Below are 243,793 nucleotides of genomic sequence, written 5' to 3'. Positions count from 1 at the left end.
TACTAACTGCACGTTATCTTTAATGACCCTTTTGAATCATCCCACAAGACCACTGCTTCTAGGATGATACAATAACATTTTTGTATGTTTGATGCCCATATGTGCCAAATAATTAGAGAATTGAGTTGAAGTAAACTGATAGCCATTATCCATCAGGATTTCATCTGGGACTCCTTCCTTATCAAAAACCGATTCAAGAAATTCAATGACCTTTGTAGTACTAGGCACCTTTACAAATTTGAGTTCAGGCCAACGACTGTAAAAATCTATTAATACTATACCATATTCAGCTGCCCGCTAGATAGCACCATGGGGCCAATAATATCAATTGCAATCTTGCTTTATGGTTTGTTAGGTACACTTATTGCCTCAACAGGACTAGGTAATGTGACCTGAGATGTTTCACTCACAGGACACATTAAATGGTCTCTCACAAAGTGTTCCACACTTTTATCTAACCCTGGCACCAAAAAGTTTCACGGATTCTCCTCTTCATAGCTCTCATACCTATGTGCCCTTCATGAGAGAGAGTTAGTACTTTGTTCCTTATGCTCTCAGGTACAACCAATACATTTTATCACATTAAAATATGATTGACCACTGATAATTCTTCAAATTTTGTTTATATGCCTCTCTTATTTTTCCATTGGGTTTCCATTCTGTCCATCCTTGTGATATGCCATGTTTTATCTCACTAATCTATTCATCAGCATCATATGCTTTCCTCTACTCATCTTCCATCACAACACCTTCCAGATGGCAGTCTCCATTGCATACTAATTCCTCATCATCCTCAATCTTTTCTTCGCCCTCATTACTTATGCTTAAACTAGGAGGACGAGAAAGACAATCCGCAAGTAAATTTCTTGCTCCTGGTACATATTCAATATGATAATCAAATGTTTGTAATCCTTACTGACATTTTGCTATTCTGGGAGTAGCACGTTGTCCTCTTTTTGTAGAGAACAACTGCATTAAGGGTTTGTGATCCACTCTGACTGTAAAATGAACGCCCCACAAATAAGCTTTAAATGCATACCTCCCCACCAGCATGCAAGAGCTTTTCTTTCTATTGTCGAGTAAGCCGATTCTGCACCCCTCAAACTACAAGAAGCAAATGCTATCACTTCATCCTTACCTAGTTTGTGTTGCAATAAAACAGCAATAATCCCTTTTGACTGGCATATGTCATAATTATTGTTTGATCCTTAGTGTCAAATGGTTTTAATGGAATGGCATGTACTATTTCTTTTTTTATTAACTGGAACTCTTCTTCACGATTTAAACTCCATTCCAATTTGTCATTCTTCTTAAACAGACTCCTTATATTATACTTCTTCTCAGCACATTTAGTGACAACTCTGCCATAAAATTCTATCAATCCTATTAAGGACCTTACTTGATCTCTGTTTCCAGGAGATTGGAAATCCTCTATTGCCTTCACTAATCTTGCCTTAGGTCCAACTTCCTGCTCTGATATTTTATAACCTTAGTAATCAATACATGTTGCATTGAATTTGCATTTGTTCACCCTGAGTGCGGCCCCCCTTTACTTTTAAAATGGACAAGGCTTGTCTTAACCTTTCATCGTGTTGTCTTTTATCCTATCCAAAAATTAGGACATCATCTTGGAATGCAACAATTCCATCAAGATCTTTAAACAAATTATCCATACCCTCTGGAATACAGCAGAGGCTGAAGCCAGACCAAATGTCATGCGTTTAAATTGGAACAAACCTTGAGGTGTGATAAACTAAGTTAAATGTCTAGACTCAGGGTTTAGACTAATCTGATGGCACGCAGAAGCCATATCCAATAAACTAAATCTCCTGGCTTTCTTTAAAGTGGATAGCATCTCAGTGATGTTAGGTAAGGGATGACGATCTATCCAAATTTGCCCACTGAGATCTCGCAAGTCAACACACATACGAATAGACCCATTAGCTTTACAAGCGACGTCAATTGAAGCAACCCAATCAGAAGATTCTATTCTTTCTGTTACATCTTGTTCGCATAACTTGTCAAGTTCTTTACTTAATTCCGCTCATACAGCTAAAGGTACTCTCTGAACCTTATGTTGTAAATTGAAGCACCGGGATCCCTGCCGATTGCAGCCACTGTTGTAAAACAGATCCAGGAGAACGCACCAGAAACAAAACCCTGTTTGAACTGCACAGACTGCATGAATGGAGAATCGTCCTGCCTGGGAAGTCCCCAATACAAAGACTACATGTATCCTTAAGGTAAGATTTATTCAAATAGGCAGGACGATAATTCACATTAAAAACAGCCTTTTATCACTGGACTTTTCCTTCCTCCCTCTTGTGCCCGCTGCGCTTCAACTGCCCACATTCCAATCACACTCAGTACTTGTTCATACGTCAACAAGTACTGAGACCCAACACTGGCATACTGATATCACACACTGCAATAACCAGTCTGATGCTTATCATGATCTTGTGCCAATCTGCAGCCACCTGAAGGATATATGGGGACTTTACCAAGCATTCCTTGCACGCTCCGGGATGATGAAGTTATAGATGTGGAAGAGGACAAGGCAACATCATAACTATTATGTTGAGTAGATGGGTGAATGCCCTTATGGTGTGTGACACTATGGATGTCGTAATATGTGGTGTTGCTCCAGGTCGGGGAGTTGGCAGCTGATCGCACTTCCATGCGGAGATGTGGGCGGAACAGTTGCCTACTAGGGCTCCACTGAGTCCACAGGTACAGAAGTTATTGTAACTGTACTGGAAAATTTATGATCTCCCACTATGTGATATCGTTTGTAATATCTGACCTATCCTGACTCATGCTAAATATAAACCTGTACTATTTGTTCTTCTGCCTTTTGTATCTCGCAAGTGACCATTTGAACATTATATGCTGTCTGGTTGATATGCAAAATGAAAATAAAGTTTTTTTAAAAAGCTTGTTCTTTTTCTTGTTTTTCCTTTCAAGGTTCTGCCTGCGTTTTCAGCATGCTGCAGCTAAAGACCTTTAAAAGCTTGGGCAGGAGACGCAAGGACTGCAAGTAAGTTCTTTCTTAGGGTGCAATCATGTTTCAGCTGCTACACAGGAAACCTTTCCTGACTCTCTCAATGACTTGAGACAAAGTGCTGAGTCAAGCCTTGTCATGGTTTAAATACTAAGGCCACGTCCATGATGGCTGCTGAGATTTATTGAACTATCATGAGAGTTTGGTACATCTTGCTGTACCAACATCATGCATGGTTTAATTGTTTACAGAAGCAAGTACTGCTATAATGTGCTGCAGCACAATAGCGCAAAACAATAACAAGCATACAAAACCATATGGCGAACAAATGATGGGGGGTTTAGTTGCCAGGAAGCTGAGATACCTCACTTAACAGTAGCTTATCAAGAGAGGGGAATAAAGTGCCGGGGGCTGAGATATTACTAATATCATGCAGAGCTGCAGGGTGAAAGGGACGTATGAAGGCATATGTGCAGAATGTTGTGTGTTATAAATGATGACCAGATTCTCATGTAGGGAATTCACATAGGGGATTCCTGAGAGTACCACCTCCTAACAGATCCCCCAAAATGGGGTGGACAGGACGTGGTTTATTTGGGAAGCGATTGCAAAAGGCACAAACTGAACGAGGGGTGTCGCCTACATGCAAAATTGGTTTCCAGGAATGATTTTCTGGGCCATACCGCTTACAATCTACCAGCTATTGGAGCCTTCCTCAAATACGTTTCGAATCTAGGATTGCATGAACTTATTATTCCTATTGACCATTGACTTCCTATGGGGTGGAGCAACAGGAGCCCTAGTGTTTGGATTTCATGGTTCGAGCAGGGAGATGTGAAATACCAGGTGTATCTTGAATGATGGTAGTAAATGAAGTTTCATTACAACTGAGTTCAAGGCCTTAATAATTTCAAAGGGGCCTGTGAAATGAGCTAACAATTTATTTTTGTCATGTAGGTGTATGTTCTAAGTTGATAAGCAAACTTTATCTCCCACAGAATACAATGGTTTCTGAATTCAATTTTTGTCAGCAGAGACTTTATAAGACTCCTTAGCTTTGGCCAGATAGAATCTGGCTTGCTGCACTAGGTTTCGTACTGACAATGATAGACTTTTTACTGTAGGTACTTTAACTTGGGCTGACTCTTCCTACAAGGTTGATAACCCAGGACACAGTAAAAGGGCGACATACCAAGGGAAGCATGATCTCTGTTATTATTTGCAAATTCTGTAGCCTATAAGAGGGAGGACCAATTTCCCTCAAAGTTGAGCAATAGGCAGCATAAGTATTGCTCCATGGTCTGATTGGTTCTCCCTGCCTATCGGTTTGGGGATGGTAGCTTGAAGAGAGCTGCACATCCATGTCTAGCAATTAACATACTGTGATCCAAAAGTGGGCCATGAACTGCCAACCATGATCAGTGATAAGGACCGAGGGTAACTTGTGTAATCTTACAATGTTGATCATTAAGGTGAAGGCTAACTCCACTGTATTGGGGAGTTCTTTAAATGGGAATTACATGGACCATTTTGGCTGAAGGATCCACTACTGTGACCACTGTGGAATTCCAGAATTGGTTTTTGGTAATTCTATCACAAAATCTAATAATATGGTATGCCATGGTTTGGGTAGATTGGGAATGGGGCACAAGATTCCTGTGGGAGTGTCATGTCAAGATTTACCTTGAACTCAACTTGCACAGGTTTCCACATAGTCTTGTACATCTCTAGACATGCATAGCCACCAAAACTGTCTCATGACTAGTTGAACATTTTTCTGCATGCTCGGATGACCTATAAGGATATTATCAGCACATAACTGCAAAAGCCCTCTGTTGTAAGTTCTTACAGGGAACATATAGGGCCTGATTACAACTTTGGAGGAGGGTGTTAATCTGTCGACGAATGTGACGGATATCCTGCCCACCGTATTACGAGTCCATTATATCCTATGGAACTCGTAATACGGTGGGCAGGATATCCGTCACATTTGGGACGAATTAACACCCTCTTCCAAAGTTGTATTCAGGCCCATAGACTGTTGTTAAAATAAAGGAGTCATTCTCTAGAAACCAGATGTTCCCGATTCTTACACCACTCATCCAATGGCTTGTTTTTTAAGAACACTTTTAGATATTCCAGAAAGGTTGACATGATAATACTGCCCTGAAACTTTTCCATGGGAATGATATTTTGTGGTATCTTTGGCAGTGGTGCGTTGTCTGATTCTACTATTCAGGAAAGGGCGTCTGCCTTGGCATTGTCTTTTCCCAGACAATACGTAATAACAAAACTGTAGTCATCAAAGAACAAGGTCCATCTGAGTTGAGTGTTGTTACAGCATCCACCCATCTCTAAAACTGCAAATTCCTATGATCTGTGTAAATTGTGATCAGATGTCTTGCCTCTAAGAGGTACTTCTGCAATTCCTCAAAAACTGCCTTGATTGCTAACGACTCATGGTCTGAAATGGCACAATTTTGTTCCACAGGTAGCAATTTGTGTGAATAGTATGTAGTAGGACGCATCTGACCGGTGTTCTTGTCTTGTTGGGATAAAACTTTCCCTATTGCCGTTTGAGAAGCGTTTGAGAAGCGTCTGCTTCTATAATAAAGGGAGCAGAGGTGTCTGGCTGAACTTGAATGAGGGCTTTTGTGAATTGTCCTTTCAGTTCTTAAAAGGCTTCCTTGGCATCCAAACTCCACACAAATGCTACTCCTTTGTGAAGGAGTCTGGTAATGGAAGTAATCTTGGAGACCTCATTCACGAATCACCAGTAGAAGTTGTCAAACCCCAAGAAGCATTGGATTTGTTCTACATTGGTGGGCGAAGGCCTTTGTAACACTGCTTATACCTTTTTTGGGTCTATCTTAACCCTTTCTGGATTAAGGACAAGGATTGTACTTTTGGAGTTGTTGAAGAGTGGTACATACCTGCTTTCCATGGTCTGACATGCATCGAGAATAAATTAGTATACCATCAATATACACTATGCAACAAATATCAATGAATTCAGAGAGGGCTTAATTTATGAAGAACTGTGAGGTGGACAAGGTATTGCAGAGTTCAAAGGCAATGACTTAGTATTCAAACAACCTGAATTTAGTTTGGAATGCTTACTTCGACTCACCATTTTCGGACTGGCACCAAATTATTGCCCCCCACAGATCAAGATTGGGATACACCACTGCCTCTTTCACTTGGCCTTATAAGGTTGGGATAAGGAGCAAAAGGTGTTTATTTTTAATTGTGATGTATTTAGTGCCCAATAGTCGATACTGGCCCTTAACTTAGCCCCCTTTTTCAAGAACAAAGAACAAGGGGGAGGATACAGGTGCTTTTGAGAGTCTTATAAAGCCATTTTCTAATATATTTATCTAAATATTGCTGATGATATTCTGTTTCCTTTTCAGTAAGGGCATACACTCAACTACATGGCAACTTGGTCCCTAGTATGAGTGCTATCTGACAATCGTAGTCACAGTGGGGTGGTAAAGTGTTTGCCTTTTTCTTGCTAAATACATTGGCTAATTCCAAATAGACTTCCAGAAGGTGTTCTATAGTTGGTAATTCTGGGCAGAACTTGAGCACAGAAGTCTCATCCTTGTAACAGTGGTTTTCATAAAATTTGGATGCCAAGGTGATTACCCTGGTTCCAGTTATCCTGAGGGCTGTGCCCGATTAACCATTTAAGGCATAGGATCATTCAAAACTGAAGGGTATAAATAATATCAAAATACACCTCTTCTTGATGTCTTACCACAAGTCATTATTAAGGTTTCTGTAAGAAGTTGGATGAGTCCAGAGTTTAATTCCTTGCCATGTAATGCCCCAACTGTCTCAGGTTTGTCATTGTGCTGGGTCTGTACTCCTAACGTAGCTACAAAGGCGGTTTTGATAACATTTCCTATAACCCCTGAATTTATTAAGGCCTGCATCATCATCTACGAGTGCCCTGGTGGAGATTGTAAGCTAACTGGCATAGTCAAATGATGACAAACTGCACATTGGTGTACCTTGAAAGTCAAATTTAAATACCAACCCCCATTAGCCAACGTCCTCACCTATTGAGCAAAATTGTTTTCCACCAGCTCACTTTTATTTTGGCTGTCACTGGATTTATTCTTTCATTCGTAGGCAGGGTTGGACATTCTTCCATGAGATAGCTGGCTTTGCTGAAATAAAGGCACTAATTTAACTTGTTTCTCTTCTCTTATTTAGATGATGGCCCTCTAACTATGCCTATTTGCATCCATTCCAAAGTTTCTATGGGTTTAATTGGAGTTTCCCCTTAGATTTGTTTTGGAACAGGGAAACGTTTTGACCCACATGTCTACCTCATTCGGATTTCCATTCCTGTAATCCATGGTTCAATTTAATCATTACATCTGTAAAGTCAGCACAATCGCCAGGAGGTTCCAGAATTTGAGATAAAAAGTCTGTAGGTTCATTCTTAAAGCCTCTGTAGAAGAGAGACACATGCTTGTAATCTGGCCAATTAATTTCAACAAGTAGCCAACTGAAAGAAGACATATTGTGTAGAAGGTTTGAAGACCTTTGCTTAAAGTTCAGTTACTCATTATCAGTGGCCTAAACAAATGTATGGCAAGCAAATAGTCTTTTCATTGGCTGCGTCTCCTCCAAGGTATGAAAGAACAAAAGCCACCTTAGTGGGGTCATTAGGAAAAGCTATTGGTCAGCCTATGAAATGTAGGTTCATTAACCACTAAAGGTGTGGGATAGTTGAGGTTGAGGGTGGAATTGGACGAGTGTTCCCTCAGTTGCCAGTACCGGTTGGGTCAGGGGTTTGTGATGGAAAGAGAGCGTGTGTGGAGAGAGGGTCTCTAGAATGGATGGCTGCGTTGAATAAGGGGGGGAGTTCCTTTACGGACTAGGTGGTCTCACACACATAATAGTGTCTTGCTTCATCATTTGACCACCTACCACCAGATGATACCGCTCTGAAGCGGTCTGGTTCATGAAGATGCTACATTTACTGCTATGCCCGTTAAAGCATTCAGGCAGGGCCAAAGGCACTGAGACAGGGATCACAGCTTAAATCTGTGGAGTGGGTGGAATTGCATTTGTGAATGCTGTTGCCCCTCCAGAAGGTTGAAAACTAGCAGGTTTTAGAAAGGGTTTTGGTTTCTGATGAACCTGGGGGCGGAGCCGAGGGATCAACTTGTCGTCCCTGTAGTATAGCTATATCCTGTCTCTGGGCAGCATTTGTTGCCTGAATAGTTGCCAGCAAAGTGGTGATATCTTGAAGTGTCACATTCTGTGGGTCCATATTGACTGGGCAAGATGTATAATGTGGGCTTTGTCTTCTGTTAGGTGAGAGATATAAGCCTTACTCTAAGGTTTCATAAGTGGCATCTGAGAAACGACGTGGACCCACTTCTGCTATGTCCTACCTTTCCTCTACTAGAGATATGATAACACCACCAGAAAATCAGTCGAGCTCAGGGAGGAGAGCCTGGTTGGTTGAGCATCTGGTCTATATGGAGTCGTCCTTGTTTTTTTGTGAGGAGTCATCGTACTCTGGTGCTCTGTTGTCAAAGCTTGTGTGGAGAAGAAGGGACAATAATTATGTGTTTGTGTTAGGTATTTAAATGCTTCAATACCTGCAATGCTACTGGAACCACAGTGCTGCTAGTGCGGAATCAGATGACTTGTCTGGCTTGCACTCAGTAGCCCCACTAAACTGTGTTGAGGCCCTTCAGGCCACAATCAATAAAAGAACAATGTATCAGCATTGCCCTTACCTTTTGATCGTACCATCACCATAACACATCAGATCATAACAGATCGATTTGACAGTACCACAGTTCGTTATCTTTACTTACAATTATTTATTTTGTGGCATGCACTTCACTGGTACAAACAGCGTTGTTTCACTCTAACAGTTTCTCCTTTTTTCATAGGTATATTTTCTAGAAGCTATGGTGCTCCAAACTCAAATATGTCCAATAACATTCATACAAGTTCTGTCTGTTACACACTCAATGTTCAATAAAAAAACAATCTTCATTGTACCTTTTTTCTGGGCATTGGTAAGCGTTCACTTAACTTGTTCCTTTTCTTTCTTTTCTTTTGTGCTGAAGACCCTCAGAAACTTGGGCAGGAGATGCAAGGACTGCAGTTAAGTTCTTTCTTAGGGTGTGGTCGCGCTTCTGCTGCTGCACTGGCCAGCGTTTCTGACTCTCCTGATGACTCGTGACAAAGCGCTGAGACAAGTTTGGGTATCGCTTTAATACTAAGGCCACGAGAGTTCGGTACATCCCGCAGTACCAACATCATGCAAGGATCCATTATTTTCTGGAACAAGTACTAATACAGCGCTATAGTGAAAAACAATAAAATGCATACAAAACTATGTGGTGAACAAATGCTGGGGGCTCAGATGCCAGAGCTGGGGGGCTGGGCTGTGAATCAAATGCAAGTAGTGGGCAAGCAGCACTGATTGTGCCATCCACATGAGTAGTCCTGTAAACATGTCTATGACCTGCTGCTGCAGGCTGCAGTGTCTGTATATGCAGTTTTACCCTGCCAATTCAACCTGGTAAGTGTACCCACTTGCCAGACCCAAATCATCCCTTTTTGGACATGTAAGGCACCCCTAAGGTATGCCCTAGGAAGTCCTAGGAAGGGCAAATACTGCCAAATTTGTTTTTCACTGTTGCAAGGCCTATTTCTCTCATAGGTTAACATGGGGACTGCCTTTAAATATCTTTTAACTGTTGTTTCCCATTAAGAGCAGATAGAGATATGGAATTTGGGGTCCTTTACCTTTTGGTAAAGTTGGTTTTTAGATTGTCAGTTTGAAACTGCCACTTTCAGAAAGTTGGCATTTTCTTGCTTCACCATTCTGTGCCTCTGCCTGCCTGGGGAATCCACGTCTGGGTCAGACTAACAGTTGGGCTGTTTGTGAATTCCCTCTAGACAGTGTCACAAAGGGAGCTGGGGTGTAGTCTGCATACCATGAAGAGTCTCCTGGGCTAGAGTGGGGAGGAAGGAGCTGACATTTACACCTCAAAGGGCTGTGCCTGTCCCCACACATTGCAGTCATACATATCTTCTTTTTTTGAGCCATCAAACCATGTTAGAGCTCTCCTTGATGTAGCTAAAAGCCATCCTAAACAACTATTTAAATTGGTGAAAACCGCCAACAGACCATCCATCACCACATCTATCAATTTGGATGACTCATCCAGTGAAATTTAGGACACTGAAATTCTTTGACTCGAAAGAAAAATCGATACTATGCCAAGACAGTTACCATAATCTTCTTCAGTGTGTAAATCCAAGAACATTTGGCAACTATCTGACACAATTAGCGAGGAAGACTTACTCAAAATGATCATGAAGACCAAAACGTCAAATCACTTTGTGAACCCTATCCTGGGTAACATAGCCAAAGGCCTTTACATTTTCATGCTCCCCTACTGGGGAAAGTTGGTGAATCTCTCTTACATCCAAGGAACCTTTCCTGATTGCTACAAACCTAGACAAGTCACCCAGTCCTCAAATACCTTCAGCAGATGTAAACAATGTCAACATTTTTGCCCTAGCTCCAACCTGCCTTTCCTTGTAAAAATGGAACTTACCCAACACATCAAAAACAATTATTTCCTTGAATACCAATCTGGTTTGTAACTGGTCTGTAGTACCACACCAACATGGCTATAGTTGTTCAATGATGCTCTTGGAAATCTAGATGCAGGCAACTCTTCCCTCTTGATTCTTCTCCAGTTACCAGCGCCATCAACACAGTAAACCACCTTATGCTCCTTGACGCACTCAGAAATTGAATATGCATCGATGTGTAGTCCTTAAATGGTTCCAATCATATCTTATGGTTAGGGCACAGAGGATCAAAAGTGATGTCTGTCTCATCTCAAATGGCAGTAAATCAAGGGGTCCCACAGGGTTCTATCCTCGCTCCGACCTCATTCAACCTCATTCGACCTTTATGTGAAGCCTCTTGGAGTCCTACTAAGAAAGGCAAGGATCTCCTATTATCATTATGCAAGTCATATTAGACTGTATATAAAGTTTCCCTTTCCATAGGACATCTCATGTCTTGCCATCACTCTGAAAACTCCGTTCAAGACTGAATCACTTCTCAAAATCTAAAACTGAAGCCTGCCAAAATGTAATTCTCCTTCATCTCTTCTTCAAAATCAACACTTCTGGTACAATTCTGGATGGACTCCCATCCTTAACAGTAAACCCACCACTGTTGACAGAGCCACATACTTAGGGGTCATCCTAAATAAAAGACTCAACTTACCTTCACAAATCAGCACAATGGGCAGAAACGCACAATACCAACTGTGTCTTCCCTGAGGAATCCAACAATACGTTCCAGACCTGAAATTTCTTGTGCAGTCACTGGTGCTCTCCAAAGAGGACCATTGTAGCTCTCTTGACTGGTCTCCCCAAGACACACCCCACCCTTCTGAAATGAGTTATTCATTTGTAGCATGCATCATCTAAGAGGCTAAAAAGAACAATCAGATCCCACCTATGCTCTCTGTGCAGGTTCATGTACAAGATGGCTTGTATCGCTCACAAGGCTCTATACTTTTCAACCTTGTTACTTAGAAGCAGCTGCTTGAACCGCTGACCTTTATAAAAGAACAGCTCATGGCACAATCTTTTTCAACAAACGCAACCAGAATATGGAACTCGTTACCACCTAACTACGCACCACCTCACTGGCAATCATGAAAACGGGGCTCCTAGCCTTTCTCCTTCAGACGTTTTAGCTAACAACATTCTAGCTTCCCCTCTAGGGGAACATGCTTTTCCACCTATACGACTCAACCTATGAAATTTACTGAGCTACATTCTTTGCATGAGACTCTGCCTGGAACTTGGCTTACCTACTTCATTGGACAGTAGCAACTCTGTGCCTTGTCTCGATTAGGGGTGGGTGAAAAATTCTGCTCCGCAAGAAGAGTTTGCAAGGTTCTGCCCACTCTGCGCTCTGCTTGGAGCATAAAGTTACTGTAAAACTCCACCGACCGCCACACGGTAGAGTTTTTTCTCTCATGCAGCTTGACAACATTAATTTGGAGAGTGAGAAACTGCAACCCTTAGCCTGATTTCCAGCCACTAGAATGCCTCACTGTGAGATTTCTCAACACAGGCGGTCATGGCAGGTCGCAACCGTTTGCGTTGAGAAAGCTGCCTCTCGAGTAGAAAATCTACTCACACGGCAGAAAGAAGTCACACACTCTGACCCGCCAGGTGGTGCCGTTTGCACGGACTTTACAGCGTGGAAGAAGTTCCTGGAACTATAAATCAGCATGAGCAGCATAACTTGATCGATTCCAGTAGTTTGCAAAACTCTGCGGAGTATTGGACTGTTTTCTCTAACCCTGCAGAATTTTTCTCATGCTCAGTTATGAGTTGCCATTTTAATTTTTGACTCCGTAGAACGATCTTTAATTTATTGTTAACCCCCTCGGTGCCTTGGACGAGGTGATCTCATCCCAGTACATGGTTCCCGTGTGCCTGGGACGAGATCACCTCGTCATGCACCCGGCTAGCGCTCCCCCCGTGTTCTCCCAACCCACGCCCCCGGTCGGGGATGGAAGGGGAATCCCTTCCACCCCTGACACCCTCCTCGGCAATGAAGTCGACGTCATCAATTGTTGCCGAGGATGCCCTGGAAGCCATTTGCTTCCAGCGCGTCAAGGGAAAGGACCACAACGAGGTGAGTCCTTCCCTTTTTGGGGGTTTGGGGGAAAAACAGACACGGGGGAAAGGAAAGGGTTTTTCCTTTCCCCCTGTGCCTGTTTTCAGTGGATTCCTGCTCCCCGCGATCGTGGAGCAGGAATCCCCACTAGGCACCAGGGATTTATTTGTAGCTTTATTATTGGGAGCGACCCCTTGGGCAACGGTCGCTCCCATTGGGGGCTATTTTTTATCCTATTTAGCCCCCCCCCGGGGGCAGATGGGCCGATTTTTCGGCCGATCTGCCCCCAGGGGTGGCCCGAAAACCACTAGACACCAGGGAATTTATTTTCGCTATGTTTTTGGGGAGCGACCCCTTGGGCAAGGGTTGCTCCCCTGGGGGGGCATAAATAATCCTATTTCGGCCCCCCGGCGGGCAGATTGTCCTTTTTTTCGGCCCATCTGCCCCCAGGGTGAGGGGTCGAAAACCACTAGACCAACAGGGATTTCATTTTCCGTATGTTTTTTGGGAGCGACCCTTTGGGCAAGGGTTGCTCCCATTGTGGGCTATTTTTTATCCTATTTCAGCCCCCCCTGGGGCAGATCGGCCGATTTTTCTGCCGATCTGCCCCCGGGGGGGAGAGGGGGGATCCGAAAACCACTAGAAACCAGGGAATTTATTTTCGTTATGTTTTTGGGGAGTGCCCCCTTGGGTAAGGGTTGCTCCCCTAGGGGGCCATAAAATAATCCTATTTCGCCCCCCCTGGGAGCAGATCGCCCGTTTTTTTGGCCGATCTGCCCCCAGGGGGGGTCAAAAACCACTAGACCACAAGGGATTTTATTTTCCTTGTTTTTGGGCAGCGACCCCTTAGGCAAGGATCGCTGCCCCGGGGGCAATAATTTTTTATATGTTTCGGCCCCCCTTGGGGCTAGATCGGCCATGTTTTTGTCCACTCTGGTCCCCGGGGGGGGGGGTCGAAACCCACTAGGCGCCAGGGATTGTGTGGTGTGTGTGTGTGTTTTGTGTGTTTGGGGGCAACCCATGGGCAAGGGTCGCCCTCACAAAGGGGGGAAATTTCGTACTGGCCATTTCCCAAAGGGGGCACATTACTGATGGCCATTTCTGCCCACCTTGGAGGCAGATAGACCTATTTTTTTTTAGGCCCATCTGCCCCCAAGGGGGGCAGAAGGCACCAAGATTTTTTTTTTGGTCCCTTTGTTTTTTCTGTGCTGGGGGCACCTCCATTCGCCCCCTTTGGCAAGGGTCGCCCCTCCCCCCCCCCAATAGGGTACAGAGCTGTTGTCCATTTCTGCCCCCCTTAGGGGCAGATCGGCCTATTATTTTTTTTAGGCCCATCTGCCCCCAGGGGGGCAGAAGCCACTTAGGACCAGGGGCAATTTCTAAGTTCTTGGTGACGGAGTGTTTGTCAACTGGCGAAGTATTTGTATTTGTGATTATAACAGTTTATTTCTTCTTTTTGTTCTAGTTCAAAGCTTTTGCTTCCTTTGCTGTGGATCCTTGCGGTTTTGGCAGTAGTTGTCCTGCGGTTTGCATAGTTGCATGTTTTAGGTAAATGAAAGCAATTTACTCCAAAGGAGTATTGTTGACATGCATGAATGACATGTTTATAGGTGGTGTACTAAATGCAGTACTGTGTGTGAAATTGTCCTTAAATTTGAGCACAATGATATTTGTGTTGTCATATGTCTATTTTTCTTGTTTTTTCTTTTTAGTGGGATATCATTGGTGATTGCTGTGTCTGTGCAGAGTAGTTGCTGGTGAGTAGCTTTTTCAGGCAAGTGAGTGGTATAGTTTTTTAGTACATAACTCTTTGTGACAAAGCTACACTTTGTTTATTACTTTTTTAGTGCTAGTTGTTGGTAATCCATTTGTTGTTAGTGAGGATCATGGCTAGCCGCAGAATGACCACTCAGCAGGTTGTTGGCATGCTCTTTGAGTCGCCTTCAGGCCATGATTAGAAGACTGACTCTGCATCTGAGGCAGAGGAGGAAGTGAGAGATTCTGGCAGTGAGTTTTCTGTCCGAGAGGATTCTTCTGATGAGGAAGCCACTCTCAGTGCAGATGAAGGGCCTGTATTAGAGGAGGACATTGAGGTGCCAAGAGTGCAGCAGCCTGGGGCTGAAGGGTTTCCCATTAGAAGACCTGACACCTGGATTGCCCCAAACATGGAGCAACCACAGTTACCTGCATTTACTGGTCTCCCAGGGTGTAGAGTCAATACGAAAAACTTTTTGCCTGTCCATTTCTTTCACTTGTTTATGGACGATGTATTTTTGGAAGAGATTGTGGAGCAGACTAATTTGTATGCAGAGCAATATTTGAGGGACAACACTGTCAGACTTAGGCCTCAGTCTAGAGCTACTCAGTGGCTTCCCACATATCTGGAAGAGATGAAAAAGTTTTTAGGTTTGACTTTTTTGATGGGGTTGATCAGGAAGCCGTCACTGGCTTCTTATTGGTCTACTAGTCCCTTGATGGCAACGGCTATATTTCCTGCAACTATGGCACGTAATCGCTATTTGCTTCTTCTTCGTATGCTGCATTTTGTAGACAATGTTTTAGCCTTGCCACAAGATCACCCTGATTGTGACCGTCTTTTTAAGATTAGGCCTGTCCTTGATCATTTTGTAGATCGGTTTTCAGAGGTCTATGTTCCAGGCAAAGAGATAAGTGTGGACGAGTCTTTGGTCCTTTTCAAGGGGCGTTTAGTTTTTAAGCAGTACATTCCTAGTAAGAGGGCACGGTATGGGATTAAATTGTATATCCTGTCAGAAAGCAGTACAGGATACGTGTATAATTTCCGGGTCTACACTGGTAGGGATTCCAGTATTGACCCTCCTGGTTGTCCGGCCACTTTTGGAGTTAGCGAAAAAATTGTGTGGGAACTTGGTGGACGACTGTTTAACAAAGGTTACCATTTGTATGTAGATAATTTCTACACTGGAGTACAGTTGTTCAAGGGGTTGTTTAGAGTGGACACTGTTGCTTGTGGCACAATCGGTTCTAACTGGAAAAGCTATCCAAGGAAGCTTGTCTGTAAAAAACTTGAGAGGGGACAGTGCAGTGCCTTGCAGAATAATGAGCTGCTAGCTCTGAAATTTTCAGACAGGAGGGATGTGCACATGCTATCTACCATCCATGATGAGAGTACTTCCCCTGTGACTGTTTGGGGTCAGGTTGCGGAAGTGCGCAAACCTGCGTGCATTTTGGACTACAATAGGCACATGGGTGGTGTAGATAGAGTAGATCAGAGGTTGGAACCTTACACTGCTGTCCGTAAGTCTTACGTGTGGTATAAAAAGTTGGCCCTACATTTATTTCATTTGGCAACTTTTAATGCTTTTATTGTGTTCAAGGATTGTTCACCTGAGTCAAGGATGACATTTGTTAAATTTCAGGAGTCAGTGATAGAGAGCCTTATTGTGGTGGAACAGGCAAGAGTTCCTAGAGTAGCAGTGGTGGAGGATGTGGCTAGATTGAAAGATCGGCACTTTCCAAATCACATTCCTCCCACTCCCAAAAAAGACTTACCCACAAAGAAATGTAGAGTATGTGCCCGAAGAGGTATCCGGAGGGAGAGCCGGATGTACTGCCCCGATTGCCCTTGAAAGCTCAGCTTCAAGGTTCAGTTTTTTGGCCTTTTCAGTTATTAACAGTGCATTTCACTTTTGTGAAATCTCTTGTTAATAAAATTTGATCTACTGAACCATCACTCACCCTTGTGCCAAATCCAACCAGTATGTGTGGTAAAAATGTAAAAACCTGCTCCGCTGTAATCAGGCGTCGCAGCACACTTGTGACAAGCTAGGTGTCTCAGGTGGGGCCCCGATGATGAAGCATGCCACCATCTTGGTTGGTGGGTGAGGGGTCTTTTTCACATAACCTAAGTGTGTTTCTTTTCACAATTTTAGTGTTTGGCCCATCACTGACGTATGTATATTACAAAACTACCTGTGTTTAGGGGGGAGGGAGCATCTATGTTTTTGGTCCTGGGTGCGGCCTTCATCTAGGGAAACCTACCAAACCCATTTTTTAAAACTAGACACCCCAAGGAGTCCAGGGAGGTGTGGCTTGGGTGGATCCCCCAACATTTTCTTACCCAGACTCCTCTGCAAACCTCAAAATATGCTTAAAAAGGCAAATTTTCCTGACTTTTCTTTGTAGGATCACCGCTCCAGCACAAAATTCCTACTCCCCAGCGTTCCCCTCAGTCTCCCAAGTAAAATGACACCTCACTTGTGTGGGTGCCCAAAGGAGAGTCAGCCTAAAGATGTATAAAAGAAGAATATGTGCTTATCAACTCGCTGTGCTATCCCCTCAATCTCTACAAGTTTGTGGCCTTTTTCTGTTGCAGGCACCTGGCCCACCCACACAAGTGAGGTATCATTTTTATCGGGAGACTTGGGGGAATACTGGGTGGAAGGAAATTTGTGGCTCCTCTCAGATTCCAGAACTGGAAGGAAATGTGAGGAAAAAGTGTTTTTTTAGCCAAATTTTGAGGTTTGCAAAGGATTCTGTGTAACAGAACCTGGTGAGAGCCCCACAGGTCACCCCATCTTTGATTCCCCTAGGTCTCTAGTTTTCAAAAATGCACAGGTTTGGTAGGTTTCCCTAGGTTCCGGCTGAGCTAGAGGCCAAAATCTACAGGTAGGCACTTTGCAAAAAACACCTTTGTTTTCTGTAGAAAAATGTGATGTGTCCACGTTGTGTTTTGGGGCATGTAACCGGACGGTTCCGGATGCCGATATACAAAATACCACGACGGCCGCGATTGACGGCCCCCAACACACTCGAGGGAGACGCCACCCTATGACGTCAGACGCCTTCGGCGTCTGGGCGGAAACTGAAAGAAAAGACGGACCAAGAGGAAACGGAGAAAGGAAGACGGAAGAAGACTCTCGCCGAACGCGACCAGGAGAAAAGGACGCTCGGACGCCGGAGACCGAGAGGAAGGAAATCGTCGAAGGAGCAGAGGATCGGAAGGAGAAGGAAAGCCTCAGGGGCCCTCCCGCCCCCGTCAGTGAGAAGCCGGGAGACTGCGAAAGCGCCGGCCGCGTCCCCGGAGGGGCGTGGCCAACTCAGGTACGTTCGTACCACAGCTGGGGTATTACGAGAGGGTGGCTGTTGGGAACAGGGGGGGACAAGGGAAAGAGAGGGAGATCCTGCAAGGAAGGGGAGACCATCTAGCAGAAAATCCTAAAAATAAACCTAACCGCACCAAGGTACCGACAGCCAGAAGACTTCTAGACAGAAAGGAATGCCTGAGAGCACCTATAAACAGAACCACAAACTAGAGAGCTGTTCTATCCTCACCTCCCTTCACTTATGCCTATTCCCCCACCACCCTACTAACCTTATATCCTTGCAATATATATATCCCACTTACCTGTTTTGTTGTCCTTCTTCTATTTTTGTTTTGGAGAACCTGGCCCACTGACGTAGAGGAAGATCGGAGACCTTCCCAAAGCTGGACCCGGCCACTTGTGGACTATCATTCACAACCCTGAAAGAAAAGAAAAAAGGGAACTTTGTTAATTTTCTTTTGGACTACAGGTGCTTTATCCTTGTGAACCAGGAACATAGGATAAAAGGCGACACCCATAAAACCGAAGCACAAATAAATTAACTAAACCCTCACCTTCTGCGCCTGTCACCTTATTCCAATATCCCTTTCATTTGTTTCGGGATAAAGAACCCATTACAGGGCATTTCCTGTCACGGGCACTAGGCCTACCCACACAAGTGAGGTATCATTTTTATCGGGAGACTAGGGGGAACGCTGGCTGGAAGGAAATTTGTGGCTCCTCTCAGATTCCAGAACTTTCTGTCACCGAAATGTGAAGAAAAAGTGTTTTTTAGCCATATTTTGAGGTTTGCAAAGGATTCTGGGTAACAGAACCTGGTGAGAGACCCACAAGTCACCCCATCTTGGATTCCTCTAGGTCTCTAGTTTCAAAAATGCACAGGATTGGAAGGTTTCCCTAGGTGCCAGCTGAGCTACAGGCCAAAATCCACAGGTAAGCACTTTGCAAATAACACCTCTGTTTTCTGTGAAAAAATGTGATGTGTCCTGGTTGTGTTTTGGGGCATTTCCTGTCGCAGGTGCTAGGCCTACCCACAGAAGTGAGGTACCATTTTTATCGGGAGACTTGGGGGAACATAGAATAGCAAAACAAGTGTTATTGCCCCTTGTCTTTCTCTACATTTTTTCCTTCCAAATATAAGAGAGTGTGTAAAAAAGACATCTAGTTGAGAAATGCCCTGTAATTCACATGCTAGTGTGCGCACCCCGGAATTCAGAGATGTGAAAATAACCACTGCTCCTCAACACCTTATCTTGTGCCCATTTTGGAAATACAAAGGTTTTCTTGATACCTATTTTTCACTCTTTATATTTCAACAAACGAATTGCTGTATACCAGGTATAGAATGAAAACCCGGTGCAGCTCATTTATTGGGTCTGGGTACCTAGGGTTCTTGATGAACCTACAAGCCCAATATATCCCCGCAACCAGAAGAGTCCAGCAGACGTAACGGTATATTGCTTTCAAAAATCTGACATTGCAGGAAAAAGTTGCAGAATAAAACGTAGAGAAAAATTACTGTTTTTTTCACCTCAATTTCAATATTTTTTTTATTTCAGTTGTTATTTTCTGTAGGAAAACCTTGTAGGATCTACACAAATTACCCCTTGCTGAATTCAGAATTTTGTCTATTTCTTAGAAATGTTTAGGTTTCTGGGATCCAGCATAGGTTTCACGGCCATTTCTGTCACTGACTGGAAGGAGGCTGAAAGCACAAAAAATTGAAAAAATGGGATATGTCCCAGTAAAATGCCAAAATTGTGTTGAAAAATTGGGTTTTCTGATTAAAGTCTGCCTGTTCCTGAAAGCTGGGAAGCTGGAGATTTTAGCACCGCAAACCCTTTGTTGATGCCATTTTCAGGGAAAAGACCACAAGCCTTCTTCTGTAGCCCTTTTTTCCCATTTAAAAATAAAACAACGAAATTTTCACTGTATTTTGGCTAATTTCTTGGCCTCCTTCAGGGGAACCCACAAAGTCTGGGCACCTCTAGAATCCCTAGGATGTTGGGAAAAAAGGACGCAAATTTGGCGTGGGTAGTTTATGTGGACAAAAAGTTATCAGGGCTTAAGCGCGAACTGCCCCAAATAGCCAAAAAAAAGGCTTGGAATCCGAGGGGGGAAAGCCTGGCAGCGAAGGGGTTAAACAACCAGTTATAATGTGCACACTTCTAATTCTATAACTTATTTAATGACTATTTCGTAATTTATGGACCTTTTTAACGATCCCGGTCTATTGTAAAGAGAACCTTTGCGTAATGTCCACGTTTTATAAAAATGCATAAATAAATACTGTGAGAAAGTCGGATCACCTGCTGCGAAACACAAATGATGCATGATAGTAAAATAGTTAGCGCCTGCTTTCAAGAAAACAGAGCTGACCAGTGGAACTGCGGGTTCACAATTTTACGCAAACAGGGGTGTCTATGAAAATTAGAAAATAATGTCGGGACGTCTGGTCACACAGTGTCGGACGACCACACCAGCTCCCATCCGCGAGTCGGGGCACTCCGTAAAGGATTAAACCCAACTTTTTCTGTTGTCACCGAGAGCGCTTTACCTGCACCGGAAGCAAAAAAACACACTCGGAGACCAAACCCAATCGGAATCTCCCATAACGAAAACTGTGCTTTGATCTATCACTCGACTCCCAATTGGCCACATATAGCCAAGAGGCGTGGCACATTCTGAAGTTTCCAGCTATATATCAAAAAGGCAACGGGTTGTTGCGGTGATACGCGGTCGTTGGGGCGGATGGCACTGCGTGTTACATAAGACTTATTCTCTAGGCTTTTTAAAGCGAATCTACCTGTAGAAGACCAACCTCACTCACCCCAATTTCAGAGGCGGTGTTCCGGGAAGGCGGGCTTGAGAGCGGAGAAACTGCGCACGCGGCTAAGAGGGCTACGTGCATGTCACGTGACTGTTAGTAGTATCCTGTGCCGGATGCGGGCTGTCACCCGGCTTGGACTCACAGCGCCTTGTTAACATGGTAAGAATGAAGTCCTCACACGGGCGGTGCAGGTTGTTCTAACCGCGGATCCCTTGGTTTCACTCCAGCTGTTGAAGCAGAGCGTTTAAAACCTGCCCAGATCAATGGTGTGTACTTTCATTGGAAAGTAGCCTAGACAATTGATTACCCCGAGTTGGTCACGATGGGATCGTAACGATCAGTGCTTTAAATGGAAAAATAGAAGTGCAGTTACTCTGTAATAGAGTACCTGCTTGTTTCTGAGAAGTGCCGGTACTCTCCAATTAAAAGTATTACGTTTTTCTTGAGATATGCCGGTACTCTCCCTCTCAATATAAAAAAGTGCCGGTTCTCAGTACCGGAGAGTACCGGCCCATTTAAAGCACTGGTAACGATAAGAATTTTGCGGGGAACGTTGTCGTTTGGTAATTTCAGGTGGTTAATAATAGAAAAGCGATCTGCTGATATACATTTGAGCACTAGTGGTTCATGGGCTGATTTTCAGTTACCCTGTTGTTGTAACTGTCTAACCATCATACGCTCCTAAGACTGCGTGCCACGCTTCTCTACCCCGCTCTTTCAGGTTTTGACTCCAGGCTTATCGGGGTCTTCTATACCTGTCATACCATACGTGTTCAGTACCTTACTCACCTGCTGCTGCGTGGTCAGCCATTCTACTTACAGGTTTACTAACCTAAAAAGATCATTTTCACTTTCTATAGCCCACTTAGCGGATCACAGGGCACCCTTGCTACCTACCTTCATTACCTACCATTCTGGCCGGACAGCCCAGCCTTGATGAAGTCACCTCTGTGACGAAACACTTGTTGGCTGTATCTTGATGATGGCACAATGATCTCTAGCACCTACAAATAAAGACACCATCTACAAACAAGACTTAAGACTTTTTTCAACCTCATACTTCCTCCAACCTACAACACACCATCCAGGATATTTATCCTTGCCACACTGTTGGACAATACATTCTGTGTGCTGTGGCCATCTTGTCCCAAAATAAAAAAGTGCCGGTTCTCAGTACCGGAGAGTACCGGCCCATTTAAAGCACTGGTAATGATGAGAATTTTGCGGGAACGTTGTCGTTTGGTAATTTCAGGTGGTTAATAATAGAAAAGCGATCTGCTGATATACATTTGAGCACTAGTGGTTCATGGGCTGATTTTCAGTTACCCTGTTGTTGTAACTGTCTAATCTGATAATTCATATACATACATTGACATAAACGTCCAAATTCAATTATTATTAATGTAATCCCATGTAACTAAGTATTCTGTGTGTTGTAAAGTGCACTGATGCCTTCGGGCGTTATAAAAAATTGCAAAAATAAATAATAAAATAAACAAATTTACACCAGCCTCTGCTGTTGACCCTACAGAATCAGAATTGCTCTTGGACTCTGTGCTTTAAGTGGAAATATCAAAGTGCAATTTCTCACTCATCTGAGCACCTGTTTGCTCTTCAGAGTTAGTGCCGTTACTCTCCCATTAAATGTATTGCACCAGTGCTGAGAAGTACAGGTACTCTCCCTTCCAAATTGGAATGCACCCTTTACTTACTGCTAAAACCCAGCAAGTGTGTGGCTTTTACAGACCGATTTGTTTTTTTTATTATTAAAAAAAGTGGTTTGTAATGTTTTGCTAAGTTTTTCATGACCAGGATTAAATATATCTGGCCCGTACCAGTGTCCCCTCTACTAGGTAAGTGCTGTAAAAAAAAGTCAGACCCACGATAATGCAAAACTAGCCTTAAATATACTACACAAGGTAACCAAAATAATATTCAAACAAAGCTTCTTTTGCTGTTCACGGAGAATAGTGATTTGGAATGATCTCCACAAGACAACGCTGGGTTGGGTTCTCAGTTACTTATTCTCTGTTTTGTTTTAGAGCCAACCTTGTCAGTTCGTTGCAGATTTGCTGTTATCTTTCTTAACCCATCATGTTGCCAGGGCAGAGAGGCCCTTTGTTCCCAGTGGCCTTCGCCATCTTGGTCAAATGTCTTCTACAAAAAGTGTACAAGAACAAATTTTCGAGCTGGCATTTATGGGAAGTTAACATCTTTATGCCAATTTGGGCATTGGGTGGAAAAACTGATTAGTGAACAGTTTATATCCCACGATATGACAAGATAATTCAAGAAAGGCAGTGTAGTGTTTATTCCAGCAGATAGACACACAAGCAAAGTCTGAGGATTTGGTAAGCAAAGTTGCACATTTTAAACATAAAAATAAAGAGCAGGAGTAGTGATGAAAAGGGGAGAGGAAAAATGTTTTCTTGGGAGGATGAAAGCAAAGACAAGAAAAAGATGCAGAAGGTTTTTATTGATGGTGAAGTACTAAGTGTGTACCTCAGTATTCCTTGCGAAAGATGAAGAATGCAGTTGTGTGGACAGAGGTAATATTTCATGTGTACAGGGGTTTGGTCTTGTGCGGAGGCAAGAGTGAGTCCAAGGTGCGGTATGCAAAATTGAATGTGCAGTATGCATCTACGAAAGACTATTATGAGGTATTATGGGAGGAAATTGGATAAACTGGCATGTGAATTGGGAGTGAGTGGTAAGGTTTGACTGGAAGTGGACCTGTGTTACATTTATGCCATGGTAATTATTCATTGAAGTGTGGCAGTGACTGTAGTTGCAAGCAGTTGGCATTATTGTGTGGTTATAGGAGTGGGGACATCGCCCACAAAGAGGGGAGTGATCGAATTTCAGTACGATGTATGTAGCTCAGTTGGGTGTTATGCATTTTTGGTAGCATCATCAATTAGATGTATGATCTATGCATATTGCTGCTGATGAGTGGATGTTAGTAGAGGATGGGCTACTGATGAAACTATAAGTGGACAAGAGGTCTTTGAGAAGAGAGAGGAATAATTATGCACATGATATAAAGCTGAAGGCAAATCATGTAGTCTAAGTAAGACATTATTTGATGCAAGCAAAGGTCTGCATTAGTGCGAGGTTGAAGTATGAGATGCTAGAGGAAATGTTTGAGAAGGGGCTTATTGAGTCATTAGCATGGAATGGTTGTCCCCCGTAGTTCTTACCAAAAACTGGGACAACATGTTGAGTCTTATTTGTCAAGTTAAAACTTTGAGGAAACAATGGGATACTCTGTGGCATGGTATCCCCGAAACCTACCGCTGTAACTCTATATGGGAAACAGCCTACAAACTCATGTTTCAATTGTATTTCACGCTGACTCGTCTAAACGCAATTTACACTGGTATTTCTGATGTTTGTTGGCGCTGTTAAGGTGCCTGCAGTGATTTCCATCATCTATGGTGGTTTTGCTTCTCCATCACAAAGTGATCCAAAGCCATATCAAAGCCACAGTGGGATTTCCCATTCCCGCTTCCTACCATACAGTGATTTTGGGAATCCATCCCTCAACCCTTAAGGCAATGACCCATGCTGTTTGTACTCATTAGTTACATGCTAAATGCAGGTAGACAGTTAATCGCACTAAATTGAAAACAAACTGCAACACCCAGCACCCCCCAATGGAAAGTTCAGCTGTAGCATGTGCTGACCATAGAACAACTGTTGCACAACCTGTCTGGAAGTGACACAAAATTCTAGAAGATTTGGCGCGCCTGATTCCCTTCCTCATTTGCATTGAGTTCACCTGTTTTAATCCCCCACAACTCAGAGCATTGCAGTTATTTGCTTGATGTTTGTCACATTTCTGACTGTGCATACAAATGGAAACCCTGCCTGTGTCTGCTGTACAAACAATTGTATACGCTATATTTTGCTTTAATTCTGTTATGATGTGTATGACGTGCCCTGCTTGGGTCACTGTTTATCCACTATATGTTATATTTCTTTGCTCACCCATGATGTGTTCCCCCCCCCTCACCCCATCTCTTATTTCATGGAGGATTTATTAACAACATTTGGTTCCGAGAGGCTTGCAATTCTTGTTCCTGTCATGTATATTCGGGATGTTTATGACTACCAACAGGAATACACTGTAAGCTATGATTGCGGTTAGAAATGGGGTCTCTAGTTGGCAGTGGTTTGCACCCTTTCAAAGTAGGGACAACACAGATGAGATAACCCCTGCTCCCCCCCCCCTTGTGGCTAGCTTGGCTCACGCAGTCAGACTTATCTCAGAGGCAAGGTGTAAAGTATTTGTGCGTGCACACACACACACACTCTCTCTCTCTCTCGCGCCACCCCTGTTTAGAAAAATAGCCAATATTTGTCCGAGTAGAAGACCAAAATGACAAAAATTCAATGTACACAGAGATATGAATTGTCAACGATTAAACTTTGTAAAGCGCTTAGAAACACAATAACTTCCACTGGGGCTATCACGGAGTATTGACGGGGCTGTTTCCAACAGTCCAACGCCACTCGCGAGGGAGTGTGGGCTGGTCACGGAGTCGCATGGACTCCAGGTACAGTACTTTTGAAAATGATGAAGAAACAAAGACCTTCGCAGAGTCGGGGAGGTGTTGCTGGTGCCAGTGCGGCGATGATTCCCTACTGCTACTGGGAAGGTGAGCCGTTGATTCCTCTCAGTTGCAGGGGAGATGATGCGGCGTCAGTGGCAAGGCGTCTGTTCCTTACGACCTGACAGGGTCAATGAATCCATTAGATCAAGATGTGAGGCGTCAACTTAGCGGTGTCGCAATTACACCACTGGGCCACAGGTGCTGCAGCAGAGTCGGGTGTCGGTGACACGGGACTCACGCTGTGACAGGACTTCTGAGGCATGGCGGCTTCGGGCCTGCACTATCGGTCATGGCACTCAGTGGGGACCACGGCTCCGATGCAGGCAGCGGCACGGAGTCGGACAGCGGTGTTCTCAGTCTAGAAGGATTCTAACTTTGTGAAGTTAGAGATCCAGTACTTACGCCAATTTCTGCCTTTGAAGTAGGAACGCTTCAAATAATTTTTTTTTTTAGTGCACAAGATCCTGCCTTTCCTTCCCTGGCCCCAGACACACTCTAGGGGGTTGGAGACTGCTTTGTGTAAGGACAGGCACAGCCCTATTCAGGTGCAGGTGTAATCTCTTCTCACCACTCTAGCTCAGGAAGACCCATCGGGATTTAGAGGACACACCTCAGCTCCCTTTGTGTGACTGTCTAGAGTGAATTCACAAACAGCTCAACTTTAATTTTGACTCAGATGTGTATTCCACAGATGGGCAGAGGAACAGAATGGTTAGGCAAGAAAATGTCCACTTTCTGAAAGTGGCGTTTTCAACCTTGCAATTCAAAAAACAACTTAAACAAAAGATGTAGGTTTAGGTTGTGAGTTCTTGTCTCTATCTTCTCCCAATGGGAATTGCACTTAAAAGACATTTCGTGGCAATCCCCATGTAACCCCACCTTTTTAAGTACATTGCACCCTGCCCAATGGGCTGCCTTGGCCTTCCTTAGGGGTGACTTATATGCAGTAAAAGTGAGGGTTTGGGCCTGGCAAGTGGGTGCACTTGCCAAGTCGAAATGGCAGTTGAAAACTACCCAGACAGACACTGCAATGGCAGGTCTGTGACACGTTTACAGGGCTACTCATGTGGGTGGCACAATCAGTGCGGCAGGCCCACTAGTAGCATTTGATTTACAGGCCCTGGACACACATGGTGCACTATACTAGGGACTTACTTGTAAATCAAATATGCCAATCATGGATAAACCAATACCATTTAGCTAGAGAGCACTTACACTTTAGCACTTGTCAGCGGTGGTAAAGTGCCCAGAGTCCTAAAGCCAGCAAAAACGAAATGCAGCACACAGTCACAAATAAGAGGTCAGAGGCAACAAGTTTGGGGCTAACCCTGCAAAAAGCCATTTCCAACAATTGCATGCTAATTGCTGTAGTGACCACAATGCTCAGTTTGTGTTCTATATTTGTCTTGGAAATTTACAAGAAAAAGATTTAAAAAAAACAAACTTTGAAGAATAATATTGTGGTCAGTATTTTTTTTCTCAGCCCGAGATCAACAATGTTGCTTTTTTTTGAGTGAAGCAGTTTTTCTCCATTAAGAAACCACAGATCACAATTACATGAAAGATCCAAGCACTAACTGTTTTTATTTTATGGGTGAGAGTTACTAACTTACCAGGTTGCTTTTGGGTTAGTAAACACTGCCTCCATTTTCCAGTGGATGATTATAAATTTGTTGACAGACCAGAAGAATTGCTTTTAAACATGAGCACATCAGAGCTTTGGAGTTGACATTAAGTATGTTTTCTAATTCAGGTTAAATTCCAGAAGAAAACATGCAAGTTCTCTTAAAAAATTAAGTAGTGAGAACAGTTAAAGGTAATGGAGTAAGGCTCAAGAATACTTTTTAGGATGCCATCAAACAAGATTCAACGCCAAAAGACAAAGAAACTCTAGTAAATTATTAGGCTTAAAGAATACTGCCACAACTTATGTGGCTAATTTGAGCTATTAACAGAATATTTGTATTGTCATTTTAGGATAAATGGAAGTTTAATTTTGGGTGTATTTTAGAAGAAGGCTCTCTAAGGGATAACGCGGGAACATGGAGAAACACAAACACTTAAAACATTTAGGTGCAACATATAACTATTATTTATGTGAATGGCAGCTTTCGTTGGTTGAGGATCATTTTGTCCAAAGTCGGTGGTAAAGAAAGGGCTTACACTGTCAATAGAGAGTGGGGGAAAAAAATAATTTAATAGATGAAGACACCTTACCTAGGTGTGGACGCTTTTGTTATAGGATCCATAGCCATTTGTCAGATTATTAAGCAGTGGTGTGCATTTTTATAAAATATCTACTTGTCCAAGGGACGGAATGCTTCAGAAATCTACTTATCATTTAACAAAAAGTTGCTTTTTTGGTGGGATGCAGTGAGGTAGACATATTATGGCTGCATTCATATTATACCAGAGCTCTGATACTATCCTCTTATGATGTTAAGGCTCATATTTATATCGGGGTTTAGATTCTAGTAAGGCTTAATTTTGGTAGCTTTCTGCAAATCTACTTACAGGTTCAGAGAGAGAATCATCAGAAGTTCCAGGTTTAAAATGCCCTGTGGGTCTGGGCACACCCACAAATTAACATGATTAGACTCCTCTTCAGTCTCTTTCCTAAGGCAGAAAAGGTTGGAGATTTACTCCAGACATACTGTAGTAAAACATTTTCCAGGTGGGCGAAAGGAGATGTAAGGTAAGTGAATTTGCTAACCCTGAGCAAAGTTTCACTTGTGCAAATGTACACATGTTTATTTGCTCATAATAATATAAAATTTTCTCTATTGTGTGTTTTTTTATATTTTTTTTAGTTGAACTCCTAATTTATTTTCTTGTTGCCCACAATGACTTAACACTGATTCTCCATTACTATGTTTTTTTAAATCCTCACATGCACCAGAAATGTTTACTAAATCATGCTTCAGAATTGGTATCTAAAGTTGCTCAATAGTGTATCAAAACATTTTTTGGGGATGCAGACTTTTTTTCATGCACATTTTATTTTGAAAGCAAGCGATCACGATTCTTGCTTTCAGGCTTCTACATGTATCTGCATATACCCAGGGAGCACTATACGCAACATCAGATAGTTCAGTTTTGAAATTGTGACACATTTTTATACTGGAACGACTCATTATTGTAAGGTGAGCTCACAGCATATCCTTGGGGCTCTCACCCCAAAAGTAAATGCAGTAGTGACCCATATGCACACATTTGAACAACTTACACACATGAATACAAATCTTGCCCTAGTTGAAAACAACTCTATTTGTCAAACACAAACATTGTCTTTTGTTGGTATCTGATGATCTGTGGCAAAGAACACATAAAGCAAGATGTGGTGGAGTATGTAGTTAGCATAATTTGTTAGAATAGGAAATGCATCTGTATGCAATATGCATGAAAAGAATTGGGACCTATTACGGCTTGCATGTGCTTCATATCTCTAGCAGCAGTATTGGCGAAAACAGAATTTGAGGGCTTAATATGTTAAAACATGGAAATAAGGCATGCACAATGGAGTTAAAATGTCTTAGCACCTTAAAGCCAAACCCATTGGCCTGATAGGATGACTCGGAAGTGCTGCTGGGTGGGAGTCTTACATTGTGGTTTTGAAGACCACAAGCATAGCTCACACCAGGCAGTAACATAACAGAAAAAAGCAGAGGGTGTGTGTGAAGTTCCAAACGGGGTTGGACTGGCCATAGGGGAATTGGGCAGTGGCTGATGGGGTTTGACAGATCTGAGAGATCAGCGTGTGAGCTGGTTTTCTAGCTGTTTCTGGGCCTGTTTTATGGTTTGATGAGACAGTTCTGTCTGTTAATTCCCTGATATTAAAACAAACTCCGCCTACGGCGAGCTCAGATTCAAGCAGTTTTATATATCTCGCTAAACACTTATACAGTGTATCTTTACAAGTTCAAACCTGCCCCCATTTGCAAACATGGACTACTTTTTTTAGCTATCTAATTTGCTAACAGAGACCACTTTTATTTTTATTGCTTGGGTCTATTTTATTGTCCCAGTCCAACCCTGGTTTTAAAAGCCTGAAGGATTATGTTTGCAGACTAAAAATAAAATATAGTGCGCACACCCCGTCTAGACATAAACCAGTGTAAAGCTTTAGTACATCATGCACGTAACCATTCACATATATTCATGTAAAGCAATTGAACTGCTGATTATCCTGCTTTCTATGATCTTAGCAAGACGGGATTCGGGAAGTGAGGGTTGAAACGTTTATTCTTGACGTTTAAAACTATAGACATTTATATAGACCAGTAGTCTGCAGCCTTAAGGATTTGTAAATGGGACTGTCTGCTTCTGCTTTTAAATGGAGTGTTGTCTGGTCAAATACCCATTTAACTTTCATACCTTTGGAGATCATTGAATTAAAGTGATTATATTATTTTTGCAAGATTCCACAAGCTGTTTTTTCCTTGAGAGTTCCTAGTGTTGTAGTTTCTGTTTGGTTTCAACTGTTATTTTCATGGTGTTTCAGTTCAAACTCATAGTGGTGTTCTACTGTGCCTCTCAAATGTAACTCCTTTCAAAAATGAGTCAAGCAGACATATGCCTGGATTGGCAGGAACACCTTTAGAAGGCCACACGGCGCTATTGAATAACTTAGCGTGGAATACGTTGCTACCTTACCCACAGGACAGTCCATAGCTATGTTCTTCTTCCACAATTGGCGTCTTGAAACCAATTTTAGGAGGGTAAGGCTGAAGGATGTATAATTGATGCATTTTAAAAATCTTTTTGCTGAGACTTCACTACAAGTTCCCCTTTAAAATGTTCTCTATTTTTGGACAGCCGCATACAGTAGCCATTTTAATGTCAGGTGTGCTCTAGCATTCCAACAAAAGTTTTAGGAAAAGGCCTTCTATACAGAAAACCAAAAAAAGTTTTGTGCTTAAAATGCATATGTAACCCGAATTTCTTCCCAAAAATGGGTCAGGGAGCCTGTGACAAAAAAACAAACTGGGGGTGTATGCATATCGCCGACTTGTTTTATCATGATATAAACAAATGTTTACCCAGTGCACATTAGATTTTAAATTAACAGAATCTTAGCAACTGCACCATACACACTTAAGACATTTGCTGGTGCACCCAGAGTGTAAAATGGACGCTACAAGAGGAAAAACACCCCTCGAAAAGCAGTTGGCAACACCTACCTCCTAGAATGGCCTTATCTCCAAACTGTATGCAATCCTGCTGGACAGTATAACCTTTCCTAGGTGTGCCTAAAAGAAACAATCCAACAGGGAACTAAGCATGAAGGTCTCATCTAGAGATTAAGAGAGATTATGGATGGATATCCACAAATGCTCCATTTCCATAAAAAGGAAATACATTACTTTTAAGCTCCTCTATGCATGGTACTTCAATCTCACCAGAGTCCATAGGATATTTCCTGTGGCCAGTCAGCCCACTGTGTTGAAGGCAGTGTGGGCAGAGAGGCTCTTTCATTCACATTTAGTTGGAATGCAATCGCAGATCTATATAACACCTCTAGAGAAAAGTGGTCAAAATGCTTGAGGAAATCCTGCTCATCTCCTTACCATTCATCCCGATTTGGTTTCTGCTTGGTCTAAGACAGCCAGAGCTCAAGTATATGACACACAATGATATGTTTGAAGATGTCTAGGGGCTGCAAAGCTAGCCATAGCCATGTGTTGGAAGGAGAAAGACCCCCTCTCCTCATATCTTCCATTTGTATGGAAGCTTGTAGGTCATAGTGGCAATGATACACCATAAAAGCAATGTTAAAGAAGAACATTTGAACTTTGAGGCATCTTGGGCCCCAATAGTGGAATACTTCTCAAAAGGGTACACAAATGCAGTTTGCCCAACACACCCACAAGCCCTAACCATTTTCAGATGAAATAGTACATTTAATGATCATTATAGATGAATGTTTTAAGAGGTATTAATGATTTAGAGAAAGTTCTCTGCAATATTAGTTGTGAAGCAAGCTGCCTGACAATGAGTGGACTTAGACTTTGGCCATATAGATATGGTGGAAGAGGGATGGAGTTGTTACAAATGTTGGTTTAGCAACTTTTGTACCCTAAATTTTTTACATCGTCACTTGAAACGAGACCACTGTTCTTTTAATTACAGTTTGTAAATTGATGTCAGCGTGAACGCTAATACAGTTTTGTTTTTTTAAAAAAAGTGTGTACAGTAAAGGGTTGAATGTCTAAAAAATGTGGTGATTTAGTTTGTTTGGCATGTATAATTGTCCCTCATACATTTCAGTGCACCACTCCTTAGGAGCTGCAATTATCTTCACAGCAGTTGATAACATCATGTGAGGGAGAGAAGTACTCTATTGGGCTAACGTGAGGTGTGTTTGACAATGTCTGAAGGAGGCTGATTAAAAATGCCAGTGGTTGAAGGGGACAAACCTAAAGCCCACTTTAAGTGTATTGTAAACGTTCAACCAAGACTTAATAAAAAGGCAATGGCCAGTGTGATCCTAGAACAATATAGACCTGTGGTGTCTCATGTTCTCAGACAGTTTTTATGCTGAATAAAGGTTTTTATAAGGTGACAGGAGTGATTTCTATGCTGTGACAAGCATTACAAACAGCAGTGGCATTTCTCACAGAAATTTAGTCCAGAACGTTAACCCCCGGCGCTCATGACAGAATAGTTCCGTCATGAGCATCAGTGGTCGTGTACTGAGGATGGAATGGTTCCATCCTCTGCACACGACCATTAAATCCCTCTGCTGTTTACAGCAGAAGGATTTTCCTAAAAACAGACTCAGGAGCTGGGAAAGAGCTTTCCCAGCTCCCAAGACTATTTTTAGTTTTCACTGAAATTAGGAGCAGTTCGGACCACATTCTGATGTCATTTCAGTGAAAATGAAAGTGAAAGGGGCTGTCTCAGCCCCCGAGCAATGAGGCAGATGGGAAGAGGTATCATTGGAAATGGGAGACTCTCCATTGTCCAATGGTACCCTTCCTTAGTGGATTCCTGTTTGGGGATCGCTGCAGGAGAATCCTCCCCAAGCAGGGATCCACCCACTAGATTCCAGGGTGGGGTGAGCGGCCCCTTGGGCAAGGGCTCTTGTTCCTCCTTAATTTATTGGCCATAATCAGTATTTCTGCCAGACCCCCAAGGTACCAGGGATTTTTTTTTTGGTAAGTAATGGATGGAGTTGCCCAGAATCGGCAACGCCCTCACTCCCCAAGAAAATAGACAGTCTTTCTTCCCTCCCCCCTTGATTCCCCCCCCCCCCCGGGGAGGCAGATGTGGTTATTTCCCCAGTCTGCTCTGTATGGGTGGGGAGGGCGAAAGCCCACTAGACACTGGGGAGTATTTTATTTAGCCAGAGTAGGGGTGGGGGCTGCCCAGAATGTGCTTGGCAATGCTCCCACCCTTCCCAAAAAATTAGCACAGTCTCTGCCTCCCACCCCTCCACCCCCAGGCGAGGTTCAGTAAGCCCACTAGGCACCCAGGAGTATTTGTTTTCACCAGAGTAGGGATGGGGGTGTAGTGAAATATGTGTTTTTTACCACTTTGCATCTGGATTAGTTGTTCAGTGTTCACCAGTTGCAGATTACATTTTGTATTCAGTTTAGCTGCCTATTGACTTTATTGTGGCGTTAGACATTGCTATGTGAAACCCCTCTGTGTTTTTCCTCATTGTAAACTGCTTGTTTTTCGTATTCTTTCTCACTGAAGAGCTAGGACATATTTTCACCCAACAGTTAGCAGTCAGCACGATAAGATTGTACCAGACTTCTGTTTTTCAGTGCAGGGAGCGGTTTAGCTTTGAGAGACCCGTGAGGGTGGTGATCTTTCTCGCAGTTGAACGGGGTCATCTTCTTGCTGGCATGAGAAAGAAGAAGAGCTTAGCAGGCCCTACGGTGATGATTTTTTACTTTATTCTTTGCTTCGCAATTATGATATAACATAACCACATGTATTTGCTGTGTACATTGCAGTTGAGAATCATTTTGGTATATTTTCCTTCCATTGCTGTGACTATTTTGAAATGTATTCTTTCGACCTACTAATCTCCTTTTTTAGGAACCTAGTGGTGAAATAATAATAAATGTCTTCTTTGAACTGAGACGTGCATTCCAGAGATTTTTGTCAGCTCGGTCATTAGTGAAAGCAAAACAGGTGCTAAATGCCCCCACCCACACAAAATGGCCCTCAGTCTTCACACATTTTTGACCCTTCCCTGTCGCAGGCACTTGGCCCACCCACCTAAGTGAGGTGTAAGAAATTTGTGCCAGCATGGTGATCCCACACAGAAATGTAAGGAAAACATGATTTTTAAAAACTAAATTTTAGGTTTGCAGAGAATTTTGTTGATAAGGCTTTAGCATTGTCACGCAATCACCATGATTGTGATCATCTTTTTAAGATTCGGCCTATCCTTGATCGCTTTGTAGATCGGTTTTGAGAGATATGTGTTCCAGAGAAAGAAATAGCTGTTGATGAGTCTTTGGTCCTATTCAAGGGCCGTTTGGATTTTAGGCAGTACATGCCTAGAAAGAGGGCACGTTATGTGATTAAGATGTACAAGCTTTCTGAGAGTAGTACAGGTTAATGATATAATTTCTGGGTGTACCCTGGTAGGTATTCCACTGTGGACTCCCTGAGGGGTCTAGTTGTCAGAAATGTCTGGGTTTGGTAGGTTTCCGTAGATGTCCGCCGAGCCCGCATACAAAACCACAGGTTACCACCTTGCAGAACCAGGTTGTTTTGTGATATATAATTTTGAAGTCTCCACAATATGTTTTGGGTTGTTTCCTGTCACAGGCACTACGCCTGCCCACATGGGAGAGGTACCATTTTAATCAGGTGACCTGGGTCGGGTCGGGTCGGGTTGAAGGATGTTTGTGCCTTGCTGCAGATTCCAGAACTTTCAATCACAGAAATGTGAGGACAATGTTTTTTTTTTTTCTTTTTTTTTTTTTTTAGTGAACGTTTGAGGTTTGCATGGGATTCTAGGTATAAAAATGTGGTATGAGCCATGCAAGGAAGCCCACCCTGGATACCGCCAGGTGTCTAGTTTTAAAAATGTACAGGTTGGCTAGGTTTCCTTAGGTGCCGGCTGAGCTAGGATCCAAAATCTAAAGCCACTAATATTGGGAGAAAAAATGGGCAGTTTGCGGTAGAAAACTGCACTGCGTCCATGTTACTTTTTGGGCCATTTCCTGTCGAGGTCACTAGGCTTACCCACTCAAGTTAGATACCATTTTTATCGGGAGACCTGGGGCAATGCTGACTGTAAGGAAGTTTGTGGCTCCCCACAGATTACAGAACTTTCCATGACAAATGTGAGGAAAATGTTTTTATTTTTTCTATAGTCAAAGTTTGAGGTTTGCAAGGAATTCTGGGTAAAACAGCTTTGTGAGAGCCAGGCTAGTCAGCCTACCGTGGATACCCCTAGGTGTCTAGTTAAAAAAAAAATGTACAGGTTTTCCTGTGTGCCGGCTGAGTTAGGGCCCAAAATCCACAGCTAGGCACATTGCAAAAAAATGGGTCAGTTTTTAGTGGAAAATTATGATGTGCCCACGTTGCGTTTTGGGTGTTTCCTGTTACGGGCATGAGGCCTATGCACATAAGTGAAGTACCATTTTTATCTGGAGGCTTGGGGTGGGGAGAATGCTAGTGGAAGGAAGTTTGTGGCTCTCCTCAGATTCCAGCACTTTCTATAACAGATGTGAGGAAAATGTGTTTTTAGACAAAGTTTGAGGTTTGCAAAGGGATTCTGGGTAACAAAATCTGGTGAGAACCACACAAGTCGCCCCATCGTGGATTCCCCTGGGTGGCTAGTTTTAAAAAATGTACAGGGTTGCTAAGTTTCCCCAGGTGCTGTCTGAGCTAGAGCCCAAAATCCACAGGTAGGCACACTGCAAATAAAGGGTCAGTTTTCAGTGGAAAAATGTGTTTTGTCCACATTGCGTTTAGGGCAGTTTCCTGTAGCGGGCCCCAAGCCTACCCCCACAAACTAGTTACCCGAGAGATTTAGAGGAACACAGAATAGTAGTTATTGCCAATTTTCTTTCTCTTCATTAGCGCCTTCCAGATGTAAGACTGTGTAAAAAATACGTAATTTTGAGAAATGCCCTCTAATTCACATGCTAGTATGGGTACCCACAAATTCAGAGATGTGCAAATAACCACTACTTTTAAGCTCCATATCTTGTGCCCATTTTGTAAACACATAGGTTTTCTTGACCTCTGCTCTGTGCCACTCTGTGCAACCCCCTCTATGCCACTCCATAGCACTTTTCTCCACTCTGCTGCTCCACTCTGCCTTACACTGCTCTGCCACTTGACGCTGCTTTATGCCACTGTATGCCACACCACTCTACTCTATGCTACTCCACTGTTTTACACCACTAACATTTAGCCATGCTGAACAGTATCCAGGCTGCTGTATAACATGGCTAAAACAGAGCCAGTAGCTCTCCCGTTAGCGAGACTATTGGCTTTGCAGGGCTTGTTCTAGAACCTGCTACAGGAACATTGTTGTGGTTCTTGGTTTTCTGACAGGACAGCAATGCTTCAGATGGCAGGCCCAGTCTGGTGTGCAGTCCTTTTTAGAAAATTGTATGCACCAGGAAAAAGTTTTAACCTTGATTCTGAAACTAAGTAGTAGCCTATGCAGGCTGTTTACAGCTGCCATTACTGAACATTTCTTGAATGCCATAGACTATTCTCATCTCATAGTTCTGGGCTGGTTAAAGCTTAGTATTCTGGCTTTGTAGAAGTCCTAAAAGATGTAGGGAATTGCAAGATAGGAGTCCAGTCTGGGTGTAATGAAGGATGATAGCACTGCTCTTATGGAAGGAAGATGAGAATCTTCCTCAGGACCTTTTAGCAAGTCGAAGCGGGGACACGCTGTAGTAGAAATCTGATGCTTGAGAGCCAGGCTGTCATCCAGCACCTTTGCCTGGGGATTTGGAGGCTTATTCATGGAATAAGACCATAAAAAATTATCTGAAGAGAGTCTGTGCCAGCCCAAAAAAAATAGCTTTTTTCTATCTGGATTAAGACCCATTTTATGCTGAATTGCCTCCCAAGCATGTGTGCAGCTTTATTAAAAAATGAGGTGGTTGACGATCCAAACTAATAAGGATAGGTGTATCATCCGTGTAAGTGGAAGAAAGGATTGGAGGTGAGGGTTAGGTGTTGTTTTTTCCACGTGTGAATAAAAAAAGGCACATACCTCAGGACCAAACAAACCTGAGTAAAGTATTTTTAACCCAGTGGGGCGTTTACCAGATTAGTCTTGTAAATGTTGATTGTGGTCAAAAATGTGAAAAAAATGATTTGGCATCAAGTGATCATCAGAATGTTTAATCAGCCATGCTTTTCTCTGACACAGTATACAGACCTTGGACCACCCTGAAATCTGTTTCTTGTGCCTTTCAAATTATCAGCGCATCAAGGATTACTAGCAAGCTCATGTCTGATCGAACATTGTTTTAGAATACCTATCTTGTCTATAAACCAGTGCCATATTCCTTGTGTAAACCGTTTGTGTTCTTAAATACTTTTAGAAAAGTTATATTACATTTTTCCTGTTGTTTGTGAAGGGGACTCCTCAGAAGGATGTCATCATAAAGCCAGATGCGCCAAATACTTTACTTCTTGAAAAACACGCAGACTACATTGCATCATATGGAACAAAGAAAGATGATTATGTAAGTATCTCGGAGCTATTGCGCATTATCCTTTCTACTGACTCTCAAACAGTGTTTATAAATTCAGTAATCAGTTCAACCGTTTTCATTTGTTACCACAATAAATTGAGCACTCCTACAATATAGAATATCATTTTGTGACCAATATCTGTTTCCATTTGACTTTGTAGTTTATTTAACGTAATCTGTGTTTTGCACAGGGTAGCATACATTAACTGTGTCCCCGCCAGCCGCTGCCCATCCTTTGGGGCTTAGCGGCCATGTCCCCCCTCTCTGTGTCTGTGAAGCTGAGCAAATATCAGCGTGACAGACACTGTTCATTTTTGGGTCAGGCAGCCAGGACCTAGACATGCGCTATTTGCACAGGCTCCTGGCTGCCTGAGCTGAACTTTGCAGAAATGAGGAGCTCACAGCTCCTGTGGGTGTGACCTCCTCAACTCAGCAAAGGTTCTCGAGTCCCTCCCCCTTGGTGACGATGGATAGTGTCGCTCACTGCCTCCAATCTGTGCGCTTCAGCGTTAAGCCCTGAAGCACCAAGGGTCCAGTGTCAATCAGTGACACATCGTCACAGAGTGGGGCGGGGTCAGCAGTCTCACTGACCCCATCCCACTCTGTGGCGAGGTTGGGACTACTGCCTGTTTTTTGTATTTTTTTTAATTAAAATGTTTTGTCTTGTTTTGTTAATGAATGTTTTCGTGTATGCATGTATTTTTAAACGTGTGGTAATGAGTGTGAGTGCGTGTGTATGTGTGTCCCGTTTGCCCCCCCTCCTAAAATTACTGTCCACTACTGCTCCCTGTCCCACTTTTTAGGTCGCCCATGCAAGCGCTTTGACCTGTTGTAAGTATTGTGGGCTTTTAACCACTCCCATCTCGCGCACATCGCTTTAATTTGTTCCTGGTCTTGCCTTTCAGACTTGATGTCATTGGTAAACGGTCCTGCCTTGAGGCTGTTTTTGTCACACCTTGCAGACTGTCCCTGTTACATGGACTATTGCACAATTTTATTGCACACTTGCCAATCTACTTCAGCATGGGCGAACATTTTTTTCTTTTTTCCTCTCCACTTCGTGCTGCACGGCGGCCATGGCGCTCACAGCGTGAACCGGCACAACAGCGTGAACTTGATTTGTGGTATTGGAGCGCTGGTCACATTTTTCAGACTTCGCTAATTGGAGTCATTTCTTGTGGCTCTCCCGTTAAAACACTTGAAATTGGTAAATGCTTTATGTAAAACAGAAATCATCAAAGATAAAGTAGCTCTTACACAGCGGGAGATCCCTTGATTGCACCAGATGAAATAGAACGAGAATTGAGTAAATGAGAAGGTGCATGTCTTGGACCAAATAACGTTAAGGCCAGAGATGCTCTCAAATGTCATCAGGAGCTGTAGCACTGTTGTCAGATCAGCAGCTCAGTTCTTCAAATATATATTCGTGTGTTGGCTTCATATAAATGGATAGCATAATTCCCAGCCAACATTGGGATGCCCTTCACCTGACCCTGAGCCATGACCACCACAGGGAAGGGCTCATCCGCTACCACATCAAGCATTTGCAATGCAATAAGTCTCACATTTGTTAGTGTTAGAGCTATTGGCGTTGTAAATGCATAACTGGACTTTTCTTGCCACATAAATTGGTCAACCCTGCTGCATAATTTGGTCCTCTTAGCCAAATAATTCCAATGGCCCTGCATAAAACTAAAGCACTTCATTTACCTTCTTCCTGGACCTCTGTTCCTTTTGTGATTGTCTAGCATTTCCCCAGGTAATTTAGCCTTTACATAAATTGTATGGCTTTGGAATGGACAGGACAGCATTGTTCTCAAGGGCCTTATAAAAGGAAAGATTTGCATCCCCGATCACTAGGGATACGTTTTCATCCAGAAATGTAAACATTGTCCTTAAAGCAAATGAATAAATTAACAAACTAGTCTGTCTGCCACACTGAAAACAAATGTAGGTACTAATATTAAGTCACAGGGTTCTCCACCCAACACATCTTCATGGATGTAGTACCGCAGCTTGGTTGCCGTGACAGCTGCATGGAAATTGAACCCAGAAGTACACAACTAAAGTACTGCTCTCCATAGCAAACTGTTAGATTGTAGAGAATGTCACAACTTAACAGATTACGTGAAATCCACTAGCTACAAAAGGATTTACAAATAAACCTGTTCGTGAACTCAGCTGGCACAAGTCAGTAAAACATACCAAAATGGGACCCAAGTGTCAATATTAAATAAAAACAAAATAATATTTTTGTACAAAATGCTGCTTTACTGGTTATTCTGCATATACGATGTAAATAAGCTCTTGGCATCTACTTGAACTAAAGAACAAATGGCATTCGAACAGGATGACTCCTGCTGAAGACAGCAAGCAGGTTCCGCCATTTCCTACAAATGGTAAAGTCCTGACACTTCCTTGTTAGCGAAGTTTGTGATCTGGGGCCTGTGCAGGGACACCGCCTCAAACACTCAAGTCAGCTGTTTAAATGCTCCAATAAAGAATTTAGAGTTGGGCTTGTTGACACACGCCCCCTTTCCTAGCAGGGCTGTAGTCAGTCCTGTTGCCCGGCTGTTTACAAATGTGTTGGCGTGTTTGTGAACTTTCAGCAACTGAGAAGCAACCAGAGAAACCTTACAGCAGAGAAACTGTTCATGCGGCAGCAGACAATATATATGCAACAGCAACAGATTTTGTCCACATAACCAAAGGAAGGGACATTACGGAGACGTTTCATCGCCAGCGTCACATTATTGTATTTGTATTGTATTGTAATAGTATTTATATAGCGCTTACTACCCCTGACGAGGCGTCAAAGCGCTTTTCGGTGAGTAGCAAGCTACTCCAGAACCCAAGAGGAATTAGTGGTGGATTAGTATGGGGAAACAGGAGTACAGTTTTAGTATTATCAGTTAATTTGAGCAGAGGATATGTGAGTTTGTTAGTTGGATTGACTAGAATAATAGAGGGATAGAGGAGAGAAGAATCAAGAAGTGTTAATTGGGAGTTTATAGTGATAGGGTGAAGCTTGGGATGAGTAAAGGAGAGATGGAGGAGGGAAGAGTCTGTGGAAAGGGTTAGGGAGATCATAGTAGCAGAAGGGGTTTTGGATGAGTCAAAGGTGAGAGAAATGGGGTAGAATTTAGTAGAGTTGTTTGGAAAATCATTGTAGTAAACTGAGGTTTAGGTGACCTAGATGTGGAAGAGGAGGAAAGAGATTAGGTAGAGTTATTTTGTAGATGAATGTAGTAGAATTGGTTTGGGATGAGTTACTTAAAGGAGCAAAAATAAATACACTAACAAGTAAGAATTCCCTAAGGAAAATTATCCAAAACAAAAAAGGAATTGCATTGTTGCTTCTAATAACAGAAGGTGAACTCAGTGGTGGTGGCGTAGTTAAAGAGCAAAGGAACTTTAGAGGGAAAGAGTGTGGATTGAGGCAGAAGCAAGACTCACTTCCTCTTTTGCTTCCTTCATGTTTGCAGTAGGATTAATCTTAGAGCTAACTGCTCAACAGATTTTGAATTCGAAAAATAAAAGAGTAACTGACTTTGCAAATGTGGAGACCCAATACGAAATGCAAAAAAAAGCGCACTGCTATTTTTGATAGCCGTTACGAGTTGAACATACGTGCGGAACCCACAGGAGAAAGGAGCAGCAAAGGGTTGTCACCCGCATTGTGATTCCCAGTGACAGGCAGAAATGCATTTGCTGTCACTTTTAGGGTCACCAAATATTTCTTGACCCAAGTGGGCTTTCTAAGCAGGCTTTTGGCCCAGCATTTGCTACTTTTGCTCGAGTAGCAAGCCAGTTCCTCTCTATTTAATATTAATCAAACTGGGGTTTGTGACTTTTTGTGGGAAGTTCCTTTGGGGGTTTGAGAAACCCTTCAGTGGGAAACGGGGTAGCTCAAAGCACCAGGCTATGCTACCATCAGCCTCTGAGCACAGAGCCCCTAATGCCACACATTATACTTGCCTGTCAATTTATTACATAGATCATTTTAATTTATCTTGTTGTCTTTAATTCTACATCATACTGAGGTGACCACTGCACATCCACAGCTGAAGAATCAATGCATGTCAAAGCACTATGATGCGCCTTTAAACGGGATACTTGTAAATTTACATTTACCAACACACCTCATTAGAAAGTGGTTGTCCTCACTCCTTGGCTCCTCACTCCTAACTCCAAACCAGTAGTGCTATTATTCCTTGCTGTAGATGACTGGCCACAGCAGGCCATTTCATGCCTGGTCAGGAGGGACCACTGACACACACTCACCAACATATGCAATACTGAACACAAGACAGGATATAACAACTACTGTTTTCAATCTTGTAAATGCCTTAAGGGCTTCTCATTGCACATTGTATAAACATTTTCTCTTGGGCTTCCCAAGGCCAGATTCACAAAAATAATATATCAGATGATGTAACTTTTGGAATTCAGTTGTAAGTCACAATTATTTTTTTTAATATATCAGGCTCCTGGTGTGTAAGCAGCTCTCTTTAGGCACAAGCAATTTATCCTAACCACAAAGGCTCTCAATGCTTGAAGACTAATGCATGTTACATGCAAGACTTGTTAACATGTTGCCATTTGCATCAGGAACTATTATGTTCTGATGTTACCTCTGGCTTCATGGTTCCCCAGATATTTTGGCTGCTTACAGCACCACAAATGTTTGGGATAAACTGTAGGAGTAAATGAGGCATTACAGGGAGAACTGGACCTGGAATTACATTTCCCCCATCGGATTACCCATTTTGCAGGTAGGTTCAATCGAGGATTTCACCACTGTGCATTTTAGTTGTTCAGTGTTCACCAGTTGCAGATTACATTTTGTATTCAGTTTAGCTGCCTATTGGCTTTATCGTGGCGGTAGACATTGCAGTTGAGACATTGCAGATGAGCTGTGTTTTTCCACATGGTAAACTAAGCTTGTGTTTTTCGTATTTTCTCTTACCGAACACAATAGCATGATAAGAAAGCACATTTTCTTTTGTGTTTTTCTTCAGTGCAGAGAACAGGTTGTAGCCAGCATGTTTGAATATTTCCATCTCAGAGGGGAGGGCCTTTCAGAAGGCTTTTTCCATGATTGTGTAAGCTATAAAAGAGGTGACCCTGCTCAGTAGCGAGGGAATTTCCGAGACCTCTGCACTTGTCCCGTGAGGGTGGATATCTCTTTCTCGCAGTTGAACAGGGGTCATCAACTTGCTGGCATTAGAAAGATGGAGAGCTTGGCAAGCCCTACAGTGATGAATTTTGACTTTATCCTTTGCTTTGCAATTATGCTATAATATAATTACATATATTTGCTGTGTACATTGCAGTTGAGAATCAATTCAATTCTCTTTATTCGGTCAAAAATTTAGACCATTAGAGTATAATCAATCATACATCAGTGCATAAAATGAAAAATAAAAAAAACAAAGAAAGAACATATGAAAATAAATGGTAAAACTCTTTATAAATACTAAAAGCAAGGACAGCCATTGACTTCTTTATAATCTGGGGAAGATAACAAAAGACCTACTTTCCTACTAAACAACCAATCATCAGCGCATTTTGGCAAACTCCTATTATTGCTATTGGATTCCTTTCGCAGCTAATAAAATGGAATATGGTTTGAACCATTAATACATATATGAAAACATGATAGGATCAAAACTTCAATATAGGAATAATTACAAGTCGACTAGTCTGGGGTTCGATATACCATTATCATAAGGAGAGACATGCTTTATAACCAATACCACTCATGTTAAGAAAGTTCTAGTACCAGCAGTCCAAAGTGCAATGTGCTATCATACAATAAATACATTTATAAATAAATGCTATATCTCAGCCATAAATCATAAAAACTATTCAAGTCATAAGTCTAAAATGCATTGTGCAGTTATACAGTAATTAGATTGATAAATTAATACTTTATCTCAACCATTGACCAAGAGAACTAAAATAATAAAAAAACAGATACTTTTATCATAATATTATCACTGTAAATTCTAATAGAATTGGATAGAAAAATTTCAACTCTAAAACCATTGAATAAAAAACAGGAAAAAGGGGAAGAACCTTTCAAAAGTCATAGCCAACTATTGTTCCCCACTATTCCTGCTATATGGCTCAACATTAGGAATCAGACACTGTGAGTGGCTCTGAGACGAATAGACCAAGCTATTGTCAAAAATTTGGTTACCCCGCTTACAACTAATGTAGGCGAGTCATATTAACAAATTCTATAGGCGTTAGCTCGATCATATAGTAACAGAGCTTTACACAATGGAATGATCCATTTTTCCCTAGGACTCTTATATAGAGGGCAAAAAAACAAAAGCTGTTCAATTGATTCCTCCAGTGTGTTGCATTTTAAACACTTATTTGCCTCAGAGCTATTCTTCGACCATCGAGCAGTAAAACTGTTGACTGGTAAAGTTCCATATCTGAACTGGAGAAATAAAGCACGGGCATAAGCAGGTATTGGGAGATCAAAAAATTGCTCAGGCCATGGTTCTTGTTTTACGAGCAGAAACTCAGAAGTTAATCGACCCACCCCATTGCTATGGAGGGTCTCCACATTGGCTTTCTCCCAGTATCTTTGTTTGACTAATGAAATAGCGTTAGTGGGAATCGACTCCGGTCTCTCCCAAAAATGGGGGGAAAGCCAATTCTTCCCAGGCCAGTTTCATCTCCCTCAACCAGCTGACCTTTTTCCAGCTATATTGGATCTTTATAAGATATTTTATTACCTCCCGAAAAGGTTCCAGTTCTTCCATTTTCCATAAGCGGATCCAGTATGAGAGGTCTCAGACCCGCTACATCTTGGATACTATTTGTTTCGAGGTCAAGTCTGTGAGGAATCATCGGTGTACCTTTCCCCAACCTAGTTATATACCTGAAGAAGTGATTCTCTTTAATTTGGAGGACAACCAACTGCCTTTGGGAACCCCATACCTCTGCCCCATACAGTGCAGCACCTTGAATTTGAACTTTATATATTTCAAGGATAGGATTTAGAGGCGGGCTAGCTACTGTCCTAGCTTTGCGTCCTAGGGCCCCCCTCTTTGGCTTATGATATGGGCCCTTTTTCTAATAGCTGCAGCCCAGCTACCCGATTCCATTAATCTGACCCCCAAATAAGCATACTCAGTGACCCTTTCCAACGAAGTGCAATTCACTAAAATGGTCACTTTTGCTTTTATTTTCCGAGAACTACATATCATGAGCTTGGCTTTCTTAATGGCATAACACAACTGTGTGGGTACTTCGGACTGAGCAGCCCATAAGTCATCAGCGGATCCCGAACATTGGGCGTTTATATTTTTCATGACACACACCGTCACAGCAAATAAAGAAGTGCTTAAATATCTCAAGTCGATGGCCGCAGATACCGCAAAGAACCAGTGACAGCGACATGCCCAAACAACATACTGCCACGGAGCATGAAGCAAAAGAAAAAAGTAGTGCACCACAGTAAGATATATGGCCGATCGTGCAATAATCCATGACACAGGGTCAGTCTCTAAGGCGGTAACAAAACAGCCTCAAGGCAGGACAAACGCAAAGAATTTACCTAACAGACCAAAGGAATTTAGAAAGGCAGGCCATGGAACAAATGAAAGCGATGGGCATGGTCAAAGCCCACAGAGGTAGATTACAGCATGTCGAGAGACCGCACATGTGCGCTGCTTAGGCCCGACCTGAAAAGGAATGGGACAGAACGCCTGTATTATCCCTTCAAAAATGTGGCATTGCTGGGCTATATGACCATACATTTTCACTCCGGCCACAGGATTAGAGTACCACAGTGTAATCTAGGTGAACCGACCTCTCCCCATCCTCATACAGGACATTACAAAGTTAAGGTAACCCGACTGCAGTGTGAAGAAAGCTTTCTTGAGGTCCACAGACATCACCCCCTGTTTTTCACCAGTCTTGGTCTCATCCACTACTCTATATGGCCTCTCAAGATTGTGTTACTGCTCTGTACATTTTGGCAAGGTGAGGTGTCAGAAGAGCAGCTTAAGTATGATAACGTTCTGTATTTCTGGTTGACAGTTATGCACCCTGATCAAGCAAGAACCAGTCGGGTAAGATGCAAACACACCCTAAATTAACCAGTGTTCCCCATCAGGTAGCTTGTCACAGAGGAGGCATGCTTAAGAGGCAATGTATTAAGTATTTTTGCAACACTTCAAACAGTAAACCAGTGAAAACACCCCACAAAAAGATACCACACCTGGTAAGAAAAAACCAAAATGACAAATCCAATAAGTAGAACCTGAGATATGATTTTTTTTAAAGGATAAACTGTAGAAAATTGCTCAGAATCAAAAAGCATCAACTAGGGCTATCTGGTTGCGCCTTACCAGGACAAAGTCAAAAGTTCAGGCTGACTGTGATGGAGTGCAGGCCTGCTGCACAAAATTTTCTTCATCCTGGTTGCGTCAGCATCCAAGATATTGGGAGCAGGATGAAGCGATTCATCTGTGTCAGTCCCCACAGTGGAGATGATGCATTGATCTTTCCCACACAGTAAAAGACGCGTCCATTTTCTTCATGCTGCAGCTAGGATACGTCGGGTCTGAGAATCACCTGTTTGATGCGCATAGGTGGATCTGTGCTGGAAAGGTGATGCGTTGACTCTGATCCACGCAGTGGAGCCAATGTGCCAGTGCCGATCCGCGCAGCAGCAGCATTGAAGTTTCAACTGGAGCAAACACCTTAAGCCCAGTTCCTAGGGTCCAGATCTGGGGTGGCAGCACTTGGCAGGGCAGACTCACAGATGGCATAGTCCTGGTGGAGATGTATATGAGCTGGAAGTATTTTCTGTTCCTGAGACTTCAAAAATCAGGACACCATTTAGCTGGCCCTTGGAGTCACTCTGGGTTTAATTGATGTGGGGCCAGTCCTTCTCAGCCAGGGAAGGAGGGCAGTAGATTAGCACAGCAAGAAAGCAGTTCTTCCAGGCCAGCAGAGAGGCAGTCCTTCAACAGCACAGCAGTCATTCTTCCTGGTAGAGTGTCCACAGGTCTAGAAGTGTACTGAAGTGGTAGGGTCTCAATTTCTTATACCCAGTGGTGTCTTTGAAGTGGGGATGACTTCAAAGGAGTCTTTGAAGTGATCATAGGTCCTTCCTTCCTGCCCTTGCCCCAAGCCCACTACAGGGGGTATGCAGCCGTTTGTGTTGGGGACAGGACACAGCCTATTCAGGTGGAAGTGTGAGGCTGTGGCCAGTTCCTCCCTCTCATCCTGTCCTGATGGGCCATAAGGGACCATCAAGTCACACCCAAGCTCCCATTGTGTGTGGCTGTGTAGAGGGAACACACAGAGTCCAGCTGTCAAACACCCCCCACCCCGACAGGTGATCAGAGACAGGCTTCAGGCACACAGGACGAAGAGCAGGAAAATGCTGACTTCCTAAAAGTGGCATTTTCAAAATTGTAACCATAAGTCAGACTTTACCATTAAAGAAGATTTCTCATTACAATTCCATAGGTAATAAACATGACAGATCTGTCACCTTCGAACCAGGACTTACAGCTTTTTAAATGTAATAAGGAATCCCCAGTGTTATCCTATCGGAGGGGTATGCCTCACAGTAGTGGAAAAAATAGGGAGTTTTTCACTATCAGGACATGTAAAACTGCAAGGCACAGGTCCTACCTTTTTGATTTGATAGCATCCTGCCCTATGAACTATCTAGTGCCTACCTTGGGGTCAACTTATATGTATTAAACGGGGAGTTTAATGCTTACCGAGGGGTTTTAAATGCCATGGTGGCATGGAAGTGTGATACTGCATTCAGGCTGAAATGGCAGGCCTAGGACATGATTAGAGGACTACTTAAGTGGGTGGCATAATCAGTGCTGCTGGCGCACTAGTAGCATTTAATTTACAGGCCCTAGGCACAGGTAGTGCACTTTACTAGAAACGTATAAGTAAATTAAGTATGCCAGTTGGGTATATGGCAATCAAAACCATGTTTAGGAGCGTGAGTACACACACTTCAGCACTGGTTAACAGTGGTAAAGTGCACAGAGTCTTAAGGCCAACAAAAATGAATACAGCAAAACTGGAGGCAAGCAGGTAAACAGTTTGGAGGAACAATTACCTGCAGCTGACGGGTTTAACAATTTTTCATACAGGTGATAACTGACTAGTGATGGATAGTTCCAGTTTTAAGGTTGTCATAAGTAAGGTAGGATGTCCTGATTTACGATTAGGTTTGCCTGGCTTAAAACAGTTCTAAAAGTTTATCTCTTGATGGAGTGAATTTGTTAGGGACAAAACTCCAGGTATGGACTGGTCACCCAGAGAATTCTATTGTACTTGTGCTTCTGTTGTAGTACCTTACATTGGTGGGGGTGAGATGGAGGGGAGGTGTACACGCACACACATATAAGTAGTTAGATATTTGTTATATTTTCCCAGTTGTTTTAACTTGTCTCAGGCTCATCATGTCCATTTGAGTTGCATACCTACTTGACTCCCGGTAACTGAATAACACCAGTACTTTAATTTTACTGCATAACAGTACAATCTAGATCGGCAACGTGTCCTTTGTCTTGCCAAGATATTAGACCATGAGGTATTTGTGTCACCAGACCACTCTTCTACAACAAACCACAAAATGTTTTCATGCATGTTTACAGATACATTTCTTGACCGGCAGATGTACTATGTAGACATTGTTTTCTAGATCTGTAAGCAAAACTGATGGTTGACCTAACAGATTTTTTAAAAATATTTCAGGAGTACTGTATGTCAGAGTATTTGAGAATGAGTGGCATTTACTGGGGACTGACCGTTATGGACCTCATGGATCAACTACATCGGATGAACAAGGAAGAAATATTAGAATTCGTCCAGCTATGTCAACATGAATGTGGTGGTCTGAGTGCAAGCATTGGTCACGATCCCCATATTCTGTATACTCTTAGTGCTGTTCAGGTAAATATGTTCTTCATAAATAAACACTACACAGTTGTTGTACTGTCTTTTTCTTTATGGAAGCAAACATTTGCTTTTAAAATCTAATTAAGTGGGTACATTTTATAGATGTGTCTTTTACTGTTCTGTTGTCCATATCCTTCACACATTAACAGTGTAAGGTTCTATGACGAAATACATTAATTTATAACTACAACTGATATCACAATTTCTGATTTGCAGAAGAAAGTAACTAGGTGGTATCGAGGAATTTTGGCACAGCTTTTTTTTTCCCAAATTTTATCAGAGCTCACAGTATTAAATAGTACAATCTTCAACAGCATCATACCATTTGAGCATCCTCTTTTGATGTCCAAACGTTCAACCAACTGAACTTGAACCGATCCCAAGCCAATTAAACCCCTCCGGTATGCAGGTGCCTATGGGGAGGGTGTTCCAGTGGGTGCCAGGAGACATATGACACAGTGGTGAAGAGAGGCTGACGGAAGGCCCTTGGCCATCTCATCCTGTGGCTGTACTCGTTCCAGATATCCCACCAGCTTCCAATGAGCGCCATTGTCCCTCGAGCTCTCTACATTTATGTCAACTCCTCCCCACAATTTTAGAGCTGGCCACCATCTCCAACCAAAGATCCACTAATGGCTTCTTTTGAAGTCCCATATAATCCACAAGGCTTAGTGCCACTTCCTCTCCTTTGCCCAGTTTGTCTTCCACCCTCCATTGGATATGTGGTGCTCCACTTGGAGACCGCCACTGTCTGGCTAGGTTTCTGCAGTCCACCGCAAGAGCTAGATCCAGGAATATATTGCACATTTTCTTGGCAGTCTCACAGCTATAAATACCCCAAGAGGCATAACTCAGCAGTCCCCAGGGCTTGATGGTTTAAGGTGCTCGACCACTTCACCTCCATCCACTCCAAGAATCGTGTGATCAGTGGGCAGCTCCACACTGTGTCCAAATTCTGCATCCATGAGGGCATACCTGGGACAACCTTGATCAGTAATTTGGTACATAACGTTCAGTCAGTGAGGTGTAAGTTATGTAGTGTACAGATAGTTAAACTGTGTGTATTTGAAACAAGTGTTCCTGGAAATCTTGGTGTGTTGCAATACAAGCTCCGATTCTTTGCCCAATGTGTCTGTGGAAGGTGGAATTCCTCCACCATGGAGTCCATTTACCCTACGACTCCTTCGGCATAGCAGTCTCCCACGGTCTTCAAGTCCACAGCTATTTATTTCTCCAAGCAGCATGCCGTAAATCGCTCCCTCTGGCTGTGGGGAGCCCTATCAGTGGCATTGATGGTGCATAAAGCATCTGTCCAGTCCTCCGATGCCCAGTCCTCCAAGCAGCATGCCGTAAATAGCCCCCTCTGACTGTTGGGAGCCTTGCCAGTGGCATCACTAGTGCATAAAGTGTGTGCGCCCCCAGCCTTTTAGTCACCCCAGTCCAGCAGCTTAAAGCCACCACCAGCAGTCTTGGTTTCCTCTGAGATCATTTGTCTGCCCCCAATAGCAGTGGGCTGAGTGCCCCTTCCCTGTGCTCATCTTCAAATTCCCCCAGGTCCGCCCTGTCCAGCCCCGCCAGCCATTGCAGTTGTGCAGCATAGTAATACATTTTTAAGGTCCCGTTCTCCTCCCCTCTCCCCCATCCAGCAGTGGTCTCGGCAACACCTGCATAGATGTCCTATCTGTCTTCCCATCCCAGAACAGCTCTCGAAGCACTGAGTGAAGTGAGCACAGCCAGCGTAACGGGATCCAAATTGGGAGGGTGGCAGAGTAGTAAAGTAGCTTGGGTAATACAACTAATTTTGTCAACGCCACTCTGGCCATAAGGGGGAGTTGCAGCATCTGCCAAAATGTTGCACTCTCCTGCAGAGCCCTCATTGCACTCCACAGGTAACGTTCTCTGATACCAACGTCCATATTGACATATCTGGACCCCTGGTACTGGAAGGTTCTGGTCTCTCAGTGAATCCCAGCATTATATGCTGCCTTCAGCGCCCCCCAGTGCATCTCCGACATCGGGAGGGTGCACGTCTTGGACCAATTTGTGCAGAGCCCTGATACCTCCTGCAGCTTCGCAAATATCTTCATGGCCCACAGTATCCCACTACCGCTCTCCTGCATGTAAGCATTGGCGATGACGGACACCCCTTCCTAGTGCCTCTATGTATAGTGAACGACTTGGCGATCCAGCAGCCCGTGCAGACTTGTGCACCTGGTGCAGCGTAAAGGAGTGATACTCATTTGCTCCATATCTCGGCCAAAGCCATCCAGTTCATGACCTCCCACAGGTAGTTCCATTATTTTCTACTCACATGCTACAACTATGCAGATGAGACACAAATACTAATTCAGAATACCCCCAAAACATTGAAAACTCACTAATCTCCAGTTGCCTCAGAGCCATTGATCAGTGGATGACTTGGAGTCATCTCAAACTAAATGCCTCCAAAACAGAAATACTCCTATGTGGTGACTGTAAAAATTATGACCCACTGTGTGTCTGGCCTGACTATCTCTGACCACCTCCTCAATTATCCAAGGAAGTTAAAAACCTTGGAATCACCATGGACTCCAAGTTAACAATGAATGCCCAAGTGGACAAATTAGCACGAACAAGCTTCATCACCTTGAAGACTCTACATCGCATCTTCCCCCCCCCCCCCCACCCCCCCCCCCTACTCGGATTTCCACAGAAGGTGCAAGCTACTATCTCACTTGTACTATCCAAACTGGATTATGCCAATGGCCTCTACCATGGATCATCTCTATCCACTATCTATTATGAAAAAAACTACAACTTATTCAGAACTCTGCAGCCAGGCTACTATTACATGTAAACCCACAAGCCCAAATCTCCCGTGCTTTGAGAGCACTACACTGGTTACCCGATGCCAGAGATGCACTTTCAAGCTGCTTTGTATCACCTACAAAGCTATACATGGAACAGGACCGCTTTTTATCAGAAACAAAATAACCAAATACATTCAACAAAGAAACCTCCTCCCAAGATTAGCACCCCACCTTAGAACACCACCATACAAGAAAAAGACTATAGGTGGTACATCCTTCTCCATTCAAGCAGCCAAATTATGGAATTCATTACCCGCAACTATAAGAGCCACAGATAACTACCTTGTCTTCAGAAAACTACTCTAGAGTTGGCGCTTTCCTTCCTAACCACCATATTCAAACAGCTATGGACTGCATATGCCTATGTTGATAAATATTTTTTATCTGATTATGTGTATATTCTAGTTTTTATATATATATATATATATATATATATATATATATATATATATATATATATAGTACTTTAGAAAATATGTATTGCTACTATGTCATAACAATAAACTACACACATACTCTTTAAACCTGTTTAACTTATGTATATTTACTCATGGTTTAAATATGTATATGTATGTACATATTTGTGTGTGTGTGTGTGTATATATTTATATATATGTGTGTATGTTATTCTATGCTTAACATGTTCATAGGTCATTGCATAACTCCTAGATAAGTTGTTATATTAGATACTTATGAATCCCGCTCTCATTTTATATCACACTTTTGTCTACCCATCACCATATGTCATGTCTCTATCAATCTATCCTCCATTCCCACTCTGACTCATCCCAAATACATTCTACTATTTTCATCTCCTAAATAACCCTGCCTAAGGTCTTCCCTCCTCTTCCATATCTAACTCACTCAAACCTCACTTTACTACCATGATCTCCCTAACAACCTTACTAAATTCTCCCTCATTTATCTCACCCTGCTACTATGATCTCCCTACCCCTTTCCACAGACTCTTCCCTCCTCCATCCCCCCCTTTACTCATCCCAAGCCTAAATCCTATTATCATAAACTCCCAATGAACACTTGTGGATTCTTCCCTCCTTCACCCCTCCATTACTCCAGTCAATCCACCTAACAAACTCCCATATCTGCGGCTCAAATTAACTCATAATAATACTAAAACTGTACTCCTATTTCCCTATACTAATCCACCACTAATTCCTTTTGGGTTCCGGAGTAGTGCGCTACTCGCCAAAAAGCACTTTGATGCCTTTTCAGGGTAGTGCTATATAAATACTATTACAAAACAATAAGGTATCAAACTCTTTCTGGATATCAACTGACACCACGACTGCCTCCGGAAAAGCGCTTGGTGAAATCTCCTCTTGAACTCTGTGCAGCTGCCTTATATTGGCTGAGGAGCAGCGCTGTGGGATGAAGCTGTTCTGGTCGGTATGTGCAGAAGGGGGGCGTAGGCGAGTTGCCAATACGTGGTATTTTGGAACAGCTGTGATAGAAAACTGTACAGGAGGCATGGAACCTGCTGGTAAATCTGCTGTTACTGCTGAACTCTTAATATTTCTGTACTGTTATTAAATAATAAAATCCCCTATCTTTGTGACTGTTAGACCTGGCATCCTTGGCATAGTCTTCCCTGTCTTTTTTTTTCCCCTCTGCTTCCCTTGTTTTTACTGTGTGCTGGACTTTGTTTTTGCTGGTTTTTGGTACTCTGGGCACTTTACCACTGCTGACCAGTGCTGAAGGGCAAGTGCTCTTTGTGTAATCTGGATGTATAATTGGCTTTTCTATGATTGGCATATTAGATTTACTAGTAATTCTCTAGTAAAGTGCACTAGAGGTGCCTAAGGGCTATAAATCAAATGCTAGTAGCAGGCCTGAAACACTGATTGTGCCACCCACATGTGTAACCCTGTAAACATGGCTCAGACCACCACAGTGTCTGTGTGTTTTGGCATGTGTACCCACTTTCCAAGCCCAAACCTTCCCTTTTTATACATGTAAGGTACCCCTAAGGTAGGCCCCATGTATCTATCTCTCTCTCTCTCTCTCTCTCTCTCTCTCTCTCTCTCTCTCTCTCTCTCTGTCTCTCTCTCTCTCTCTCTCTCTCTCTCTCTCTCTCTCTCTCTCTCTCTCTCTCTCTCTCTCTCTCTCTCTCTCTCTCTCTCTCTCTCTCTCTCTCTCTTTTCCCCCCCCCCCCCCCTTTAAGTGCGGTTTTCCCATTGGGAGCAGGTGGAGTTGGGGGTCTCTGAACTCACAATTTAAAAATGCATCTTTTGGTAAAGTTGGTTTTTAGATAGTCAATTTGAAAATGCCACTTTTAGAAGGAGAACGTTTTCTTGCTTAACCCTTCTGGCCCTTTGCCTGCTTGTGTATTCTGTATCTGGGTTGGACTGTTGTCAATTCCTTCTAGACAGTGTCACAAAGGGATCTTGGGGGTAGGCTGCATATCCTGATGAGTCTCCTGGGCTAGAGTGTGGAGGGATGAGCTGACCCACCTGAATGGGCTGTGTTTTCCCTCACACAGTGCAGTCTCCAACCCCCTGCTGTGTGTCTGGGGCCAGGCCTGGGCAAGGCAGGATCTTGTGAACAACAGGGACTTTCCTTTGAAGTGTGCCTTCTTCAAAGGCAGAAAGGGGTATAAGTAGTGGAGCCAAACCCCTAGATTTTTAGATTACTCCTGGAACCAAGAGGAACCTCTGCCAAGGAGAAGAGCTGAGGAGTTGGAGGAGGAGTACTGTCCCTTTGCTTGTGATTGTGCTTTGCTGGATTGGCCTGCAGTTGCTGCTTCTGCCTGAAAGAGGACAAAGACTGGACTTTGTTGTAAATTCCTGCTTGTGAAGTGTCTTCAAGGGCTTGGACTGAGCATGCCTCCTGTTTTGAAGTCTCAGGGCTATCAAAGACTACCTCTGCCACTACCTGGACTCTCTCCTGAGACTCCTACCCGGCCAAATGGCACCCACTCCAGTCCCTGGGCAAAAGGAGAAGCTGGTGGAACCAAGGTGGAAATCCACGCACAGGATCTGTGTGGGGAAAAATTTGACGCACTACCTGCATCGCGGCTGTAAAAATGACGCACCACGTGCATTGCGACTGGGAAATCGACGCATCACCTGCATCGCGGCTGGAGAAATTTCGCAGCATCCGCTTGCGGCTGCTGAAATTGACACAAGCCCCACGTAGCACGGTTCCTCATCACCGTGAGGCCGAATTTCGCACACATCGTCACTGGGCTTCAAAATTGATGTGAACCTGCCTGGACCTGAGGTGCCTGTCCATAAATCGACACATCGCTCTCTTGTGGGAGAGAAAAATAACTCATTGCCTACCCAACCAGAGAAGAGACGACGCACGGCCTCACTTATGAGTAAGAAATTGACACATCGTTGACCTTTCTGTGCGGCTTTATTTTTGATGCAAACCATGTACTTTGTGTAACAACAACACATCCATTGTTTTCTATGGTGTGTTTATTTATTTATTTATTTATTTATTTTTATTTTTTTTAATTTAAAAATTCATAACTTTGCTTGTGTATGTTGGATTTTTGTTGTTTTGGTCTTGTTTGATTAAGATAAATAATGGCTATTTACTAAACTGGTGTGGTGTCTATTTTGTAGTGTTTTCACTGTATTACTGTGTGTTTTGGTACAAATACTTTACACATTGCCTTTGAGATGAGCCTGACTGCTTGTGCCAAGCTACGGAGGTGTTGAGCAGTGGTTATCTTAAGTGTGTATCTCCATTGCCCTGACTAGAGTGAGGGTCCCTGCTTGGACAGAGTGTAAACTCACTACCAATCGGAGACCTATTTCTAACAGTGACCTTACCATATATGTTAATATTTAACCCTAGTAAGGTTGAATATTCACTTGCTCTGATGCTTTATGACCCACTGAACACAGCACGATCTTCGTTCATGGTGTCTCATGAAAGGCTTGTCCCTGGCCTAGTGCGCCCGCACTGTGTCTTTAGTCTGTTTGCTGAAACTTACTGGGACTTTTGAAATTTTCATTATTAGACATAATTTATTTTTTTCAAGAAAAATAGAGGTTTCCTGCAATAAAGAGATGGCCAGCATTTGTTAAATTAACAGTTATACCATGTCCTAACAAAAACGTTTTAATTTCACTTGTGCCACTTTTACACACCATTGATTGTAGGGAATTGTAAAGCTTTGCTTGCTCTTGTTGGTTCACCTCGTTAGCAGACGCTTATAATTAAGCATGTGTTCCACTGTCAAAAAATCTCCACAATGTATGAGCCTGACAACGCTTGTACCATTAAACTGTACTATGACCTTGAACTCCAGCCTGTCATTCCATTTCTGTCCATGTAAACATTTAGTCATATCTTAGAAATGCAAAGTGTTTGTTCTAAGCTCACTATAGAACTTGTTTAAAATCATATTTAACAGTGCCTTCACGTAAAATGTGCTTAGGGTGTTCTACCCGTGTCGTGAATATCTTAATGAGTAATAACGAAGGCGGTTATTATGTCACCGTGCCACTTGGTCAAAGAAGAAGTCCCCTCACTCCTGCGCCCAATTTCCCAGACACCAAAGTACTACTCCGCTATAAAATATGTTAGAGAAGGTTGCAGTGCCGCCTTCAGTAAAATCCATGGCAATAGTATAGTTATGTAAAAAGTCTAGTCTACATTTTCTGAATTTTATTTCTTTTCTTTTGCAGATTCTCACTCTGTATGATAGTCTTAATGTCATTGATGTTAAAAAAATTGTTGACTACGTGAAGGGCTTACAGCAAGAAGACGGGTCATTTGCTGGAGACAAATGGGGTAACATATTTATTCTTGTGTTATTTTCCCTTTACGTAAATTGTCAGTTCCATAAAATTGTTGTACATATTTTAAAAATGTTTTTAATTTTGTCTTACTTGGTAACTGTGTTTTGGTTCGCAATTAACATTTGTTCCACATTTGACTTGTGCACCACTTAAAGATATGTTTTTATTTTGAGAAAATACTTCAATTGAAGTAGCACATTTATAGATGGGCTTCTGTCTATTCCTAAAAGGTACAATAGTTCTGAAATTCAGTTCTTTTACAAAATTATATTTTTATATTTAGTTACACTTAACTAGAAAACCTGCCCAATTGGGCGACTTTACTTAGTTTATTTTGTCTAGCTGATGCTTCTTCCCACAGATTCCTGACTTTATCAGTATCCTTCAGGTGGCAGACTGCATACAGAAACGTTTTTCTCCCAGCAGTAACTCCTAAGCCCTCCCAGGTTGCGTCATGCTCCGATTTATGAAAAATCCAAGACGTTAGGGAACCTAAAGCATTTAAGAAAAACCCTGCTTACATTTAGGAAAAACCATCAGACATATCTGTTATGGCCTGTCTTTAAGACTGTCCTCCTAATAAGAACTGGACGCATTCACTTTTTCTCTCTGTTACCTTCCCCCATCTCTTGATCCAATGACTATGCTCTTCATTGTACATGTATTTCATGTTACTTGAAAAATGCTTAGTCAGCCACATTGCTAAGTTAGCCGTATGCAACCAACCATCCTAAGTAAATCATTTTTCATGTCTTTCTAGGTCTGTTCACCATTTTGTTTTCAGTCACAATGCCTTCACTTTTTGACAAGTGGTTCAAGAAAGATGGCCATGATGTTTGAATGATTAATCTTTCTGATTCGCACCACATCAAGGACTGTAACATTTGTAGAAAGATGCTGTAGAGGAAGCTGAGGGATGGGGAAGTTGTGCGCCTGAAGACCAAGAACGGTGGAGAATGTAAAGAGAGCATATACCTTGGCCTCACAGGCAAGAGTGCAAGCTCCTCTTCATTTTGTCACACTGCTTCTCCCTGTGCAGAAAGACATTTGGGCTACTCTTGCATAAAACTTGAAATGCTGAGCTCATTGAGGATGCTCTTTGCAAGCATCTCTTATAGGATTGTTGAAGTTAGTCTTCTAATCCCAGAAGGAAGAGAGATGATTCCTCACACAAAGGCTCTGAAACTTCTTCATCCTCTGGCTCTTATACCTTAAATCTTGCATCATCATATACCATTACATGTAAGACTTCTATTAGCTACCTGATGTCTTTCCATGATTCAGATGCTGCTGAAGGAAATATTCTTTTTTCAAACACCAGGTCCTGATATCTGTACATCTTCGTTTTTGAAACAATGCAGACAAAACCACAGGCTCCTCCTTTTTTTCCATTAACTAGCTACTTTCTTCACAACTCTTAAAGGCATCTAGAATAGACGTTCAGACCTGTACAGTCTGATCCCAGGTTTCCTAATGAAGACTACCCCCCCTGCAGGATCCCTTATCATATTCAGTGAAACAAAGAAGTTTCATGCTTTTTAAATACACATCATTTCCTTCTTCATGGAAGAAATGCAGGACATGAGATTTCTTTGGAAGGAATGCCTGCCAGTCATCTGCTGTCCTTCCTAGGACTCAAAGTTCCTACACTCATCTACTCTTCTGCAGTAGGCATCTGAGAGTAACACACTATTGTTTTTGAATTTCTTTCTATGAAGAAGGGGGTCGCTTTTCAGGAATTCCTTAGCAAGGGAATGATAATGTCAGACTATATGATTGTAGTGACAGGAGGAAAGGTAACTGTTGCCAACTATTGATTTTTGTCATGGCTCCTTTGTTGGTCTTTTTGGCATCTCGTACAGCAGTGGTGCTGTAGAATGTTGGCGGTTCCGTCAGTGGCTCCTCACTGCTTGGTTCTCATTATGATGAGGATATTCAAATGATGAAGCTTGGACAGAGACCCTAAAAATCAATTGGTTTGGTGAAAACAAATCGCAGGATTAAGTTCAAAGGTTTATACAAAGGCAAGCATCATACATGTATACCCTTTCTGGAAAAAGTCTGCTCTAGGAAGAAGGAGTCTTGTCATAAACAAGCCGTCTGTGGCAGGTATAATGGGTAAGTGTTTGCCCTCTATGGGAAAGGCTTTGCCAAAGCTTTAACTCCATTGTTCTGCTTCCATCAAACTGTGCCCAAGTGGGAGAGGGCATTTTCACAGTCTCCCAGCGTGGAAGAAAATGACAAAGGATATATGGTTGTTAAATATTGTACGGAAAGGATACTAAATTGTGTTTACAAGTTCACTGCACTTCAGATTCAACAGAAGGGGATAAATCCTATGATGTTAGACCAACTAGTTCGAGAAGCAGATTCCCTGGTAGTGAAGATGGATACGGCAAAAGGAAAACACAATCACAGGAGAGAGTATTTGTCCCATTAGCCTTTAACTTAGTCTGGATCAGTCATCTTGAGTTGGACACATGTTTACTCCTCTAGGCCCCTTTCGTTCCCCCATCTATCTAGTTCAGGATGCAAAGCTGAATTAGACAACTTTTTCAGGAATGTCTGGATGGCATTTGGTGCCACAGATCATCCTTTGGAATTGGGATGCCATATTGCAAATGCCATTCATAGCCGTGCAGTCACTGCAGTGGTGGTACTGAAAAATCTACCTACTGGAGTTCTTTTCACCCACCAGTTCTTTCTCAAACGAGAGGTGAATAGGTATTGCTGGAAGGCTGTGTAACTCAAATGGGCAACCTGACAGCTTGTGGTTTGTCATCTCTGGTTTTATGGTGGGAAAGGAATGAAATGCCAGATAAACATATTGGGCCTGAATGTGGTTCATTGGAGGAGACCCAAAGTTATTTCTTTGGAAACTCAATTTATCTGATATTTGATAATCACATGAAACATTTGACTGCAACCTATGTATTTGCTCTAGTGGATCTCTGATAAATGCTTTATGTTGATGACTTCGTTAAGATGATTTCTCTATGATTTTCCTTTGATGCACCTCCTTTCTACATTGATCATCTGCTTCAGATAGAGCAAATCAAATGGTTTAATTTCTCCAAAGTGGCCTCATTGGAGTTGGAGTCCTGGTGTTCTTCATTTGTCCCTTCTTTACTTTCAAGAGACCATATACTTTCCAGAATACCAGATGAGTTCTTCGATGCAAGTCTTTGATCCCTGAGCTTGATTCCCTGGTCAGGGTTGCCTAAGTGTGCATGTTTTCAACTTTCTGATTTGAATGTCTTCCTCGCTTTCAACAAGAGCACCAAGCATTACACAGAATTCCTTGAGTAAGAGGTTTTAGTTGTTTTCGCCCTCTATCTTTCAGTACATATGCTTATGAAATGACTAACAATGCAGGTTCTATGTTGGTCCTCAGCATGCAGGGGTGTGCTCACTTAGCCCTCCTGTTGTTCCTTATCTTGCAATGTAGCAATCAAGCTTGGCTCACCAGATCAGCATCTGTTTTGTATACTACTTTGGCTTGCTCAAAGAGGGCATTACATACCATCAGCAGGCTCTATAATTCTCTATACTGCAGCAAGGCTGTCCTCCGACATGTATGCCACAAGGGAAAATGTCCAGTGTCTGTACTTGATTAAGTAATAGTGGGATTGTTTGCAGGACATATTGTCCAGTTACCTACCTGTATCCCAGCTCAACACACACTTCATTAGTTGAAGTCCAGCTGGTCTGTGGTGATATGCTTACCTCCATTTTGGCCCAATTGGATTTGTTTCTGTGAATCTCCTGACATGTTTCCCACCATTTACTAGATCCTTGATGCCATTGCCTAGCAGAAGGAATTTAATCCAAACCCTCCTTTCCATTGTTGGATTTGAGAAACTGTTTGTCACACCTATACTACATGCACCCTGCATTTCTAATGACTATATTTACATTATGTACTGATGGAAAACTCTTCACAAAAAAAACATCCAAGCAAGTGGTTCAGGTTTTGTGAGAGAGATCTTTAAATCTGCTGACGGTATCCCAATCAAAATCTCCATTGCAGCCCAGCTACAGCATGTGAGGGAGGAGCAAAACTGAAGGTGGGCAGAAAGAAAGTTGAGGGGCTTACCAGGAAGCTGCTGCAACACATCTGTCAGCCTGTGTCCAAAATCGGTGTAGCAAACATTGACCTAAATTTGACAGAGTGGTGACAAAGAGCCATCAGAGTCTACAAGTTCTATGCAGAGGGGATGGTTCGGGACCCGGAGCACTGGCACAGTGCAGTGTGCATGACAGAAACATGAAATTAAAGCAAAGGCACTGTTGCAGCATGACCTGTGCAGCAGAATGGCAGCTGGGGCTAGCCCACCGGCCGGATGCAACTGGCACCCTTAAGGAAATGGGCTTGGACCTAGGGCAGAGGTGTGGTGCCTCGAAATGGGACAAAGGCAAACCTAAATACCCAAATGGACAGCCTTGTCAGACACCAGCTGAGATGAAACCTGTCCCTTAGGCACCTTTCTAGAAGCAATTATCATGTAAAAGTCTCACTTCTAACCCTTTACATGTTGAGGAATGTTCATCCATCAAAAATTCCCAGAATTTCACAGAGAAGTGATCTAATCTGAAAAAACAGAACATCTAGAGTCTACACACAATTCTTTTGGCAATTCTGGGACATATTATCACCAATTTAAATAAGCAACACTCCCTTCTAATCTATTCCAAACAGAAAACCGATTCTAGGCCCAGTGAACCAATGGTTGGAGTTTGCTGATCTGTAGAAAAGTACTCAGAAGCTTGTGTTGCATTCAGAAGACCAAGGCATCCATCTTCCAGCTTTGAAAAGGACACTGAAGAATGCTATTAATGCTGTAGCCACTTAAGCAAAAACATGCTGGTGTGAATATATCTAAATATGGGAAATCTTGTCCAGTATAAAAAGAAATGAATTTCAGCATCTGTTTATAAAAACTTGCAGGTGAACTGCTTCGCACAAGTAATCTCCATGACAGGCACTGGATAGGCATCGCTGACAGGCCCCCGAAATGACATAAGGCTTTCATGCTCATGTCTTGACAGGAAGAGGGTTTTGCACATTTGAAGTCCTAGCATAGATCATGACGGGATCCACATAGTGCAGACTAATGTTCCTAGCAGTTTGGTATACAAAATGTTCTATACCACTTAGAGTCGCGTGTGTAAGAATGTTTCTATAAAGGTATTTCTAGAAATGTCAGTCCATCATTTCATATGTTTAAACATTGGTATTTTTCAGCGAAAAAAACTTTTATATTATTAGTTCTCTTTTCTACTCGACATTTCTTAATGTTTTCTTAGCCTTCATCATTCATAATTGATCAAGTTTGTGCTCCCATTATAAACAGAGGTTATGTCCACATTAAAATGGTGTGTCTTTCTTCCAGGAGAAGTAGATACAAGGTTCTCGTTTTGTGCTGTAGCAACACTTGCTCTTCTGGTAAGTAGCAACATTATTTTTATTTTTGTTTTAAGAATTTTACTATTCAGTTTTAAACTTGTAGCACATGTCACTGAACATACTATGTATGCTTAATATCAAGAAACTGATGAGATACAGTCCTTCCAAAAAGTCTAGTATTATTTTACTACCATTTTCCCTATCACAAAATAACTACTTCGAAAAGAAACCCTTCGCCGTCTAGGGTTATGGTAATATTATATAATTTGGATTGAATTAAACTTGCTTGATGCATTTAAAATGAGTATATTAGTACTGTACATTCCTCCGTCAACACTTTTTGAGGTTGTGGATTAATCTTCTCCAGCTGAGTATCTGCACAGCTGCTTTCAGTACGATGAAATATCTGTCAATACATGTAACCTGTCCGTTCCTATATTGTCTCTTTTCCAGAACATTTTGGCATGTTGCCAGTAACAAGCTTTGTGACACAGGTAGCCATGACTATTCCCCTTCTTGCACCATTATGAGATGCTTTTTACGTACTTTTGCATTTTAAGTTTGAATTCGCAAATTTTAAACAATTCGGATCACACTGAATTACTCAAGTCAAAACAATATGTGGTTTTTAAGCAAAAGTCCTAAAGGGAGAAGAAGAAATGAAATTTGAAAAGTACAGTCATCAGACTGAGGTCTGAAGTTTAAAAACAAATTCAATATTTTATAAACAAATGGTATTGTATAACGCAAAACAGAGTATACAAACTGATCACACAGTCCAGTCACGCCATTGCAAATCCTTAGGACTTCATAGGAGGCTAGAACCCAATATATCAATGATTAAGTATGTGATAACAGGATCACCACTTCCCCTAGATGTTTCCGTGTTTGTGCAGGCAACCCCTTGCTTTGTAGATCAGTTCTTCCACGGATTGAAAAGGTATTTTATGCTAATATCACTGCAGTGTAACCACCAGTTAGAGAGGCATGCATCTAGAGATCTCCTGCTGACAAATCATGTTCTGAGCATCTGAAGACTCCTCCTTGCTTTAAATGTAGTATCACATTTGGACACCTTTATTTACAAAACTGTCCAAAAAGACGAGCAGAGCCAGTAACCGCTTTTGTTAAAAAGGATACTACAGCAAACCTCCTTTTTTAACACCACAAATGACATGAAAGCACCTATGTTTTCAGAATTGGAGTAATGTATGTAGTATTTATCAACAACTGTGATTACCTTGATAAAATTAGATACTGATAATTCAAGTTATGGGAATATCATATTAGCAACTGTTGAGGGAGACATTGGAAAGCACTTGATCATACTATGAAAATGTTTTATTTTGAAGACTGATATATATATATATATATATATATATATATATATATATATATATATATGTGAAAGAAAAGATGTCCTGATCTGCGTGTTACGGCGCACTTAATTCTCCGGTGGTGCTGGTTTGAGGCAGGACAACCATATTTTCAAAAAACAAGATTCTCTTTCTGTTTTAGCAAGAGAAAACCGCACTCTGTCGTTGTGCCAAAAATACCTTAACTTTTAATACATTAGTGAGATCATAAACAAACAAACAGGAATCCCCTGACGCGTTTCGGTCTCACCAGACCTTGTTCACAGGTGTTTCCTGTGTGCTAATTTCGGCGCTTAAAATAAAGTACTCCAAAGTAACAGAAAAAATACTCAAGTTACACCACTTATCAAGAGTTACTCCATAACATCACTAAATATATATACTTTAACAAAGAAAAATTTAACGTTTTTCTATATACATATTTACCAAATTATAACAGTGTTTTGACTACAATCCAAGGTGTTTTTCACTGAGTTCCACATTGCATTCTGGTATATGTAGTTTATAGCATTTCATTAAATCAAATTGTTTTTAAATATATGTCATAAAATCTTGTTTCAGCGACTAATGGAGACTTCAAAACAATTTCTGAGGTGTGTTAACAAAATATAGGGGCCCTCATTAGTTTTTAATTTATATTCACATTGGATTCATATTCATGTATTGCATGTTACCTACAATAGCACAATCCCCAAAGTTTCTTTTAAACAAGGCCCTCGCTAAATCCTGCACCTCTGATGGAAGAAAATTAATGTTTGGGTATTATTCCTTCAGTCAATTTATATTGATAGCACCAAAATTGTATGTCTATCTGACAACGGGAAAGAAAGCATCTTATCAATTGGTGGAAATGACATAAAATAAATGAATGGCAACATCTTATGAGCTATGACAACTCTTATAGGTTGCTATTGTAGGTAACATGCAATACATGAATATGAATCCAATGTGAATATAAATTAAAAACTAATGAGGGCCCCTATATTTTGTTAACACACCTCAGAAATTGTTTTGAATTCTCCATTAGTCGCTGAAACAAGATTTTATGACATATATTTAAAAATAATTTGATTTAATGAAATGCTATAAACTACATATACCAGAATGCAATGTGGAACTCAGTGAAAAACACCTTGGATTGTAGTCAAAACACTGTTACAATTTGGTAAATATGTATATAGAAAAACGTTAAATTTTTCTTTGTTAAAGTATATATATTTAGTGATGTTATGGAGTAACTCTTGATAAGTGGTGTAACTTGAGTATTTTTTCTGTTACTTTGGAGTACTTTATTTTAAGCGCCGAAATTAGCACACAGGAAACACCTGTGAACAAGGTCTGGTGAGACCGAAACGCGTCAGGGGATTCCTGTTTGTTTGTTTATGATCTCACTAATGTATTAAAAGTTAAGGTATTTTTGGCACAACGACAGAGTGCGGTTTTCTCTTGCTAAAACAGAAAGAGAATCTTGTTTTTTGAAAAAAAAAAATATATATATATATATATATATATATATATATATATATATATATATATATATATATATATATAATATAATGCAGAGACCGATCCCTGCAAAGCCTGGCTACGTCCACCACCAGGGTCAGTGAAAGTCTCGGGTGCCGGCCCGCTATCAATAGCCAAAATCCATGTTAAAACTCTGGACTCAGAAAGCTCGCACTCCAGAGTCGGATTCAAAATTATTTAATGGAAACGTGTTTTGATCTACACCAGATCTTCCTCGTGGCCTGATATATACAAAAATTGTGCACCACTCCCTTTAAAAAGTGCTTCGGAACACAGTGAAAATAAAGAAAAGCCTTTCTGTTGGCACTACCGTCCCATTATAAATAAAACAGACTTCATAACAATCTCATATTACATTTTATGCTAATCACATTTTTTTCTCTCTTTAAATTAATTAGTGGTATTGTTATTTTATTAAATAACATCATAGTTGGCTTTATTGCTACCTTTTTCTGTTTCCTTTGGAGAACTTGGTATTATCAACAGTTTGGGAAGTCATTGGATGCTGATTGGCGTGCTTTGCACCATGGAGTCCCATCGTGTGATTTGGGATTTATTTGTACACTAATGGTTTATGTATTTTAGTGAGTGACACAGGGAACACATTTTGGCTTGGTAAGATGTTTCCCCCACCCCTGAAAAATGGATTTCAAATATGCTAAGCCACTTGGCCTTGTTTGTGAGTATGTAGTGAATTTTTACCAAGTTGTTAAATTTATTATTGGTTATTGTCACTTTATTTTATTATGAGAAAGTAAAACATGTGCTTGGCATTTAATGTAATATAAGATTGTTATGAAGTCTGTTTTCCGTATGATGGGACGGTAGTGCCAACAGAAAGTCCTTTCTTTATTTTCACTGTGTGATCGGAAGCACTTTTTAAAGAGAGTGGTGCACAGTTGTTGCATGTATCAGGCTGTGAGGAAGATCTCTTGTAGATCGAAACGCATTACCATTAAATTATATTGAATCAGACTCTGGAGTGTGAGCTGTCTGTGTCTAGAGGTTTGACATGGTTTTTGGAGAAGTATATACATTTTGAAAGTAATATGAATAGAGATAGAATATAGAAGGGCTACCTGTCATGATTTAAGAATATAAAAGGGCTACCTATTATGATCTAGAGTAATTCATGCACTTTGCATTGACCGCTATAGTGTGATTGGAACATTGTAAGCACCTTTTAATTATGACTTCACCAGCTTTTTTTTTAATGTTTCAATGTGTTTTAATGCAAAAAATTAAATGCTGTCTTTTTCCAGACTGTGCAAGGAATGGAGGTGGGGATTTAAACTACTGGGGGTGAAAAGGAAAACTGTACCAGATTCACTGAACAAACCAAACGAAAGGAGAGGAGCATTAGTTCAAAGCAACAAAAGTGAATTCAATAAAGAGGGTTAGGGAAAGAGTGGTGTATGAAAGTGGGTTATTAGGCGACCCTCAGGCGACCAGGCTTCCTTCCATGTTTTCTCAGGTTCCATGGAGACAGTTTTACATTCGTTTGATGTCATTTTGAATCTGACAATGAGCTCTAGCCAGCAGGAGTAGATTTTCTAGGCCTCATGGGCTCTAAATTTCTTCCTTTCGTGGAGGCTAGTTTCTCCTGCTGGATCTGCCCTCTGACTGGGCTCTTGGCACCTGCTTTCACCCAGGGGCTATCTCAGCAGCTCCTCCACAGCCTGCCAGCACAGTACCCTTTCTACGGCGCTCCTCAGGCCTCATGGACGTCTTGAGGGGCACCTGTGTGTCAGTGGCCCCCTCCTGATGGAGGTCACCCATCTGCAGGACCAGACCACAGACGTTCCTGGGAGCCCTCCACAGTTTCCCACCTCCGTCCTCTAAGCAGGTCTGTCCCTCAAAGGGCATAAGGGCCCAGCCCCACTTTCCTTTGATAAACAATCTCCGTCTCTTTATGCCAGTTGCAGTCAAAGTCCTTACGCTGGTCCTTGCAGTGGAGTCAGGGGACTTCCCTTTCCAACCAGGCATTCCTCTGGCATCTCACCTAGGTCCAGTGAGTTCTTAACAGCCTGTCTCCTGTGCATGGTTTTAATTAATTGGGTGGTGGAAAGTTCTGGAAGGTATGAACCTCTGCCCCATCCTTGGATAACACATCATCACTCCATCACTGCCCCTATCCTCCTGCACATCATTCTGGAACACTTCAACAGTGGTCTGATCCCTTCTCATTAAAACCTCAAAGAGTTATCCCTCCTATGTTTGGCTCCAGAGGCCTGGCCGTCTTCCTTTGTTTTTGTTGGCTTGCCGAGGCCAGGTGAAGTGTGAAGAGCTTATTAGCACATGTAGATTTCTTCCACACCCCTTTCTTTCTCAGGAACAAGGAAAGGTCCGGCAAATACCTTTATTATGTAGGGAGGCATTTGATCCTCCTGCTAGCCAACAGAATAATTAACGTTGCCCAATAAATTGGGGGGGGGGGGGGGGGGGCTTGTTGAGCTAAGCCAGGAAATATGGCAACTCTCCAAGTACCGTAGGGAGTAGTTTTTACAAAATTGACTTTGAACCTGCACTCTGTGTACATGCTTACTTTGCAATTTTTGCCTGACTGTTATGTCTAGGGCTACATATGGCGAAACTGTGCTGTGACGCACTTTTCGCCTTTAATGTGTAAATCTGTAAAGCATACTTAGCAATCATTACAGATTTATACTGTGAATATCCACTCATTATATATGTCCTGCACCATGTCTGCACCAATCCCTGAAGTGCCCCTTCTGTGACAGAATACCTGTGCACAGACATTGGGCTAAGCTAGACGGTATCCTAACATGCCCTCAGCCTGAACATATTTGCACATGCTTGTGCTCATGTGTTTGTGTGTAACATGCCCATAGCCTCTTACCCTAGCTGTGCAGCAGTAGACCTTGTATATAAAGGTGGACTTTTGATGTTAGCACCCTCAGTTCATTTTCACATAATTTACAATGAATAAGACTCACTCACAGTAAAAGTCCAAAAGTAAAAAAGCAAAGGGGAATTAAGGGAGTAGAACACATTTGCTGCAGGTGGAAATAAGATAACATGCTCATGTGGGATGGGAGGGTTGGACCCTTTTTAGAAATGAAATAAAGGGTAGGGGAGATTATCTCCTAACGCCACAAATCTATTGCAGACCTTGGTATAACATGTCTGTTTTGTTGGTAACAGCAGTGTATTTGCATGAAAATAATCATATAACCAGAATTATTTAAACTTTAAGAAAAACGTATATATGCAGGATAGTGTAACAGTACTTTCTGAATAACTTTAGAAGGGAAAAAACAAAGAATATTTAATGGTTTCACCTGATGAAGCCATTTTAGCAAAATGAATTACATGTTCAACGTAAATTACAGAACAGTGCAAAATCAGTGCAGTTGCACATGTGTTTGGCATGTTATAACTACCTGTTGCAGTAGCTTTATTTGTATATTTTTACAAGAAAAATTGTGTTGCTTATTTTAGGGGAAGTTGGATGCCATTAATTTAGAAAAAGCTATTGAATTTGTTTTATCCTGCATGAACTTCGATGGTGGATTTGGTTGTAGGCCAGGATCTGAATCCCACGCAGGCCAGGTAAGAAACTTTATTTGATGCTGTGACATGATAGATTATAGTATGCCTTAACTTGTGGCCATGAAATAAAAATAACTAATTAACCTATTTCTCCATCATGGGAGTCTTAATTGAAATCATAAGCACCAAATAGGTCTGACCTTCATCCTGAAGCACTTTTTCACACAGGCCTGTTTGTAAGCCGAAATGTTATAATTAGCTTTTTTTTCCATTTGAAAAGAAGCAAATGTAAGTTTAAAAGACACTATTATGAAACAGTGCAGGGGGGTTTAGGAAATTTATCATGATTCATCTAGCTGAGAACTAGTGTTCTACATAAGTAACATTTTCATGAATGATAAACAGCAAGCCCAAACCAAAGTGAAAAGAAATAGTGAAAAGATGACTGTCCTCCTAAAGGAAAAATTTATATCCTGAACATGTTCTGTTCGTTCCATTTAGATGTTTGTTCTAGACTCTGAGTACAATTGGTATTAGTCACTGATAAACATGTGAATGGGCAGTCTGGCTCCACCTTGGGAAATGGAAAAAATAAGGCTGTTTCTCATTAATGTTATAGCAGTATCTTTAATTCCTTGGACGTTGCCCACGGGATTCTGAGGCATGTTAGCTTTTTGCTTTTCATTCATCAGTAAATTGATCACCTGAAAGATTTTGACCCGAGTTTGCAAACAATTGCTTGAATTTTCTGACATCTTAAAATTTGCCTAAGCAAAAATGGAGAGCACATCCTGTGTCCACCATGCGTAATAACCTTTTATTAGAAATGTAGGATTAGTGCCCCACCCCTCGCAAGCATCCACAGTTTCAGAGGCACCAAGCAGACAAAGATTGACTCACTTGGCCCAGTGACCTCTCCATGATCTTCCCATCATTTGTCCACAACCCCTACTCCATCCCAGACCTTCCCCTTAACAGTACTCCTCCCAAGCTGGAGGGAGTGCTGCATGGCATAGCCCAAGTATAACGTAAACAAGGAGATTGGAAGTCAACACACGTAGCTAAACACAAAAGATCCATTTAACATGACTAATTTGTGTGAATGCAAATGGCTGGTATTCCCCCTCCACCCTTGAAAAAAAAAAGAAAAAAAAAAACCCACTGAACTCCATAAGCTCAGGAACAAGATAAGTCAATGCGTAATCTGTTTCAAGAGTAGTAAATAATAAGACATCTATTGTTTGTTTAATATTAAATCAGTTTTTCCAATACTTAAAAAGTTAACAAATACGAGCTGAACAGCACACCTAAACATATGCAAATCATACATATAGTTGATTCGATATTTATATATTTCTTGACATAAGTGAGATTCTGCTCAGGTTGGTTTAGTGTCCAAAATGTCTCTTTTTTTTTTTTAATGTGAACTCTGCCTTCAGACATCATCCCAGAATGATGCAGCGTAAATGTTGACATTTCAGTCTTCAATGTCGTTAGTACATGACATCATCTCAGGGCAGTGCCCAGGTGCACTAGCACAGACCTCAGATACTATGGTGGCTTCTAAAACAAAGCAGGACAAAACAGTAGAATAAATCAGAACAATTGTATGCCTGCAATATCTAATCTAATCTCAACATACATTGCACTAATTAACATTAGCCACAACAGAATTTGTTAATAAAATCACTAAATATTTTATAGGATCAAAACGGAAATCTAGGTTGAGGCAGCTGTGCCATTTACCATACTGTGTTCTAGTGTAAAGCATTAATTCATTCAGTCAGTCACTGGATCCAAGAATATCGTAATCCTAGCTATGAAAATTATTAGAACTCCCATGCTGACTTATTTACCACATGGATAAATTTGCTGTATATTAATTTTGGAGATTTTCATCAGGTGACAGTATAGACACCTTTCCCACTATTAAGATACCTGCTAAAAGTAAACATACATGCCTGTTGCAAAAAGCCATGACAAGGTACATAATTGCCAAAATGCAGGACATGAAGCAGAAAACTTATTGTTTTTTTGTTTAGCAATTTTATACTATATAAGCTCCGCTTGAAGGTATTGGAGCGCTTTGCATGAGCACCAGTTTTTTTTTTTTTTTTTTTTTAAAGGCATTAAGAAATTTGCCCAGAAACACAGGATGTTGAGCTGATGCAGAGACTTGAACCTGACTTCTCAGTTCCTCAGTCAGCAGCTCTACCGTTTACAGAAAAACTTCACTTACCTACCGGACATAATAGTAGTTCGATTCAAGAATTACTAGCAGTGAAATGAGGGTAATATTTAGGCCTGGGCGAAACTTTAATTATGCCAGCTTAATGGGCATAATTTTGGTAATTTAACACAACACAATTCATGTAATATTACTGAAATTACAGTATTATGCCACATCTTGTAATTTCAGGGAGAAACTTTAATGTAAGATGTAACGTCCGGATTTTGAGCACAAGTGCAGCTCAGTGTTTTGAATGCTAGCGACCCAAAATGAAATCAAAATTACACTTTCAAGTTGTATTTTTACCTGAAAGGACCTTTTAGGTAACTTTTTGAGTGTGAGATGCATTTTGCATAATTACATGTAATTTTGGAGTAATCTTGTGTAATTACACTACAGCAAATTACATGAGTTTCACACACCCCTGAAAATATCATCACTGTTGAATGACATTGTGTTTCCAAATGAAGCAAGCTGGGAAATGCTACAAAGATGTAAGGAAATATCCTTACTCTGTAGTCTAAAATTTGCAAGTATAGATCTGTTACCTTACAAAGGCACACTTCCCTTACAATAAGGATAAAACTCCATTTCAGCACGAAAGTTGCACACAGACCCCCACAAGTCATACAGCCAAGCAAACTAATTTGTAGTTCAAATAATAACCAAACAAGCATGGGGCTTAAAACCTGGGTTGGGTAATTTTTGTTCTGGTAATTGTACAGGATGTAACAAAACTGCTGTAGTAACCTTTTGTACCGTCATGGCAAGAAATGGTTCCTTGGACACTTGAAAAAAATTGTGCCTCCAAGAAAGTTATCTATTGCTTTGAATGCCCATGCGTTCTTCATTATATTGGCAAAAAGACATAAGCAGTCCCTAAACGCATTTTTGCAGCACCAATCAAAAATCAGATACAATGTTAACAATGTTCCGTCAATACAACTTTACAGATGTAAACAACATCAAACACACAAGATGAATGGTGGATCCTTGTTGTTAGATGTTCAATGAGGAGACATAGGCCCTCATTCTGACCCTGGCGGTCGGCGGAGAGACGGCGGTCGGACCGCGAACAGACCGGCGGTATTAAAAATGGCATTCTGACCGCGGCGGTCCCCGCCGCGACCGACCGCCACTTCTCCACTCCGACCGCCACGGCGGTCATGACCGCGGGGCTGGAGTTGGCGCACTCCGGCCCGGCGGTCGTCCCAAGACCGCCAAGGGTATTATGACCCTGCCTACCGCCGCGGTTTCTTGCGGGCGGGAACCGCCGTGCGAACCATGGCGGTAAGCACTATCGGGGCCAGGGAATTCCTTCCCTGGCACTGATAGGGGTCTCCCCCACCCCCCACTACCCACCCGAGTCCTCCCCCCACACCCTCCACCCCCCTGCCACCCCCCAGAGGTGGTACGAACCCCCTCCCCACCCCCACCCCGACATGCACATACATGCACCCCGACATGCACACACCCCCAACATGCACATATACACACCCCCTACACACACATACACAACGGGGACACATACCCGCACACATACATGCAGACATGCGCACCTGCCGAACAGCACACATTACCCATAGACACAGCAGCACCCCCCGCCCGCATACACGCACTCACACACCCCCTCTACACACTCACACGCACACCCCCATGCACGCCCACATCACACAACACCCCCCCACCCCCACCCCTCACGGACGGTCAACTTACCTTGTGCGTTGGTACTCCGGGAGGCAACGGGAGCCATGGGGAGGTGACCGCCAACAGAAGACCGCCAACAGAAGACCGCCACACAGAAATGTGGGTCGTAATTCTGTGGGCGGTGTTCTGCTGGCGTGGCGGTGGAGGTTGACCAGTCTCCACTTTCCCGCCGACCGCCAGTGTGGCTGCTGGCGGTTTTCTGGCGGAACGCTCCCAGCGGTCAGAATGCGCACAGCGGCATACCGCCGCGGTCGGCGGTCTTCACCGCGGCGGTAACTCGGCGGTCTTGCGAAAAGACCGCCAAGGTCAGAATGAGGGCCATAATGTTGATTAGTTGCTAACTATCAACAAAAACAAATGGATTTGAAAGAGCTATTACGTTCGGCAGTGGAGTGAGTTTCTTTAGATGTACTTCAGTAGATTTGGTGAACTCCCCTTTTTTGTTTAAGTAAATATGTCTGAAGTAATTGTGCTTAATGTATGGGCTTGGATATTTTAGTTTCTAACTGGATGTACTATTTGGACTCCATGGAGTTTATATTATTAATGTTGTCTAGTGTTACTGACTCACTGCATTTTCCTACTGACTCATTTTTCAAGATTCTCTTTTAATTTAGAGCATGGGGTAGTATGCCTGCACCTTATCAGTCGGCTGTCACCTGCTTTGGCCTTATTAGGTGGATGCCACCTGCATTGACATTTCCTCATGTACAGTCGTGGTTCCCTTGCTCGCTGCACCACAGGATTCAAACTAGCCTGGCTGATGAGGAGTGATACCCCGAAATCGGTCCCAGGATGCTCTTTTCCAATCCACAGAGGCTTAGCAGTTCGGGCTGGACTGTTCCCATGGGGAGCAGCAGGGTCAAGACGGATTTGCATATGGCTGAGACCAAACTGGGGTGACGTGGCGAGCAAAAAAACATTGGATTAAACTCAGATCTATGACTTGGGGAGAGTGTTTGAAAAGTTTCAACACTCCGTCCATTACTTTATTTTGTGATGTTGCAGGTCTTTTAACATGCAGACTTTTAACTAATATAGGTGTTTTATCCTGTGAATTTTAAGCACCTGTTTGCTACCCCATTAATCTTCCAGTGACAGGCTTGCTGCAGACTTTGTAAACACGTGTTTGCTATGATGTCTGTATGCTGGTAACTGTTAATGCTACGTTATTAGACCGCATTTTGTGTTCCTAGGTTCTCAAGTAAGTGCTTTGTCCTTATATTGCTTCTAGTCAGTTTACGTGAAAGGAGTTACTACACTTCATGTTGTTACTTGGTTGACTTAGTGGTTTGCTTGACAATATGATCCATGGTGCTTTGTGTCTGACTTTCAGGCTCCGTTCTGAGCTTAACTTCTAGTTTTATTCTGAAGTTGAATGAAGAGTGGCTTTGTATGTTATCTTGCCTACTTGCAAAGGGTTGGATAACGAGTAAGAATGTTCCTTCTGTCTGTATAGTGTTCCCAGGCCTCATTTGGAAATGGTGTCCCTTTAGAGTGATGATATGACCTTCATAGCATTGCTTGTAATTTATGAATCTGTCGCCTATTGCCTTGTGTAGGTTAAGTGACAACTTCACTTATGTACAAAGTGTCTTAGCTATAATTATGAGGAATAGGACTATTAGTTTGTTCTCTTGTTGTTAATAGATTACAGCTTGCATTTTGGTAATTTTGTCACGTTAAGACTTTTTACAGTGGGCATCTGTGATAATATTCACCAAGCATCATAATGGTGGGCAGTGTGTCTAACCGTCTACCCTGTCTGCTTATGAACAGCTTCAAAATTAATATACTGTGAATTTCTCCATGTGGTATATATGCCCTCATGAGAATTGTTGTAATTTTCATTACCTTAGTATATGATATTCCTAGATCATTGGCAGTCAGTGACTGAATGAATGCTTTACACAAAAACACAGTATTGTTAGAAGCACAGTTGCCTCATCATAGGCTTCCATTCGGACCTCTGTTTGATTCATTCCATAAAATATTTTCTAATTTTATTTTTGATATATCTGTGTGGCGCATGTTAATTAGCGTAATCTTTGTTAGGAATATATTAAATGTTTCAAGTTTACTAGTTTTCTGATGTCTTCTACTTGTTTGATCTTGTATTGTTATTTAAACCTGCATTGTGACTGGGCTCTGCTCTTGTGCACCTTGACACATGGTCCACAAGATTGTCTTATGTACAGATGACATTAGAGACTGAAATATTAACATCTGTTGCTCATGCTTTTGGCATCATTTTTGAATGCCAATTATACATTAGAAAAGATAATCCATGGTCATTAAACCAGTATGAGTGAAATCTCACTTGTATGCTATGGATTTGGTTTATTCTTTAATTGTGCATTTATTGACACATTTGTGTTTATTTATTCAGAATAAATTATTTACTATTTTAAAAATCAATAAATCTCATGGTATTAACTACCTTCGAGTCAGAGTTCACCCTGGCTTATCTTGTTGTTATGCTGTTTTAATTTAGTGTGTTGGAATCTTTTTGATATTAACCTTGTTTCATTCACTCGAACTGGTTATGTTAAATGGTTCCTTCGGGAGCATCTCTTTTGAAAAGTGTATTCCCAGTCACTTGAGGATTACTGGGTCCCCTATGTGATATATAAGCACAGGATGACTGGGACAGGAAGGAACGTCAGAATGAGGATGGTGACATGCAGCTACAGTAATGTAGGGGAAGAGGGAAATTTCAGAGAAGAGTGAACTTTGTGGTGTGAGGCGATGCTGCTGCACAGGCAACAGGAGAAAGAGGGGTTGCTGTGGAGGGACGAAGGCGGAGCAGGAACAGTAATAGTGTGAAGGAAAAGTAGGATGGGTAGTAGAACTATTACATTTGCTGCTTGGGGGATCAGTGGATAGATGGCTGTCGCAAACATGTTAATGGCTGGGGGAACAGAAGAGTGAGTGAAGGATAGACTGAATACACAATTAAGGCCTCCAGGCCCATCTACAAAGACAACAGGACATAACGCAAACCCTTTTGCCTCTTGTCTTTTGTCCCCCACCTTGCTTTTAATTGAGGCTGCTGCTGCTGTAATTTTCCATACAACGGTAAAAAGCATTTTTTTGTCTATTGAAGTCTTTCTGCATGTGACATGCATCTGCAGATGGTTGCCCCACTTTCATCCAACATTCTGGTCTTACTAGGCATTGGTCCTGCTAACTTTGGTCTCTCCTGGTGCCATGTTGAGTGCATCGATGGTTCTCTGGTGTCCCAGTGCTTTGATGACCTGTTAAAGCAGCCACCTGCATGCTTCCTACCATCCATAAATCGTAGCTAAGGAAGAGTACTTCTGAGACATTGATAGGAGCATCAAGAGTGAAGGCAAACCGCAAAGACAAAAGAGGGCTAAACACAAGGCACTGCTGAGTCCTTGATTTCTGGCTCCAGCTCCTTCTTTAAAAAGGCTATTTGATCGAGACATCTAGTTGCAGATTCCTTATCTTAGAATTTCTCCCAGGCATCAGTCTGGATCTGGAGATTTCTCTTGAGCAGTACCCCTCCCTGCCATTTGGTGGCGTCGAATGGCTCCGCGTCTGTCTGCGTAATCTTAACAATGCAGGTCCTCTATAGGCGCCACCCCAGCGCGCTGACGTCCGTTCTTTTCTTTCAGCGCCAGTCTAGCGATGATCTGAAGATCTACCCCCTCAGTAGTTTTTTGACTGATCTTTTTCGACTGTATCAATGTTTAAGCGTTGACACTCCTTGTGCGTCAAGGATGTCTTTGCGTAAGACTGGGTTCAAGCCCTGAGAATCTTGTCATCAGGTGATGTCCATGAAGGTGGTGTCTGGAGTGCAACCACGACCGGAAGTCGGGCTTTAAGTGCCAGGCCATGAATCCGAAAGCTTTGAGGGAGCAATTCCTAAAGCTACTGGTGGCCCGGTGCTCGGCTCCGTGTCGCTCCCGATCTCAGTCGAGAGGAAGGTCCCGAGAACGATCGCAGAACCCCCCCTTCTTCGTCATCCCATTCCAAGTCCTCAGGGCGTTCAGGTAACTCTTCATAAGTCGAAGAAGAGCAAGTGTTCTTCGACTTCACCTTACCTGTTGGCTGACGAGATGAGGGACAAGGAGCGTTGGTGTTCTAGGCCTCCCTCCTTGGAGTCTGCGTATGGGTCGGCTTCACGTCTTCCCGAGTTTCTGTGAGCTGAAGTGAACCCTGACCAACTTAGGGAATTCTATGAGGCCATGTGCCTCATCTTTGGGCAGTCTGTCTCTGCTGGAGCGCCTTTGGGCCCTGCGGGGTCAGAAGGGCCCCCCTCCGGTTCCGTGCTTGTGGCTTTGGCCTTTGCTCCAGGTGTTACCCATGGATCCTTTCCTGGATCTGACCCAGCATCAGCCGTACCACCTCGCCCTTCCCCGACGCCGGTTCGGATGTCAACTCTCTCAACGGCCCTCGAGCGCTGCTGACCCCTTCCTCATTGCCGACTCCAACACAGAGCCAGACCGGCTGCGCCAATTCTGACTTCGACAGGGGCTTTGCCCCCTATGTCGGATCCTGACCCTTATTCTTATGGGTTGGGGAACGATGAGGAATGCGAGGGGTCGCTAGACCTTTTAGAATACCAGCTACAGGACCCCTTGGACTGGCGTATGCACCTAGGTGAAGCCAGTGGTTGGAGACTTCCCCTGATACTGGCATGCTTTCTCCCCCTACTGTGGTTACGGTGGAGGGAGTGTCCTCTTCCATTGTGGTGCTAAGAATGGCCTAGGTCTTGGGCCTCATACTTCCCTTGGTGGCAGTCAGGACTAACCTCCTGACAGACGTGCTTCAGCCTGTGGCTTCACCCTCTGAACCTCTATTGCCCTTTGGTCATAGGGGCTCCTGTGGACAGGACTATTGTCCGCATCCATCGACCTACTCCAACTGACCCAGCGTTCCTGATGCAAAATCCCTCCCCTGAGAGCTTAGTTATCCAAGACTCTACTTCCCAGGGCGTGTTCCCTTCTACACCCCCACATAAGGAATCCAAGAGGCTGGACCAACTTAGGAAGAAGATGTTTTCTTCCTCTAGCCTGGCATTGCGGTCTGAACACCTCCTGCTTTTTTGGGCTGTTACTCCCACAAAATCAAATGTGGACTGGACACAACTCACTGTGTTTCCTCTACAGTGCCCCTTAGTTGCCACGCCTGGTTGAGGACGTCTGGCTTTTGGGGGCATGTCCAAGCCCACCTTCTAGACATGCCCTGTGATGGTACCTGTCTCTTCGGAGACAAAGTAGACCCGTCGCTCAATTGCTTGAAGGATTCTCATGCTACGACTATGTTCTTGGTCCTTGCGGCTGCCCCTCACCCCCCACAGTTTAATTTTCACCCTTTCCTGACAACTGAAGGGCTATCCCTCCACGTCCATTCTCCTCCATCCACAGTGCCACGCATGCGGCCCAGACTCTGCATGGCCGGGGACGTGGAATCCACCGTCCTTGTTGATCAGGGAGCCAGCGGCCAGGTCAGTCACCCGCTCCCCACTTATGTACCCCCACCCTCCTACTCAGCTCCCCCCCCAGCTGCTTCCAAACCTTGCTAGTCTAACAATACCTCACCAGGGACCAACCGAGTCCGGATTCACCATCACCTGCTCCGCTGGCAGTCACATCAGACAGGTGAGTTTTGCAGATAGTCCAAAGGGGCTACTGCCTCCCCTTCAAGTCTACCCCTCCATCCATGCCATCCTCCTACGATCGGATGATGGAGGATCACTTGGCACTTCTCCATGGGGAGGTTACAGCTCTCTTGGCCAAGGCAGCCATAGAGAGTGTCCCTGTGCCAGGAGTAGGTTGTGGTTGTTGTTCCCACTACTTTCTGATACCCTAAAAGGACAAGGACCTCTGCTGTATCCTAGACCTTCAGCGCCTCAATCTCTTCCTCAAGAAGAAGTTCAAAATGCTTCCTCTGGCTCCAGTTTTGTCTGCCCTGGATCCAGGAGACTGAGTGGTAGCGTTGGACTTTTAGGACGCTTATTTCCACATTCCCATCCTGCCTGCCTACATACGTTACTTGCAGTTCAAGGTATGCCACGAGCACTTTCACTGTTCTGGACACAATACAGTTTTGTGTTAATTCTCCCGAGTGGCGAATCCAGGATATTCAGGCTAGGATACAGATGTTTCAGCCTCTCTCCTGGATTTTGGTGAGAATGACTCTGAAGCTGTTGGGTCTTCGGGCATCCTGCATCCTACTGGTGATACATGCCAGATGGCATATACAGGCTATGCAGTGGGACCTGAAGTTTCAGTGGGCACAGGATCAGGGGAATCTGACATGGTCCAGATCTCATAGGGAACTGCGCAGGATCTGCAGTGGTGGATGACGAACCGCAATTGGGTCAGAGGCCAGATCCCTTTCCCATCCCCAACCAGATCTGACAGAAGTGAGAGGTGTGTCACTCCTGGGATGGGGCGGCCACCTGGGAGGTATCTGGCCTCCAGCGGAGTCCGGACTCTGCAGGCTAGTATTGGAAGTATATCTTCCCTCTTTCAAAGGATAGGTAGTGCAGGTGTTCAACGATCAGACTGCCGCCATGTGGTATTGCAACAAGCAGGGCGGAGTGAGGTTGTCAAGAGGCTCTGTGCTTCTGGACGTGGTTGGAACAGCAGCGCATATCCCTGATGGTTCATCATCATGGGGCCTCTCTGAACGTCAGAGCAGACAAACTCAGCTGACAATGCTTAGTCGAGAACACATTGCGTCTCCATCTGGAGGTTGCGCAAGGTCTTTCAGCAGTGGGGAGAACTGTGGTTAGATCTGTTTGTCTCTGCAGAGAACTCACAATGTCGGCATTATTGTGTGTTGCAGTTTCCAAGACTATACTTGCTCTGCAATGCTTTTCGTCTCGAGTGGAGCTCAGGCCCCCTGTGCGCCTTTGCACCCATACCACTTCTGCCGAAAGATATCAAGAATGACCCGGCCCAAATAATCCTTGTGACTTGGGACTAAGCGTGAAGAGTCTGATATCCAGATCTTTTGAGCATGTCCATCGATCCTCTGATCAGACTTCACCATTGTAAGGATCTTTTGCCGCAGCAGCAACGGAAGGTTCTCCACCTGAACCTGTGCAGTCTCCTTCTTCTTGTCAGCTTTTGACCTTCTTCCTGAAGTCTGTAACATTATCATGGCAGCCATGCATTCCTCCACCAAACTGGTATACGCCTGCCGTTGGAAGAAATTTGTGGCATGGAGCACAGACAAGTCTGTTGATTTTCCCCTCCCCCCTCTCTGCCCCTCTCTCTGCCCCTCTCTCTGAGGTTCTGTTGTTTATACTTTTGTTGGTCCAGAAGTGCTCTGCTGTGGGCACCCTCAAAGATTATTTGTCTGTAATTTCTGCTTTCTTCCTTCTTCCTGCTCAGCCGATTTGTTTGAATCTCCTATTGTACATTGGCTAGTTAAAAGCCTTACTCCTATGTTTCCTCCGTCCCCATTCATTATGCCCCAGTAGGACTTAAATTTGGTTCTGACATTTCATATGTGCACTCCTTTCGAGCCTCTCCACCATTGTCCTCTCAGGCTTCTCACTTTGAAAACCGCCTTCCTCGTGGCCATTACATCTGCCCGCAGGGTGAGTGAGCTGCAGGCATTGTCATGTAAGCTGCCCTACCTTTCCATCTACCCTGACAAAGTGGCGCTTCGCACTAGGGCCTCCTTTCTGCCAAAGGTGGTCACACCTTTCAATGTAGGCCAATCCATCTCCTTGCCTTATTTTTACGCACCCCCACATCCTTCTAAGGAAGAGGAGAGACTCTGCTGTCTAGACCCAAAAAGAGCACTGGCGTTCTACCTTGATCGTACCAGAGAATTCTGGGTGGATGATCAACTTTGCTATGTGGGTGTGAAGAAAGGTTGGGCAATGCAGAAGAGAACCATCACCAGATGGGTAGTACTCTGCATTACGATGTGCTACGCATTGGCTAAGAAGCAACCCCCTGAGGGCGTGCTTGCTCACTCCACCAGAGCTAAAGCTGCAACCACTGCGTTAGTACATGGAATTACAGTGCAGGACATCTGTCAGGCAGTAATGTGGGCATCCCTGCACCGTTTACATATGGGCATCCCTGCACACGTTTGTCCAGGCAGCAGTGTTTTGGTAGTCAGGTCAGTAGAGATGGGCACTTTGCCAATTCAGAACTGCAGGACTTTCTAGTATGATCTTAGTTTGCAGACCCACCTCGGGGGATGGTATTGCTTGGGTATCTGTTCTAAGATAAGGATTCTGCAACTAGATGTCTACATCAGATGGACAGGTTACTTACCTTCGGTAACACCTTATCTACTAGAGACAATATCTAGTTGCAGATTCCTTACCGACCCACCCATCCTCCCTGCTCTGCAAACTGATTACTAGGGAAAGTGACTTCCCTTTTTATGGCCCTAGTTTTTTGAAGCACCAGTGGTCAATGTTCTTCATAACTCTGTGCTTCAGGCGTGGCAAGTCTTGAATAGAAACTGACGTCAGCACGCTGGTGTGGCGCCTATATAGGACCTGCTCTGTCATATCCAGCGCGCATGACAACAGATGTGGAGCTGATCTACGCTATCTAACAGCATGCAGGGGGATTGCTCAAGAAAACTCTCCGGATTCAAATTGACACCTGGGGGAAATTCTGAGGTAAGGAATCTGAAACTAGGTATTGTCTCTACCAGATAAGGCGTTACCAAAGGTAAGTATCTTGTTCATCACACTACTTCCAGTAAGAGCATTTGCATAGAGGAGGACGATTTGCTGTGCTATTGGCAACAGGCTCTGTGGTGCACGATATGCATAATAAAAGCATTCTGATGAATTGTTCTACTGCCTTCCAAGAGGGTCTTTTTTTAAATATACTAAAATGTCTTATTCTTTGATGCCAGAAACTGAGCTGTTTGTCACCATATGTGTTTAAGTTAAAAGACGAAATTCAGTATTAAGTTTGTAAAATGATGCTTTTGTGCTAGAGTAAGTTTGCAGCGACGTATTCATTATACCACTGATGCCTGTTGTAATTTTTTCAGAAGGCAAAGCTAGAAAAAATAATGCATATGTACTGACATATCATGGGCACTTACTGATGTTGACTCTGCCATTCCTAACTCCCCCCCCCTTGCTGCTTTCACCACAACTCCTTTAATTTTTTTATTTTTTTTTAATGGGTTCCAAGCATGCTTATTTTTTCATTTCCTGTACTGGAATCATCTGAAAAGATGTCTGAATAATCTCAAAATCTAATGTATATCCATCTACTTCCCGGCCTTTTACTTTCATAACCACCAAGTGACCTCTGCGTCATTTGTGATACCTTCAGCCAGCCTCAGCTTTGTTGTCAGGAGCAGTTTGCATACTGAGATTTTTAAGTCTACATTGCCCAGTTGCCAATGTTAAAAGAAAAGCTACATGTTACTAAAATAAGTCAAGCCTACAATTCCTGAGACCAAAGTGACAGTTATTTGATTTTCAGTTAGTCACTAGAAATGAAACCGATCTGCCTGGATTACAGTTGCTGGTTGATATTGTTTCCAAATTCCGCCTATGAAAGTAAATGGACAGCAGTGCTTTTCCAGGACAGCCTCCATTTCCAAATGCCTCTGCTTCTATTTGCATATTTATGTGTAATAATAATGCATACCCCCTCCTTTAATAGTGGAGTTTGGGGAGGTGGCGGAGGTACAGAAGAGCATGCCCACTTCAATGAAAATGTTTCCTGTCCGGCGTTCACTATTCCAGGGTCCCTTTCTTATTAAATCACTAATCGTCTTGCAGGTGTGACTTTAAAAAAACAAAGCTGCGTCTCAGCATTATCTCAATTCCAGACGTTGACAAAGCATAGCAGATCAGAGCAATCAGTGACCCACATAGTACATGTTTACCATTGTCCTCACTGACTGGACCCTGCCAGTATTGTCTGTGTTGTATGGTATTTCAGCCTCATGGACCCTGTCCTGAGAGACGAAGTTCCCCACAAGTGTAAAGCAAAATAAGTTACACAGTTAAGATGCGTCTGTGTGCTTTGTATTCCACACAGCAGGGTGGCCTGATAATTAACTCAGTTTAGTCCCCATTAATGCCTATTGGGCCAAGCTACTGAAGGGTTATGTTTTTGATCAAAATTGATCATATTCCTTTTTAAATACATCTCCAGGTAAATGTGTTCCTAAAGCTATGTGCATGACACCTTTAGTGCAGCTGCGCTCTTCCAGTCACCACATAAAGACCCCTTTGGTTTCTCAGTTCCATGTTGAATAGCTAATCCAGTGTGAGATTTTAACTCAGTTTTCTGGTACTTGTAGCCCTGTTGATTCCAATATGTATGCAGCACTACTGTCAAAAATCGGGTAATTAATTTGGCCACCGGGTAGCTCTGTCAACATACTAAACACAATCTGAGGCTAAAACACCATTCTAAAAAAAACTCCCAACATCAGCAGAACAAGCAATAGGCAATTATCTAGAGACATTTGTATGACGTTCAAGAAGTAGGAACAATTTTAAAGTCGAGAAACAAACACAATAACGTTCCAAAACCGATTTAGGAAAACAGAAAAAAATAAGCAGAGCAAGGTCCAAAGCGCCAACATGGTGAGGTTCCCTTAAAATCTGAAATGCCAAGTTCCAGTCTCCCTCTGGAACATTGTTATTGTGCCAAAAGGTCTGAGTGGTACAAACCTGGATGACGAAGCTGTCAATGTCACTTCACTGTTTTAGCCTCTTGCTTTAGTTCAAGGTTTTATCTTCAGACTTACTTATTTGGTTCTCAAAATTCAGGGTTAAAGCTGCAGCACAGCAGGGCTCCCACGAGGCTGGATACCTTGACAAAGCCCCACTGAAACAGCTCGACAAAAAGCTTCTGGTGGGACAAATCTAGTCTCTTTTCATGCTTAGGATGTACGCTCACAGTGGAATCTTAAGTATAAGTTCAAGGTTCTCTGCTGGGAGATGACTGTCCAAACTTTTCTTCAACGTCTGGGACCTTTTCTCCTGAACGCTCCTGCAGCCTTCTGATCCTTATGGGTAGAGTTCAGGGTAACAGGGCTCTTACAGGATCTAATCCTTAGTGGCCATCGGACCTTTTTTTGAGCCATGAGTACTGCTTCAAAAAAATATATATATATTTGTATTTAAGTCCACCTCAGTGACACCTGGTTCCTTGCAAATAAATTCTTGTCACTATCACCAGTGGCCTCCGTCCATTTCCCAATAGTCCTTCAATTGTTCACAAATTTTCCCGCCTCTGCGTGAGCAACCACGGGCTGTTTGCACTGGCTCATCTGCCAGTATGCACCACTCTGTATTTGTAGTCTACTCTTCCCATCTTGGTCCACAGGCTAATTATGTCACACCGAATGTAAGCTATGCAATGTTAAGATCTACGCCTTCCCCACCACCTGTGAGATTGAACTAACCACTAGGGTCCAGGATTATCGAATTCGCAAACAGCCCCATATTGTATGCATTAATATCCCAGCTTTCCCACAGCCTCCCGGGCATTTGTCAATGTGTATTTCCCCCATGTAGAATAGCCTAGTAAAGTGTGCATAGTTCAGTACCTTAAGCTGCAAGAGACGAGATCCTGCCCTGATGGCCACCTCGCATGATAACAACATAATTAACCCCATTCCCCCCGCCTGTGAGATCCCTAAATCTCTCTTCCACCTATCCTTCACCACTTCTAGAGGGCGCTGATATGTGCAATGAGTCTTCTATATATCTAGGACACTGCATGTTTAAGCAAGGGGGCTGCTGACAGCCTATATTTCAGAGGTGTCTCCTATGCTACCTCTGGGAGTTTATAACTATAGCTCATGAGTGCATGACATAGTTGTATGTATCAGAATCCGGTGTGCCTCAAACATCTCCCAGCTTCGAGATTGCTAGCCTATCCCACTGTCCATCGCCCCAGCTGCTTAAGCTCCTCTTAGGCATCAGAATCCCATTGCGGGGCCTTCTCCATCATCTTGCCCTCCCATCCAATACATCTCATTGCCCCGTGAGATAAGGGCTCACTCATATGGCACCAGCTATATAGTTGGTGCAAGTAGTCCTTTCTGGGTCCATCACCCTTATGCCTGCCATCATTGCCGCTTCCTGCTGGGAGATGAACGGCTGCTCAGTCACTACTTGCAACTGAACTGACCAGTAGTAGAGCAGTAGGTCTTGATAGCGTTATGTCCCTCTCATACTGGCCCCGAGTCAGGGTGTCCAACACTGATGTGGGGGTGCAACCATTTCAAAGATGTGTACGCCTTGCTGTGTTAGTTAAATAAAAAGATTTGTTGCGGGCCTCCTACATCTAATATAGTAGCCTATAGATGAACCTGGGCAGTGTCCCAATTTTGTAAGGTGCAGCCCTGACCACCAGTGAAGGGAGAGAACTCGCCAGTGCTCCATGTCCCTCCTAAACTTCTCCTAAAATTCTGTCTAGTCTAGTGTCACAGAAATGCCCAGGTATTTTAATCCAGTCCGTGCCCACACCAGGCGGTGTCTGCCAGCAGCCGCTGCAGGGTGATTGGAGTTAGGATTAGCTGTCATACATCAGTGGCATTTCCAGAGTGTTTTCAGAATATGTACAGAACGTCAAGAACTTTTACTTTCGACAGTAACGGGTCTGCTAGGTATGGTAACATATCATCTGCATATAAGGAGATTATATCCTTTCAGTCTTTCACAATCTGGGCAACATCCATTACCAAATATGGCAGTCACTCCAGCTCCAAGGCAAACAGAAGAAGGGAAATCCGGCAGCCCCGCTCAGTCGCCTCCCCAAACTAATTTCTCTAGACAGCGCCCCTTGTAAACACTGCAGCCCACATACAACATTTAACTTCCACACCACTAGCACAATTTCTGCGACTTATAATAGCCTTACTGGAAATGTCAATACACTAATTGGGTGAAACTATTTTACAGTACAGTTTTAAGACTAGAACACACGGACCATAGCACTGGAGTGGAGAGTGCACAGAGAATACCATCAAAAAGTGGTCTGTTTAAAAAAAAAAAAAGAATTATATGTTCGGTGGCATGTGTAGCTGCAGATACACATGCTGTGCATTATCCTGCCATCTAGTGTTGGGCTCGGAGTGTTACAATTTGTTATTCTTCGAAGAAGTCTTTTCGAGTCACGGGACCGAGTGACTCCTCCCTTTCGGCTCCATTGCGCATGGGCGTCGACTCCATCTTAGATTGTTTTCTTTCCGCCATCTGGTTTGGACGTGTTCCTCTTCATTCTTTATTTAGAATCGGGAAAGTTAGCTAAAGTATCGCAAATTTGACGGTATTGTTATCGCTCAGTACCGGGTTAGTGTTAGTGTATCGGCACCGACATCAAGACCGCTTTGGCGTCCCTTCGGGACTTCCACTCTTCACTGAGGCCTGGTTGGCCCGACCACACCTGTCGTCCCACACTAATGGACCGGACCCCCTTCCGTTTCTGTCCTAAGTGTCACTCAAAGTATCCTTATACAGACCAGCATCAGGTCTGTAATCTGTGTTTGTCTGTGAACACTGAGGGGATACTTGTGAAGCTTGCCGGGCGTTTCAATCAAAGAAGACCTTGAGAGATCGACGAGCAAGAGGACTGCAAATGGTGTCGAGACCGAAAGAGCAGCTCGACATCTAAGAGGAGGAAAGAATCTCCATCCAAGAGATGGAATTGGATGAATCCGACAGTGAACGACCCTCGACGGTGCAACAAACCATGAGTAAACCTGCCCCGTCCAAACTCAGGGTCACACCAAGAAAATTAAGGCCATGGGGATGCCACCGCCAGCAGGCCATGGCTCAACCCACCGAAAGGAAGGTGACCAAACATCGGCACCGAAAAAGGCCAAGGAGTTGCCAAGGACTTCTGACTCCGGTCGAGAATCCGGCACCGCACGATTTTGACACTGAGTGATCGAATCGACCAAACCCCGAAAAAGCTCCTCGGAACCGAAAACGGCTATACCAGCAGAAACTTTGGTACTGGAAAAAAGCGGCCTCGGAGCCGAAAAGAAGCTCTTATACAGAAGAGCAAGGACTTTACATGCAACTCAAGGAAAGGCATCGATTTGAGCAAGATTTTGACCATACACAACAGAGGTTACATATCCAAAAAGAGACTGGCAAGATTCAGACTTTACCTCCACTCAAATCGAAAAGGAAGCTTGCATTTCAGGAAACAGAAATGCAACCAAAGGCCAAAGTGGTTAGAGACAAATCACCACCACCAATGGTCTCACCACAACCATCCCCACTGCACTCACCACAATTGTCACCAGTGGGAACACCTATAATGCAGTCACCCACACATACTGGGATGACCCAAGATGATGCTGATGCATGGGATTTATATGATCCACCAGTATCGGATAACAGCCCAGAATGTTATCCAACCAAGCCGTCACCACCAGAAGACAGTACTGCATATACACAGGTACTATCTAGGGAAGCTACGTTCCACAACGTAGCAATGCACACAGAGCCAGTGGAGGATGACTTCCTTTTTAACACTCTGGCATCCACCCACACATCATATCAAAGCCTGCCAATGCTCCCGGGCATGCTCAAGCACGCGGAACAGGTCTTCCTGGAGCCTGTAAAGGGAAGAGCCATCACGCCTAGAGTTGAAAAGAAGTACAAACCACCCCCAACAGATCCAGTGTTCATAACACAGCAGCTCACACCGGAATCAGTGGTTGTAGGGGCAGCAAGGAAAAGAGCAAACTCTCAATCGTCAGGAGATGCTCCACCACCTGACAAAGAAAGTCGTAAATTTGATGCTGCAGGCAAGCGAGTGGCATCACAAGCAGCCAATCAATGGCGAATTGCGAATTCACAAGCCCTACTTGCACGCTACGACAGGGCACACTGAGACGAGATGCAAGACATCATACAGCACTTGCCCAAGGAACACCAAAAACATGCCCAGCAAGTAGTTGAAGAGGGACAGGCCATATCTAACAACCAGATAAGGTCCGCACTAGACTTGCACATATGGCAGCACGGACTGTCAACACGGCTGTAACCTTTCGCAGACATGCATGGCTGCGGAGTTCTTGATTCAAGCCAGAGATTCAACAAGCGGTGTTAAATATGCTGTTTAATCAACAACAGTTGTTTGGGCCGGAAGTCGATACTGCCATTGAAAAAAGACACGGACACGGCCAAAGCCATGGGCGCGCTCTATTCCCCACAAGTCAGAGGCACCTTTAGGAAACCACAATTTAGAGGGGGGTTTCGGCAACAAACACCTGAACCTTCAACCTCCCAAACCGGACCCACCTATCAATCACAATATCAGAGGGGAGGTTTTGTGGTTCATATAGAGGGCAATTCCCAAAAGGAAGGGGAAAATTCCAACCCGCCAAACCAAACCCTAGCAAACAGTGACTTCAATGTCACAACACCCCAACACTTGACACCAGTGGGGGGGGGAGGCTATCCACATACTACCAAAACTGGACACATATTACAACAGACACATGGGTCCTATCAATTATCCAACATGGTTATGCATAGAATTCACAGCATTCCCTCCAGATGTGCCACCAAAAACGTACAGACTGTCAACAACACTTAGACCTATTACATATAGAGGTCCAAGCACTGTTACAAAAACAAGCAATAGAGCTCGTACCCAATCACCAAAAAGGAACCGCCGTCTACTCACTATATTTCCTCATTCCAAAAAAGGACAAAACGTTAAGACCTATCTTAGATCTCAGAACACTGAATCTCTTCATCAAATCAGATCATTTCCACATGGTAACACTTCAAGACGTAGTTCCCTTACTAAAAAAGGAGGAATACATGACAACATTGGATCTCAAGGATGCGTATTTCCACATACCCATCCATCCTTCTCACAGAAAATACCTAAGGTTTGTAATGCAAGGCAAACACTATCAATTCAAAGTGCTACCGTTCGGAATAACAGCCCCCAGAGTATTCACGAAATGCCTAGCAGTAGTAGCCGCTCACATAAGGAGACAGCACATGCACGCATTCCCATATTTGGACGACTGGCTAATAAAAGCCAACACTCAACAACAATGTCAATTTCACACGCAATACATCATAGAAACTCTACACAAACTAGGGTTCTCTATAAATGACCAAAAATCACATCTGCAACCATTCCAAATACAACAGTACTTGGGAGCAACACTCAACAAACAAAAGGCAATTGCCACTCCAAGTCCACAAAGAGTCCAATCGTTCCAAAATGTAAGATCAAGCATACACCCAAACCAACACTACATGGTAAAGTTTGTAATGAAACTACTAGGCATGATGTCCTCATGCATAGCCATTGTCCCAAACGCAAGATTACACATGCAGCCCTTACAACAGTGCCTAGCAAAACAATGGACCCAAGCATAGGTTCAACTTCAAGATCTAGTGTTGATAGACCGCCAAACACACTCTTCGCTTCAATGGTGGAACCCTATAGATTTATACAAAGGGCGGCCATTCCAAGACCTAGTGCCTCAAGCTATTATCACGACAGATGCTTCCATGGTTGGGTGGGGAGCACACCTCAACAATCACAGCATACAGGGTCAATGGGACAATCAACAAAAACTACTTCACATAAATCGCTTGGAACTGCTAGCGGTATTTCTAGCATTAAAAGCGTTTCAACCACTATTAGCCCACAAACACATTCTTGTCAAGACAGACAACATGACAACAATGTACTATCTCAACAAACAAGGGGGGGGACACACTCGTCCCAACTGCGTCTCTTAGCACAAAGGATTTGGCATTGGGCAATTCACAACCACATTCGCCTAATAGCACAATACATACCAGGCATTCAGAATCAGTTAGCCGACAATCTCAGTCGAGATCACCAGCAAACTCACAAATGGGAAATACATCCCCAGATCCTACAGGATCACTTCCACCACTGGGGAACACCAAACATAGACCTATTGGCAACAAAAGAAAACGCAAAATGCCAAAACTTCGGGTCCAGGTACCCACACCCTCCGTCCAAGGGCAATGCTCTATGGATCAGCTGGCCAGGGATATTTGCTAACGCTTTTCCCCCCTCTCCCACTCATTCCTTATCTTGTCAACAAACTGAGTCACAACAAACTCAAACTAATACTCATAGCACCAACCTGGGCTCGCCAACCGTGGTACACAACACTGTTGGACTTATCAGTAGTACCCCACATCAAACTACCAAACAGACCAGATCTGTTAACACAACACAAACAACAGTTCAGACACCCGAATCCAGCATCGCTCAATCTAGCAATCTGGCTACTGAAGTCTTAGAAATCTGACATTTAAATCTTCCACAAGAGTGTATGGAGGTCATTAAACAAGCGAGAAAACCTACAACAAGACATTGTTACGCAAACAAATGGAAAAGATTTGTTTGCTACTGCCACACTAATCAAATTCAGCCACTACATGCCTCCACAAAGAACATTGTAAGCTATTTATTACACTTACAAAAGTCTAATCTAGCATTCTCTTCCATTAAAATCCATCTCACTGCAATATTTGCCTATCTGCAGATTACACATACAACATCACTTTTTAGAATCCCAGTCATTAAAGCATTTATGGAAGGACTAAAGAATTATACCCCCAAGGACGCCGCCAGTACCTTCGTGGAACCTTAATATTGTATTAACACGACTCATGGGCCCACCATTCGAACCCATGCATTCTTGTCAAATCCAATATCTGACTTGGAAAGTAGCCTTTCTAATAGCTATCACATCACTTTGAAGAGTGAGTGAAATACAAGCATTTACTTTTCAGGAACCCTTTATACAAATACATAAACATAAAGTGGTTCTCCGTACAAATCCAAAATTCTTACCAAAGGTCATATCACCATTCCATCTAAACCAAACTGTGGAAACTCCCAGTCTTCTTTCCACAACCAGACTCAGTAGCTGAAAGGGCCTTGCATACATTAGACATAAAGAGAGCACTAATGTATTACATTGACAAAACTAAAGAATTTGGGAAAACAAAACAATTGTTTGTAGCTTTCCCAAAAACTCATGCAGGCAACCCTATATACAAACAAGGCATTGCCAGATGGATAGTTAAATGCATTCAAACCTGTTACCTTAAAGTAAAAAGAGAATTACCCATTACACCAAGAGCACATTCCACTAGAAAAAAGGGCGCCACAATGGCTTTTCTTGGAAATATACCAATGAAAGAAATTTGTAAGGCAGCCACCTGGTCTACACCTCATACATTTACTAAGCATTACTGTGTAGACGTGTTAGCAACACAACAAGCCACCGTAGGACAGGCTGTATTAAGAACATTATTTCAGACAACTTCAACTCCTACAGGCTAACCACCGCTTTTGAGGAGATAACTGCTTTATAGCCTACACATGCCACCGAACGGAAAATGTCACTTACCCAGTGTACATCTGTTCGTGGCATGAGACGCTGCAGATACACATGCGCCCTCCCACCTCCCCAGGAGCCTGTAGCCGTTTTTTAGTTGCATGAAAATTGTAAATATGTAACCAAATATTTTTTGAATACACACTATGTACATACATTACTACTCCATTGCATGGACACCACTAGTATACTCACAACTCCTACCTCACCCGTTTCGGGGAAAACAATCTAAGATGGAGTCAACGCCCATGCGCAATGGAGCTGAAAGGGAGGAGTCACTCGGTCCCGTGACTCGAAAAGACTTCTTCGAAGAAAAACAACTTGTAACACTCCGAGCCCAACACTAGATGACAGGATAATGCACAGCATGTGAATCTGCAGTGTCTCATGCCACGAACAGATGTATACTGGGTAAGTGACATTTTATATATATATATATATATATATATATATATATATATATATATATATATATATATATATATATATTTCGATGGCATGTGTAGCTGCAGATACACATGCTATCCATATTCTGCCATCTAGTGTTGGGCTCGGAGTGTAACATCTTCCATCAACACTTCGGTACCGTCGGGTCAAACATCTTTACTCGCCTTTCGGGGCGCCCGCGCCCAACTCTGGCCTAGTCGGGCCGACCGCGCGGAAACCTCATGGACCGGACCCCATTCCACTTTTGTCCTCGTGCCATGCAAAATTTCCCCACACAGACCAACCTCTTGTCTGTAATCTCTGTCTCTCCCCAGACCATCGGGAAGAAAATTGTGAGGCCTGCAGATCCTTCCTGTTGGAAAATGGGTTATTGGTAGGGCAGGTAGGTACCTACACCTAGCAACAAGCCACAAACCTCCACGTAAGTACAGTTAGGTCTCAGTAAATTAATCCCAGCTCTACCCTTGGTAGCTTGGCATCGAGCGTCAAGGCTTAACTTAGGAGACAAAGTGTAAAGCATTCAAATATCACAAAACAGTAATTAAATAAAACACAGGAAACAGTTTAAAAATCCAAAACCAATTTATAAAAATAGCTTATATTTTTATCTTTAAAATGACACAAAAACGATTAAAATCGGTTCAGGGGAACCGGAGATATGAATTTTTAAAGTATTATTATTTTCTAGCGCTCAGAAACGAAAAGCGCCAATCAGGTCATCTGGTTGCACCAGGACCGGGGCAAAGTCAAATTTCAGGCCGACCGCGATGGAGCCCTGCTCGGCTACAAGTCGCGGGAGGCCTCGGTTAAAAAGTTACCTTCTGACTTAGTCTCTTTTTTGATGTTTTTCTTCACCGGGACGAACCTGCCAATTGGATCCGACCTCCTGGAGCCCTTGTCCGGATACGCGAAGTCGGTTTCCTCGGTGGTGATTTTTACCTTCGGACTTAGTCGTTTTTTCGAGATGAAAATCCTTCGACCGGGGTAAACCTGGATCTTGATCCGACGTCCATGGAGCCCTTCTCGGATACGATGGCTGGAAGGTCCCGGTCAACTTTTTACGTTCGGACTTAGTCTTTTTTTCGGATGTTTTTCTTGACCGGGACGAACCACGAAGTCAGGCCGGGTCGCGGTTGAGGCAAGCCGGCTAGAATTTCCGCGTCGAGTCGGTCACTTTATGGAGCTTTTTTCTAAAATTTCTCCAATCTTTTCCAAACTTCTGGGGCTTCACCCAGATGTTCTTTTAAGGTTCTTTTGGGGTCCACAGCTCACCCCAAGGGTCCAGAAGTTCTGTGATGGTCCTTGGGAAGTGCGGACTTCAACTACCAGAGTGCACCTGGCGCAAACTCCTTTTTGGCCACTGGGCAGTGGTCAGCTGGTCACTTTTTCAGGAGTTGGTGCAGGGGACTCTGGTTAGCAATTTTTCACCTGTAGCAAACAGGGAGTCCCTCCTTGAACCAGTGGAAGCCAGGCAAAGTCCTTCTTGTGGTGAAGCCCAAGTGTGCAGCTGGTGCAGTCTTTCTGAGTGCAGGGTCCAGGTGCAGGCCAGGGGTCCAGCAGGGCAGTCCTTCTTCTCCTTGTAGTTCTTTCTTCTTGAAATTTGGTGGGGATCTGAGGCGTGGGTGCAGGTCTGCCAGTTTTATCCTTGCTCCTGGGTGAAAAGCAGGGGGGCCCTGGTTCTCCAATCAGGGACAGGGTCGTCCCCCTGTGATGACCACTTCCTGGGAAGTGTGGCAAAAATCCATCCCAGAAGGCAACAGTCTCTAAAAATCCAAAATGGATGAATCTGATTTTTGGAGGAGAGATCTGGCTGAGCCCACCCACTGGTGTGGCTAAAAATCATAAACACACCCCTCTCCTGCCCTCTCCTAATCTAATCAAGGGGGCACCTAGCTGTCTGGGGTTGCAGGATGTGGGGGTGTTGCTGGGTGCTGCAAATGTCCCTCTCTGCCTTTGAAGACCAGTTTGGCAGCCCTCCCCCTTCCTGCCTCACCATCTGCTGAGGGGAGATTCTCTCCCCCAAGCACATTCCTTTGTGTGAAGTCAGGCCACTTCACACCTCATTAAAGTAGCCTGGCAGAAGCTGCTGCAGGCTGGCCAATCAGAGCACAGCAGCAAAAACAATGCAGAGCTGAAATTGGCAACTTTTTAGGTAAAGTCTAAACTTTTTACCTGCACTAGTTATATTAAATCCAACAACTGGAAGTTGTGGGATTTATTATAACAATCAATTTGATACCAAATTCTTGGTATGTAACATTTAAGGAGACTTTAAAATTTTAAATAAAGTCTGCCCATTCTAGCCTATGAAGGCCATTTACTTCAATGAGGGAAAAACGAATTTGGCTGTTTTTACCTCACCAGGGCTTATAAATCTATTTTTATAAAGTCCCTGCTTATAGTTACATGGCACCCAGCCCTAGGGGCACATAGGGCACACCTTAGGGGTGACTTATATGTAAAAATAAGGTAGTTTAAGACTTTGGAAGTACCTTTAATTCCAAAGTCGAATTTGCATATAACTTTAATTTAAAAGCAGCCAGCAAGGCAGGCTTGCTTTTAAAATGACACTGGGCACCTCAGCAATGCACCTAGGTGTGCACCACCTATGCTGTGGTCCCTAAACCTACATGCCCTACCATATACTAGGGACTTATAGGTAGGTTAACTTAGCCAATTATAATTAGCCTAATTTGCATATCCATTTTACACAGAGCACAGGCCCTGGGACTGGTTAGCAGTACCCAGGGCACCATCAGAGTCAGGAAAACACCAGCATAAAGTGGAAAATGGGGGCAAAAAGTTAGGGGGCCTCTGCAATCAGCCCCAGTTTCTCACACAACCCCCCCCCAGCCCACACGCCCAGGAGACTCAGCCCAACCCTGGGAGAGTCTTCCTGGCTTGTTAGGCGAGGAAGACAGTGAAGAAAACTGGCTGTCCCTTTGCAGGGCCTACTCTGCCTTATATCCTCCTGTCAGGGTCACTCCCTCTGGGTAGTGAAGCCATCCCAACAGTAAAAGGACCCAACCCAAACTGAAACTTCCCTCTAGGGGGGTCTTCCTCCTCTCTCTCTGCCAACTTGGGTAGTGAGGTGCCCACCTCCCCTACTCCTAACTTTGCTAGGGCAACACCTAGCTTACCCAAAGAGGTCACCCAACACTTGAGCAACCCCACCATGACCAATAGGGTCAGGGGGCCTACTTTGCTATTGGCCCTGGGATCTGCCTCCCAGGCCAAGTACAGTGCTGCCAGGAAGGCTAGCACCCAGCAGAGGCTACTGACAGCTGTCAGTACCCAGAACCACACCCTAAGCTCTCCACTGACAGGTGGCTGAGCTGCTTTAGGGGCATCTTTGGGGTCCTGGCACCCCTCTTGCTGTCTAGAGTGGGGGGCTACCACCTCCTGTGGCAGACACCCTCCTTCCACTCTCCCTTCTGTCAGTGCAGGGGCAACACCTTGCATCTGGACAGCTGCCTGACTACTCAGGACTTCCTTGGGGTCAGGTGAGGCCTCACCAGTGCCAACTCTGGGCTCCCCCCCTACTGGGGCAGAAGGCCTTTGGCTCCCTGGAACTCTCTTTAAGAGTGGCCTACCCTTCCTTTTCTTCTTTCCTTTTCTTGGGGATCCTTGTCTCCTAACTGTAGGGACTGACTCCCCAGGACTTTGGGTTGGGGGGGCGCCCTGGGCGACCACCCCATCTGTGACCAGACTCACCTCTGGGAGGTCATTGCCCAGGATACAATCTAGGGGAAGGTCAGCACTGACTACCACCCTAATCCAGTCAAGGATACCCTCCCTCTCTAGGGGCACTATGGCTACAGGTTTGGAGGTGACCTCCCCTGTGGCTATCCTGACTTTCCTTGTCTTTCCTGGGACATACATGTCTGGGGTCACTAACCGGTCACTCACTACAGTGTGACTGGCACAGGTGTCTCTCAGGCCAGTGGTAGGGATCCCATTCACTTGAATGTGGTGGAAGTGCCTACTCCCACCCTCAGGGATCACCAGCTTACCATCTGGTCCTGTCTCCCAGCACAATGCTAGGAGGACTTCATCATCTGAGGAGTCCTCCTCTATGGCTACACTGGACAGCCCAGTGCTAACCACCTTCTTTGGACAGGCTGCATCTCCTCTGAAGTGACCTGTCTGCTGACAGTCAAAGCAAGCCCTACTGTCCAAGAGCTTTTTTAACCCTGGGTCTCCCTGTCTCTGCATGTCAGATTGGGAGTGGGATTTACTCTCCTCCTTCTTAGGGTTCTGGGGTACAGAGGGAGTCTCTGTGGTGGGCTTACCACCTCCCTCCTTAGGTTTTTGGGGACCTGTCCCCCCCTTCTTGGAGTCTCCCCCCTGGGACTTGACAACCACCCTGGTTCTCAACCACTCATCAGCTGCCTCCCCTAGCTCTCTAGGGTTGGTCAGCTTAGAGTCCACTAGATGCTGGCGTAACCTTTCTTGGATACAATTGGTCAAGATGTGCTCTCTCATGATCAGATTGTATAACCCCTCATAAGTATTAACTTTGTTGCCAATAATCCAGCCCTCTAGTGCCTTTAGTGAGGTGTCCACAAAGTCAACCCAAGACTGGGTACTGACCTTCTGGGTGTCCCTGAACTTCATTCTATATTGCTCTGGGGTCAGACCAAACTTCTTGACTAAGCACCTTTTCATACTAGGGTATGAATCTGCCTCCTCCCCCCTTAAGGTCAGAAGCCTATCCCTCCCTGAGTTGGGGACCAACTCCCACAAAAGGGAACCCCAGTATTGAGGCTTAACCCTTCTCATTTGGAGTGCCCTCTCAAAGGCCCCTAGCCACTTATCTATGTCATCCCCCTCTACATAAGCAGGAACCACCCCTTTGGGTAATCTGGGGGCAAAACCCCCACCCAGGGACACCTCAGTTTCTTTCTCGCTGCTTCCATCTTTTTTTTCTTTGCTTGCCCACTTCTTTTTTTCTAGGGCAAGCTTATCTGCCTCCAAAGCTATGTAGGCTAGCTGGGCTTCCAGCTCTCTCTCCCTGATGGACGGGTTCTCTCCTCCTGAAAGGACCCTCTTCCTACCACTAGCTTTGGGTCTACCCCTAGTGACTGTGTCCAGTGAGGACCGTTCCTCCTCTTCCTCACTTGGGGTCTGATGCCTTTCCTCCCCTGAATGGTTAGAGTTAGCATCATCTTCTTTTGGTTCCTCCTCTGGAGCTTCCTCTGTCTCTACCTCTTGGGCCTCAGCCCATGCTGTCAGGGATTTAATCAGGATTTCCTTCCTGAGATTAGTGGTTGCAGGCAACCCCCTCTCAATACACAACCCCCTAAGCTGGACTACTGTCAGTGTGGGTAGGCTAGCCAGATCAAGCTCCATGGTTCCCTAGTTTTGTGTCAACAAAAACTTTTTGCAAAAATTGGAAACAAGAATTTAGAAAAATTACAAAAATTCAATAATTGAAATTAATCCAAATTAATTTAAAAAAAAAAAAAAAATTAAAAATTAAAAACAATTTTTGCACTAGGACAATTTAAAGGATTTTTAATTTGTTTTATCTAAAACTGTAACGTGATATTGAACACAAGTACAGGATCCCGTCGCTGCTTCCAATTATGTTGGAAAATGGGTTATTGGTAGGGCAGGTAGGTACCTACACCTAGCAACAAGCCACAAACCTCCACGTAAGTACAGTTAGGTCTCAGTAAATTAATCCCAGCTCTACCCTTGGTAGCTTGGCATCGAGCGTCAAGGCTTAACTTAGGAGACAAAGTGTAAAGCATTCAAATATCACAAAACAGTAATTAAATAAAACACAGGAAACAGTTTAAAAATCCAAAACCAATTTATAAAAATAGCTTATATTTTTATCTTTAAAATGACACAAAAACGATTAAAATCGGTTCAGGGGAACCGGAGATATGAATTTTTAAAGTATTATTATTTTCTAGCGCTCAGAAACGAAAAGCGCCAATCAGGTCATCTGGTTGCACCAGGACCGGGGCAAAGTCAAATTTCAGGCCGACCGCGATGGAGCCCTGCTCGGCTACAAGTCGCGGGAGGCCTCGGTTAAAAAGTTACCTTCTGACTTAGTCTCTTTTTTGATGTTTTTCTTCACCGGGACGAACCTGCCAATTGGATCCGACCTCCTGGAGCCCTTGTCCGGATACGCGAAGTCGGTTTCCTCGGTGGTGATTTTTACCTTCGGACTTAGTCGTTTTTTCGAGATGAAAATCCTTCGACCGGGGTAAACCTGGATCTTGATCCGACGTCCATGGAGCCCTTCTCGGATACGATGGCTGGAAGGTCCCGGTCAACTTTTTACGTTCGGACTTAGTCTTTTTTTCGGATGTTTTTCTTGACCGGGACGAACCACGAAGTCAGGCCGGGTCGCGGTTGAGGCAAGCCGGCTAGAATTTCCGCGTCGAGTCGGTCACTTTATGGAGCTTTTTTCTAAAATTTCTCCAATCTTTTCCAAACTTCTGGGGCTTCACCCAGATGTTCTTTTAAGGTTCTTTTGGGGTCCACAGCTCACCCCAAGGGTCCAGAAGTTCTGTGATGGTCCTTGGGAAGTGCGGACTTCAACTACCAGAGTGCACCTGGCGCAAACTCCTTTTTGGCCACTGGGCAGTGGTCAGCTGGTCACTTTTTCAGGAGTTGGTGCAGGGGACTCTGGTTAGCAATTTTTCACCTGTAGCAAACAGGGAGTCCCTCCTTGAACCAGTGGAAGCCAGGCAAAGTCCTTCTTGTGGTGAAGCCCAAGTGTGCAGCTGGTGCAGTCTTTCTGAGTGCAGGGTCCAGGTGCAGGCCAGGGGTCCAGCAGGGCAGTCCTTCTTCTCCTTGTAGTTCTTTCTTCTTGAAATTTGGTGGGGATCTGAGGCGTGGGTGCAGGTCTGCCAGTTTTATCCTTGCTCCTGGGTGAAAAGCAGGGGGGCCCTGGTTCTCCAATCAGGGACAGGGTCGTCCCCCTGTGATGACCACTTCCTGGGAAGTGTGGCAAAAATCCATCCCAGAAGGCAACAGTCTCTAAAAATCCAAAATGGATGAATCTGATTTTTGGAGGAGAGATCTGGCTGAGCCCACCCACTGGTGTGGCTAAAAATCATAAACACACCCCTCTCCTGCCCTCTCCTAATCTAATCAAGGGGGCACCTAGCTGTCTGGGGTTGCAGGATGTGGGGGTGTTGCTGGGTGCTGCAAATGTCCCTCTCTGCCTTTGAAGACCAGTTTGGCAGCCCTCCCCCTTCCTGCCTCACCATCTGCTGAGGGGAGATTCTCTCCCCCAAGCACATTCCTTTGTGTGAAGTCAGGCCACTTCACACCTCATTAAAGTAGCCTGGCAGAAGCTGCTGCAGGCTGGCCAATCAGAGCACAGCAGCAAAAACAATGCAGAGCTGAAATTGGCAACTTTTTAGGTAAAGTCTAAACTTTTTACCTGCACTAGTTATATTAAATCCAACAACTGGAAGTTGTGGGATTTATTATAACAATCAATTTGATACCAAATTCTTGGTATGTAACATTTAAGGAGACTTTAAAATTTTAAATAAAGTCTGCCCATTCTAGCCTATGAAGGCCATTTACTTCAATGAGGGAAAAACGAATTTGGCTGTTTTTACCTCACCAGGGCTTATAAATCTATTTTTATAAAGTCCCTGCTTATAGTTACATGGCACCCAGCCCTAGGGGCACATAGGGCACACCTTAGGGGTGACTTATATGTAAAAATAAGGTAGTTTAAGACTTTGGAAGTACCTTTAATTCCAAAGTCGAATTTGCATATAACTTTAATTTAAAAGCAGCCAGCAAGGCAGGCTTGCTTTTAAAATGACACTGGGCACCTCAGCAATGCACCTAGGTGTGCACCACCTATGCTGTGGTCCCTAAACCTACATGCCCTACCATATACTAGGGACTTATAGGTAGGTTAACTTAGCCAATTATAATTAGCCTAATTTGCATATCCATTTTACACAGAGCACAGGCCCTGGGACTGGTTAGCAGTACCCAGGGCACCATCAGAGTCAGGAAAACACCAGCATAAAGTGGAAAATGGGGGCAAAAAGTTAGGGGGCCTCTGCAATCAGCCCCAGTTTCTCACACTTCCGTTTGAAGAAAACTCTCTGAGACAGAAGAGCACGAAGACTTGAGATGGCGTCGAAGAGCACCGAACGTCTCGATGTCGAGGAAGAGGAGATCATGCTCACAGCAGTCTCCGTCCGAGGGTCTGACTCCGAGCAGGAGTCTGAGGAGGTCATGGCAGGACAGCACGTGAGTACGTCTGCCCCTGTCCCAGCCAAGCCCAAACATAAGGCCTTGGGAATGCCACTGGTGGAAGGCCATGGCTTGAACCGTAAAAAGACCTTCAGTGACCAACCAACAACTTCGGCACCGAAAAAGGCCACGCCACCGAAGCCTTCGGACTCGAGCCAAAGCTTTGTCTCCGAAACTATCAAACATCTATCCTTTGAGTCAAAACCTCGAAAATCGCTTTCGGAGCCGAGACCAACATTCACTCCCAGCCTTTCGATCCCGAAAAAAAACAGCTTCAGAGCCGAAAAGGACCGTTTATACAGAGGAACATGGACTTTCGCAAGTACTTAAAGCCGTAGAATTACGGAGGAACACTCACAAATGAAAGATATAGATGAAAGGCAAGCCAGAATTCATATTCACAAGGACACCGGCAAAATTATAACTGCACCTTGTCTGAAGCCTAAGAGGAAACCGGCCGTTCAAGAACAATTGGACACTGCACAGCCACCGGCTAAAGTGCCAAAGACTAAACAGAAATCTCCACCTCCTCAATTTTCTTCTCCTCAGTCTCCTCCTCATTCTCCTCACTTGCTTGTCTCTTCCCCCTACTACTCCTAAACCTGTACACTCTCCTGGAAATTCATTTGATTCACTGCAAGACAATGTGGATCCATGGGATCTGTATGATCCAGATCCCGTTCACGATAACCCAGACTGCTATCCCTCCAAGCCATCACCAGCGTAGGATAGTACCGTATTTACTCTGGTTTTAGCTAGGCAGGCATCCTACCACAATGTTGCCATGCACACTGAGCCCTTAGAGGATGATTTTCTTTTTAACACACTATGTTCTACACACACTACCTATCAGTCCCTTCCCATGCTTCCAGACATGTTAAAGTATGCACACCAAATATTCCAAGAGCCAGTGAAGGCTAGGATAATTACTCCCAGAGTGGAGAAAAAGTATAAGCCACCTCCCTCTGATCCTGCCTTTATTACACAGCAATTGCCTCCTGACTCTGTAGTCGTAAGTGCTGCCAGAAAAAGAGCGAACTCCCAGTCATCCGGGGATGCACTCCCACCAGTCGAGGAGAGCAGAAAATGTGATGCTGCGGGCAAAAGGGTAGCATCGCAGGCAGCCAACCAATGGAGGATAGCCAACTCCCAAGCACTGTTGGCTAGATATGATAGGGCCCACTGGGATGAGATGAATGATATAATACAACATCTCCCCAAAGACCAACAAAAAAGGGCGCAACAAATAGTTGAGGAAGGGCAGGCTATTACAAACAACCAAATCAGGTCAGCCCTAGATTCTGCAGACACAGCCGCTAGAACAATTAATACTGCTGTCACTATACGAAGACATGCATGGCTTAAGTCTTCAGGATTTAAGTCTGAAATTCAGCAGGCAGTCCTTAATATGCAGTTTAATCAAAAACAGCTTTTTGGCCCAGAGGTAGACACAGCTATTGAGAAAATGAAAAACTATTCGGACACCGCTAAAGCCATGGGTGCTTTGTATACAATGCAATACAGGGGGTCCTTTCGGAAACCTCAATACAGAGGTGGATTTAGAACCCAGACACCTGAGTCATCCACCTCACAAACAAAGTCAACCTACCAACCTCAATATCAATGAGGTGGGTTTAAAGGCAATTACAGAGGCCAATACCCCATTACAACAGACAACTGGGTATTATCTATTATCCGCAATGGCTATTGAATATAATTGGCACAAATTCCCCCATATATTTCACCAAAACCACACAATCTCTCCACCCAACATATCTCCATGTTGCAAGAAGAAGTAAAATCTCTATTACTCAAACAAGCGATAGAGCTTGTGCCACAAGATCAAATAGGAACAGGAGTTTACTCACTGTATTTCCTCACCCCCCCAAAAAACGGAACCTTAAGACCAATATTAGATCTCAGAACCCTCAATCTTTACATCCTGTCAGAAAACTTAGACATGGTAACACTACAGGATGTAGTCCCACTGCTACAGCAGCAAGATTTCATGGAAACATTAGATCTCAAGGATGCATATTTTCACATACCCATACATCCAGCGCTCAGAAAATACCTCAGGTTTGTAATTCAGGGAAAACATTACCAATTGAAAGTGTTACCCTTTGGGATAACAACAGCTCCCAGAGTATTCTCAAAATGCCTGGCAGTAGTAGCTGCCTACCTAAGAAGACAACACATTCATGTCTTCCCATATCTTGACGATTGGCTAATAAAATCCAACAGTAATACAGTGTCAAAACCATACACATTATGTAATACAAACCCTACACACCCTAGGGTTCTCCATAAACTAACAAAAATAACACCTACAACCTGCGCAAATTCAACAGTATTTAGGAGCCACACTAAATACACAAACAGCACTTGCAAGCCCAAGTCCACAAAGAATACAAGCAGTTCACAATGCATTGACACAAATACAGCCAGGCCAACGGCACTCTGTCAGATTCGTCATGAAACTGTTGGGCATGATGGCATCATGTATCGCCATTGTCCCACATGCAAGACTAAACATGTGGCCTTTACAACAGTGCCTTGCACAGCAATGGTCACAGGCACAGGATCAACTTCACGATCTAGTGTTGATAGACCGCCAAACACCCATATCACTTCAGTGGTAGAATTCCACAAACCTAAACAAAGGGCGGCCTTTTCAAGACCCTGTGCCTCAGACCATACTTACAACAGATGCATCATTGATTTGGATGGGGGGCACACCTCAACAATCACAACATTCAAGGACAATGGGAAGCCAAACACAAACAGTTTCATATAAATCACCTAGAATTGCTAGCCGTATTCCTAGCACTCAAAGCTTTTCAGCCTCTTCTCACCCACAAGAACATCCTGATCAAAACAGACAATATGACAACAATGTATTACCTAAACAAACAAGGAGGGACCCATTCATCCCAACTCTCCCTCCTAGCCCAAAAGATTTGCCAATGGGCAATCCACAACATCATTCACCTGGTAGCACAATACATTCCAGGGATACACAACCAATTGGCAGATGTTATCAGCCGAGATCATCAACAAACACACGAGTGGTAAATTCATCCCCAAGTGCTTCAAACATACTTTCACCACTGGGGAACACCAGACATAGACCTATTCGCCACCAGTGAAAACGCAAAATGCCAAAACTTCGCATCCAGGTACCCACATACTCTATCCAAAGGCAATGCTCTATGGATGAATTGGTCAGGGATATTTGCTTACGCTTTACCCCTTCTCCCGCTCATTCCATTTGTAGTCAACAAACTGCGTCAAAACAAACTCGTACTAATGGCACCAACGTGGGCACGTCAACCCTGGTACACAACACTATTAGATCGGTCAGTAGTAACACATATCAAACTCCCGAACAGACCAGATCTGTTAACACAAAACAAAAAACTAATCAGGCACCCAGATCCCAAAATACTCAATCTAGCGATTTGGCTCCTGAAGTCATAGAGTTTGGATATCTACAACTCCCAACTGAGTGTATGGATGTACGTGAACAAGTAAGAAAACCCACTACCAGGCAGTGTTATGCAAACAAATGGGAAAGATTTGTGTATTACTGTCAATCTAAACAAATTACCCCTCTTTCAGCATCAATACAATACATTGTAAGTTATTTGCTTCATTTACAAAAGGCAAACTTAGCTTTTTCATCCATTAAAATACATCTTACTGCAATCTCTGCGTACTTGCAAAATATACAACACAGCTCTTTATTTAGAGTCCCTGTTATCAAGGCCTTCATGGAAGACTTAAAACGCATTATTCCACCTAGAACACCTCCAATACCATCGTGGAATCTAAAAGTGCTCACACGACTTATGGGTCCACTATTTGAACCTATGCACTCATGCCAGATTCAATACTTAACATGGAAAGTTGCCTTCCTAGTCGCAATTACTTCATTAAGAAGAGTTAGTGAAATCCAAGCTTTCATAATTCAAGAACCGTTCATACAAGTACATAAACATAAAATTGTACTCCGAACAAACCCAAAAGTTATATCACTGTTTCATATTAATCAAACAGTGGAGCTACCAGTCTTCTTCCCACAGCCAGACTCTGTAGCAGAAAGAGCCCTGCATACATTAGATCTTAAGAGCCTTAATGTACTACATTGACCGAGCAAAATCCTTTAGAGAAACCAAACAGTTATTTGTAGCATTCAAAAAGCCACATACTGGTAACCCTATTTCAAAACAAGGGTTAGCTAGATGGATAGTAAAATGTATCCAAACACGTTATCTAAAAGCTAAAAGGCAGATATTAGTTACACCTAAAGCACATTCCACACGGAGAAAAGGGGCTACAATGGCTTTCTTAGGTAACATACCAATGGCCGAAATTTGTAAAGCAGCCACTTGGTCAACACCGCATACATTTACCAAACATTACTGTGTAGATGTGTTAGCAACACAGCAGGCCACAGTAGGACAGGCTGTACTAAGAACACTATTTCAAACAACTTCAACTCCTACAGGCTGACCACCGCTTATGGGAGGGAAAACTGCTTTGTAGTCTATGCATAGCATGTGTATCTGCAACTACACATGCCATCGAACGGAAAATGTCACTTACCCAGTGTACATCTGTTCGTGGCATGTTCCGCTGCAGATTCACGTGCACTCTCCAACTTCCCTGGGAGCCTGTAGCCGTTTAAGTTCAACATTCACTTGTACATATGTATGCACATTTGCATGGACATCTCTTTTTCTTTATACTCTATCACTCCTACCTTACCCTCTGCGGGAAAACAATCTAACATGGAAGCGATGCCCATGCGCAATGGAGCCGAAGAGGAGGAGTCACTCGATCCTGTGACTCGAAAACACTCCTTTGAAGAAAAACAACTTGTAACACTCCGAGCCCAACACTAGATGGCACAATATGCATAGTATGTGAATCTGCAGCGGAACATGCCACGAACAGATGTACACTGGGTAAGTGCCATTTTCCATATATATATATTAATGTATGTGTGTGTGTGTATGTGTGTGTGTGTGTGTGTGTGTGTGTGTATATATATATATATATATATATATATATATATATATATATATATATATATATATATATATATATATCTCTATCCCAAAGTCAAGCCGCTTCGTTCCGGCCTCTTAAATGCGGCAAGTCTCTGCAGGGTATCGAGTCCTATTTAATCCAAAAACACCATGCTGCCTGGAAACGCGACACCCGTCCGCGTTAACAACACAGCGCGCCGAGACTACTTGAACATCTGCATGTTTGGCTATTCTCTCTCACTCTATTTTCACCCCCTGGGTCATGAAGGCGAGTTGAACATAACTGCTGCAGTGTTTAAACATATTTGTTCCTGCAAAAATGAATGAGTAAAGTACAAGTTGAGCACCGTAAATCTGCAAAATGTTTGGAATAAAAGCAGTGGCACTTTATTACATGGAACCTTTTATTTATTTCTTTTTTTAATCCGAGATGTTCCGCAACCGCGCCGTAAATCAAGTTACTGGAAAGAAACTGCCAGAGCATGTCATTTAAAACATGCATGGTATCTTTGCTACAGTGTGCATATGGTAGTGGCAGCATGATTCTCTGAACTGTGTGATACACAGATGGCATCTTGATAATAACAGAGAATTGGACATGGCCGGTCTACATCCTGTAACAAGAATAATCTCCGCATCTTGCATACCTGCCAGAGACACTGAAAGATTTTAGCGAGAGTATTAGTTATGGTGAAATGGGAGCCATTGAACTGAAGCAGGTCATGCATCTGACGTTCGATTGTTCTCATTTAGGAGTAGAAGACACTTACCATTTCATCAAGGTAATGCCTTTTTAAGTTAGGTGTACACTCTTAGTTCTTCATGCATCTCAACCTCGCTGTCTTGACTGGTCCTGACAGCAGTGCTCTCATTCCCTCTCCTGGAGTAAACCTGCTTGGCTGCGACCTACCGTTCCTATTTGCACCATGATGGGACAGATGATCCCTGGCCGCAGTCAAGTTCCACTACTCCATGACTTTTGCTGCTTGTGAAGATACTGCTGCTGCCACCTGCAGTCACTGCCGGACTTACCTGCCAAACATGGTGCTCAGTAAGCACGTGGTATGGTAAATGATATTCACTGTGTAAGAAATGTGGCCTCATCTGCATATTTGTGGTGCTGCAGGAATTTACACAATGTCGATTGGGTCCACAGTGCTTATATCGGGCTGCATAGAGGTGCACCACTTTGATGAAGTGGCAAGATGTGATTGATGTATGACACAGCTTCTGCCAAGGGGTTCAGCACCATGCGCAAACCATTGCACCGGCTTTGTGGTGTTGCAATTCGGTACACCAGAATGTAGAGAAGACTGTAAGATCATATCATATGTGGCTTGTTACCTTCACTTTCTTAATGTCGTTGATGTGATTGAACAGGAGAGAAAGCGATATTCAAGGTTGTTTATGAAATAATTTTGTAATGGTATGGATTGGTCTCCTTTTTTCAGTGTTTCTATATTTGATGCGTTTGTATATAAATAAATGTCTGTTTTCTTATTTGTAGAAGCCAATATTTGGTTTGTCTTTTTGTTTTAAAATCTGTCTATATTTATGCATGATGTGCAGAATATCATTCACCAGGAATCAACAAACATGCATATAAAAAAATATTTCTGTAGATGGTTGGAGCTAATTTATTTTTGGTCACAGGTGAGAAAATAAACGTAGATTTCATGTTTTAAAAGCTTAAATGTGAACTTTATTTTTGTAGATATATTGCTGCACGGGTTTCTTGGCCATAACGGGTCAGCTACATCAAGTCAACGCTGATCTGCTAGGCTGGTGGCTTTGCGAACGGCAGTTACCTTCTGGGGGACTGAATGGACGACCAGAGAAGGTATTTTTTTAGCTACAGTGTTGTTACTGGGACTTGTTACTTGTTGAGCATGTGCTCATGTTGTATTACTTGCCATGCTTAGAAGACGATACCGATGGCATAATGTGTGCCATAGAAATGGCAATAACCTAAAACCTATCGTTAAAGACTTTATACATATTCTGTGTGATCTGTCTGCTGTATTCTGTTGTTGAAGTTGTCACATGAACGTTATAGGTTAAATAACCTAAAACCTATCGTTAAAGACTTTATACATATTCTGTGTGATCTGTCTGCTGTATTCTGTTGTTGAAGTTGTCACATGAACGTTATAGGTTAAATTATGCACTGCAAGATTGAATACCAACAATTGTATACATCAGTGTTGAGTATTTATATTCAGCTTTATTAATTTGTCTGATGCAACCCAGTTCTCTGTCCGGCACATTCAGGGTTTTCTTTTTCTTTAAGAGTTACGAATCAGTGTTTCGGACCTTGACTTGCAAATGGATGCTGATGGCGGTGTTGTATGATTTCTTAAGGTTGGTTAGCATCTTTCAACACATTTAGCATGTCTTTATGCTAAGGCGATGCAGTACGCTTGGGTCTTTACAGTCAGGCCATGACTTCGATATGCTGTTTCTTTACTGGCAAACCACGGCAGTCAGAGCAGCTTCCTTTAAATTGTATGCAAAGAACTTTTCTTGTGGCGTCTATTTGAGGTGTTTCTACAGGCAGATGACATGCAAGCAGTAGTACATTGAGTCAGCCGTCTTATGCTTTTGGCTCGTATTTAGTTTTCAAGGTTTGTCTTGCAGGACAGTCAGTAGTATCCTTAAAGCCCATGGCATGCCATTAAAAGTTTCATAGCCTCTTAAAGTTCCTGTTTTGGTACTAGGGCAAAACTTTGAGTAGTCCTCAATTCCCTTTACACTCACACCAGTTGCTTGTTTCTCCTCACCCGATCATCCTTGATTTCTTTTTATTCCTTCCCACTATCCCTTCCCTCAATCGCCTTTCTTTCTTGTTCCTCCCCACCTACCAGCTTCCTTGGTCATACAATAATTTCTTCATCGTGCAGTCGTGTCTAGCATCCTCGCTTTTCTGCTATGCATGCTCCCTTTTTTATACTTTCCTGCCTCCACGCACCCCACCCACTTCATTCCTCTGCCTCCCTGGCTCCCATTTATCAATTCTCCGTTCATTCCCTCTTTGCCACATCGCTCTGCCACTCATTCCTCCTTGCTGTCCTCAAGTCACATAATCCTATTATCTTCCTAGCCCTCGCCCCGTCCGATAACTACCCTGTTAGCATTCCTTTCACACTGTTGACTACTACCTTGCACACTCCAGGAAACAGCCACAGCACTGTTCCTTATGCATCCTGCAGGTAGTTTGCAAATGCTATTAACTACTCATGAATATAAGGGTTCTTAATTTGAAACCGATAGGAGATGTGCCCTTGTTCTCCATAATTACTTTCACCATTATAACTAAGAATTGGGATGTTTTATTAGGCCACAGAAAATAACCAAAAATCTTTAAACTTGTGAAAGTGAACATGCAGTTTGTGATGCCTAGCAACACCCTAGTTATGAACCACTGTGCTCAAAATAAGCAGACGTTATTTTTGGCAATTTGTTTATTTCCACCTTTAACAAACTTAGACGTTGAAGGGCACCTGGTCTGTTTATAATTCCCTGATATCCTGAAATAGTGAGAGCAGTGATGCAAGCCTTCTAGGTTCCGTGTGAATGGCCCAACTCTGACAGGTAGAGCACTGCATCCCATTCGAGTGAGGAGTTGTCTAGCTCAAGGGACCTCTAGTAGCAGCCCAAGGCACTGCAGACTGCATGGGGAACGTGCTGATTGACTGCAGCTTTTCTGATCATGCAGATGAGTTCTTTAAAATACACAACGTATTGGGATTGCCCATGCCTTTCTAAACAATTTGTAGTCTGTATTTAGCATCTTATGTTCGCTTTATCAGCTTGTTTGTCTTTCTTTGGTAAACCACCACCCTCTGCCCATTAAATTGTGTGAACTTTTCATAATCTTGAGATCATCATGTCACATGCAGCTCAAGTTAAACACAAGCAAAGCTGAGATTTTCATGCCAGGCAGTCTTCTATCTTCTGGCCAAAAAATCAAAAATTGCTGACCATTAATATATCCAGTCAATTTTGAGCAGCTCAATTACCAAAAAATTGACTTTTTAGTTGTTTAGCAGTAGTGGACTTTTGGCACACAAAATACATCAGTCTTAAAGTTTTTTTCACCTACAGGACCATATTTCTTTCTCATCTTATGTTTTCTACCTACTTAATGTCAACGAAGGACTGCAGTATAGAGAAAATTACCTAGGTATCTCACATTGGCAGAGAGTCCAAAACAGTGCTACATTTACCCTTCTTGCAATCATTTAAAAAATGTGTGTATTTTCCATCAGTAATAATCGTAAAAAAACTAACAGCGTGACATGCAGTGTGTCAGAGCATAAGTCATGGCCCGATATAATACGGACAGATACATTAACAGTATTAATTCAAATGTGGTATTTTCAGTCCCTGACTTTAGTTCAGATTATCAATTCTTTGGTCATCCAAGACCAGTCTTCCAGATCATCAGCTAGTTTATCATCCGTGCAGACCTTTTAATTCATATTGCAATCATTTACTATGTTTATAGCCATTTACCTTTTTGAGGTAACAATATCTGCCTTCCTTCTTTGATTCGGAAATGTCACAGTGGTATTCTGTTGCAAACCTGCAGCCAGCCTAGATTCTAGCATTGTAACTTAGGGGTCAGTTTACACTCACTTTTGTCACTGTGGAAAAAAATCAATTCCGAAAGTCATGGAGGGGAAGGCACTATAAGAGGTGCGTGACGATCATGGAATGCTTGGGGCCACTTAGAGGCATGGAAAATTGAGATGAATAAAAATGTTTGTTTCATTTTTCATGGCAGGTATACAACACACATCAGAAATTCAATGAAAAAAATCACAGTTATAGTTTTAGTTCGGATTCAGCAAATAATTAACTGTAAAACCCAAATTCAGCAAATAGCTGTAAAATTTGCCAATTAAGGTGTGCAAGACACAAAATACCCATCAAAACTCACACAGTCCTCCTTGCTTTGCAGCTTTGTTTTCCCATGTACCATAGGCAAAGAGGTACATACTGCACATGGTGTCTGGCATGAGTTAGTGTGCCTTCTGTATATTACGAACCATAACTGTTGAATTTGTGCAGATCTATGGGTTGCTATCCGGTGACCGAATCTAACCTTTAACTATGTTTTTTTCCAGTGGTGAGTGTGTAATGGGCAGTTAGACACAGAGAACACAGCAGATGTGGTATATGATTTTTTTTTAAATCGGAAATTTGTTGAAGAAAATACGGTTAAAATAAAGGTTCGATGGCATCTGTCGCTGTAGATACGCATGTTCTGCAATAGCTCGCCATCTGGTGTTGGGCCGGAGTGTTACAAGTTGTTTTTCTTCGAAGAAGTCTTTCGAGTCACGGGACCGAGTGACTCCTCCTTTTGTCTCCATTGCGCATGGGCGTCGACTCCATCTTTGATTGTTTTTTTTCCGCCATCGGGTTCGGACGTGTTCCTGTCGCTCCGAGTTTCGGAACGGAAAGATAGCTAATTTCGGAAGATTTTCGTCGGTATTGTTGCGTTCGGGATCGGCGTAGTTAGATTCAACACCGCATCGAAGATCGAAGAGCTCCGGTGCCCTTCGGGGTAGTTTTTCGATCCCCCGTCGGGGCCTGGTCGGCCCGACCGCGTGCTGTAGAACGCCGATGGAACGGACCCCGTTCCGTTTCTGCCCCAAATGCCACAATAAATACCCCTATACAGACCAACACTTGGTCTGTAACCTGTGCCTGTCACCTGAGCAGAGTGAAGACACCTGTGAGGCCTGTCGTGCGTTCCGGTCCCGAAAGACACTCCGAGACCGTCGAGCCAGAAGACTTCAGATGGCGTCCGCGCCGACAGCCCACCGAGAGTTCGAGGAGCAGGAAGAGGAAGGTACCTTCTCGATCCAAGAATCGGACTCCGAAGGATTCGACGATACACAAACCGTGAGTAAGACGTCGAAAACCACACAGAAAAACATTTACAAGGCCCAGGGGACGCCACTGCCATCCGGCCATGGCTCCACCCATAAATTCGGTGACCGACCGTCGGCACCGAAAAAGGCCCAAACAGCGCCGAGGTCGTCCGACTCCGGTCGAGACACCGGCACGCAGCCTTCTCGGGACCGAGAAAGTGCTGGAGACAAGCCTCGACACCGAGATACCGGTGTGGACACGGCTCGACGCCGAGACAGCGGCACCGAAGAAGATCGACGCCGAGAGGTTTCGGCCCCGAAAAAGAAAAAAGTCACCTCGGAGCCGAAAAAACACGCAGACAGGGTTTCGATGCCGAAACAAACTGCAAGCGACCCAGCTTCAGGCTCTTATACAGAAGAGCACTCGCTAACCTCCCAGATGCAAAAGCATAGGTTTGAAGAAGAGCTACAAGCAACTGATGTGGACCATACGCAAAAGCGTATCTTCATACAGCAGGGGACAGGAAAAATAAGCACCCTTCCCCCCATTAGGAGAAAGAGAAGGTTGGAGTTCCAGACTGAACACACACCACAACCAAAAGTGGTGAAAAGAGTTACCCCACCACCCTCTCCTCCACCTGTGATTAACGTCTCACCAGCACAAACTCCTTCACATTCCCCAGCTCACACCACCATGAGCCAGGGTGACCAAGATCAAGACGCATGGGACCTATACGACGCCCCAGTGTCAGATAACAGTCCGGAGGCATACCCTACGAAGCCATCTCCACCAGAAGACAGCACCGCGTATTCTCAAGTGGTGGCTAGAGCAGCACAATTTCACAACGTAAGCCTCCACTCAGAACAGGTCGAGGATGATTTTTTATTCAACACACTCTCCTCCACCCACAGCTCATACCAAAGCCTGCCTATGCTCCCTGGTATGCTCCGGCACGCGAAAGAAATCTTTAAGGAGCCGGTCAAAAGTAGGGCAATCACACCAAGGGTGGAAAAAAAGTATAAGGCGCCTCCTACAGACCCGGTTTTCATCACTACACAGCTGCCACCAGACTCTGTCGTTGTAGGAGCAGCTAGGAAAAGGGCCAATTCCCACACATCTGGAGATGCACCACCCCCAGATAAAAAAAGCCGCAAGTTCGATGCAGCTGGTAAAAGAGTCGCAGCACAAGCTGCAAACCAGTGGCGCATCGCGAACTCCCAGGCACTAGTTGCGCGCTATGACAGAGCCCACTGGGATGAGATGCAACATCTCATTGAACATCTGCCCAAGGACTTACAAAATAGGGCAAAACAAGTGGTTGAGGAGGGACAGACCATTTCCAACAACCAGATCCGCTCCTCCATGGACGCTGCAGATACAGCTGCACGGACAATTAATACATCTGTAACTATCAGAAGGCATGCATGGCTCCGAACGTCTGGATTTAAACCAGAGATTCAACAAGCAGTTCTCAATATGCCTTTTAATGAAAAAGAACTGTTCGGTCCAGAAGTGGACACAGCGATTGAGAAACTCAAAAAAGATACGGACACTGCCAAAGCCATGGGCGCACTCTACTCCCCGCAGAGCAGAGGGAATTACAGCACATTCCGTAAAACGCCCTTTCGAGGGGGGTTTCGGGGTCAAAGCACACAAGCCAGCACCTCACAAGCAACACCGTCCAGTTACCAGGGACAGTATAGAGGAGGTTTTCGGGGACAATATAGAGGAGGGCAATTCCCTAGAAATAGAGGAAGATTTCAGAGCCCCAAAACCCCTACTACTAAACAGTGACTCACATGTCACTCACCCCCTCCACACAACACCAGTGGGGGGAAGAATAAGTCATTATTACAAAGCATGGGAGGAAATCACTACAGACACTTGGGTTCTAGCAATTATCCAACATGGTTATTGCATAGAATTTCTACAATTCCCTCCAAACATACCACCAAAAGCACAAAATTTGACAACACACCATTCCAATCTCCTGGAGATAGAAGTGCAGGCACTATTGCAAAAGAATGCAATCGAATTAGTGCCAAACACACAAATAAACACAGGAGTTTACTCACTGTACTTTCTGATACCAAAGAAGGACAAAACGCTGAGACCAATCCTAGACCTCAGAGTAGTGAACACTTTCATCAAATCAGACCACTTTCACATGGTCACACTACAAGAAGTATTGCCATTGCTAAAACTACACGACTACATGGCAACTTTAGACCTCAAGGATGCTTATTTCCATATACCAATACACCCATCGCACAGGAAATACCTAAGGTTTGTATTCAAAGGAATACATTACCAATTCAAGGTACTGCCTTTCGGATTAACAACCGCACCAAGAGTCTTTACCAAATGCCTAGCGGTAGTCGCTGCACACATAGGAAGGCAGCAAATACATGTGTTCCCATATCTACACGACTGGCTAATCAAGGCCCATTCGTTAATACAGTGCTCCAATCACACAAACCATATCATACAAACCCTCTTCAAACTAGGGTTCACCGTCAATTTCACAAAATCCAAAATTCTGCCGCGCAAGGTACAACAATACCTGGGAGCCATAATAGACACATCAAAAGGAGTAGCCACTCCAAGTCCACAAAGAATTCGAAATTTCAACACCATCATACAACGCATGTATCCAACACAAAGGATACACGCAAAGATGGTACTACAACTCCTAGGCATGATGTCTTCATGCATAGCCATTGTCCCAAACGCAAGACTGCACATGAGGCCCTTACAACAGTGCCTAGCATCACAATGGTCACAAGCACAGGGTCACCTTCTAGATCTGGTGTTAATAGACCGCCAAACTTGCCTCTCGCTTCTATGGTGGAACAACATAAATTTAAACAAAGGGCGGCCTTTCCAAGACCCAGTGCCACAATACGTAATAACAACAGATGCTTCCATGACAGGGTGGGGAGCACACCTCGATCAACACAGCATACAAGGACAATGGAACGTACATCAAACAAAACTGCATATAAATCACCTAGAACTTCTAGCAGTTTTTCAAGCACTAAAAGCTTTCCAACCAATAATAGTTCACAAATACATTCTCGTCAAAACAGACAACATGACAACAATGTATTATCTAAACAAGCAGGGGGGGACGCACTCCACGCAGTTAAGCCTGCTAGCACAAAAGATTTGGCGTTGGGCAATTCACAACCAAATTCGCCTAATAGCACAATTTATACCAGGGATCCAAAATCAACTCGCAGACAATCTCTCTCGAGATCACCAACAGGTCCACGAATGGGAAATTCACCCCCAAATTCTGAACACTTATTTCAAACTCTGGGGAACACCTCAGATAGACTTGTTTGCGACAAGGGAGAACGCAAAATGCCAAAACTTCGCATCCAGATACCCACACGAACAATCCCAAGGCAATGCCCTATGGATGAACTGGTCAGGGATATTTGCTTACGCTTTTCCTCCTCTCCCTCTCCTTCCTTACCTGGTAAACCAACTCAGTCAAAGCAAACTCAAACTCATATTGATAGCACCAACTTGGGCAAGGCAACCCTGGTACACAACGCTACTAGACCTATCAGTAGTACCCTGCATCAAATTGCCCAACAGGCCAGATCTGTTGACACAGCACAACCAAAAGATCAGACACCCAGATCCAGCATCGCTGAATCTAGCAATCTGGCTCCTGAAATCCTAGAATTCGGGCACTTACAACTTACCCAAGAATGTATGGAAGTCATAAAACAAGCCAGAAGGCCATCCACCAGGCACTGCTATGCAAGTAAATGGAAGAGGTTTGTTTGCTACTGCCATATTAATCAAATACAACCATTACACACAACTCCAGAACATGTAGTGGGTTACTTGCTTCACTTACAAAAATCTAACCTGGCTTTCTCTTCCATTAAAATACACCTTGCAGCAACATCTGCATACCTGCAGACTACCTATTCAACTTCCCTATATAAGATACCAGTCATTAAAGCATTCATGGAGGGCCTTAGGAGAATTATACCACCAAGAACACCACCTGTTCCTTCATGGAACCTAAATGTTGTCCTAACTAGACTTATGGGTCCACCTTTTGAACCCATGCACTCCTGCGACATACAGTTCCTAACCTGGAAGGTGGCATTTCTCATCGCCATTACTTCCCTAAGAAGAGTAAGCGAGATTCAGGCGTTTACAATACAGGAACCTTTTATACAACTACACAAGAATAAGGTCGTCCTAAGGACCAATCCTAAATTTTTGCCAAAGGTTATTTCACCGTTCCATCTAAATCAAACAGTGGAACTTCCAGTGTTCTTTCCACAGCCAGATACCGTAGCTGAAAGGGCACTACATACATTAGATGTCAAAAGAGCATTGATGTATTACATTGACAGAACAAAAAACATCAGAAAGACTAAACAACTATTTATTGCATTTCAAAAACCTCATGCAGGAAACCCAATATCAAAACAAGGTATAGCCAGATGGATAGTTAAATGCATCCAAATCTGCTACCTTAAAGCTAAACGACAGCTGCCCATTACACCAAGGGCACACTCAACCAGAAAGAAAGGTGCTACCCTGGCCTTTCTAGGAAACATCCCAATGCAAGAAATATGTAAGGCAGCCACATGGTCTACGCCTCACACATTCACCAAGCACTACTGTGTAGACGTGTTATCCGCACAACAAGCCACAGTAGGTCAAGCCGTATTAAGAACATTATTTCAAACTACTTCCACTCCTACAGGCTGATCCACCGCTTTTGGGGAGATAACTGCTTACTAGTCTATGCAGAACATGCGTATCTACAGCGACAGATGCCATCGAACTGAAAATGTCACTTACCCAGTGTACATCTGTTCGTGGCATCAGTCGCAGTAGATTCGCATGTGCCCACCCGCCTCCCCGGGAGCCTGTAGCAGTTTGGAAGTTACCTTCAATTATTTATATATGTATCATCTCAACCTTAAATAGGTGCATACTTAGTCACTCCATTGCATGGGCACTATTACTACAATTCAACTCCTACCTCACCCTCTGCGGGGGAAAAACAATCAAAGATGGAGTCGACGCCCATGCGCAATGGAGACAAAAGGAGGAGTCACTCGGTCCCGTGACTCGAAAGACTTCTTCGAAGAAAAACAACTTGTAACACTCCGGCCCAACACCAGATGGCGAGCTATTGCAGAACATGCGAATCTACTGCGACTGATGCCACGAACAGATGTACACTGGGTAAGTGACATTTTCATTACAATTGCTTCTGATTATAACCTCTTACCATAGTTTTAAAAGTGCCTCAGAAGTTCACTTAAAAATAATGTTAGTATGGTTAGGAATTAAGCCTGAAAAAACACTGAAATTTGCCAAGTTAATGTAGACCCTGTAATCCATAAATGCCAAGACAGCTATATAAAGTATAAATTGCTTGTAAATGCAATGATTCTGAACCGTAGCAAGCTAAGAAGCCAATTTTAAATATCCAAATAGTAATGTAATTCCATTTTCACATTTAGCGATTACTGTACCTCAGATGGTCTTAGCTTCAGGGTTGTACTCCTCTCTTTTTCTTGGCTGGTCCATGTTAGTATCATGGATTGAGGTGGTCGGGAATTCCTTGGTGTTGGGCAGTTTGCCATGTTCTGTTAAAGGATACTGTTTGGCGGTGGGTGTGAGGTGTTTCTGTATCATTTCTTTGAGGGGCTTAATGGTACAATCCATATGTATCAGGCGGTATTGACATTTGATATCATTGGCAACATTTGGTATTACAATCAATAAAGATTACCATTTAGTATTTTTAGAATTAACAGGTTTTATATTTTTGACTCTGTATTTGCACACATTACATAATACACAAATACATAACCCCATGGGAGTGGATGGATCAGTTTTCATTAACCTGTGTGGTTTTATGAACTCCTTTTTAGGTCGAGCCTAGGCAGTGTGCAAGCGCTCTCTTGACATGTAGTAATCCACAACTGTGGGCTTGCAACACTCTTATCTCATGCCGATCACTTTCATTCGTTACTTTGCCTGCCTTCAAAATTTCCTTGATTTCGTAGGTAAATGCTTTACGTTTGCCTTTCCTAGAGGCTGTTTTGTTACCGTCTTGGAGACTGACCCTGTTACATGGATTATTGAACGATTGGCTGTATACCTTAACAAGTTCAGCAGTTGAAATGTATACAAACTGGAGCATTTAACAAAAATCTTCACAGTGGCTCTCCTGGCATAGCGGGAGAGCCGATACTACAATAGTCACTGCACTCTGGAAACTCGCCCTATAATGCTTTGCGGGGCATTTCTTTTTCAAAACATGTGTGCCTGTAACTCAGCCTGTGATGGTCCTAAGTAAATGGGACCAACACCAAACCATTCTACAGGATGCGCTCTTTCTGTCTAGGTCATCTCTGAGTCCCTACACTATGTTGGGGGGGACCCCAAAATAGTAACCTCTCCCGCTATTCCATGTCTTTTTGAGCTCTCATGGCTAGAACTTTTGTTTTACAGCTGGGAGTAGTTTGTGTTTTAAGGTCCTTGTCTGTAATAGTATTGCAGTAGGCCTGAAAATGTGTAAGGCACTATGCCCTCTAGGGGTTACATATGTGTTTGCACTGCTTTACTTCCTGCCATTCTGTTACCATGTTGGTATGCCCTCTAGGGGCTGACTATATGGTTACATGACCACACAAAATATTAACCCCTCCCACCAGTCTGTCTTTATTAAAGTTCTGTCATGGCTAGAAATTTTGTTTTACAGCTGGGAGTAGTTTGTGTTTTAAGCCCCTTCTTTGTAATATTGTTCTAGTAAGTCTGCTAGTAGGTCTGCTAGGCCTGAAAATGTGTAATGCACCGCGACCTCTAGAGGCTAAATATATTGTTACACTGCATTACTTTCTGCTTTTCTGTTTTCATGTGATTATGCTCTCTAGGGGCTAACTATATGGTTACATGACCATGTTTCTAACAAATGTTATTTTTATAGTGGTGTCCTCTAGGGGATGTCCTGAGCATTACAGCCAAGATACTACAATAAAACTCGCCCCATAATGCTTTGCGGCGCAATGCTTTTACAAAATATTTTTGTCCATAATTCACTGGGGACCCTAAAATAATAATATAAAAAATACAATACATAATGGCAATATTTTCATTTTTTGCTGCAGATAGCGGAAAAAGGTAAATGGAAGTGCTTTAGTTATATGTAGGGCCACTGGAATTATGTGGCAGAGAGGACCAAATTATGTGGCAGGGTTGACTAATTTATGCCGAAAGAAAAGTCCAGTTATGCATTTACACCTCCAGTAGCTCTAACTCAAGCAAATGTGATACCATTTGTATTGCAGATGCTTGTTTCATTGTTGTGCATCAAAATAATGAAGGCCTTAAGTCACCTGGTCTGAAGTTAACACCGGAGTCAAAATTAAAATTATTGATGTGCAATCCAAAATACCATTTGGAATGAAGAGTGTAGCATGGTTTCGAAGCTATGTATATTTAAGAAGTCTTAGTAGACCCATTACGGGGAGGATCTGTCAAGTTTCCATCCCGGTTTCATAAATGACTGCAAAAGATCTGAAGTGGTGGCTGCTTGGCTGCTCGACAGACCCCCTCTCCCAACCCACCCCAAAGTTGATGGTGGTGACGGATGTGTAACTAATGGATTCAGAAATCCTTATGGAAGAGGTGGAAATCAGAGGAGTCTTGTTTCTATTGGAGACCCGCCTGCAAATCAAATAGCTGGAGTTGTGGCCAGTTCAATTGACAACGAAGACCTTCTCTCCAGCCATTAAAGGAAGGCTAGTGCATGTTCTCACAAACACCACCACCATTGTGTGATGCTACAATGAGCAGGGCAGGGTGGGGACGGTACTGGGCCCTGTTCCAGGAAGCTATATGCCTCTGGACCTGGCTGGTGAGGGGAATTGGGTCACCTCCCTGACCGTGAACTACTAGGTGAGATATTTGAATGTCCGATTAGTGACAAACTCAGCCAGTGACACGTAGTGGATCACATCTGGCATTTACCCTCTGAGGTGGCATATGGTGTCTTCCAGCAATGGGGAGAACCCTGGTTCGATCTCTTCAGGTGAATTGCCAAAACATATGCTTGTTGGCGTTCCCAAGAAGGCTCTCTTGAAAATGCACTCCGCCTAGAATGCAGCAGTAAAGCATGGGACTCCTTTAATGCCTTTCTGCTTCTACCGCTCCTGCCCAGAATTCTGAATAAGGTCAGGAACAACCAGGCCCAAGTCATCGTAGTGGCTGTGGCTTGGGCCAGCAGATGTAGCACTCAAAATGTCTGAGCTTGAGCATCTGTTTTCCGATCAGGTTACCACTTCAGGAGGATCTTCTTTTGAAGCAGCACAGCGGGTTCTTGTGCCTGTGCCTGCGCACGCTCCACCTCCATGCTTGGAGATCGAATAATACAGTTGATCTTCTTTGATCTCATGAAGTAGTTATTGTGAACTTGGCAGCCTAGCAGTCAGGCACTCTTTCATGAAATCAGTATATACCAGGTCCTGGGATACATTTTTATCTTGGTGCGGCATCTACCTAATGGACCCGTTGCAAGCCAAACTGTTGGATGTCTTGTTGTTTTTCGTCTCTGGCCTATCAAGGAATTGCAGTGGGCACTGTTAAAGGTTACTTGCAACCTTTTTGGTCTTATTACGTTTGCCGTAAGGCAGGTAGTCCATAGTTCACCACAACCAACGTGAAAGAGGGTATTTTCCACTTTCATGAACTAAAAAAGCCCAAAGAAATAACTAGTATGAGGTGGAAAAAAATTCCAAGCAAATTTGAAGGGTTGCTAAAATGCAGTCCCTGCAGGCAAGTGCCACCCTTGGAATGATAAAGGGTGTTTCTGTTTCAAAACATGGATCTGTTACATAAGAATCAATCACATAACGTGAATCTTATGCAGACAATAGCAGCAAAATTTGACCTATGGAAAGGGAAGTAGAAGCAGATGGTTTCCTCCTTAATTAAGACCAAACACCGAAACAGACTACTTTTGGTACAGACTTTGTTCCTCACCTTTGGGACAAAAACATGTTTACTCTATTAAAAGCATTCAGTCTTCTCAGCCCTTTTGAAGTCCAACAGTAATAAGTGCCCCTGTGGAAGGTCATTTCATTTTCTACAGTGTGCAGAAACCTGCTTTGCTAGTGGCAGCAGACAGACGACAATCCATCAAACTATTGTAAATAGCCTTATTGCCACCAGACAAGGAGCTGGAAAACACTAGATACACCATTCTCTGTCAGTCACTCCAACAAATGCTGCAGCTCCTTTGCTAAAATATGAGAGGGAGCAAAGGGAGAAATTAACATGTTATCTAAACTGATATCCCCATTTTGTCTTGTCACAGAAAAGTAGCAGGGTTGCATGAGACATGGAATGTGAACAAGTGTGTAAGTGTTGAATTCTGCCACAAATACAGTAAAAAAGTAAGGAGTAAGCGCTCTATACACGCCTGTCAAAGCTATGGAGCTTTTTGGAAAGAACATGCACAAGGTCTTGCAGGAAATGTGAGAGAAAGTTTCAAAACTATGGGTATGTTTTCCAAAGAAGACCTTGGCTTCAGTCTGTTGGAACATTTTAAGGGGGGACATATAGCAACCTCTCTACCAGCTACCTAAACAAACAGCTAGGCTACTATAATAAAAGGGAGTCAAATGTAAAGACCTACACATGGTCTCAGATGCAAGAGCTCACAGGAATCGAATGGATAACCATGTTTCTGTCCAGCTCGGCTAGGGTGAGGTTCATTATGCCTCTATACTTACAATGGCAGCTTCAGTTTATTGAGTTTTACCACATCAGCAGCCTGCCAGCATTTTCAATTTAATATCAGCTTTCCAACCAACCCAACCTAAAATTTCAGTAAAACATCCAGTTCAGTGGTATCAGAAGTGCAGGCTTTGTGTGGCAGTTAGTTTTTATGTAATATCAGGAGCAAGGCAGTTGGTACTTGATTGTTTTAAAGTGAACGAGTAGGGGATCGTTTTCATATGATTTTAATTGGTAGTGACAATGGGGGATAATATCCCAAATCTCAGTCAAAGTATTAATGTGTTGTCCGACTTAAAGGACATCTTCTTTTACATCTCCAGGTACTAGAAATTTAATTACTTTGAAGTTGCGGATGCACATGCAGTTCATTTTTCTGCCTTCAAATTGATGTCGGCCCAAAACTTGTTTGCCAGATTCTTTACTATGATGTAGATGTACTCATACACAGGCAGGGAATGCATGCCTGGATTATTAGTTGATAAAACACCAGCTTAGCTTCCAAACAAGTGGAGGTCCATACCTTTTCTCCAACCTTTCCAAAACATGTTCACATCCATTCTGGCACTGTAGATGGTTCTTATTTCTGGGAAGGTGAGTGTACATCTCCTTGAAGCCCACAAATTATCCAACACTGGCCACAGATTTTAGGCAAAGAATGGGCCTGCTTTTGTTGCCGTCAAGGCGTTTAAGCCACAACTGAGTCTAATGTCACAAATTATCCTGAATCCTTTATGCAGATTCAGATTGGAGGCAGTTGATGGGTTACTCCAGCATCAGTGGTTGCAAGCTTAGGGATACAGAGAAGACCGGTTTGCAGCATGTATTCATTGGAGGTTTGCATACTGTGTGTGCATACTCGTGTCATGCAGTGTAGGGCCTGGAAAGATACAAGTTGTTTACCTCAAAATCTTTGGTTTCAGACTTGACTCCAGTGACTCATCCCTACATCTCCCTGAAGCTCATAATGCATTGAGACACAACTCCTTCTCGGGTAAGTTTCTTCACCATATGGTCAGGCATTTCCTTTGCAGGCCCTGTGAAAGAAATTCTAAAATTATTACCTAGAAACCCAGCAACCAGACATCACAGTTTTAACTAATATATGGTTGACCGGAGAGTTTGCAAAGACCCAAACTTGGCCGAATGACTCTGGAATTAGAAGTTAGAAGCAATTGGACTGATAAAGCTTTTCTACCACAGATTACCAATAGAGTAGTCAGCATAAAGCTGATTTTACTGTTCTATTTTTCAGTTCAGGAATAAGGGTGGCTCATGCTTCTTTAGCTTCACCAAAACAATGCATGAACAGTGGATGTGGACTGCCATTTATCACCGCAGTAGAATTAGTGCAAGCACTTTCAACTAAAGGTCAGATCACTTAAGTCGTATGAACAGTAGATTCCCGTAAATGAAAGGCAGAAGACGCAAGTGGCAATCATGGTCCTGAAATGTCATGGTTAATTAACAAAGCCGTGCACATCCAAATTACCTACTGGCTTGCGGCACAGTTACCTATTAGAAGATTGGTAAGGAATATGACTTGGGGGACATGGATCTCATTTGTGAATATTTGCCGAATTTACTGTAGAATTTTTGTATCCAGAGATAGTGTGCATACATCTTTTATACCAGGAAAAAACCCCAGCCACCATGCCTACATGTTTAGGGCCCTGGAGAAAATGATAGGAAAGAGATCTGGGAACCCTGTCCGGAATCTTGAAGAAATAATTTATGGACCCAGTCGAAGGGAGAAGGTATTAATACCTTCTTGAAATGTGCTTAACTTAAATATCTTCATAGGATCTACTGATCTAAATTCTGCTAGTGGAGCTCAGAGGATAGTAATGGGGACTGTCATAGGATATGGACATCTGCCAAAACTAGCAAATAATAATGTGAGGATAGTCTGGGTAGGGTTTATTAGATGAGTCAGAGCTAATTCTCTGGCAGATGTGATTATCTCCCTTTGATCAGCTGATTCTTGTGTTGGCTTTTTTTGTAAGCAGTATAAGAGATTGCACCTATATTTAATGTGGACTTTACACTGATTATGTGAAAATATAGGGCACATGTCAAGGCCCTTGACCTCTAAAGTAGGGATGTGCAAAATATGTGTAATTTGCTTTCTCGTAATTATTTAAAAATATGTGTAACTTAATAGGAGATCTGGCATTTTGCCCTACAATTTAGCATTTACTGTGACCTCCTGCATTTTCGGCACAAAAATACACTTAAATAAAACTAGTTAACAACAGCTACTTGTGTTCTGTTGTTCCCATGGAGTAAATTGTTACAGGAAGTTGTGCATTCATGACAATTGTTAGGCGAATTGCATGTAATTATAAAAAGTGGCATAATAGTGTAATTTCAGAAACTTAGCATAACAAGAGTCACTTGCGCTTATTAGGCCTATGTAGTGTAAATTACGCCAAGGCTTACTTTCAATGTACAAAGTTAAGTTTGGTACCAGCAGGTGCACCATAGAAATGGCAATGCAGTACCTGAGAGCACTTTGTCATTGAGCAAAGAGAAGTGGAAATAGGCATTGGGGAAGAAGGAAAAATTGCTATGTTTTAACAGGCATGTGTCTAAGCATATTGGAAAAAAATGAGGAATTCTGATCTTGACCTGCTGTTTGTTATTGCTTGCAGTGTGTTTGAGAAAAAACTCCATGTAAGTAATGTTTTTAAAAAAAACTTAAAAGTACCACTATGCTGGTAAGCAGTCCAAAGTAGTAAGTGGCACTGTTCCTAGATTACTAAGCCATATGCATTCTGCACAATTCAAGCTAAAATCTTTCTGAACTGCTCTGCGAACTGAACTGAAACGAAAATGTTTTTCAGTTTACACTGAAGTATGCAGTGCCCTTCATTCTATCACTACCGACTACTTTCCTCGTCAGAAATATTTGGTAAAGTAAAACAATGTTCCTTAATGCTGTTAAAGTCTTCCAGCAATTTCAGGAAAGTGAAAAGGTACTGTCCTCCTTAAACCAGCAGTCTTGCCTAGAGCATGAGTTAAACTACGACAGAATGTATTATTAAAGTTGTACAAACCCCAAAATAAATATCATTATTTTCAGCCAGTTATAGTATGAGATGTTTTTAAAGTGTATTTTGACCCATGAACAAGAAGACACAAACACAGCAAAACATGTGTTATTCAAGGCTATTCATGGGTGTCTTGGCTGCTTTTTTTCTGTTAAAGAATTCTTTTATTTCTCCATGGAAAATTGGATAGACATTGTGGATTGTGTTTTCTCTGTTGTGAGACATTGAGATTGAAAAAATACTGTAACAAAGTGGACTCATCCTGCTGACTTGTGGATTAAATTGAAACTAAGTATACTGTCAACAAATAGGATCTGTTCCAGCATACTGTGGAGTTATTTCACTAATTGTACTTTATAGATTTTCTTTTTTATAAATATGTTCGTATTCTGATGGAAAGGAAACAGTTTTAAGATAATACAGTGTTTTGTAGCAGTGTGTGACATATTAAATCTCACCTGCTTTTTTCAGATAAATGATGTATTGTGGTATGGACTTAAAGTTGAATGTTGCTCTTGACAAAAGATTGCTAGAAATAGAAAGCTCCCAACATTATCGTAGTATCTACCATTGTGTTAAATTCTTGGTTGTTGGGATTGTTGACCTTAGTGGGTGGACGTTTATACGCTGCTTGGCCATTGTTTAGGGATTGGAAGAAAACGTCCCTTTAATTTAATTAATCTTGTTACAGTCTTTTAAATGCAAGTGAAAGTATAGGTTACTGAATTTGAAAAGAATGTTCCTAACAGACCCCTTCCAAATTATGTTTAACGACTTCTACATCCATTTTGTGAGTTTTCTATAGAATTGCAGGTCTTTCGACTATACAAATCCTTAGCAACATTTAAATAAAAATGAAAGTAAGGTTAGAGCTCGCAAGTAACACACTGTCGATAGTGTGTGTATATATGGTTAACTTTGGCTTTGTCTGATGCATCTACATGCTACTCTACAAAAAAAAGTTCATACAATTTGGGTTCTGCATGGCAAGTTTCATACAGAACTGCCAGAGTACATGTAAATAAGCAGGGGAGCGGTAAAAAGAGACAGTTCCCATTTTAACTACCACAGGATTTTTTTTCTTTTCTGCAAAAAATAGCTGCAAATACACTAGATTTGGCATGAAAGTAGAACTATACTCAAAGTTCTTTTGCTAGGTTTGGTGCAAATCCTATCAATAAGGTTTGAGAAATTAGTGCTAAAAGTGTTTTGGATGGGAATTAACGAGTTAGCTTGAAGTACTATCTGAGGCTCTAATTCTTGGATTCTCCGAAGAGAACCAATTCCACAAAGAATTCCCAAATACAGTTAAAACGTTTTTCACTCATAATGATAAGTGGGCTTTTTCTCCCATCATTCATTGCGGGTCTGCGAACAGGCCAGTAATAACAGAAAAAAATATGTTGTGGCAGGCATTACCCGGTGTAGAGGGAAAAAAAGGAACTAAAGGGGCAGTGTGAGCTTAGACTGACCCAAAGTCTCATGGGGTGGTGCCTCAGTGGGACCCCAAACATTAAAATTATCATTTTGGAAAAAATGTTTTCATTGTGAGATTCACTCATTTGAAAAAAAAAGAAAAAACAAACAAAAAACTTTTCCCAACAGGAGCGCTTGGCGCTAACTCCTGCTGTGCATGTTATGGGCATGTATAGCTGGTGTGACTGCCCTTGGTAGGGTGGGTGCAGGGCTTGGACAAATTTCAGGCCCTACCACTTGCTCCTTTGGCCATGCACAGCAGCACTGGCTGCCCACTTAGATTGGCCTCAGGTAACTGTTGGATGTGGTATACGATTAAAAATAAATAGCTGAAAAAACAAAGGGTGAAGTGAAGTTATGGTTAGCTTTGGTTATAACACCTCAGCGTATGTTTGTGTGAGTTATGGATTGTAGTCCTAACTATAACTTGCAAATTTCATTGGTTTTTCCGTTTTCATTTGTAACTATGACTGTACTGTGGTTTTGTTTTGTGTGTGTGAGTGAGTGAGTGTGTGTGTGTGTGTGTGTGTGTGTCTACACCCCCAATGCCACTCCTCCTTCCCCCCTGCCAGGGCTTGTCACTAGTTAGTTATAGTTAGGAACATGTTTCCTTAGAAAATGCATTTTTAGTTTGCTAATAACTTTGATCCTCTTTAACAAATCATCATGATATTTTCCATTGAAAAGTCTTCCATCACCGCTCCTTTCTGGAAAGTTTAGGGGTGATCCGTCAAGCGAGGCCTGAGAAAAAGGATGAAGGGGTGGGTCCCAAAATGTGTTTTTCCCCACTCATTTTTCCATTGGAAAATTAGGCACTCCTACAGGCAAAACTGCTGAATGGAATTATACTAACTTTGGCAAAAAACTACATCTTGGTCCAGAAAAGGTGTGTATGTATATATATATATATATATATCATGCAACGGAGGATCTATGTAGCCACCAGATCTCAAGATGAGAGCTGATTGGCTGCCACCACATCAAGAAGAATCTGGTGGTTGCCATTTTAGGACTCTGGAACAGAGTCCCCAGTCGTGAAGGTTTCAAAATGGTGGATGGGTAGAGTGGAGACACAGAGGACATTAGATCCCTGCCACCCCCAGCCAAAAGTGTTTGTTTATTTTTAGTTTTACAGCAAACTTATGGTTGGTTTGCAGCAAGCTTTAAAAAACAAAAACAGCACGGGCTCCTGCACTTCAAAAAAGGGTCTGGTCTGGATCGGCGGCAGAGATATTTTATAGTGGCGGGGAGCATTCTGACACCCTCCTTGAGCCTCTGCGATGCCCTGAGGACGCATAACTGGTGAATCTCAGTGGTTTTATTAGTTTAAAATGGTATGTTTTATTCAACATTTTCACCCACTATAACGTCCTTAAACGTAGTTTTTTTCAGTGAATTTACCAAACTACAACGTAGCTTTTGACCTTTGTTTTTTTCAGTGAAGTGTGTGTGTGTGTGCAGGGGTGTGGAATTTATTAAAATATCTACTTGTCCACAGGACAGGTTGCTTCTGAAATCTACTTGTCCTGTAAAAAGATCTACTTGTCCCTTTGGTGCCATGTAGTGTGGCGCCAAATTATGGCAGCAATCTCATTATGTAAGAGCTCTGATAATAGCCTCTCTGATTATGCTAGGGCTACTACCATAGTAGGGCTTGAATACTTGCAGTTTCAATCCCTACTGTAGCAATTTCCTTATTTTTCCACCTTTCTGCAGATCTGCATACTGGGGCTGGAGGAAGCAGTAAGCAATAGTTCCAGGGCTGGAATGCCTTTGAGTCTGCAAACCTACTAACCTGCATGTTTTAAAGATTTTCACCAGCTTCTCGCTAATATTTTCCCATAATAAGAAAGGTTGGACATTTACTCCTGACAATGGCAGAATTAGAACTTCTTCCAGGGTTGGGAAGAAAGTGGCTGGAGGGAAAATGAACTTGCAAATGCTCAATAGATTTTCACATGAGCAAATCTACACATGCGTATTTACCCATGCTAAAATACAGTTCACAAATATTTTATAGGGGTACGACATATACCATGGGTGCACTTTTGTGACTTTCTTTATAAATTTCTGAATAATCATGAGGTGGGTCGCAATTTGTGACCCCCTTGCGAATGACGGCCTCACAGGGATGGTGGCCTGCTGGAGACAGCAGACCACCATGTCTGTGACTGCTTTTCAATAAAGCATTTTTTTTTTGTAACGCAGCCCGTTTTCCTTAAAGGAAAACGAGATGCATTACAAAAACGAAAAATGAAACGTTTTCGTTTCATTTTTTTTAGAGCAGGCAGTGGTCCGCAGGACCACTGCCTGCTCTGAAAAAATGTTTACAGTGACATTCACAATGGGGAAGGGGCCCCAGGGGGACCCCTTCCCTTTTGTGAAAGTGTTAGCACCCATTTGAAATGGGTGCAAACTGCGATTGGTTTGCACCCGCGTTCGCAAAACAATCCTACATTGCACTGCGAGTCGCAATTAGGAAGGGAACACCCCTTCGTAATTGCGAGTCGCAAACCCGTTTTCCGATTCGGTAACCAGGTTACCGAATCGCAAAACTGGGTTTGTGCATCGCAATGTGCTTTTTGCACGTCGCAAAACAGCGAAAGTCGCTGTTTGCAACATCCAAAAAGCTACCTACATGTGGGTCTTGGTCCCTAATTAGGTCTGGTGTTAAAGACATTTTGTTTTTATTAAACTTCTATTTTTCTCTATCTTTCGGCTGGCTTTACTGTGAGTGATCGCATTCTTCTCTTCCACAGGGAGCATATTGGCACACAAAGTAGTTTTGTTCAGTGTCAGGAACTACAGTGGCAATCAGTGACGTAACGAAACTGGAGGGTGCCCCTTTGCAAAGAACATGGAGGAGCCCCCTCTCCAGACTCACTCAGGGCAGGTGCTGTGCTGAAGGGGCCCCCTGGAGTGCTGCTGCGGGGCCTTTGTTATGCCACTGGTGGCAACGTGTGCTTTTAGAGTTCAAAAACGTTTTGGTTTTTTTTTGCCAGTGTTTGTTACAATGTTGAGGGCCTGGTAGCTCCCACAACAATAAAGTGCTACAAAAGCCATGTCAAAACAAGACACGCATTGATGAAACTAAAAGACTTATACAAATATGTCAGATCAGTTGGCTTTGTCAGTGTTTGTTTATTTTCATGCTTCCCATAATGGTGTTGAAAATGGTTACACTGATTTTCCATTAAAATATTTTTGGGAAATACTAGCATGCATCAAAACATTTGACTAAATGACACTTCATTTGCATCTAATCAGAGAGCATTCTGGGAGCATTATACTTAGCCTCATAGCCTAAACCTTTCAAACATGTGTATACACTTTTATTTTTTTTGTACTGGAACCAACGTCAGTAGTGAAGTGTGACCTTAAAACATTTATTTACAGCACTCACCCTAATAATGAAGGTTTTCAAATAATGAACCATAAATACAAGTTCAAACAGCATTATCTTTTGGAAACACATTACCTCAACTGCAGAGTTCCACTCTATGTAAACAGGCAGCCAAAGGGTTTGTGCTGCAGAGGGTTGGGCTTACTTGTGCCAAGGACAAAGTAAACATAAAAACTTGTTGCCCTTGACCCCAAACAAGATGTCCCGGGCGTCGGGCGATAGGAATTCCACATCCCTGGTGTGTATGTTTATATCTATGACCTAATATACGGTCTGTTGGACTTTTTTCCTTACGCAGGGTCATCCCCAGTCTTTTTGCCTCCTTCCTCCTAGTTTATCTGACCTCTCACTTTTGGCTCTAGGACTCTGAGCCCTTTATCACTGCTGACCAGTGCTAAAGTGCATGTGACATCCCATCTAAAGTTGGTATGATTGGCTTATACCTAATTGGCATATTTAATTTACCTGTAAGTCCCTTGTACGCTGGTATCTCTCTACCCAGGGCATGTAAATTAAATACTACTAGTGGGCCTGCAGCGCTGCTTGCGCCACTCACTGAAGTAGACATTCAAACCTGTCTCGGGCCTCCTAGTGCGGGGCCTGTGTGTGCAGTTTTCTGCCACAGGGACCTGGCATCTAAATTTACTTGCCAGGCCCAGAACTCCCCTTTTACTACATTTAAGTCACCCCTAAGGTGCGCCCTAGCTAGCCCTATGGGCAGGGTGCCGTGTGTATAGAAGACAGGACATGTGCCAGGTTGCGTGGCCTGTCCTGGTAGTGACAAACAGCCTAACTTGGTGTCTCACTGCTGTGAGTGCGGCCTTTTCATAGGATTGCATTAGAAATGCCCTGCCTTATGTGTAAGGGGTATTGTCTGATTTACAAGGGGTGGCATAGGCGTGTTTGGCATGGTTGTGATGGTGATAATAAATGCTGCTTACTGGTGTAGGTGTATTTGTTATTACTATTACAGAAATGCCACTTCTAGAAAGTGTGCATTTATCTGTGCTTATGACTCTGATGCAGCGGGACTCCAATCCACGTCTGGGCAGAGTGACAGTTGGGGCTGTGTGCATACTTTTCAGATAGCCTGTACATAGGGAGGGTGGAGGTGTCACAGAGGTGCATCTGCATACTGAATAGTCTTCCCGGGCTGAGAGAAGGGAGAGGCGGGGCACACCTACATTTGTAAAGGCTGTGCCCTGGCCTCACACAATAGGGTCCCCCCCACTGATGTTTGGAGCCTGTGCTGAAGGAGAGAGGGGGCACTCCCAGAACCAGCTGTAACTGGCTGGAACCTACTCTCCCTGCCATTGCAAACCATTGTGAGGACTGAGTATTAGTACAGGGGAATTTTCCCCACAATTTAGAGACTGTTTGAACTTACATGGAACTGGACACAGAAACGCTGGAAGGACTCACCAGGAACCTTGCCACTTGCTACAGACTCCTTGTGCTGGCCTGTCCTTGGGCCCTCCACCTGTGGGCCTTTCCCTGCTAACTTTGCTCCCCAGGGGCAGGGTGCTGTGGCCCCTCACCCCGGCATTCTACCCTGAAGCACGAGGGGTGCTTCACTGAGCTGGAACACTAAGCGCCCCTCAGGGGATTCCTTTAGCGCTTGGAAGCGTTTCCCCTTTCTCGTGCATTGTGCTGCCTCGTGGCACCAGGAAATCCACGCCGCTGCCGGGCCCCGTGAATTCCTAAAGTGCATCGTATCGTGCTGCATTTCAGCCCCTAGGGCGCTGTGGGGAGAAGAGGAGCCGGCGCGTCCCTCTCCGTTCCCCCAGGGCACCCGAAGCATCCTTTGTTCATCAAACTTGGATCACGAGTGCTCCTGTCGTGGAAGAAGCGCACTCCGTGGAGCATCCTCCCCCCCCAAACCCCCCCCCCCCACTCCCCCCCCCCGAGGCACTGGCAGACATGACTGTGGTGCCTGCCTCCTCCTCGATGGCTGGGCGGAGGGAAGGAAACCTCATCGGATGTTCCCTCCGGCCCCAAAGAGGCCGTCCTGCTTCTCTGTGACCGTGGGCAGGGCAGAAGCCTCACCGGGGGCCCCCTGCGCCACCAGTACTCGGTTTGGCCCTTGTGTGGGCCAGTCTTGAGCTTTGGGTCTCCTCCCCCCCCTTTTGTGGAATGCCAGTTCAGGCCCGGGGGGAGCCCTACAACGTCAGCGGGTCCCAAGAAGGGCCCATCCTTGAAGCGGAGGGGGTGCGGGGCGCCCCCCTCCTCCTTGCATTGCATACTGGATTGTGCCCCCCCCCCCCCCCCTCGTGAGGGCCGGTAGAGGCTCGGTGATCACGGGCTGCAGGAGGGGCCCATTAGGAGTATAGCGGGGTGCGTGCCACCCCCCTTCTCCCACAATTGCGAGGGAGGCCCCCACATTGCGCAGAAGAGTGCTGGGGGGCCCTTCTTTGTTCCTCTAGGCACTGGAGGTGCCAGCTCTATCAAATCAGATACTTTTAGAGGACTAATGTATTTACAATCCAAGTTCTGCCTAAAGACTTTGCTGATTGATTTATGTTACCTGCCTGTTTGATGCTTTTACATATGTGTGCAAATGTTCCTTTTATGGACATGACTTGCTAATATGTTTTTCTAACTTGCCACATGTTTTCTAATGTTCCTACTATGGATGTTTATGATATTCTTATGACAAGTGCTTTTGTGTAATAATGTGTTTCCTGACTCCTACTTATGTTGCAGAATACTGAGTAACCTGTGTGTTATATGTGACTACTGCTAGTTTGCAGAGTAACTAATGTTTATTGTTCTGACAACTGCAAAGGTAGCAGGATACTACTGATATGTGATGTTTGGTCTAATAATTGCGTTGTGTACAATACAGTATATTTTCATATAATCTGGTGTTGGGTTTCCTTTGTGGTGGGGATTTGCGTCATGTGTGTTGTGTGTGTTGTGCAAACGTGTTACACATTGCCTCTGGGATAGGCCTGACTGTGAGCAGGGGTTATCTTGGAAGTGGAACTCCCTTGCCCTGACTAGAGTGGGTAGGTTCTGCCTCGCTGAGTTGAATACCCTAGTCAACCAGAAACCCCATTTCTAACACGGTCCTTCAAAAATGCTTGCTTTTCATTGTTTTCATTGGAGAGTGAGCAGCTATGGAGAGTGAAGAGGGACAAAGTCGACTAGCGTTTACTGTAGAGTGAGTTGGAGAAACAAGGGTAACTTGATTGGATCAGTATTCTGTGAATTAATGTCACAACATATTCATATTGGGGTGGTGATTCTTATATTGAAAGAAATTAAATAAGTAGTCTTCTGATGCGTACCTCTTCCCACAGATTTATCTCTTCATGATTATTCCACGAGTTAGACTAGATCCAGAAGCCTTTTCTCTAGCAATAGCTGCCCAGAGCTGCCTTCAGGTGCAATGCAACTCCAGCTGCTCCACCAGTATATACACAGGTCTATATACTGCTTCTTCTAGCTACCTGGTGCCAGCTTTGTTTTTCTGCACCTTACTGATGCAGGTCTAGAGCTCTTCTTTAGGTTTTATCACGTCCTTTAAAGTTCCAGTGACATTTGTTCAGCAGACAAGGTCACACGCCACCTTAGGTAACTGGGTTGAAACCCTGTAGACTCGCAAACCAATGTTCTCTTCGGACTACCCACTGTATTTGCATATGGTGCCTGGGGGCTGATTACAATCCCTTGGTGTGGGATTATTGGGCACTCGAAAATCATTTAGCAGCAGGAAGCCAACTTATTTTTGCCTTGGGCCCATATGGAGACTGAACAGTCTGCTTTCTCTTCATTTTAGTCTCCTAGTACAGAAAAACCGTCTAAAGAACCCACTCTCAAAAAGCATAAGAAACCCCATAGGAAAAAGTAGCCTTCTTCATTATCAAAGTGGTCCAGCATCCCAGACTGTTTCAAGAGCTGGAGGTGCCATTCCCCTTTGCTTGCATCTGATCCTGGTTCTTAAAATGTTTAGACTGGAGTTTCCTCCTCTATCCACCAATCCATCACAGGCTGAGGCAGGCCATGTTAGATCTCTTCAGGTCTGCTCTTCCTCCCTCTGGAACCCTTCAGTTCTTATGGGCGGGTCATAGTCTTTATGACTGATGATTCCAGTGACTACCCAGATTGCGCCAAACTCAATGCTGTCCTAGATTTTGGCATCTGTACCACTTCTGTGGCGGCTGCCCTTGCCTGAGATGTTTTGAATAGCATGAATGCCAATTTAGATAACTCCAGCCCCACTCTTGGAGCCGCATTCTGCAACCACCACAACCCTTAAAACTCCTTTGAAGTCCAGCTTTTTGCTAATCTTTACCCAGAGACCAGAGATTCACATGCATTGAAGAACTCTGGCTTAGATTTAGAAGTGCTTTATATGCCAAACCAGGATTTCAGGCTCACTTCAGAGAATGATTCAGAGGCTGGTGGCCTCCTCCCTATTTACCATGCAGATGATGTACTTTACTTTGCCCTTCGAAATGCCACTGGCCTTTAAACATTCCCAGAGGGGATATTCCCTATCCCATGTAAGGAAGTTTTTTCACAACCATTAGGTGTAAAACAGCAGCCAAAATACAACATTCTTGTAGAAATGGAGTGGCTTTTCTTGCAGCTCTGGAATCTCATTTGCTTTTCAATGAGGCATTCCTGGAGCCAATGTGAGCTGCACTGGTGAAAACCTTTCCGGGCGTGACAGTTCACTGGCAGATTGATCAACACTGCAGACCTTTGCCATCTGACCCAACTTGTCACCCAACCTTCTACTAGAGTCAGCTGGTTCAGTATCTTCAGCAAAATGGCACCCCAGATCCCTCCCTACAAGCCCCTCTGAAATGTGCATCTAAAGACCTTGACTCTTTAGGCAGTCTGACTTTAAGTACCACCAATGCAATATATTTCTCAAACAGTATGATCAAGCCTTGAAGGTAATGGCAGTGTTGGCCACAATTATCTTCCCGGATCACATGAAAGATCCTTTCTCTCAGCTGGTTGAGGGCAGCCTTCAGCCTTGATGCTTCCATGTAAATTTGGAAATGTGGACTAGACTTAATTGACAGTATGGCCTGCTCCATGATCACTGCAGTTATGGTGTGCATGTATCTCTGGGTGCACAATACAGGATTTTATGTAGATGTTGAGGCTGCCCTAGTGGGTACTCCATTGATGATGAGATGCTTTTTGGTAAAAAAGCTAACTCCTCCTTAGATTACTTCATGAAGAGCTGTGTGAATGTGCTCCATGGTTTTGGCCTCCTTAGCTAAACAATATCACCAGCAGTACATAGTTTCTACTTTTGTTTTTTAAAAGGCCAACTCAGCAATTACTCTTTGGTCTATTTAATCTCTATTTTTGTTAACCTCTCTGTTTACATGGAGATCTTAAGCTCAGTCCTTTCTGACCTCAGTTGTTGAATGTGCCCCTTCAGCTTTCTAGTGGGTCATTCCTTCTATTCTTTGCAGTCAAGGCCACTGTTCTTACAGCTGCATCCTCATTGGGCTTGGGCACTCAGCTGGGGGAGATGACAGTTCAAGGCCATCAGTCACTGACATGACATAACAAATGTACTTGTGTTAATATAGCGCTAACTACCCCCTGACAAGGCTTTGAAGTGCTTTTCGGTGACTAGCAGCCTACTCAGGGAATCCGTGATGGGTTAGTATAGGGAAATATAAGTTGTTAATTGGAGTGGTGAACATGTGAGTCTGTTAGTTGGATAGAATAGGATAAAGGAGGGAAGAATCTAGAGAGTGTTATTTGGTTATCGTATTAGTAAAATGATGTTTAGAATGAGTTGGAGAGTGGAGGTACAAGATAAATTGGAGGAGCTGTAGGATGAGACATAAATGAGTTGCTGATATGGGAAGTCCACCTTGCCTTGAAAGAGTTTATCCCCTCCCTCTCGGACAATGTTGTGCAGGTTTCTCGAACAAAAGTACTTTCATCCACCACCTCAGTATACAGGGCAGAGTGGGCTCATGAGCCTTGTGCTGGCATCCTTGCATCTGTGGCAGTGGGCTGTGAAATTGAATTTCCCAGTGGCAGCTCAACTGGTGGAGACTTTAAATTTGAGGATGGGCATCCTGACGTCTGTTACTCCAAGATCACAGGTATGAACCCCAACCAGATATGACAGGTTTGGTCTTCACTCATCTGGGGCTTTCCTGCACTGTCTCCCCCCCCCCCCACAGTTTTAAAGAGGAGATACCCTGAATTCTGCATTCACACTTCACACCATAATATTTTCTGGAGGACACCAGCTACTTAAGCTGTTCACATGGCCCACTTCATGTTTTCTCTCCAGTTTCAGTAATCTCAAGAGTTCTGCAGAAGGAGTAGGAGGATGGCACACAGGTGATTCTCATTGCTCAGGACTGGGCGAGGATGGTTTGGTAAGCTGATATTTTAGTAGTCTATATTGGGCCTCCACTTCTGGAAAGAGCAGATCTGCTTTTGCAGCAGGATGGTTGGGACTTCCACTACAGTCCTTGGATACTTCGTCAGCACACATGAAGATTGAGCAATGCCCTGTAGAGGCTTTCAGTCTCCCGCCAGATATAGCCAGAGGCCATACTGGATGTCCTAAACGTAGCCAGCAAGACTGGTTATTCTGGGTGCTGGGACACATTTATATCTTGGTCCTAGATGCAGGCTTAAACCCTGCCTAGGCTTGTCAGTTGTGTGTTCATCTCACACAGCAGGGCTAGCAGTCACTGCCATGAAAGGGTACCCAGCTGTGTTGTTTGCTTTCTTGTGTCTTCCTATCCACCCATCGTTGTTCAACTGCCCTCTAGTGATCTTTTTCTTGAAAAGATTGCAGGTGTTTCCACCCACTCCATTTGATCTGCAGTGGAATTAAAATTTGGTTCTGACTTTCCTAATGACATCTCCATTCAAAACGTTGCACAGTTATTCAATCCATGTCCTGATCTTCAATTCTGCTTATGATTTCTTTAACCTGTAGGGTCTGAGGGTTGCATGCCCTCTTAATCCAGTTGCCATGTACAGTATTCTACAGAGACAGGCTAGTCTACATCCTTCCCCATTCTTTTGTGCCAAAGGTATTGTCCTTTTCACATGGACCAGTCTCAGTCTTCCATCTTTATTTCTCACTAACCATCCGTCCAAAGAGGATTAGCTAGTGCACATGCTGTATCCTAAGTGAGTAGGTTCATATTATGTTGACTGTATGAGATCCAATCAGGTGGATAACCAGCTTTAAGCAGGTTTTGCTTGGGGCCAAGAAGGTTAAAGCAGTAACCACTTGCACTATTTTATGTTGGATCACTCTTTGAATTAAGATCTGTTATGTCTTGGCCATGAAAGTGTAGGAGACTGTCTCAGTATATGGTGGACACCTCTAGGTGGGGCACCCTGTACTGAGTCCAGGCCACCCTTTGTGATAGTTTAGGTTTCTCTAGATAACCAGAGCTCTCAAAGGGGCAGCTGTGGAGAGCAGCTAAGGCTTATACAGGAGGGTGTAAAGTGGTTGTAAATAGCACACAGGTCAATCAGTGATATACACATAAGAAAGAACCACACCAGTGTTTGAAGAATGTTATATTTATTGTAACACTCTCTAGATCTAACTTGGAATATCTCCTAACCAGAAATATGGACATACAAAAATATACTTAGCAACAGGTAAGTAAAGGCATAAAATAACATGGGTCCCTATAGGGGGACCCAACAATATACTAAAAAAATGGAGTGTGAAAATCACTCCCAACCTACACTACTACCCAAGGACCCTTAGGACTGGGGAAGTACTAAAACCCCAAAGGTAAGTAGGTAGGACTCCCCAGGTGCCTGTGTGCAGAGTAGTAAACTCGGGTCAGTGTCTATAGACTAGCATGGGGAAGTCATGGTTGGAGTTTTCCTGTTTTAGGATCCTTCCCAGAGGACCCCAAGGAAACCTGTTGAGACAAGGGAGGTTGGATAGTGCCCCCACCCGGGGATACCCAGGACAGTTGAGTACCTACACCAGTGAGCCTAGGTACCTAGGGGAGAACCTCCTGTTGAAGTCAGTGTTGACCTTGGTTGTCCATCTGCTGTTGTGACCTATGGACCAGGTCGGTGGAACCCAGGGGTTGATTCCTGAAGAAGAGGACTTAAGGAAAGAGGAGACAGAGTCCAGACTACCTGGAGGTGCCCAGGCAGTGCAGACGGGCAATGCCCACCCTTCTTGAACATGCCTTCGTGTAGGACGGTGGACAAAGAAGTGCAGCTGTGGAGTCCAGGAGATTCAGGAAGATCCTAGGATTAGTCCACGAGCTGTTCCCACGTCGGTCGTCGCATTGCAGAGGGGTCAGTGGTCAAAAAGCCTTGACAAATGCAGGGAAGTGTTGCACAAAGTTTGCAGGATTGGTGGGGACCAGCAAGGTCTAGGTGACCCAACCTTGGCAGGTAGGTCAGGGCCAGCCCTCAGCACGCGGAAGAGCCAGCAGAAATCGGTGGAGCCCCCAGCAGGACCCGCTGGAGTAGTCCCAGGGAGGCCTCAATAGCACAGCAGAGAGGGATGCCTAAGTAGGAGTTGCAGAGAGGACATCGTTCTTGGAGCTGGAGAGTGCTGGAGGCCGGGGCTTCTTGGAGCTTGAAGAGTCAATAAGCCCTGGCAATGACAAGCAGACACGGTGCACAGGGGTTCCAGCCAAGCAGCTCCAGCTTGTAATTTCTAGTTGCAAGGAAGATAGGTCAGACTTCTGGAGAGCCACAGAACCACTACCTGTGTTATAGAGCCTTGAAGAGTCCGTGGGACTCAGGATCCACAAGCCAGTCGTTGAGGTGCCTGCAGATGCAGGGGAGTGACTCCTTGACTCCAAGGGAGATTCCTTCTCGCTTTCCTAAGTGCAGACAGAATCCCAGTGACTCTGGAGGATGCATGGTCACGAGGTTGCAGAAGTCTTTACAGAACTTGGAAACCAGGTTACAGTAGGAGCTCCCTTACTGGTAACAGTCTTGCTCTTAATTCCAGCGAAGAACAGCAGTGGTTTCAGTGTCCAGATTGCAGAAGTGTCCGCAGAGGAAATGTGCAGACGGTTCCTGATGTCTTGCAGACAAATCTGGAGTCCCACCCTCAGGGGAGCCCTTAAGTAACCCAGGAAGGGGGCGTTGGACACTTACTGCAGTGACCCACCTATCTGAGGGGGTAAGGGACGTCTCCCAGCTGGACCAACCAGATAAATACACCCAGGGGCCTCTCCTCATCTTATTTCTAAGATGGCAGAACCAAGTGGCAGAGCTCTGTGCATCTCCCTAGGGGAGGAGCTGGACAGGGGTTCCTGCACTGGTGCAAACTGGCTTATGCAGGGAGAACACCAAATGTGCCATTCAAAGCAATCTGATAGCGCTCAGATGCACCCCCACCTCAGCCCAGTGACACCTATTTCTAAAGAAGAGGTGGTCACACCTCTGTGTTACAGGAAATCCTTTGTTCTGCCTTCCCCTGCCTGAGTGAGTTAGGATTAGAAGCAGGAGGGCAGAGCAGTGTTTGGAGTCGTCAGCACCATGAGCTGGCATGCAGACCCTGCAAGGCTGTACAGGTAGACTTTGGGGTATCCCCTAGGATCCCCCCAGAATACATGGTATCATGCAACAAGCATTGGAATCGGTGTAGTTGCATGATTCCAACATGTTTGATACCAAACATGCCTATGTTCGGTGAAGCCATTATGTACTTGGACACCTCGTGTTGATCAGTGTCCACTACATACCTTAAGATGGGTTCCCCGCTCTTACAGAGCCCAGGAAATGGAGTCTGGAATTAGTAGGGGCACCTCTGCTCATGCAGAGGTGCCCTCACACTTAGAACCACGAACCCTGCCCTTGGGCTGAAGGGCCTACTGTAAGGGTGAATTACAGGGTCAGTGTGCGGTGACCATGATATAAGGCAAACCTTATATGTGGAGTGAAAGGTGCATGCACCATTTCACACAGGCTGCAATGGCAGGCCTGTAGTCACAGGTTGCATGGGCCCCTGTGGGTGGCACAATACATGCGGGACCCCATGGGGGACCCCTTGTGCACCAATGCCCTGAGCCCCCTAGTACCATATTCTAGGGTCTTACATGGGTGCAGCAGTATGGCAATTGTGGTGTGTAAACGATACCAAACAACTACATTTAGGGGAGATAACACTGACACTCTGGTCGTGGTTAGCAGGATCCCAGTGTACAACACACTAAACATACTGACACCAGGTGAAAAGTGGGGGCAGCTATGCCAGAACGATGCTACTTTCCTACAGAAAAGCAGTGGCAGGTTCTAAAGCCTTGATTAGGGGTGTCCCTGTGGCTGGTATTTGCTGTGCGGCTATTGGAGCTTTGTTGCATACTTTTAATCAGAAGTACTGCCTGGCGGTTCTTGTAGGGAGTGATGAATAAGTTGTTAATACTATGCAGGCAGATTCTCTTTGTTAATCAGCTCTACTCAGTCTTGTGTCAATATGGGTAGTGCTTTACGACTCACTGATGAGGTGAACAATCTGTGAGAAGTATCTATCACAAGAGAAAGTTACATATCTTTGGTAACAATATTTCTGGTGGAGAATATATTTTCCTATAGATTACTAATTGGCCTCCCTCCTCCCTTCTGAAGTAATGTGATCATAACAAAGTACCTAGGTATCCAACCTGTTACTATGTTGTCATATGGCCTACTGCAAATAAGCTTTTTTGGTTCCTCTCTATATACCCGAGTTGGGCATGGGAAAATATAAGAAACTGACACTAGCGAGGTAGGCGGTAACATTCATAGGACGGTGTCATCACGTTCTGGGCGAGCGACGCTGCTTCTAGAGTAATGGGGTGCCACCTTGTATAGCTGTAGAGCTTTTACTAGAGAACATTTCCAGATCCAGTCAGGCACCTCAGGATTTTCATGATGTGAGGAATCTGCAGGAAGACGGTATCCATGAGAAATATCATTACCATAGGTAAACATGTTTTCATCCAGATATGGCCATTGCTTTTGATATGGATAATCACTTGCTGTTAGTGAGTGTTTGTGGTCTATTCTAGTTGCTCTAGGAAAAAATATATATGTTCAATGGCATGTTTAGCTGCAGATACACATGCTGCGCATTATCCTGCCATCTAGTGTTGGGCTCGGAGTGTTACAAGTTGTTTTTCTGCGAAGAAGTGTTTTCGAGTCATGGGAACGAGTGACTCCTCCTCTTTGGTTCCATTGTGCATGGGCATCGACTCCATTGTTAGATTGTTTTCCCGCAGAGGGTAAAGGAAGGAGTGATAGAGTTTATAGGTACAAAGTAAAAGATGTCCTTTCTAATGTAAATGTTATATACATATGTACAAATGTTTGTAATTTAAACGACTATAGGCTTCCGGGGAGGTGGGAGGGAGCATGTGAATCTGCGGCGGAACATGCCACAAGCAGATGTACACTGGGTAAGTGACATTTTCCGTTCGATGGCATGTGTAGCTGCAGATAGACATGCTGTGCATTGACTACAAAGCAGTTTGTCCCCCCCATAAAAGCGGTGGTTAGCCTGTAGGAGTTGAAGTTGTTTGAAATAATGTTTTTAGCACAGCTTGGCCTAATGTGGCTTGTTGTTGTGATAATACATCTACACAGTAGTGTTTAGTGAAAGTATGTGGTGTTGACCAAGTGGCAGTCTTACATATTTCAGCCATTGGTATATTCCTTAAAAAAGCCATTGTGGCGCCTTTTTTCCATGTAGAATGTGCTTAAGGAGTAACTAGAAGTTGTCTTTTTGTTTTAATATAGCATGTTTGGATGCATCTTACAATCCATTGTGCTAAACCTTGTTTTGATATGGGATTCCCTGTAAGAGGTTTTTGGAAAGCAACAAATAGTTGTTTAGTTTTTCTAAACGGTTTAGTTCTATATATATAGTACATTAAAGCTCTTTTGAGATCTAATGTATGTAGAGCTCTTTCTGCCACAGAATCTGGCAGTGGGAAGAATACTGGCAGTTCCACTGTTTGATTTATATGAAATGGTGATACCACTTTTTTGTAAAACTTTTGGGTTTGTTCTTAGTACAACTTTATTCTTGTGTACTTGGAACAACAATTCTTCAAGAGTAAAGGCTTGTATTTTACTTACTCTCCTTAAAGAAGTAATTGCCACTAGGAAGTCAACTTTCCATGTTAGAAATTGAATTTGGCACGAGTGGATAGGCTCAAATGGCAGTTCCATAAGTTGTGTAAGAACTATGTTTAAATTCCAAGAAGGAACTGGTGGTGTTATGGGTGTACCACGGTTGACGTGCCTATGTTGGTGCTATGAGTATCATGTTGAGTGAAGTTTGACGCAACTTGTTGACTAGAAACGAAAGGAGTGGGAGAGGGGGAAAAGCGTATGCAAATATCCCTGACCAATTAATCCATAGAGCATTGCCCTTAGATAAGGGATGTGGGTGTCTGGATGCAAAGTTTTGGCATTTTGTGTTTTCACTTGTTGCGAACAGATCTATGTTTGATGTTCCCCACTTTTGAAAGTATTTTTGAAGTACTTGAGGATGAATCTCCCATTTGTGTGTTTGTTGGTGATTTCTGCTGAGAATATCTGCCAATTGATTGTCTGTCCCTGTAATGTATTACCGTGATCAAGACAATGAGGGTTGAAACGCGTTGGTGATTGTTGGTGGTATCATTTTGCACATTAAAATGAAGAATTGAAAATACTGTGAGTGCCACGTTGTTGACAGAGTTTCAAATTTGTGTGGTGATTAATTAAGGGAAAGGTCCTTCCCTGGCATGGGCACCAGCGAAAAAGAGCGCGCTTCAATTGGACCTCTTGGGAGTTTATATATATACATTTCAGTGAACAATGGATTACATTCTATGGCCTACTGATACCTCTCTCTACCTGGTTAAGAAAAGCATTGTGTTCTGATTAACTGGAAAATCAGTAGCATGAGTCGCCTTCACATTTTTGGCTGTCCTGGAGATCTTCAAGCCTTTATTTAAATCTAAATTGTCGATGATCCTTTAAAAGAGGTTACAAGTAAAGGTATAGAAGCAGTAGTTCTATTCTTTTTTTTTTTTAATTTATTTTTATTAATTCTTAGTAATTCTAAAGTTCACGGTATGAGATATTTCCACATAGGTTCATGTGCATGAGCACTTATTTTCTTGGTTACTATGAGGAATTGTTCTGGTAGAATATAGAAGAGAGACCACAGTCCAGGTTTGGGATACATACAACTTTCCACACTGGTTATGGTACACATCCTTTGCTCGCATTAGTAGCCTATGTGAAAAGGAGTCCTCAAACTAAATTGTTGCAAGTTGAGGGTTCAATAACAGCCAAACAAAGCAGAGATGTAACAAACTTGTAAACAAAGTTTATGGAAAGGGGAAGCATTTTATTGTAAAAAGAAAACTAGGCAGGAGATGAGAATTTGAGAAACATTCCCCATAGGGAATTATGAGCAAAAAATTATGTCTGCCATTAAAAAAAAAAAAAAAAATCTGTGTTGCAAATTTCCACTTGCGGGCAACGGTGAACCAGTTATCTTGATCATGTTTTTTCTTTGACTGGTTAGGCCAAGCAAAGTGTGTTATTTGCGAATGGCACGTGTCTCTACGAATTTCACAGCCATTATGAAAGCTAAAACTCCAGGAATGTCTGTAGTTCTCCAGCATTTTGCTCACTGTTCATCTCTGAACTGTTCTCGCAAGACCTCCTGTAGGGGGATACTTAAAACTGATGTAAAATGTTATCACAATTCTTTCAGTATCACATTAATGGTAACTAAACACTGGTCAGTCTATCATCTTGTTTTGTCATTGTGCAAAGTAAGTGGCTTTTTCACCTAGTAGTCCTAGGGCACTGCCCAAGCAGTCTCAGGACCTTCTGTCATTGAAAATCGAATGAGTGAGCCTTGTAATGAACTGAATTGATAAAGTTCGAGGTTGAGGTTTGAGGTTGGAGTGCAATTTTCCTCCAACTGGTAGACAGAAAATTCCTATGTCTGCTCTGTGGGGTGGTGGGCGGGTTAATGGGGTGTGACAGGGGCAGCAGACTTCACGGCCGACATATGTACCACATGTAGAAAATACAGTAGAAATGGAAAAAGTTACCTCACTCTACTGTCATTCCTCAGAGCAACATGCAGATGACTTACTACATCAGTCAAGCATTATACCAACACAATCTGTGAAGCTGTCATCAGAAGAGAATGCTCTTCAAGACAGTTGAGCACTATACCTGTCCCATGTCTGACCCCATCTCATACTCCACAGACAAGTACAATACTAATAACTTATTAAATGAAAAAATACAGAAGATCTAACAGCACATCAACCATACCATGCCTTCTATTCCTCTGACACCCACCCTCTGCGCTGCATCACTCAGTGGTCATCCTTCAAATCCCTGGCTCATGCTGACTTCACCGCCATTCTCGGCTCCTTTAAAAATGCCTCTCTTGAAGCTGATTTATTAGTGTTGCTCTTCTTCAAAACTCTTGCATCCCTACTCACCATCATCAGTGCCTCTCAGTTAAGGCATCTTCGCAGAATCTGTCAAGACAGACCAGAGATTCCTGTTCGGAAAGAAAACCACCCTACTCCCTGAAGAACTTGCCATTCACCAGGCCATCACTCATCTTCCCTCCATCTGAATGATGGTGGGAAAAACAGTTAATGCGCACAACACCAGGAGCGCCTCAACAACAGGTTTCTCCTACTTGACTACCAATCCAGCTTCAGCTCATGCTTAGCATGGAGACAGCTACCTTACAAATCATTGATGATGCCTTTAACCTCCTGATACTGCTTTACCAGTCAGCTGCTTTTGACACTTTCGACCAACCCACGCTGAGTCAGACTCTGAAATCTTGAATGGGTTTCAGAAGTAGTTATCTCACTGGTTCCCCTCCTCCTTATCCATCGAACACCAGTTCATTCCTATTGTCGTCATTCCAGGTCCCAGAGGATCAGTATATTGAGCAAAGTCTCCCCAGTATTTCACCTTGTCCCCTTTTATCTTTACTGCTACTTGGAGCTCCTTGAACCTTTATTCACTGATAACAGAATCAACATTTGCTGAGGAACCGGCAGGACCAGGAGAGGGGGTGGATCTCTGGACCACGCTGCAGCCTCTGCGTGTCTGAGAGGATGAAGGAGCTGAGGACCCAAGCAAGGATAGGGTGATCGTTCTGACCAAGTCTGGCAGCACGATATCTTGACCGTCAGACTATCTTCCCCTGAACAGCCGACCTCAGGAGCTCTAGCGTGACCCCCTTGCACACGCGACCCCTAACCCGTGGTCCTGTGGGCTATGCGAAGCCATTGAGGCTTGGTGCGGGCATAACCCCCCTCCTCCCCCACCAGGCCGCCAGGTGATGAGCTGATAATTGTAGTCGTCATCTACAAAGACATTTAGGCCTCAGATCCGATTCTGTGCCGGCTTCTCTCCTGCTTGTCGGAAGGAGCATCTCACGGGCTTTGGGGTGGTGCTGTGTGCCCTCCACCTCGGGTTGGGCTGCTCCCTGTGAGAGCGGAGAGGTCCTGACCTCCTCATGAAGTTTTCACCTACGAAAAACTGAAGTGGGAATCAGATCTGCCATTTTTACTTCATGCTTTTGCATTCTCTTTTGTCCTCGATGTTCCCTGACGACTCAGGGTCTTGTATCAACACTCAAAAAAGGACTAGCAAGACCAAAGTATCCCTGGCCCCACCCCCAAACAACAGAAACAAAAAGAGGACTGCCTGACCACAAGCCTTAGAAGCACCACAGAAGGTAAAAAATAAAAATAAAAAAATAAAAAGTTTCACCTGAATACAAAACTCCTCCTCACCCCCAGATGGGCAGCCATCTTTGAATGGGTTGACTCTTATTCACTCCCCTCTAAATTACACAACCTCCAGCAGCTCCTCCTTTCTCCAAATACACTAATATTCTTTAATTGTGAGCCTACCCCTCTCTCACTCCAAGTACATTAACATTCTTACCCCGCTTCTATATTCTGCCCCCACAGCAGAGCATAGTGAAGCTCACAGATCTTCAACCATAATTTACAACAGACCCTCTAAAGAGTACCCAGGAAAGTCGCCAGTCCGCTCTCAGTTAAAAGTACAAGTTCCACATAATAGGACATAGGATGCTGGCCCCCACAGAACCCTCCAGCCCTGCTTTATCCCCCCTTGTAAAAAAAAAACCATGGTCCCAACTCTTTCTCCATCACCCCACAGCTACAGAAAATCTCAAACACAAACTGATTAAACAAGACCCCGAACTGCTAATCGCTGACACTTATTTCAACGCTTCCAAAGGCCTAGAAAGAACAGACCTCATTTTCTACACTACATGCCCTGTGAGATGGAATACATCCCTAACTAATTATCTTCACATCTCCAAATCCACCATCATCCTGTATGGTTGCAAACTTACGATCTCCAACTCGCCCTCGTTCCAGGGCAATGCCAACATTACCATCTTTAGAAATGGAACCATCAGGATACAAGCTAACTATGCCAACCTTCGCTTTTTTTAATCGATATTCCCTACACTAAAAAGAGCGATATCACAGCCTCAAAACTCTCTCCCACCGAGACCTCCCCCACAAATCCACAACCAGAATGAAACAATCGTGATTCTTAACACAAACTCCAGTCCCCCCGCCACAACTCACAGCGCCCTAACCAATGCCAGTAATGAACCCAGCAGCCCTGGCCACCCATAGGTCCTCACCACTACAACTCTCCTGCATAATATGGTCGGCTCACTCACTAACTCTCTCCCTATCCCATCCCAAACCGGACGCTCAACCCTGAACTCCTACGCAAATCCCCTATCCCTATCTAACAAATCCCCCGACCTCTGTCCGCCTCCACACAAACTTCACCCTCCTCCCCTGCCTCAAAGACCACTGAGGAGGTCAAGAGTGGCTCACACTCCCAACTCCTTCTACCTACCCTCCACTAATACTCGAAGGTCCTCCACTCTAAGAGACGCACAAGATTCCCCCCCAAGTCTTGTAATTAAAAACAAAGATCCTAATAGCATGTCTAGCCGCACTACAGCTGTTTCCTCAACTCTAACTCCCACCTCTGATGAACACCATCTGACTCAGGCTCATCATACCTCGTACAGTATGAAGCAAAACATGCATACTCCCCCCCCCCCCCCCCCCTTAAATCACACATCAATATCCAAAGAAAACAAGCGACTAATTAGCATGGAAAACCAACTAGAGACAGTAATACAGAGGGCATCAACAAGATCACAAGGAACCTAAACCCATATCCGAATCATACACTGAGGGACACCAACACACTATGCCTTGGTAGAGCCAGATCCCAACCAGTCAGCTGGTCTACAATGCCCCTCAACTTCAAAGCTTACAGACCTAAAAGAACAAGTGCAACATTGTTGCAGAGCATAGCCGAGGAACTAGTCCAATCGTACAACCAGGAACTTTCCAAAATCAACCCCCAAGATCCAGGCCATCACGGGACTAGGTCGAAACCACACACCACCGGGCTCGACCAGGCCTCCAGCACACCTCATCAATATCCCCTTGACCCTAGACACTCGGCACCCTAGAAACAGAAGTCAAACCAAATGCATGCTCATAAACTGCAGGTCTGCAGTCAAACATGCAACAGAACTAGCAGATGCCATCCTGAACCACAACATTGACATTGCTTGCTTTCATCACAGAAACTTGGCTAAATGAATACTCACAGCCGATCATGGACACACTAGTCCCGCCGGGATTTTCAATCATCAAAAAAGACACGAAGGACCGCCTCGGTGGAGGCATCGCTATTATTCACAAAAACAACATCAACGTAGGGATAAAAGACACTTTCAACTACAACTCATTTGAATATCTCAGCGCCGCCATAAGGATGAAAGATAACACCAATATGATCTGACACCTGCTCTACCACATGCCTGGCAACACTCTCCCCTTTGGTGAACACCTTGCTGATCTAATAATACACTGCTCACTCTCATGCAACAATAACATCATCCTTGGGGACTTCAACCTCCAATGGAACGATGAAAGCAATACTCTAATCCAATCCTTAAATGACATCTTACATAGCAAGGACCTCTTCCAGCTCTGCAAAGGTCAAACCCACAACAAAGGCTCAACACTGGATGCTATAATAACTCAGGAAGAAGCACTAACGATCAACAACATCCTCCCCGTCAACTGGTCAGCTCATCACATTATTTTATTCCATCTCAACAAAGCATTCCAAACCCAACTTATACGCACAAATCTTTCCGATGGGGCAAAAAAGAAATAAGACAAATTCCAATAGCAGTCCTAGAAGAAAAAAATAGTTCACTTCTTCCCCCCGCAGCCCCTATCCTTTAACCTCTCAACAACTGAACTCCCCACCCAATACAACTCAACAGTATCCTCCATACTGGACCAAGTAGCCCATATGAAAATGAAAAGGGTGAGAAACACACCCTCAAGAGCTTGGTTCATTAAAGATCTAAACACAGAAAGAAGGCAATTGAGCGCAGCTGAAAGACTTTGGAGATCGAACCCATCCACAGCGCACCTTGAGCAATTTAGGAGAGAACACAGAAACTACAAAAAACACATCACGAATGACAAAAGGACTTCTTCTGCAATGTGCTAGATAAAGCCCAAAACTGCCCCAAATAATTTTTTAATATCATCAAACAACAAACATCCTAATGAACCCTCAGGCCTCCAAAGAACGATGTGACAACTTTGCCAACTTCTTCAACAACAAAATCACAAAGATTGACCTCTGCCTGGAAACTGACAATCTGTCAACTATGGAGAACCTTCCTCCCAGAAAGGAAAATAATAACTCCACCCTCACAGGCACGGCAAAGATCCAGCTTGCACCCATGAGATCCACTCTCCAAGCAGCGGCCAGAATGGTAACAGGAATGAAAAAATATGGTATAAACCTAGATTTAGAATTATGATCCATAAAAGGATCTATTATCATATTACACTCCTCCAAAAATTAAGTATTCATCAGAAAAACCCAATAATGTTGCTAAAATTTAATTCCAAAAACATTTATCTGGCTGAGGAAAATAGGGGGATTTGGTAAATCAATACCGTAGCGATAACCCATCTTCCCATAGTACCTGATTCTAGAGATATAACAGAAATATCTAAAGCTTAATGACCTAGTATAATTGTTCCATTTTATTCCCGTGCCAGGAGAGATGTTCACATGTCCTACCCATTGTCTGTTAAGTTTGGCTGCTTCAGTATCAGAAATATGACTTTCTTGCAATAGAGCAACAACAGCTTTTAATTTCAGAATATATGTTAAAACTCTTAGGCTTTTTATTGGAGATCCAGGATCTATACTGGAACCTTTGTCCAAATTCTGTGACTTTTTTTCCTCCAACCTATTGTTCAACAAACATCCACCTTTCTTAAGGACACAAAAGACACTTTGATACTATTAGACCACATCAATGCTAGTTGGACTACAGATATGCTGATATGGCTGGATGTTGAGACACTATACACTAACATACCACCCGATGCTGCTCTAGAGGCTGTTGAGGAGATCCTCACTTCCGATACTTGGCCTCATAAGACCCCAATAAGCTTTGTCTTACAATGTGCCAGTTTGGCTTTGAAAGATAATTTCTTTCAATTTGAAGATGACTTATATCATCAGATACTATGGGCAGCACCTTTGCTCACAGTTTAGCCTGTCTCTACATGTATACTTTTGAGAAACACCACATTCTAGAACCTACACAGCCCTTCTTTTCTAACATCCAGCTCTGGTGAAGATATAGATGACATTTTGCTCATATGGAAGGGATAAATAGATGAGGCCAATAGATATGAGAGCTGGGTGAATACTCTTGACCAACATTTACGTTTTAGTGCCATTATTTATGATAAGGAAGTAGCTTTTCTGGACTCGTATATCATTTTAAAATATGGAATTTTACATTCTCCCATAAACAGACTGATAAAAACAGTTTACTATTATTTGACAGCCACCATCCCAAATCCTTGAGGACTAACTTACCTTTTGGTCAATTCTTGAGATTAAGGCATAACTGTGGCGATATTTCTGACTTCCATACACATTCTGTTATGCGTAGTCACAAATTAAAGGACCAACAATACCCCCCTTGGGTCATTGCACAGGTTAAGAAAAGAGCCCGCAATATACCAAGGGAGGTTCTATTGACCAACTCTACAAAAGACTCACAGACCCGATTAACCTGTGTGACTACCTTCACACTTCTGAGCAATCATGTTAAAAAGATTATTAACAAGAAATTGGCCGATACTGACCAGCACCCGGGAGCCTTTATTTGCTTTCAAGAGGACACAGAATGTCAGGGACCTGATAGTCCACACCAGACCAAGACAAAAAAAGACCACTGACGGCACTTTACCACAATCATGGCTGAAGGTAAAAGGACACCACTCATGTGGACATCGTACCGTCTTTCCCCTATCCATGAATACTACTAAATTAGTTCTAGGGGAGACCTATAAGTGGTAGTTGATTAAGCATACAAACTGCTGCACCAAGAATTGCATTTATATTGTCCTATACTCCTGCGATCTCCGCTGCATAGGAATGACCACCAGGATGGTTAAGACACGCACTAACGAACATCATAGCACAGTAAGATGTCAACATGCTTCAATTAAGTTGACAGTACACTACATTGAACGTAAACACACAACGGATGACATGAAATGGGTCATTCTGGAGAATGTTACAGAAAACAGAGAATGCACTAACAGGCTTTTTGAAAAAAGAACAACGTTGAGTACATAGACTAAGTACCCATATTAGGGGTGTCAACGATGATGTTCCTTGGTCTTAACCGATATGACCTTATCATAAACCTTTTTTCTCACAGTAGATCTACTATTTTGGGGAGCTATATTTAGTTTATTCTCTCCATTATCAGTATTCGTATTATAACCTCTTGATTTATTTTATACATTATCATGTACTATACACATTCACTTTTTTTGCTCACAGGGGTAGGTAAGCGAATAGACTCTCAACAGACTTCCTTTTTATGATCTTGGTTCCTTTATGTGAAACGAAGGCTACCACCCCTGCCATTGGGCACTATTTCTTTACTTAAAAATAATCTTTTGGCCTTTACAATATTTATTCCCTTAAGCCCAACGCTTATTATTGAATAGTTACAGGTTTCTGTGGAGTTAACATTTAGGTACCAATATGTTGAGGTACTCTGAAATAGGCTCTTTATAAGAGCACTTGGGATGATTTAGTTTCTTTCCCCTTTCCAAGATAGCGGCCACCACCGCTTTTGTGCGAGGGAGTCCTATTTCCATGGCCATACCATGCAGCCTCTTGTTTAAATAGCCATGTTCACCGCTCTAGGGTTAGTTCTCGGTTTTGCGGAGCAGGGTTAGGTTTAAATAGCCATGTTCACTGCTCCAGTGTTAGTTCTGGGTTTTGCGGAGCAGGGGTAGGTTCAAATGGACACCTCGATCCTCTTTCAAGTAAGTGCCTTCCTCCCGAGCCCCGCTCGTTTATGGCATTTGGGGTCCTCTGAGATTACAATCTCCATTCTTTGCGTGGTTTAACCTTGCGCATGTTTGTCATCCGACTACAGATGTTAGTAATACTTGCACATATCTTTTATGAAAGTGCCGTTCTGTCTTGAGCTATACATCATTACCCAGGGGCCTCGCATATTGTAACCACCATACCAAGGGACCTCGCATATTGTAACCACCATTTATTGAGGTATAATTACGGCATGTCTATCACCGAACAACGAGTTTGTCTGATACCTACGTTTTAATTGTTTTTCGCCCCTTGGTGGGAGCTGTCATTTATTTTTCTGTGGATCATTTAATCCTGGGCACAATTGATATTTTCATACCTACTCATGTATTACTAATCTATACCTTGTTGGGAGCTGTCATCTATCTAATTATAGAAGATTTTTTACTTTTCTTGATAAGATTTATCTGCACCTCCTTAGGTCCATCAAACATGCTTTTGCATTACCTTCATATTACTGCCATATTTTTGGGTCACATTTAGTTACGATCTGATTTCCAATCTACCCATACAGTATATGGTTTATTATCTATGCTGTATGGTGATGACTGATGAATCCATCACCTATAGACTATGACATACACCAGGGACAGCACTACATATTATCCAAAGCTAGATCCTAGGCTATATGTATTTCTTTGACAGATCATGATACTTAGACATAAGACTATTTTGTTCACTCAAACATTTCTATGAGGTTAACCATAGACATACAATGACTGTCTATTCTTCCTATACTCCAGATGTGCTGATTACTATATTGACTGGAACATTTATGCTGTCCGCTATCCCCTATCCCCTAAGGAGTCCATCCTTTAATTTGAGGAGGGTAAGAATCTATTAACAGATTCCCCTAAGGGGCCCTATCCTTTAATTTGAGGAGGTTGAGAATCTGAGCTTTTTTTCTATTTAGAAGTGTTTATTCACATGTCACCTAAGCACCACTATGGATTTTCACAAGTGTTTCGACTAACACCAGCATGTACTTTTTGCACTTTATGTAACCAGATTACTATGTTCCTAATAGGCATCTTTTTCTTTTTAGGTACCTGTATCGCGTATTCAACACACTTTACTATAACAGTGAGGATTAGGTATAACTATTTTGCGGTCCTGATAAATCACATTGAGGTCTGTATAGACTGATTTAAGTGAGAAACATGTTGACCTTTTTCAATTTAGGCAGTATAGGAAAGTCCAACTTTGCACACACATAATTGATCTCTAGGCTATAGGGCTCATTGACATCAGATACCACATTTTGAATAGGGTAAGACAGACATTATTATTACTTCCCCTGACCTAATTTCTTTTTAATCTTGACAGAGTCCCACATTTTTAATATATATTTCACTATATGGTCCTACTAGTCAATTTTAACAGCTCACTTCACCAATCCCACATTACTGCATTCACCACTGGCAATTCTCTTCAAAAGATCTCCGGTAAAGAGCCCCCACGAGGGGCCCGTCAGACATTGCAGTGCTGGTCTGACGAGGAGCAAAGCCCGATGATGAAGCATGTCACCAATTGGTGAGTGATGGCTCTTGTTCCTGATTTTGGATACTCACAGGGACCATTGCTGATCTCCCCTGGACTATGGTTAAATTCATCATATATAAGAATGTCTTTTTTATGGAACTGTACATCCGTTTTTCTATGACCCTAATCCTTTAACATTCCATGAAATAAATCTAGTTGTCATTTAAAATGCAATTTTTATAATATAACCATACAATTCTAGATACAAAATCAACTATATATACTAGAAGATTATTTAAGCAGAAAGATAATAAGATATGAAAGATAGAGAGAATAAATATGACCAGAGAAGAGTAAAAAAGAAGAAAAAGAGGAGAGATAGAAAACTTCATAATATAGAAGAAAAATTTTAAAATACAAGACAAGTAATAAAAACATACCTACAAGACAAACGAAATGAGGGTGGTGAAGCCACAAAAGGAAGATGACACAACCATAACTCCATGACCACAGATATGAAAGTGAAGGAAGACCAAATCGCACAAAACACTATCACAGAAATGGGCACCTTGATTAATTGACATCTAAAAAGAGAAGGATATAAGGAAGATTAGCAGTAAATAATTATTTCAAAGAATAAGTCATTTTAACAGTATAAGAATCATCAAATCTCCGTCGCTCTGGATATGTACATATTTTCACTTCTGTAGGAATCAATAAACTTCTGCAATAATGCTGTATCCTCATATGTGGTAGTTTTATTATTATACGTCACCTTGAACAAACACGGGTGAAAGAGACCATATCGAGCATTAAGGCTAGACGCATGTTCAAAATTTCTTCAGTTTGTCCGTTGTTGGTTTGGCATAATCCTGTGCAAAGAAGAGATTAGAGCCTGACCACGAAATCCGAACTTTAGCCTTGGCAGCTTTGAGGACCTTTAGCAAATCCAATATTCTTTGACGTCAAAGCCTTATGAGAAGGATGACGCAGCCTATGCGCTCTTTGTATATTCAAAGCAGGAGAAAGAGACAGATCTAGAATTGAAAAAAAATGCTGGATCTGAACCCTCAAGTTCTTCAACCAAACCATAAATACGGAGATTATTTCTTCTATTCGATTTTCCATGTCCTCTGCATGCTTTTTCAGCAAAGTAACCTCAGATTGTAAAGACTTAATGGACGCAACCGAATCCTCCAACACCTCTAAGTTTTGTTCTATATGAGAGAGACTGCTCTCCACATGTGACCATTTATCATCCAATAATTGCAATTGTTTATTAGCCTCTTCCATGTAGGGTTTAAGACCTCTAATCTCCTCAAGTAGTAATTCCATAGATATAGTGTTAACAGCTTTAATAGGTGATGGAGGATCTTTCTTGGCTCTTTTATTGGTTGACTCAGATGACGTTACAGGCAGCTTGGACGACGATTTATTAATCTTCGATGATGAAGATGCAGATATTGAAGTAGTAGATAAAACAAATTCTTGCATACTATCTCCTGTATTTTCCATATTTGATAATAGGGAGACTGAGTTAGAGCAATTTTGTCAGTTTTTGTTCAATTGTAATTTACTGTTAGTCAATTGAAGGTTTCTAGAGCTGGCCCTATGCAAAAAATAGAAAAATAGTTAAACAGTAGAAGGAAATTCCTTACATAAGGCCTCACTTTCTGAAAAAAGTAGGATAAATAGGAAAAGCAAATTGAGTAATTATAAGCTGAAAACTCTACTCCACTTAATGTACAGCCAGTAGCAGAAAAACTTTGAGGAGAAAAAACAAAATGGTGGCCGCAAATGTTTCCTCATGCTTTAAGTAAAGAAACGTCCCAAATACTGTGCTCATGAAAATGCCTCTGCCTCACTGCATACATATTCCCCTAAATGTACCAGTTCTCTGTGATGAAAAACAATTTCTGGAACTGCCGAGCGGCTTCCCTGCCTCCCGCTGCCGTCACGGAGCCCACTGCAAGATGGCCATCCTCACTGGGCATTAAGCCACGCCCGATACTCAGTCTTTACTTGGTCTACTTTGAACTAAAATGTGGTAATCTAGCTTAATGTTTGTGTAGTGTTGATATGCCTAAAAAAGGATGTCAATGTATGCCATCATATGTGCCAGCATAACAACAAACTCGCATTACTGTTGGTAAATCCACCCAACATGACCTCCAGAAACATGACAACAGAAATATATGGCCAGGCAAGCCCCGTGACCTAGGCCTTAAGCTACTGATTGACAGATCAAAGGTGGGGTGACACATAGCCTGTAGACAAATGCTCAAACAGGAAAAACACAGATCGATCCCCCAGATAGGCAGCAACACCACAATAGTCGTAGGAGATTGGCCCCCAATAAAACACATTTGGTTGGAGAGGCGCGTGTTTCCAAAAAAACATAAATGTTAGCTGCCACATGAAGTTATGAACACTCAGCCAATCAGCACACAACACTCAGTGATCACACGCTTCTCATGCCGGACATCAGGGACATGTTATCTAGTGGCCTGCATTTGGTCGATGCAAGGTTGAGATCCACCTGAGCACTTTATCAGATGGTCAGATTTATGACTTCACTACTGTTCCCGGATTCCTTTCCGCAAAGCATGTATAGAATTGTTTTATAGCCTTCAAGAGTTGTATAAAAGCCTGCTCAGTATTCTGTAACTGAGAGACAGTCATAAGACCCCAACTCTGCACTGTGCTCTCCTGGCTGCTGCACTTAATTAAATCAACTGTTCCTGATTTGACAAACACCCCTTATCTTTAATTTGTTTAAGATAAATCCGCATTCGAGCAACGGTAGTGAGACTATTTCTTTGAAGTGACCTGAGCGTTGCACCAAAGAGTATTACTTCAGTCTTATTTCCATTTAATTACAGCTACTTGTTGTGCATAGGAGTCCCAGTATCCGCATACAGGTCCAAATAGCAAGACATGGTTGTAACTTAGAATAGTGCTAACATAACTTCCTCATTGCCATATGTAGGTTTTTAAACTTTATTTATTATTTTCATCAATAGTCAGGAACATGAGATGCATAATGAAGGTTCATGGAACAAATGGTATTATGTCAGTACATTACATCGGAGTATGCAAAATATAAAGATATATCCAAACACACTGCTTCATAAACCACAAGAAGGCAGGATTAATAGCAAGCAGTACAGCAGAGGGAAAGGCAAGCTAATGCATCAGTGTCCTGACTGGCAGAACATGAGGAAGCACCTGGGTGGCAAGGGAAGTCTTGGTCCTGGGAGTTGGATTCCAAAGAGAGCAGATAGGCCCAGAGGGGTTGCCAAATGTCTTTCGCTCTGGCTCTGGGGGGTTGTAACGTGGCCTATACTTCACTTGTCATGTCACAAAATGTCATGCTATGGAAGCAAGCTTTATCAGTAGGGCGAAACACGCTGCCCCAGTGGAGCACTAATTCTCTATTCGCCAGTAACAGAACGATAGTCACATTGCCCAAAAGCGCCACCAGCCACATTCCCAAAAGCACCATCATTGGGGATGGTTCTAGAGTTGTCAATCATGTGGGGAGGGAGTGTGGAAATTTGCATTTGAGACATAAGGAGGACCTGGAAGGGTTAAGTCTGGCAATACCAGCAGGGGTGGTGAAGGATCTGTGTAAAAACCAAAAGTGGATTAACTTGTGCCGATGGTTGGGGGAGACCAGTTTAGTTTGTGCACCGCAGTAGGCCTAGATCTTTCTCCCACTGCAGTCGAACCTTGCTGTCTTGGCAGCGCCATCAAGCGCGATGGAGTTTAGCGACCATGTGGGTCCCCACTGTGTCCGTTATTAACACCGTGAGGGAGGTGAAGTTGACAGTGGCAAAGTTTATGAGGGGATGCAGGAGCAGAGCATCTTACGCTGCTGCCAAAATATAAATTTGTCCATATAGGGTGCAACAGCGAATCTAGTGTCTTCTGAGTGGGAAAGCATATGGCCATCTGGAAATAAGTTTCCCAACGTGTGAAGTTTGTATCGTGTCAGTGTTTGTTGGCCAAGACTTTCCTGTGTCAAAGGCAGCCATTGATTTTGTGCATGAGGAAGCCAAGAATTCACTGCCCAGGATCAGACTAGGCTTTCGCCCGGCTTAACACGTGGTAGACAATGTCTGGACATCCAAGTGGTCTAGTCTAAGGCCCTGTAGTAACGGAGATGCCGGGAGGTCTTGGTGAGGGGGGGTGTGGGGTGTGGGGTGGGGGCAGGGGGGCTTGGGGGTTTGGTTCCGGCCAGATCAAGCTCAGGTTTGGCATAAGGCAGGCGAGCATTTGGGTGGTACCAATGGATGGCATACAAACTGGGACTGACCTACCAGGAAGTATGTTTGGAAGTCAGGGACCGCAAACCCGCCCTAGTCATTGGGAAGAATAAGGGTGTTCCAGGTGATTCGGGGCCATTGACCTGCCCAGATCTATTTTAAAAGGACACTGCAGAGTGTGAGAAAGGAGGAGTTTAGCAAAGGAATGGGTAGAGTTAGAAACAAATATAAAAAGCGTGAAAGAATAACACTTTCAATAATGGCTATCTGGCTGCCAGTAATAGAGAGAGCCAAATCCAATGCTCAGTTTGGACCGTTAGGCTGTTGAAAGCAGGACTGTAGTTGAGGCAAATCACTTGCTCTTTATTCCTATGTAGAATAATGCCCAAATATTTAGTCGACTCTTCGCACCATTTAAGAGGTTATTCACAGGGTGTAGGCACAGTAACATCTGTGAGGAGGAAAAGCCCTTATTTCGAACAATTAACATGTAGACCAGAAAGGTCACCAAAGTGAATAATTTCCTGAACTAAGGGGGCCAAATTGTCCAAAGGGTGCAGAAGAAATAGCAGAATGTCATCTGTATACGTGGAAGTGAGTAAGGAGTAAATTGAAGACCACGGTGCATGTGGGTTTCTTAAAGATGGTGGACCAGAGGGTCCATGGCTAGGATGAATAGTGGGGATGGAAGGGGGCATCGCTGCCTAGTGCCTTTAGGATGGTAAAGGGTTCAGAAAGAGACGTACACCTGAATGCGGGCCAAAGGGTCAAAATATAGAAGGGAGGTAAGGGCAAGGAATCCATTAGGGAATCCCAGGGTCCACATTGTGGCATGGGGAAAGGCCACTCCAAAGAATCAAAAGCCATCCCTGCGTCAAGAAGAGCAATGGCTGCTGGCACGTCAGGAGAGACCCTGTTCAGAACATAGAAAAACACACTCCAGTTGGGAGAGGTATTTGAGGGACAAAACCAGTTTGAATGGGTGAAATGATTTGTTCACGCAGCAAGGACAACCTGTTGGCCACTGCTTTGGCAAGGATCTTATTTTCAAAACTGAGTAAGGAGAGTGGCCTGGAAGAGGCACAGTGGTGTGAGTCTTTGAGAGGTTTAAGCAATTAAGGAGATCACTGCTTCCTGAAGGGTGGGCAGGAGGACCTAAGCTTTGAGAGCCTCAGTGTGCATGTCTAACTGGTGAGGGACGAGTATACCCGTATGGGCCTTATAAAAGGCACCTGTCAGACCATCAAGGGCAGGGGTCTTGGAGCCATCAACGGAGTCAGTGGCTTGAGAGATCTCCTCGCTGGTAAAGGGCTCACTTGGGAACTGGCATTGCTCAGTGCAAGCCAGACCATAGCTCTTTCCTCTAAATAGGCCAAAAGTGATGCCTCGTCAGAATCCAACTGTGAAGTGTAAAGACTCATATAGTATGATACTAATTCATGGAGAATATTTTTGTTGGAAGTAAGCCGGACATCACCTTCTGTAATGATATGTGAGTTTTGACCACTGACTCCACATTGCACTTAGCCTAGCACTACACCGTCACATTAGTGACCACCAGCTTCATTTTTCCTATTGACTTTATTTTAGCATTAGCCACTGCCACGTTAAAAGCTGCAAGTAGTTTTCCACATTGTACAATGTGCACATGTTTGATTTTTCGTGTTCTTTTCCTACCAAGGGCTTAGGCTAATAAGAATGTACTCAGACGACAGGGAACAGACTTGTTTTGAATTGGCACCTTGGGATTGTGGCCAAGTTCCGACGTGTTATTTTCAAAACAGGCCTAAAGCAATCAGCATTTTTTTAATAAATAAACTTCTTTAGGGAGAGGGAGGTTCTAGCTTTTCCTCTCATTTGTTCAAAGTATAAAAGGCCTAGATCAGATGGACCGGGGACAGAAAGTGTTTGCAGATCTCTGGCACATCCAGGATGCTGGAGTGTGCAATCCTTCCCGATAGGATAATTGATCTTTCTCTCCTCGATCGATTCTGGCAATCTGATGCTTAATAGGAGGGAGATGAAGCAGTGATGCCCTTTTCCCATGGTGATGCATATTTTTTAATTCATTATTTGCTTTGCCTTATAATATAGATACATATATTTGCTGTATATGTTGCAGTGGATAATCATTTGTACATTCTTTCATTTCATTGCTGTGACCATTTTTGAACGTGTGCTTTCAGCATGCTAATTTCCTTTTAGGAACCTTGCATAGTGAAATAATAAATGTCTTCCTTGGTATAAGAAGCGCATTACAGAGGTTTTTGTCAATGCAAGAGTGTTTCAGCTCGGTTATTAGTGATGCAAAACACCTTCCAGGTCTAGTCCAGTGATACACTCTGGGCCTCGACTGGGGCGTAGGAGACCGCTAGAGTGCAGATAAAGCATTCCGCCTCGCTGTATCTACGAGCCCTGGTAGTATTTACGTAGATACGCAGTTTTCCTCTCAGCATATTCCTGAAACTGCAATGAGGACAGAGCATCTGTGGCGGAAAGAAGGATTAGCATGTCAGGAGTCCGCCATATCTGTATCGATGAACTTGGCATCAGTTTGCACCAGATTGTTGTGGATGTTATGGAGTACCCTGACATGTTTCAAAATGCAGATCATTGCTGTATGTAGTTTGTTGTTTTGTCACAGATTTGGAATTACAGTTTAAGTTCTTCTAGTACAGGAGACAAAGAGGACCACAAGGTACTCCACTTCTAGCTTAGGGAACCTTGAGACGTAAAGGCTAACATTTACTATTGTTGACCAGTTGGTTAGAAGTTAGTTGAAGCAAAATAGGGCCAAGGTTTCAATTCCTGTAATTGTTTGGAGATTTTCGATGAGGGCAGTAATTACGTTCTAAAGGCCAGTCCTGCTACATAATCATTTGCTAGAGTTCTACTGATATTGTCACTGATTTTTACCAGGTCCTGTTTGGCTCAATTTAATGTTTGAAAAGGAAACCATGTATTATTGAGGGTCTTGTGCGAGTCTAAACATGACTGTGATTGTTTAAATAGTACTTTTTGGAAAAGTGTTTCTTAGAGGAGAAAGCCCTGTTTTTTTCTGTTTTAGTGTATGTTTTTTCAGGAAAGTGAAAGGGGGAGATTTTTATTTTAAGTGATGCAATACGTCTTGAAACACTCCTCTATGTTAATTTGCTAGTAAAAAATAATTGGAAAATAGTTAACACTAAACAGACACTTAGAGAAATCTAACTGTCTAGTCCTCATTTCTAGTATGAAATCAAGAATAATGGCAATACCTGTAGGTCTGGCTCTTTTTTAATATCTTTGTTGATTGGTGAGCGTGTATGGTTGTATGAGTAGGTGAGTTGGTGGAAATTCGAATACGTTAGGCTGGAATAGTGAACGCATTGATGGATGAATGGGTGAGTGGCTGCATGGGTGGCTGGAGAAATGGATGAATGCATGGATGGACTAAAAGGCAAGGGTTCTCTGGGGAAGGACAGTGTGAAGAAGGGCAAAAGCAGTGTTGAGATCCGGGCCATGTGTGGTGGCAGTGTGTCGGAAATGGCCCGTGTTTGGGTAAACGGTGTATAAAGGATGGCACTCTTTTCAAATTATATAGTCTTCAACATATATTTAAAAATATAAAATACATTAAAAAGTGATGCATAACTTATTCTCTGATTGCCCACTGACCTGCTTGTGGGACAAAATCCTTATATCTTAGACCTCACTTTAAAGCAGTGGCAGTGATTCAGATGTGCTGTTGGCTACACATTTAAACCAGGTACTGTGTACTCAAAGACACAATTGGGAAAAGACTACTTTTTGGAATTTGTGTTTGCAAAATGACAACATCACAGTATTTGCACTCAACTCTTGCTGTGAAATAAATAAACTTGACTACATTATGTGAGAAGTACTTTTTCTCCAGTAAGTGCTTCTCACCTGTGACTTCCCGAACACTCGCCTCGCAGCATGATGTTCGGGAAGCCTACCTTTCAAGGTAGATATGGCTACAGTTGACAACCAGCATGAGGGAAAAGTTGACATCAGGAGAGAGGATTGGATTTGCATGCAGAAGACAGTATGAATTAGCACTGGTCCTGGATAAGGGAATGTTTGAATGCCGTAGGCATCAGCCCATGGAGCTTCAAATATTTCACAGCAGGTGTCAAGAAGATATTATCATCATCTAACTTGGTGAAGGTGAGCAAACTGAGAACCTCGACATTCTGCTCAAAGATGAGATTGTCACAATGCACTTAAGCCAGCTGTAGCCAGGGTTATCCACGAGGAGCCACCACTGGAGATTGACTTTCAAAGGAATTGCATTGTCTTTATGCGTCTTGTCACCTCCAGTCCAATACACATTTGTGTTCAATCTCCAAGCACAGATTTGTGCCTGCGGATGAAGTAGCAGCAATGCTACAAAGCTTCCCAGTAACTGCATAGGAATGAGCCTTAGCCATGACAACGCTTGTAAATCATAATGCACCAGAAGGCCTGGTAATTGTAGTAGGTGTAGTTGTTGTCCCTGGCCTGCAGGCATAGACCGATGAGCCAGGCCCTGTGTAGGTTTGGAGCACAGTGACACGGCCACTTATTTTAGGGAGTTGTTTTAATATGTGTTATACCACTTCCAAAACTGTGCAACAAGATATGCAAACAGAGCAGATCTACGTCCAAGTTCACTACTTCACATTCTGTGATTTCAGGTGGAGTTCGGCAGTATGCGTTTCTGCTCTAGAGCCTGACAGTTTGACTGTTTTACTTGTTTCAATATTGTTGCTATTTGTCGGTTTTTATAATCCTTCTTACCTTACTTTTGTGCACTTGAGGCTCTTGAATGGTCCCTGGTCTCCCAGGGCGTTAGGGGATAAAAGGCGCGCCAATGCACAGACATACTGCTGGTGCGCCGAAGGCATGCCAAAGGGGAGCCCGTCTGCACCCATCTGCGCCTGGACCGGCACCAGGGGCCAGGAATGGTGCAGATTTTAGCTCAGAGGGAAAGCCTTATCAGTACTCGTGCACGAGCTCATGGGATGGTGATCTAAAGCTGGGAGGGTAGAGTGCGATATTTCTAACTCTGCGGACACATCAATAGGTCACTGTTCGTACTGTGTCTGGCAATTGTGCATGCTGGCACCCAACACATAATAATAAAGAAGATTGCACAACTATAGAGTTTTCCCGGCCAAGAGATAATTTCATGAGCCTTGATTAATCCGCAGTCCATGGTCAAGCACTGTACTGAATTTAATGAAATATTTCTCTCCTAGGGCTTAGACTGTCTGTTTATTGCAGAGACCTGGGCGAGTGAAGTCCCTGGACCTGATTTAGTAGCAGACATGCCTCCTGAGTACTCTATTTCTAGCTTAGACAGACCCCCTCTGCAGAGGAAGATTGGCCTTGTTTTTTAAAAATTCTCTGAACTGCATGTTAGAACCTATATGCTCTGGTCCACCCGATATATGAGATGGTCCATTTTAGAATAAAAGCTAATCATAAGTCCGCATTTTCAGGGTTTTTGGTCTATTACCCTTTGGGTCCCTGAACTAAGTTTATTGAGGATTGGAGCCTCGCATTTAAACCTTACATTACTTGTCCCAATTTTACTATCCTGAGGACTTCAACTTCCATCTGAAGGACATCGAATGTAATGATTCCTCAAGGTTGTTGGAAATGATGAAGGACTTTGATTTGACTCAAGTAGTGAATATACCAAATTGCATGGCAGGACTCACTTCAGATAGTATTTTTTCATTAATTGTGAGGCTCGGGAGATGGGAGATCATCTCCTGCTGTGCTAGACAGACCACTTTGTGGTACCTTTTAAATTTGCTTTATGGAAAGCTAGAGGTCAGCACAAAGCAATACCACCACTTTCAGAAGGTGGAATAAAATGTCCTCTAGCAGACCACTGCAGAAGATTTCAACATGTGGGTAGCCAATGCCATTGTTCAGATTCCCCTCCCTAGCCTCTAAGTCCACGACTAGAATCACATTTGCCCCGTGCTTCACAGAGGACTTATTAATTTTTAGATGTCAGTACGGAAGGCAAGAGCAAAGATGGAGGCTTCTGTCTACTAAAGGAAACGATTAGCATAAGGAATTGATGCACAGGTATAAGTGTGCCATTGTGACAGCTAAGTCTTTATTTTTCTATGGAAATAAGATCGGCTATTAACACTCCAAAGGAACTTTTCTAAGTGATCAACAGTCTCTCCACTCCGCAGGCCTAGCAAGCCATGGAAAGTTTGCAAGGTCTTTGTAACAGTGTGACAGCTCACTTCAGGGATAATATTCTGAAGATTGTGTCAGGCTTCAGTTCTAATGAGGATAGCTTCGTCCGCCCCACCCAACCCCGATAAAACTGAGGAGGCGATTAACCCCACCTCATCTGCCACTCTATCTACCTCCCCCCCCCCTTTACACTTTTGAAAAGTAACTTTTTTCGCACCTAAAATCCGGCTCTCAAGAAGATCTGTGCCCTCCCAGAATTTTACAGTTGGTACAGGATCAGATTGCCTCCTTTCTTTAATTTTTTTAATCAAATTCTTATAACTGATCTTGTTTCTCCATCATGGAAGTAGGCAATAGTTATCGCCCTTAAAGAGAAACCTAATGGAGACCCTGAGGACCTAAGCAATTTGTGTGCTCTCTTTTACCTGTGCCTTCAAAGATCTTTGAAAAATATATTATTTAGGAACTGACGGTGTTCTTGGCCACCCAAGGTCTTCTGGATCCTTCGCAGAATGGATTTCGGTGAGACCAGAGCACAATTTGCCCTACTGGTGGCTACCGATGAAATCCACTGCCAAGGTGATCAGGGAAGGTCTGTCATATTGGTTCTACTGGAAATCTCATCAGCATTTGATATGTTGTCCCCTTCCTGTCTGGTTCATAGACTGCGCTGGGTGGGTTTTGAGGGACTCCCCTTTGGCCATCCTGAAGTCCTTTCTCACTAGCAGGACCCATTGTGAGCTGTGGGCATTTCAGGGCAGAATCCTTCCAGCTGCTTTATGGGGTTCTGCAGGACTCCCTTCCTAAGCCCTACTTTGTTTAACTTCTACGTTGCCCCTCCTAGCGAAACTGATAAAGTCTTTTGCTTTCCAAGCACTGGCATATGCGAATGATACCCAAATTATTGTGTCTATTAAAGGTGGCATACATGAGGTAGTGGGTGGGTTCAAATGCTGCTGACTGAAATAATACCAGGATGAAAGGGAATTGGCTAAAAATGAATGCCGACAAGACGGTGATCCTGATTTTTGGAGAGCAAATGTTGGTATGGTATGGTCTGAACTGTGGTTGCAAGAGACCTGCGGACCCTTACCCCGTCCAGTTACTGAAGCTAACAATGTAGGTGTCATTTTTTATGACACCCTTTCTTTTGATACTGAGGCCAAGAGAACCGTGAGCGCCTGTTTTCTTATCATTAGAATCTTAAAAAAGATTCACCCTTTCATCCCTGCTGAGCTTAGAGTTGCAGAGGTCATCACGCTTATTACTTCTCGTATGGATTTTAGCAATTTTCAGTATTTAAATATTAATCCCTTCGCTGCCAGGCCTTTTCCCCCCTCCTGTGCTGAGCCTTTTTTTGGCTATTTGGGGCAGTTCGCGCTTAGCCCTCATAACATTTTGTTCACATAAGCTACCCACGCCAAGTTTGCGTCCTTTTTTTCCAACATCCTAGGGATTCTAGAGGTACCCAGACTTTGTGGGTTCCCCTGAAGAAGAAGACCAAGAAATTAGCCAAAATACAGTGAAAATGTTTTTTTTTTTTCAAACAAATGGGGAAAAAAGGGCTGCAGAAGGCAGCTCGTGGTTTTTTCCCTGAAAATGGCATCAGCAAAGGGTTTGCGGTGGCAAGATCACCATCTTCCCAGCTTGTAGGAACAGGCAGACTTGAATTGGAAAACCCAATTTTTCAAAACAATTTTGACATTTTACTGGGACATACCCCATTCTTACTATTTTTTGTGTGCTTTCAGCCTTCTTCCAGTTAGTGACCAAATGGGTGAGAAACCAATGCTGGATCCCAGAAAGCTAAACATTTCTGAAAAGTAGACAACATTCTGAATTCAGCAAGTGGTCATTTGTGTAGATCCTACAAGTGTTTCCTACAGAAATTAACAGCTGAAATAAAAACATATTGAAATTAAGGTGAAAAAAAACAGCCATTTTTCTCCACGTTTTACTCTGTAACTTTTTCCTGCGATGACAGATTTTTGAAAGCAATATACCTTTACGTCAGCTGGACTCTTCTGGTTGCTGGGAATATAGGGCTTGTAGGTTCATCAAGAACTCTAGGTACCCAGAGCCAATAAAAGAGCTGCACCTTGCAATGAGTTTTTATTCTATACCGGGCATACAGCAATTCATATGCTGAAAATAGGTATCAAGAAAACCTTTGTATTTCCAAAATGGCCACAAGATAAGGTGTTGAGGCAGTGGTTATTTGTACATCTCTGAATTCTGGGGTGCCCATACTAGCATGTGAATTACAGGGCATTTCTCAAATAGACATCTTTTTTACACACAGCTTTACATTTGGAAGGAAAAAATTTAGAGAAAGACAAGGGGCAATAACACTTGTTTTGCTATTTTGGGTCCCCCCCCCCCCCCCCCAAAGTCTCCTGATAAAAATGGTACCTCACTTGTGTGGGTAGGCCTAGCGCCCACGAAAGGAAATGGCCCAAAACACAACGTGGACACGTCACATTTTTTCACAGAAAATAGAGGTTATTTTTTTTACAAAGTGCCTACCTGTGGATTTTGGCCTCTAGCTCAGCCGGCACCTGGGGAAACCTAGCAAAGCAGCGCATTTTTTAAAACTAGACACCTAGGGGAATCCATGATGGTGTGACTTGTGGGGCTCTGACCAGGTTCTGCTACCCAGAATCCTTTGCAAACCTCAAAACACTTTTTCCTCTCATTTCGGTGACAGAAAGTTCTGGAATCTGAGAGGAGCCACAAATTTCCTTCCACGCAGTGTTCACCCAAGTCTCCCGATAAAAATGGTACTTCACTTGTGTGGGTAGGCCTAGCGCCCACAAAAGGAAATGCCCCAAAACACTATCTGGACACATCAAATAAAAAAACTACCTGTTTTTGCAGGGGGCACCTGTGTTTTTGGTCCTGGGCTCAGCAGCCTCCTAGGGAAACCTACCAAACCCAGACATTTCTGAAAACTGGACACCCGAGGGAGTCCAGTGAGGTGTGACTTGCGTGGATTCCCCCAATGTTTTCTTACCCAGAATCCTCAGCAAACCTCAAATTTAGCTAAAAAATCACATTTATTCCCACATTTCTGTATGGGATCACCGCACTGGGACACATTTCATACCACCCAATGTTCCCATCAGTCTCCCGGTAAAAAGTATACCTTATTTGTGTAGGTGGGCCAAGTGCTTGTGAAAGGGAAGAGCCAAAAAACATGTCGATATTGAGGGGGAAGAAAAGGGGTCCAAAAGGGCAGTTTGCAAAAAACAAATTTTTAGGCTGACAAGTGCAGCTGAATTTGTATTGGTATAGATGAGACAATGCTGGGTGGTAGGAATTTTGTGGATTCCTGCAGATTCCGAAAGGTTCCATCACAAAAACGTGGGAAAAATGTGTGATTTCCAGCAAAGTTGGAGGTTTGCAGGGGATTGTGGGTCCAAAAATGGTGCGGGGTGCATGTGAAACTCACCACCCTGGAATCCCCCGGATTCTTAGTTTTCAGATGTGTCTAGGTCTTGTGGATTTTTCTACATAGCAGTGTCCCAAAGTCCATAAAGTGCAGCCCTCACCATTCCAAGTGGGACGATTTTGAGAGTAAGCCAAGTTCTCATGGCTCAAATGTAAAACTAAAACCCAAAATAATCAAATGTCTTCTTGCTTGCTGTGGGATACGATGTTTTAGAGTGCAGGGGAGAGCTGAAAGACTGTTACCCCCTTCAGTTGAGGTGGGAGCGTAACCAGGCCCATACTGGTTGGTAGCCACCACCCCAATATATATATATATTTTTTTAAATTCCCTGGCATCTAGTAGAATTTCTGTGACCCCTCCCCCCCCCCGGAACAACTTTGAACAACAACAAAGAACAACTTTGGCCCCATTTATTTGGGGTGGGGGGTATAGCCATACCCCCAACCTCCTATTTTTGAAAAAAAACTTCTCTGGCCTCTGGTGGGCTTTCTGCCCCCCCCCCTTGGGGGCAGATGGGCCTTCCAAAAATAGGCCCATCTGCCCCCAATGGGGGGCAGATAGGGCCAACAGTAATATGCCCCCATGGGGCTGCCCCCCTAAAGAAAACACACGTATACACACACACACCAATCCCTGGCGCCTAAGTGGTTTCTGCCCCCATGGGGGCAGATTGGCCTAACAAAAATCAGCGATCTGCCCCCAAGGGGGGCAGAAATGGTCTAAATACAATTTGCCCCATGGGGAGCGACCCTTACCCAAGGGGCTGCCCCCCTAAAGTAAACACATGCATACACACACACCAATCCCTGGTGCCTAAGTGGTTTCTGCCCCCATGGGGGCAGATTGGCCTAACAAAAATCGGCTGATCTGCCCCCAAGGGGGGCAGAAAGGGTCTAAATACAATTTGCCCCATAGGGGAGCGACCCTTGCCTAATGGGCCGCTCACCATCTCTAAAAAAATAAAAAACCACAAAAAAAACCACAAAAAAAAAAGATGTGCCCTGGCACCTAGAGGTTTCTGCCCACCCCCCGGGGGCAGATCGGCCTAATAACAATAGGCCGATCTGCCCCCAGGGTGGACAGAAATGGCCTAAAATAAATTTGCGACCCCCTGGGGAGCGACCCTTGCCTACGGGGTCGCTCCCCTTTTGTGACATTGGCGCAAAAAAAAGATCCCCGGTGTCTAGTGGGCGTTTTAGCAGCCGGATTGCTTGCAATCCGGCTGCTAAAACGCTCATCGAGTTCAAAGGGAAGGAAATTCCTTTCCTTCCCTTCCCTTTGAAGCCTCTCCGGCCTCCTCCACGTGATCGGAAGAAAAATGCAAAGCATTTCTCTTCCGATCGCACTGGAAGCTGAGCTTCTAGCACAATGGGAGGAGGCCGCTGTGATAGCGCGCAATTGCGCGCTGACATCACGGGGGTGGGGGGTCAGGGGTGGAAGGGGAAGGGCTTCCCCTTCGTAATGGTTACGTCCTGGGCACACGAACACTGTGCCTCAGGACGTAACCATTACGTCCTAGGCACAGAAGGGGTTAATAAATCTACTCCATAGACTTCAGATTTTTCAAATTGCGGCGGCCCATCTAGTCCTGGATGTCCCTAAACACATATCGGTTAGGGATGGCATTCGGTCTCACCATCGGCTGCCTGTCAGGGGGCATGTGACCTTCAATGCCCTTTGTTTGGTTCATACTGCCTTTCATCTGCAGGGACCGCTGACCCTGATAACTGCCTTTCACTGGTATACTCCCAACAGACAGCTGAAGTCGTCCTCGCTTAGGAAGGTGAACACATTTCGGAAAGCCAGATGGGACGGGTGGACCTGTTTGGTCGCTTCAGCTGTGGAATATGTTACCCTCCTGCTTTGCTAGTATCACCTCTCATATTGCTTTTTGCAAGACATTGAAAACCTGACTTTGCTCCCTTATATGATGGTTGGGATGGTCTTTTCTCAAGCCATACCTTTTTCCTTTATTGCTAGTGCTTTGACACCCTTGGGTATAATACGCTTTACAAATTACAAATACATTTTTTCCTCTTTGCAAGTAGCTAGTATGCTATATCCAACTACGTAATGTGCTTCTTGGCATCTGCAGTACACCATTTCTAGTTGTATATATGCCCTCTTTGGCCCACTAGTGCAGTGGTTCTTAACCTTTTGACTTCTGTTTGCCCCAGTACTGGAATCCAAGGACCCCGATTGAATCATTATTGGAAGCCGTTGACTCCACTGAGTTATTACTGGAAGCTGGCTTAAGCAATTTGATGATTTGAACCTCAGAACAATACACACCAATACAGAATTATGCATTCATCGAATAAATGATTAAATATTTTATTTACAAACCAATGCAAAAAAAATAAAGATTTACATTTTAATGGGAAGGTTGGAGCTTTTTTTTCAGCTCGAGCAACCCATCGTCCATACTGTAGTCTGCTTCATGCAGTTGCACTGCTCTCGCAGTTCATTCAGAGGATAGCAACTTTAAATTAAAAGGAATTTCCATTGAAGGTAAAAAATAAATACTTAACCTTTTAAAATGTTCAGTATTACATGTTGCTTCTTTATCTACATATACTTTATTAATCTGTTAATATAATTTAATTTTCTAAGCAGTCGCGGACTCCTGATTAAACGTTGCGGACCACAAGGGGTCCCTGTACCACAGGTGAAGAACCAATGCACTAGTGTCTATGTGAACCTTATCCTTTCTGCATTGGATCTTGAGCACTGTACTTTATCTGGTTTCTCTGCAGTGGACCATGGGCATTGCTCTCTTGCACTCTACTTCACATCTACTAATGCCCATGCCCTAAAACCTCAGAGTAACCTGATATGAAATATGCCCTGCAGTATAGATCCTTTTTCATTGCCCCTTTACTTTGCAGCACTTCCTTTTCTTCTCCCAGGTTTGATCTGCAGGATGAAACGCAGAGCATGTTCAGTTTCTTGCCCCTGGAGTGTCCCGTGCACTGCTCCTGGCTGGGTCTGACCTGATCTGCATTTGGTCCTGGGTCTGACCTTTGGTGCATGCTCAGAAGTGTCGCATTATAGTGCGTCGTGTTCAGACTTCAGCCACTCCAGAGTAACTGCTTCTAGCACCAGACCCGCTATTCCAGTATGTCACAGACTGCCATTGCAGAATCAGGCTGTCTGGTCCTGTTTGTTCGACTGAAGGAGACTGCGCCACACGCCGTAGTGCATTGCTTCATTAATTTTTATTTAAACTAAACAAATGGGTAAAATACCTCTAAATTGGCCAATGTATACTGTATAACGTGGTCTATCCCGCGTAGACAATGGGATACTTAAATACCTGATAAATACAGCACATAGCATGTCAATATTCGATTGAAAAGTATCCCAGACAAAGGAAATAAGTAAGCATCAAACACATTTCGTCTTTCAGGAATAATTTCAAGAGAAGAGTATTGAAGACTGTAGGAGTTGCCTGATGGAATTCTTATAAGGAGGTCTATAATGTATTGCTTTTAAACAGTGTTTTTGCCTCTCATCATTATAAATTAGTTACCTAGGGAGTATACTGAAAAATGTAAGTCCTTTTAAAGTAAGGGTTTACTGCTAACTGTCTAATTGATAATAGGTATGCAGACATATTTTACTAGGGTGCACAGTTTTAAGTTACTGATCATAAAATGTGTATTTTAGATTTAAAAAAATGTTAAGTAAGACATTGGCTGTGCAGAAATTAAAAATCAAACCAGCTGGTTGATCATTTATTTTCTGTCTTTGTTTTATGTTCCCATCGCGATGCTAAAAATTAGAAGGATGCGTAATATAAAAATAAACATTTACTGGCATGATTTATGCTGTGCTAGTTTGTTTGCCAATTCTGGAACTTTATCAAATTTGGCAAAATATTTGGCCAGCCAGGTGTAACTCAGCCATATGTTAAAACGTTATTCGCAGCACACCAGTTTTAAGCAAATGTGTTAATAAATTGGCATTTAATGCATGTTTGTAGTCTTCCTAAATGTTCTTGTTTCTTGCCAGTTACCTGATGTTTGTTATTCGTGGTGGGTGTTAGCATCTCTGAAAATAATAAAACGGCTCCATTGGATTGATCGAGATAAACTGCGGAACTTTATCTTGGCTTGTCAGGATGAAGAAACAGGTGGATTTGCCGATCGGCCAGGCGATATGGTAAGGTTTTAAATTTGCACATGCTGTTCTGTAGTGACGTTTGTCTGCTAAGGCTCTTTTTTGTAATTTCAAATTGCGGAAGAATAATGTGATTGGAATCTCAGATGACTACCTATGCCACTACTTGTTCGACACAATAACCTGAGATATAGTTGAGTGTAACAATTAAATGGGCTTTATACGAACAGCTTGCATACATTTGAATGAACAGTGACCTTTGACATCTCTCAGACATTAGCTGCTAATTACATCCATGACTGCATATTCTATTTCCACCTCTTGTCTTTGCACTACTTCTCCAGACTCTACTGGAAACGAATACATATGTGGAATTAATAACATAGATCTGAATTGGGTAATTTGCTACACAAGCTGTTTTGTGGAGCCCACTAGAGACCATTGGGGTCTATAGAGCTGTCCCTTAAATCAGTAGTGTGTGTCATCACCAAATAAAGGACCTTTTCACATTTGATTATGGTGTGCATGTGCACAACTTGGTGATCTATTTTTGTAAAACAAAACAAGTAGCCAAATAACAAGGTCAGTGCAAGCCTAGACTGGTTATCACATTATATTGTCATAAACTGGAGCATGCGTGCATTTCAGTAGGTAAGGAAGACTCTGTCCATACACCTTCAGCAGTCATTTGATTCCACGTGTGTCTCCAAAGCTCCCAAATATGTCTTTCTAGTGCACCATCCATCCAGGTCCTCTCCCAGTTTAGGGTAGGTGTGTACCATCAACATTCTGAGTTTCTCTGCTAGTACCACTTCCCTGCACCACAGATCAAACTGAGAACACCCCGTATCTTCATTCAATGAATAGCAGTACTCGTGAATGCTGACTGAAAGCCCAAGGCAGTCCTTCAGTAATAATGTATTTTTTCCTTGTGGGTGGGTGTAGCCTAATGAGCGTTTCTTGATGTCTTGTTTTATCATTTGCAGTTTACTTGTGCAGTTGTGACCACTTGACCCAAAATACCAGCCCAACTACAGGAACAGATCTTGTAACTCCAATCTGCCATCTCAAACTGGTATTTCTGATGGATACAACTACCTGTGGATTCCTCACCTAATGAATACCCCCATTGCGCCAGCATTCGACGGAAATCTTCTTCCTAGCTTCTGCACGTCGACGAGGACGTCACATTCGCCCACGCGACGCCGTCTGACGTCATACAGGCAATAAGAAGTCCTCGCCGACGTGCCGACGTCAGTTCCCTTTTTTCCGTGCCATTCGAAACGGTTATCTTCGAGGGAGCTACTGTTGCTGTTCAACAGTTACAGTGTGTTTTTTTTGCTGAGTGTTTTTTCTCTGGGGTTACTATGTCTCAGAGGAAGTCTGGTTTTAAGCCCTGTCGAGAATGTGGGGGCAAAATGTTGGTTACTGACCCACATTCGGACTGTTTGTGGTGTTTGAGCTCCGACCATGATGTGGCCAGGTGTGTTTCATGTCAACACATGAATCCGAAAGCCCTGAAGGAGCGAGAGGCCAAACTTTTTATGGCGAAGTCGAAGAGAAAGGAGAAGAGGCACCATAGAAAATCCTCCTCGCCGAAGTCTCATCGATGTCATCGAGACTCCCGGTGCCGTCGGGAATCACGGAGCCGGTTGAGTAAGGAGATGTCCCGGTCGAGGTCGCCATCGACTCGACGTCGCAAGACTTGGGAGGTCAGTCCCACAGTCACTCCTCATCCTTCGACGCCGTTGCCTTCTCCAGCTTCGCCGACTTCGCCTGGGCAGCTGCCTTCAGTATTTGAGGTGCCACAGCCTCAAGTGTTCTCACCGACGTCGAGGCCGGCGTAGGAGTCGCCTTCTATCCAGGCACCCCAGTATCCGGCTTTCCCGGCCCCTGGAGCCGATAATACCGCATTTTTAAATGCGATGTTTTCCATCTTCCAGCAGATGGCTCCAGGTGGTGCTCCGACTGGGCCTTCGGGTCCGTTGGCTTTCAGTTTGGGTGCTCCTGCGCCGCTGCGACCAGCACCCTTCATGCCCTTTCTCCCCTTGGGGAACGTGGGCTCGGCGCCGGTGTCGGCTCCGGTGGCTCCAGAGGTTTCGGCTCCGGAGGTTTCAGCTTCATCGGCTTCGGCGTTTCGGCCAGTGACACCGGCAGGGCCTTCTGCAACTCCGAGGCAGACTTCTCTTCATCCGACTCCTGGCTCGGCGTCGAAGCTACCTGTGGCGCCTGACCCGACGTCGGACGGATCCGGTGATCGGCGTCGTTCCTCGACATCTGCAGACGCCATGTCGATGCCGAGAATTGAGGAGAAGCTACATTCGAGGAGACGTGCTCTCCGTCTCTTGGAGGAACATGATTATCAGAGGGTCCTGGAGGAAGGAGAAATTGAGGACTCTGGCGAGGGTCTTCATGGACTGGACACAGCTAGTGGCCTTGATACTTCCCCTGAGTGGGACTTGTCATCTCCAGGGGAGTATACTGAGGAGGCGGCCACTTTTCATGCTGTGATAAGGAAGGCAGCTAACTTCCTGGAACTGCCTTTGCCGGTAGCTGAGGCGAAACAAAATCTGTTGACTGAGGTTTTACATCCGGCCTCTACATCAGCAGAACCTCTTGCCATTTAACGAGGCGCTGCTAGAACCTGTATTGGAGGTCTGGAAGAAGCCGGTATCTTCCTCGGCTGTCAATAGGTCTGTGGCCAGGAGGTATCGGGCTGCACTAACTGACCCTGGCTTTCTTTCCAGACACCCTCCGCCTGAAAGCTTGGTGGTCCAGGCTTCCTGTTCTACAAGATCTGCGCCTGGATCTTTTCCATCAGTGCCGGTGGACAGGGACTCCAAAAAGATGGATATGCAGTCAAAGAAAGTGTTCTCGTCATGTAGCATGGTGTTAAAGTCCACCAACGCTACGTGTATTTTGGGGAGGTACATTTATGCTCTGATGGATGAGATAACATCTTCGCATACAGAGGTTCCTCAAGGACTCTAAAATCTCGTGTCAGAAGCTCAAGCTGCTGCAACCCAGGTTATCCAATCTGGGTTGGATACAACTGACTCGGTGGCCAGAGCGATGAGCACGGCTGTGGTTGCGAGAAGACAGGCTTGGCTTCGCAACTCAGGGTTCTCTTCGGATGTGCAGTCGACCCTGTTGGACCTCCCTTTTGATGGGGACAAGCTCTTTGGTGCCAAGGCGGATTCGGCTTTGGAGAGGTTTAAGGAGAGCAGGGCCACGGCCAAGTCATTAGGACTGCAAGCCACTTCTTCTGCCTCCTCCAGATTTTTTAGGAGGTTTCGCGGATTTGGTCGTGGCTCATCCTCCTCTTCCTTTTGGGGGAAATTCCAACAGCCTACCTCCTCTCTCACCTATAGATCATTTAGAGGGAGGGGTAGGGTCCGTACCAGGGGAGCCTCTCAGCAGCATTCTGCCTCTTCCTCGTCCTCTGGAGGGGTGCAGCAGGGGAAGCAGCCTTAGGCTTCCACCAATTCCCACTCACTCCTCTCCTGTAGGGGGAAGGTTACTGTATTTTCTTCACAAGTGGGAGGTCATCACATCAGACGCCTGGGTTACCAGCATTGTGGGAAAAGGCTACACCCTCCCCTTTCGGGAGTTTCCGCCCCCCATCCCGCCCCGCCCATCTTATTGTTCAGCAGATCACCTCCGGTTGTTAGAACAGGAGGTTCAAGTCCTCCTTTTAAAGGGCGCGGTGGAGTTGGTTCCAGAGCAGGAAAAAGGTCAAGGTTGTTATTCCAGGTACTTCCTGATTCCCGAAAAGGATGGTCGGTTGAGACCAATCCTGGACCTGAGGATTTTGAATTGGTTCCTCAAACAGGAAAAGTTCAAGATGCTGACCCTAGCTCAGGTGCTTTTGGCGTAGAACAAGGGAGATTGGATGGTGTCTGTCGACTTGCAGGATGCTTATTTTCATATCCCGATACTCAAGTCGCACAGGAAGTATCTCCGGTTTGTGGTAGGGTCGCAGCACTATCAGTTTGCGGTCCTCCCGTTTGGTCTTACTTCAGCACCTCGAGTCTTCACGAAGGTGATGACGGTGGTTGCGGCAGAGCTCAGAAAGAAGGGGATAGCAGTATTCCCTTACTTGGACGACTGGTTGATCAAAGCCAAGTCCCCGGAGCTTGTGCTGCATCATCTGCAGTCGACAACTCAGTTGTTGTTCGACCTGGGCTTTTCGGTGAACGTGCCCAAATCTCACCTAGAGCCCTCTCAACGCCTCCTGTTCATAGGGGCAGTACTGGATACAATATTGGATCGAGCCTTTCCTCCGCCTCAGCGGATTCAAGACATTCAGGCGTTGGTTCCAATGTTTCAAGGTGGAGCGGTCATTCCAGTCCTCAAGGTCCTTCGTCTGCTCGGTCTGTTTGCCTCCTGCATACTGTTGGTCACGCATGCTCGCTGGCACATGAGGGCTCTTCAGTGGTGCCTCCGAAGGCAGTGGTCTCAACACAAAGGAGATCTCGAAGGTTCTGTCAAGATCTCCAGAGATGCTGCCTCGGATTTGAAGTGGTGGATTGCGGGTGACAATCTTTCCCGGGGAAGGCCGTTCTCGCAAGCTCCACCTGTGGCCACAGTAATAACGGATGCTTCCACTCTAGGGTGGGGAGCTCATCTGGGGGACCTAGAGATCAAAGGTCTTTGGTCTCCAGTAGAACAGATGTTTCATATAAATCTGTTGGAGTTACGGGCTGTACGTCTGGCTCTCAGGGCCTTCTTCCCATCCCTTCGCGGTCAGTCGTTTCAGGTCCTGACGGACAATACTACCGCGATGTGGTATATAAACAAACAGGGAGGAGTGGGGTCGTACCTTCTCTGCAGAGAAGCTCTTCTGCTATGGTCCTGGGCAAAGGACCATCAGATTTGCTTGGTAGCAAATCATCTGGCCGGAGTCTTGAATGTACGTGCGGACAGTCTCAGTCGTCGTTTCTCAACCGACCACGAGTGGCGTCTCCATCCAGATCAGGTCCGTTTAATCTTCCAGATGTGGGGGTTTCCTCGGATATATCTGTTTGCCACCCGGGAGAACTCGCACTGCCTGTTATTCTGCAGCCTCCAGTATCCGGTGCAAGGAGCGTTGGGGGACGCGTTTCAGAGAACCTGGTGCGACCAGTTGCTTTACGCGTTTCCCCCCATACCCTTGATTCCTCGAGTGTTGAGGAAAATTCGCCAAGACCGGGCCCAAGTCATCTTAATAGCTCCGGATTGGCCAAGGAGGGTATGGTACACGGACCTTCTCCAACTCTCACTGTGCCCTCCGCTCCGTCTCCCTCTCAGGGCAGACCTCCTCTCGCAGTCGCAGAGGCAGGTTTTACACCCCCACCTCCAGAGCCTGCACCTTTATGCCTGGAGATTGAACGGGGCGACCTGAGTTCTTTCTCTCTCCCGCCTGATGTAGTGGATGTTATCTTAGCGGCCAGGCGACACTCCACTAAATCTATCTACGCTAATAGGTGGTCTAAGTTTGTGGTATGGTGTGGAGAGAGGCAGATTGATCCCTTACGTGCTCATTTGTCAGATGTTTTATCTTTTGCTTTGTCTTTAGCACAGAGGGGTTGTGCAGTTGCTACTGTTAAAGGTTACTTGTCTGCTTTGTCAGCCTTCATTTGTCTTCCAGACCTGCCTTCGTTATTTAAGTCTCCTATAGTACTTCGATTCTTAAAGGGCCTTATGAATAAATTTCCTCCAAATCCTTTCGTTATGCCTCAATGGGATTTGTCCTTGGTCCTAACTTTCCTTATGGGGTCCCCTTTTGAACCTATGCATTCTTGCCCCTTAAGGTTGTTAGTTCTTAAAACAGTCTTCCTGGTGGCTATAACATCCGCAAGGAGAGTGAGTGAGTTGCAGGCTTTATCGGTAAAACCCCCTTATACAACTTGTTATGGGGATAAGGTGGTGTTGAGGACCAAGGTTGCTTTCCTTCCAAAGGTTGTTTCACCCTTTCATTTGGCCCAGACAATTACTCTGTCCACGTTCTATCCTCCGCCTCATCCTTCAAAGGAAAAAGAGAGACTACAACGCTTGGACCCAAAAAGGGCGTTAAGCTTTTACATAGACAGGACGAAGGATTTCAGGCTGGAGGATCAGCTTTTCATCGGATACGTGGGCAAGAGGAGAGGAAAGGCAGTCCACAAGAGAACACTCTCCAGGTGGGTTGTTCTTTGCATTAAAATGTGTTACTCTTTAGCAAAGAAGGATCCTCCTGATGGTATTCGAGCTCATTCCACCAGAGCTAAGTCGGCCACTTCGGCCTTGGCCAGAGGTGTTCCTCTGGTCGACATCTGCAAGGCCGCAACTTGGTCGTCCCTTCGCACTTTTGCGAAACATTACTGCTTGGACTCTGAGTTCAGAAGGGACGGCCATTTTGCACGGTCAGTGCTGCAGGATTTCTTGGTTTGACCATTCAGGCACCCACCACCGGGCGCAGTACTGCTTTGGGACTCTATTCATTAGGTGAGGAATCCACAGGTAGTTGTATCCATCAGAAGAACGAGTTACTTACCTTCGGTAGCGACTTTTCTGGTGGAAACATTAGCTACCTGTGGATTCCTCACGGTGCCACCCGCCTCCCCGTTGCCTGTTTGGTCTCACCAAGTAATTCTTGAGTGTGCTCCTCTTGGTTTTGAGGACTGGTATAGATTATGTATATATGTGCATGTGTATATATTTATATATATATATATATATATATATATATATATATATATATATATATATATATATATATATATATATATATATTTATTTCTGATGGATACAACTACCTGTGGATTCCTCACCTAATGAATACTCCCATGGCGCCAGCATTCGACGGAAATCTTCTTACTAGTCTCTGCACGTCGACGAGGACGTCACTCTAGCCCACGCGACGCCGTCTGACGTCATACAGGCAATAAGAGGTCCTCGCCGACGTGCCGATGACAGTTCCCTTTTTTCCGTGCATTCGAAACGGTTATCTTCGAGGGAGCTACTGTTACCTTCGTGGTTACAGTGTATTGTCTGCTGCGTAGTCTTCTCTGCGGTAATAATGTCTCAGAGGAAGTCGGGTTTCAAGCCCTGTCGAGAGTGTGGGGGCAAGATGTCAGTTACAGATCCTCACTCCGACTGTCTATGGTGTTTGAGCTCCGACCACGACGTCTCGACTTGCGATTCATGTCAACACATGAATCCGAAGGCCCTCAAAGAGCGTGAGGCCAAGTTATTCATGGCAAAGTCAAAGAAGAAGGAGAAACATCATAAGAAGTCTTCTTCGCCAAGGTCTCACCGGCGTCATCGAGACTCCTGGCGCCGTAGAGACTCACGACGTCATTCCAGCAAGGAGTCTCGTTCGAGGTCACCTTCGGCTCGGCGTCGGAGGACTTGGGAGGTCAGCCCCACGGTCACGCCGCATCCATCGACGCCGTTGCCCTCTCCGGCGTCACCGACTTCGCCTGGTCAGGCGTCGGTGATTGAGGTGGTGCAGCCTCTTGTGTTTTCTCCGGCGTCGCAGACGTCGAGGCCGGCGTCGGGGTCGCCCTCGATCCAGGCACCCCAGTATCCGGCTTTTCCCACTCCTGGAGCCGATAGTACCGCGTTTCTTAATGCGATGTATACCATCTTTCAGCAGATGGCTCCAGGAGCTGCTCCGGCTGGTCCTTCGGGGCCCTTGGCCTTTTCGTTGGGTGATCCTGCGCCTCTTCGGCCGGCACCCTTTATGCCCTTTCTCCCTTTTGGGAATGTGGGCTCGGCGCCGGTGCCGGCGTCGGTGGCCGCTCCAGTGGCTTCGGATGTTTCGGCCCCGGAGGTTGCCCTTCCGTCGAAGTCAGGATTTTGCCCTGTGACTCCGGTTGGTCCATCGGCTCCAAGACCTCGTCCTCCGGCTCCTACCTCGGCGCCGAAGCTGCCTGTGGCGCCGGACGCGGCGTCAGATGCTTCTGGAGATCGGCGCCGTTCTTCGACGTCGGCGGAGGCCATGTCGACTCCGCGTATCGAGGAGAGACTTCATTCGAGGAGGCGTGCTCTCCGTCTTTTAGAAGAGCAGGAGTACCAGCGAGTCTTAGAGGAGGGAGAGATTGAGGACTCTGGAGACGGACTACATGGTCTGGATACAGCCAGTGGGCTGGACACTTCCCCTGAGTGGGACCTTTCATCTCCAGGGGAATATACGGAGGAGGCTGCTTCCTTTCATGCTGTGGTGAGGAAGGCAGCGAGCTTTTTGGACCTGCCTTTGCCGGTGGCAGAGGCGAAGCAGAATTTGCTGACAGAGGTATTGCATCCGGCCTCTGCTGCAGCTGAGCCTCTCTTGCCATTTAATGAGGCTTTGCTGGATCCGGTGTTGGAGGTGTGGAAGAAGCCGGTGTCTTCCTCGGCCGTTCATAGGGCTGTGGCCAGGAGGTATCGAGCTGCACCATCTGACCCTGGCTTTCTCTCTAGACACCCTACGCCGGAGAGCTTGGTGGTGCAAGCCTCCTGTTCCTCAAAGTCAGCGCCTGGTTCCTTCCCGACGGTGCCTGGAGACAGAGACTCCAAGAAACTGGATGCGCAGTCCAAGAAAATATTTTCGTCATGCAGTTTGGCGTTGAAGGCCACCAACGCAACATGCATTCTGGGGAGGTACATCCATGCTCTGATGGATGATATTTCGTCTTCATTTACGGAGCTCCCCCAGGGTCTCTTGGATGTGGTCTCGGACGCCCAGGCTGCCGCGACCGAGATTATCCAGTCTGGGCTGGACACGACTGACTCGGTGGCCAGGGCGATGGGCACGGCTGTGGTGGCAAGAAGACAGGCCTGGCTCCGAAACTCAGGGTTTTCTGCGGATGTGCAGTCGACCCTGCTGGACCTCCCGTTTGATGGGGACAGACTGTTTGGAGCCAAGGCAGATTCGGCCTTGGAACGATTTAAGGAGAGCAGAGCCACAGCCAAATCGTTAGGACTGCAAGCTCCTTCTTCCTCTGCCTCTTCTAGATTTTTCAGGAGGTTTCGGGGATTTGGGCGTGGCTCTTCTTCCTCTTCCTTTCGGGGGAGGTTCCAGCAACCCGCCTCTTCCCTCCCCTATAGGTCATTTAGAGGGAGGGGGAGGGGTGGGGCCCGTACCAGAGGAGCCTCTCAACAGCACTCTGCCTCTTCCTCGTCCTCTGGAGGGGTGCAGCAGGGGAAGCAGCCTTAGGCTTCCACCGTTTCCCACTCACTCCTCTCCTGTAGGGGGAAGATTACAGCATTTTCTCCACAAGTGGAAGTCTATCACAACGGACACTTGGGTTCTCGGCATTGTGGGGAAAGGCTACGCCCTTCCCTTTCGGGAATTCCCGCCCCTCATCCCGCCCCGCCCATCTTATTGTTCAGAAGAACACCTCCTGTTGCTAGAACAGGAGGTTCAAGTCCTCCTTTCAAAGGGCGCGGTAGAGTTGGTCCCAGAGCAGGAAAAGGGTCGAGGTTGTTACTCAAGATACTTCCTGATTCCCAAAAAGGATGGTCAGTTGAGACCAATCCTGGATCTGAGGATCTTGAATTGGTTCCTCAAACAGGAAAAGTTCAAGATGCTGACCCTAGCACAGGTGCTTTTGGCGTTGAACAAGGAAGATTGGATGGTGTCTGTCGACTTGCAGGATGCTTACTTTCATATCCCGATACTCAAGTCGCACAGGAAGTATCTCCGGTTTGTGGTAGGGTGGCAGCACTATCAGTTTGCGGTCCTCCCGTTTGGTCTTACTTCAGCACCTCGAGTCTTCACAAAGGTGATGTCAGTGGTTGCGGCGGAGCTCAGAAGGAAGGGGATAGCAGTATTCCCTTACTTGGACGACTGGTTGATCAAAGCCAAGTCCCCGGAGCTTGTGTCGCATCATCTGCAGTCAACAACCCAGTTGTTGTTCGACCTGGGCTTTTCGGTGAACGTGCCCAAATCTCACCTGGAGCCCTCTCGGCGCCTCCTGTTCATAGGGGCAGTACTGGATACAACATTGGGTCGAGCCTTTCCTCCGCCTCAGCGGATTCAAGATATTCGGGAATTGGTTCCAATGTTTCGAAATGGAGCGGTAGTTCCAGTCCTCAAGGTCCTTCGTCTGCTCGGTCTGTTCGCCTCCTGCATTCTGTTGGTCACGCATGCTCGCTGGCACATGAGGGCTCTTCAGTGGTGCCTCCGAAGGCAGTGGTCTCAACACAAGGGAGATTTAGAAGGTACTGTCAAGATCTCCAGAGATGCTGCTGTGGAATTGAAGTGGTGGATTGCGGGCAACAATCTTTCACAGGGAAAGCCGTTCGCGCAGTCGCCACCAGTGGCCACGGTCATAACGGATGCTTCCACCCTAGGATGGGGAGCTCATCTGGGGGATCTGGAGATCAAAGGGCTTTGGTCTCCAGAGGAACAGGTGTTTCATATCAATCTGTTGGAGTTACGGGCTGTACGTCTGGCTCTCAAGGCCTTCCTCCCATCCCTTCGTGGTCAGTCGGTACAGGTCCTGACGGACAATACTACCACGATGTGGTACATAAACAAACAGGGAGGAGTAGGGTCGTACCTTCTCTGCAGAGAAGCTCTTCGGCTATGGTCCTGGGCAAAGGACCATCAGATTTGCTTGGTGGCAAATCATCTGGCCGGGGTCTTGAATGTACGTGCGGACAGTCTCAGTCGCCAATTCTCGGCAGACCACGAGTGGCGTCTCCATCCAGATCAGGTCTGTCTAATCTTCCAGATATGGGGGTTTCCTCGGATAGATCTGTTTGCCACTCTAGAGAACGCGCATTGCCCGTTATTCTGCAGCCTCCAGTATCCGATGCAGGGAGCGTTGGGGGACGCGTTTCAGATAACCTGGTGCGACCAGTTGCTTTACGCGTTTCCCCCCATACCCTTGATTCCTCGAGTGTTGAGGAAAATTCGCCAAGACCGGGCCCAAGTCATCTTAATAGCTCCGGATTGGCCAAGGAGGGTATGGTACTCCGACCTTCTCCAACTCTCACTGTGCCCTCCGCTCCGTCTCCCTCTCAGGGCAGACCTCCTCTCGCAGTCGCAGGGGCAGGTTTTACACCCCAACCTCCAGAGTCTGCACCTACATGCTTGGAGATTGAACGGGGCAACCTGAGTTCCTTCTCTCTCCCGCCTGATGTAGTGGATGTTATCTTAGCGGCCAGGCGACACTCCACTAAATCTATCTACGCTAATAGGTGGTCTAAATTTGTTATGTGGTGTGGAGAGAGACAGATTGATCCCTTACATGCTCATCTGTCACATGTTTTGTCTTTTGCACTGTCTCTAGCGCAGAAAGGTTGTGCAGTGGCTACCATTAAGGGTTATTTGTCGGCCTTGTCAGCCTTCATTTGTCTTCCAGACCAACCATCGTTATTTAAATCCCCTATTGTTCTCAGATTCTTGTAAGGTCTTCTGAATCAATATCCTCCAAAACCATTTGTTATGCCTCAATGGGATTTGTCCTTGGTCCTGACTTTCCTTATGGGGTTCCCTTTTGAGCCTATGCATTCTTGCCCCTTAAGGTATTTGGTTATTAAAACAGTATTCCTGGTAGCTATAACATCTGCAAGGAGAGTGAGTGAGTTGCAGGCCTTATCGGTTAAACCCCCTTATATAACGTTTTATGGGGATAAGGTGGTGTTGAGGACCAAGGCTGCTTTCCTTCCGAAGGTTGTTTCACCCTTCCATTTGGCTCAGACAATCACTTTGTCCACGTTTTATCCTCCGCCTCATCCTTCAAAGGAGGAAGAAAGACTACATCGCCTGGACCCAAAAAGGGCGTTGAGCTTCTATATCGACAGAATGAAGGATATCAGGCTGGAGGATCAGCTGTTTGTCGGATACGTGGGCAAGAGGAGAGGAAAGGCAGTCCACAAGAGAACACTCTCCAGGTGGGTTGTTCTTTGCATTAAAATCTGTTACTCTTTGGCAAAGAAGGATCCGCCTGAGGGCATTAGAGCTCACTCCACCAGAGCTAAGTCGGCCTCTTCGGCCTTGGCCAGGGGTGTTCCTGTGGTCGACATCTGCAAGGCCGCATCTTGGTCGTCCCTTCACACTTTTGTGAAACATTACTGTTTGGACTCTGAGGTCAGAAGGGACGGTCATTTTGCACGGTCAGTGCTGCAGGATTTCTTGGTTTGACCATTTAGGCACCCACCGCCGGGCGTGGTACTGCTTTGGGACTCTATTCATTAGGTGAGGAATCCACAGGTAGTTGTATCCATCAGAAGAACGAGTTACTTACCTTCGGTAACGATTTTTCTGGTGGATACATTAGCTACCTGTGGATTCCTCACGGTCCCACCCGCCTCCCCGTTGCCTTTTTGGTCTCTCCAAGCAATCCTTGAGTGTGCTCCTTTTGGTCTTCAAAGTTGCAATACATTTTGCATATATGATATTTGTATATATGTGTATATTTATATATAAATCTATATATATTGTGTATATACATGATTCGTATGTATAAATATATTTATTTGTTTAAAAAAAAAAAAAAAAAAATTTGGTTATATTAAATCTACAGCTATTTTATTGCAATGTTGTGTGATTTACAATATTAAGAGATGTTGCTTTGCTCTTTCATTACATTGGGTTATTATTATTCTCATGCACGTAAAAAATGTTGGTACTGTCATCGGCACGTCGGCGAGGACCTCTTATTGCCTGTATGACGTCAGACGGCGTCGCGTGGGCTAGAGTGACGTCCTCGTCGACGTGCAGAGACTAGTAAGAAGATTTCCGTCGAATGCTGGCGCCATGGGAGTATTCATTAGGTGAGGAATCCACAGGTAGCTAATGTATCCACCAGAAAAATCGTTACCGAAGGTAAGTAACTCGTTCGTTTAGTGTATATATTTATTTATTTTTGGGGAAAAAAAATATATATTAAATTAGTAGTCCATCTTCTCGCAATGATGTGTTGTTTACAATGTCATGAAATATTGCTTTTGTCTTTCATCTCATTGGATTATTGTTCTCAGGCATGTAAAAAATGTTGGTACTGATGTCGGCGAGGACTTCTTATTGCCTGTATGACGTCAGACGGCGTCGCGTAGGCGAATGTGACGTCCTCGTCGACGTGCAGAAGCTAGGAAGAAGATTTCCGTCGAATGCTGGCGCAATGGGGGTATTCATTAGGTGAGGAATCCACAGGTAGCTAATGTATCCACCAGAAAAGTCGCTACTGAAGGTAAGTAACTCGTTCATTGGGCAGCTTCCTGGTACTGTGTTGTCTATTTTATGTAAAACAGTGAGACGAGATAGGTTCTGTCAAGATATTTAACTTGCATGCAGCAAAATGAAACAAGGCTGAACGCTTATTTTTTATGTAACTTCTCCCTACCCAATTCATGTCAGACAGCTGTTTTCCAACGTGCATTGCATTTTGAGTTAACTATGAGTTTTCACCTCGGATCCGCAGAGCTCTGTAAAAAGGTGAACTGATCTCCCTCACTGAGCTTGAACATGGAAGCTCTTCAAGCGTATCGGATTGTGGAGGTCTACACGGGAATCCCCGATGGCATAGCTAAAAAAAAAAGTACTGTTTGTGAGCACCAGTCTGCAGTCAGCTTTATTTGTAAGATACCAGCCTTAACACCGCACCATCACTACAATGGCATGACATACCGAAAAATGGAAAAGAGAGACCATGATCTTGGTGATGCTTCCAGATGTGTACGAAAAGTGTGGTGCTCATGTGAACAGTAAAAAGCAATTACATGCTGGTTTTTAAAAGCAGTGAGGATCCATTGGAACCGGGGCCAACAGTGGAAGGAAAGTAAACATACTGCTGTTTGGTGGATAAGATCAGAGAAAACTGTTAAAGCGCCGACAGGATGATACATATTGCAACCCAGGGGCATGAGATTTAAATATTAGGATGCCTGATGTGGAACCATGAAGAGGTGACACAGTAACTTGATCGGTGAGACGGACGGTACACTGAGAGGTGAGGAAGAGAGGTGGGGCGCAAATGCGGATTTGACGACACAAGAACTTCAACCCTCTTGATGAAATTCTTAACACAGTTAAACTGACCATTGATGTGCCTCGGAGTACAGCACCCCCTCCTACCGAGTGATCAGATGGGAAGTGAAATGTAGAACATTCTACGTTGCACTCCATTACCTATACAGTGATCCGAGAATGAAAGCAGATACACTTACCTTCTTCAGACACATTGAGAGCTCTGTAAGACACAATTTAAATGAACAAAATGTGGGTAGACTAAAGCACATTTGCTTAATTTGATGGAATGAACTAAAAGTCTTGCAGAGTCACGGAATTACAAGAAATAATCCTTTATTTAGAATTTACAGCCAATGAATGGGTGCAGGACCTGTATTAGCCGCGTTAGTATTATTGGAGTGCCAGAATGGTCGAAGGACCGAATGTTTAACTATTTTTCCAATGGTGATTTCAGGCCACTCTCATTTCATATGGTAGCAGCAAATTCTTCTCAGCAGAAAGAGCTAATAGGGCCGCTATATCATCCCCACTTCAAGCACTCCTTCATAGCCAATAATTGCAAGCTTATGATGACTCACAAAGATCATGACATTATTCTGCACTAAATGAGGAGAAACGATTTTTTTAAACTCCCAAACTTCTGATATTTCCAGATTTCACAGAGGAAGTCCAATCTAAAAGTGCAATGTAAATCATTCCTCAAAGTAAAGAAAAATACTTGGAGGGCTGAACTTCCTTTATGTTATCTTTACAGGCAAAAACACCAGTAGTAAAAAATGACAACATTTCTTTCCAGTGTGGCATTGACATATTCAGATCGTATCGACCACAACAGCTTTTATACATCAGCATATTCTAATAGAACAAGTGAAAAGCTATATCAATTTTGGAAGGCATAAAGGAAAAGTTCAGTCATAAAACAGAAAACAAGCCCCCTTTTCGTTATTAGGAACACATGTCAGATATAGTAACATCCCTAAATGTAAAAAGATAGGCGAAGAGTACTAACTGGGAAACGCTAACAAGTTATTGGCAGATAACGGAGCCATGTTAAAAGGCGCAACACAGGACATGTTGAAACAGCCGGTTTAATTTAATGTATGGTTTTTAAACTAAGTGTTGCTAATGAACAAAGCTTACCAACAATAAATACAACTCTAAAATAAAGGGGAATTCAAATGCAGTGCTTTCCCACGGAGGTGTCAGCAGTATGGAACTAGCTGAATGACATGAGACTAAAATAAAACTGACCCGTCTGGTTGCACCAGGATATCGAGATCTCAACCACAGCTAAGACTTAATAAAAGTCATACAACACCAAATCAACCCTTCTTGGAACAAATTCTTGAAAATTGGTCAGCTGCTGGGAGTGTTCCCAGTACTGACTTGACTCCTGAGGGTTCATTAGGGCAGGTCTCCCAGTAGTGGTTCATTCACTAACTGCATAAAGAAACTCTAAACCAAGCAGTGCGTCATCCATTACCTTGCAACCTACCTGATGGGCCAGTACGGCCACTGCTGACATCTGGCATATTCTACAGAGGATCTGTTGCTGCAGAAAACCTGCCCTGGGACCAGAGGCTGCATCTGCTGACATCATCCAGCCTGCCAAACTAGTCCTCTAATAGGCCCAATTGAGGAACGAGACCTCTGCCATTGTCAAGCAACATCAAGAAATACAGAATACTGATGGTTTGACCTTGGTGAACATAGCAGCCAACCCACTTCTTGGCTGACCATGTAGTACAAGGCCTGAGCTCACAAGACTCTGTTGGAGATGCACAAAGGTAATCCCGCAACTGGAAGTGTGGACTCTTTTGAGCCTCTGAACTGCACAGACTGACTTTGCTGAAAAAGTGACTGTTTAATGAACTTTCACTGGTTCCCAACCCAAAATTAGGGAAGTCACCGTGACATTGGGGGACACTAAGGAGTTGGTAGGAGAACACAATAGAGGGTGCAATAGTTAATTAAGGGTCTGTGGGTAGGTCATTAACCTTGTAGCTGCACCCTTTCTAATTGTGTAATGTTCTGTTTTTCTGCGATATCAAAGTTTTTTTCCCTAAAGGATAAGTACTGGGTTGGAAAGTGAATTATTGTTTGTCTCAGTTCTGGGTCTCTGTCCTTGACACTACCTGCATGTGAAGACTTTGTCTGCCTGCCTGTGCTACCCTGAGAGTCAAGTGCTTAAAATGTGTATTTGGACGCCTGAGGCATACTACTGTAGCCATCGTGGCCCATAGCCACACTCTGCCCTGAGGCCTCCCAAATGCTGTATGACTGTTTGAGTCAGTGTTCTAGGAGTTATTCCCCTGAGTTGGGCTTTATACAAATGGTGTGGAGTTGCCCTGGATTGTGGGCCTATTGGGATAATGTTCCCACAAGAATTGATGAGGCAACAGGTGGATCCTTGGCATGTTGCCTGCTGGGATTATTAACACACACTAGTACTGTAAAACATAAATGAAAGTTCATACATCGAGATCTGAAACCTGCTAAATGCAGAATAGCCACTGGCTGAATAGTTTTGCATGCTCTGTCACCAACTATGCGGTATTCAGACATATTTAAATGAGTATTGACCATAAGAGCTTTTTCTACATTATCAAACTATAGTAGGACAAGTGCAAAGCTATATACATTTTGGAACAGATAAAGGAAAAGTTCAGTCACAAAAAAGTAGATACGGCCTCTTGTTGGTCACTAAATTCGTTAATATGACCACACATTAGATATATTTACATCCCTAGAGGAGAAAAGATAGATGAGTTTACTAACTGGGAAACACTGAGAAGTTGGGTCTTAAGAAAATTTGATTGGCAGTTGATGGGGCCTCGTTCTAAGACACAACACAGGAAGTGTTAAAGCAGCCGGTCTGATTTAATCTATGTTAATAAAGTAAATATTATCAACTAATACAATGTACATATTAACAAATACTACTGTAAAATAAAGAATAATTAAATATAGTGGCTGACGGGTCATATGAAGTATACACCGCAGAATGACTGTTTAACTGTGGAAAAGCTCACTGCATTAATTAGTATTGTGCTAAAATGTCTGATATTCGTATTGTATCCTGACCTCCCAAGTCTGTCTCCTTAAGAAATATAATATTGTTGGAATGTACAGGGAAAAAATAAAAGTAGAGAAAATTCTGTCTGTTCAAAATAAGTGTCGACTCACTGAAAGCCCTCTACCAGTCTGCTGTATCCACGAGAAATGTCTGCAATGCCAGATAATAGCACTCAACATCAGCCATGCACTGCTCCCTCGCTTCATCTCTGAACCGATGCATCCCCCTCAGCTGTGTGATACATCAGTGTTTTGGACCCACAGAACGCTCAAAAACCTAGGATTTATTGTATTGTGGTTCAGCGGGCCCAACTGGGTCCTGTACCGGCCTGTAGTCCATTGCAGTCGACCGGAGCTTTTGACTTTGTCCGGGTGCGCCACAACCAGATATCCCTGCTTGGTCCTTCTTGCTTTTAAAAACAATTTTACAGTTTATTCTTTAAAATTTCATAACTTAAGTTCTACGTATTGGATTTTTATTGTTTAGGTCTTGTTTTATTTATTAAAATCTGAATTATTTTTCTAACAAGGTGTGGAATCTATTTATGTGAAGTGTTGCACAAATACTTTATACATTGCCTCGGAGTTTAGTCTGACTGCAGACTACCAGAGGATGAGCACAGATTAATATGAGATTTGCCTTACAAGGATTGTGGTTGGTGCTTGACTAGGGCTCATACTACAGTCAACGAACAACCCAATATCTAACAGTGCACCTCCTTACTTGCCTCCAGGTGCAAATAGACCCTTTGGCAGTGGAGAAACAGAAGCTGGCCCCACCTCAAGATGTAGTGGTCTTTTGAGGAGAAACTGGATAACTTTGGTGCCGAAAAAGATGAGACACCTTCTCCAGGTGTCCCCCAGCTGAGCCCGAAGTTTATTGGCTCTAAGTCATCAGAGCCCAAACAGAGGGAGGAAGAGGACAAAAACGATTAGTCCACTTCCTTTAGCATGGGAACGTACATCAGGATAAAGTAGAGTGTCGCGAGTACTGCCTACACAAACTTACAAGCTGCATAAAAGGCCTCATACTGAGGTGGAGCACTGCCCACGAGGGGGTGAGACATCTAGCCCTGTGAATGAGCCATCTCCACCTCAAGGTGCGCCACACACTCTGGCTCCTGTAGACATCGAGGCAAGGTGTTTGAGCTGATATGGGATCCAGCCAAGATGTTCAACCCAGCCCCCAACGACCTTCAAACCTGCAGACACACCTTGGCAAAGAAGCACCTAAACAGACTTTGAAGCTGAAGACCTTGTCAGTGCCTCATCTACGCTCGGCACTGAAAACTGCATAGGCTCCGAGATGAGCCTCCATTGCCAGGTCGAAGACTCCAACAGAATCAGCCTTGGGAAGCCTCAACACAAGCTTGACGATAATCAAAAGACCGTCACTATCCACTCCCGGACGGGGAAGAATTTTTACCGGCCATGGTGAAGAGCGCAGACGAAACACAGACTTGCCTTTTGAAGACACCCCAGATCCCTCTTTGGGGCAAGTGGCTCCTGCGCCTAAGAAAGCGATCATCGACAAGGCCACCAGCCCTTCATTGAAATCTCCTTCATCCACAACCTCTACTTCCTGTGTTCCCTTCGTGGGTCACCACAGTCCTGTTCAGACACAGGGAGCCCTAGTCCCTGCTCCTCTATAGAGGACCTAAAGCAAGCCCCACTACCCACAATCCACTTATGATACCTGGGAAGAGTTTGATGTAGAACCTCCTAGTTAACTCTGACCTTGTGCATGTTCCTGTCAAGACCTAGCACCACAACCCCTGCCTCCCAAGATGACACCATTAGGTGCCATGGGGTATCATCCAGCGTCCAGCTACCTACCCCAAAGTAGACATCAACACCACTTCGGAGGATGGCCACTTCCTGGTAGAGATACTCTAGGACAAATCATTCACTCCAGTTCCTTCCTATGCCCAAGGGCATGCTAAAAGCTGTCCCAGAGGCATTCACGGAGCCAGTAGAGGCCTGGGTTGTCCCATCCAGGATAGATACTTAACTATAAGCCTTCTCCCTCTGACACAATGTTCATCAGAGGTGTGTCCACCTGCAAACAAGCAACAGTACAAGCCATGGGAGATTCCCCCCTGATAAGGATAACGGCTGGATGAACGATGTATGCAAGGGGGTCACAGTAGATGCTGCAATCCACTGGTGCATCGCAAATTCTGCCGGCCTCCTGTCCTGCTAGAACAGCACAGTCCGAGATGGAGGATTTGCTCTAGTACTTCCCCCTCCTGAGCATAAGAGGAAGAGATAGTGGAAGAGGGGAGGCTCAATTCTTATGCCACTATCTGTTGTGCCCTGGGTGCAGCCAACATCTCAGCAAAAGGGGTGATACCTCATCTTTTTACAATGCCACTAATTACTGCACATCTCTGGCTTCATGCCAGAAGTCAAGCATTATCTCATCAATTTACCATTCAAACAACTCCTGTCTGGGTAAGACTTCAGGGGTTTCCTGCCTGCTGGGAAGGGATCATTTTTGATCAGTGGGTTCTTTCCATCAAGCCTGGCTCCTGCCTCAATCACCTCAAACCTACCAGACATCCTACTGCACAAATACACCATCATCCTGGAACACCAGTGCCTTCCTCAAGAGGAGGTCAAGGCACTGATCCTCAGGGGCGCCATAGAGCCAATACCACTGCATCATGCCAATAGGGTGTACTCTCTAATCCCGAAAAGGGATGGGTTCCTAATTCCCATAGGCCCCTCCACAAATATATCCTCACAGCGCTTCCACATGACTACTCTGTCAGGGTGTCATCCTGCTGCTGCAACAAGGCAACTTCGTGACCTCTCTGGATTTGAAGGACACTTGCTTTGACGTACCTATCTATCCTGCTCACCGCCGGTATCTCCACTTTGTGTTAAGTGGCCAGCATTATCAGTTCATAGTGTTCCCGTTTGGTGTCAGCACAGCCCTAAGAGTTCACCAAATGCCTAGCTTTGGTAGCTGCCTATCTTTGAAGGAGAGATGTGTTCCCCTATCCCGACTATTGGCTGATCAAGAGCGCAGGCAAAAAGCAATTTCTGGCACACACCCAGGCCACTGTTTTCCCTCCTTCACTGGTTGAGATTTACCATGAATGCTGCCACCAAATTCCATCGCCAACCCCTGCTTCTAGATTCAGCCCTTTTTAAGGGCCATTCACTGCTCAGTCACTGGCAAAGCCTACACCAGCTAACTTGGAGTACAGCTATTGCATCTTTTTTCCTATTATTGGTAAAGGGTTTCCTAATATTGGGTCAGACTTCAATACTTTATAGTGCCTATGTTGATGGATCTTCCTGCTAGACGTGATGTTTCTGTATGTTGTTACAGATCTAACATTACTGTCCTCCCCTTTCTGGTCTCCTTTTCTCCTCTTGCCACCTTCAAGTAGTACATTTTCTCTAGATTGATTTGCTACTCTAGATATTGGAGAGTTCAGATATTCTTCTGGATATCTTCTTTTCTTAAACCCCTTTTACCATAATGTTACTGTAAAAACAAATCATCCGCAAATGTTGTCCAGATTACAACATCCTCTATTCATTGTGCAAATTCTTTCCCATGTAGTACCTGCTTGCCCTACTAGCCAATATGCAATTTTGCATAGCTAGGGGTAAAGCAGGTACGCATGGCTGTCCCTTGTGTTTTTTTTGTTGTTGTTGTTGTTTTCTTTAGGAAATATTGTTTCATCAAAGGTGAAAATAGGGTCAAACACCATTTCATCATTTTTACCATAATTTTCATTGGTGCTATAACCTGCCAGGTCTTGATGGTATAAAATGTTTCCATGCCCTCAGTCCATTATCATGTCTAATGCTTGGGTATAGAAATGACACTCTTGTATCATCTATATTTAGCAAGATCTGGGCTGCCTTTTTCCTCAATTAAGGTCGACCTTACAGCAATTTCTACATATCAAATGTCTCCTTCCCAAACCTCTTTCTTTAGGATATCAGTTTGAAAGATTTCTTAGAGGGTATAAGAACGTGTGTTTCTCCCCCACCCCCCCATTAAATATCAGTCTTCACCTTCAGAACTTAACATTGCCCTTTCTAAACTCAAAGTTTTGCCATTTGAATCTATCCATAAGGTATCAGTGCAGCATCTGACTAGGCAGACTGCTTCTCTATTACCTATAATGTTAGCTTACAGGGCAGCAAAATTCAGGCCTTATGAAGTCAGGAACTATATACTGTAATCCATAAGAAGAGTGGCGATGAAAAGTCACATGTGTTTTCTACTTATAGGTGGTTTTGGATTTCCATGTCAATTAGACTATTTCTTTCCTAACCCCCGTTCCAAATTTATCACCAGAGGAAAGAGCCCTTAATACTTACAAATGAAATGCTGAAATTCTGTTTGGACACAAACGAAGAGGCTAGGCAATCCGAACATTAATTGGTGAATTATGGCCTTATTAGGTAATGTGAACATTTATTTGTAAAACATGGTCCTATTAGAACAGGTTTAGCCACCATGAAGCAATCCATATTCAGGTGGGTCTTTTTGTTTACCTTGTTGTGCTACCAGACGGCAAACAAATAGGCCTAAAGGCCAGTTTCAAGGGGTAAAACTGCCACAGACCTATTTATGAAGTCACTTAGATGTCAGCTCATAAATTTACAAGACATTGTTGTCTCAATTTGCCCTGCAGGGCAGGTGCTTAGGTAGGACAGACTTCCTTGTGGAATCTGTTTGACTACTAAAATTTATTTTATTCAGTGATTGACTATTGATGAGGATTCCGCTACAGGCAAATGCAGGTTTCAAGTTTGCATACCCATAATCCTTGTTCTCCTCCAGGACAATCCCTATGAGTCAATAGCAACTCTCCGACCTCCCGAGAAGAGTGGAAGTAAAATTTGCCTTATGCCAAGGATGCTCTTTTCTCTGCAAAAATAAACTCACATGGGACACAGAAGGAAGGGTGAGGCAGTGTCAGTTTTTGCTCTCATGTCTGTGGCAGCCTGTCTCCTAACAATACTCTTCATTTAGTTGCTTTTCCTTTAAAAAAAAAAGAATTGTGAAAGATGTTTCCAGTCAAGTTTTGGTAATGTAGTTGTTGGTTTAAAATATAAACTGGCAAGTTAATTAAGTTTGACAATTTTTAGCCTGCTGCCAGGGGGCAGAGTATTTTTCTATTTGAGTGCATTTTTGTAATGAAAAGCTTTCCGCATATGTATATATTTCTATATATTATTTGTAAAGTGCTTTGAGATAACACACCGTGGTGGGACAGTTCAGTGCTTTTCACTTTCATGCGGATTCCCCTAGAAGAGGACACAAATTACAGATGAATACTTCTATAGCATGTGTGCCTTTAGATACACGTGCTCCGCTGCCTCCTGCCTCCTAGTAATAGGATTTGATGTTTGCAAGTTGTTTTTCTTCAAAGAAATCTTTTGAGTCCTGAGGTATGATGTGATGCCACCTGTATTCGGTACTGCGCGTGGTCACTGGCTCCATTGTTGAAGTGTATTTCTCTGCCATTGGGGGAGTAGAGAACATGATGGCGTGGATGCCCTTTAGGAAATTTCCGCAGTGTTGCTACAAGTCTTTCTTGGTTAACCCCCATAAGGTCTGTAATCTCTTACCCAGACCACAACACTGCTGAGTGCGCCTTGAGCTTAGACTTTTGGTGGTTCCAGACTCTTAGTTTCCAGAGAGGGACAGCAATATTCAGCAGAGAAGCCACACTGTACATCTTCGTTAACCAGGGCATCGTGGCCGAAGAGGAACTAGAGTCACCCGGCATCCCTGCCCACCATCCTGGCCCAGGTTACGTCAACTTCGGCTCCTCTGAACCAGGAGATGAAGATGATTGTTAGAAATGGGGGTCTCTAGTTTGTCCAAATAGGGACCACAATCCTAGTCCGGATAAGTCACACACAGTCCAAATTATCCTGTGCCCACCCTCTGGTAGTTTGGCACTGAGCAGTCAGGCTTAACTTAGAAAGCAATGTGTAAAATATTTGTGCAAAAAATCATACAGTAACACAGTGAAAACACCACAAAAGTACACCACACAGGTTTAGAAAAATATAAGATATTTATCTGGTTAAATTAAGGTCAAAACGATAAAGATTGAATAAGCACAAGTTGAGATGTCACACTTGCAAGATAAAAAATATCTTAAATCTTAGGACTCAAGAGTTGTCTCTTGTTTGCACAAAGCACGCACGCAGACCACAGAGGAGGAGATATGTGGAAAAATAGGGTGTGCGTCAGAACGTCTGGCACAGCACGACGATGTGATGTTTCCACGCTGCAAGGGGCTTTGCGTCTATTTCCAGCGTGCAGTCTTAGTTCCTCACTGCAATGCGGGGATCTTTTTGACCCCCAGGGACGATGCTTGGAAATCCTGGGCGTGCAGGATGAAGTCACAGGCGTTGCGCCAATCTGTTATAGTGATGCGTCAAATTTTCTGCTGCATGGAACGTGCTATGACGATTCATCACTCGGGAAGTGGGGCTACGTCGTTCTGGTTCGGCTGTGCTTCGATGCGGTAGAGCTGTGCTTCAAATGTCCCGTCACAAGGCAAGCACTGCGTCTATTCTTCACTTGGGAAATCCGGCTGCGTTGTTTTGGTTCGGATCTGCGGCGATTTCTCGGTTGCACCACCTCAGCCATTTCCGGCAGGCTGTGCGACGTTTTTTGGCGCACAAGGAGTTCATTGAAGAGATGAAGTCTTTTTGGCCCTGAGACTTCAGAAAACAGGAGGCAAGCTCAATCCAAGCCCTTGGAGAGCACTTCTCAGCAAAGTCAGAGGGCAGCAGGGCAGCAGTCCTTCTCAGCAAAGCAGTCCAGTTGAGTCCTTTGGGCAAGCAGGCAGTTCCTCTTGACAGGTTGCATATTCAGGTCGAGAAGTGTCTGATTTGGTGGGGTCAGAGTCCCAGTTTATATACCTAAAATGCCTTTGGAGTGAGGGAGACTTCAAAGAGTGGTTCTGAAGTGCACAAGGTCCCCTTTCACTACAGGTCTGTCTGCCAGTGTCCCAGTAGGGGGTGTGGCAGTCCATTTTGTGAGAACAGGCCGCTAGCCTTTGAAATGTAAGTGTCAGGCCCTCCACCCTCCCAGCCCAGGAAGACCCATTCAGTAAGCAGATGAGTGCATGTGTGACTGAGTATCCTGTTTGTGGTTGTCTGGGTGAAAAGCACAAGGGAGCTGTCAACCAGCCCAGACGTGGATTGGAGACAGGCTGTAAGGCACAGATGGATTTTAAGTGCAGAGAAAGGCTCGCTTTCTAAAAGTGGCATTTCTAAAATAGTAATGTAAAATCCATCCATACCAATAAGCAAGAGTTTGTATTACCATTCTGGCCACACTAAATATTACCTGGTTACCCATTTCTGGTCAGAATCTACCACTCAAACAGTATGTGAGGGTAGCCCTAATGCTACCCTATGAAAGGAGCAGGTCTCCTAGTAATGGAAAACCAATTTAGGAGTTTTCTACTACCAGGACATATAAACCACACATGTACATGTCCTGCCTTTTAAGTACATAGCACCCTTCCCAGTGGGTAACTTAGGGCCTACCTTAGGGGTGACATATATAGAAAAAGGTGAGTTTAGGGCTTGGCAGGTACTTTTAAATGCTAAGTCGAAGTGGCAGTGAAACTGCACACACAGGCCTTGCAATGGCAGGCCTGAGACATGGTTAAGGGGCTACTTATGTGGGTGCCACAACCAGTGCTGCAGGCCCACTAGTAGCATTCAATTTACAGGCCCTGGGCACATGTAGTCCACTTTACTAGGGACTTATAAGTAAATTAAATATGCCAATTGGGTATGAACCAATGTTACCATGTTTGTAGGGAGAGAGCTTTGCACCTTAGCACTGGTTAGCGGTGCTAAAGTGCACAAAGTCCTAAAACCAGCAAAAACAGTGTCAAAAAAGTGGAGGGAGGCAGGCCAAAAATTGGGGGATGACCACCCTAAGGCTGTCACAGCTCTAACATGTGTTCTCCCCCTCACCACCCTCCCCTCCTCCCCCAGCTGAAAGTGGGGAGAGCTACCCAACCTCTTGGGAGCTCTCATCACTAAGGCGGAAGTATCTGGAGAGACCATCAGCATTGGCGTGGTCAGTCCCCGTGCGATGCTCCACCATAAAGTCCATCCCCCGTAGGGAAATAGACCACCTCAAGAGTTTAGGATTTTCACCCCTCATGTGCATGAGCCATCTAAGGGGCCTGTGGTCTGTCTGAACCCGGAAGTGAGTCCCAAACAGGTAGGGTCTCAGATTCTTCAGTGCCCGGACCACAGCAAATGCTTCTCTTTCTATGGCACTCCATCTCTGTTCCTGTGGTAGTAGTCTTCTGCTAATAAAGACTACGGGTTGATGTAGGCCCTCCTCATTCAGCTGTGTTAGAACCACCCCTATGCCATGCTCTGAAGCGTCTGTCAGCATGATGAACTCCTTGGAGTAGTCAGGGGCTGTGAGCACGGGTGCCGTGCACATGGCTTCTTATAGAGAGTAGGGCTTTCTGACAAGCCTCTGTCCAATTCACCAACCTAGGTTGTTCTTTTATGTTAGTTCTGTCAAGGGGGTCACTATGGAGCCATAACCCTTGACAAACCTACAGTAGTACCCAGTGAGGCCTAAAAAGGCTCTCACTTCTGTTTGGGTTCCAGGTGGTTGCCAGGCCGTGATTGTCTCAATCTTGGCCTGGAGGGGCTGCACCTTGCCCCCACCTACTAGGTGCCCCAAGTACACCACGAACCCCGCCCAATCAGGAACTTACTGGCCTTGATTGTCAGGCCTGCCTGTTGCAGGGCCTGGAGCACCTCTTGGAGGTGGAGCAGGTGTTCCTCCTAGATGGAACTGTAGACGGCAATGCTGTCTAAGTAGGCTGTGCAGAATGCATCCTTGCCAGCTAGAACCCCGTTAACCAACCGTTGGAAGGTAGCGGGCGTTCTTCATTCCAAATGGCATCACTCTGAACTGGTAGTGGGCCTCAGGAGTAGAAAAAGCGGATCTCTCTTTAGCCCCCTCAGTCAAGGTAATCTGCCAGTACCCTGATGTGGGATCAGAAGTACTGAGGAATTTGGCAGCACCTAGCCTGTCTACGAGCTCATCAGTTCGGAGGATGTGATGAGCGTCTGTCTTGGTGACAGAATTGAGACCACAGTTGTCCACGCAGAACCTATGTTCTGGCTGTGCATCGGGTGTGGCAGCCTTGGGAACCAGCACCACAGGGTTGGACCAGGGACTGCTGGACTTCTCAATCACCCGAAGAGCCAGCATCTTGGCAACTTCCTCCTTGATGCTTGCTTTCACCCTGTCTGACAACCTGTACATTTTGTTCTTTACAGGGGGGCTGTCTCCTGTGTCAATAACATGGACATCAAGTGTGTGAGTGAAAAGAGGGAGGAGTACTGCTCCAGTAACTGGTAGCAGTCCCCTCGCTGGTCCAGAGTCAGGGAGTCAGAGATTGACACCCTCCACAGACCCATCACCTTCCTTGGCAGAGAAGATGTCAGGGAGTGGTTTACTCTCCTCCTCCACACCTTCATCTGTCACTAGAAGCATGTTGACCTGAGTCCTCTCAAAATGAGGCTTTAGTCTGTTTACATGGAGCACCCTTCAGGGGGCTCCTAGGGGAATGGAGGTCCACTAAGTAAGTGGCCTCCTCTTTATGCTCCTTTATCTCAAATGGGCAAGTCCAGCGGTCCTGGAGAGCCCAAGACTCTACTGGCTCCATTACCCACACTTTGTCGCTTGGCTGAAACTCCACCAGAGTGGCCTTCTGGTCCTACAAGCGTTTTGTGACCTCTTGACTGGCCTTGAGGTTGCTCTTGGTCTTCTTCCAGAAGCATGCATCTGGTTGCGGAGGGCTAGCATGTAGCTAACCTCATCCTGGGGAGCTTCTCCCACCCCTCTTTTACAATGCTTAAAGGTCCCCTGACAGGGTACCCATAGAGAAGTTCAAAGGGACTGAATCCTACCCCCATACTGGGGTACCTCTCTGTAAGCAAAAAGGCATGGCAAGAGAATGTCCCACTTACGCATCATGGCCTCAGAGAGGCCTGTGATCATGCCTTTCAAGGTCTTGTTGAATGTCTCCACAAGACCATTAGATTGAGGTTGATAGGGTGTGGTGAACGTGTAGGTCACCCCACACGCATCCCACATGGACCTCATGTATGCAGACATGAAGTTTGTGCCTCTGTCAGACATAATGTCTTTTGGGAATCCCACACGGGTAAATATCCCATCAGAGTTTTGGTCACCACAGGTGCAGTCACCGTCCTCAGAGGGATTGCCTCTGGGTAGTGGGTGGCATGGTCCATCAAAACCAGTCTAAACCTGTTGCCTAGGGTCGTTTTGGGGTCCAATGGACCAATGACGTTGATGCCCACCCTTCCAAAGGGGGTGCCAATGACGTGGAGTGGGATCAGGGGGACCTTGAGCCTTTTCCCTGTCTTCCCACTGGCCTGGCAGGTAGGTAGGACATGACCTAAAGAATGTATCTAAGGCTATCTGCATTTGCTGCCAATAAAAGTGGGTGACAAGCCTAGCAAAGGTCTTGTCTTGCCCTAAATGTCCTATCAGGGGAATGTCGTGAGCCAGGCCCAGTAGGAAGGCCTGGTAACACTGGGGGACCACCAGCACATGTGCTGTCCCAGTCTCCGGTACCTTAGGCTCACTGTAAAGGAGATCATTCTCCCAATACACAAGATTATCACCAGAGGCTTCACCTGCTGCTTGAGCTGAGGCCTGTTGCCTTAAACCCTCAAGAGTGGGGCACTCCTGCGCTTTGCAGAATTCTTCCCTGGTGGCCCCCCCTCAGCTTGCCAGCCAAAGCTCAGGCAGGTTACCTAGGGCAGCAATCTCCTCCCCGGTTGGTTCAGGGGCCTCCTCCTCAGGAGCCCCTTTAACCACAGTGGGAACGTCTGGGACCGGTTTCCTGCACCCCTTACCCCTCTCCATGGCAGCTGTCTGGGCCATTATTCCAGGCTTCAGACACCCTTGACACCCCTCCCGGGCAGCCATGGACCATTTGGTCATGCAGACCCACTCAGGCAATCCCAACATTTCCAAGTGAGACTTAGCTCTACTTCCTTCCAAGTAGTGTGCTCAAGGTTGTTGCCTAACAGAAAATCTACAGGCATGGCAGGACTCCCAGCTACTTTAAGAGTACCAGAGTACCTACCCCCTACCCCCCAAAAGGGAACCAGAGCTACTGGTAGGGGGCTCTCACAGTTGTCAGCGACTATGACTTGGTGGAATGTATTTGGGAGGACCTGCTCTGCTGACACCAGCTGACCCCTGACACTTCCCCCATTCCCAAGAAAGATGGCTTCCTCAGGCCCATCTTCGCACTCAGACCCCCTAAAGAAATGCCTCTTTAAACATTTTTTTTATGACTACCCTGTGGAATGTCATTCCTCAGCAACAACAAGGTGGCTTTGTGACAGGATTAGTCCAGAACGATGCCCCCTTTCATATATTTATCTAGCCAGCTCATCAGCGCTACTTCTGATCCATGCTAAGTAGCCACTGTTACCAGATCAAGGTGTTGCCCTTCAGGATCACCACTGCCCAAGTATCTTCACAAAATGTTCAGCAGTAGTAGCAGCAGCTCACTTTAGACAAAGGGACAGTCCGATATTTCCCTCACCTGGGTGATTAGTTGATCAAGAGCACAAGCATGTACTAGTGCCAAGCTGACATCCAAGCTGCCAGTAACCTACTCCACAGCCTAGGATTTAAAATAAATGTCTCTAAATCTCACTTTAAAACCCCATTCAAACCCAGCTTTTCTCATGGTCTTTTCTAAACGTCCTCACAGGCAAGGTGTATCCACACCAAAGGATGTCTGCATTCCAGCAGCTAATTCCTTTTTTCCCAACCACATATTTCTCCTCACTGTCAGGACATTAATGCGCCTTCTGGGAGCAGGGTGAATGGGAGGATCTAATGTTGATGAAGGACCAGCCTCCAACACTTTCTGCATTGGTGAAAAGGCAACAACCTGTTACAAGGTGGGACCTTGATGGGCCCTATTACGCAAACGACCTTCACCACCAAGTAATCCCTTTCTGGGTGGGTGGGGGGCACCACATCTCTGCACATGACAGTTTGGGATTTGTGGTCACGCTACTAACAAGGTCCCCACATCAACTTGTTGGAACTTTTAGCTATTCAGCCAGCCCTCAGAGCCTTTTTCCAAGGCATACCTGACAAGGTAGCTCTAGTGAGAATAGACAACATGATCGCCATATACTATCTCTACAAACAGGGACTCACACACCCAGCAGCTCCCAGCACTAGCATAGAAAAATTTCATTGGGTGATACATCCTCGAATACACTTCCTGGATGAGTACCCCCCAGGAGTGGACAAAAATCTAGCAGACCTGCTCAGATTCTACTTCTATACTTCCACCGCTAAAGGGTTCCACACAGATCTGTTTGCCACCAGAGAAAATGCAATGTACCAAAGCTTTGCTGCCAGGTTTCTGCACCCACAGATCTCTGCTGTATAGATCAGTTTAGCAGGGCTATGTGCCTACGCTTTCCCTCTGCCTCCACTCTTTCATCACGTGGCCAGGAAACTCTGGCAAACATTCCTGAAGCTCATCCTGAGGCAGACAGTCATTGTTCTCAACTTTAATAGAGATGTTTGTCCCTCACCAAGAGAAGCTTTCCACCAGGGCAGAATCAGACATCCAGACTTCAAGCAGCTCAATCTAGCTCTTGATGTCCTAATGTTTAGTTACCTTAACCTACCACAGGGGTGCATGGACGTCCTCAGAGGCCCATTGGCCCACTATATGGGCTTGCTACTCCACCAAATGAAAAAGATTCATGCACAACTGCATTTCAAAACACCTGTCTCTGCCTTTCCCCCGGCCCCCTCAAATCATGCTCTTTACAATTCATCTCTTGGAAGGTTGCTTTTCTCATGTATATCATGTCTTAGGCAGATCAGTGAGCAGCAGACTCTTGCATTAAAAAAGGCTTTCTTTCCGGTCTGCAAAGACTGGGTCATCTTTAGTTCCTCCCCAAAGTCATTTCCACTCCATCTTAACCAAACTATAGCTCTCCAGTCCTCTTCCCCCTGCCAGACAGTAGCAGATGGGGCTCTTCACAAGCTAGATGTAAAGCGAGCAATACTTTACTACATTAACAGAACAAAGTATTGTTGGAACACTCAAGTTATTTGTTACTTATTCACAACCTCATGAAGTTCACCTCATATCAAAAGTAGGCATAGCTAGGTGGATTGCTCAATGCATTCAAACCTGCTACCTCAAAGCAAAGAGAAACTTGTCAGCTACGCCCAGGTCCCACTCCATACGTAAAGTGGGGGCCTCAGTCTACACCATCCACTGACTGGCTATCACTTAGGGGAGTAATGCTTTGCAGTCTGTGCAGCACATGTGTATCTACAGTCGCACATCCTACGAACGGAATAGGGTACCCTGTCACCATCTGTAGCATGCAGTGATGTAGATTAACATTCGCCAAACCCGTCCCTAGACGTCTGTGTACAGTGTGGCAACCACAATGTCACCACACTATCCTTACACTCTATAATATCTCTCACCCATTGGGCAAAAAACAGTCTTAGTGGAGCAGGTGTCCATGTGCAGTACCTAATACATGAGAAGTCACATCGTACCTTCTGGATCCAAAGACTTCTTTGAAGAAAGACAACTTAAAAACGTCCAAGCCTAACACTTGATGGCATGAGTATGCAAAGCATGTGAATCTACAGGACTACATACTATGAACAGATACAGGGTAAGTAATATAAATTTTCTTGTTTTGTGTGTAAATGTGATTCAAGAGAAGACCATTTCCAGTGTCTGACTTGCAGACCAACTCCGGTTACCCACTTAATCGAATTATGTGATCAGAGGCAAATCACTTCACAGATCCTCCTTTCACTTCACAGCAGCATTAGTGAACTTCTTTATTTCAGAATCCACTTTAAGGAAAATATGCACTCGTATAATTTGATAGACCTAAGATTTCTACCTTTCCTCACCCCATAATATATTGCTTAAGAACTGGATTTACTAATGACTAAGCCCATGCAGACAGACACATAGAGACATGTAAATGAGCAGTGAGGGTCAGTAAAGGTATGAAACCAGCTGTTTAAAAAACGTAAAGTATGGATTTGTTGTACGCTGCAATTGGGTTCTGTCCATTTAATACACCCAGATTTTTTGCTTTTTGAATCACCCGTTTTTTTACTTTTTACGTGGGTGAATCTCACCCACCGTAATCACATGGCAAATGGACAGCGTGTGTTTACTGTCAGTGTCCGTCCTTTTAGACTAGGCTGCTGCAGTGCAGCAAGTGTAAGGAGCTCTTGGCTGGTTAGATGTGTGCACATGTGCTGGATGCATTTGGGGACTACTGTCATGCACAGCTAGGTAACTACACACAGGTAGTCTGGTCCAGAGGGCGCTCTGCAGGATTAGATATTGACCTTGGGTAGGCCATTTAATATTAGTGTACGCTAATAGGAAAAGTCAGTGTGATTTACTGTTTCTCTGTAGTGACACTTTCTAATACACATAGGGAGAAAACTGTCTTATAGTGCAGTGGTGCTTCCCTTTTGCCTACACAGACCAGTGATGTATCGAATTGGGGTGTAACCTGTGCGAGATAATCAAACCTGCAGGTTCTACAAAGATATTTCACCAATTTATGGGTTATCTAGAATTGTCATATTTCTGTGGCTCAGCTCAGGGTCAGATCCCAGGCCTTTTGTCACCCTTATGTACCAGACTAATAAAATGTCTCTCCAGCAGCAGTAACAAAGGCCTAACAAAACAAAGGAAGCAATTTACTGTGCTCCACTCAGCTCCTGAGGAGGAAAGGGGTGGGGCTGAATGATCTGCATCAGTCAGTCAACTGTCACACTGTACCAGGGATAGGTCTGTCCAAGCCCACTGAACAAAGGAGGGAGACTAGACCTCTGAAGACAAATCAGGAGGGGCACCCTTCTGAAGATTTAGTGAGGAAGGCCCTGGCAGTTATAACAGCAAGGTGGGGGGGGAGCTGAGGCTCCCAGAGTAGATGTGACTAGTGACTCCTGGTTTGACACTATTTTGAACTGCCCCAGAAAGCTGTGCAGGAGGGTTGGGAGGGGGGTGTAGAGGTGATGTGGCACCCTAGGATTGGAAAGGAGTGTCTAGCTTCTGGAACTTTCCACTCCCCTTTAAAACGTCTTGCACAAGGGGGAGACTTTCTGCTTTGTTTTTTTCTGTGCTTTGCTGCTGAACTCTGGGGCTGCCATGGGCAACTGGAAGGAAGGAACCTCCCCATGCCCAGAAAGGACTAAGGACTCTGCCTCAGTTGACCCCAGGACCAGTGGATCTCCCAAAGGGGCCAGTGAGGTTGGCCCTCTTACACCTCTTGGGGAACAGTTGAGGGAGAGCCCCTGACTTTTGCGCAGAGACAGACCAGGATGAAGGCAGGCACAGAGAGCCAGGAAAACCTGTTCCCTGAGGATTTCTCCACTTTGGAGGTGCGGAGGTCTGCTGCAACTGCCCCTGGTGACTAGAGATCACCACCAGGAGTTACATAAGCCACAGAGCATCAAAATCTGTCCAACGGGGGCCCAAGTTATGCATTTTAAAGACTGGCTACCTTTTTACCATCCAAGCGTGTAGGGGCTGGGTCTAGGGGTCAGTATAGAATTGTAGATTTAATTTTTGTTTCCCCAGGAAGGAGGCATTCTTGGTTCCCCTTACCCAGACTTTTCCTTGGGCCTGGGGATCCATTTCCCTCATAATCATTCACATACTCCACCTTGTGGTGGCCCCAGAAGGGCAGGGGCCCCACCAATAAGAGGCTGCAAGCATGGGGAGGCTGCAGGAGTGCAGCAGTTCTCCCCTTCTGAATCTTTATATAGCACTGAGTCTGTTTGCAGGATAATATAATCTAGTACTCCAAGGATATTTTTCTCAGTGTTTTAAAATGCTTCCCAGGCTGGAGCTTCTGCTGTACAGCTGGAGCCGCTGCATCCTCAAGGGGCTTACTTTATCATTGCATTTATTGTGGCTTACAGCTGTTAGAACTTACATGTGGTACGGCACCCTCTATAGGCTAAGTCTATGGTTGCATGTAATGTAATCAAAATGTGATGACCTTTGGGTGCTGCTTTTACGATTTCATCTTCATGGAGTTTACTAAAAAGAAATACAGGCACATGCTCATTTTAAATGCTTTATTGATATAATGTTGACAGTGATGATTGATCACAGTGAATATGCTTTATTAACTGTAATAAGTGTATTTATCATAATTACTATTATTGATGTTTGCATTTACGTACAAAGTGATGTCTTTAACATTTGGTTTGTTGATCTTGAGCCTTTGACCAAGCCAGTAGACTTCCCTTATTACATAGTAACTTAAAGGGGTCATGCAAACGTATGTCATCTACGATATTATCTATCTGCCTATGTACAGATTTGTAAATTATTGCTTAGCATTTAGTAGTGTGTGTGTGTGTGTGTGTGTGTGTGATAAATGTACCTTTCCTTTTTTTTTTTAATTTTTTTTTTAAATAAAAAGCACTGATTGACCAATCATTTATTGAGTGTTATTGTTTCGGACTAGAGAGCAGTGTTTACTAGCCCACATCACCTTACCTGAGTAGGCCTTGGGCTGCTCTGCTTTGCTACCCAGTGAGAGTCTACAGTGGGATGCTTGGGGCAGTAAGGATAAATGTGGACCTATTACTTGTGCAGGCCACACAACTAATAACACAATTTCCTACAAAGTATTTGGGGGATTTTTTTAAAACAGCTACAATTGGGTAATGTGAGAGATCACTACATACTTCCAGCATCCCCTTAACGGAAGTTTCCATACGCTGTCCTTCAAATCTGTTGCTTATTTCACCCTTATTAAAACTGTAGCATTTGCACATATTTTTTTTAGAGATACAGTAAGTTATTTATGTAATAAAAATAAACTTCAAACTGGTTGTTTGGACATTTAAATTTTCTTTTTAGTTTTCCTACTTTTACGTTAGTAGTAGCATCTCGACTCATGAATGTGCACTGGCTTAAAATGTATTTTTATTAAAGGCTAAAGTCAAACAAAATATAAAAAGTTTTTAAAAATATATCTGTAGACAAAAATAGTATCTCCCCACACCCTATACATGACTACATTCAAAGGTAATTAATGAAAAATGTTTTAAAATACACAATACCGTAAATCAGATAGAACAATGGGACAAATATTTTAAAACACAGCAGAGCTGGCATGATTGTAAACAATTTTCATGGTCTTCTTTATTTTTGGAACTTCTTGCAGAACAGATGAGAATCATTTTCATGTATATATTCATGGGAGGTGAATACTTCTAAAGCTGTCTTCTCCAGCAGCATGTCTCCAAGTGCAGGCATACAGGGAGTGCAGAATTATTAGGCAAATGAGTATTTTGACCACATCATCCTCTTTATGCATGTTGTCTTACTCCAAGCTGTATAGGCTCGAAAGCCTACTACCAATTAAGCATATTAGGTGATGTGCATCTCTGTAATGAGAAGGGGTGTGGTCTAATGACATCAACACCCTATATCAGGTGTGCATAATTATTAGGCAACTTCCTTTCCTTTGGCAAAATGGGTCAAAAGAAGGACTTGACAGGCTCAGAAAAGTCAAAAATAGTGAGATATCTTGCAGAGGGATGCAGCACTCTTAAAATTGCAAAGCTTCTGAAGCGTGATCATCGAACAATCAAGCGTTTCATTCAAAATAGTCAACAGGGTCGCAAGAAGCGTGTGGAAAAACCAAGGCGCAAAATAACTGCCCATGAACTGAGAAAAGTCAAGCGTGCAGCTGCCACGATGCCACTTGCCACCAGTTTGGCCATATTTCAGAGCTGCAACATCACTGGAGTGCCCAAAAGCACAAGGTGTGCAATACTCAGAGACATGGCCAAGGTAAGAAAGGCTGAAAGACGACCACCACTGAACAAGACACACAAGCTGAAACGTCAAGACTGGGCCAAGAAATATCTCAAGACTGATTTTTATAAGGTTTTATGGACTGATGAAATGAGAGTGAGTCTTGATGGGCCAGATGGATGGGCCCGTGGCTGGATTGGTAAAGGGCAGAGAGCTCCAGTCCGACTCAGACGCCAGCAAGGTGGAGGTGGAGTACTGGTTTGGGCTGGTATCATCAAAGATGAGCTTGTGGGGCCTTTTCGGGTTGAGGATGGAGTCAAGCTCAACTCCCAGTCCTACTGCCAGTTCCTGGAAGACACCTTCTTCAAGCAGTGGTACAGGAAGAAGTCTGCATCCTTCAAGAAAAACATGATTTTCATGCAGGACAATGCTCCATCACACGCGTTCAAGTACTCCACAGCGTGGCTGGCAAGAAAGGGTATAAAAGAAGGAAATCTAATGACATGGCCTCCTTGTTCACCTGATCTGAACCCCATTGAGAACCTGTGGTCCATCATCAAATGTGAGATTTACAAGGAGGGAAAACAGTACACCTCTCTGAACAGTGTCTGGGAGGCTGTGGTTGCTGCTGCACGCAATGTTGATGGTGAACAGATCAAAACACTGACAGAATCCATGGATGGCAGGCTTTTGAGTGTCCTTGCAAAGAAAGGTGGCTATATTGGTCACTGATTTGTTTTTGTTTTGTTTTTGAATGTCAGAAATGTATATTTGTGAATGTTGAGATGTTATATTGGTTTCACTGGTAATAATAAATAATTGAAATGGGTATATATTTTTTTTTGTTAAGTTGCCTAATAATTATGCACAGTAATAGTCACCTGCACACACAGATATCCCCCTAACATAGCTAAAACTAAAAACAAACTAAAAACTACTTCCAAAAATATTCAGCTTTGATATTAATGAGTTTTTTGGGTTCATTGAGAACATGGTTGTTGTTCAATAATAAAATTAATCCTCAAAAATACAACTTGCCTAATAATTCTGCATTCCCTGTATTCTTTGAGATAGGTGAACACCCTTGTTCTTTATTAGACACCTTAGATCTTCACAGGTAGCTGTTAGCTGTTGGTTTGATAATGTAATGACTCTTGTACTAGCTATGAATTTCCTAGGTAAATCTTGACCAGCTAGGAGCCAATCAAAATGTAGCATACTGGTATCTTGAATAACAGCATATTATTGTAATTCTCTTCATCTTCATTCTCACAACTACTGATATATGTATATATATGTTCGATGGCATGTGTAGCTGCAGATACACATGCTTTGCATAGCTCTTCCGACATCTAGTGTTGGGCTCGGAGTGTTACAAGTTGTTTTTCTTTGAAGAAGTCTTTTAGCAGAACACATTCCAGGAGTAGACAATCAGTTAGCAGATCTCCTAAGCAGGAATCATCAACCGACTCACAAATGGGAGATTCTCACCCAAGTACTTCAACAGTACTTTCAAAAGTGGGGAACACCAGAAATAGATCTGTTCGCAACAAGAGAAAACGCAAAACGCCCAAACTCTGCATCCAGACTCCCACATCCTCTATCCAAGGGCAATGCTCTATGGATCAGCTGGTCAGGGATATTTGCTTAAATTATCTTTGAAGAAAAACAACTTGTAACACTCCGAGCGTGTAGGTAGTTAGGACCATGGTTCCATAGGAAAAGCGTTTTTTGACTTGCCTATATCTTTGGCACCATTTGAAGAATCTTCACAAACGTTTCTAAAAAAAAAAAAAAAAAAAAAAGTGTTGAGCTGATTCTTGTTGCACATTGAAAGTTTTGGAGTGATCCGTCAAGCGTGGCCGAGAAAAAGGGGGCTAAAAAAACATTGCATTTCCCATGTTGATTCCCACAGGATTCTTTAGACACAAATACAGACCGAACCACTGGACAGAATTACACCAGATTTGGCAGAAAGCTAGCTGTAGGTACGAAGAGTACGCTTTCCCTTATTTAGTGTGAATCAGTTCAGTAGTTTTTAGAGAAATTTAGGGAAATTCAAATTTGTATATTTCTAGCAGCGAAGTATTCGCTAACAAAGACAAGCTTGTGGAGGGAAATGCCAGCTTCTGCTATGTCCCAGGGTGCCCACCCCCCAGGACATAGCTGTTTGCTGTGGCTTGGCTGTAGCCAAGCCAAGCCAAGCCACAGCAAACACTGCTGTTCAACAGTGGGACCAGATACCGCTGGCAAACAGCAGAGCTTTCATCTCTGTCGCGTGCAGAGGACAGAGAGGAGATGCTTCAGCAAGCACGAAGCTGCTGTCAAAGCCTAGGCTTCCCCTGCAGCGCCAGGTAGCCGGTTATACATAAAATCAAATAAATAAAAAAATATGTAGGGATCACAGGGGAGCCCTTGAGGGCTCCTTCGTGGTCCCAGAAAGCCCAATATGGACTACTATATATATATATATATATATATATATATATATATATATATAAACAATACCCCGTAGCACAGTGTGAAGGGGGTTCGAGTCCAGCTGGACTCATTACCATTTAAAAAAAAAAAGTATGTATATTTTTTAAAATAAGATATAATTTTTTTTAAATTTCATATTGTATAAAAATCTCATTCTAAGTATATCAGACATCAAAGCCTAAATAACGCTATCTCTCTCTCTCACTTTTTTCTCTCTGTGTCTCTCTTTCAATCTATTCTCCCACCCACACACCCAGTCGGACACTCATGCATCCACTCACAGACACACTCAGGCCTTCATGCATTAACAGCCCCAGTGGGGGCGTGGCCAAGGTGCCGAAGATGGCGCACGTATAATCTCCTCGCTCCGGAGGGGCCTGTAATTATCCGTATAAAATGAACCGGCCCTGGTGCAATCGGAGCTGGAGCTGCGAAGGAGACCTGGGGGAACTTATCCAGGGGCCGTGGAGCGCTGTCTGGACCCTATTACGCGGTCCCGGACCGAGCCGGCGAGCTCCCGAGCCAGCGAGCTCCCGAGCCAGCGGCTGGCCCCTAGGCCGGAGCCGGGGACTCGGGTGAAGGAGCGGGCCGGGGCCGGTGACCGCCTGAATCGAGCGCGATTGAAGCGACACTGTACAGAGGTGCGAACCAGCTCGGAGCGACCGGGGGCGGTGGACGGCCTCGTGGGCCGGGAGCGGCTCCACTTAACTAAAAACCCGGAGACTAGCCGAGAGTGAGAAGGAGTGTGCCCGTGGCGGGCGGGGCACGACCCGTGGACGTGTTCGGAAGACGCCGGGTACGGAGAGGCTACCCCGTGTGAGGTGAGCGGGAGCAGCGAGTGACCTTGAAGGCCAGGGCACCTGCGGAGAGAGACGGCGGCCCCAGAGTGTGCGCCGCAACGACCGAAATAACCGTGCGTGGCTACACATAATGAAACACCCAGAGACCGGGCAGAAGTAAGGAGGAGCGGACCTGTGAACGCACTTGAGAGGCACCGGGAGAGGTGCTGTCTGAACACCGGAGGCCTCGACTGGTGGTGACACGAGCTCCCCCGTGCCGAGGGACAAGATTGGAGACCCCTCTACAGCGGATTGAGGCAGTGAGACAGCGGCCCCCAGGAGTGGAGAGAGCAATCCGGAGCCCTGCAGTGGCAGCACCGCTCAATCCGGGATTGAGGTGTCGGCCATGGGAACGAGACGGTCAGACTACGGCGCATCGGGCGCAACGCTAACGCTAATTATTGGGAGCGATCCCAATAGCCCAAGCAATGTAGTGTCAATGACGGTCCCCGAGTGAGTAACGGCGGGATCTGAAGTAGCTCTTGGCTCTACGATGTGCCCGGGGAAAGAATAGTGGTCGCAGAGTGAGGGAAGAAAGCCGAAGATATCAGGGGACCTGGAGTGGATCTGACCGACGCCCAACGTAGATCGGGCCCGGGCCTGCGGCCGCCGAGGCATAGTGCTTAAAAACGAGGAGAGTCCGCCCATAGAATCGGGCCCACGACCTGGGGGTGCGGCCCCCCGGACCCCCCTGGCCGATGCCCTCCAAGGCTCGTCACAAGAGGAAAATCATGGAGCCTGGGTCACCGGCAGGGCGCAAGGAACTGGAAGAACAGACCCACTCACATCCCAATGTGCAAGACACACTAGACAGAATATTAGGGGCGATTGAAGACACGAAGACCACACTACAACGAGATATCAACCAAGTAGCGGTTGAAGTAGGCCTACTGAGAGCAGACCACCATAAGCTGGTGGACAGGGTCACGGAAACGGAATCCACATTGGCGGACATTGGGCCGAAACAGAAAGTTCTTGCGGCCGAGGTGACATCCCTGACCCACAGAGTGACACGTCTGGAACAGAGAGCAGAAGATGCGGAGGGAAGAAATAGGAGGAACAATGTGCGAGTAGTGGGCCTTCCCAAGGGGGCCAAAGGGTCCAATATGGTGGACTTCTTGGAGAAATGGTTTAGTACAACGGTGGCGCCCGGGGACTTGACGCCCTTCTTCACGCTGGAGCGAGCACACCGGATGCCTGCGAGGCCTCTCGCCCCTGGCAGACTGCCCCGTGTGGTGATTGCCAAACTGCTGCACTACAGGGACAGGGACACTCTTATACAGAAGGCTAGAGAGAAGGGCCCGTTCAGAGTAGCGAATGGAGCGGTGACGCTGTTCCCGGACTATACCCTAGATGTTCAGAATAAGTGGTCCTCTTTTCTAGCAGTAAAAAGGGCCCTCAGGGAAGAGGGGGTCCAATATTCGTTACTGTATCCGGCCAGACTGAGAGTGATATTAGATGGGAAGACTACTTTTCTCCAGACGCCGGAGGAGGCATGGGAGTGGCTCGAGAAACGGGGCCCCCGGGCTGGGCGTCCGGCCGATGGGGATGCGGCTGGGGGCCGGGCTCGTCGGGCCCCGGAGACCTGGGAGTCGCTCGAGGCTGGCGCCAACAAGAACGCAAAAAGAAAAAAGGCAGGAGAGCGGCCTTGGAGGCGGCGGCCCGGGTTGTCAGCGGGGCTTCCCCTCCAGGAGGCTCAGAAGAAGACTCAGAAGAGACAGTGGTTTCCTCGGACGGGGGCCTAGGCTGCTCGGAGCATGCCCCTTGGGTAACACCGCAGACTGCTGACGAACTCTGATAAGTATGATACGGGAGGCTCTAGGGCTGGGGTGCGACAGGAGAATGTGAGGCCCCTCCGAGCCTGGCCACCCCCTGAATCAGCACCTCGCTGGTCTAATTAGGCTGGCGAGAGCTGTAGCTACATGGTTGAACAAGTTGCTCTGTTGCACGTTTTTCTGGGCCACCAGCAGTTTAGCAGGCGCCCTGGGGTGGGGGAGTTGGGGTTTAAGGTTACAAGTTAGCTTGGCTATGTGGGTGGCATGGTACAACGATAACATAGATCTGATCATGGGAAGGGATAGACCGGGAGCCCGGGTAAACCAAGGGCGCTGTCATCAGATTATCATATTAAAATGGCAGACTACAATCTATTAACATGGAATGTCAGGGGGATGGGCACGCCGGCCAAAAGGCATAAAATCCTCACCTACTTAAAGAGAAGAGGGGTGCAGGTGGCAATGCTACAGGAGACTCATTTAGTAGCCGGGGAAGTAGAGAAGCTGAGGCGCAGGTGGAGAGGTCAGGTGGTTGCCACGGAGTACTCGGCCTATGCAAGAGGAGTGTTGATATGGGTCAGGGCCGGGGTCCCACTAAGAATAGATTCATCCAATATAGATCAGGAGGGCAGATTTGTTATAGTGGAGGGGAGACTACATGGTATTCCGATTATCATGAGCTGTATTTATGCCCCCAACCAGGACCAGATCCCCTTCCTAACTAGGTTGTCGAGCCACCTTACCCGCCAATGTACAGGAGAGCTGCTAGTGGGAGGAGACTTTAATGCAATACTAGACACTAATATGGACAGATCAGTCCCCCCGCTACAGGGCGCAGTGTCTACTAGGATAGCCAAAAAACTTTGTGAATGGCTGGACGCCTGGGGACTAGTTGATATCTGGAGGGAACATCACCCAAAAGACAGAGACTACTCATATTATTCAGGCCTCCAGACTGCACACTAGAATTGACAGAATGACATGTACGGCGGGCCTTATGCAATACATAACCCATTCAGAGTATCTTGCACGCACACTGTCGGATCATAACCCCTTGCTGCTGACATTAAGCGTAAAGGAGGATAGGCCCCCAATACCATCATGGAGACTGTCCCCTGGGGTACTGGAGGACCAGACATATAGAGACACCCTTCGCAGCCACCTGACAGAACATATTGAGATTAACAGCGCATCCACCCCATCTAGGGCCACAGAATGGGAAGCACTCAAAGTGGTGACGAGGGGCTTCTGCCTGGGTCAGTCGGTGGGGGTGAAACGTACACTTGAAATAGAACTAACCGCCTTAGAGAAGAAAATACACGCAGGGGAACTGAGACATGGTCTTGTAGATCAAGACAACGAGGAGTATAACCGAGCCCGTAGAGAGCATTCCCGGATTGTGGAGCAGATTAGATGCCACAGCGTGCAAGATTATTTAGCATCAGTACAATCAGAGGAGGGCAGATCAGGGAAACTATTGGCGTGGCTGGTTCGCCCAGACGGGGGTGGAGAACCCATAACGAGTGTACAAGACAAGGAAGGAATAAGCAGACATAGTCCGGGCCCAATTAATGATGCATTTAAGGAATATTATATGCACCTATATAGGAAACCTTGCGATATAGGAGTGGAGACTTTCGAGAACCATCTGCGGCGAATTCCGCTCCCAACCCTGAGCCTGGCAGAGAGAATTAGCTTGGGGGGTCCCGTGACAGCAGAGGAAATAAGCGAGGCCATAACGCGATTGGCTCCCGGGAAGACGCCCGGTACAGATGGCCTCCCAATGGACTTTTATAAAAAGTACAAGACACTGCTGGTGCCCCGGCTAGCGGAGGTGTATGCGGAGGCTCTCCGTCAGGGGGGAGCTGCCGGGCACACTGCGAGAGGCTTTGGTGATCCCCTTCCCCAAGACTAAAAACAGGGAAGCATCAGTGACTGACTTCCGTCCCTTATCAATGCTCAACAGCGATTTTAAGATCCTAAGCAAGATCATGGCTAGCAGATTGCTCCCCCTCATGACCACATTGGTTCATGTAGACCAGAACGGTTTTATTCCTGGCCGCAGCACCTCCCTAAATTTAAGGCGAATGTCGACTATACTATATATGCCAAAAGAAGAGAAGCCTCCTGGGGGAGTCTTACTTGCGGTTGATTTTGAGAAGGCCTTCGACTCAATCAGGTGGGTCTATCTCAGGACCGTGATGCTTAGAATGGGATTGGGGGAGGACTGGGTTAAATGGGTGGACCTGCTATATTCGTCCCCGCTGTCCAGGGTAAAGACGGGCAGAACAATATCCGACACATATCCGATACATCGGGGGACCAGGCAGGGATGCCCCTTATCCCCATTGCTATTTGCACTGGCAATTGAGCCACTGGCGGCCCAGATGCGTCAAGAGGGAATGGGTAGAGGAATTGAATGGGGACCAAACGAGCACACTATCTCCCTATATGCTGACGACATTCTAGTGTATCTGAGAGATGGAACCAGTGGACTCCCATGGGCTATGGAGATACTGGAGGAGTTTGGGGAGCTATCGGGGCTTCGCCTCAACCGAGGCAAGACATTTGTATTTCCCATACTACCAGACTGCATACCCCCCAAGACTTGCCCAAGAGATGTGAACTGGGCCCCACGGACCTTTTAAATACCTGGGCATTCAAATATTCCATGAATTGAACGACCTTCGGGATGGAAATCTAGATAAGACGCTCCGCTCCCTGCGCTCATCGGTGGGGTTCTGACGTTCACTGAAACTAACGACAATGGCCAGAGTGGCATTGTCCAAAATGGTGATGCTCCCACGCCTCCTTTACTATTTTACTAACTTACCGTTGTGGATCCCACCGCCTTGGTTCCGGGAATTGAACGCTTTACTACGGGAGCTAATCTGGGACGAGGGCCGCAGGCGCACAGCACTAACAACTATATGTAGACCGTCGCATATGGGCGGACTGGGGTTCCCTGACTTTGAGGCATATTACCTAGCGTCTCAACTGCAATGGGTGGCCGGATGGATGATGGGCAAAGGACAGACGGACTTGCTCACTCCCCACGGAATCCTGGACACAGCTCGAATAACAGCACGTATAATAGAGAGGCGGATTGTTCCCCATGGAGACAACCTAATGACTAAAGTTGCGATGACATGCTGGAAGAGATGTACAAAAAGAGTGGGAACGGGCACACCCTACTCCCCAGCACTACCGCTGTCGGTCTTAGTGGTGGACCCAAAGAGGTTGGGCCTGGGGGTCTAGGTCTGGAACCATGGACTAGGGCAGGAATAGAGACGGTGGGTGAACTTTTCAAGGACGGGGTGTTGAGGAACTTCAATGACTTAGTGGGTAATGGGGTTCCCCGAGGCCAATTCCTTTCTTTCGGGAGAATGGTACATACTTTGAAAAGTCACTGGGACACGATTAATGCAGAACCTATGACACATGGAGTATTACACCCCCTGCTGACATTGGGTGAGGAACCCCACTTGATTTCTAAGTTATACCGCGCCCAGGTAGACAATGCGCTGGACCCCCCATACTCTCTAAAGGAGAAGTGGGAGAAAATGATCGGACACAATTTAACCGAGACAGAGTGGAATAGGGTTTTGGCATATCCCCGGGGAATCTCGCGTAATACCCGCTTACAATATATCCAATATAACTACCTACATAGAACATACCTTACTCCTCGCCGACTGTTCCGTATTTACGGAGGGAATCCTAGGAGCTGTCCCAGATGTGGGGACAATGAAGCGGACTTTGACCACATGGTTTGGAAATGCTCAGTAATACAGACTGGTTGGCCAGCAATGATCGCGGTCATGACAAGACTATATGACACAGAGCTGCCATTAACTCCGGATATATGTCTACTGGGTCTAAAAACGAATATGGTACCGGGAAAGATTAGTAAACGTTTCCTGGACCTAACACTAGCCCTCTATAAAAGATTGATCACGAGGGGTTGGAAGGCCCCCACCCCCCCCTCACTGACTGAATGGAAAAACGACGTAACGAAATGGACCAGGGCTGAATTACAAGTCCTGAAGGCGGAGGAGGCAAAAGGTGTCCGACAGAACCCCATAGCTCCAAAGTGGGAAGACCTAGTAATGAGATGGGAGGACATAACGAAAAGACCAATAGTCCCCAATGCGGAGCCTACAGTAATAGGGCTCTAAGCTGGTACTGGGATGAGATACTGATAATGCCCTATAAATCCATAGGTAGGAAAGGGGTAAGAACTCCCAGAGAAGCAATTACTTGAACATGCCAACAGCAAACACAGGATACGGAGGGCAAAACGGAATTGGTCGATAGTGTCCACAAAGAAATCAGAGGGGTAGTGAATGAGGATGATCAGCCACCACCCATAATAATAGAATTCCCAATGCGAGGCCTCCCAACTAACACAAACACCACCCACGAAAAGCCACCAAGTTTTACATAGGTTAATGTAGAATTAGAGCTGTTACGAACACACATAAAAGGAAAGGGTGCCATATAACAACACGGAACAGGACCTCTAAGGACAAAAGTATTAGTACATCAGTACTAAAGAAAATAAAAACCAAAGGGAAGGGCAAGACGAAGTGAAGCCAGGGCACTTCAAATAAGTGATACTCCAAATAAAGAAATGTTTTCTATAAGTGTGATGTATGGTGGAAACCAGTCGCACCCGTTAATGCATATGTGTAATGTAAAACAGCGAATTGTTAATAAAAATATATTTAAAAAAAACGCCCCAGTCAGACACTCAAGCACTCACAGCTACGCACCCACTCACAGACCCACTGATACCCAGAGGCACCCACTCACAGACCCATGCACATATTGACGCCCCCACTAAAACACTGATGTATGCACTCTCACACCCATTCAAACACTCCGACAGCCACTCTTACCCCCGAAACAGCCTCTCACACCTATTCTTACACCCAGAGAGGCCACAGACAACTTCTGCAATGCATGTGCAAAGAGGAGCGTGCACAGCATTGGGTTGGGTGATTAGCGGGGGTTGGCCAGGCCTTGCAGGCAACACCTACTTCACACAGGAGAAGGCCCTGCATGGTGCAAGTTTGGGTATTTATAGGGGATTGGCCTCCCTGCGGCCAACCGCCGCCACACATGGCCAAAGGTGGTTGGATTCACATATAGCCATGAAAAGTACAATATGTTTTAAAAAATAAAAAAACATGGAAATTCACAGAATAAAACAAAGGTTACAGGGACATTATAGTTGGGTTCTGAATTTCCTTGTACAAAACCATAGAAATTTAGCAGTTAGAGTTCTTTCAAGTAACGAAAAAACACGCGGCCGAAGGTAACTAAATGCCCTATTATCCTATTGCCCTATTGTCATACTGACACACACCACAAATGTATATTGCGCTTACATGCCTCACTAGTGTATATGTGATGTCTTCTCACTTTCACCTGCAAATGTTGTGCATGTTCTATTCGTATCATATTAGACCTTTGTTGTAAAGCACTTAATAATAAAGATAAGAATCCTACTTTGGAGGAGAAAGTTTGTGGGTACTCTCTCCTACTATCTTATTCAAAGAGAAAAGGGAGAGGAGTGTGTGCTAAGGAATTATTTGATACTGATGGGATTGGAGGTGAGACAATTTAAGAATGAAAATAAAATATTTAAATATGTTTTGTTTTGTATTTTAGGTGGATCCATTTCACACATTGTTTGGAATTGCTGGACTGTCCTTACTAGGAGAAGAAAGAGTTAAACCAGTGAATCCTGTTTTTTGCATGCCCGAGGACATACTACGAAAAATAAATGTTCAACCTGAACTTGGAAGCTAGACTAACCACTGGAAACCAAAACATTGTTGCTCTATGATTTTATTTTGTGGAATAGTTCATCTTTAAGAGACTACTTGTTTCCTATGAAACAAAGCAGGTGCATACTGGAACGAAAGAGTAATTGCACCATCAGCCCAGTTTTAGGGTTGTGTTCATGTGTCAATTAATTTAAAACATCATGGCTGTATATTTAAGGATACTTTATAACCACATTTGGGAATCTCCAAAAATGTACAATAATGTTCAGCATTATTAATATAAATATTGCCTAATATTATAGAAAGTCAACTTGTATTAGTTTTTGGAAATTAAATTAAAACCTGCTTTGTATGTCTGAAAGAGAGATAGGGTACATATAACAGACGCACCTCTGAGTTTGTTCCCAGAAAACAAACATTGGTACACATAATCAGTAGTAGCTAGGATGAATGAATTAAGAGCTTGATTTAGGGTTTGGTGGGTGGGTGACGGTGTCACAACCTGATGGGTATCATGTCCACCTTATTACAAGTTCCACTGGTTATAATCCACTTATGATAAGGTAGAAGGGATCTGCGTGTTATTTATGATGAATTAAACCATCCGCCAAACTTTAAATCAGGCCCTCATCTTGAACTCCAACAATTAATTTGAATACTTTTAAAAACAAATAGTCTGGAAGCACCACAAGGAATTCTAAGTGTTCTTTTATGATCTCTTTTGTAATTGTCATGAATGCACTTGGATAAGAAAGATTACACAATCTATGGCAAGATATAATGAATGTAGATTTTGGCTAAACTTTCTCCATACATTGTATACTAGCTTTATGGATCACTATCACAAGATAATAGGATTACTAGTTGTTAGGCTTGCAACCACCAGAAATTATCAGTGCATTTGTGTTGTTAGTTAGGTTTGGCCACTCAAATGGAAAGGTCCGTAGTTCTGGCATGAGGTGTAATGAGTCAAAAGGCTGTTAATTGGGTAAAAGTCTTTTTGATGGTAGGCTGCTGGGGCCATGAGATCCAGACTTTTACTTGGAATGTCTGAATCTAGGAGGTATTGAGATTCGATGTCAACATACTTAAGTGATTGACATTTCAGGTGCATTTATAAGTGCTGAAGAATGCGAACTTGTTACAGTTTGACCAGGTGTTACATTGCAGCTTTCCTGTACTTAGCATCTTATACTTACTGATGCCATGGAGCACGTGAAACACATCAGTGATAAATCATTACGAGAACATTTGGAATGAATAGTTTAAAGGCCACGGCAGAATAAAAAGTGCATCCATTATATGATGTAGACTTCTGAATGGTTGATTCAGAGGTAAGTGTTTTGTATGTTAACCTATTCCTTTGTCAGCAGTAAAATAGTTTAAAGAGTCAAAACGAATGTTCACTGTACTTTTAACATCATGCAAAATCTAATTTATACTACAGCTAAATTAGAAATATCAGGGTTTGGATTTGCTGATGCAGGATTGGAACTTTTTGATTTTAACATTTCAGGCCTAAAAAAAGTGGTATGCGTACTATTCACATCGTTGGGCATTTTAACTTGTTTTGCTTGGGTGGCTATCTACTGAGCGATTTACTGGGCGGGGAATATCGTTTGTAACTCGTAAGGTGAAATAGTATGTTTAACATGAAGTGTATTTGTTTTCCACTCTTTCCTTTGAGTTCTGCTTTTGGCATGTTTAGGTTTTGCAAGGACATAAAATGCAAAAAAGGAATTCTCCCAGAGAGAAGAGCTGTTGGTATAGCCAGAGGTCCTCCCACCTGGAGAAAGTACAAGAGCTCCCAGATGTCCAAGCATACACCCACTCCTGGTAAAATGCTGACAGTCACAAAGTTTTGGGATTTCTTGAGATCTTGTCGGCATCCACGTGATAATATTCATATCCCTTCCTGTTAACATATTGGCCCTGTCTCAGTGGTGGTAATGCTTGTCAGTCTTTTTCGAAATCCTTTTAGTAGTCAATTTAAGGAAATCAACAACAACAGTACAGATAAAACCATTACACCACATTTTCATAATGATTAATCCAGAATTCCCTCTCCTTCCGCCCCCTCTTGGATTTCACCATGGTCACTCACCTGCCAGAATTGTCCAAAAGAGCAGTGTCTCTGAAATGTCATCCCATTGGGGGCTCTACAGATATTACCCCTGTAAATATTCCAGGCACCCTAAATTTGTCCCATTTTCGTGGGCATCCTCATACCTCATATATAGTTTTCTCTGCCATCATGCACCTGTCCATGTCCTTTTTTCCACTCGTCTAATCATAGTTTAATCTCAGTTGCACAGAATTTGGCAATGGATAAACCCTGCGTTAACCTATATCCGGGTCCCACGTGTGAGAACCAGGTCCCCCCATACATTCAAAAGACACCACTTCGCTATTGGGATCAGGGAAGACTCCCAATACCTCGTTTACACAATCCAGTACTGTTTTCCAAAAGGTCTGGCTTCCCGGGCATTCCCAAATTACATGGTAGAAGGTGCCCAGCTGGTGACAACATGGGGAGGCCAGGGATTCTACGCACTTTGCGTCTTACAGTCCTCCTAGGTCATGTGCCCACTTGTCATGGAGGTGTATAAGGATGTCAGGCAAGTTGTAAATATTTTTCCTGTACGTGAGGGAGATGGCTTTCTATGTCATGTAGTCATCTAACAGGTGGTCTTCCAGTGGCGTTGAATCAGGAAGCTGTATGTCCTTGGGTATAGCAGTAGTTAGTGCGTGACGGACTTGCAAGTATCAGTATATTTCCGTGGGGGCCAATTGGTATTCTCGTTTCAGGTGTGTAAAGGACAGAATACTGTCTTGATTCCATAAATCTCCCACCGTGGAGATACCTATAAGGTCCCATTTTGAGAACCCGGGGAGATCTTGCAGATTTCCCAGTTTTGCTGTGTCCCATAGGGGTATGGCTAGTGTTAATCACTCGGACCATCCCAAAAATCTGGTGGCCTTATGCCAAATCTGGATAGTTATGGCTGCAGGTCCTTGAAGTTTCAGCCGCCTAGGTGGCCCATAGAGGGCTCTCAGGTAGCCACCTTTTTGTAGGTTAAGGTGGTTTATGCGATAGGCCAGGTCATCTGATGGCCCAAGGGCCCAAACGTTGATGGTGGTCAGTTGTGCTGCCCAGTAATACTTCTGGATGTCTGACAATGGCACTCCTGCATCATACCACCCCCTTCGGAGTTTTGATTGTGCTATCCGTGCGGACTCATGTTCCACAGCAACATTGCCACCTCGCTGTCAATGGCCTTAAAGTAGGCAGCGGACATGTGATAGGGTGTGTTCTGTAATACATATAGGAATCAGAGCAACAGCATTGTTTTAAATAGTGCCATTGTGCCCAGAAGTGTCAGGGGGAGTGTACTCCAGTGTTGGACATCTCTCTTTAATCTCTTGAGGGGGGCTGTAGGTTTGCGTCGTAAAAGGACATTTGTTCTTTGTAATGTGGATCCACAGGCAGCGGAAACCCTCAGTCACCACTCCTGCCGGGCAGTCGTGAGAGAGCCGTGGCAATCTCCCATGGAGGACATAGATTTGGGATTTCTCCTAGTGGATGATGTATTCAGAGAGGCTCCTATGGATGTGGAAGATTTGCATCAATCGGAGTAGTGTACGTTCTAGGTCAGAAATATATATAATATAATATTTTCCGCGTGGAGGGAGATTTTATCCTCCCATTGCTCCATCCAGTGGAGTCCTGGGACCAAGAGGTCCTGTCTTGTACATGCCGCCAGGGTTTCCAGCGTAGGGCAAATATTAATGGAGACGGGGCAACCCTGTCTCTTGCCTCAGTGGAGGCTAAAGATCTGCGATAGACCCCCATTTACTCTCACACATGCCAGAGGTTCAGTGTATAGGAGCCGCACCCACTTAATAAATCCCATAACGAAGCCCAGTTTAAATAACACCTCAAACATGTAGGGCCATTTGATTGTATTAAAGGTCATACGGGCATTTGGAGCAAATAGTACTACCTCTTCTCTGATTTGTGGGGCCCTGCTGAGGACATTGTGCAGATGCCTCAAGTTCAGAGTTGTAGTGTAGCGGGGCATAAAGCCCAGTTCGTCTTGGTGGTCCAGGGTTGGAACAACTTTCAAGAGGCGGGTGGCTAGGCCTTTGGCGAGTATCTTAGCTTCAGCGTTGAGAAGAGATATAGGCCTATAGCACACAGTCATCTGGTGGCTTCCTGGCCTTAGGTATGACCACGATTTTTGCCATCCAGGTCCCCATGAGGGCCACAAAATGGCCATGCGCATCAGGCCAGACCTTTTGGGTCGTGAAAGCCAGTGATTTCTTAAGGAAAATTTCAACCTGTTGTATAGCCTGCAGGGGCCATTAGTTTATACCCCTTCTATCAAGTGTCTTGCAGGTGTTAACTTTCAGATTGGTCTCTTGTGGCAGGGCACTATCTGGTGCCTGCCTTCTGATATACTGGAGCACATTGTATTGCTTAACCCATTGACATTCCAAGATAGGAATGATTTAGACGGGGTGATTCTCTCTATGTTCACTCTTATGATTCCCAGAGCAGCCACCTGGCCGCTTTAGGACTGGGTGACTTCTTCCCCGGGTCGTAGTCTGGGATTCAGTATGTGCTTTGTGTAGTGTGATGGGTATTGTCTGAAACTTACACCTTCCATGGTCCGGAGTCAACAATAACAAACAAAACTCCCCAGAACATTGCTCTCCCCTGCCTCCCTGCATAACGGGTCAAAAAACACCCGCCTCCCAAACTGTGCAGAGTGCCTATCACACTTTAACCCTCTTCAAGCAATGGGGAACAGTGGTCTGTTGGTGCTGCTGCCAGATCTCCCCCCCCCCTTTTCCAACAAAGGAGAAGAAAATTTTATGTTACCAACTGTCCTTTGTCTGTACTTGGTTATGCCATTGGTCATAGGATCGCTGTTTGGTGCAGAGCCACCGGGCCCGAAACAGCATGCAATGCCAGTGGGTCATCACCCATGAAGCAAGAGTACTTTGTTCTCATACTGCTTATGTCTCACTCTCAGTCCCTTCTCAATTCTCGTTGTGGAGGTTGCAGGCCCTTGTTGATGTGGCAGTGACAGTCCTTTGGTCAGGACTTTCGGATTGCCTGTCGCTCTGCCTGCCCGATGGGCCAGGTGCATCACATGGCCGGCAGGGATGCTTCTTGCGCCGGGGCTGCTCAGTCGTCCACCAGCCATTCCCAGGCTGCTTATGGGATGTTGAAGTGCCACGTTTTCCTTTCTGACGCCACTCTTAAGGTTGCTGGAAATTGCATTAAGTGTTTCAACTCCCCCTCTCTGAGGACTTGTTTCACCTCTGCGAAGTTTCGACAGAGGCACTGCACCCAGAGGGTGTAGTCTGGGGAAAAATAAAATTGTCACGTTACAAATTTGGATCGGCAGGGCTCTGTGCACTGCCTGGAGAATGACATCTTGGTCTCTAATTAGAAATAATGGCAATGATTGTTCATGGAGGAGCCCCTGGTTTCGAGAGGGTGCATGGGATTCTGTGCGCTCTTTACACCTAGAAGTACGTAACAAGACCCTTTGTTTGCAATTTATTGAGGATATCTTCCACAGATAGGTCACCTCCAGGGCCTACGACCCATTCAGAAACACCAACCAAGCAAATGTTATTGCACCTAGAGTGTGCTTCAGTCTTCAAGTTTTGCTTCTAATTCGTCTGTAGTGGCACACGTTTCCTTTACTTGCTGCTTTAGGAGAGTAGTTTTAGCCTGTATAGAGGTCACTGAGTCCTGAGATGTCTATACATGCTAATGTTGCGGCGATCGGCCCACGCTAGGGTAAGTTCAGTGGAGACTGTGTTTATCTTAAGTTCTAGGGTCCTTCAGACTTCTTGGATTGCCATTATGTCCTTGAGAGTGGGCATGTCTTCTTCCTGAAAGCTTGGGCTTTGGTATCATTTGGGTCTTCTGTAGTAGGCTTGCCTTGTTCCCCACCGGGAAGGGTGAACTTGTCTAGTTTGGACTGCTGTGACGGTCAGGGTCTTTTTTCCCCAGTCATGATGGTGGATAATCATTCTTCGCCCCTGTTGATGGCGTGGGAGAAGGGGGGGGGGGGTCCCCAAAGGGTAATCACCACCACCTACCCGAGGTTCACCTTGATTCCTCCACGGCCTGTCGGTTTTCTCCCTAAGGGCTCCTCACGCTGCCCAATAAAGGGAAAGCAAGTTCTGTAGGCGTTAACTCTGCACCTTGTCTCCCCTTCTTGTGATGGGGTTGCTAGTGTTATCCTGTGTTCACAGGCGATGTGGACCTACCAAGTAGGTCAGTAGAGTGGCCCTGCAGTATAGTCCTGTTGGAGTCCCTCCCCCCCTGCCAAAGTGTCATGGTGTGCTGTATTAGTGGAGAGGTTCTTTGGTGGGGGTATTACTGTACCGCAAAGCTTGGCTTGCTCATTCCCACCCCCGGCTGCTTAACTCTTAAAGAAGAGAAGGGAGGGGGGCTCTGTCTGCCAAAACAATGTTTATGAGCTTCCTTTAGTTAGCGTTGTGTAAAAGGGGGCCCTGTTGCCCACAGGTCCTAAGGTAAATCTTGTCTACTGCAGCGTCCTTTAAATAATGGGGCTTGTTCCCATTCAGAGAAGGTCTTAACGCAATTCATCCCTCACGATCTTCGCCGATGAGCGGCAGTCTTTGGCAGTGTCTGTTGGAACCTCCGGTAGGCCAGCTCTGCCCGGGATGTCCTCCGCCTCCCCCGACACCCCGGATGGGGCACTCCATGCAGCTCCGGTCCCACCGCCATCTTCCCAGAGTTCAATGGAACCCGCTATTTAGGGCATCACTATCCCCACAGTGTCAGGAATTCTTCCTCAGTGAGCCTGGGCTGCGTGGAGCAGATCTTTAGACAGATGGAAGGGGATTGTACAGCTTGGTGAGAATAGCTGCTCTAAGAAGCAGCCATTTTCTTTGTCAGTTGGCCATCTCCCACCCCCACCCCGACCCCTTTGGCAGTTTTGGGCATCTCTGACACCCATGTCTGGCCCTCAGATAATGGTTGTTTTTCTTTGCAAACTGTGGACATGTATGGCATGATGTCCACTTTCTGGATAATGCTGGTGCTTGCATTATGGTGGTGATATGTCAGTATGCCAACCCAAGAAAGAAAACCAGTGGAATTGTAACCACCCTGCAACCCACTGAGCCCTCCTTGAATGAGATGCATTCTGGGTAACGTTTAGTCCTGTGAGCTATAACAGGGATATTTAGTGGAACCCAAACCCTCTTTCACCATTGAAAGGCAAACTGAAGAACACTAGGAAAACCAGAAATGTACTTTAAAGATATATTTTGAAATCAGAGTCCTATCCTAGTGCATGCAGTGTCAATAGTAACTGTTATGCAAATCAACAAAATAATGGCAATGATGTTAATCAAAAATTGGAATAACAAGACATTGTAACATTGTGGTGCTATAATAAAGCTTTTTTCCTAATAGAACCAACCCACCTGCATTTCTGTTGGCTAACTAAGCAAAGCTATAGCTTTAAAAATAGTCTAATCCCTTGTTTAAAAGTTGGTTTACACCAGCAAACCTCTGAACAACAGAACCAATGTTCGGCAAAGTAACCGCATCCGTTTTTATTGCCTGCGTTGATAAGAAGGTAAGTAAACCCGCTGAGGAAAGGTTAGATGTACCTCCAGGTAGCCATCAGTGAAGGAAGCTGGCTGACGGCTACAGCTCTGTATGGCCTCTTTCTTGAGTCTCTATTTTGAATTTCCTCATCTTATTACACTCTTTTCTTAATCTGTGTAGTTTATCTTACATTCTGTGAAACTGTGCGTATTATTTTAAAAATTAGAGATGTGAAGTTATGGGCTTTTATGAAAACCTGTTCCTTTTTAAAAAACAATCAATCCATACAGAAATACACTAATGTATTCAAGCAGACTTGAATATCTCATTATATACTTCAATGTATAATGACATAAATGTGAATTTAAACTTGACATTTATGTCTAGATAAAAAGTACGTAATTCAGGAAGAGTGATAACTAAAAATCAAAATATATGAATGATATTAAAGTATTTATTTACAATTATTTATGTATGTAAGTATATATATATATATATATATATATATATATATATATATATATATAGATAAAACACATCTCCATAATATGAGAAAATCCACTTTTGACTTGATGCTCCATATAGTCTTTTAATATTCACACAAAATCAATTCCAGCCTCAGCCCAGCCAACACGTTTCATGACACTGTTGCTACCTCAGGGCTCTTAGATAAGAATACATGCATAATCTAGATAAGACATTCAGTAACCTTGTGTCAGCTAATATTAATAAAGTATTACATGGGATCAAACAAAAATTGAAAACATTCAGCTTGGGAACTAATTAATCTTAACTAAAAGCTGAGAACAATATTCACATATCACGATTTAGTCCATGCATCATTATCTTAATTGTTCTATAATCAATCAAAATCCACATATTCTTTGTTAATAATACATAAGTGATGATCAGTAGTTGAAAAGTATCAAAATCAGGCATTTATAATTCTGTGCCAAAATAAATGTTATCAAAATGCGTTTCCAGTATATTATATTTAAATTCCATAGTTACCACCAAAGAGTAAAATTGTATTACTCCTCAATCTGATCTTCTTTATTTGAACTGAAACATGCACACCAGACAATTGTTTCCTAAATGTGATAAGTACTGTCATCCCCATCAACTTTGTCATCTTTTAATCTTAGTTAACTCTACGTATTCACCTGTTTTTTTATTTGATATTCCATGTCATTTTCGAAAGGGAAGATAATCAACTTCAAAATATGCAAAAATACTTATAATTTGCACAATGTGATTATAAAAACAACCATACAGAAATATGCAATCAATCTCTCTTCTATTATCGCTATAAACTAATGTTTCTTACTCAAAAAAAAAAACGTTGTAACCCATTGTTTACTTTCTTCTTGATTTATGTCCTCACTACAAGTGTTTTATTGCACAGTATGAAAATTCCCTTGATAAGGGACCTGAAAACGTATAATAACTGTCACAAAAGATCACTGGATTTATAAAGAATTGCCTGCAAATCACATATCTTAATCCAGATAGTTTGTTTAAGGTCCTATGTTACCACTTTCCTCATGCTTGTTCTTAACAGGAGAGTCTTGTCTTGAGAATTATATAAATATATCTTCTCCCCTTTGATAAGGGAACCTAAAATATAATAGAAAACCATTACCCAAGATCTCAATATAAATTAAAATAGTGTCCACAATTAACATCTTTAGAAAGCATTCTGAATAATGCTTACTGAGTAGTGTGAAATAATGACAGATAAGGTCCAACGTCATGATCAAGCCATGATGAATTAAACCAGTTGACCTCGCATTATTTATACTAAATTTGAAAAAGCCCATGAAACAATGACCATGCAGTCCGACTGCGGAAAAATAATTCTAAATTAGTTTCAGGTGAACAACAAGACCGCTTTAAGTATCTTTTAATCTTATCAATTTCACTTTTTGATCTAGATGGAAAATATGAAAAGCTTCTTTTACTCAATCACCTAATTACAAAATGTAAAAGTACGCAACCAAAAAAAAGATTTGTAAAGAAATCACAAATATTCACCACCAGTTGTAGGGAGCTCTAAAAACATAGCTTTGTCTGTCAGACCCCTCAAGGATCTAACTCAGCACTCGCTGTTCAACAATTCTCATCAGATACATTTGTGCTATTCCTTCGACAAAAGGATATCACATTTTTAAGAAAAAAGTGTCTGAGAAAATAAAGGAAAATCTTGGTTAAAAAAAGGATAGAAGTCGTTGCCATTTATTCCCAAAAACACAAGAACAAAAAATAAATATTCATACAAAATTCCCAAATGTCTGCAACCAATCATAAAAAGCTCTAAAAATCCAAAATTTTTGTCCATCTGATCCTCCTAAGGATCAAATCTATCACCCTCTGGATAAGAACGCAAGAGGTTTTGAGTTAGTTATTACTAACAATCTATATTTGTAATATTTCCTTTTTAGGGGTATTTTGGAATCCCATTAAGGAATAGCTAGTGTGCTATATCAGATGGTAAGAAGGACAACATGGGTATGAGAACTGAGCTTTTTACCATTGCGTCACACGTTAATATGCTTATCCGTGTTTGATGACACAAGATTATTTAATGTTTTACCTAGTTTATTAAATGCATGCATTGTTAGCTGACAGCCCTGAAGAAGCTGGGCCAACGATTATCTGGAGCATCAATTGGAAAAGTGGATTTTCTTAGAATATGGGCATTTGTTTATATTATTCTATATATACACACGGGAGGGGGGTACCAGTGATATGAGATTTTAGCATCGGACATTTTTCCTGTTATCTAATCTTTTTTATATATATATATATATATGTGTGTTTGTGTGGCGCACACACAAACACCCACTGATCTAGTTTCCAAAGAAAAAATGTTTTTTGTTTTGCCAATAACTTTGTCGCTGTTTGACAGATCTTCACAACTTTTTCAAATTTAGTACCACAGTCAGTTCAGCTGCTGTCCTGAAAGTTTTGGGATGATCTGTCAAGCGGGGGGCTGAGAAAAAGGAGGGGGGTCCTAAAATGCTTTTTTCAAATGCAATTTCCCATAGGGATTTTAAACAAGACTACAGTTCAAACCGCTGGACGGAATTCAAATTTGGCAGGAAAGTAGCTTTTGGGCAAGAAAGCAGCCTTTTTGTTATTTGGTGTAAATCCATTCAGTAGTTTTCGAGATATAAAAAAAATAAATAAATAAAAATTGTTCATCAGGATCTGTGAAACCCTTTGCTAACCCAACTGATCTTGTGCAGAGATTTAACTGGTTGCCAACACTTCAACCAGGAAGTGTTAGTAGCCATTTTGGGACTTGGACTCAGCTGAGCCCCAAACAAAATGATAAAAAAAGAAAAGGGGGCAGGGTAGGAATACCCTGACCCCCTTGGCCTAGTGCTGGGGTTCCTCAGGCACCCTGTTGGAGCAACAAAAAAAAAAAAAACTATTTTCAAAAAAGGTTTGCACCAAAATTGCGGTGGATTCACGTGAAAATAAAAATAAAAGCACAGTCTCTGAGCTTGTTACCAATTTAGCCCCCTTGTGGGCCATGTCCTGGAGACATTGGGCAAATATTATAAAAGCAAGGGGCCGCATGCACCCATCCCCCCCCCCCCAAGGCTTTATGAAAATATTAGAGTATTCCCTCTTCAGGGCTTTCTTTTAAAAAATGGAGGGTGGCTGCGTGGACCCCCACTCCTGTGGCTTTAAATTGCCCCAAGGACCACCACCTCCCAGGGGCTAAATTGAAAAGTTGAGCAGGGTGACCTTGTAGAGCTATAGAAAAATATCAATACACTGTTCCAGTAAAGAGGAAGAAAAACACATAAGGAGGTCCTAAATTTTAGGAGCAAATAACCTCACACATCCAAAAGAATCTATCATGACCGAATATCTGAGAGCAAATATAGCCCCCAATGGTCTACTTGTCTCTAATATGCCCAGGATCTTCCTTCAAGATCTAGCCTTCAGAAAAGACTGGGCCCAAAAATCATGGAAATGCACCAGAGATTGGCTGGTGTTGATTATCAAAACGCCTAGCCGATTCCATTTTGGTTCAGATCTCTCTCATAGAAGGTGCACTGAAGACCTCGATTTCAATAACTGCTTTTAAGAGCCGTCTAGCGGAAATCAATGCGGAACTCAATGAAACCAAGGAGTTCTTGACCCAACAGAAGATTACGAAGTTGCAAAAGGACATTTCCAGATTTAGCCGCGAGAAAGTCTATCCGTATATCATGGATGATTTCACTACTGACACACGCTCCATCTCGTCTGATGAATCTTCTACATCATCGAAAAAACCACGAAAATACAGTAACAGTTCCTCATCGGATGGGTGGAATACGGATGAAGAGGGTACTCACCCATTCTACCACTATCCCCAGTATCCACCTGGACAATCCCTAGCCTGGCAACAACCCTTCCCCTTTTATCAACCACGCCCAATGTTCCCATATGTGCCTTTTTTAGGCCGCGGCCGGGGCAGCGGAAGAGGCAGAAGGAGAGGAAGAGGCAGACGGGTCCACTGGGCCCAGGACGAACCACAGATGATAACACGCAGCCAGGGGAAGAACCCACTGAATCGGATCTAGTGGTTAATCTTTCATCAAGACCACTTTCACCCATTGAACTAACAGTCCTGAATAAAGGACTCGGATTTGTACCCACACCTCAAGAAGACTCTTTTCGCCTTCATTGTGAACTGTCCCACTTTTTCAGGAAGATCAGATTAAAAAATTTCTTTCACGACAGACCTGATACCAATCAACTGACTGACACAGGCCTTAAAAAAACATCCAAATTTATGCCTCCCACCTCTTCAATGCCTTGTGAGCTACTAGCTTTCGAACAAGCAGTTTTAAGTGATCTAGCATCTTTACAACCCAAACGGACCTTCTCTAATACCTCCACTGTCGAGAGGAACGCCTTGAAGACGTTGTCGTCCGACACAAGCATTGTCATCAAACCTGCTGACAAAGGTGGAGCCACAGTGATTTTGAATTCAGCTGATTATAGGCGTGAATGCCTCCGCCTACTGGAGGACTCCACCTACTATACCCAGATCAACACTGATCCCACTGAGAAACTTCAATCAGAAATACGCTGTATGATAGAGGAGGCTGCAGCTAATCTGTGGATCTCGCAAAAGGAGGCAGAATTCCTGGACACTCGGAATCCACGCACCCCCTACTTCTATTGCCTCCCCAAAATTCACAAGGGCAAAATACCTCCCCCAGGCCGTCCAATAGTCTCTGGCATAGGCTCCATCCTTGAACCTCTGTCCATCTTCTGTGACCAATTCTTACAACCTATTGTTCAATCATCTAACACCTATCTGAAAGACCCCAAGGACGTTCTGAACTTAATAGAGAATATCAACTCAACTGTTCAAGTGCATGCTCTAATTACTTTGGATGTAGAAGCTCTCTATACAAACATCCCTCAAGAAGCTACTCTACAAGTTGTAGAGACGGCTCTTTTGGCGGTGGACCAACCACTCACCTCTCATGTGCATTTCATCATGCACTGTGCTTCCCTGGCTCTGAAAGAGAACTTTTTCCAATTTGAGGACCTTCTATTTCACCAGACCCGCGGTACATCGATGGGCAGTACTTTCGCCCCCAGTCTAGCCTGCCTCTACATGTTTGATTTTGAGACCCGGTTTATTCTATCTGACACAAACCCTTTCCAAACTAACATTAAACTGTGGCGGAGATATATCGACGATATTTTTATCGTCTGGCATGGCACTCCGGCAGACGCACAACTGTTCATCACATGGATCAACTCACTGAACCCCTTTTTGAAATTTACATCTTCTGTTTCCGAGACTCAGATCCCCTTTTTGGACCTCATGATCTGTATAGAGAATGGGAAATTGTACACTTACACTTACCAAAAAACCACTGACCGCAACAATCTTCTACTGTATGAGAGCCATCACCCGAAGGCACTCAGAAACAATCTACCTTACGGCCAGTTTCTACGTCTCCGACGTAATTGTAGTTCCTCACATATGTTCAAATCCCAAGCCGACAAACTATCTGATAAACTTGACAAACGTCATTACCCACACACTGTGGTAAAAGCCGCATACAAGCGGGCGAAATCTTGCAGCAGAGACATTCTGTTATCAAATACTCCACAGACACCAAACTTACTTGTGTATCTACCTTTACCCCCCTCTCGAACTCTGTTAAAAAAATAGTTAACAAGAGATGGGCTATTCTATGCAGTGGAGGAAAACAGATCTCCAAACCTTTATTCGCCTTCAAACGTACCACCAATATCAAGGACTTATTGGTTCATACCAGACCCCGTTCCACCTTTGAACGACCCCATCAACAATCTCTTTGGGGAATTCCTCCAGTAACTGGCCATTTCCCTTGTGGGCATTGTAATGTGTGTACTTTCACTAAGCAGCTAAAATCCATTACCTTTGAACGCATTGGGATCTGGCAATTGGTTAAACATACCAATTGCAATACCAAGAATTGTGTGTACATGATTACTTGCCCATGTGGTCTACAGTAAATAGGAATGACCACTAGAGCAGTGAAACTCAGGGTAAATGAACACCGTAGTAACATTAGATGTGGCCGTGCCACTACTAAATTGTCCCTACACTTTCTTGAGATCGGACGCAGCCCAGATGATATGTGGTGGGTGGTCCTCCAAACTGACCCACACAGGACTGCTAATTCCCTTTTCAAGTTAGAACAACGATGGGTTTTTAAGCTACGTACACATATCCAGGGACTCAACTATGACATCCCATGGACCAGCTTTACCAGTTAACTTTACAAATTTTTCATTTTTGGCACCAATAGATATTAGCATCTTCCCACTGATGCAACCAATAGAACTCCTATTTCTTGTATTTACCCTGGTGATTACCTCTCCTTGCTTAGTTTAGCTTTCATGTAATATCCGAGCATTCCTGTATCAACATCGTGGTACAGGTTTAGCAGCTTGAATAATTCGACATAAGATCCGTGTTACAGTTTACCCTTTGATTCTTTAATATGCCTTTTCAAGAGACTGTGTCGTGCATACCCCCTTTTCTATTTCCATGTCCTCCATGAGTTTGTGAGTACGACCCTTTGTTGATTTTTACTATTTCTCTGTGAATCACGTGTCACGTGACTTTACGTGATTCCACGTTCATCGGACACTCCCCCCCCCCCCCCCCCCTTTCCCTCCCGGGTCGGAGGATTTATTATCCCCGTTCACCGGCGTCCTTGCAATATCCAGGACGCACGGACCCGGGTAGGTCTCTACATCGGTCCCGGCAGCATTTGAAGTAAGTGCCGGCTAACCTCCCACTTTCATGGGATGTGGCCGCTCTTTTTGTTACCTATCTACACGGCTACCGCATTTATAAATACGGCACCGACTTTTTTAAGTCAGTCACGGTCCTTATAATGCCACCGCTGATAATGTGCTCTTGGATTTATTTTTGTTTGAGTTTCTTGGCACTTTTGTCCATCTATGAGTCCCATGCCCCCTGCCAGTGTGTAATCACCGGCAAAAACCTTTTATCTTGTTTTGTCGTTTTGCTTGGGAGGCCTACACTTACACACGGTGGGCTTACATCATTATTACTCTGATCAGTAGCATCCTCCTTTTGATTACAGAAACTCTGTTTTTTCAATATTCCGATCCTGGGACAACCATGTAATATGCAATAGCACTCTAATAATCTATGGAATACTTACTATAGACGCCTATTGAAGATTCGAACCTAATTGGTCGACATTTTTATTACCTTACTATATTTTGATTAACAAGACGTGACTTGACTATGATAATTATTGATCGTGATGTTTTCTTGTTAATTTGGTTGTGCTTCCTTATTTAGACCTACAACTGCGCCCGACCATTGGTCCACGTGGTCCTATGGAGCGCATTCCCCTAATGGGGGTGGTAAGCACTCTTTACATATACCTGTATGCACTTTCTCACTTCTCAACACGGACACTGTTACACGAGTTCATGTTTTTTGCACTCTTTCTTTGAATGTTTTGCTGTATCCTGTTAAACAATTAATTGATTTATTTCATTTTCAGGGCTTTAGTTAGGAAACATATGCACCTGACTAATGTAAGTGATTGGATGCTTGTTTCATATCTTTTCAGCTACCTGTAATACTGGTACTTTGGTCAAGAAGACACATTAGTCCCTTTTGATTAGGAGATTTAGATAGTCAACTTGGTCCTGACAGAGCATCAATGGACCCGTATGGGCCACTAGGATGCGAAACATGTTGACCCATGAAAAGGGTTGGTTTGAAAACTGTCCAACCTCCCTTCCATTCATAGATTCCAATAGAGTGATTGATCATTATTTCTATTTCACTCGTTTGACTACACTTCTTTTTTAATCTTGGTCCCTGCCTTCCAACTGGTTCAATAAATTATTTACCCACTGGAGGTTGTGAGAGCCAATTTTAATCATTTTTCCACTTTGATCTCCTGTTTCATTCTCCCACTCAATCCTGGGGTCATGGCACCATCATTGTAAAAGATCTCCGGCAAAGAGCCCCCCCATTTGGGGTGGAGCCCGTCAGACATTGCAGCGCCGGTCTGACGAGGAGCTGTACCGATGATGAAGCATGACATCCTTTTGGATGTGTGAGGTTATTTGCTCCTAAAATTCAGGACCTCCTTATGTGTTTTTCTTCCTCTTTACTGGAACAGTGTATTGATATTTTTCTATAGCTTTATTGGGGGGATATACACTGGACCACAATACCCCCCTATCCCTCTCTTTTTGAACCTGACCTTGTAGAGCCCCAGAGACCACCACTACCCTGGGGCCAGAAACATAATAGTGGGGGGCTGTGTGGCCCCACCTCCCAAATCATATGGGGACCACCACCTCCGGGGCCAGCCCGTGCAAATTAAAGGAGGAGGACTGCACAGCCCCCCTCCTGGAGCCATTAATAGCCCTGGGGACCACCATTTCCCCCCTCACCTCCCAAGGGCCTGCTCCTGCTATCTCCCAATGTGCCCACCCTTGGGAGATGGCAATTTGCTTTCTCTTGGCGGAAGCTGTGACAGCTTCTGCCAAGCAAGAGCAAACACTAACTCTACTCTACTCCCAGCAAGCAGGAGCTGTAAAACTGGAAAGGATTGCTCCCGCACTCAGTGAGCTGCATTTGTGTGGCGTCAAGCCTGGAATGTGGAACAGGAGGTCGTCGCGGGGATGGAATGCGAGGACGACCGTTGACTGAAAGGCAGCAGGCGAAGCGTCTGGGGTGGTTTGGCACCATTTATCGTGCTTGTCTTGTTGCTGAATAAACCCTTGTTCCAGCTCCTCGGTGTACATCTTTTATTCCAACAATTTCTTACAGCTCCCTGCATGCAGGAGCAATGCTAGCTCCCATAGGAGGTTGAGAGCCAGCTAGGACAGTGGGAAACTTCATTCTCTCCCCGTGGTCCCATCAATGCACACTGGGTGCCCTGGGTGGGGTCAGGGCAACCAGGTAAAAGTGACTAGGCCCCGGGATCCCAGGGGCTAAAATTCCCTGTGGAACGGGTGGGGCACACGGGCCCCCTCCCCCTTTTACTAATGGCTGGGCCCTGGAGAATGGTGTCCCTAGGGCCTAAATGGACCAGGGTGAGGGGAGCCCCATCGAAGACCAGAAAGGACCTATTCTGAAGAAAGGACTCCAGCCAGACTAGCACGGAACCGGAGATTCCCACACTCTGTAGTCGGTCAACCAGAATGACATGGCTTACGGTGTCAAAGGCTGAACGTAGATCAAGGAGGATCATTGCTGCCGATCCTCTCAGAGCTAGCAGCCTTTTGGCTTCTTCAACCACCACCAGAAGAGCTGTTTCTGTGCTGTGCCCGTTTGAGTGGGATGCAAAATATCATGATTTTCCACAAACTAACAGCATGATTGACATATTTTTCTAAGGTTTTGCTTATCCTTGGGAGAAGAGAAATCGTGCAATAGTTACTCAGGTTTAGAGGGTCCAACTTGGACGTCTTCAGAAGGGCTTTAACCATAGCATGTTTCCATGCCTTAAGGGTACAGCCCGTCATTGGAGAGAGATTCACCATTTCTGGAAGCGTGGGGAGTATCTAATCTGTTACTGTGGCTAGAATACGTGGTGAACCAGATCTTTGGGAGCGACCGATTTAATTTTAGTCATAATGTTTGTGAGGTTATCCAGTGTCATGACAGGGATCACATTCAAAAAGTGTAGATTTTTGCCGGGCAATACATCCTTAAATCTGTTATTGCCAGTTTCAGAGTGCTGATGTAATGTATTATAGATATTCAGATTTTTTTCTAAGAACAAATTTGCCAATTTGTTACACCATGAAGATGAGGTTTCCAGAGTGGAACCAGTTGAAGCAGGTTCGAGAGGGGTTTTAACTATTCGAAACATCTCATGTGAGGAACTGGTAGCACAGTTAATTTTTCCCTCAAAATAAGCTGCTTGTGCTTTTTTAAACTCTGTATGATAAACTCTGATTGTGTCCTGGTATTTCTCCTTGGTTATCTCTCCTCCAGACCCTTTCTGCTCTTTTACATGCTTGTTTGACCTTTCGGAGATTGAGCGTGTACCAAGGTGCAGATTTATCTTGCAATTGTCTAATCTTAGTTTTGAGGGGAATAAATTGATCAAGCGTGGACTCAAACCACGTCGAGATCCTGTCATTTGTCAATGTCATGTCTTAGCCCTAGAAAGGTCTGTGATTCCTCATCAGCTGTTTCCATACTTCGATTGGTGATTTCGACCAAGATTGGTCTTTCGAACGAACTGAATTTTAGTTTATTGGGGAAGAGGAATATTCCAGATTCAATGGAATCGGAAATTGATCAGACCAAGTGACTAGGGAGGGTTTTAAAACTTCTAGCAGGTTAGCATTTGAAAAGAAAGGGTCTAGGAGATGGCCTTTCTCGTGGGTGGATCCAATCACCCTTTGTGATAGTTGAATAGCCCAGTCCTGTAGAAGGCCCGTGACTTGAGAATTAGCTGACTGTTCAGGGTGAAGGTTAAAATCACCTACAATGGAGAAATTCATTTTGGTGCTAGTTAGTTTTGTAGTTACTTCAAGGAGTGAGTGGAGAAAATTATCACTAGAGCCATGTGGTCTGTACAGTAATATTCCAGCGAAAGTAAAGGTAGGAGAGGAGGTAATCGCAAAGGTCATACTTTCACAGTCCGGGAAATGGGTGGGTTTGATACAACATCTGTATTCTTCCTTAAGTATAATTGCTATCCCTCCACCCTTCCTATTCTCGAGGTCTTTTAGCAGGATATAGTATTCTGGAGGTAGAGCCTGCACAATGTCTGGCCTCGAGTCAGCATGAAGCCAAGCCTCAATTAGAAATACCGCATCCAGTACTTTCTCCTCGATAATGGCGAAAATATATCGCTTGTGACTCAGCAGCGATCTACAATTAATTAGGAACATGTGCCACCTCCTTTTCTCATTTATGTATTTCTCTGAGCAAATCACTTTGGAAAAGGAAAAGGAGCACTGTTTGCAAGAAGTGCCCCCCCTTACTTAAATACAGTGGCGGCAACCATGATTAGTATTCCCTAGTAACGCCAGTAATTGGAAAGGGGAATAGATTTGATTGCTCACCTGTGAGGGACAAGGGGTCCTGGCCCCTGGAACCATTCGGATGCTGACCGGCGCAGACGCGCACCAGCAGCACGCCTGCTGCGCATCTGCACACCTCACTGCTTGGGTAGCTTGAAATATGTGAAATAACAAAGTAAATGCTCACTTGTTTTATTCACCAGTTCCCTTCAAAGTAGAATGTCATTGTTTCATGACGTTGTTCCATTGGACAGAAGTCCCTCCCATTCATGTTGGCATTCAAATTTTCTTTACTAGGAAAAAAAATAATTGTTCAATCATTTGTCAGAAGTGTAGTTGAAATTCCTCCACAGATTCTAAAACTAATCTGAAGAAGGAATTAATCCAAAAATAATCATAAGGCCCATCAATAGGCCATATGGTATACTTTTAAAAAACAGTGCTTTTTATATTTGATGCCTTGAAGATGCTGTGCAGTACGTCCGCAAGTGTTTTGGAAACTGCGGAAGTTGTTGAAATTTGATTGTAGACCAGGCTGTTTGCAGGGCAAATGTTTGTGCCTTAGAAGTGAGGTTAAAGACACATCTTTCTGTGCTGGATCAACAAATGTGTTTGATTTATGAAAGCACATATTTATCATATCTACTTTTGGCAAGGAAACACTTTCAAATATCTTCGTAGGAGGAGGGTAAAATGTTATACCACAGCATTTTACTACTTTATAAACAGTATATAAACATGGCCCGGAGTCAACCAACAGCAACAGGAAACCGTTTGCTACGAGAGTATGAGATGGAATGAATGAAGCAAGTGTTGCAAGTAATTTACAGACACTGCCAGGCTTCACACGGTTACAAAAGTCACAGAAAAGTGAATGTCCTAGTGGATTTGTGCAGGCATGCAGATGTGCTTACTAATGCAGGTTTGTCTTGTGCTCAACATTTGAATTTGAAAGGGAATTTCCAGGCGTATTAATGAAAAGTATTGTGTAGTTTTTCATACCATCCGAAGGATGTGTGTTTCTGACAACCATTGAAGTGAAAGGCATTAATTGGCAAAGAAACTGCTCCATGCAGGAGCTACATAATATGGTGGGTTCTCTATATGTTCAATCGCTAAGAGTGTAAGATGTTTTCTTTTTTTGAGACCGTTATCTGTTTTGAGGTGAACATTTAGGGACCGAACAATGCTGAATCGTGTTCTAACTGCCGTGGCTCTCTATTTTTCTCAAAGTTTTTAATACCCAACTTAATTCTGTTATTGCTTACAATAGAGCCTGCTCATGTTGCCAAATAATGTAATCTTTCCTTAAAATATTAAGAAGAAATTATGGTTGAGATTGCACATATGTGTTTTGAGAGGGTCAATAACTTTTTTAAAAATTATTTTTATTAGTCATTGGTCATCAGTTTGCCAGTACTATGGTAAGAGAAATTATCACATTAATGACATGCATATACGTATGCTTCTCCACCAATGAGCAATACAATAGGGAAAATAACAATGATATAAACTGGTACAGACACTATGCAGGTACAGCATCATCAGTGATACAATAATAGGAAAGCAGTCCTGCTTCTCTCGCCATCCCATCTCCACCCAGTTGACAGCTCGTCCCTCCCTATGCAACCATTCATAACATTCCCTTTGCACTTCTGGGAAACCCCTCAGATCCCTCCTCTCCCTTCCCCTCACTCACTGTGCTCCCTCATCGACTGCTGCCATCCCCCAAACCCCAGATCATGCCCCTGAGTGTGAGAGAACTCTGTGCCCTGTGATGGGGCACCCGGTCCTCATTCCTGGGTGCATATCCTCCAGCAATGTACCCAATCCTCTCGTACCCAGCCACCCTCCATTTAGCCAACACCAAGCCTAACTGTAGGAACCTCCATCTGATTTTGCCTCCTTTGGGCACCTTGATAATACCCAGCAAGCATACCCAGGGTGACTCCTCAACTATCAATGCTGTCACCTCCCTCATCTTCGCTACTACCCCTAGCCAGTAATAACATACACTGGAGCACTCCCATGCCATATTCAAGAAGGAGGCCCCTTCTCCACACCTAGGACAATCTGTCCCCCTGCTCGCACACATCCTGTTGAGCTTAATTGGTGTTAAGTACGTGTGGTGCACAAAATTAAAATGTGCCAGTTTGAATCAAGCGTTGCACAAGACCTTCTTCACTTAGTTGCATGTTGCTCTCCATTCCGGATCAGTGAGGGGTGGCATCATTTTTTTTCCCTCAAGCTCGCCGTTCCACAGGCTCGACCCAGGCCCCATCTGCCCTTAGAGTCATATAAAGGTGAGTCACCATGCTTCTCATTGACCCTGCTGTTAGCATTAGTCGCAGCGTGTCCGTCAATCAAGGGGTATTCCGAAAATCTGTCCATATTTGTTGTGCCGTGCTCACCAGCTTGGCACATTGCAAGAAGTGCTCCCGCCGCAAACATCTCTTGTGCCTCCTCCAAGGTGATTAACACCTCCCCTGGGTAGAGATCACACAGCGTTTCACATTCCCCCATCTCTGTATGGACATGCCCTCACCAATATATCTTGAAAAGGAGCAGCATCCACATGTCTAACTCCCTGGAGAAAGGCAGTTGCTTAAACATTCTGATGATCACTCGTTCCCACACCTCTGCCACCTGTTTGACCAGATAAGGGTTACCAGGCGACATACGCGATCCACGCATGAGCAGTTCCATCAAAAGGTGCGGGCTGTATGTACCACGCAGCAATCTCATTGCTCAGGTGTCCTCCCAGATGCCCGTTGGGCAGCATACTGCAGTTTGGACGCATAATAGTAGAGCTCTAGGTCTGCAAAGCCAACAAATCTCGCTTGAGCTGTGGCAGTGTGACCTGGCTCCTCCTCCCAGCCCACACTACAGAAATCCTTAAACTGTCCAACACCTTGAACAAACTTCACAGGAGCATGTAAGGCACATTTTGGAGTACATATAAGCACCTGGGAAGAAACATAATTTTTGCCACTGCATTTCTACCCATCATGGAAAGTGGCAGTGTGTTCCAGAAGCAAACAGACTTTGTTAATCCGTCCCTCAATGGCTATACATAATGCAATCGCTGATCTTCCATTGTGTGTCCCACCATAACAGTAAGATACAGAAAGGGAGTGGTTTTCATCGCAACCCAAATATACCAGGTCCGTCTCGGATGCCTCCTCTACTGCCCCCAGGGGAAACAACAGCGACTTTCCCCTATTCACATGCAGACCCGCCACCTCCCCAAATGTTTCCAGTTTTGTCAGAAGCTGCAGTACTGTCTCCACAGGGTGCTGCTGATAGAACCTGCTTAGAAGAAAATGAAGTGAGTAGCATCCCCAACTTGGAAGCCTTTGTCTCCCATATCTTTCCGAAACATTTCTGCCAATGGTTCCATGGCCAAGGCGAAAATGACCGTCGAGAGCTGGCAGCCCTGCCATGTACCTTATTGCACACACAATTTGTCAAACAGCTTTACCCCACTGCAGACCCTAGCGCTGGGCTCTGTGTATAACTGTACCCATTTACAAAACTGAGGACCAAACCCCAGTTTGCGGAGCAGAAGCTGCATTTAACGCCACTCCACCTTGTCTAAAGTCTTAATAATTTTCACTACCCTGCACAGAGTACAGCACATGCACGACCCTGTGTGTGTTTAAAGTAATGCTTTGCCCCGACATAAAACCACACTGGTCTTCATGCACCATGTGTTCTGACCACCTCAGTCAGTCTTTCAACCAGAATCTTAAATAATACCTTGGTGTCCACATTAAGCATGGTGAGGGGCCTACAGGAAGACGGGTCCGTTGCATCTCCCCCCCTGGTTTAGGAACAATACACATCACTCCCTCCCTCACAGTGGGGACCGTGTTCCACTCTCCTGTGCCTCATGGAATACATCAAGTAGTAGACCCGCCAGCTGAGTTGCATAGGCCTGGTAGAATTCCTCAGGGAAGTCTTCACCCCCACCCAGCGCCATCCCTCTATTCATGTAACCATCGCTTCTCTAATCTCCTCCAGGGAGATTTTGACCTCCAATTCTTCTTGCAATAAGGGTGACAATACGGGCAAGTCCACACTGCCCAAATACCTGGCCACTGTTGCGGCATCCGCTGCTTGTTCCCCGCCAAGGAGATCCTGTAAGTGATCCCCTAAAGTGGCATTAATAAGGCATTTGGTGGTGGCCAGGGTCCCATCTCATTGATGAAGCACTGAAATAAGGATCCTTGCCATCTCCTGCTTAAGCAACCATGCCAATAACCTACTAGGCTGGTCTTCTCTCGGTGCAACTGTTGTTGATATTTCCGACTTGTAAACCTTTCTTGTCTATCCCAAGTGTCTCCTCAGTGCCTCTTAATCTCAACCACTGAGCCACCCTCATCCTAGTTTCACCCCCAAATTTGCGCTTCTGCTAGCTTAGTCTCCAGGTCCCCCAGCTCAATTTGCAATGGCCGGCACAGGCTGCACACCTTACCTAGGCATTCCCATCGGATGACTGCCTTTAGTGCCTCTCTCTCAGTACCCCTACTAGATGTTGAGCTCCAATTACCCTCCAGGTACTCAGTGATCTTTTCACCTAGCATTTGCCTAAATGGCACATCCAGGAGCACATGTGACTGCAGACACCAGTATCTCCTCTCATCCCGAACCTGTGCTCCGCTTCACTCCAGCAAGGGCAAGGAGTGACCAGATAAGAATCTTCCCAGGTATGGTATTTTCTGAAGCTCTGCCCTTATATTCGCTGTTTCCAAAGCACAATCCAGCCGACTATAGGTATCATGGTGGCTGAATAACGGGACACCCAATTCATTCTTTGCCAATTAATGCCTTTCATTTATATTCTTGTCAGAAACACATATCCTTGGGATGGGATGGAAAAATACACAATACTTCTCATCCGTTAAGTCTGGAAATTCCCTTTCAAATTCAAACTTTGGGCAAAAGACAAACATGCATTCCTAAGCAGATCTGCATGCCTGCACAAATCCATTAGGACAGTCACTCCTCTGTGACTCTGTCGCTTCCCCCAGGGTATCTCTTCCGCCACACATCCTCACATCCCAGGTTACACATGGCATCAGTCAGCGTGTCAACCATTCCAGGTTTAGTTGTAACTCTCGGGGGGTCTACTGTCTACTCTGGGATCCAAGACACAATTAAAGTCCCCCACCCATAACACCCTCTCCACCATCTTATCCGTTATTAGTGCCTACATTTTTGGGGAAAAAGTCCCTATTATCCTCATTGAGGGTGTATGTGTCCAGAATGGTGATGCCCACCCTGTCCAGCACTCCCAGTACCAGGACATATTGACCCTGTGTATCTGTCTTAGTATAAAGTGGGTGGAAGGGGACCCCAGGAGCCACCCAGACCTCCACCCCACAGGCTTAGTAGGAGGAGGTGGACATGATCAATTGCCCCCTCCATCTTTTCTTCAACTTATCGGCGTCACACTCAGTGAGGTGTCTCCGGCTGGCACTTCAACACTCGCACCAGTACATCTCAGTTAGGAGTGCACTGTATACCTCTTGCCATAGCTACCCATACCGCTGAGATTCCATGTGCTTATTTCATAATTCTGTGCCATGCCAGTGGCCAGTACCCCTCCTCTACTGCCTCAGGAGCGTAAACCTCCCCAGAACCTGGGTCTCTCTTTCCTTCCACACTGCATCTGTGCTGGCACCACTCAAACATTCCATAGCATGACCTGTACCTTAACAAAAACAACTGCAAAACCCCACCTCTCCTTTCCATCCCAGACAGTCTTGCAACAACAATAAACAAAACAATTGTGATCGCCCACCATCCTGCGCTAAAGTGGCATAGGTACATCCCCTACCTTAACTCCACTGTGAGCAAACTGGTTAGCACTCTGACCTCACTGTCCGCTCCCAACCTTCACACAGTAAACTATGCTATTCCCCCAAACATGCAGGAGCAAGTAATGCTGGTATTTTCCTCATACCAAACCGGGCAGCGTTCCACACCAGGTCTCTCCCAGACTACACTAACAGTGCCCCAACTAAGTATCCCTGTAGGAGCGGAAATGCAATAGCGCCACGCATCATTTATTGTCCAACTGGAGCATCCGAATAGCGAGCAAACCCAAGCCACCCACAGTTCCTTCATCTTGCAGTCACTTTCCTCCCCTCAAGATACTTACAAACCAAGACCATAGCCAGGCAGTCCACTAAGAATCAATTGGCCATGTCATCTAGTCTGTAAAGCATCAGTCCCTAATAGGGTTGGGGCCAAGCCCTCCTCCCCACTGTTCTGGGTGCAGTTTAGATCACCAGTGCTCAGCTGTACATCTGCAAGCGTGACATCATCCTACACCTTGATCCGCGATTCCTCACCCTGCCCCTGTCATCGATTGTTCCGGTGAAACATTCCACTGCCCTGCTCTTCATCCCTGCCTAGTCAGCTTTGACCTGTTCTCAGAGAGCCTGCCGCACTTTGTCCCATTGTTCAAGACAGGCCCAAATATCCTCAGGGCGGTCAAAGAAATTGGCCCTGCCCTGGGCGACCACCTGGAGCTTTGCGGGAAACAACACCATGTGCCGCAACCCCATAGCCCTCAGTTTCTGCTTAACTTCCACAAATGATTTTCTTTGGGATTGGACTCTCCAGGTGTAGTCTGAAAAAATGGCGACATTGCCTCTCGGGCCACCTTAAGGATGCAGAGTGTGTTGTGGTAGTTAAAGATCCATGCAATAGTGGCTCTCGGCGGGGGTATTTTGTTGCTTTGATTGCCTTTGGTTACTTTATCCATCACCATAGTTGGTCCCAGGGTGCCTGCTCTGCTAGTCCCCAGTGCGCTTTCAGTTAATGTCTAGAACTCACTGCATGGCAACCGCTGTGTGTCCCTATTTGGCTCCCTGATGACATAGGCCATCCTCCTACCCTCTGGTCCCTGCTCCAGATAGTCAATCCCACTGTTGATGCAGTCAGCCAGACCGCTCCCCCCAGCCACCACCAACATCTGATTCACTCCAGTGGGCAATCAGGGCCAGCCCCTATGTGTCTAGGGAAACCCTCTTGGGCTCAGATGTCCTGCTGAAGGTATGAGGCTAGATTATGAGTTGTAGGGTAACCCCTCTGCCACTCGGCAGCCATTACCATGCAGCCACAATACCCTCCTAAAATCAACTCTGTCCGAAGCCAGGGTCATGCCCCCCCCAGGTAGATGCAGTGTAAGTGCTCACCAGTCCCAGGCTGCCTAAAGCCACGCAGCAGATGGATCCCACTTGCTGTCCCCCCACACACCCTCAGGGTTCAATCTCAGTCCACCAGTTTGGTCCCCATCCAACGCTTTCAAAGTGCCACATCAGGCTCACATGCTGTCCAATGGCACCGCTACAGGATGCTCACCTCCTCAGCCCTCTTCTTTGCTTATCCTGGGGCCCCCACCTATGGTCAGCTGATCTCCTCAGAGCGTTGGGTAGGCTCGCTGGACCTCTGCTGTCTGGATGGTAACACTCACTCCAGGCCCACACGAGGCTGCGGGTGCCCCACTCAGCCCACACTTGGGCACTGCTTCTTCCTGCTCTCCTTGGGAGCAGACCACGTGACAACCCCCCCACCCTCTTTCTCAGTCCAGGAAAAAAAACCAGGGGGCCCTGACTCACCACTTCAGTATTGTCACTGTTGTGGTCTGGAGCAACCTTGGCCCTTCACTTGCACAGCCACGGCAGCTCATCTATGGCCCAGCGCCAGCCTAGGTCTTTGTTCACAGGCAACCTCAGCTGCACCCTCTCCCTCTGAAAACCCCAATGCTACCTCAGGCGTCTCAGGAGAGGGAGGGGGAGGAAGGGGACATCAGGTACACCACACCACTGTCTCGCCTCACCAACCTAGTTACACCGTGCTGCCACACGGTCTCCCCAGTCAGGCAGCTGTACCACTCAGCAGGGCAAAATCAGCAGTATCGGTCACTGAATCCACCCAATGAAAGTGTCAGGGGAAAGTGCAGGATTCCATGATTCAGCTCAGTTCAGGTGAAGCTCATTTCGTAGTTCCCATGGAGAGAGGATGCTGCAGGATAATTTACATGGGGCAGCTAAGCTTAGGCTCAAAACATCCAACACCTCCTCAAACCCACTTGTCAATAACTTTATATGGAGTTTGCATTATTGCACCCCAATTCTTTTTGGAGCCTCTTTCAGAATATGCTTGTTCCTCTTTTATGACAGCAACTATTTCTCATGTGATTTGGTCCTAGGAGTTAATTACATAAATACATATTTTATCTAATTTAAACTAGAATGAGTCATCCATCTCTGGCACTGAGTGGTTCTGTTGAGGGGGGCGGGGGGGTGGCATATGTTATATTATGAGTCTGGTTTATTCATAAATGGGCCAACAGCTTTAGAAATAAATCTGTACACACACCCATCAATGTTTATTGGCCAAGGCTTATTCCTTCTAGAGCATACGTTCCATTCTGCATCAATTCAGTCCATTCATTATGAGAGATGTTTTCCTTCCACTTCCAGTCTGAAAAGTGTGTTCGTTTAATTTTTGCAATTAATTGTCTTTAAATCGTTACCATACACAAAGCTCATGCATGTTGGTTGCTGTACTGTTCATAAATAGCATTTCTCTGGGAATCGTGCATGTCCTAAAGCATTTATCTAGGTCCTTAACCTTACAAAATCGGCACCCCACACACTTTTTCATTTATATTTTCTTTCCAGTATGCACAACCTTAGGCTGCAAACAACACAAATTGTGTGGAATAAAGAAATCTGTGATTGGTAATCACGGTTCATTTTTTACTTTGGTTCCTGAGAGTAATGAAAAGCAGATCCTGTGATCACAATTGATAGAAGGAAATCTTTTCTGAATACGTTTAGAACTATAGGCGGAGCACGACATTGCTCCCACTGTGTGTGATTTTAGATTTCTCTGGAATTGTTTGATTTAGGACTATAATGGTATCTGTAATGATGAAAACAAAACCGTTCCTGATGATTTTATGTATTTAAACGGAGATCCTAGCTAAGGAGGCATAGGAGCTCTAAAAAATGGCTGATTGGATCTACAACAAGGTTGACAAAAGTTAGAACTGTAGTCAGAAATCATGCTTTTTGTGATTTTTGTGTAAATCTGTTTAGCAATTCAAGAAATATATGGAAAGAGGTGCTTGGGGGTGATGATGAGGTGGTTATAAAAATAGGTATATCTGAACTGTTAGTTTCTAGATATACATTTAAAGGGGATTAGTCAATTCTGACTGGCTGGTCACAACATGAACAATATATTGTGGCAGCCTTTACAAGACAAGGTCACTGTGTCCTATAATGAATAAAACAAAACCTATACATATATATTGTAGGTCATAACATAAATCACTTGTTGGCAGTGCTATATTCATTTTAGGAATTATGTTGAGTTCTCAGGTGATTTTACCATGTGAAAAATGATTACCTGCTGCTGGGCTTTCATGAACCATGTTTGTGAGAAAACAGTTTTGTCTCGTGATTTTCTCACAGAGGTTTTGGAAGGTGCTACAGAAGCAAAAATGAGAGCACATTTTCTGTATGTTGGCACCATCTTCCTCAGCCACGTGAGAATGAAGTCTGGTATTCTAAGTAAAACAAGTACTTCCATATGTAGCCTGTTAGTTGATTCCCTAGTGTTGCAGCTGCCCACATTGTTCTAATGAACAATTAGAGTGCTAACAGTCTGTATTTATGAAAAACATATGGCATCTTGGTAGAAACAAAGCTGTAAATGTTAAAAGCATGTTCTTTACAAATGACCAAAATGAAGGGGTATGTTTTGTCATAGAAACTATGGTTAGTGCTCTACAAAGCTATAACAAGGTCACATTTTATGATTTCTCAAATATAGTTCTCATCTATGCCAGTAAAACTTGACATGCAGACTGAGATATGTACTAATTAACTCCCTTGTGATCAGGTGCAACTTTACAACAAAGTTCTAAATGAGCAACTAGAGTGCTACCATTCTATATGCCACATTTAAGAGGGCCCAACCGGCCACCTTGCCCCACATTAGCGTAATTTTTTATGCTAATCTGGAAATAGGTCGACAAAAACACCATGCCATATTTACAAAGCTGCACAATTCACCCTTGCGCCACATTATGCCTGTGCCATGCATAATGTATGCGGGGACCGTGTTCTGGCATTAGGAAGCCCAGAGAAATCTTGCAGTGGAATCTGAGATTCCACTGTACCATTTCTAGAGTCATTTTTAACGTCTGTCTAAGGCAGGCGTTTGCAAAAGGGCCTGAAATAAGTGTAAATTGTATACATATATGTCATATATTCACTCCAAACCCAAATGTTAGAGTGACATTATAGTTGGGTGCAAAGACCCCACTTTAGGGTAAAAAAAAAAAAACACAAATTTGCTAAAAAAAATAAATAATTAAAGCGATGTTATACCTAGGTGTTGGAATGAGACATAAGCTAACGTTATTAAAAATGAAATTCGCCAGTTATAGTTTAGTGAACTAACTATAATTTACGCCCCATCACACATTGCTTATGACTGCATATATTATATCACTCATGGCATGTTAACTTACATCCCTGATGACATCACTTTTGACATCTCAGTCATATTCTCCAGGGAGACCCTGCATCCAGTCCTCATCAGCACTCTGTGCCTAGGCTCCCTGCACCTAAACCTCCACCTAACCATCCACAAGCTTCAAGACCCCATTGCACTTGATCTTCATCCTGTCTGAGGCAGAGCTTAGCCAATGACCAAGGTGTGCACCCACCCCACAAAGCCACTATGCACAGACT

At 44.2% G+C, this 243,793-nt stretch overlaps 1 protein-coding gene across 2 annotated transcripts; it reads left to right on the top strand.

Annotated features, from left to right (window-relative positions):
- Positions 1 to 20,651: 20,651 nt before the first annotated feature.
- RABGGTB (Rab geranylgeranyltransferase subunit beta) lies at positions 20,652 to 215,142 on the top strand. Of its 2 annotated transcripts, none has more exons than XM_069232419.1 (9): positions 20,652 to 20,780; positions 36,817 to 36,924; positions 47,695 to 47,892; positions 55,412 to 55,517; positions 60,919 to 60,971; positions 67,298 to 67,408; positions 105,117 to 105,242; positions 167,945 to 168,094; positions 213,723 to 215,142. In XM_069232419.1, exons 1-9 carry the CDS (start codon positions 20,778 to 20,780, stop codon positions 213,861 to 213,863), a joined length of 996 nt encoding a protein of 331 aa, XP_069088520.1. In that variant the 5' UTR covers positions 20,652 to 20,777; the 3' UTR covers positions 213,864 to 215,142. The 2 variants fall into 2 exon arrangements, with proteins under 2 accessions (XP_069088520.1, XP_069088521.1); XM_069232420.1 differs by having other exon boundaries at positions 20,730 to 20,887.
- The last annotated feature ends 28,651 nt before the right edge of the window (positions 215,143 to 243,793 follow it).

The sequence above is a fragment of the Pleurodeles waltl genome, chromosome 4_2, assembly GCF_031143425.1.
Source record: "Pleurodeles waltl isolate 20211129_DDA chromosome 4_2, aPleWal1.hap1.20221129, whole genome shotgun sequence".
NCBI lineage: Eukaryota > Metazoa > Chordata > Amphibia > Caudata > Salamandridae > Pleurodeles > Pleurodeles waltl.
This window is presented reverse-complemented; position numbering and strand designations above follow the sequence as displayed.

Excerpts from the sequence above, each read along its gene's own strand:
- RABGGTB (XM_069232419.1), top strand. Across the intron at positions 36,925-47,694 it reads GAACAAAGAAAGATGATTAT|GAGTACTGTATGTCAGAGTA; the intron begins GTAAGTATCTCG and ends AAAATATTTCAG. Across the intron at positions 67,409-105,116 it reads CTGAATCCCACGCAGGCCAG|ATATATTGCTGCACGGGTTT; the intron begins GTAAGAAACTTT and ends TTATTTTTGTAG.